The 257,114-nt window shown below is 42.4% G+C and overlaps 3 protein-coding genes and 1 pseudogene across 7 annotated transcripts; 1 reads left to right on the top strand and 3 right to left on the bottom strand.

The window, feature by feature from the left end:
* Positions 1-11,870: 11,870 nt before the first annotated feature.
* B3GNT6 (UDP-GlcNAc:betaGal beta-1,3-N-acetylglucosaminyltransferase 6) lies at positions 11,871-13,911 on the bottom strand. Its single transcript, XM_040258904.1, has one exon. It carries the CDS (start codon positions 13,008-13,010, stop codon positions 11,871-11,873), a length of 1,140 nt encoding a protein of 379 aa, XP_040114838.1. The 5' UTR covers positions 13,011-13,911.
* Positions 13,912-33,636: 19,725 nt separating this feature from the next.
* LOC120876817 lies at positions 33,637-34,552 on the top strand (annotated as a pseudogene).
* Positions 34,553-50,646: 16,094 nt separating this feature from the next.
* On the bottom strand, positions 50,647-184,125 carry ACER3 (alkaline ceramidase 3). Of its 2 annotated transcripts, XM_040258905.1 has the most exons (11): positions 183,910-184,125; positions 132,516-132,626; positions 121,843-121,895; positions 112,674-112,726; positions 109,392-109,473; positions 106,564-106,599; positions 90,137-90,195; positions 67,626-67,727; positions 62,612-62,716; positions 53,323-53,368; positions 50,647-52,836 (listed from the first exon to the last, which is right to left on the bottom strand). In XM_040258905.1, exons 1-11 carry the CDS (start codon positions 184,010-184,012, stop codon positions 52,783-52,785), a joined length of 804 nt encoding a protein of 267 aa, XP_040114839.1. In that variant the 5' UTR covers positions 184,013-184,125; the 3' UTR covers positions 50,647-52,782. The 2 variants fall into 2 exon arrangements, with proteins under 2 accessions (XP_040114839.1, XP_040114840.1); XM_040258906.1 differs by lacking the exon at positions 106,564-106,599.
* A 53,496-nt stretch (positions 184,126-237,621) lies between these two features.
* TSKU (tsukushi, small leucine rich proteoglycan) lies at positions 237,622-251,558 on the bottom strand. 4 transcript variants are annotated; one of them, XR_005724212.1, is made up of 4 exons: positions 251,191-251,323; positions 248,013-248,095; positions 238,110-240,161; positions 237,622-238,079 (listed from the first exon to the last, which is right to left on the bottom strand). XR_005724212.1 is itself a non-coding variant. In XM_040258898.1 (2 exons), exon 2 carries the CDS (start codon positions 240,152-240,154, stop codon positions 239,081-239,083), a length of 1,074 nt encoding a protein of 357 aa, XP_040114832.1. In that variant the 5' UTR covers positions 240,155-240,161; positions 251,480-251,558; the 3' UTR covers positions 237,622-239,080. The 4 variants fall into 4 exon arrangements, 2 of the variants coding, with proteins under 2 accessions (XP_040114832.1, XP_040114831.1); XR_005724211.1 differs by having other exon boundaries at positions 248,013-251,323; XM_040258898.1 differs by lacking the exons at positions 248,013-248,095; positions 251,191-251,323 and adding an exon at positions 251,480-251,558 and having other exon boundaries at positions 237,622-240,161.
* Between the last annotated feature and the right edge of the window lie 5,556 nt (positions 251,559-257,114).

The following is a 257,114-nucleotide window of genomic DNA, read 5'->3' as shown; positions in this document are numbered from 1 at the left end:
TGCTGGAATACATGGCTGATGGGAATGCAAATTGGTGCAATTCTCTCCAGGAAAATTTGGTAATACGGAATGAAATTAAATACATGCTCACCCTTGAACCCAGCAACTCCACTTCTAGGAATTTATCCTGAAGCTAGACCTCCAACAATGTGAAAATGCATATGCAAGAGGTTTTTCACTGAAGCATTACTTCTTAATTGCAAAATACTGGGAACAATATGGGCTTCCCAGGTAGCTCAGTGGTAAAGAATCTACCTGCCAATGTAGGAGACAAGGCTTGATCTGTGATCTGAGAAGATCCCACATACCAAGGAGCAACCAAGTCCCTGCACCACAACTATTGAGCCTGTGCTCTAGAGCCCGGGAGCCACAACTACTGAGCCCACATGCTGAAACTACTGAAGCCCACGCCCTAGAGTCCATGCTCTGCAACAAGAGAAGCCACCACAGCAAGAAGCCTCTGCCTCAGAACTAGAGAGTAGCCCCTGCTCACCGCAACTAGAGGAAAGCCCACACAGCAGCAAAGACCCAGCACAGCCAAAAATAATACTGGGAACAATGTACTCCTACATGGAGAGTGGCTGGATAAACTATAGCATATCTTGGAGAAGGCAATGGCACCCCTTCTCCCATTCTTGCCTGGAGAATCCCAGGGATGGGGGAGCCTGGTTAGCTTCCATCTATGGGATCGCACAGAGTTGGACACGACTGAAGCAACTTAGCAGCAGCAGCATAGCATATCTAGACAAAGGAGCACTACGCAGCTGTAAAGAAAAAAAGGGCGGGGGGAGAGAATGAGCAAGATCTCTGGATTTGTATGGCATGAATTTCAGCAAGGACTATTAAGTGAAAAAAAGCAAAAGCCAAGATCATCTATACAGTATGCTCCTCTTCATATTAGAGCCTGCTGCTGCTGCTAAGTTGCTTCAGTCGTGTCCGATTCTGTGCAACCCCATAGACAACAGCCCACCAGGCTCCCCCGTCCCTGGGATTCTCCAGGCAAGAACACTGGAGTGGGTTGCCATTTCCTTCTCCAGTGCATGAAAGTGAAAAGTGAAAGGGAAGTCGCTCAGTTGTGTTTGACTCTTAGTGACCCCATGGACTGCAGCCTACCAGGCTCCTCCTTCCATGGGATTTTCCAGGCAAGAGTACTGGAGTAGATTGCCATTGCCTCCTACAAAGGAAGAGCCTATAAGAACATATATAATTTTCTCTCTTGTGTGCAAAGGAAATGGGACAGGAACAGATGAGACAGTGACGTGATGGATGCAGGCTAGAAGATTGAAGGGATGGAAAGATACAGGAACAGGGCAGGGAGGGGAGGAAGGAGTGTCTGTCTTCTGACTGTATCTTTTAAAATGCTATTATTGAGATGATTTATATACCACAAAAAAATCACCATCTTAAAGTATCAAATTCAGTGGATTTTAGTTTATTCATGAAGTTGTGGGTAAGATTCTGCGCTTCCACTGCAGGAGCCGCTGCATTCGACCCCTGGTCAGGAAACTAAGATCCTACATGCAGAGCGACCAAAAAAAAAGAAAGAAAGAAAAGAAATCCACTCATTTGCTTTCTATCCCTATGGATTTGACTATCTAGACATTTCATATAAATAGAATCCAGCTTCTTTCACCTAGCATTCTGTTTTCATGGTTTATTGACATGGTAGCATGAATCAGAATCCCATGGACGGAGGAGCCTGGTAGGCGGCAGTCCAGGGGGTTGCTAAGAGTCGGCCACGACTGAGAGACTTCACTTTCACTTTTCACTTGCATGCATTGGAGAAGGAAATGGCAACCCACTCCAGTGTTCTTGCCTGGAGAATCCCAGGGACGGAGGAGCTTCGTGGGCTGCCGTCTATGGAGTCGCACAGAGTCGGACACGACTGAAGCGACTTAGCAGCAGCAGCATGAATCAGAACTTCATTTCCTTTCATGGCTGGATAATGTCGCTCTGTATTTACCACATTTTGCTTATCTATTCATCCTTTGATGGACATTTGGAATTTTTTCACCTTGGGCCTATTATGGATAATGCTGTTCGGAACATTCTACTGCAAGCTTTTGTGTGACACATGTTTTTCATTCTCTTGGGTAAACATCTAGGAATGGAATTACTGGGTCATGGAGTAAAGCCATGTGAAACTACCAGTTTTCCAAAGAGCGCAGCGCACACGCACCAGGCTCTCAATCCTCCCACATCGAGCCCTGCGAATTGCAGATCCTGGAGCTCGTCTTGGTGGGAATACCCTGCCCACGGCCTCAGCAGACGGACCCTGCTGAAGTGGCGCTGGTGTCCAAGGCCCCTGCCAAGGAGGGGCAGCTCGATCCAGTGGTTCCTGGACTCTCCAGTGTCCTGCCTAGGCCAGCACCGGTGGGTGGGGTCGGGGAATAAAGATGTGTGGGTCTTTCCTGGACCATCTGGGACCCAGAGGAGGTGGCACCTGCCCTTGGCCCTCCCTGGGGCAGAATGTGGACTCCCAAAGTGGCTCTAGGCTCCCAGCTCAGCACTGAGGCTGGGAGGGGTAGGTGAGAAATAGGGAGGGCTATACTGCTGAACTGGGTGCCCAGAGGGTCCTGGTTGGGGCTTAAGAGACACTGAGGTCCAGAGGGCAGCCAGGAAAAGGTGGTTTCCCCTGGGGTAGCTGGGGACAGGCATTCATTTGCTTAGGAAGTTTCCGGATTTCGTTGAAGGTTTTGGGTACTCTGGCACCTGGGAGGGCCCTGAGGGGTGAGAGGGAGCACGTACCCCACTGTGGCAGGCCTCCTGGACGCCCATGTGAGCCAGGAATGGGTGGGAGGGGGGGTTATGTCAGGAGTCTCAGACCATGCAAGTAGCTGTCTCCCATCTCTGAGCGTTTGGGGGGCTCCCTTCTCCCCACTGTGCAAAGCCCGCACTGCTCACGCAGGGGTTGGGTGGGGTCCTTCAGAAGCCGTCAGCCAGGTTCTGCCTTGTGGCAGAGCCTCCAGCCCTCACATGGCTGCTGTGGAGAGGGTCAGGGGCAAGGTGGTGAGGCGTAGGGGAGCATAGCTGACACGCAGTGTGGAACATTCTGAAGACATTCGGGGCTTCCTGTCCTCTGCTGCATGCTGGGGAGCTGTGGGGTGAGGGAGGGAGGGCCCCAGGCGGTTGGTGTGTGGTGTGAGGGGCCCTGCATGCCCCCTAGACTCCCAGAACAACTCACTCTCCACGGGCAGTGCCCACAGAGCTTTTCCATGCTGGACCCCTCCGTGCCCCGTCACCCTACCCAAAGGGCCAGACCTGAGCCAGCCTTCCTGTCTGTCCTGACAAGCACGCCCCTCCTTTCCCACGGCCCATGCCTGAGTTCACGCCCTGCCCATTCCATCTCCCAGGACCTCTGAACTCCCCCTACTTCTTCTCTCCCAGACCCCTTACTCATCACCTCCTCACTCCCCCCAGGACCCCTCCTGCCCCTCAGATCCCTTGTCCCACAGCCAAATGAGCTTTGTAGAACACACATCCAGTCTCTTACCTATAGCTCCAAACCCTTGAAACCAGGAATAAAGGAAAAACAAACAAGCAAAATGACATTTTAAAAACTGACATCGTTTCTGTGTTCTTGGGAGTATGAGAACTAACCTTCTGCAAAGACTGCTCTTCTACTGGGAAACAGGTCAGTGGGCCCGTTTGTTACTCCAGGCCAGGCTGAGTCTGGCTGGAGGGGAGAAGAGGGTCATTATCACTACAGAACCATCCTGTAAATGACCTGGCCCAGGGTGGAGACAGGGCAGCTTTAAAAATTGTCATAACGTTGATCCAAGGCTAAGAGATTGGTAGCCCCCAAACCCCCCCCCCCCCCCCCCCCCCCCCCCCCCCCCCCCCCCGCCCCCCCCCCCCCCCCCCCCCCTCGAGGCAGGGAAGCGGGAACACCGGCTGGTGAGCAGCAGGCGGCCCCTTCAAAGCCCTAGGTTCTACTCTCCAGGCTCCAGGCTCCGCGCAGAGCCCAGCCTTCAGGGGCGGAGTCCTCACTCCGCTAAGGCAGCGAGGGGAGGGGCTCCCCTTAGAGCCCAGGGCGGACAAAGGGCACCTACGGTTCAGACCGCAGGGCGTCCCTGCCGCAGGACAGAACTAACTCTGAGCTAGGACTGGGCCTGAGCCCTCACCACCTCAGACCTGCTGTGCGATGCTGCAGCCACTGCTCCTTCTCAGTCCCTTTCCTTTCCACTGGGGGTGGGGGCAGGGAGGGCTCTCAGGCTCGGACTCCTGTCTCCCCCGAATCATTGTTTGCTCTTTTCTTCCAGGTTTGAGGGATGGGGCAGGTGTGGCATTGGGTGGGGAAAACTGAGGTGGGGCCTTCCCTTTGAGTTCAACCTTCACCTCCTGCTCCCAAGTGCAGCTGAGACGGGTAAGGCTGAGGAGATTTTACACAAATGATGTTATAGCTGTGGCGGGGTGAGGGGACGGTGGTGCTGTTTGCCTCTTTTAGGCAACTGCTTCAGCTCTGGGTTTGGTGGCTGTCCAACATGGTGCCTGCGGCAGTAGTCAGGGCCCTGCAGACTTGGTGACTTTGGGCAGGTCACTCATTTACCTGGGCCTCAGTCTCCACATCTGCCCAATGGGAATGATAATAATCCCTGTTCCCTGGACGGGGTGAAGATACAAGGAATTCAGGGGCTTGGAGGTGCTTTGTAACATGCTATCTCTGTACGTTAATTAAGATGTTTAGGACTTACCTGGTGAATAAGAATCTGCCTGCTAATGCAGGGGACATGGGTTTGATCCCAGGTCTGGGAAGATTCCACATGGCAAAGAAGCAACTAGGCTCTTGTGCCCCAACTACTGAGCCCACATTCTGCAACTACTGAAGCTTGTGCCTAGAGTCTGTGCTCCGCAACAAAAGAAGCCATCACAGCAAGAAACCCATGCAAAGCAATGAAGAGCAGCCCTTGCTCGCTGCAACTAGAGAAAGCCCTCTCGCAGCAAAGAAGACCTAGTGCAACCAAAAGTAAATAAATAAGCATTCAGGCAGTTCATTTCAGTCGCTCAGTCGTGTCTGACTCTTTGCGACCCCATGGACTGCAGCACGCCAGGCTTCCCTCTCCATCACCAGCTCCCAGAGCTCGCTCAAACTCTTTTCCATCAAGTCAGTATCAAGTCAGTGAGGCCATTCAACCATTTCATCCTCTTTCTTCCCCTTCTCTTCCTGCCTTCAATCTTTCCCAGCATCAGGGTCTTTTCAGATGAGTCAGTTCTTCCAATCAGGTGGCCAAAGTATTGGAGTTTCAGCTTCAGTATCAGTCCTTCCAATGAATATTCAAGACTGATTTTCTTTAGGATTGACTGATTTGATCTTCTTGCTGTCCAAGGGACTCTCAAGAGTCTTCTCCAACACCACAGTTTGAAAGCATCAATTCTTCTGCACTCAGCTTTCTTTATAATACAATTCTCACATTCTTACATGACTACTGCAAAAATCATAGCTTTGACTAGATGGACATTTGTTGGCAAAGTAATATCTCTGCTTTTTAATATGCTGTCTAGGTTGGTCATAGCTTTTGTTCCCAGGAGCAAGCGTCTTTTAATTTCATGGCTGTAGCCACCATCTGCAGTGATTTTGGAGCCCAAGAAAATGAAGTCTCTCTTGTTCCCCTGTCTATTTGCCATGAAGTGATGGGACCAGATGCCATGATTTTTTGAATGTTGAGTTTTAAGCCAGCTTTTTCACTCTCCTCTTTCACCTTAATCAAGAGACTCTCTAGTTCCTCTTCGCTTTCAGCCATAAATGTGATGTCATCTGCATATCTGAGGTTATTGATATTTCTCAGGGCAATCTTGATTCCAGCTTGTGTTTCATCCAGCCCGGCATTTTGCATGATGTACTCGGCATATAACTTAAGTAAGCAGGGTGACAGTATACAGCCTTGACATATATATTTTAAAAATATCTTAACTGCATCACTTTTAGATTCAGTTCTAGGTATATTCTTATTTCTACTATAAATGGTACTTTTACAAAATGACTTTTCCTGATTGCTTATTGGGGCTTCCCTTGTGGCTCAGCTGGTAAAGAATACATCTGCAATGTGGGAGATCTGGGTTAGATCCCTGGGTTGGGAAGATCTCTTGGAGAAGGGAAAGGCTATGCACTCAAGTATTCTGGCCTGGAGATTCCATGGACAGTCCATGGGGTCGTAAAGAGCTGGACATGACTGGGCGACTTTCACTTTCACTTTTGTATTTTTATTTCTACTATAAATGGTACTTTTACAAAATGACTTCCTCTGATTGCTTCTTACTATAAAGAAATTAAATTGATTGTTGTACATTGATTTTGTACTGGAACAATTGCCACATTTTAAAATTATTTTAATCAATTAACTGTAGGATTTGTGTGTTTTGGTAGGTTTTCTCAAGTAGGCTGTTTCTCAATGAGATGCACTGCCCCCTAGAGGGAGATTGGAAAATTTGTAAGGGATTTGTTGTGCCCAAGAATTTATACATCATAATACATATTATTTATTTTATTAACATTTTATATTACAGTGAAAGAACTATATTCATTTTTTGAAAATATTATAAAAGAATTTCATTTCAGGATAGGGTGTACAGCATTAATTTTATGGGGAAATGGGATCTAACAGGGTTACAAACCTCTAAAGTTTTGATAATTTTTTTTCAAGTCATTATCATTAAAAAAATTTTTGGGGGGTCCACTCCTCTGCAGTGAAAGGACAGAGGCCTAATCAGTGGACCTCCAGGGAATTACCTCATTATCATTTTAAACCTTTACCTTACCTTGCTGTGCTCTCAAGCCTTGGACAGTTGAACAGTGGTGATGATGGGCACATGTGGTCTTTTCAGACTCAAAGGAAATGCTTCCACCTTTCACCAAGATTTTCTTAAAATCACAAAAGGATGCTGAATTTTATCAAAAAATACCCCCCACCCGCCCAACACCTGAGAGATGAATATTTATCTTGATGTGATGTACCACATTGATGGATATTCCTTTTTATCCATATATTCTGATTCCTTTTCTAATGCTAGGCCCACCTCACATTTCTGGGATAAATCCGTCTAGGTGCTATGTCATCCTTTTTACATATTGCCACATTGTGTACTAGCATTTCGTGTAGAATTTTGCATCTGTGTTTGTTAGTGAGGCAGGCGTATCATTTTCCTTACTCGTGGGGTTCTTGTCAGCTAGGTTAGCCTAGTGAAGGGAGGTGGGAACGCGGACTCCCGGGGCCCAGAGTTACCGGATCCAAGGACCAGCCACCGCCACCGCGAGGCAATCGTGTGCAGGGCGCGCCCCCTGGCGGCTGCGGATCTCAAAAGAGCCCTATGAGCCCGGCAGGCTTTGTGGGGACTGGGTGATCAGGGCCGTGTGAGGGGAGGGAACCAGGTGACATCAAGAGCTACCAGGGCTGCGTGTGCCCTGGGCCTTTGCTGGGCCGCGTGTGCCCTGGGCCTTTGCTGGGCCTGGTGTGTGAGCAGCTCAGCTTCCGAGAGGGGGTGACCAAGACCCAGAGTGACAAAGTAGGCCTATAAATGAGGCATTCTGATCCTTCTGATCTGTGAGGTCCTGGACTCTTAATCTCTTTATCCATCAAGTGGAGATAATCAACCTGACTGTCAGGGAAATGGGAGGAAGTTGTCAAAGCACAGAATTCAGACTTTTCCAAAGATGCAGAGGTGTCCTCTCCTGGCCTCAGGATTCTTGTTTTTTTTTTTTTTTTGTCTGTTAAAGAGCCTCTTGATGAAAGTGAAAGAGGAGAGTGAAAAAGTTGGCTTAAAGCTCAACATTCAGAAAACTAAGATCATGGCATCCGGTCCCATCACTTCATGGCAAATAGATGGGGAAACAGTGGAAACAGTGGCTGACCGACTGACTGACTGATGGCTCCAAAATCACTGCAGATGGTGACTGCAGCCATGAAATTAAAAGACGCTCACTCCTTGGAAGGAAAGTTATGACCAACCTAGACAGCATACTGAAAAGCAGAGACATTGTCAACAAAGGTCCATCTATGGTTTTTCCAGTGGTCATGTATGGATGTAAGAGTTGGACTATAAAGAAAGTTGAGCTTTTGAACTGTGGTGTTGGAGAAGACCCTTGAGAGTCCCTTGGACTGCAAGGAGATCTAACCAGTCCATCCTAAAGGAAATCAGTCCTGGGTGTTCATTGGAAGGACTGATGTTGAAGCTGAAGCTCCAATACTTTGGCCACCTGATGCGAAGAACTGACTCATTGGAAAAGACCCTGATGCTGGGAAAGATTGAGGGCAGGAGGAGAAGGGGCCGACAGAGGATGAGATGGTTGGATGGCATCACCAACTCAATGGACATGGGTTTCGGTGGACTCTGAGAGTTGGTGATGGACAGGGAGGCTTGGTGTGCTGAGGTTCAAGGGGTCGCAAAGAGTTGGACACAACTGAGCAACTGAACTGAATTGAACTGAAAGCACTTGATAAGTGGGAAGAAAATTCAGTGTTAATGATACTCAACTGACCAGAATGAGAGTTCATATTAGGGAGGTCTGTGTGAAGGAAGCACATTTGTTAACTTATTAATTTTTGTTCATTATTTCATTATTGTTCATTTTTTCAACAAATATTTATTGGACACCATGGTAAGTGACAACCTCAGCTATGCAGATGACACAACCTTTATGGCAGAAAGTGAAGAAGAACTAAAGACCCTCTTGATAAAAGTAAGAGGAGAGTGAAAAAGTTGCCTTAAAACTCAACATTCAGAAAACTAAGATCATGGCATCTGGTCCCATCACTTCATGGAAAATAAATGGGGAAACAGTAGAAACAGTGACAGACTTTATTTTGGGGGGGTCTCCAAAATCACTGCAGATGGTGGTTGTAGCCATGAAATTAAAAGATGCTTGCTCCTGGGAAGAAAAGTTATGACCAACCTAGATAGCATATTAAAAAGCAGAGACATTACTTTCCCAACAAAGGTCTGTCTAGTCAAAGCTATGGTTTCTCCAGTAGTCATGTATGGATGTGAGAGTTGGACTATAAAGAAAGCTAAGCGCTGAAGAATTGGTACTTTTCAACTGTGGTGTTGGAGAAGACTCTTGAGAGTCCCTTGGACTGCAAGGAGATCCAACCAGTCTATCCTCAAGGAAGTCAGTCCTGAATACTCATTGGAAGGACTGATGCTGAAGCTGAAACTCCAATACTTTGGCCACCTGATTGGAAGAACTGACTCATCTGAAGAGACTCTGATGCTGGGAAAGATTGAAGGCAGGAGAAGGGGCTGACAGAGGATGAAATGGTTGGATGGCATCACCGATTCAATGGACATGAGTTTGACTAAATTCTGGGAGTTGGTGATGGACAGGGAGGCCTGGCATGCTGCAGTCCTTGGGGTCGCAAAGAGTCAGACACGACTGAGCAACTGAACTGACTGACTGACTGACTGATGGTAAGTGAAATAATGTCCCCGCCAAAAACAATGTCTAGGCCCTAATCCCTGAAACCTATTTATATGTTAGGTTACATGGAAAAAAAGAATTAACGAAGGTTGCTAATTGGTGGACTTTAAGACAGAAAGATAATTTTGGATTATCCAGGCAGACCCAGTGTGATCACAAGAGTCCTTATAAATGAAAGGGGAGGCAGGAGAGTCAGAGGACATGGGTCCAAGGGAAGCAGAGGTGAGAGTGATGTGACTGCTGCCTCTGGAGATGGAAGGAAGCCCCAAACTAAGGAATGTGGGCAGTCTCTAGAAGTTGGAAGAGGCAGGGGAACAAATTCTGCCCTGGAACCTCCCAGAAGGAAAGCAGGCCTGACACCTTGACTTTTAGCCCAGCAAGACTCATTTTGGATTTCTGATATGTAGGACTATAAGATAATAACTATGTGTGTATCTTTATGCCCCCACATCCGTGGCAATTTGTTACAGCCACAATAGGAAACTAATACACTGTCCCGATGGATACAGTTCATACCATTGGGACAGATGGGTACCATCCATTCATTTTTTCACCCCTAAAGCATTTATGGAGTACTTACTATGAGCCGGACCCTGCTCAGAAGCAAGCCGGCAAGGGACAAGTGGCTATGGCTCCTGGGGATCCAGGGATCCAGGACTGCAGAAAGGCTGCTTGGACGGTGCCTCTTCCTCCTGCTCCTTCCACCTCCCAAGCTAAGAGTGAGCCTGCAGAATGCCAGGCCTCCCTCCATGGGTTATCACCAGACATGATTCTGACATGGTCCCTCCCTCTGGGAGCAGCCAGTCTGGTTAGGTAGAAACAGGGATCAGAGAGGACACATTACCAAGGTTGCCCTAACAAAGTGTCAACAAAACCCAGGAGGCTCAGAAAACATAAAGTTTATTTTGTTCTTCTCAGCAGTTTGAGCTGTGTATTCCAGGTTAGTCCACAAGTAGCTCTGCTCCCTGCAGTGAACTGGGAAGCCCTCTTGTTTCCCTGCCTTCCTCTAGGTCAGCGGTTCACACTAGAGATGATTTTGCTCACCATGGTGAAAGTGAAAGTCACTCAGCCATGTCCAGTTCTGCGTAAGCCCATGGACTGTAGCCTGCCAGGCTCCTCTGTCCATGGAAATCTCCAGGCCAGAATACTGGAGTGGGTAGCCATTTCTTTCTCCAGGGGATCTTCCCATCCCAGGGATTGAACACAGACATTGCAGGCAGATTCTTTACCATCTGAGCCACCAGAGAAGCCCCACTCACCAGGGTACATGTGGCAAAATTCAGAGATATTTTTGGTTGTTATAACTTGGGGTGTGACGCTGGCATCTAGTAGGCAGAGGACAGAGATATGACTAAATGTTCTCCAATGTGCAGGACAGTCCTTTACAGCAAAGAACTCAAAGAACTCACAACTCAATTGTGCCAATGTTGAGGAACCCAGGCATCTACAAGGTTATAGGCTCATCCATGTGCCAATCCGAGGAAAGGAGAAAGTGAGCAGAGGTGAGGCCAGGGTTCAGGAGGGGTCTTCTTCACAACTATACACAGACATGAAGACAGGCTGGTCACATGCCCACAACTCACTTCAAGGGAGTCTGGGAAGTATAGTCTAGGTGTGTGCCCAGGAGGAAGGGGTAACAGAGTTTGGTGGACAGCTCCACCGCCCCTTGCAGGCCTCCTCATGCATACAAGAGACCTGGACAGTGATGGCTGGCGGACATTTCCAGTAAAGGGATCAAAGCTTGCAAAGATGCAGGGTCAGGAGAGGGCCCAACCAAGTGACAAAGTACATGGTTATGCCAGAGGGAGTCCGCCAGCAGGGAAGACTGGACCACCACCTCCCGAGGGCGGGGAAGACTGGACCGCCTCTCGAGGGCAGGGAAGGCATTCAGGCTTTCCTCCTTGAAGCTCAGCCCTTCTTGTCCATCTTACATAGTTGGGACCTTGACAGCACACATTTCTGCCTCATTCTCAAGCTGTTTTCTTGATTTTTGTACTTTGCCAACAACTGGCAGCTCCTGGAAGTCAGGACCACAGCCTGATCCTCAGAGTCTGGTTGCTGACCCGCACCCACCCCACCCCCGCAATGGAGGTTCGGTTCACAACAGACTCTAGTTGCCCTTCTGTGGTCGTGTTCGATTCTTTGCGACTGTACAGACCATGACCCACCAGGCTCCTTTGTCCATGGGATTCTCCAGGCAAGAATACTGAAGTAGGTTGCCATGTCCTCCTCCAGGGGATCCTCCCGACCCAGGAATGGAACCCGGGTCTCTACCAGGTCACTCCCTAATCACTGTCTTTCAGGCTTACTAATCAGACGCCCCATCCCCCAAACACAGCCCCTTAACATTGACCTTCCAAAGGCTTTCTCAATACTGTCTTCCCAGATTGCCCTGTCACTGCCTTTCCTAGTTTCCCCATGACTGACCCCACGGCACCCCCACACTGGCCTCCCAGCCTCAAGAGACCCTGTGCCCCCGGTGACAGCTCAGCCCTGGGCTGTGCAGCGCCTTCCACATGAGCAGCATCTCATAGGGCGCGAACCGGTGCACCAGCAGCAGCTCGCGGTACATGCACGGGTCGAAGGAGGGCTGCCGGGCGCCGGGCAGCTGCACGCCAAAAGGCCGGATGCCCTCGTGGCCGCTGGGCTTCAGGCCGACGCGCTCCAGACACATGCCCATGTAGGCGTCGTCGATGGGGAAGAGAGGGGTGTGGCGGGCGGCCTGGCGCAGGGCCTGGACCGTGTGGCGGGACAGGAGGAAGCCGCCGCCGCTGCAGTACACTGGGTAGACCGACCCGGGGAAGAGCTGCGGGGGCACGAAGTACTTGCTCCAGCTCTCGCGGATGGGCATGGAGCCGCTCATGAGCTGCCCGGCGAAGAGATGGCGGTCAGGCGACTTTGCCTCCAGGAAGCGGAGCACGTTGGTCGTGTGCACGAAGACGTCGTCGTCGCCGCTGAGAAGGAAGCTCGCGTGTGGGCAGCGGGCCTCCAGCCAGTCGAGCAGGTGCACGTGTTTGAGCGTGAGGTTGAGGAAGGTGTCAGTGAAGGCCCACTGCAGCACGTCGCCGTGCTCGCGCGCCTCCAGCGCGGCCAGCTCCGCCAGCTGCTCTGCACGCTCCGCGTCCTCGGGTGCGGGGGTGCCCAGCAGGAAGAGGCGGCGCACCTGCCGCCCGCCGTAGCTGCGCTCCTGCCCCCACGTGCGGCGGATGAGCTCGCGCCGCTCGAAGTTGGCCGGCGCCGACTTCACGGCCAGCAGCAGAAAGGGCCCGCGGCTGCCCCTACACTTGGCCGGCGCGTCCCAGAGCAGCGGGAAGTGGCGGCAGTGGCGATACCGCAGGAAGTCTTGGATGCGTGCAGGCAGCTTCTCGAAGTCGGCCGTGGCGTTCGCTGAGGCGTTAGCCACGCACGGAGGCCCTGGGCTGGACGGCGACGTGGCAGCAGGGGCCACGTGGGTCACCTGCAGGGACCCATCCGACCTCTGCTTCTGTTGAAACCTGAGGTCTCCGAGGAACCAGTGATGCAGGATCGAGAAACTCAAACCCGCTAGAAGGCAGGTCAGGATCTTGGGTTTCAGGGACCTATGGCAGGGAAAAGCCATCTGTGGGGGGAACCGAGTCAAAGTGAGCCTGGAGTCGTCTTTGAATCAGCAGAATGATGCCCTTCTCCTGTCACATCTCTCCCAGAACCAGCCCCTTCTCAACTTTGCTGTTAAGAAGGTAAAAAAAAAAAAAAAAAGCATACTGAAGCTTTTCGTATCTCCCACAGCGTAGAGTTTTCTGACGTTCAAATCTGTGTATCTTTTTACCTCCTGACATCTACCTCTGGTTGTCACTTGTGTAGGCCCGGCCGACTCATCAAGTCGTCAAAGCCTTTGTCTTCCCCCTGAATCCACTTCAATCACTGGAACCTCTTTCTGCTCGGTTGCTCCAACTAAATACCCTGAGTGTCTACCCTACCCTCAGCTTACACCTACTTTCCACACCTTGTTGAAACTGCATCCAAATCTCTCCAGGCCTAGTCCCTCCTCTTCTACCCTTGTTGAGCCCTGACCCTCTGTGATCTATTTCCCTCCTTGCCACCAGAGTCAAGGAGGCATGAGGTGACAGTCCTGGACTCAGACTCAGGATAGAATTCAGTCATTACCACTTACATGTATCATCTTGAACAAGTCATTTCAGATCTCTAGCGCTGAGTGTTCTGCTCTCTACCAAAGGGCTGGTAGCTTCTCCCTTGCAGGGTAATTTAGAGCATTATATGAGCATGAACTAGCCAGTCAGTGAGTGGCACCTATTCTTTACCCTCTTCATCCTCCGGCCCCACCTCTTTCTATTTCTACCTGCTGGTGTTATTTTCTTTACCCCACACATGCCAGGTCAGGCCCTCTCCTCTGTGTATCCAAATCCCCTGCCCTGCCTGAGTGAACCTCAACCCCTGCCTTCATGGGGACACCTCAGGACAAATCCCAGATCACAACAGCCGTACCTGTATTTGAAGTGAAGTGAAGTCGTTCAGTCATGTCCGACTCTTTGCGACCCTATGGACTGCAGCCCACTAGGCTTCTCTCTCCATGGGATTTTCCAGGCAAGAATACTGGAGTGGGTTGCCATTTCCTTCTCCAGGGGATCTTCCCGACCCAGGGACCGAACCTGGGTCTCCGGCATTCTAGGCAGACACTTTACCATCTGAGCTATTAGGGAAGCCCCATCAGGATGGTAATAAAAAAGAATGGAAAAGCAGGACAAATATAAATGACACTAGGAGATAATAACTTAAAAATCATTGGTGCCAAAAGTTTTCGAGTTTGAGCTCCTGGTAGAAAAGAAGAAACAGAGAAAAAAGTTCAAGAGAGTCAACCTGAGAAAATAACAGGAAGAATTTGATTTGAAGCAAATCTCAAGATGCTGGAAGGACAATCAGGTATGACATTTATAAGGCAATGTTGAAGGAAGATTTAGAAGCCATGCAAAAGTAAACCAAATTTCTCAAAGTAGATGAAAAATTCCCAGACACTTCATAAAAGAAAATGCCAACACAATATTTAAGAAATACACTCTTATAAGGAACAGGATGAGGAAAAGGTAACAGTGAAGAAATGAAAGATCAGTGAAGTGAAAGATAATAACCAGAGGTCATCTATATAGTGGTATTTGTATCTTTGTATTTTTGTGTATTGTCGTGTCTGACTCTGCTCCTCTGTTCATGGAATTTTGCAGGCAAGAATACCTGTATTTACTGCCTGCTAACTTCAGTCGCACCAGGTCCTGCCCTTGTTGAACACACTGCTCTGTATTTCGGGATCGCCACTCTCCTGGCTTTCCTCCTCCCTCTTTAAGCGTGTCTCTCAGCGGTCTTTGCGCCTTTCTTCCTTTCTATTGTCTTTTAATGGTGCGGGGCTGGCGGGACTCCTCCAGGGCTCTGTCCTAGACACTCTTTTCACCTTTGTGCAAGGTGGTTTCCTTTGCTTTTAGCACCTCCAAGCTCCAGAACCATATGTCCAACCAACCACCTATTACTTACCAGCTCCATATGGTGGTCCACAGCCACCTCAGATGCAACCTGAACTCTAGTCTTCCTTCCCAGAGTTCCACCCCCACTGAGTTGTTCAAGCCCCAAATTGTAATTTATGCCCCTCCTTTTGCTCACCCCGCTCCCACCCCCACCCCCACCCCCAAGCCTGGTAAATCCTAACTCCCAAATATTTGATCAATCTGTCCCCTTCCATTCCCACTATCAACAGGCTAATCTAAGCTAGCATCTGCTGCTCAGATGAACCTTCTGCTTGGTCTTGCCACACACTCTCTTGCTCTCAGTTGATCTGTCCTCTAGAGCAGCTGGGATAACTCTGAACAATGTATGTTTACAGACCACTCCTCTTGCTCTTTTCTACAGCTTCTCACTGGCATCCACCTGCCCCGGCTGTAGTCGAGTCACAGCTTGGGACTGCCACCCTCTTTCTGCCTCGGAGCTTTTCCTCATGCTGTTCCACTGCTGCGCTGGACCTCCCTTCCTCTCCTTCACCTGTTTAATGGCCTCTTCACCCTCTACTTCCACTTGAATAGATATGTCCTTGGGGGTGGTTATTTGTTTAAAGTTTATTTTTTCTCCTAGTCTGTAAGCATCCTGAGGGCAGGGATGGCATCTGTGTCGTTCACTACTGTCTCCCTCGTGCCCTTCCCAGGGTGGGAGTTGGACAGTATACTGGTGTAAAATACTGGCTGCCTGGTTCAAATTCTGCCTCTGCCACTTTCTAACTGCATGTGCTGAGCCAGTTGATTTAAGCTGTCAAATTGCTACCTCTTAAGGCAATGGCACCCCACTCCAGTACTCTTGCCTGGAAAATCCATGGATGGAGGAGCCTGGTAGGTTGCATGCAGTCCATGGGGTCACTAACAGTCAGACACGACTGAGTGACTTCACATTCACTTTTTATTTTCATGCATTGGAGAAGGAAATGGCAACCCATTCCAGTGTTCTTGCCTGGAGAATCCCAGGGACAGGGAAGCCTGGTGGGCTGCCATCTATGGGGTCACACAGAGTCGGACACGACTGAAGTGACTTAGCAGCAGCAGCACCAGCAAGAGTTACTGGGACTGCCCTGTTGGTCCAGTGGTTAAGATTGGAAGTGGTTAAGACTGGAAGTGGAAGACTCTGTGCTTCCATTGCAGGGGTTTGGATTCAGTCCCTGGTCAGGGAACTAGATCCCGTGTGCTGCAATGAAGATTGAAGATCCCACATGCCCCAACTAAGACCCAATGCGACCAAATAAAAATAAATATTTTTAAAATTATTGAGATATTTAACTGACAATGTCTGTGAAGAATTTAGCATAGTACTTGGCAGATAGTAAGTATTCAGTTGCTGCTGCTGCTGCTAAGTCGCTTCAGTTGTGTCCGACTCTGTGCATCTCCATAGATGGCACCCCACCAGGCTCCTCTGTCCCTGGGATTCTCCAGGCAAGAACACTGGAGTGGGTTGCCATTTCCTTCTCCAATGCATGCTTGCATGCTAAGTCGCTTCAGTAATGTCTGACTCTGTGCGACGCTATGGACAGCCGCCCACCAGGCTTCTCTGTCCACAGGATTCAAGTATTCAGTAAATATTAGCTATAATGATTATCAGAGGTACCAAAAAATATTGTTGAATAAATACTTTGCCCAGATAATGTGCTCAGTAAATATTTTCGGACTGAGTTGTTTGTACATAGTAGATGTTACTGGATCAAAGTGGAGTCTCATGCCTGGTTGTTACAGTCCTTACACAATGTCCAGCCCAAGATGGGCACAAAGTAGGTGTTCCATGAAATAATGGCACAAGTTAGCTACAGATAAAAGCGGGAGAACCTTGAAGAAACTGTAATCACTGACTCCCATGAGAAATACTAGATGTAGTTCCCTCTTAATGGATTCCTACTTCAGTGTTTAATGCACTGAAAAAAGAGAAACAGAAAATAAGCTATTTTATCATGAAAATGCGCTCAGTGCCTAGGTCTGTACTTGGCACATTTGGGGCATGCAATACATTTTTCCCCCAATGAATGAAAGAGTAAAAGAATGAATGAGGATAGAATTTGGAGTCTGAATAACTTGAGTGTGAATCTCAGCTTTCATTAGCTGTGTGACTTTGTATAAATGTGTTAACCTTCTAGGTTTCAGTTTTCTCCTCTGAAAAATTGAAGAGTTAACATTCATCTCTCAGTAAAATTTAGAGCAAGAAAATAATACTGTCAATGCTAGAATACCATACAAATGTGTTTCAGAAAATAATTAAAAAGCATTCTCTATCTCCTCTTCCTGTCCACAATTGTTTCTAGAATGAGGATAGTCTCACATAGTAGACTATGACCAGTAATTCTTGGCTCACTTAACCTGCATTTACTTTGATAAAGTTGATTCAGGAACCTGGATCTCAGCCACTTTTTGATAGGAAACTAGGGAAAAGATTGAGCCAGTTCCTGTTCCTAAGGGTGGCACTGGTTTGCTGAGCTCTGTTCTTGGATGCTGACATTGTGAAGCTCCGGGGATGTTCTCTGTGATTCTTTTTCCTGCGTTCCTCCCTACTCCCCATCCACTTTTCTAGGCACCATGAAGTTCCCACACTTTAAGCTGTCATAGCCTCTGCCACCCCTGATCCCTTGTCCTTCAAATACCACCTCCTGCAGGAAGCCTCCTGGTAAGTCCATCTCAACAGAACCTATATCACAGTTTTTTAGGCAGTGTTGTTTCGTCTTTAAATTTTCTGGCCTTGCCACGAGGCATGTGGGGTCTTAGTTTCCCAACCAGGAGTTGAAGCTGCAGCCCTGCATTGTGAGTGCAGAGTCTTAACTACTGAAGCGCCAGGGCAGTCCGATCAATGTTGATAGATGCCACAGCTTCTGAGTAGCAGAGCTGGTTGAAGAGGACAGACCTGCCACTTAGCTGAAATTTTTGAACCTCAGGTTCCTCGTTTGGGGACCTTGGGCAAGTCGTTTGTCACAGAAGATATAAGAGATATAAATCCTCCCAGGGTATTATGAGTTGATTGGTGTAAGGCACTTAGAACCATGCCTAGGGCAGTGAGTACCCTAGGAATGTCAGCAGTTGGCTAACACAGGAATGTTTCTGGGGCAAAGCAGGGCATCTTTTGTGAATTAGGTCCAGCCTTCTCATGCAGGACTGTATAGCATTCCTTTGTCAGCCTCTTTCTGTGCTCCTTTCTCACTCCACTTATCGCTCCACACGTTTAATTCTCTTCACTCCACCTGGGATTCCCTCCCTTATTTTCCCAGGAACAAGAAAAGTTTCTGTTGGTTTTTCCCTCTTCTGGGATTCTCTGCCTTACTTTCCCGGGAACAGGAAAAGTTCCTTTTGGTTTTTCTCTCTTCTGGTTTGATGCCAAGTGACAGATGGCTGGAACATAGATTCCTCCAGCCCCCTACCCCAAGGTATTCCTGAATATGGACCACAGATATGGCAGGTGAACACACCTTTTATTACTTTTGGCCCCAGCGCCCAACATGGAGCCCTAACCCTGGGGCTTTGCCCCGGTTCCTGTTCCCTTGGTCCCCCTCTGGTTAGCACTCTAAGGAGAGTGGGGCAGGGAGAGGGAGAAAATGCACCTCCTTGTTAATAGGAAAAAGTCCAAGTCCCCATCTTACCTTGAATGTCTGAGAGAGAAGAAATAGACAGGAGTCATCCCCAGACTGGGACCTACCTTAAACCCCGTTTTTTCGTTCACAAGCTGAGGCCCCACCCCCCGGACTGTGTTTGTGAACCTGACCAATCCATGCATCCCTCCTCCCTTGGATAAGGTGGGTAGAGGGTGGGGACATGCCTACAAGCTTCCTTCCAACAGTAATAGCTTGCTTACCCTTTATGATGAGGCTAAACGTCATTGCTTCTATAGGTTTTCTTGACGCCCCCACATACCAGTGGCCTTGTACACTCCCAGCAATACACTTGCCTGCAACACTTCAAAGCTGTATTATAATGAGCAGTTTTCCTGTTAGACTGAGAGGAATTCCAGGGCCTAGGACCTGTTCTGTTAATATAGGATGTGCTTTAAAAATCTTTGTTGAGTAATTTGCATGTAAAATCGGAGAAGTCAGTGGCACCCCACTCCAGTACTCTTGCCTGGAAAATCCCATGGATGGAGGAGCCTGGTAGGTTGCAGTCCATGGGGTCACTAATAGTCAGACACGACTGAGCGACTTCACTTTCATGCATTGGAGAAGGAAATGGCAACGCACTCCAGTGTTCTTGCCTGGCGAATCCCCAGGGACGGGGGAGCCTGGTGGGCTGCCATCTATGGGGTCACCCAGAGTTGGACACGACTGAAGTGACTTAGCAGCAGCAGCAGCAGCATGTAAAATGTTCGTCTAGGCATACCTTCTAGACACATTCACCTGAGAGCACTGAGCTTGGCACCATGAGTGGTTAGGAGGGAGGCTGAGTTGGATTTGGACCTCATCCTCAGAGCTCAGTGTACCTGGGGAGAGCCAGATGGTAAATGACTACAAAGTGATGCGACCTGTAGAAAGCACACTGGGACACTTGGAGAAGGTTCTTGGCTGGGAAACTTGACAGAGGTTACTTCACATTAGAACTGCATTGTATCTGTTTTTGTATCTACTGCTAGGTAACAAATTATCCCAAGCATTAAACAAATGCTTAAAACAACCAGTATTTCTATTTCTCAAGATTCTGTGCATTACCTGGGAGGTTCTTTTGTTGGACCCACCTGGGCTATCTTTCACATGTCTCTGTTCAGCTAATGTGTAAGCTGGAAACTGGGGCACTGGGCCTTGCTCTCCTGCACTCTTGTGTCCTGGGCTTTGTCATGGCATGTTGGTCTTGGGGTTCCGAGATGGTCATAGTGGAAGCTACAGGCCTCCTGAGGCCTGGGCACCAGAACTTGCATCATGTCATTTTCACCACACTCTGTTGGTCAAAGCAAGTCACAACACCAGCCCAGATGTAAGTTCCAAAAATGTGTGACCATATTTAACCTACCACATGGGTTTTGGGGTGATAAGGAGTTTTTCCAGCAGATAAGGAGCAGTGGAGAGGGAGAGGGCAGTCTGGGCAGAGGTACAGAGGTGGGGATAAATAGGACATGGCTGAGGAACATTCCAAGTTTAATGTGGTTGGCAGAGTAAATATTGGGAGCTGAGGATGCAAAGATAAATTAGAGATTCCTGAGATGGGGCCTTAAACCTCAAGTGTTAACTTGATCCTTTGGAAGTTTTAACAAGTGCATACCTGTTTTCAAGAGTCCATTGTAGCAGCCCCTGTGTGATATGGATGCCGGAGAGGGTAACAGTGGAGGAGGGGAACCCAGAGATGGGGTACAGTGATCCACGAGAGAGAGGTGAGACCCAGGTCTGAACTGGGCAGGGATGTATCTTCATAGGTTGGTGACTTACTGGCCATCTAGGTTGGCCCAATGACTTAGTTTTAACTCATTTTCTCCAAGCTCCCTAAAAACTCATCTTTTCTCTCTAGCAGAAATGTCCTTTGAGAAGTTTGGAGATGAATTGAAGTGGGGAGAAAGTTAAATGAGGGTAAGTTTATTGGAATAAAGTGGACAGACTTTAGGACAGGCAGTGATGACCTTTCTAGGAAGGTTCTCCAGGGGTCAGGGAGGAACGTAATGACAGACATGTACTGGGCATGGTGGCAGAGTGATTTCTGAGGGGTATTGTTCAGAGGTAGAATTAAAGCAATCTGAACTCCTTTTCACCTCTCACTTTTACAATGGGTGGTTGTTTTCATCTAGTATAACAGGTCCTGGTCCATTGCTTGTTCTGCCACACCTAGTCTGAAAAACTGAGGTGGCATAAGGCACCCACCTCTAAGACAAACAGGTTCTCTGGGCCAGATGACCAGGAAGGGGAGGAAAGTTGGATGATCCCTTGTTCCACGTTGAATTGGCCAGTGGGAGAGGGATCCAGAAGAGAGGTTGACTCCTCAGGTCTGTCCAGAAGCTTTAAGGTACCCCTGGCAGGCCTGGGCCAGGCACTCTTACAGGAATGATCCTCTTAAGGAAATCCAATATAATTAAGATTCATACTACAGCATGGTCCTAATCCTTAAGACAGTCCTACATTTTATAGATGTATAATCCAACATTTAGTTTTAAGTGACTTGGACACAATCAGACATCTTTTCAGTGGAGGACCGGGATCCTAAGCTAGGCTGTTAGACACTAACAAGGACATGAAATATGTAACAGCACTCCGTGAGGATAATGCCAGTGGGCTCCAATATGGAGCCTGCTGCCTCAGTGCAGTGCTGGGTCAGTTACTTCACTCCACTCCCCAGGAAGGACCACATCGCCAACCCTGCCAAAAGCCACAGCTAAACCCAGCCCAGCTGCTGGGAACCATAGACGCTTACCCTAGGCTTCCTTTTCAGGTGACTGATTATTCTCTTTGGTTCGAGGTGACTTTGTTGTTCAAAATTCCTCTAACTAGTCCTTAAATAGTTTGGTTTCTAGGACTCAGTCAGAGACCCTCTTCCATGAGTAATCCACTCACATAGCTTCAAATACCATGTATAGCAGGATTCCCTGGTGGCACAGTGAATAAGAATCCACCTGCAGTGCAGGGGACATGGGTTCGATCCCTGGCCCAGGAAGATTCCACATGCTGTGGAGCAAGTAAAGCCCGTGTGCCACAGCTGCTGAGCCTGCATACTGCAGCTACTGTAACTTGTATGCCTAGAGCCTGTGCTCTGCAAAAAAGAGTAGCCCTCACTCACCGCAATTTGAGAAAGCCTACGCACAGCAATGAAGACCCAGAGCAACCACAAAACAACAACAAAATGCCATGTGTGCTTTTGATTCTCAAATTCATGTCTTCATCCCAAATCTCTCAGCTGACCTCCAGATCCACATTTTCCACTATCCTTTAGTTCCTTCACGTATGGATGTGAGAGTTGGACTGGGAAGAAAGCTGAGCGCCGAAGAATTGATGCTTTTGAACTGTGGTGTTGGAGAAGACTCTTGAGAGTCCCTTGGACTGCAAGGAGATCAAACCAGTCCATTCTAAAGGAGATCAGCCCTGGGATTTCTTTGGAAGGAATGATGCTGAAGCTGAAACTCCAGTACTTTGGCCACCTCATGCGAAGAGTTGACTCACTGGAAAAGATCCTGATGCTGGGAGGGATTAGGGGCAGCAGGAGAAGGGGACGACAGAAGATGAGATGGCTGGATAGCATTACCGACTCGATGGACGTGAGTCTGAGTGAAGTCCGGGAGTTGGTGATGGACAGGGAGGCCTGGCGTGCTGCCATTCATGGGGTTGCAAAGAGTCAGACATGACTGAGTGACTGAACTGACTGACTGACTGACTGAAGCTCTCCAACAGGATATGCATCTCACATGGACTTCAAACTCAACACATCAGAAACTTACCTGATGATAACTGCCTCCAAATCTGCTTCTTTCTGTATGACGCAGAGATATTTGACTTTTTTTCTATCTCTAGCGCCCCACCCGCCATTATCTCTGACTCAGACTGCTACATTCTCTTTCTACCTGGTGTCCCTTCATCCACACTGGCTCCCTTTAGCCCATTCTCCACCCCTTCTTCAGGGAAGTCTTCCCTTCTCCAGTTTCCTAGGGCACACTCCCAGAGCTCCCTATACCCTTCCTCTGTGACACTCAAATATGACTGGCATGATTGTTTATTAGACACTAGACCGTAAGTGTCATAGGGCAGGGTGTGTGATTTATTCACTGCACTCCTAGCACCTAACATGACACATATTTCCAAAGTTTGTTGGCTGGGTTGCACAGGGCCATACGGTCCTCACATAGTAGGGCTCAAGAAACAAATCATCGGGGAATTCCTTGGTGGTCCAATGGTAAAGAATCTGCCTGCCAATGCAGGGGACACGGGTTTGATCCCTGGTCTGGGAAGATTCCACATGCCACAGGGCAACTAAGCCCATGCACCCTAGAGCCTGTGCCCTGCAGTAAGAGAAGCCAGTGCAGCTAGAAAGTAGCCCTTATTCACCCCACAACTAGAGAAAGCCCACTTGCAGCAATGAAGAACCAGTGCAGCAAAAAAAAAAAAAAAAAATCCACCATCCAGTGCAGGGAAATCTGGTTTGGTCCCTGCTCAGGGAACTAAGATCCCGCGTGCCTCAGGGGAACTAAGCTTGCACACAACTGGAGAGAAGCCCATATACTGCAACTAAGACCCAACACAGCCAAAAATAAATATTAAAAAAATAACATATAAAAAAAGAAATGAATCCTTTTTCTCTTTTTATGCTTTCTCCACATTTTCCTTTGAGAATCAAGCCTTATTTTGGGACTAGGTCACCCAACCAGTTAGGCTGGTTCTGACTTCTCTGTCATTCAGATAGATCCATTCTGTATCTTAGTCAAGGGTTGAAGCAAAAAAAAAAAAAAAAAAAGGTGGGAAAAATATCTCAAACATCCCAGAATTGAGCCCAGAGTTAGTGTAATAAGAATCCAGTAAATCAAATGATGATGCATCTGTGTAGGGGGTGTGTGTGGCCAGGTGGCTTTAGAAAAGCGTGTACTCTTCAGAGGTGGAATTGAAGCAATCTTAATTCCTTTTCCATCATCCTTTTACAAAGTACAGTCCAAATTGTGTTCTGTCAGGTAAGGGTCCTGGTTCACCTCTGGCCAGCGTCTGTCTGTTGATCCAGGCAAGGCTGCCCCTTCCTGAAATGCTAGATGGGACTACCTGAAGAACACCCTATGGTCAGCAGCAACTGAAACTATCAATTCATGCATACTTGGCTAGGAAAGCCTATTCTGAAAAGCTGTGATTTGGAAAACTAGGTGAGTTATAGGAAATTCTAATTTCTTGTATATCTTATAAGGTACTTTGGTCATTGCCAAAGATAGGACCCTAGACATATGTATGTCCCTCTGCATTGTGTGAAGCTGGAAGGTTCATGTGTTTACTCTAGAGCTCCTAAAGTTAAGAAAGCTGTGTATTTATGGATCATGAATGCTTAATTGAAAAGCAGGGACTTTCCTGGTGGTCCAGTGTTAGGAATCCACCTTGCAATGCAGGGGATATGGGTTTGGTCCCTGGTTGGGGAGCGATGATCCCACATGCCATGGGGCAACTAATCCCCCATGCCACAACTATTGAGCCCATGCTCCTCAACCCGAGAGCCCGTGTGCTGCAACAGAAGATCCCATGTGATGTGACAAAGATCCCATATGCCACAACTAGAACCTGAAGAAGCCAAGTAAATAAATAAAAATAAATTCTTGAAAAAAAGAAAAGAAAAACTATTAGCTTTTAAGCTTGTAAACTACTCAGACTTGGAATAGAAATTTACTGCAGTATCATTTAAGACTAATGACAAAAGAAGTCCCAGCTTTGCTAAACTTACTTCTCATGAACAGGATTGCTGCTGACCTATACAGCCTCTTTCACTCAGAAACTGGAAAAAAGTGTGTTGTGAGAGATGCAGCCCTTCTAAGGCAATACAGTGACAAGCTGAGCGCAGGCTTAGGCTGTACTAACCTCCTCCCCAACTGGGTACCATTGTACAGTGCACAAACTGTACAACTAAATGTGTGGGCCTGCTTTTATATAAATGTATAGATACATTAAACATAAACCAGGGATAAAATATCACCAGAAGTCTTACTCAAAACTGTATCATTTAATACTTTCACCTATGTGTGTGTGCCTGGAGAGCCGCTCAGTTGTATCCAACTCTTTGTGACCCCCATGGACTGTAGCCTGCCAGGTTCCTCTGTTCATGGGATTTCCCAGGCAAGAATACTGGAATGGGTAGCCATTACCTTTTCCAAAGGATCTTCCCAATCCGGGGATTGAACCTGGGTTTGCTGCATTGCATGCAGATTCTTTACCATCTGAGCCATCAAAGAAGCCCAACCAACACTGAAATATAGCCTAGATTATAGCAGATTAGATAAAAATATACATCTCCTAAAAAAATAACTGGCTTTGACAAATCAAATAGAAAAAGTGAGTAAGCAAGTCAGAGGTCACTTGAAAATGGTTAGCTTCTCATATAGATTCACAACCTATGTTTTTTAAATAATTGCTAGTAGAACAAATATCTGTACGAAGATGAAACTAGGAAACCATATATTAGCTTGGAAAGTCTATCTAATGGTCACACTGATGAATGACTGAAATATCTGAAGTATGGAAATGCTTGATAGTAAACAGTACCTTCACTTCAGTTCAGTTCAGTCACTCAGTCGTGTCCAACTCTTTGTGACCCCATGAATCGCAGCACACCAGGCCTCCCTGTCCATCACCAACTCCCAGAGTTTACCCAAACACATGTCCATCGAGTCAGTGATGCCATCCAGCCATCTCATCCTCTTGTCATCCCCTTCTCCTGCTGCCCCTAATCCTTCCCAGCATCAGGGTCTTTTCCAATGAGTCAACTCTTTGGATGAGGTGGCCAAGTATTGGACTTTCAGCTTCAGCATCAGTCCTTCCAATGAACACCCAACACTGATCTCCTTTAGGATGGACTGGTTGAATCTTGCAGTCCAAGGGACTCTCAAGAGTCTTCTCCAACACCACAGTTCAAAAGCATCAATTCTTCTGTGCTCAGCTTTCTTCACAGTCCAACTCTCACATCCATACATGACCACTGGAAAAACCATAGCCTTGACTAGATGGACCTTTGTTGGCAAAGTAATGTCTCTGCTTTTTAATATGCTGTCTAGGTTGGTCATAGCTTTCCTTACAAGGAGTAAGTGTATTTTAATTTCATGGCTGTAATCACCATCTGCAGTGATTTTGGAGCCCCCCAAAATAAAGTCTATCACTGTTTCCACTGTTTCCCCATCTATTTCCCATGAAGTGATGGGACCAGATGCCATGATCTTCATTTTCTGAATGTTGAGCTTTAAGCCAACCTTTTCACTCTCCTCTTTCACTTTCATCGAGAGGCTTTTTAGTTCCTCTTCACTTTCTACCATAAAGGTGGTGTCATCTGCATATCTCAGGTTATTGATATTTCTCCCGGCAATCTTGAATCCAGCTTATGCTTCATCCAGCTCAGCGTTTCTCATGATGTGCTCTGCATAGAAGTTAAATAAGCAGGATGACAATATACAGCCTTGACATACTCCTTTTCCTATTTGGAACCAATCTGTTGTTCCATGTCCAGTTCTAACTGTTGCTTCCTGACCTGCATATAGGTTTTTCAAGAGGCAGGTCAGGTGGTCTGGTATTCCCATCTCTTTCAGAATTTTCCACAGTTTATTGTGATCCACAAAGTCAAAGGCTTTGACATAGTCAATAAAGCAGAAACAGATGTTTTTCTGGAACTCTTTTGCTTTTTCAATGATCCAGAGGATGTTGGCAATTTGATCTTTGGTTCCTCTGCCTTTTCAAAATCCAGCTTGAACATCTGGAAGTTCATGGTTCACATATTGCTGAAGCCTGGTTTTGAGCATTACCTTACTAGCGTGTGAGATGAGTGCAATTCTGCAGTAGTTTGAGCATTCTTTGGCATTGCCTTTCTTTGGGATTGGAATGAAAACAGACCTTTTCCAGTCCTGTGGCCACTGCTGAGTTTTCCAAATTTGCTGGCTTATTTAGTGCAGCACTTTCACAGCATCATCTTTCAGGATTTGAAATAGCTCAACTGGATTTCCATCACCTCCACTAGCTTTGTTCGTAGTGATGCTTTCTAAGGCCCACTTGACTTCACATCCCAGGATGTCTGGCTCTAGGTGAGTGATCACATCATTGTGATTATCTGGGTTGTGAAGATCTTTTTTGTACAGTTCTTCTGTGTATTCTTGCCACCTCTTCTTAATATCTTCTGCTTCTGTTAGGTCCATACCATTTCTGTCCTTTATCAAGCCCATCTTTGCATGAAATGTTCCCTTGGTATCTCTAATTTTCTTGAAGAGATCTCTAGTCTTTCCCATTCTGTTGTTTTCCTCTATTTCCTTGCATTGATCGCTGAGGAAGTCTTTCTTATCTCTCCTTGCTATTCTTTGGAACTCTTATAATACATTAAATAGAATTTATTGACACTATTAGGTTGGTGCAAAAGTAATTGCGGTTTCATTGTTCAACTTTGCCATTTGCTATTGGAATACATTCTTAAATAAATGTTATGTTATATGTCATTTTAATGTTCATTTCTTCCTTTTTTTTTGCTGATGACTTATTGCTGGGTATTTTATGTTTATTTTAGATTAGGAAAATGATAGACAAAAAGCAAATTCAAACAATTTTTTTATTCAAGTTCAAAATGGGTTGTAAACCAGCAGAGACAACTTGCAACACCAACAAGGCATTTGGCCTAGGAACTGCTCATGAACATACAGTACAGTGGTGGTTCAAGAAGTTTTGCAAAGGAGATGAGAACCTTGAAGACGAGGAATGAAGTGGCCGGCCATCGGAAGTTGACGACCAGTTGAGGGCAGTCACTGAAGCTGACCCTTTTACAACTGCATGAGAAGTTGCCCAAGAACTCAGTGTCAACCATTCTATGGTTGTATGGCATTTGAAGCAAATTGGAAAGTGGAAAGAGCTGGGTGCCTCATGAGCTGACCGCAAATCAAAAAAATCATCATTTTGAAGTGGCATCTTCTCTTATTCTACACAACAAATTGTTTCTCAATTGGATTGTGACATGTCACAAAAAGTGACTTTTATATGACAGCTGGCAATGACCAGCTCAGCGGTTGGACCGAGATGCAGCTCTGAAGCACTTCCCAAAGCCAAACTTGCACCAAAAAAAGTCACTATCTGATGGTCTCCTGCTGGTCTGATCCACGACAGCTTTCTGAATCCTGATGAAACCATTACATCTGAGAAGTATGCTCAGCAAATCAATAAGATGCACTGAGAACTGCAACGCATGCAGCTGGTACTGGTCAACAGAAAGGGCCCAATTCTCCGTGACAATGCCTGACTACATATCACACAACTAACGCTTCAAAAGTTAAACACATTGGGCATAAGGTTGTGCCTCATCTGCCATATTCACCTGTGTCAAGGAACGTTTAATTTTAAGGAATCCTACATGTTATTTTCTGTTTCTCAAGGGCCCTCTCTTCCTTATCAGTTCCTGGAAAACAGGAACGAGCAGAGCTTCATGCAGTTCTCAGGACTGAGGTCATGAGGCAGAACGCATACATGGATTCCTTTCAGTAATCTTTTACTTTTCTGTAAAACTACTTAGTCATGTTCCTATTTCCAATACATGGATTGTCTTCTGGCCCTGTGACGATTGTTATTCTCCTAGTTACTGTTGTTATGGCCCTATGACTATTGTTATCCCCTTAGTTACTGTTGTTATGCTTCTGTTTTCAGTGTTTTTTACTTCATTTTTTGCCTAAAGCTTCCTTATGTTACAATATATAAGCACACACTGCCATGAATAAAGCACCCTTTTTCCACTAGAGACTTGGGTCCCCTGCGTCCTTCTTTTCTTCACCTTCTTTTCCTCGACTCCTGTCTCCAGATTCTAGTCTGTCAAGAAGACCATATCAAGTGGCACCTGAACAGGGACCTAGAGTACGCCTTTGGCAAGCAGACGGGGTGACTGTGGACCTACTGAGGTCGGTAAGTGCGGGGTTATGGGACAAACGGCAGGAAAGCCCCACCACTTTTCTACTTTGCTTCATCATTTATTTAAGGTTCAAGGACTTTTGGTTTTGCATCAGCGATTAGAGGCTTGTCTCCAAATGGTAATTGAACATAATCCCTGGTTCCTTGATGAAAGCAATTTTGATTTAAAGATTTGGAACCAAGTTAGAAAGAATGTTAAATGAACCACAAGATGGGAGAAAAATATTCCAAGAGATTTCTGGCCCTTATGGGCCCTCACTAAAGCCATGATTTTGCCATTTCAAGAAAATTCTAGCCCCCGCCCTCTGATATTCAACAACAGGCAGAACACTTGTTACATGAATATAAATTAGATGAAAATACTTTACAAAAGGCCCAATTAAAACAACATAAAATATTTCAAAATTATCCCACCAGCCCTGCTCCGGCTGCTTCAAGTGCTCCTCCTCCTCTTACAATGGACGCCAAACCGGAAGTCCTCTCAACTCAAAGACAAAATGACTCTAACAATGACTCTTCAAAGATAACAATACTTTCCTTAATGACAATGATAAGCCTTTAACACATACTCATATTTATGAGGAAACACTATCTACTCATTCTCCTTCACGATGAAGGCTTTCTAGATTATGAGACTGGGACATAAAAAACGAGTCCTTTCTAGCCTTTACCACGTCACACCTGCCCTTAGCCAAACAAAACCTTGCCAGTTATAAACTCCAAATACTTGAGCCACTCGACCCTAATAAAGATGGTCCAGATGTTGAGCCCAACATATGGATATGGGTAAACCCCAACCTTGTGTTCCCCCGCTGGAAAGCTAGAAGTCAGTGAAACCTAAAGATAGCTACACAAAAATATTTCAAGGACCTAAAGAAGCCTATGCTGATTTTTTAGCTAGATTCAAAGTTGCTATTTCCATAATGTTATCAGAGAAGAGGCCAAAATGCAGCTAGAAAAACTGCCTGCTTATAAAAATGCAAACCAAAAATGTTAAAGAGCTACCACTCCAATTCATGAGATCAAGACTCTTATTGATTATTTAAAGGCTTATCACAACTTAGGATTAGAAACTCAAAAAATACATATGTTAACTGAAACAATGAAAGATGTTTTACATATGGGTAAAAACTCATTTAAAAAAGGATTCTGCTAAAAAGCACACAGAAAAAAATTAAACTATTAAAAAGCCTCCAAAAATTTGCCCTCATTGCCATGAGAGGATACACTGGGCCAGAGAATGTCAATCTAAATATGATATTATAGGAAAGCCTATTTTGGGTAACTCCAAGCTGGGGACTCCCCAGGTCCCCATCAACAAAAACCAGGGGCAAACTCCATCTTTTCCCTTAAACCCTCAACAGCTGGCAATGCTACTGTTGATATACCAGCTTTAAATGATTTTCTCCTTTTTCCTCAAGTAGTCCCTTCTAAAATACTTACTGGACTTTTTTGGACCCCTATCCCCACAAACCTTCGGTCTTTTATTTGGCCAATACTGTTCACCCTAGAGTGATTCAAATTATAAGAGAGAAATTCCAATTATGATGTCATCTCAGATATTATGGCAATTCAAAAAGGGAAACAAAATTGCTCAATTAATTCCTTTATCTTATATTTCTATTAACTCCTCTAATGATGTACAGACAGATGTATTCAACAATTCAGATCAAAAACAATCCTTATGGACATCAATAATATCTGAATATACCCAACCAAATATAAATATCAAAATTAATGGCAAAAATTTTTCTGGTCTCCTTGATACTAGATCTGATATTACTATTATTTCCAAACATTTATGGCCCAAATCTTCGCCTATACAGAAAATCTCTTGCCAAATTGCAGGAGTTTCTCAAACCAAAATACAAGAGGTTTATCAAAATGTCCAAATATATCCCTACGAGGGACCAAAAGGCCAACCTACAACATTATGACCTTACATGATAGATGCACCTCTTAATTTAATAAAAGGTTTCCTTATGCAATGACAAACTCAAATATGTATTCCACATTTTTCCTAGGGGCCACCGTACCGCTCACTTAACAAACAATGAAATTATTAAAATAACTTGAAAAGATGACAAGCCTATTTGGACAGAACAATGGCCCCTTACAAAAGAAAAACTAGAGGCTACTAAAAAAACTTATCAATACACATTTGAAATTAAAACATATTAAAGAATCTTGTTCTCCTTGAAATTCTCCCATTTTTGTAAAAAAATATATATATATCTGACACTGGCATCTTTTAACAAACCTTCAAAAAGTTAATACATCTATAAAACCTATGAGTACATTGCAACCAAAAATTCCATCACCTACCATTATTCCTAAAAACTGACATATTATTATTATAGATTTATAAAATTGATTTTGTACTATACCTTTACACCCTCTAGACTGAGAAAGATTTGTCATCTCGCTTCCTTTTCCTAATCATATTGGGCCTCATAATCGATATCAATAGACTGTATTGCCTCAAAAAATGATAAATTCTCCCACCATATGTCAATATTTATGTAGCCAAAGCCTTTGAACCTGTGAGAAAACAATTTCCTGACTTTCTTGTTATTCATTATATAGATCATATATTGTCTTTGGCTCCATCTGTTTTAAAAACTCAAGAAATGTTTCACAGAGCTCAACAATGCTTAAAAGACTCTAGATTAACCATTGCCCCTGAAAAGAATCAAACCTCTAGACCTTACCATTACTTAGGGACTTCCCTGGTGGCTCAGAGGTTAAAGCGTCTGCCTGCAATGTGGAAGACCCGGGTTCGATCCCTGGATCGGAAAGATCCCCTGGAGAAGGAAACAGCAACCCACTCCAGTATTCTTGTCTGGAGAATCCCATGGACGGAGGAGCCTGGTCGGCTACAGTCCACGGGGTCGCAAAGAGTCAGACACGACCGAGCGACTTCACTTCACTTCACCATTACTTAATATCTATTGTTAACAGACAACATATTACTCCCCATCTAACACAGATTCGTGTTGATAAATTATCAACCTTGAATGATTTTCAAAAACTTTCAGACAATATAAACGTGGATTAGACCCTCTTTAGGTATTGCAAAGAGAAGGCAATGGCAACCCACTCCAGTACTCTTGCCTGGAAAATGCCACGGACAGAGGAGCCTGGTAGGCTGCAGTCCATGGGGTTGCTAGGAGTCGGACACGACTGAGCGACTTCACTTTCACTTTTCATTTTCCTGCATTGGAGAAGGAAATGGCAACCCACTCCAGTGTTCTTGCCTGGAGAATCCCAGGGATGGAGGAGCCTGGTGGGCTGCCGTCTATGGGGGTCGCACAGAGTCAAACACGACTGACGTGACTTAGCAGCAGCAGCAAGTATTGCAAATTATCAACTGACTAATCTATTTAATGGACTTCCCTGGTGGCTCAGAGGTTAAAGCGTCTGCCTCCAATGCGGGAGACCTGGGTTCGATCCCTGGGTCGGGAAGATCCCCTGGAGAAGGAAATGGCAACCCACTCCAGTATTCTTCCCTGGAGAATCCCATGGACGGAGGAGCCTGGTAGGCTATAGTCCACAGGGTCGCAAAGAGTCGGACACGACTGAGTGACTTCACCTTCACCTTCAATCTATTTAATACTTTAAAAGGAGATCCTGATTTAAATAGCCCTCATTCATTTTCACAAGAGACACACACACAAAAGACTCTGTTAAATACAAAGTGAATTATACAAAAACAATTTCTTACTCATATTAGACTTGAATTGCCTTTAGAGTTGTTTATACTCCCCTCTCTCCATTCTCCCACAAGACTTCTTGCCCCAAAAGAACACCCAATAAAATGGATATATACCCATTTTAAAGAGACAAAGTCCCTTCCACCCTATCTTGATCTGATCGCTCTAATAATTATCAATAAAAAAAAAATGACTCTAATTGGCTCCGATCCTCACCAAGTTATACTGCCTATTAATAAAGCTCAATTTGAAAATGCATTACAAACTTCTACCGATTTCCAAATAGCCTTCTCAGACTATTTTAGAGAAATATCATTTCATTATCCTGCTAATAAACTTTAAAATTTCTTTAAAAATACTGAATTTATTATCTCTCACATTGTTACATCACAACCTATACCTCAAGCTGATGTTTTCTATATAGATGGGACTAAAAACACCAAAGCCTCAAAGAATATAAAGTCTTTTATACTAAATTTCATTCTGTTCAACAAAATGAATTATATGCTCTTATTCAGGTTATTCACCTACATCTTTACCCTATCAATATAATTTCTAACTCCTCATATTCAGTTTTTATATTAAAAAATATAAAAATTTCTACCATAAATTCTAATCAATCTATTATTCAACAACTTTTTCTTGAATTACAATCTATTATTAGGGACCACACTTCCCCCATTTCACACACTGAAACTACAAATAAAAAAATTTAAAAAGGAGGAATACACAGGAACAATTAATTCTATCTTCTCTATCCAGAGCAGACTTTACCAGATTCCAAATGCAAGATATTCTTTAATCCTGTAACTATTGTTAATACAGCTTTATTTGTTTTAAATTTTTAAAAACTTACCACAAGGAGTTATCTTGACATAAGTAGAAAAACATTTCTAAGAATTGAAAGACATTTCTCTTCCTCTGCCCATTTGGTATCAAGATGGGCTAACTAAACATTGGAAATCTAGGAAATTAATCTTACAGGGAAAGGGGTATGCTTGTATTTCTCCAGATGGATCCAATGAAATCAACTGGCTTCCTCTTTGAAAGATCCACCTCAGGGGAGCATCGGATGTTCAAAATAGAGAAAAAAATGGCCAAATTCCCAGGAAGAAAAAATTCCAATACAATCCATGGCGATTCTAAAAATCTCCAAGAAACACCGCCCTCAACGTCATCGACCTTATGATCTCCTTACCTAGGGATAAACAAAAACCCTTTCTAATCAAGCTAAAAATCTGGTTTCTCAACAGGGAATGCCTTGGAATCTGGAAAATATTTTTGTTGCTAAGCTTGCTTTGCTTGCTTCCTGCCCCCTATCCCCGCCCTGCCCCGCCCCACCCCACCCCGCTCAAGCTGAATTAATTAATCATACTTATTGGACCTATATACATAACCCCCTTTTTACTACAGGTATTTTGGACAATGGACTGATGGAACTCATCCTTATTATAAAAATGTCTCAGAGCAACTGAGAGCTGGTGGTTGACTTTCTCTCTTACAAGCTTTCCCAGAAAGGATACAACTGGAGTCAATTTAATGATGTGGAAGAGAACAGAACCGAGGGCTCAGAAGGGACAAAATCAGATATGGAAACCCCAAATGCCATCAATGACAACCCATCCTGGCACCTGGCAGATAGCCCTGCGGTGAATGGAGCCACTGGCCACAGCAGAAGCTTGGACGCCTGGAAAGTGATCCCCATGACAACAGTAAAGCAAATCCTGAGGGAGACCGACAATGAGTTCAAACCGAGGTACCAACAGACATTCAGCGACCTGACATCCCAGATCCACATCACCCCAGGGACAGCATATCAGAGCTTTGAACAGGTAATGTATGAACTCTTCTGGGATGGGGTGAACTGGGCCTCATGGCCTTTTTTTCTTTCGGTGGGACACTATGCATAGAAAGCATAGACAAGGAGATGCAGGTATTGGTGAGTCAGATCACAACTTGGATGGCCACTTACCTAAATGACCACCTAGAGCCTTGGATCCAGGAGAACGGCGGCTGGGACACTTTTGTGAAACTCTACGGAAACAATACAGCAGCCAAGAGCCAAAAGGGCCAGGAGCACTTCAACCGCTGGTCCCTGATGGGCAGGACTTTGGCTGGTATAGCTCTGCTGGGCTCGCTCTTCAGCTCATAGTAACTATTCCTTTCATTATAATCGTTCATATTTTATACAAGCTTGTGTTTCTCTTCCTTTTGTTATAGCTATAGAGAACTTACAATTTAATAAGACTCTACGTTTTGTGACTTGTATAGATTACAAAATGTATACTTGTCTTAATTCCTCTGTTTCTTTGAAAAATGAATCCCTGGAAAGAGGGTCCCATGGCAGGACTTGCCTCCCGGCTACTCACTAAATTACTCCAGCGATTTAAACGATTCATTGGATGGTTAATTCTTAGCATTTTGGGATTAATAGCCATTTGCACTGCTGCTGCTGTCGCAGGCATTGTTTTACAAACCTAAATTCAAACACAAAACTTTATTCAAAATTGGGCCAAAGATGCTCATATTATATGGGCCACTCAGGCTCGGATGAGGAAATTCAAGATAAAATACAGGAACTAAAAACAGCCATCCAATGAGTCAGAGATCAATTAATAGATTTACAAAAACAAGTAATACTAAAATGTGATTGGAATTCTACATAATTTTGTATCATTCCTGTTCAGTTCAACTATAGTGCTTATATTTGAGAACAAATTAAATTTCACTTACAAGATATACATGATAATGCTTCCCTAATTGTACAATTATTGCAAAAGAAAATCTTTGAAATCTTCTCTAAAAGTCTGCTCTCTTCCAATAGTTCGGAAACTTTAGCTGAATAGCTAGTTGATCAATTATCTGGGCTAGATACTCAAAGGTGGTTCCAAAGTATTACTCATAGTATTGGGTCTGATGCTGTAACATTGATACTTGTCTTGGTAATTATGTTTGTTGTATACCAATGCCTTTCAACATAAATTGTTCACAATAAACAAACTGGTCAATTGGTCAGGGCCTTTTTCATAAAAATAATAAAAAAGGGAGAATTGTCAGGGAACTTTTAATTTTAAGAAATCCTATATATTATTTTCTGTTTCTCAAAGGCCCTCTATTCCTTATCAGTTCTTGGAAAACAGGAACGTGCAGAGTTGCACGCATTTCTCAGGACTAAGGTCATGAGGCAGAACGCATACATGGATTCCTTTCAGTAACCTACTTTTCTGTAAAACTACTTACCTTCTGGCCATGTAACGATTATTCCCCTAGTTACTGTTGTTATGGCCCTATGCAATGCCAAAGAATGCTCAAACTACTGCACAATCACACTCATCTCACATGCTAGTAAAGTAATGCTCAAAATTCTCCAAGCCAGGCTTCAGCAATACGTGAACCATGAACTTCCAGATGTTCAAGCTGGATTTAGAAAAGGCAGAGGAACCAGAGATCAAATTGCCAACATCCACTGGATCATGGAAAAAGCAAGAAAGTTCCAGAAAAATATCTATTTCTGCTTTATTGACTATGCCAAAGCCTTTGACTGTGTGGATCACAATAAACTGTGGAAAATTCTGAAAGAGATGGGAATACCAGACCACCTGACCTGCCTCTTGAGAAACCTACATGCAGGTCAGGAAGCAACAGAACTGGACATGGAACAACAGACTGGTTCCAAATAGGAAAAGGAGTATGTCAAGGCTGTATATTGTCACCCTGCTTATTTAACTTATATGCAGAGTACATCACGAGAAACGCTGGGCTGGATGAAGCACAAGCTGGAATCGAGATTGCCCGGAGAAATATCAGTAACCTCAGATACGCAGATGACACCACCCTTATGGCAGAAAGTGAAGAACTAAAGAGCCTCTTGAAGAAAGTGAAAGAGGAGAGTGAAAAAGTTGGCTTAAAGCTCTACATTCAGAAAACTAAGATCATGGCATCTGGTCCCATCACTTCGTGGGAAATAGATGGAGAATCAGTGGAAACAGTGGCTGACTTTATTTTGGGGGGCTCTAAAATCACTGCAGATTGTGGCTGCAGCCATGAAATCATGAAATTAAAAGACGCTTACTCCTTAGAAGGAAAGTTATGACCAACCTAGAGAGCATATTCAAAAGCAGAGACATTACTTTGCCAACAAAGGTCTGTCTAGTCAAAGCTATGGTTTCTCCAGTAGTCATGTATGGATGTGAGAGTTGGACTATAAAGAAAGCTGAATGCAGAAGAATTGATGCTTTTGAACTATGATTTTAGAGAAGACTCTTGAGAGTCCTTTGGACTGCAAGGAGATCTAACGAGTCCATCCTAAAGGAAATCAGTCCTGGCTGTTCATTGGAAGGACTGATGTTGAAGCTGAAGCTCCAACACTTCGGCCATGTGATGCAAAGAGCTGACTCATTGGTAAAGACCCTGATGTTGGGAAAGATTGAGGGCAGGAGGAGAAGGGGACGGCAGAGGATGAGATGGTTGGATGGCATCACCAACTCAATGGACATGAGTTTAGGTAAACTCCGAGAGTTGGTGATGGGCAGGGAGGCCTGGTGTGCTGCAGTTTATGGGGTCACAAAGAGTTGGACACAACTGAGCCACTGAACTGAACTGACCCCAGTAGTGGTCCACTGGCAATGGGATATAAACTATACCACTGTCAAAATGGGAAATAAGCCTAGCTTCCCTTTAGACACCCCGCTGGGTTGTCTTTTGACTCACTGGGAGAGATACCAACTGGAAGGACTAAAAAGGAAAAAACTTATCAAATACTGTACTCAATACTGGCCTACTTACTCCCTGGGAGGAGGGGAAAAATGGCCCCTGTCTAGGTCACTTGGATTCAACACCATTTTGCAGCTCAGTCTGTACTGCAAATGTGAGAATAAATACAAGGAGGTTCCCTATGTCCAGGCCTTTATGGCCCTCTACCAGAACTCTGAGAAAAGGAGAAAATGTAAGCTTGAAGACCCTAATAAATGCTCTTGCAAATTACTTTTGGCAAGGTCCAAAGCAGAAGATCCCCTTGACCTTCTCTTGACCCCCTCAGCTTGGGCAGAAAGGACATGGGGAAAGGAAGTTCAGACAAGGCCAGAAGTCACAGAACCTGAAAGAAAGTCACTTACAGTTGCCTCAGCTCCACCTCCATATGTAGCTTCCCCCATGGAATTATGATCAGGAAGTAAGCTTTGTCCTCTACAGAAGGAAAGGTAACCCTCAGGCAAAATCTGCCCCCTCTGCCTTTCCTTTAGGATGGACTGGTTAGATCTCCTTGCAGTTCCAGGGACTCTCAAGAGTCTTCTCCAAAATCACAGTTCAAAAGCATCAATTCTTCTGCGCTCAGCTTTCTTTATAGTCCAACTCTCACATCCATACATGACTACTGGAGAAACCATAGCTTTGACTAAACAGACCCTTCGTTGGCAAAGTAATGTCTCTGCTTTTTAATATGCTTTCTAAGTTGGTCATAACTTTCCTTCCAAGGAGTAAGCGTCTTTTCATTTCATGGCTGCAGCCACCATATGCAGAGAGGTACCAGATGGGGAGGGGAGAACTGTGCATGTTCATGTTCCTTTTTCTATGCAAGACATTACCCAATGTAGGAAACAACTGGGTTCATACTGTGAGAACCCCCAAAGGCTTAAGACGAATTTGAGCATCGTAGCCTTAACTTCTCCCTCACCTGGAAGGATATAATGGTCATCCTCACCCACTGTTGTAATAATGAGGAAAAAGCTAGAATCCTAAATCAGGCTAGAAAAGTGTCTGATGAAACAGCAGGTGGTCAATCTGGCCCCCTGCAGAAGAGGCAGTCCCCTCTGCAGAGCCAAATTTGGATCTCAATACAAGAACAGGAAAGGAATTCTTAAGACACCTCACTACTTGTCTACTACAGGGAAGGACCTGGGGTGTCCAGAAGGTCATTAATTATAATAAGATACAAGAGGTTATACAGGGAGAGAATGAAAATCCAGCTCTTTTTTTGGGAAGACTCACAGAGGCCTTTAAAAACTTTATCCAGGCAGATCTAAAAAGTATGGAAGAGTTCTGTTGGCCCATTCCTTCATAACCCAGGAAGTCTCAGACATAAGGGGAAAATTGCAAAAACTAGGAAAATGACCAGAGACCTCAATCTGATTTGGTGGAGGAGGCAAATAGGGTGTTTTTGAATAGAGACTGGGAGGAGGAAATCAAAAGGGAGCAAAAGGAAGCCTGAAAGGCTAGGAGGATAGAGAGGCAGACCCAAGCCTTGGCCTGACAACAGGCTAAAACCTTGGCTTTGATTCATCCTACCACTATGTGAGAGCCACAGGGAGAGCAATGAAGGAAAAAGGATCTTAGAGATCCACTGCGGCTGAGACATACCCAGTGTGCCTACTGCAGAGAGGATGGGGATTGGAAAAGGGAGTGTCCATATTGCCCTAAGGGAAGGCGTATGAAGACCCCTACACCTGCTCCCTTTGTGTTAGTCCTGGGTGACTGGGACTGATGATGCCTAGGAGCTCAAGAAACCCCCGTGAATGGTGAGATCCAAATCACTTCTCTTGACCCTTGGGTGACTCTATAAATAGGAGGTAAGGATTTGAACTTTCTCTTGAACATGGGGAGCTGCCTTCTCTGTCCCCTCTTTCTGATCAGGACCTTTAGACTCCCTGACTAAAATGGTGACGGGGTAGATGGAAAACCCCAAAGCAAAAATTTTACTAAGCCCCTCCATTGTAAGGTGGTCAACTGGCAAGGGATCCACCCCTTCTTATGCATCCCCGGTTGCCCTGCTTCCCTACTGGGGAGAGACCTTCTTTGCCGCCTCCAGACAAGAGTGACTTGGGGAAAGCTAGAAACTGATAGTTTCCTTTGTCTGGTATCTGAATATATGCAGTCAGACGTAGAAAAGGAGGAGTCCTTTCCTTTCTTAGATGAGGTCATTCCCCAGGTGTGGGATATCTCCAGCCCTGGTCTAGCCATAAATGTTCCACCAGTGAAGATTCTCCTGAGCCAAATGCTCCCTACCCCTGGAAAAGACAATATCCCTTAAAACCAGAAGCTCTTGAGGGTCTTAGACCATTAGTTAACAAATACCGGAATACTGGAATTCTAATCACCTGTGAGTCTCCCTGCAACACTCCAATCTTGCCTGTTAAGAAACTGGATGGATCTCATCGATTCATCCAGGATCTAAGAGTGGTTAACGAAGCTGTGGTCCCTATCCACCCCATAGTCCTGAACTGTATACCCTCCTATCCCAAGTCCCAGGAAATGCTAAGTACTTCTCAGTCTTGGATCTTAAGAATGCCTTTTTTTTTTTTCATTCCTCTCCATTCCAAATCCCAAAAGCCCTTTGCCTTTGAGTGGTGGGGCCTGGGAACAAGGGAGGTCATACAACTTTGCTGGACTCGACTACCACAAGGGTTTAGGGACAGCCCCCATATTTGGGGACTTCCTTGGGGACAGAACTAAGAGAATTAACCTTAACAAACAGTAATCTAATACAGTATGTAGATGACTTTCTCATAGCTAGCCCAGATTTTACCAGCTCTCAAATGGATACTATTAAAACTTTAAATTTCCTCTATGAAAAGGGTTATTGAGTATCCCCCAAAAAGCTCAATTAGTTTAACACAAGTAAGATAACTTGGATTTATAATTACAGAAGAGGGGAAAAGAATGGTCAACCCCCAGAGGAAATCCCTCATCTTAAATATCCCATAACCCGAAACAAAAAAAAAACAGCTTAGGGGATTTTTAGGAATGACTGGGTTTTGTCAGATCTGGATTCCTGGTTATGGGAATCTGGCCCAACCCCTATATGAAAAATTAAGAGGGAAAGAGGAAGAGCCACTTGACTGGGATGAGACCTGCAAGGTTGCCTTTAATGCCCTGAAAGAATCTATCACACTGGCCTAAACCCAGCTTTAGGCCTCTTGAACCTGGAAAAGCCTTTCAGGCTGTATGTCTCTGAAAGGGTAGGAACTACTCTTGGGATGTTAGGGCAAATGATGGGGGCTGTATTACAACTCAAGGCTTACCTCTCAAAACAACTAGACAAGGCCTCCAGGCAGTAGCGGCCACAACTCTCATGGTTAAGAGGCATCTAAGCTGACCCGGGGTCAGCCCACCACAGTGTATATGCAAGGTCACCAGGTGCAAGCAGTCTTGGAAACTAAAGGGGATAGATGGAGGACAGGGGGAAGGATCCCTCAATACCAAGCCCTCCTCCTTGACACTACAGAAATAAAATTAAGGGTCGGTCAGACTTTCAATTCAGCCACTTTAATGCCAGATCCCCAGGCTTCCCCCTTGACTACCAATGCATGCAAATCATAGGCAATTTATACTCTTCTCGCCCTGACCTATCTGAGACATCTCTGACCCAGAGGAAGAATGGTACACAGACGGCAGCCGTTTTGTAGAAAAAGCAGAGAGGCAAGCAGGATATGTTGTAGTGAGCCTAGAAGAAACTAGAGAAAATAGGTTTCTTCCCCCAGGCACCTCAGCTCAGAAAGCTTAACTTTTTGCCCTGACAAGAGCTTTGGAATTAGGGGAAGGAAACAGGATTAATGTGTGTACAGACTCTAAGTATGCTTTCCTCATCCTGCATGCCCATGCAGCAATTTGGAAGGAAAGAGGGATGCTTAGTACTAAAAACTCTGCTAAACACAAAGAGCTCATTCTCGGGCTCCAGGAGGTGGTCAAATTTCCTCTTAAATTAGCTGTCATCCACTACAAGGGTCCCCAAAAGGGACCAGAAAAGGAGGCCCAGGTAAACAGGAAAGCTGATCAGGAGGCAAAATGAGCCACTAGGGAAGCTACCCATCATTGCTATCTGCCCCTTTTCCCCGAGGAAACCCTGACTCCAAATTATCCCCAAGAGGAACATTCCCAATATCCTGAGTGGGGCTGGGAGCTTTGGTCACATGGGTGGTTCCAGACTGATCAGGCCCAATAATACTCCCTGACTCTCAGGTTTGGAAAATTACTAACTCCCTACATAAAAGTACCCATTTTGGAAGAGATAATCTGGAAACCTTGCTCAAGCCCATTCTCTACCACTTCCAGTTGGCTAAAGTTGTTCACCATGTCACACAGAATTGTGATACCTGCCTAAGAAATAATCCAAAAACCAGACCCTTGCCACCCTCTCTAATTAAACTTGTCCAACATTAGAGATCATACCCAGGGGAGGACTGGCAGGTGGATTTTACATCCATGCCAAAGACCCACGGTTTCTCTTACTTGCTAGTCGTTGTTGACACATTGACAGGATGGACTGAAGTATTCCCTACTAGGACACAGAGATCTACCAAAGTCTGTAAAGCTCTGCTGAAGGAGATAGTGCCTAGGTTTGGGCTGCCTCAATCACTTCAGAGAAACAATGGGCCCTCATTTATAGCCATGATATCCCAGAACCTGGCCACAGGCTTAGGAATCAAATACCACCTCCACTCATCCTGGTGGCCTCAAGCCTCAAGGAAGGTGGGGAGAGCCAACAAGACTCTTAAAAGGGCTCTGGCCAAACTATGTCAAGAAACACTTATAAATGGATCCATATGCTACCCATTGCTCTCATGAGGTTACAGGAAGCCCCCAAACGACCACTATTATTAAGCCCTTATGAAATATGGACGTCCATTCTTAACTTCTGATTTTTTGGACATCAATGCACTCCTAAAGCATATAATTGACCTGGGAAGGTTTCAACAAGAACTCCGATGATATGGAGAACAGATCCTCCCTAGACCACAGGAGGACTTGAAAAATCCCCAAGCAGAGCCAGGGGACCAAGTATTAGTAAAGACTTGGCAAGAGAAAGGGAGTCCAAGCTAGCTGTCTGAGAAATGGACAGGACCATATCAGGTTGTTCTAGTAACCTCAACTGCTGTAAAAGTAAAGGGTCTATCTGCCTGGGTTGACAATTCTAGAATAAAACCCTATGGCTTACAGGAGGGGGAAATGGGGTCTGAGACTCTAAAACCAGAGGACAACTATTCCTGTGAACCTGTTGAAGACCTCAGACTCTTGTTCAGGCGGAATCCATCAAATCTCCCTCAGATAAGTAAATCATCCTATGATGTTCCTCCTCTTCCTGATCATGCCTCCCTGCACAGCTATTAATCCCTCCCTTAAAGATGCTTATATGCTTGCAAACCACACTGCTTCTTAATCAACCTAACCACCCCTTGCTGGATCTGCGTTAGCAGCAGAAGTTCCAGCCCGGCTACACGCTATCACCCAATGCACTGCGTCAGGTCATGGTTTGGCCCTGTGGGTAAAAGGGTCATGCTTTGGTATCAGCAACAGCTGTATGTATTTACTCCCATGATAACATCTGCAATCCCAGCCAAGCCCTTATTTTCTCTCTTGACTAACAACCCCCAAGTGACCTTCCCTATCCGTCTCAAAAGTGACTCCTGAACAGGGTTGTCTATGAGAAATCTAGACAACTCTTGATGTGGGGTAACCTTCACTGTTAGAACTGATGGAGAAAACCTGGATCTAGAAATTGCTCTAGGGCATTAGGACTTAGCCCAAAGCCTGGGAACTAGAAGTTCTGGCAGAATGACATGCTATACCTATCCCTGAGCATGAGGCTCTCTTCGAATGCTGTTAACCAGTTTGGAAAATCCATGTTCTGTTCTGGATGACCAAAAAACCACACCTGATCATCCTAGTTTCTAAATTGGACAAGCAACTCTGACCTCTGTTATTCCGTTGCAGGGATCCCCACCCCTGAAAACTTAACCCTATGGTGGGAAACTGAACAAAATGCCCTTGTTGCTGCTGGTTTTGCAGCAAGTGGGGTGATGATCTCTTCCCAGCTGCTAAAGGACTGCCCCTGTTCCATTATAGCATGTTCCACTTGTAAGGCAGATGGATATCCTGTTCCACCTGGCAAACTCATTTTATTTGTTATCCCTGTCACCTTTTTGATCAGGAACTTGCTCCCTAGCGTATGTCATGCCCCACATAGATCTGGTCTGGAGTAACACCTCCTTGCCCTTACCAGTATCATCCCACCAGAGGATACGTTGTGTGGTAGTACTTACCCCCATTTCTCTGGCGTTTGGACTGACAGCTGGCTTGATAGGTACTGCACTGAGGGAACTTCTTTACATAAATTTCAGCAGCTTTTGACCAACACTGCTGTATCCAAAGAAAAAACTGCGAGGACCCTCCAATGTCTAGAATCCCAGTTAGACTCCCTAGCTGCAATGGTCCTACAAAATGGTCAGGCCCTAGATTTACTGACTGCAGGGCAGGGGGCGGTGGGACATGCCTTTCCCCATGATGAATGAGGAACTAAGGATCAAATAAAATCAAGAAACAGGATGCTGGCCCCAGATAGGTGAGCTACATATGAAAGAAATGATTTCAGTAATAAGCCCAGAAGCTTGCATCTTCCCACACACAGAAAAGCACTAAATTCCTTGGGATATAGGGTTTTCCTTTAGTTCAGTTCAGTTGCTCAGTCGTCTCTGACTCTTTACAACCCCATGCTGCACACCCAGCTTCCCTATCCATCACCAACTCCTGGAGCTTGCCCAAACCCATGTCCATCGAGTCAGTGATGCCATCCAACCATTTCATCCTCTCTTGTCCCTTTCTCCTCCTGCGTTCAATTTTTTCCAGCATCAGGGACTTTTCCAAGGAGTCAGTTCTTCACATCAAGGTACTAGAGCTTCAGCTTCAGCATCAGTCCTTCCAATGAATATTTTCAGGACTGATTTCCTTTAGGTTTGACTGGTTTGATCTCTTTTCAGTGCAAGGATCTCTCAAGAGTCTTCTTCAACACTGTGGTTTGAAAGCATCAATTCTTTGGCGCTCAGCTTTCTTTATGGTCCAACTCTCACATCTATACATGACTACTGGAAAAACCATAGCTTTGACTAGATGGACCTTTTGTCAGTAATGTCTTAACTTTTTAATACACTGTCTAGGTTTGTAATAGCTTTTCTCCTAAGGAGCAAGAATCTTTTAATTTTATGGGTGCAGTCACCATCTGCAGTGATTTTGGAGCCCAAGAAAATATAAATATAATATATATATATATATAAATATAAAAAAATATATAAAGTCCCTCACTGTTTCCATTGTTTACCTGTTTATTTGCCAAGAAGTGATGGGACTAGATGCCATATCTTAGTTTTTTGAAGTTTTTTGAAGGTTGAGTTTTAAGCCAGTTTTTTCAGTCTCTTCTTTCACTTTCAAGAGGCTCTTTAGTTCTTCTTTGCTTTCTGCCATAAGGGTGGTATCATCTGCATATCTGAGGTTACTGATATTTCTCCCTGCAATCTTGACTGCAGCTTGTGCTTCATCCGGTCTGGCATTTCACATGATGTATTCTGCATAAAAGTTAAATAAGTAGGGTGACAATATATAGCCTTGATGTACTACTTTCCTAATTTGGAACCAGCCCATTGTTCCATGTCTGGTTGCAACTGTTGCTTCTTGACTTGCATACAGATTTCTCAAGAGGCAGGTCAAGTGGTCTGGTATTCCCATCTCTTGAAGAATTTTTCACAGTTTGTTGTGATCCATGCAGTCAAAGACTTTGACATAGTCAATGAAACAGATGTTCTTCTGGAATTCTCTTGCTTTTTCTATGATCCAACAGATGTTGTCAATTTGATCTCTGGTTCCTCTGCCTTTCCTAAATCTAGCTTCGACATCGGGAGGTTCTCGGTTAATGTCCTGTTGAAGCCTGGCTTGGAGAATTTTGAGCATTACTTTACTAGCATGTGAGATGAGTGCAATTCTGCAGTAGTTTGAATATTCTTTGGCACTGCCTTTCTTTGGGATTGGAATGAAAACTGACCTTTTCCAGTCCTGTGACCACTGCTGAGTTTTCCAAATTTGCTGGCATATTGAGTGCAGCACTTTCACAGCATCATCTTTCAGAATTTGAAATAGCTCAACTGGAATGCCATCACCTCCCCTAGCTTTGTTCGTAGTGATGCTTCCTAAGGCCCACTTGACTTCGTACTCCAGGATGTCTGGCTCTAGGGGAGTGACCACACCATCATGGTTATCTGGGTCATTAAGATCTTTTTTTGTATAGCTCTTCTGTGTATTCTTGCCACCTTTTCTTCATATCTTCTGCTTTTGTTTTCCCATACATAGAAAAGCACTAAATTCCTTGAGATATCTGGTTTTCCTTAATCAACAATAATCTTTAATGTTCAGACCACCTGCCTCCCTCCCCTTTGTTGCAAACTTCCTTATAACCTGACTCCTTCCCTTGCCTCCTCAGGGCAGTTTCTCTAATCAAGATGCTCTCTCCCAGGCTTGAAGTCCTGAACATTCCCACTGAATAAAACAAGTCTCTACTTTCAGGTTGCAACTATATTTCTTAAGTTCACACACACACACACACACACACACACACACAGACTTCCATAGTGTATAAATGTAAAACTAGAGGTTGAAATTCCCTCTCTGTTAAAAGGACAAAGTTTCTTAGATTATCGATCTGTATTGAATGAGACAATATAATTACTGTCACTTTGGTCACATGGTTAAGTAATTTTTCACAGTGACCTATTTAATTAAACATTTAAACCTTTTAACAACTTCTTCAAATCAAATTCTAAATTAAGTCTTCTTGACCTCTGACTCAGATTTCCCAGAGGGCTCCTGGAAACTCTTAAAAGGATTTGTTCTCTCACCTTGTAAAATGAGAAGTATTAAACTAATTAATTTATTTGATATGTTAAATAAATGCTTTGCATGGCAAGCATTAGCAAATAAGTGATAATGCTTTCTAGATTACACTTTCCCTAGATTATAATTCTATGGCTATGTGTTATTAATATAAGAATTTTGGCAACTGTACAAAATTTCTAGAAATTTGTTAATGTCATAGCTATCCATGTTATGTCCTATCACAACTCCACTTATCTTGAAGTGTTCAATGTCACAGAGACAGGCAAACTTCCTTCTCAAATGCATTATAATGAACTTTCATCAGACCTTCAACTACAGCCATTTTAAACCTTTTGTCAGTCACAGATATTGTTTTACTCTGATGCCTTCCTGAAAACACTGGTAATCAGCTCTAGGACTCACTTTCAATACCTTCTCAGAAAATCTGTGGAAAAAGACTATAACAGGTACTCTGGCTTATATAACTTTATATACAGGGTTATATTACTTTAAGATCATACCACTGTACTGAATAAAGATTTCCAGAACTAATGGAGAAGCTCACGGGTTCATGAAATTGCTAATAGAAATCAAGGAAGACCTGAACTTATCACATGGAACTAAATAGACTGATGAAGAATGATTCCTTCTATGACTTTTGCTAGAATATTCCTGGTTCTTTAATGTTCTATCTTCTAGATTTAAGGGACCCCTTTTCTCTTGAGCTATCTAGAGTTTAAAGCAATTTAGTAGATTATATCTTTGTTGGAGAAGACTCTTGAGTCCCTTGGACTGCATGGAGATCCAACCAGTCCATTCTGAAGATCAACCCTGGGATTTCTTTGGAAGGAATGATGCTAAAGCTGAAGCTCCAGTACTTTGGACACTTCATGCGAAGAGTTGACTCATTGGAAAAGACCCTGATGCTGGGAGGGATTGGGGGCAGGAGGAGAAGGGGACGACAGAGGATGAGATGGCTGGATGGCATCACGGACTCGATGGACGTGAGTCTGAGTGAACTCCGGGAGTTGGTGATGGACAGGGAGGCCTGGCGTGCTGCGATTCATGAGGTCACAAAGAGTCGGACACGACTGAGCGACTGAACTGAACTGAACTGAAGCAGAAATAAAACATTTCTCTTTTCTCCCTGACTGAATCCTCAGAAATTTGGAGAAAACGCTTATTGAATACTTATTTTCATGGCAATATAGTTATTTGAATAAATTCAACAAGAATTTGTTCTCCTTGTAACAGGACACAATTGGAAACACTAATTATATTACCAAGGTTTTGACTGGAATGTCATATTTGAGGATGGTGTACATAAATATGACTAGTTTTAAGGAACTAAGGTTGACTTTAAGTAGCCAGTGCTTCTTGGAAAATTGGCCCAGGACCTGGTTTACAGGAGTCTCAGCTTTACAGGTGAAAAAAGAAAGCCACTTCCTGGCAGGCCGTGGAAGCTTAGGATATTTGAGGTACCTGAAGAAGGCGGTATTCATCTACATGTGCAGGTATGCAAGATAAGTCTAATAGCAAGTTCTTACCTTGGATTTCATCTCAAGGCTGGGATTTCTAACAAAAGTTCAAAAGGTCTATGTCTTCAATTACCATTCCTTATGCACTTATATAAATAATCAAGCCAAGTTTGATGAGGCTAGACTCATCCTACAAACAAAAAGTCTTACCTTGATTATCTATGATAGAAATGGGGGGATTATAGAATTAAATCATGTATTCCTGTAATTGCTGACTTTCAACGCTCCCTGAAAGGAGCTCAGGGTGGAGAACAGAAATGAGGGACTCTGTGCTCTGGGAAAAACTGGCAGAACAGATCTCCAGATAGATATTTTCAGGAGCCAATTTTATGTGCCCAATTCTTGTATTCCTCATATCTAGGAAAGCACTAAAATCCTTCATGGTGACATCTGCTTCTTGTGAATAGCAGAAACCTAGGGGGGTGGAAAGTGCTTGGTTCCAAGTACTCTCCCTTCACCAAAATCACACATGTACTGACCTTCCCCTCCATCTCTTTGGACTAGTTTCTCAGAGCTATCTAAAATGCTGTCTCTAGGCTGTAGTCCTCATTTTGCCCCCAGTAAAACTTAACTCACAATTCTTAAATCCTCTCCTGGGAGTTTCAGTGCCACATCTAAAACCACATTGTCATAGAACTAGCATATCTCCCACCTATTCTCCCAAGGGCCTATTTATCTTTCCCTAAACATCATTTGTTTTCCCCTAAGTGCCCTTTCCTGCAGTCCCCTTCTCTTATTAAGATGGTAAATTTCAAATTCTTCAAGACATATTTTACTCTGAACCCCAATTTACATATGTAAAACTTGCCATTTCTCTTGCTAATCAGTCCTTTGTCAGTTTAAAGCATCTGCCTGCAATGCGGGAGACCTGGATTCAATCCCAGGGTTGGGAAGATCCCCTGGAGAAGGAAATGGCAACCCACTCCAGTATTCTTGCCTGGAGAATCCCATGGACGGAGGAGCCTGGTGGGCTACAGTCCACAGGGTCGCAAAGAGTTGGACACGACTGAGCGATTTCAATTTCAATTTCAATACCAACTGAATCTAAGAGGGTAGACAGAGGAGAGGCTTTCCCTCACTACTGGAGAAACCAAGTCCAGGGGTATGCTCTCATAAACCTCATCAATACTGGCAGCTTCTCCCTATCTAGTAACTACAATTAGACATAAAATTTTCCTTAAAAGAGAGTATGGTTGTTTCAAAAATAGCATTGAAGTTTTCATTCAGATGGGTCTTGACTGTTCACTTCTAGCCCCCTCCACAATGGACTTCTAGCCAATTTTTAGTCATTATTTAAAAATATTTAGGGGCTTCCCTGGTGGCTCAGAGGTTAAAGCATCTGCCTGCAACGTGGGAGACCTGGGTTCGATCCCTGGGTCGGTAAGATTCCCCTGGAGAAGGAAATGGCAACCCACTCCAGTATTCTTGCCTGGAGAATCCCATGGACGGAGGAGCATGGTGGGCTACAGTCCACGGGGTTGCAAAGAGTTGGACACGACTGAGTGACTTCACTTCACTTCCAAATATTTACAGCATGATGAATAAGCTGAAATTTTAGACAATGAAAAATAAGACAAAGTGTGGAGCCCTATACCAAAGTGACAGCTGTGGAGTCCTGTACCAAAGTCACGGAATAAAAATCTCTGGAACTGATCAAGCCCCATAGCAACTGTTGCCATGGGTGTCCAGATCTACATCAGCCAGCTCCCTGACTTCATATTCCCTATAGCATCCTAACCAATCACCTAATGCCACCGTTCCAGTAGGAATTCTGTCTTGAGGCTATAAAAATTTGGCCACTAGCATGCAAAAGGGCTCTCTTGAGCTGACCCACTGTTCTAACAGCATCTTGCACTCTAATAAACTTTATCCTCCTCTCATTCTGCCTCATGTCTGGAAATTCTTTTCCAACCCATGCACGTACCATGACACAAAGTGATCAAACATGGTACTGATATGAAGCGAGCTTCCCTGACAGCTCAGTTGGTAAAGAATCCACCTGCAATGCAGGAGCCCCAGGTTCAATTCCTGGGTTGGGAAGATCACCTGAAGAAGGGATAGGCTACCCACTCCAGTATTCTTGGGCTTAATCTTGTGGCTCAGCTGGTAAAGAATCCGCCTGCAATGCAGGAGACCTGGGTTGGGAAGATCCCCCGGAGAAGGGAAAGGCTACCCACTCTAGTATTCTGGCCTGCAGCATTCATGGACTGTATAGTCCACGGGGTTGCAAAGAGTTGGACGGGACTGACAGACTTTCACTTTCACTGATATGAAGCAACTTGAAGACAGAGGTAGATCTGCAAATTGCTACTTAGTTGCAAATTCCATTTAGAACTGGTGCTTTTTGAAACATCAGTTTTACATAAATGCTTATCCAGTAGCACATCATAAACCACAGGGCTAGAATAATTTTTTTCTCTCCTGTAAATGTGGAATTGAGAGCTAAAACTGTTAAACTTAGCAACAGATGATTTTTTCAAGAGCAAAATAATACGCAACCCATAGGACTCATAAGAAAAACTTAAATTATTAGCTACTTCTCAAAGCAGAGGCATCACTTTGCTGACAAAGGTCCATATAGTCAAAGCTATGGTTTTTCCAGTAGTCATGTACAGATGTGAAAGCTGGACCATAAAGAAGACTGAGCACTGAAGAATTGATGCTTTCGAACTGTGTTGCAGAAGACTTGAGAGTCCCCTGGACTGTAAGGAGATCAAACCAGTCAATTCTAAAGGAAATCAACTCTAAATATTCATTGGAAGGACTGATGCTGAAGCTCCAATACTTTGGCCACCTCATGCAAAGAGCTGACTCACTGGAAAAGACCCTAATGCTGGGAAAGACTGAGGGCAGGAGAAGGAGACGACAGAGGATGAGATGGTTGGATGGCATCCCCGACTCAATGGACATGGATTTGGGTAAACTCTGGGAGTTGGTGATGGACAGGGAGGCCTGGCATACTGCAGTTCATGGGGTCACAAAGAGTCAGAGACGACTGAGCGACTGAACTGAACTGAAAGGACTAATGTTTTCTAAAATACAATTTGCTGTAGGGCTCATAGATGAGCACCTTTCACATTAAGTGATATATTCACAAAACATTCTTTACTCAGAAGAAAACAGGTTTCTTTTGGCACTCCCCAGTTAACAGGAAAGGGAACAGGAAATGAACAAACAATGTTAATAAAGGAAAGAGAAGTAGTAGTAACCCAACCCGGTAATAATATAACCCAAAGTCCTAGAAGGGATAAAAAAATTAAGCCACATTGAAATAAAGATGATTCAGCAGTATCACAAAGGTCATCAGTGTTTTTGCAGTACTGATACTTGGGCACAGATACAAAGTTTTGTGTGCTAATACACAGATTGCTAAAAAGGGAGCCAGGTGTGAGACAAAAACTAACTTAGAAAATTAAAGAGCCTGATTTAGTCTCTGCTTTCTGTCCAACCCTTCTAAAGTGTCTTCTGCTGAGCTTTCGTGTTATTGTTTTCACAGCAGAAACAAGGGTGTTTGAAAAACTGGCCACAGTGTTATAGTCTCCAAGCTGCCAGACAACTTTATTCAACAAAAAATTACACGTGGCTGTGGTTGAAACAAAACAAGCTGTTCAAAAGGACCTCAGTGTCAGGCTATGTTCTCTGTACCCTTAATCTGACCGTAATACTGTAGAACCTTAGTCTCACAGTGTCTTCCTGACACGAACAAGACAATGATATGAAACAAATTACTTATTCAAAAAATGTCAGATGGCTGACAGCCTAGGTAGTTGCACGTGAAATGCAGCCAGACGCCAGAATCTTGAGGCAGAAGAAAGAATAGTCTTACAGGCTTGTGTTGGTTCTGTTTAGTTTCTATTTTCCTAAGGCACAACCAAAGTTCTTTTAGATTTATACTCTGGGAAGTGTTTTTCTTGCTGGAGGATCATAAAAGCAGGTGGAAGTAATAGCCAATTGGCATGCTAAAGTAAGGAAAACAGGACTTGGACTAAAACTAAGGTCAGCAAGTGAAAAAAAACAACAAAATTTGTATTGGTTTTAAATTAGTACCACAGTTTCCTACTGAAGAACAGAAAAACAACAGAAGTGTCTTACACCTTTACATAAGAAAAAAATGACTTTCCTTTGGAAGCTGTAGCTCAGAATTTAATCTGGGGTAATGATAACGTAATAAAAACAATACGGATTTTACAATAATGTATAAGCACAGAAAAGTTATAAAAATGCTAATGTACAGAGCTACAAATATGGTGATATATGAGCAAAGGGGTCAAATCAAGTTTTCACTCTAGGTAGGTGTTGTGTTTATGACAAGTGACTCAATTTGTTATACATTCAACTCCAATAGAATTAGCTGCCTTACAATGAGATTTCACTGCCGTATCGTAGCATTTTAATTTTTGGTAGTTCTGTTACAAGTTCAAGTAAGTTAGAGCTGTTTTCAACCCTTATGTCTATTTCCTTCTAAAAACATGAAGGAGCAGGTATTCTAATAAGCTTTATGTAAATAGAATCCTGATCATTTTAGCTCTAGTTAACTCCATGCATTTCCCTGGGCATAACTATTGACTCTCTGAAAACTGGAAAATATTGCATAATTTTAAAGTCAGAGTACAACAACATTTACTGGTAACCTCAAATAAGTTATTCTAGGAGGATGAAAGGTGAGTAGGTGAGTCCACCAATCATGTTTGCCTAGCCATAAACACAGTCACAACTTAAAGATCTGCAAAGATCAAAGGAAACAGGGCAACAACCTTTAACTGGCTGGAGGTGGAACATTCTACAGGTGTCCTGGCAGCCTTCATAAAGGGTAGAAGATGACTGATTCACCCACTCTGCTGGGCTGTGGCCACACAGAGACACTCCAGTGCCCACCATAAGTCTGGAATGTGACAAGTATAGAACCCAGTGGCAGGTCTGAGCTTGCTTACAACACTCTGACCAGCACAGAGGCAGATAATGACAAAAATATAAATCAAGGCTGATGCAGCTAAGAGCTGCCTCATAGCAAGCAAACTGGGTATGGGGTTTTGCTAGTCCTTAGCTGACTGTTTTCATTATTCAATCAAATATTAAGAAAAGTTCATATGCAAGCCTTGTCAAAAAAAAGTTAACTTCCTATGATCAGCATAAACTGTTAACCTGTTAAGAGAAGCCCAATACTTCTAGCATTCGGGTATATACATACAGATCATGTCTGTTTCTTTTTAAACATCTTAGATTGAGGGTGAGGAGAGGGAAGACAAATGAGATAAAGACACAAGCTAAACATCCAACAAGTCCCATTCCTCATTCTCTGTGTGGCTGGCAGCATGTCACAAAGTCACTCCTTTGCTGTGATGGTCGTAATACATCTGAACATGTAGATCTTTATTTCCTTGTTTGTTTGGCTAGGCCTAGGGTCGTGCTATTTTATTTTCTTGGTGTAACAATTCATCACTGCTTCCTGAGAGGCTCAAACAGGATCACTGGCCAGATTCCGAAGAGAAACTGTTTGGAAACAAGTTAGGACAAAATGAAAGAAGATAAAATTGTTCCATGTTATCCCTGAAAAAGAAGTCATAGGCTATGAATACAGTGGTTTGTTAGTGGTTGCCCTGGTATTAATAATCAGAGCACAGCATATTCTTTCCAGGTCTGTACCATATCTCAGAAACAATTTTTATTTATTTAAATATATTAAGCATCTACTTTTTCAAGCATGGAGCTGGGCATTTAAATTCCCTCAGATGCTTAAACAGCTCTTCAACTTAGCTATTAACAGCTCCCTTTTATTGCTGAAGAAACTAAGGCTTGAAGAAAGGAGACTTGCCTAGGGTCATAAAGCAGTGAGTCAAAGACAGAAGATTCAAGAGCATCTGGTTCCAAAGCCTGTACTCTTTCCATCCCATCCCCTTCTTCTACCTCTATCCCATTCTCCCATTACCTCCTCCTCCAACACACACATACACACAACTCCCTAGGAAGGAAACTTACCTTCACCTTTGGCCTGTATCTCAAATAAAGTGTTCTTGTATATAAACTGAAAGAAAAGGGGAGAAGGAAGAGCTTTTCAGACAATTTTTTTTTCTTTTAAATTATAGTTGACTTACAGTGTTGTATTAGCTTCAGGTGCACAGCAAAGGGATACACACATACACACATAAATGTATTCTTTTTCAGATTATTTTCCATTAAAGGTTATTACAAGATATTGAATATAGTTCCCTGTGCTATATGGTAGATCCTTGCTGTTTATTTTATATATAGTAGTGTGTATCTGTTAACCCCAAAGCTCTAATTTATCCCTCCTTCCTCACCCCCTTTTCCCTTTGGCCACCATAAATTTGCTTTCTATGTCTGTGAGTCTATGTCTGTTTTGTAAATAAGTTCAGATAAATTTTTAATTCATGTAAACTGGCTTGTTGACATATTCAACCACACTGCCTCTGTATATACAAAGAAAAAGTAGCATTGATAAATGAACTTTAGTAACCATTTTTGAGAATCTACTCTGTGCAGAATACTTGGCAAAGTACTAAGAAAGATGGAGAAATGAACAACTCTTGCACTGGACACTCAGGATATTTGCAGTAGGGAGCATTCCACTCATGCTTGATTTTATTCATGTCATGATTGCCAGTTTCATCCCTGAAGTTATATGGTAGTAAGAATTAAGGCAGAGTATTCCTAGAACATTTTAGAAATGGTTATATCAACTCTATAAGGATTATAATATAGGTGTGAAATAACCAAAAAGTATCACTTCTTCAGAGAATTCTTTAAAATGAATCACCTCTAAAGATAAGATTTTAATATCAGTCCATACAGCAAAAAGTTAAATTTATTCCTGAAAAATTTATTTAACTGTATATAACTTACAACATACAGTTTATGTACACTAATTGTATTTGAATAGTAATATACAGCATGAATACATATGTAAAACATAATTTTATAGTATGAAAAATGTCCTACTTTAAGTAAGAGAATGAAAGAGCACGGTAACTTTGTGTGGCTATACCATCCTACTGTACCTCAAACTGGAATTGTGAAGAGAGGCATCATATATTAAAAATACTGCACTGCCTTAGAATATAACCTTTGTTGTTATTCAGTCAATAAGTCGTGTCCAACTCTTTGCAGCCCCTTGGACTGCTGCACACCAGGCTTCCTTGTCCTTCACTATCTCCCTGAGTTTGCTCAAACTCATGTCCATTGAGTCATTGATGCCATCCAACCATCTCATCCTCTGTTGCCCGCTTCTCTTGCGCTCAGTCTTTCCCAGCATCAGAGTCTTTTCCAAAGAGTAGGCTCTTTGCATGAGGTGGGCAAAGTGTTGGAGCTTCAGCTTCAGCATCAGTCCTTCTGAAGAATATTCAGGGTTGACTTCCTTTAGAATCGACTGGTTTGATCTCCTTGCTGTCCAAGATTATAATAAAATAAACTTACTCTGATGGTTTTTCAGATGTTAATCTCTAAAATGAAGCTACCATATTCTCTCTTCTCTTTAGTGAAGAGTCCTGGACTGGGGCAGAGAAGCCCTGGATTCCAATCCATGCTGTTCCCTCTACCACTCTCAACTATTTATTAAGTACCTATAACATGTGGGCAAGCACTGGACCCACAGCTTTATACACACTTCATTCTTAAATTACCCTACTAGATAGGTATTATTCTTGTTTTGCATATGAGAAAGTCTCAAAAAAGGTCAAATATTTCATTCAAGGTGGTATAGCTATTAAATGCTAGAAGCAAGATTTGAAGTCAGGTGCCATCTAATGATCATTCAGTATGTTGTCCTGTAACTGGCCAGTGATCAAGTCACTTCTCTCTGGGCCCCAGTTTTGTTCACCATCAAATGAGGAAGTTATATTAGGTTATTTCTAAGGTCTTGAATGGTAGATGGCTGTAAATTTGTGTGAGTAATGTCTGATGGCTACTTCTGTGAAAGATATTCCTCTCCCCTAATTTACTATTTTTTTTCCCTCTGCTCAGTTTCAAAGCAACTTACTTTTTAGTCTTTTGGGGGTGGAGTATAGAGTGAGCTTCTGATTCATCCAACTTGATGCAGAAAAGTCTTCCATTAGACTCCCTTCTTTGGGCCGGCTCCTTTTCTTTGGTTAGCTCTAGGTCTTGACTTCTGTCTCCTTTGTTCCATGAGGCCACAGAATCAGAGCTTAGAATTGATGGACTGACAAAAATTCTTCCAGCCCAAAGCAGCTGTGGTGCTCATTTTTAGGTACCTGTTTTCTTTTGGACTGTAATATTTATTTTAATATTGTCAACATTTGATGCTTTAAATATTTTATCCAACACTCTTCATTGTTTTAGCAGGAAATCTGTCTGAATATCCTAGGCTGGCATCATTGCAAATGAAAGTCCTGGTCAATTTAAACATTTCAACAATCTATGGAATAAAAATATTCTCCTTATTTTAACAGATCAGGAAATGGAGACTTAGTGCTAAGTAAATAACTTGGCACAAGATTGTTACCCAGTTATGAAGAAAAGGAGTAAAGATCTGAACTCAGATATTTTTACTCTGTGTTACTCTTTGTTTCAAACATCTGTACAGGACCTAAGTTTTAGAGTACATCATGTTACTAAATTCTCAAATTGTCCCTCTGAAATATCATTATTCACATGTTGCCTTCAATGAGGGACCTACAGAATCAAAATTTCCATATAATTAAAACTTAAAACATTGAAGTTTCTTTTATTTTAGTTATTTAGGGTGAAATATATCTAAAATATATTCTATTCTTCCCTGTCTCCTTAAAAAAAAAAAAGGAAAACATTTTAACATTACTAGAAAACAACAAAATTAACTCAAAATCTTGCCACCAAATCTCATCAAAATGCTTCAATCTTTGTGTATTTACTTTAAACTGTGTCACCATGCAAATGAATTTTTACACTGGTTTAATAATTTTATATATATGACTTTGATTCACTTAAAAATAAAAATGTTTATGTTGCCATAAAATTTTCATATTTATAATTTTAAATGGCTGAATAAAGGAGATACTATGGTTTATGATTTTTTCCGTAACTATTGGATATTTTCTTTTTCTTAATATAAATTTATTTATTTTAATTGGAGGCTAATTACTTTACAATATTGTATTGGTTTTGCCATACATCAACATGAATCCACCACGGGTGTACACATGTTCCCCATCCTGAACCCCCCTCCCACCTCCCTCCCCATACCATCCCTCTGGGTCATCCCAGTGCACCAGCCCCAACCATGCTGTATCATGCATTGAACCTGGACTGGCAATTCATTTCATATATGATATTATACATGTTTCAATGCCACTCTCCCAAATAATCCCACCCTCTCCCTCTCCCACAGAGTCCAAAAGACTGTTCTATATATCTGTGTCTCTTTTGCTGTCTCGCATACAGGGTTATCATTACCATCTTTCTAAATTCCATATATATGCATTAGTATACTGCATTAGTGTTTTTCTTTCTGGCTTACTTCACTCTGTAAAATAGGCTCCAGTTTCACCCACCTCATTAGAGCTGATTCAAATGTATTCTTTTTAATGTCTGAGTAATACTCCATTGTATATATGTACCACAGCTTTCTTATACATTCATCTGCTGATGGACATCTAGGGATTATTTTTTTTCTTTTGCTAAATTAAATAACAGTGATAAAACATTCTGTGTCTACACACATTTTCATTTTTCAAGGTTTTTTTTTTCTTTAGGATAAATTTTGAGAAAGTTAATAATTGTGATAAAAATATAAACATTTCAGTTTCATCAACATATGTAGCATCAAATTTCTTTCCAAATGGATTGTACCAATTTACACTGACAAGTAATGTATGATAATACCATTTTCACTATAACTAAAGAATAAAGAAGAGAGTTTAAAAATACTACTGTAGCTCATTTAAGGGTTATATAAACTATCCCACTGTTTTATTTCTAAATTATTTTTTGAAAGGCTAATACAAGCATTTGGTTAAAAATTCAAACAGTATGAAAAGGTGTACAGGAAAAAGAAGGTCTGTCTCCTATTCCTGACCCTCAGCTCAGAGCTAACTGCTGTTATTTAACAGCTTATGTGTAACCTTACAAAGAGTTTTCACATTTCTCAGCATATATGTGTACTCAGCCTCCTCTTCACAAAAATAGGCCTGGCCTTCCTCTCTCTCTCTCTCTTTTTTTAAAATTTAATATCAGTTTGAAACTTACAGAAAGGTTGCAAGATTAAGAATTTTTGTATCCCCTTAATCCAGATCCCCAATTGTTACCATTGAACCACATCTGTTTTATATTTATACCCATACACAAAAACACATAATGTATGTGTATGTGTATGTCTATTTATCTGTTTCCTACAGGATCATTAAATGACATGATGGCCATCATCCCTAAATACTTCATTGTGTATCACCACAAAACAAGAACACTCTCCTAAATTATTATAATATAACTGTTCCAACCAGAAAATTAGTATTAATAAAGTACTCCATCCAAGTCAAAACAATTCAAATTTTGCTGAATGTCCCAACAATTTCTCTTCTCCATCCTGGTTCAGGGTCTTATCCAGAAACATGCACTGCATTTAGTTTCCAGGCCATGTCTTAACCATCATTTCCTAACTCAATAATTCTTCAGCTCTCTGATTCCCATAACTTGATGGTCTTCTAAGACTTTCACTCTGTAGAAATATCTTCAACATGATTTCATCAATGTTTTCATGGCCAGACGCAGGCCTTGCAACTCTGGCAGGAATACCACAGAAATGATGCTGAACTCATTTCAGTGCACCGTATCAGGAGTCACACTATAGTGACCAGCCCCATCATGGGCAATGCCAACCTTAGATGCAGGAAAGTTGGTTGCTACTAGTTTTCCTTACTGTAAATTCACCATTTCCCCCTCTGTATTAGTGTTTTAGTAGGGGAGACTCAAGGGAGTATTTCATAATACTCATGAGAGTGTTCAATAATTCTGAATTATGTCAATCTGTGTTTCTCATCAAATTTCTACCTATCAGCCAGAGATCAACTGTTAACTAATATCTATCATATATCCAATAGATAGTTCCCAAATGGTAATTATTTGTTTCTACTCTTCCTTCTGCATTTATCAGTCGGCATTCTTTTGTAAGGAAGAGCTTTCTCTTCTCATTTATTTATATTAGTATGCAGTCACAGATTCTTATTTTATTCAATAGATTGCAATTTGAATACACTTAATGTGTCCTATATCTGAGTGTATGTACATATGTGTGTGTATGTGTGTGTGTGTGTCACACATTCTTGAGTGTGTTTTTGGGGATTTTGGCAGCATCACTGTACAGCTTGTGGGACCTTAGTTCTCCAACGAGGGACTGAACCTGGGACACAGCAATGAAGGTGCAAAGTCCTAACAAGTGAACCATCAGGGAAAGCCCAATACCAAACCTTTTAATTCCAATCTAACCCCCTCAGAGTTCCTTCTATCTTTCCCTCTTTTCATATTTTTAAATCCCTTGTACTATAGCAGAGAAATCAGGCTCTTGTTAACCTCTCAATATATTTACTTATTGTTTAATCAATTAATTTATTTGTCCAATGTAACCTATTTCCCAACTCCAGCTACCTCCTCCATCCATCCCTTCCTCTCACCATCCTGTTTCCAGTCCCACACAGAAGCCCCATCCTCATCACCTTGATTTTCTTAGAGTAATTCAGCAAGCTACTACCACTGACCCCTTTTCCTCACTCCCTATTCCTTGGACATTGAATGCTGGTACCTCTGCACAGCACTTCTTTCCCCTCACTGCCTTATTTCTTTGAAAGGTTTCCACACCAGGAAGACAGAAGGAGAAAGTGCCAAAAAAAAAAAAAAAAAGATAGAAAGGAAAATGTAGAAAAGGGGAGGGGGGAAGTGGGAAACCCTCAGTTCAGTTCAGTTCAGTCGCTCAGTCGCTCACCATGAATTGCAGCACACAAGGCCTCCCCGTCCATCACCATCTCCCAGAGTTCACTCAAACTCACATCCATCAAGTCGGTGATGTCATCCAGCCATCTCATCCTCTATCATCCCCTTTTCCTCCTGCCCCCAATCCCTCCCAGCATCAGAGTCTTTTCCAATGAGTCAACTCTCCACATGAGGTGGCCAGTGTACTGGAGTTTCAGCTTTAGCATCATTCCTTCCAAAGTACACCCAGGGCTGATCTCCTTTAGAATGGACTGGTTGGACTCCTTGCAGTCCAAGGGACTCTCAAGAGTCTTCTTCAACACCACAGTTCAAAAGCATCCCTAGTCTTTCAAAATAGCATATAGTGAGTATAAATTCATCCCTTCTTGAATATTTACTAGAAAAATTCATTGGTATATTATATTACACTGCAGTAATGTACTTGGGATTTCTTAGGGAGTGTTACAGAACCAAATTTTTAATTCTTGGGTCTGTTCTAGTTACTTTTGGTTCTCCTTTTCTATCATTTGTCAGTTTTCCCAAACATTTCCTGCCATAACCCTTCTTCTTAAATAGATATTTCTAATATGATATGGGCTAAGAATCCAAACAATTAATTCAGTAAGAGCAGCAAACTAGAATAAGTATACATAGAGCCAGAGTTTTTAAAGCTCTTCCATATTTAATAACCTTGAGCTCTTCAAGGTATGAATTCACTGATTCTTATTTAGCTGCCCAGAAGTTCTTTTTATGTAATTCTCAAGTAGTTAAATTTTAGATAATTCAGGTTGCCTAAATAGATTATCTCTAGATAGGTGGGATGCAAATGTTATTTTGAGATGGTACTCTAAAATTTCATTTGAATAAATTTTCACATTGGTTCAAAGGAAAATTTTCTTCCCCTTTCTACAAATATTTAAGCTCTCCCAATTCTTGAGATGAATTTGAGATTAAACATTAGAGATACTAAGGGAATATTTCATGTAAAGATGGGCACAATAAAGGACAGAAATGGCATGGACCTAACAGAAGCAGAAGATATTAAGAAGAGGTGGCAAGAATATACAGAAGAACTATAGAAAAAAGATCTTCAAGATCCAGATAACCACGATGGTGTGATCACTCATCTAGAGCCAGACATTCTGGAACGTGAAGTCAAGAGGGCCTTAGGAAGCATCACTAAGAACAAAGCTAGTGGAGGTGATGGAATTCCAGTTGAGCTATTTCAAATCCTGAAAGATGATGCTGTGAAAGTGCCACACTCAATATGCCAGCAAATTTGGAAAACTCAACAGTGGCCACAGGACTGGAAAAGATCAGTTTTAATTCTAATCCCAAGGAAAAGCAATGTCAAAGAATGTTCAAACTACCACACAATTGCACTCATCTCACATACTAGCAAAGCAATGCTCAAAATTCTCCAATCCAGGCTTCAACAGTATATGAACCATGAACTTCCAGATGTTCAAGCTGGATTGAGAAAACACACAGGAACCAGAGATCAAATTGCCAACATTTGTTGGATCATCAAAAAAGCAATAGCGTTCCAGAAAAACATCTACTTCTGCTTTATTGACTATGCCAAAGTCTTTGACTATGTGGATCACAACAAATTGTGGAAAATTCTGAAAGAGATGGGAATACCAGACCACCTGACTTGCCTCCTGAGAAATCTGTATGCAGGTCAAGAAGCAACAGTTAGAACTGGACATGGAACAGCAGACTGGTTCCAAATTGGGAAAGGAGTACGTCAAGGCTGTACACTGTCACCTTGCTTATTTAACTTATATGCAGAGTACATCATGAGAAATGACAGACTGGATGAAGCATAATCTGGAATCAAGATTGCCAAGAGAAATATTAATAACCTCCACTCTTATGGTAGAAAGTGAAGAACTAAAGAGCCTCTTGATGAAAGTCAAAGAGGAGAGTGAAAAAGTTGGCTTAAAACTCAACATTCAGAAAACATCATGGCATCCGGTCCCATCACTTTGTGGCAAATAGATGGGGAAACAGTGGAAACAGTGAGAGGCTTTATTTTCTTGGGCTCCAAAATCAGTGCAGATGGTGACTGCAGCCATGAAATTAAAAGATGCTTGCTCCTTGGAAGAAAAGCTATGACCAACCTAGATAGCATATTAAAAAGGAGAGGCATTAATTTCTTGACAATGGTCAGTCTAGTCAAGGCTATGGTTTTTCCAGTAGTCATGTATGGATGTGAGAGTTGGACCATAAAGAAAGCTAAGTACCAAAGAATTGATGCTTTTGAACTGTGGTGTTGAAGAAGACTCTTGAGAGTCTCATGGACTGCAAGGAGATCCAACCAGTCCATTCTAAAGGAAATCGGTCCTGAACATTCATTGGAAGGACTGATGCTGAAGGTGAAACTCCAATACTTTGGCTACCTGATGTGAAGAACTGACTCATTTGAAAGACCCTGATGCTGGGAAAGATTGAAAGAGGGAGAAGGTAATGACAGAGGATGAGATGGCTGGATGGCATCACTGACTCGAGGGACATGAGTTTGAGTGAGCTCCAGGAGTTGGTGATGGACAGGGAAACCTGGCGTGCTGCAGTCCATGGGGTTGCAAAGAGTCAGACACAACTGAGCGACTGAACATCCTCTGGTACAGAGATCATTATGATAACATTTATTCATTAAATCATTTAGCAACATATACTGAGTGCTTACTATGTGACAGGCACTATTTTAAGCACTTGGGAGAGTAGCAGTGAATAAAATAAAGCCCTTGCTCTCAAGGAACTGACAGTCTAGTTGAGGAAGGTAAACAAGTAAGCCCTTATATAACTGTTTATAAATGCTGTGAAGAAAAATATATTCTGGTAAGGGGAGAGAGAGTGATACAGACATATTATGCGAGTAGGATGAACAGAGACAATTCTGGTTCCATTTTTGCTGTAAGTGGCTGACCTCCAATAAATTCTTTATAAGGGAAACAGTCAGTGGCAACCAATTTGTTTCAGGGAAGGAAACAAAGTAAGTTGGTGACTTCAGATATGTACTCATGCTTTCTTAGTCGCTGCTCAGGGGATCTGGCTGCTTTTTCCCTTTTAGATTTGTTCTCTATAAACAAAGATATGCTGTTCAACAAGAATTGGAAATGTCTATATCCTACTGCACTAAAAAAGGAGATGAATGATCTACTTAAAATGTAGATCATGTGCCAGAGGTCAGTAATACAGCTGGTCACCCTTTCCGGATGAGAAAACAGCTTCAGGGAGAGGAAGGGACTTGCTTAACATCACTCTGATTCGGTCTCTGACGTTTCATATTTACACATTCTATTTGAAGAGTAAAGAAAGAAACACTCCTAAAGTCTCTATTTCCTACCTGAAAAGGATGTGAAGATAAGAACCAAGGCCAGTGAAAATATGCCACCATGCATGAAACTGTGTGGTAACACCTATGACAGGTGGTACCTTCTTTCGAAAGTTCCTGTGTGAAGGGGGGTAAAATAAGCATTAAATTATTTTTCATATTTAACAATTAATGTTGATAGTATCAAAGCATTTTGAAACATTATTCTCAAACATGGCAATTATTTCCTTTTGTCTGCGGTATTGTTTTACAAAGTATATTTTGAGGAACAGTATTCCTAATAGACGTTCCATGAAGAAATGACTCTGTGGTCAAGATAAATGGAGGAAACAGTACATAGTTTGTTGCCCTTTTGGAGATTTGTAATGCATATTAACAGATTAACAGCTGTAAAAAGTCCTACCATAACTAAACAGTTTATCATCAGTTTTTTCAGGTAAACTGCTAGTCCATGGAACCCTTCTTTCAGGTAATATTTATTAACACCTTATGGACCAAGTTTTTCCTGCAAAGTCTCACTTCATAGTGAGTCTTTGAGGTGGTTGTTAAAAGCTGTGCTTTGCAGATTAGGAGCCTAAAATTCAGAGATTACTGAGTTGCCCAAGTACTCAGCTAGGGGGACAGCTCAGCCTCAAATTCTAGACCTTGTGATTAAGTGTGTATTATATTAATATTCTCATCTATCAGAGCAGAGAAATTCAGCGTGAAACATCGAATTATTTTCCAGATATCCCCACAAGTTTTGCGAACATCTCAACATTTCTCAGAAATAAAGAGGACTCAGCTAGAGGATGATGACTTACTTTTGCACTGTAAAAGTTCCAATGAGAGTTCTGATGGATACTGCTGATTCAGAACCACTCAATTAGATCTTAGTTTGCTAAGCAAGATGTATTATTTGTGTGCATTTAAAGTCTACATTTCAAACATGCGTAAAAATAGGCAAAATAATAATGTACTCATTACCCAGTTTCAACAACTATAAATTATTTATTTTTAACAATTATAATTTATGGCCAATCTCATATCATCTAAGCTCTCATCTACTTCTTTCCTCCCATATTATTTATTTTGAAGCAAATCCCAGATAGTGTATCATTTTATCTCTAAATATCTCAGTATATATCTCGAATCCCTTAATCAGACATTCAATTACTAATCATATTTGATATTCAATTACAGATCATAAAAATCATACAGATTTTTTTAAACACAAGTCTGTTTCAATCAAGATCCCAAAAAAGTAATTACATTACTTTGGAGTTTGGTTGATATATCTCTTACGTCTCTTTTATTTTATTTTTTCATTTCGTGGCTACATCAGGTGGCATGTGGAATCTTAATTCCCAAACCAGGAATAGAAGCCTGTGCACCTACATTGAAAACAGAGAGTCTTAACACTGGATCATCAGGGAAGCCACAAGTCTCTCTCTCTTTTTAAAAAAAGTTATTTATTTATGGCTGCACTGGGTCTTTGTTGCTGTGCTTAGGGGTTTTCTAGCTGCAGCGAGCAGGGGCTACTCTCTAGTTGTGGTGCACAGGATTCTCATTGCGGTGGCTTCTCTTCTTGCAGAGCACAGGCTCTAGGGTGCGCAGGCAAGTGCTGGCTCAGTAGTTGTGGCGCATGGGCTTACTAACCCCATGGCACATGGGATCTTCCTGGACCAGGGACTGAATCCATGTTCCCTACATTGGCAGGTGGATTCTTAACCATTGGACCACCAGGGAAGTCTCCAAGTCTCTTTTAATCTATACATTCCTCCTCCATTTCCCCACTCCTCCTTCCTGCAATTTATTTACTTACGAGGCTAAGTTATTCATTCTATAGATTTCCCAGTTTGAATTTTGCTGATTGCCTCTCTGTGGTGTTATTCAATATTACGCAATACTATTAAATCAGCTAATTTTGAGTTGGAAGGAAACTAGTTAAACCTACTTAACATGCTCATTTTATGAAAATTGAGGCCCAGACAGAAGGTGTCTAAGGTGACAACTAGAGTCCAAAACCTATGAGTCAAATTCCAGTAAATATTTATTCAATAAAGCAGATTAGGCTGATTTTAAAGACCTAGACAGAGAAGCCTGGCAGGCTACAGTCCATGGGGTTGCAAAGGTCAGATATGACTAAAGCAACTGAGCACAGTCAATATTAATATTTGATTAATTATACACTACTGTGATATAGGCACAAAAATCCCTATAGATGTTATGGAATATTTTTAGGTTCAAATTTTTAGGTAATTTAAACAAGTGTCCCCATAATTTAACTTTATTGTGCTATAAGTTGAGTTCAGTTCAGTCACTCAGTTATGTCCTGAGTGATCCCATGGAATGCAGCACGCCAGGCCTCCCTGTCCATCACCAACTCCCGGAGTTTACCCAAACTCATCTCCATTAAATCGGTGATGCCATCCAACCATCTCATCCTCTGTCAACACCTTCTCCTCCTGCCTTCAATCTTTCCCAGTATCAGCGTCATTTTTAATGAGTCAACTCTTCGCATTAGGTGGCCAAAGTACTGGAGTTTCAGCTTCAACATCAGTCCTTTCAATGAACACTCATGACTGATCTCCTTTAGGATGGACTGGTTGGATCTCCTTGCAGTCCAAGGGCTTCTCAAGAGTCTTCTCCAATACCACAGTTCAAAAGCATTGATTCTTCGGTGCTTAGCTTTCTTTATAGTCCAACTCTCACATCCATACATGACTACTGAAAAAACCATAGCCTTGACTAGACAGACCTTTGTTGGCAAAGTAACGTCTCTACTTTTTAATATGCTGTCTAGGTTGGTCATAGCTTTTCTTCCAAGGAGCAAATGTCTTTTAATTTCAGGCTGCAGTCACCATCTGCAGTGATTTTGAAGCCCAAGAAAATAAAGTCTGTCACCATTTCCATTGTTTCCCCATCTATTTGCCACGAAGTGATGGGACCAGATGCCATGATCTTAGTTTTCTGAATGTTGAGCTTTAAGCCAACTTTTTCACTTTCCTCTTTCACTTTCATCAAGAGGCTCTTTAGTTCCTCTTCACCTTCTGCCATAAGGGTGGTATCATCTGCATATCTGAGGTTATTGATATTTCTCCCGACAATCTTGATTCCAGCTTGTGCTTCATCCAGCCCAGTGTTTCTCATGATGTACTCTGCATTTAAGTTAAATAAGCAGGGTGACAATATACAGCCTTGACATACTCCTTTTCCTATTTGGAACCAATCTGTTGTTCCATGTCCAGTTCTAACTGTTGCTTCTTGATCTGCATACAGATTTCTCAAGAGGCAGGTCAGGTGGTCTGGTATTCCCACCTCTTTCAGAATTTTCCACAGTTTATTGTGATCCACATAGTCAAAGGCTTTGGTATAGTCAATAAAGCAGAAACAGATGTTTTTCTGGAACTCTATTGCTTTTTTGATGATCCAATGAATGCTGGCAATTTGATCTCTGGTTCCTCTGCCTTTTCTAAAACCAGCTTGAACATCTGGAAGTTTATGGTTCATATACTGTTGAAGCCTGGACTGGAGAATTTTGAGCATTACTTTTTAGTGTGTGAGATGAGTGCAATTGTGTGGTAGTTTGAGCATTCTTTGGCACTGCCTTCTTTTGGGATTGGAATGAAAACTGACCTTTCCCAGTCCTGTGACCACTGTTGAGTTTTCCAAATTTGCTGGCATACTGACTGCAGCACTTTCACAGCATCATCTTTCAGGATTTGAAATAGCTCAACTGGAATTCCATCACCTCCACTAGCTTTGTTCTTTGTGATGCTTCCTAAGGCCCTCTTGACTTCACATTCCAGGATGTCTGGCTCTAGGTGAGTGATCACACCGTCATGATTATCTGGGTCGTGAAGATCTTTTTTCTATAGTTCTTCTGTGTATTCTTGCCACCTCTTCTTAATATCTTCTGCTTCTGTTTGGTCCATACCATTTCTGTCCTTTATTTTGCCCATCTTTACATGAAATGTTCCCTTGATATCTCTAATTTTCTTGAAGTGATCTCTGCTGCTAAGTCGCTTCAGTTGTGTCTGACTCTGTGCGACCCCACAGACGGCCTCCTACCAGGCTCCTCTGTCCCTGGGATTCTCCAGGCAAGAACACTGGAGTGGGTTGCCATTTCCTTCTCCAATGCATGAAAGTGAAAAGTGAAAGTGAAGTCACTCAGTCGTGTCCGACTCTTAGCGACCTCATGGACTGCAGCCTACCAGGCTCCTCCGTCCATGGAATTTTCCAGTCAAGAGTACTGGAGTGGGGTGCCACTGTCTTCTCCAAAGTGATCTCTAGTCTTTCCCGTTCTATTATTTTCCTCTATTTCTTTGCACTGATCATTGAGGAAGGCTTTCTTGTCTCTCCTTGATATTCTTTGGAACTCTGCATTCAAATGGGTATATCTTTCCTTTTCTCTTTTGATTTTTGCTTCTCTTCTTTTCACAGCTATTTGTAAGGCCTCCTCAGAAAGCCATTTTGCTTTTCTTTTTCTTGGGGATGGTCTTGTTCCCTGTCTCCTGTACAATGTCACAAACCTCCATCCACAGTTCATCAGGCACTCTATCAGATCAGTCCCTTAAATCTATTTCTCACTTCCACTGTATAATCATAAGGGATTTGATTTAGGTCATACCTGAATGGTCTAGTAGTTTTCCATACTTTCTTCAACTTAAGTCTGAATTTGGCAATAAGCGGTTCATGATCTGAGCCACAGTCAGCTCCCAGTCTTGTTTTTGTTGACTGTATAGAGCTTCTCCATCTTTGGCTGCAAAGAATATAATCAGTCTGATTTCAGTGTTGACCATCTGGTGATGTCCATGTGTAGAGTGTTCTCTTGTGTTTTTGGAAGAGGGTGTTTGCTATGACCAGTGCATTCTCTTGGCAAAATTCTATTAGCCTTTGCCCTGCTTCATTCTGCTATACACATCTTTTTAATTTCAATGATGAGAAAAATTCACTTCAGTGCACTAATAATTCTATATGCCTATGAAATGCTCTACTTAACAAATTCCAAAAATACTTTTCAAATATTGAAAATATATCTTACCTCAGTGAATCACAAAAGATGTTATCTATGTTCCAGAATAAAAATCCTAATAAAAATACACCCAAGGATGTGTAACCCAGCCCTCTAAGCCATGGATAAACCCTGTGTGGAGGAAAAAAAAGAGCAAAATGAAATTTTGTCAAGTCATGTCATAAGAGGGAAATGTTTTCATAAGTATTAAAAGCACACCTAACTATTAAATTCTCTAATACATCTGCCCATTACATTTAGCCATTAAAAGTTACTGAGGAAGAAAAGTGCCACTAAGAGTTTGCTAAATGTATCAAGAAAGTAATCTGAAAGCACCCAGTAACTTTATCAGTTCCTTGGAAAAGGTAGAGGGCTGGTGGAATAGAAAAAACACTAATGGAGTCACCAGTTCTGTGTCAGGCACTACAGTATATTAGATACACACAATATATATAAATAAACACACATATATGAATATAATTTTCAAATAAACATACACATATGAATACGATCTTCAAATAAACACTTCTTTAACTTTGCTGATGAGGAAACTGAAATTTAGTGAGTTACCCAAAGCAACAGGTGTAGCTAATGTAGATAGTTTTTTTTAATAGCTTTACCCTTTACCTCCAAAAACTTATATATTTTTTAGAATGTTATATAAATGGAATAATATATATATTCTCTTTGTTATATGCTTCTTTCAGTTGCCATAATTATTTTGAAATTCATCCTTGCTGTTGTATATCAATACTCATTTCCTCTTACTGTTGAGGAGTACCCTACTATATGGATATACCATGGTTTATCTGTTCAAATGTTGTTGGATACTTCCATTGTTTTCCAGGTTTTTTTGCTCTAACAAATAAAAGAAGCTATGAACATTCATAAATAAGTCTTTGTATGGATATATGCTTTCATTTCCCTTGGGTAAAAAGATAGGAGAATAGTTAAATTGTCTGGCAGGTAAATGTTACTTTTTAAGACAGCTAAACTGTTTAATCAGTACTAAGGGGTTCTATCATTTTACATTCCCATCAGCAGGGTAGAAGAGTTTTTTGTTCTACAACCTCACCAACACTTGCTATAAGTCTTTTTCATTTTAGTTGCCCTATAGGTATATAGAGGTATCTCACTGTGGCTTTAATTTTTATTTGTCAATGATAAATGTTATTGAGCATCATTTCTTGTACTTATTTGCCATTCCTGTATCTTCTTTGATAGTTTGTTTTGAATCTTTGCCCATTAAAAAAAATTGTTACTTATTATTATAAGTTTCAAGAGTTCTTTATATATTCTAAATATAAGTCCTTTGTTGGATATATATTTTGCAAACATTTTCTCCAAGTTTGTGAGTTGCCTTTCATGTCCTTTTTTTTTTAATTGAAATACAGCTGATGTACAATGTTCTGTTAGTTTCTGGTGTATAGCAAAGTGATTCAGTTACATACATATATTCTTTTCAATTACAGTTTATTACAGGATATTGAATATAGTTCCCTGTGCTATACAGTAGGACTTGTAATTCATTCTGTATATAATGGCTTGCATTTGCTAACCCCAAACTCTCAATCCATTCCCCACCCTAATCTTGCCTTTGGCAACCACAAGTCTGTTCTCTCCATCTGTGAGTCTCTTTCTGTCTGTCGATAAGCCTCTCTGTCGTTCTTTTTTAAAACTGGTTTGGCCCTTTTAGATCCTTTGCAGTCCCATGTAAATTTCAGAAACTGTTTCCCAATTTTTACCAAAAAGCCTGCAGAGATTTTGTTGTGACTGCCTTGAACCTATAGATCAATTTGGAGAGAACTGACATCTTAATAACATTGAAGTTTTCTAATCTATGAAAATGATACATCTATTTACTTAGGTCTTCTTTAATTTGGCTCAGCAAAAACTTATTTACCACAGTTTCCAATATATACAGCTTGCATATATTTGCTAAATTTAATCCTTAAATATTTGATGTTTTTCAATGCTACTGTAAATTATACTTTCAAAAATTTCACTTACTACTATGCACTTGTTTGGTGCTAGTACATAGAAATAAGATTTTTGAATAAGGACTTGAACCTCATGACCTTGCTTAATTCCACTTATTGCTTCTAGTGATCTTGTGGTACACACCTTGTGGTATTTTCTGTATGTGATCGTGTCATCTGCAAACACTACATTGGATAGGACTTCCACCAATACAGTGTTGAACAGAAGTGATGACGATGTATATCTTTGTTTTAGTCTTGATTTTAAAGGTAACTTTTTAAAACATTTTATGGAAATGTGGTAGATGCTGTAGTTTACAGGTTAAGAAACTTCCCTTCTATTGAGTTTGTAAAGGGTTTTGTTTTGTTTTAGATCATAAATAGCTCAATTGTACAGAATGCTTTATCTGAATGTATTCCTATCATCATGTAGTTTTTCTCCTTTATTTTTTAATATGGTGAATGACGAGAATAGATTTTCTGAAATATTTTGTTATTTATTTGTGCTTAGTTGCTCAGTTGTGTCCCACTCTTTGAGAGTCCATGGACTGGGATCGCTTCTGTTCATGTGATTCTCCAGGCAAGAATACTGGAATGGGTTGCCATGCCCTCCTCCAGGGTTTGCATATAAACAAATGAATTGTGTTATTAACTTAAAAATCATCAAGGACTTCCCTAGTGGTCCAGTGGTTAAGAATCTGCCTGCCATGCAGGAGACATGGATTTCATTCCTGGTCCAGGAAGATTCCACATGCTGTGGAGCAACTAAGCCCACACACTGCAACTAGCGAAAGTCCGCGCACAGCAACAAAGACCCAGTGCGGCCAAAAGAAAAAAAAAATCATCAGAAAAACACAAATCTGGTTGTGCATGGGACATTATTGCCATAGTTTGATGAAGATTCTCGGAAAAGATGAGTTTAAAAGAGTCATAGTATGCCTTCAGCTTTTCAGAGTTTATCACCTTCCCATTTGAGGGAGGCAAGAATGAGTCCCAGAAAGCACAGAGTAAAGGCATTTGGCAGAACTGCAGGATGGGCCAGGTGCTGAGATATGACAAGGAAGTGATCACTAGGGGTGAGATACTCTCTATTTTCTGCTTCTAAGCTTACTTACCAGGGCCAATCTTCAGCTCTCAGAAGTAATTCAAAGCAAAATTCTTCTGTGGGGTGAAATGAATGTCTCTGGTTATCCAGGTAGCAGGGCACGTTAAGAGAGAGCAAGAACTTCATCAGCACATGGTCCAGGCAAGCTAAGTACAGGTAAGATGCTGAGGACAGACTACTTGTATATTATCAGGTCGAGTGTGTAACACAGAAGACCCTCAACATATCTGTATCTGGAGTCACACTGCTTCACTCTAGACCGGTTGCCTGTCTAGTGGACAGCCATTCTCTGAAAAATCCCTTCCCTTTGCCTTCACTTTGGGAAATGCCTTCACCTCTTTGTGTTGGATTTTCTATGTCTTGCTCCTTTTTGGCTTTCTCATTTTGGTCAAACACATCTTTCCACAGGTTTTTGAGCACTAATTTATGTTATCTAAGTTTTTTTCTTTTTTTTTTTGAGAACTTGAATGTATGAAAATGTATTCTGTCACCATATTTTATCAATAGTTTGGCTAGGTATTATCCTACAACTGGCTTCCAGTTTTCCTTTGGCAAGTCCAAACCCATTCTGATCCCTGATCCTTTCTATGTAACATATCTATCTTCTGACTCTAAACTTGTAGAACTGCCCTTGTCTAGAATTCTGAAACTGGCATGGGTCTATTTCTACCCACTGTGCTATTAACTCTTATTTTTCAATTACAGGATATTTTCTTAAATTGTTTTGGCGATAGTTTCCTCCCTTCCCTTTCCTCTACACAGTACTGGTAGAGGAAATATGCATTTTTATATGCTAGTCCTGAAATCAGAACCCCTATTGAGTTCCTTCTATTCTCCATTTCTTTCACACCATTCTGATGGAACCCAGGGACCATGGACTTGAGGAAACACTTGCTATTTGTCCATAGCAGGGGTTGTGAGTGGGTCCAAGGGTCCTGAGGCGAAGAGGCCCCGTGTTGTCCTGTTCACTCTAGACCATAACATGAGCTCAGTGCCTCTCCTGTGGTAGATGCTTGTTGATGAATGGGGGCTCATGGACCATAAAACAATCACAATGTGTGTTCAGGAGAAAGAATTCCAATGTCTTCATTAACTGTGTCTTTCAAAATATTCATTTTAGCTTTTTACTATATTTTTAATGTCCATTTTTGGGGGATTCTCTGAATGTTCTTTTTTATAGCATTGCACTCTTGATTCATAGATATTATTCCTAAGAATATTAATGAATTATAATATTTGTTGTCATTTTGTTGTTTTTAAAGTTTCTTCATGTATAAGTTGTTTATAATAAGCTGATTTTTTTCTCTCTTATTTGTTTTGGCCTCTTTCATATTGAATGTATTCATCATACATCTGGCACTGTCTCCTCATTCTTAAGAGTAAGAAATTAAAAAGGTAGTCCCAAGCAAGTATTCAGTTGCTAACCTTTACTGTAGGGCTATTCTCCCTAGTTAGTAACCTTTACTGTAGGGCTATTTTCCTGGGTCAATTGTTAGGGAACCCTCAATACCAAGACCAATAAGGCCTTTTAGGCTACTCATATACTCAATAAGAAGATTCTTTCAATATTCTGTCTAGACGTTTTTGCATTTAGCATTCATAAAGCATAAGGTCACCTAATTTACCTGCTTTCAGTAATGGTATTTGTATGCTCAACTGTGCCTGGCAAAACCCAGTGTAGACACACTGTTCTACCTTTCCAGAGATTAAATGTGTAGACTTCTGCAGTTGCTTCATGGCATGAAGTTGGGTGAGGGAACCTAAGCATATAACCATTTCTTAAAGCTTTTAATCAATGCCCTTATTTTAGACCCCTCCTCTATCTCCTTCACCAAACTGTCTGTTGCTGCTAAGGCTTGATACTTGAGAAAATTTTCTGATGTAAACTAGTGGTTCTTGGCTTAGAATTTGGCTTTCTTGGGTTAGTTACGGCAATTAGCAGTAATCCATTTACTTTCTAGCTTCTAAAATTTTATTGAGTCTTCAACTTGTGGGTTTATGTTTTATAAATAAATTCTTTTGTTATAGTTTTAGTAGTGTTTCAGAAAGGAACAAAATTAGATACCTACTGATCTTCAACACAGTAGCTTTTTTTTTCCCCATTAATTTCTTTTATCAGTATCATTCTTCATTTCTCTTTGGGTTTATTCTATAGATCTATTTTCTAATTACTCAAATACTACTCATTATTCTTCACATTCTCTGTTTCTAATGTAAATATTTAATGTAAACATGTCCCTCTAAGAACCACTTTAGCTACATCCTATTTTGGTTTATAGTATTTTCATTTTGCTTACATCCTAATTATTTCAATATTTTATGATTTTTTAACTCATATTTACAAGTGTACTTATAAGTTTCCAAATATATGTGCTATTTTGACTAATTCTGTTTTGTTTTAACTAATTGTCAGAGAACGTGCTATGCATGACAATTCTTTATAATCTATTGAACTTTGCTTTAATGCTAGTATTAGTAGATTTAATAATTACTTCATGAATGAAAAGATCATGCATTCTTTACTTGTTGAATATATAAAATCATTTTGTAATGTTACTCAAATTTTGCCTATTCATATTTTTTGGTCTAAGTTCTGGGCTAAAATATCTCATCATGGTAGAATGGTTACCTATTTCTCCTTTGTAATCTTGCCAATTTTTGTTCAAAATTTTTCATACAAGTTTGGAGTTGCCACTTTTTGCAATGTGGTAAATAGAACCTTTTAATAACAGTGCAATGAACACATCTGTTGTGAATAATGTCGTATATTTCTTTGCTGTTAAAATAGCTAGTCCCAGCTTCTTTTAGTCACTATTGGTATGGTATGTATTTTTTATATCTTTTTCTTTCAAAATTACTATATATTTATGTTTTAACCATATTCCTTATGAATAGCAGATACCTGGATTTTTCCCTGTTTTGGAGTCTTTGTCTTTTAATTGTTTAGCTTTGTCCATTTATATTTACTGGGATTATTGATATATTTTAAATTATTTCTACCCCTTCATTTTCTGCTTTGTATTTTTCCTCACTTTTCTCTGCTTCCCTTTTTCCCCTTCTCATTTTCTTTGGATTCAGTTTTTATAATCCCATTTACTCCTTCATCTTTTTGTAACTGAAATTATGAAATCAATTACTGTTTTTAGTAGTTACCAAAAAAGACATGTAAAATCCAAAATTAATCAGTGGCTGTATTGTATCCTCAAATAAAGACCTTGGGAACTATGTAACTAAGAATATGCTCCTGTATCTCACATGTTATTTTATCATCATTTTAACTCCTTTTAAAAAATCTTTCAAACTAGATATCACTAAAGTAACAATATTTTGTTTAGATAGTCCCATAAATTTTTCACTTTTTCTTCTTCACTGTTCTTTCTTGTATCTCAGCTCTTCCTTCTAAAAAACATCTTTAAGAAGGTATACTAGTAAAATTTCTTCCTTTCTATCTATCTCAAAATGTTTTTATATTACCCTGGTTCTTGAAAGATATCTGGATATACAATTCTAACTTGATGGTTAATTTCTCTCAACTCTTTGAAGATAATAGTATACCATGTGTATTGATGTTGATAAGTCTACTGCAGACTATATGTTATTCCTTTACTGGTAATGTTTTCTATCTCTGGATTTTTTTAGGATCTTTGTCATTGCATTTCATTATTTTTAGTATGCTTTATAAAAACAGGTATCCATCAGGGTTCAACTGCAGATAATACCTCTCTCTAAAGCAGAAAATATATTGTTTCAATTCCAAAAGAAATACTGAATAGATTTAGACACTCCAGAAATGACTTCTGAACACTACTACAGAATTATTTTGCCAAAGGAATGTTTTTTTCTTTTTCACATTTACAAACCTGGAGAATTAGAAAGCCTCTGGACCAACTGTTTCATCCAGTATCACACCATCTTAGCTATAAATCACAGCTCAGGAAGTTGCTTTCACACATTTGCTCCAGAGCTACAATGCAGACCCTAGATTCATTTAAGTAAATGGATTCCTTACATACTACCACGTCTCCTCCCTGTTTAACTTGGTTCTGAATTCAAGTCTCATGTGAATACATGTGATTAGCAAAATCTAAAAGTACTTGAAAGCTTACCTATAAAGGAAATATGAAAAATATACATTTTAGCTTTTTAGCATCTACATTACAGGAAAGCTCATTTGATGGAGGCTGAAACAATATTGAATGAACTAATCTATTATACCTGCTTTACCTGATAAAGACTTTCTTTCATTTATCTTGCTTGGGAATTATTGTTTTTGAAGCTGAGGAGTTATCTTTTAAGGATACTAGAAAATCCTCACCTATTATCTCTTTGAATATCTCTTCCTTCTCCATTTTTTCTATTCTCTCCCTTTGGAACTGCAGTTAGACATGTTATTTCTCTGTGATGCTTTCTGGCTTATTTCTTTAGATGTGTCTTCCCACTTAATTAGTTCTCTCTTCAAATATCTAATTTACTTTTAACTTATCCATTGAGTTTATTTCAATAATTTGGTTTTTTTTTAAGTTAATTTTTATTGAAGTATATTTGCTATACAATATTGTGTTAAGTTTCTACTGTACCGCAAAGTGAATCAGCTATATACATACATATGTCCCCTCTTGTTTGGATTTCTCTCCCATTTAGGTCACCTCAGAGCACTGAGTAGTTTCCTGAGCCATACAGTAGGTTCTCATTAGTTGTCTATCTTATACCATAGTGTATATATGTCAAGAGTATATATATGGTCAATCCCTACCTTCCAATTCATCCCACGAAGTCCTTCCCCTCTTTGTGTCTATATGTTTGTTCTCTAGGTCTGTGTCTCTTTCTGTTTTGCAATAAGATAGTGTATACCATTTAAATGCTGCTGTGGTAAGTTACATGTGTTTTCTTTCTGCCTCAGACACTTGAGAGTTGAACTGAAGAAGCTAGCAAGTCATGAATACCACTAGGCACAATAAAAAAACAGACTGCTCTCTTTCCAAAGAAATAAGAAAAAGGCAATCTAGCAAGATAGAAAGCTTACAATAATCACTATTTTACAGTCAAACACCACAGAAAAAACGATAGCCTTACCCTCCATTCATCCTCAAAGCCTGAATGGGAAGCCTAGACTTCATTCCTAATCAGGCCCAAAAAAGGTACCTCAATCTCCTGCTATACTAATAGCAAGCAGTGAGGGGCTGGAACTTTCCCCACTCAGAAGTAACAAGCTCTCCATTTTTTGCAGTGTCAGTGGAGACCATGTGGGGAGCCTAGACTTCCATCTTCATGTGGTAATAACCAGGTGCTCTCTCTCCTCACTGTGGTGGTATCAGAGTAGACCTACAGGGGTGTCAGAATTTCTGCCAATGGCCAGAGGTAATAAGTCATATCAACAACCTCAGATATGCTAATGATACCTCCTTTATGGCAGAAAGCAAAGAGCAACTTAAGAGCCTCTTGATGAAGGTAAAAGAGGAGTATGAAAGAGCTGGCTTAACTCAACATTCAAAAGACTAAGAACATGGCATATGGTCCCATCACTTCATGGTAAACAGAGGGGGAAAAAATGGAAACTGGCAGATTTTATTTTCTTGGGCTCAAAAATCACTGTGGACGGTGATTGCAGACATGAAATTAAAAGACGCTTGCTCCTTGGAAGAAAAGCTATGACCAACCTAGACAGCATATTAAAAGCAGAGACATCACTTTGCTGACAAAGGTCTGTCTAGTCAAAGTTTTATTATTGTTCCAGTAGTCATGTATGGATGTGAGAATTGGACCATAAAGAAAGCTGAGCATCCAAGAATTGATGCTTTTGAACAGTGTGTTGGAGAAGACTCTTGAGAGTCCCTTGGACAGCAAGGAGATCAAACCAGTCAATCCTAAAGGAAATCAACATTCACTGGAAAGACTGATGCTGAAACTACAATACTTTGGCCACCTGATGCAAAGAGCTGACTTATTTGAAAAGATCCTTATGCTAGGAAAGACTGAGGGCAGGAGGAGAAGAGGGCAACAGAGAATGAGATGGTATGGATGGCATCACGAATCAATGGACATGAGTTTGAGCAAACTTGGTCAGATAATGAAGGACAGGGAAGCCTGGTGTGCTGCAGTTCATGGGGTTGTAAAGAGTTGGACATGACTTAGTGACTTAACAACAATTAAATTGCATCAGTAGTCAGAAATCTGTATGCAAATACGATATTGCTAGAATGTTTACCAGGAGAAGGCAATGGCACCCTACTCCAGTACTCTTGCCTGGAAAATCCCATGGATAGAGGAGCCTGGTAGGCTCCAGTCCACTGGGGTCGCTGAGTCGGGCACGACTGAGCAACTTTACTTTCACTTTTCACTTTCATGCATTGGAGAAGGAAATGGCAACCCACTCCAGTGTTCTTGCCTGGAGAATCCCGGGGACAGAGGAGCCTAGTGGGCTGCCGTCTATGGGGTTACACAGAGTCGGACACGACTGAAGCGACTTAGCAACAGCAGAATGTTTACCACACATTAAAATAAAAACATTGCAGTCTTACAAATTCTCATAGTGAATAGAAAAAGAAGAGACACTCTCCAACTGATATATGAGGCAATTATAGTTTACTGTAAGACACTGAATATAGTTTCCTGTGCTATAAAGTAGGACCTTGTTGTTTATCTATTTTATATATAGTAGTTTATATCTGCTAATCCCAAACTTCTAATTTATCCTTCTGCCCCCCTTGTTTGGCAACCATAAATTTGCTTTCTATGTTCGTGAGTCTGTTTCTGTTTTGTACATAAGCCCTTTTTTATTTATGTCCTATTTTAGACTCCATATATAAGTAATACCATATATTTGTCTTTCTCATGAAATTAAAAGACGCTTACTTCTTGGAAGAAAAGTTATGACCAACCTAGATAGTATATTCAAAAGCAGAGACATTACTTTGCCAACTGAGGTCCGTCTAGTCAAGCCTATGGTTTTTCCTGTGGTCATGTATGGATGTCAGAGTTGGACTGTGAAGAAGGCTGAGTGCCGAAGAATTGATGCTTTTGAACTGTGGTGTTGGAGAAGACTCTTGAGAGTCCCTTGGACTGCAAGGAGATCCAACCAGTCCACTCTGAAGGAGATCAGCCCTGGGATTTCTTTGGAAGGAATGATGCTGAAGCTGAAACTCCAGTACTTTGGCCACATCATGCGAAGAGTTGACTCATTGGAAAAGACCCTGATGCTGGGAGGGATTGGGAGCAGGAGGAGAAGGGGACGACCGAGGATGAGATGGCTGGATGGCATCACTGACTCGATGGACACGAGTCTGAGTGAACTCTGGGAGTTGGTGATGGACAGGGAGACTGGGTGTGCTACGATTCATAGGGTCGCAAAGAGTCGGACACGACTGAGCGACTGAACTGAACTGAACTTCCTGACTTACTTCACTCAGTGTGACAATCTCTAGGTCTATACATGTTATGGAAATTGGCATTATTTCATTTTTTATATACTTGTTTAATATTCCTCTCTCTTTGTGTGTGTGTGTGTGTGTGTATATATATATATATATATATATATAGTGGAATATTATATATATGTTTGTGTATATGTGTATATATATATATATATCACATCTTTATCCATTCATCTGTTGATGGACATTCAGGTAGCCTTCAGGCCTTGGCTATTGTAAACAGTGTTGCCATGAAAATCAAGGGGCATGTGGGCATGTAGCTTTTGGAATTAAGAGTCTTCTCTAGATATATGCCCAGACATGGGATTGCTGGATCCTATGGTAACTCAATTTTTAGATTTTTAAAGAACCTCCATACTGTTTTCCATAGTGGCTGTACCAATTTACATTCCTACCAACAGTGTAAGAGGGTTCTCTTTTTAGGGTTCTCTTTTCTCCAAATCTTCTCCAGAATTTATTATTTCTAGACTTTCTAATGATGGCCATTCTGTCAGATGTGAGGTGATATACCTCACTGTAGTTTTGATCTGTGCTTCTCTAACAATTAGCAATATTTATTTCTGCTTTATTGACTATACTAAAGGCTTTGACTGTGTGGATCACAATAAACTGTGGAAAATTCTGAAAAAGATGGGAATACCAGACAACCTGACCTGCCTCTTGAGAAACCTATATGCAGGTCAGGAAGCAACAGTTAAGAACAGACTGGTTCCAAATAGGAAAAGGAGTATGTCAAGGCTGTATATTGTCACCCTGCTTATTTAACTTATATGCAGAGTACATCATGAGAAACGCTGGGCTGGAAGAAGCACAAGCTGGAATCAAGATTGCCAGAAGAAATATCAATAACCTCAGATATGCAGATGACACCACCCTTATGGCAGAAAGTGAAGAGGAACTAAAAAGCCTCTTGATGAAAGTGAAAGAGAAGAGTGAAAAAGTTGGCTTAAAGCTCAACATTCAGAAAACGAATATAATGGCATCTGGTCCCATCACTTCATGGCAAATAGATGGGGAAAGTGGGAACAGTGTCAGACTTTATTTTGGGGGGCTCCAAAATCACTGCAGATGGTGACTGCAGCCATGAAATTAAAAGACGCTTACTTCTTGGAAGGAAAGTTATGACCAACCTAGACAGCATACTGAAAAGCAGAGACATTACTTTGCCGACTAAGGTCCGTCTAGTCAAGGCTATGGTTTTTCCTGTGGTCATGTATGGATGTAATAGTGGGACTGTGAAGAAGGCTGAGTGCTGAAGAATTGATGCTTTTGAACTGTGGTGTTGGAGAAGACTCTTGAGAGTCCCTTGGACTGCAAGGAGATCCAACCAGTCCATTCTAAAGGAGATCAGCCCTGGGTGTTCTTTGGAAGGAATGATGCTAAAGGTGAAACTCTAGTACTTTGGCCACCTCGTGTGAAGAGTTGACTCACTGGAAAAGACCCTGATGCTGGCAGGGATTGGGGGCAGGAGGAAAAGGGGACGACACAGGATGAGATGCCAGGATGGCATCACCGACTCGACAGACCTGAGTTTGAGTGAACTCCAGGAGTTGGTGATGGACAGGGAGGCCTGGTGTGCTGCAATTCATGGTGTCGCAAAGAGTCGGACACGACTGAGTGACTGAACTGAACTGAACTATCTTTCCATATCTTACTGGCCATCTGGATGTCTTCTTTAGAGAAATACCTAATTAAGTCCTCTGCTCATGTTCTGAATGGGTTGTTTTTTGTTATTTAGATGTATAAGCTGCTTGTAGGTTTCAAAAATTAAGCCTGTTGGTTGTATTGTTTGCAAATATTTTCTCCTAGTAAACAGGGTTATGTGAAGAAGGCTGAGTGCTGAAGAATTGATGCTTTTGAACTGTGGTGTTGGAGAAGACTCTTGAGAGTCCCCGGGACTGCAAGGAGATCCAGCCAATCCATTCTGAAGGAGATCAACCCTGGGATTTCTTTGGAAGGAATGATGCTAAAGCTGAAACTCCAGTACTTTGGCCACCTCATGCAAAGAGTTGACTCGCTGGAAAAGACTTTGATGCTGGGAGGGATTGGGGGCAGGAGAAGAAGGGGATGACTGAGGATGAGATGGCTGGATGGCATCACTGACTCGATGGACGCGAGTCTGAGTGAACTCCGGGAGTTGGTGATGGATAGGGAGGCCTGGAGTGCTGCGATTCATGGGGTCGCAAAGAGTCGGACATGACTGAGCGACTGAACTGAACTGAACTGAAATAGGTTGTATTTTCACTTTGTTTATGGTTTCCTTTGCTGTGCAAAAGCTTTTGAGTTTGATTAAGTCCCATTTATTTATCTTTATTTGTACTGACCTGAAAGACTAACCTAAGAAAATATTGGCATGATTTATGTCAGAGAATGTTTTGCTTATCTTGTTTTCTAGGTGTTTCATGGTGTCATGTCTTATAAAGTCACATCTATAATCCATTTTGAGTTTATTTTTGGGTATGGTGTGAAGAGTATTCTAACTTCACTGATTTACATGTGAGGTGTCCAGCTTTCCTAGCATCACTTGCCAAAGGGACTATCTTTTCTCCATTGTGTATTCTTGCCGCATTTCTCAAAGATTATTGATCATAGGTGTATGGGCTTATTTCTCAGCTCTCTCTTCTGTTCTACTGATCCATAGGTCTGTTTTGGGCCAACATCATGCTGCTTTGATTACTGTACCTTTGAGGCACTGTCTAAAGTCTAAAAGGCCTATGCCTCCAGCTCTGTTTCCTCAAAACTGCTCTAGCAATTCTGGGTCTTTTATCTTTCCACATAAATTTCAGGATTATTTGTTCTAGTTCTGGGGAAATTTTCATGGGTAGTTTGATAGGAATCACATTAAATTTGTAGATTGCTTTGGGTATTAGGGTCATTTTAACAATATCAATTCTTCCAAACTGAGATCATAGGATGTATTCTACTTCTTTGAATCATCTTCAGTTCCCTTTAACTATATTTTATAGTTCTCAGCATATAAAGTCTCTGACCCTCTTCATCAGGTTTATTCCTAAGTATTTGATTTTTCAATGTGCTCGTAAAAGAGACTGCTACTTTACCTTCCCTTTCTAATAATTCATTGTTAGTGTAAGGAAATGCAACAGATTTATGTATGTTAGTCTTGCAGTCTGCTACTATATCTTGCTTAATTTGTTTATCAGTTTGTGTGAAGTCTTTAGCTTTTCTGTATATAATATCAACCCTGAATCTTCAATGGAAAGACTGATGCTGAAGCTGAAGCTCCAATACTTTGGCCACCTGATGCGAAGAGCCAACTCATCGGCAAAGACAGAGGCAGAAGGGGACGACAGTGGATGAGATGGTTGACTGGCATCACTAACTCAATGGACATGAGTCTGAGCAAGCTCCAGGAGACAGTGAAGGACAGGAAAGCCTGGCAAGCTGCAGTCCATCGGGTTGCAAGGAGTCAGACATGACTGAGCAACTGAACAATATATAATATCATCATCTGCATATAGTAACAGTTTAACCTCTTCTGTTCCAATTTGGATACCTTTATTTCCTTTTTCCCATCTGATTGCTGTGGTGAGGACTTCCAATATTATGTTGAATAGAAGTGGTACGAATGGTCATCCTTCTCTTGTTCCAGATTTTAACAGGAAAGCTTTCAGCTTTTCACCACTGAGTATTATATTGGCTGTACATCTGTCATAAATAACTTTTATTCTGTTCAGGTATGTTCCCTCTATACCCACTTTAGTGAGAAATTTTATCATGAATGGATGTTGAATTTTATCAAATGCTTCTTCTGCATCTACTGAGGTGAGTTCTGTCTTTTGATGTGGTGTATCACATTGATTGATTTGCCTATATTGAACCATCCTTGTAACCTGGGATGAAATCCAGTTTTATAATGGTATCTGATCTTTTCTGGGTTCTGTTAGATTCAGTTTGTTAATATTTTGTTCAGGATTTCTGTGTTGCTGTTTATCAGTGATGTTGGCCTAAAATTTTCTTTTTTGGTAGTGTCCTTGTCTGGTTTTGGTATCAGGGTGGTGGTGGCTTCAAAGACTGACTTTAGGCATCTTCTTTCTTCTTCACTTTTTTGGAAGACTTTGAGATGTACTAGTACAAGTCTGTCTTTGTATGCTTGGTCCTAGAATTCTCTAGTGAAGCCATCCAGTCCTGAACTTCTGTTTGCAGGGAGGTATATATTTTTTGTTTTACAGATTCTATTTCACTTCGAGTAGTAAGTCTGTTCAAATTATCTATTCCTTCTTGATTCAGTTTTAGTGGGTTGCAGGATTCTAGGAATTTATCCATTTCTTCTAGGTTGTCCAATTTGCTGGCATATAATGTTCATAGTATTCTCTTATGTTTTTTTATATTTCTGTGGTGGTATGAGATATAATTTCTCCTTTTTCATTTCTTATTTTGTTTCTTTGGGAATCTCTTCTTTTCAGTGAACTGGCTAGAGGTTTGTCAATGGTGTTTATCCTTTCAAGAAAAACAGCTCGTGGTTTTATGGATTTTTTCTATTGTTTTTGAATCTCTATTTTAATTTATTTCCTCTCTCATCTTTACTAGGTTTTACTGATTTTTCTCTATTGTTTTTAATCTCTATTTTATTTATTTCCTCTCTCACTTGTACTATTTCCTTTGGTCACTAACTTTAGGTTTCTTCTTTATCTAATTCTTTTCAATGATAGGTTAGATTGTTTGAGATTTTTTTCTTTTTCTTTTTTTTTTTTTTGAAGAAGGCCTATCTTGCTATAAACCTCCCTCTTAAGACTCTTTTGCTGCATCCCACTTTTAATTTTGTATGGTTGTGTTTTCACTGACATTGATCTCAAGGTATTTTTAAATTTCCTCTTCAAGTTGACCTACTGGTTTTCACATGCTAGTAAAGTAATGCTCAAAATTCCCCAAGCCAGGCTTCAGCAATACGTGAACCGTGAACTTCTTGATGTTCAAACTGGTTTTAGAAAAGGCAGAGGAACCAGAGATCAAATTGCCAACATCAGCTGGATCATCAAAAAAGCAAAAGAGTTCCAGAAAAACATCTATTTCTGCTTTATTGACTATGCCAAAGCCTTTGACTGTGTGGATCACAATAAACTGTGGAAAATTCTGAAAGAGATGGGAATACCAGACCACCTGACCTGCCTCTTGAGAAATCTGTATGCAGGTCAGGAAGCAACAGTTAGAACTGGACATGGAACAACAGATTGGTTTCAAATAAGAAAAGGAATACGTCAAGGCTGTATATTGTCACCCTGCTTATTTAACTTAAATGCAGAGTACATCATGAGAAACGCTGGACTAGAAGAAGCACAAGCTGGAATCAAGATTGCCGGGAGAAATATCAATAACCTCAGATATGCAGATGACACCACCCTTATGGCAGAAAGTGAAGAGGAACTAAAAAGCCTCTTGAAGAAAGTGAAAGAGGAGAGTGAAAAAGTTGGCTTAAAGCTCAACATTCAGAAAACGAAGATCATGGCATCTGGTCCCATTACTTCATGGTAAATAGATGGGGAAACAATGGAAACAATGTCAGAATATTTTTCTGGGCTCCAAAATCACTGCAGATGGTGACTGTAGCCATGAAATGAAAAGATACTTACTCCTTGGAAGAAAAGTTTTATGACCAACCTAGACAGCATATTGAAAAGCAGAGACATTACTTTGCCGACTAAGGTCCATCTAGTCAAGGCTATGGTTTTTCCAGTAGTCATGTATGGATGTGAGAGTTGGACTGTGAAGAAAGCTGAGCACTGAAGAATTGATGCTTTTGAGCTGTGGTGTTGGAGAAGACTCTTGAGAGTCCCTTGGACTGCAAGGAGATCCAACCAGTCCATTCTGAAGGAGATCAACCCTGGGATTTCTTTGGAAGGAATGATGCTAAAGGTGAAACTCCAGTACTTTGGCCACCTCATGCGAAGAGTTGACTCATTGGAAAAGACTCTGATGCTGGGATGGATTGGAGGCAGGAGTAAAAGGGGACAACACAGGATGAGATGGCTGGATGGCAACACTGACTTGACATACGTGAGTTTGACTGAACTCCGGGAGTTGGTGATGGACAGGGAGGCCTGGCATGCTGCAATTCATGGGGTCACAAAGAGTCGGACACAACTGAGCAACTGAACTGAACTGAACTGGTTTTTTTAGCAACATGTTCCTTAGCAACTTTCCCCCCCTTGTTTCTCTTTCTATGGATGATTTGTAGTATCATGCTGCTGAGATCAGAAAAAAATGCTTGACGTAATTTCTATCCTCTTAAATTTGGTGAGACTTGTTCTGTGTCCTAGTATGTGGTCTATCTTAGATCATGCTCCATGTGCACTTGAAAAGAATGTGTATCCTGGGTTTTGTTTTGTTTTTGTTTGGGGGGGTGTTGTTTTTATGTCATGTCACCATATCAAGATGTATCAAAATTTTAAAAACCAATTAAGTCTAACTGCTCTATTGTGCCATTTAGGATCTCTGTTGCCTTACTGAGTTTCTGTCTGAAAGATATGCCCACTGATGTCAGTGAGGTGTTAAATCCTACTATTATAGTATTCTCATCAATTTCTCCCTTTTTGTCTGTTAGTATTTGGGTTCTTTCTTCTCTAACATCTTCATGTTTATCCTTTTGCTGTTCATTGCAGTTATCACTATTCTCACAAAGTTTTGTTTTGTTTTTTTAAACTCTGTACTGCCTTATTTAAGCAATTTTCCAATCGTGATTTTCTCTTTCCTATAGATTGTTGCTTCTTTTCTATGTATGTACGTATTTAATTATGCCATGCTGCATGGCTTGTGGGATCTTAGTTCCACAACCAGGAACTGACGCTGGGACCGGCCCTGAAAGTGTTGAGTCCTAACCACTGGACTGCTAGGGAATTCCCTATTTCTTTTCTAGTTACAGACAACCTTTCAATACTTCTTTTAGGTTAGGTTTGCTGCTGCTGCTGCTGCTAAGTCACTTCAGTCGTGTCCGACTCTGTGTGACCCCATAGACGGCAGCCTACCAGGCTCCGCTATCCCTGGGATTCTCCAGGCAAGAACACTGGAGTGGGTTAGTACTACTATATTCCTTTAGGTTTTGTTTGTCTGAGAAATTCTTTATCCTTCTATTCTGAATGATAATCTTGGTGTGTAGAGTATCTCAGATTGCAGGCTTTTCATTTTCAGAACTTTGAATATATACTGCCACTCCCTTCTGACTGGAATGTTTCTGTAGAGAAATCAGCTGAGAGCCTTATGGGGATTCCCTTATAACTAACTCTTTGTTTTTCTCTAGCTGCCTTTAAAATCTTCATTATCTTTAATCTTCACCATTTTAATTATACCATGTCTTGGTGTAGGTTTGTTTGGGTTCTCCTTGTCTGGGCTTCCTGTGCCTGGCCCTGTTTCCTTCTTGAAGTTTGGGACGTTTTCAGGCATAATTTCTTCAACTATAATTTCAACCCTCTTTCCTTTGTCTTCTTCTAGGATCCCTATTCCACAGACTGGTTCACTTTATATTATCCAAAAGGTCTTATATATCGATTTTGTGTGTGTGTGTGTGTGTATCTTTCTGTCTGCTGTTTTGATTGGGTAATTTCCATTATTCTATCTTCCAGATCACTTATTTGATCTTCTGCATTATTTAGTTTGCTATTCACTGCCTTCAGCTTGGGTTCCATCTTCAGCAAATGAGTTTTCTAGTTTTAATTGATTCCTCTTAATAGTTTCTAGTTCCATGTCACAGTGATGTACATTTCTGTTGACAGCCTTTCTTAATTCCTTCAGTATTTTTACTACCTCCTTTTTGAACTTGGGATCTAGTAGACAGGAGAGGTCTGTTTTACTGTTCTTTCAGGGGACTTCTCTCACTCTTTTAATTGGCAGTGTTTCCTCTGCGTCTTTTTACCTTTATTTCTCTATGAATTTAGGAGGAGCAGTTATCTACATGGTCTTTAAGGGCTGTTTTTATGTGGGAACATTCCTGTGCAGGGGCTTCCCTGATGGTTCAGTTGGTAAAGAATCAACCCATAATGCAGGAGACTCTGGTTTGATTCCTGGGTTGGGAAGATCCACTGAAGAAGGGATAGGCTACTCACTCCAGTATTCTTGGGTTTCCCTTGTGGCTCAGCTGGTAAAGAATCCATCTGCAATGCGGGAGACCTGGGTTCAAACCCTGGGTTGGGAAGATCCCCTGGACAAGGGAAAGGCTACCCAGTCCAGTATTCTGGCTTGGAGAATTCCATAGACTATATAGTCCATGGAGTCACAGAGTCACACACAACTGAGCAACTTTCACATTCCTGTGGAGCCTGTATGAGACTAACATTTTTGGTGCAAAGTTTGTGTTTTAGTATGGATGCTGGCCATGTCTTTCCTCAGTATATGCTGGCTCTTATTCCCTTCATAAGGGTTGGTGCTGTGGTGACCAGAGCCTGCACTGTATGTTGACTGGGGCCTCCTCTTTACTCTGTGGCTGTCACAGCCCTGTCAAGGGCAGGATCTGCTCCCCAGCTGTTGGAGTAGAAACCTCCAGATCCAATTCAAAACTCAGTGTGGGGTACATGGAACTGGCATGCTTCTGCTGGGAGAGGAACCACTGAGTATTCCTCCACAGGAGCTGTCCACCAGAATGTGAGCTCTGTGGTGTCATCTGCCACTCATTGTGTGGGCTCACAAAGTACTCCATTGTTGGCAGTACCCTCGGCCCCCCTTCAGTCATGGGAATGCAGGCAATCAGTATGAATGTCCCTCAGCTGCTGTGCTCAAAAGCCACTGGCCCAGATCTGCCAAAGTCAGGCACTGGGACTTGCCATAATGCTCCCCTGGAACTGCCATGGGAGCTATGGAATCCGTGTAGATCCTGGCCCACCTCTGCATTTACATGCCCGCAAAGCCAAGAGCTACTAAATCTGGACCCACTCCAGGCTCAGGCACACAAGTAATCCACTGAGATGTCCAGCAGGCACTGAACTTACAAAGGCACCAGTGTTGTAAATCCATCAGTCACAAAGCTGCAAGCCCAGATTTCAGCCCTGACTCAGTGTATGGCCAACTGCCAGGGCTTGCAAGCTCCCAGAGCTCATAGAGGGGGAGCTGTGACTGCTGTGAGCAAGGAGGAAAATAAGTTTTCTATGGCAGCGCCCCTCCCCTCTGTTTGTGTGTGCATTAACAATGGGGCTTCTATGGTGGACATGGGCTCCATCTTGTACATACCCCCAGTCCAGTCCTCTCCCCAGGTTTGTCTGCTGAAGCCCAAATTTCAGCTCTCAGCCCCTGCATGTAACAGCAGATACAGACTCAGGCTAGGGAGTGCAGCATGGTGGTCAGATCTTCTGTACTGGTCTCTCTCTGTTTTGCCTGCCACAAGCCAATTGTTGTACACTCCTTTGAAGCTCTGATACTCCCTTTCTGTCCTGACTGATCTCCCAGCTGATGAAGGGCATTCCCAGGATGAGGGAATCTTTCCTATTTCATAGTTCCCTCACAGGGTGTAGGTCAAAGCCCAATTCTGTATTTTTTTTCCTTTTGTTTTATGCAGTTACATGGTGAACTTTCTTGCAGCTGTTGTATGAGATCTTTTGCAGTGTTCAGTAGTCATTATGAGAACTGTTCTATGAGATGTATCTATGGGAGGAGGTGAGCTCCATGTCCTTCTATTCTGCCATCTTGATCTCTCTGGTACTATTATTAATATGCTGCATTTATACATAATAAATGTTTAGACAGCAAAATTTTAAAATACAATACCATTGTTAAAAAAAAAAAATCAGAACTCCAAAATGCTGATGGAAGAAATCAAAGATTATCCAAATAAATGAAGAGACACATAAGACACATAGTGTTCATAGACTGGGAGACTCAACATAGTAAAGATGTCAATTCTTCAAAAATTGATATGATGGTTTAATGCAATATGCAATTCCTATCAAAATCCCAATAAGATTTTAAATATAGACATTATTATTCTATAACTTGTATGTAAAGGCAAAGAAATCCAAATAGCAAAAACAATTTTGAAAGAAAAGTGAGAGATATCAATCTATATGATTTGAAGAGTTATTCTACAGGTACAGTAATCAATAGAGTGTAGGATTGGTAGAAGAATAAACACCAAAATCAGTAGAATAGAATTTAAAAACTCAGAAATACATCCACATAAATATATTTAAGTAATTTTTGAGGAAGGTGCAAAAGCAATTCATTGAAAAAATGGCCATTTCAACCAGTGGTCCTGGAGTAGTTGGATATCTAAAGGCTAAAAAATGGACCTCAACCTAATCCTTACCCTTATATAAAAATTAACTCAAAATAAATATAAAGTTACATGTAAAATGTAAAACCATACAAAACTTTTAGTAAAAAAACAAGGGAAACCCTAGGGTTAGGCATAGAGTCCTTAGACTGGACACTCAAGTGTGATATATAAAAGGAAAATTGATAAACTGACTTCATAAAAATTAAAAACTTTTGCTCTGTGAAAGACCACGTGAAGAGCATGGAAAGAGTAACTACAGATTGTGAGAAAATATTTGTGAGCCACATATTTGAGGAAGGATTAGTATCTACAATATACAAAGAATGCTCAAAACTCAACTGGAAAAAGAGATAAACAATCTCATTAGAAAATAGACAAAGACATGAACAGACATTTCACCAAAAAGGATATATAGATGGCAAATAGGCACATGAAAATATGTTCAACATCAATACCCACTAGGGAAATGAGAATTAAAACCACAATAAGATATCAGTACGTATCTATAAGAATGGCTAAAATTAAAAATAGTGATAATACCAAACGTTGGTAAGGATGCAGAGAAAATGGGTCACACATACAGTGCTGGTGGGAATGCAAAATGGAACAGCCACTCTGGAAAACAGTCTGGCAGGTTTAAAAAGAATTAAATATACAATTATACAACCAAGTAATTGCATTCTGGGCATTTATTCCAGAGAAATGAAAACTTATCTGTAAACAAGTTTTCATAGCAGACTTATTTGTAATAGTAAGAAACTAGAAATAAAAAACTATAAACTCAGATGTCATTCAACAGGTGAATGATTAACCTGTGGTACACCCATATCATGAAATATTATCCACAATAAAAAGGGACGAACTACTGATATATTCAATCACTTATATCAATCTCCAGTGAATTATGTTGAATGCAAAAGGTCAATTCCACTGGTTATATATACTATATGATTCCATTTATATAACACTCTTAAAATGAAAAAATTAGAGAAACGAAGGGCAGATTAGTGGTTGCTAGGGGTTAAGGATAGGTAGTGAGGGGATGGGGTAGGAGTAAAAGTGGATGCGGCTACAGAAAGACAACACCAGGTGATAGAACTGTTCTGTATCTTGACTCTATCAACGTCAAATCCTGTTATAATATTGCAGAATAGTTTTGTAAGACATTATCACTTGAGGAAATTGGTAAAGAGTATAGATGATCTCTATTTAATTTCTTACAAATGCATTTGTTTCTACAATTATCTCAAAATAAAAAAGTTTAAATAAAAGAGAAAAAAAAAACCATAAATCATATACTATTTACTTACTGAGCATCTGCTATATGGTGAGGCCCTATGTCAGGTACTCACATGAAATATTTATTTTTCACAAACTCTATAAAGTTTATGCCTACTTCCTAAATGATCATTCTGAAACACTGTTTCTCTGTGACACAGCCTTTCTTGAGACATATTCTGCAAAAAAGGTTTCTTAGTTAAGTAGTTTGAGAAACATAAAAACAATTATTTTCCTTTCTACTGTAGGAGTTTTCAAGGCTTTTAATATACTCATGTACATTATAAATACTCAAAAGGAGGCCATCATACACAGCTTTCCTCAAATTTCTTTAATTCTAAAATTCTTGTTTTCACATGATGCCTATTAACAACTTGCTTAAAGAATTAGTATTCCTTGCAATATACCATAATAAATGTTGGGTTATAAGTTTTCTATCAATATCCCTTCTGGAGTTGGATTTTATGAGTTATTTCAATTTAGGCTATAGATTTACCACCTAAGTATATACTCTTTTGATGATCCAAACTACTTACCATGTAACAATATAAATAGATCGAACCACTAAAGTGAAGACCAACATTCCATACATGACCTGAAGAAGAAAAGAAAAATGAAGTTCGTAAGATCATTATTCTTTGGTAATGGAAGTATATTTTGCCTACAAAAACAGCCCTCCCAGTTAAATGTAAACATTATCTTTCATTACATTTTAAAGAACATATGTTCTAACCTTTGAGGAAAGATCCTGCTTGTGAATAACCAATATCAGAAGTCCTGCATTAATTTTAATTCTGAATGAATGAAATTTTAAATATCTGCCGAAACCTGAACAAATGCTGTATTTCTGCTTCATACTCCCTAGATACCCCTCCCTTTTTGTTAGGTTCACTTTTAGCAAATGATTCTGTTTCCTATCTAATATATCTGAACTCTTTTAAACTCTCCTCCTAAGTGCTTCTGCATCCTCTCCCTGTATTCTTTCTCCCATTCCTAGTTTTCAAAGAAAGAGATGCCCATTTCTTCTTGATTGAGGTTAGTCCACTCCCCTGTGTTCTTTATTCTATATGTTCCCACATCTTCTCAGACTTGGCTCCAACAACTAACCTTTCTCTTCTACACTGAGCACTGGATAGGTATTACCAACTGGAAACCTGAAACTAGTGGGAAAATTTAACTTTTAAAAGTGTGAATTATTAAATACAAGAAAACTTTATAGAATATAAAGGTATAACATAACAAATATTTATAAAGCCAATAGCTGGGTACCATTCAGGTCAAGACATATGTTGTGTCTTCCCAGTCCAACTCTCTCCCCTGCTCCTTAGAGAAAACCACTCTGACTTTTTAAATAAACATTTTCCTGTTTTTCCTTACATATTTACTAAATTAAACTGGTCTCCTAAATATGCACTCCTAAATAATAGGTTTTTAAATTTTTAATTTTAATTTACAGTTGAATAACATTACATACCTTTGTTTTTGTCTTTTAAGATACAGTTATGTTATATGTTGCCATGGTTCAATCACTTTTGATGTTACATAAATAAATATCACAACTTATTTACCCATTGCTGTGCTGATGGACATTTTTGGGTTATTTCTAGTTTTCAATGCTACGAACATTCTTATTCACACATTCTACTGCATACATACAAAAATTTCTCCAGAGTATGTACCTAGGGATGTAGTTGCTGGATCAGAGGGCATATTATTATCAAAATTACTATAAGTGTCAAACTGTTTTCCATTGATTCAATTCAATTCCAATTTCTAGGATTTCTTTGATCCATGTTATTTAAAATTTTATTACTTAAATTCTAATATAACTGCTTTTGTTAAGACTTACTGTATGAGCAAGTATATGGTCAATTTCTGTAAATGTGGAACAAAAAGTGTTTCTGCAATTGTTGGGTGCAATATTTTATATTTGCTCTATAGGTCAAATTTTTTAATCATATTGTCTTCTGTATCTTCTATAAGGTACTGATAATTGTGCACTAAAGTAACCTAAGATTATAGATTTCTCTATTTTTTCTTCTAGTTTAGTCAATTTTTTTGTTATATATTTTGAGGTATTACATATATTAAAGGTACATACAAATTTTAAATTATAATTTTCCAAATTGAACACTTTTAATACTACAAAGTTATCCTTTTCTATCAACAGAAATATTTTCCCCTCTTAAAGCCTGTTTTGTCTGATATTATAACTATATGATATTTTCTTTTGCTTAGCATTTGCATGATATATATTTTCCACTTTCACTTTCAACCTTTTTATTTTGGACTCTCTTATAAGGCCCTGCTATGATTCTTGCCTACTAGTTGTGTTTTACTACATAGAATCCAACCGTATCTATTGAGCATTGCACTAGTCCCTGGGGAGATAATGGTATGAGTCAAGGGTTAATAAACAGTCTGGGAGAGTGTGGGCTTGGTTGAGAATGACTTCAAGTCTCCCAGCCTTGAAAACAACAGGTAAGATAAATGAGGAGTGTTGTGTCTGCTTTTGTCGTTGTCAAGGACTGCACATGTTGCAGGCTTGGTGCCTACACGAGAACAGTATAAAAGATGCCCATGATAAAGAATGGTGGGGATGGGGGAAGAAAGAAAAAAGGGGCTGTTGCTTCTACACATTACAGTGACTTCCATTACTCTTAGCTTTCAAATCTGGCAGATGGACACACATACATGAATGAGAGGGCAAAGTGTGTATCTTATACACAACGTATGTGTATAAGGCTAGCTCTGACTTTCTTGATAAGATGAAAATGTTATACCTGTATCCTCTACCATGTATTTTACAATAAAAATAAATAAACACAGTATTAGGTTAAAGTCTATTACAGACTGATTCCTGGGCTTCCCTGATAGCTCAGTAGGTAAAGAATCTGCCTGCAATGCAGGAGACCCTGGTTCAATTCTTGGGTCAGGAAGATCTTCTGGAGAAGGGATAGGCTACCTGCTCCAGGGTTCTTGGGCTTTCCTTGTGGCTCAGCTGGTAAAGAATCTGCCTGCAGTGTGGGAGACCTGGGTTCGATCCCTGGGTTGGGAAGATCCCCTGGAGAAGGGAAAGGCTACCCATTCCAGTATTCTGGCCTGGGGAATTCCACAGACTGTATATGGGGTTGCAACAGTCAGATGCGACTGAGCAACTTTCACTTCACTTCATTTCAGAGACTGATTGCCCACCTGAATCAGTAATTGCAGCTATGCTGCTATAACAGTGAATAGAAAAGTCATGATCCCTGAAATTACAACCTGGAGAGGAGAGGGATAAGTAACCATGCAGTTAAAATGTAGTATTTTAACTCTGTGACAGGGACTGAACAGAGCATTTTGTAAACACATAGGAAGGCCACCTAATCTTAACTTATGCAGATCAAAGAGACTTCCATGGACTAGGGATGTAATGTATAACATGAGATGTAATTAACACTGCTATATGGTATATATAAAAATTGATAAGAGTAAATTCTAAGAATTCTCATCACAAGGAAAAATGATTTTCATTTTATTAATATACTGTATCTCTGTGAGACGATGGATGTTCACTAAACCTACTGTGGCAATCATTTCATGACATATGTAAGTCAAATCATTATGTTAAACACTTTAAAATTATACAGTGCTGTATATAATTTATGTCTCAATAAAACTGAAAGAAAAAAGACTTTTTGGAGGATATAATGTTTAATTTTATAACATAAGTAGGATAAGAATTATTAGTAATCACAAACATTATTTAAAAAAGGTGGAAGAGAGTAACTGGCATAGCTTATACACTGTGGGGACTAGAAAAAAGTAATGCTGTCTAGGACATACTTATTGGAGAGAAGAGCAAGGAAAATTGCCAGGGTCCAGCCCCGGTGGATCCAGGGAATTTCGAAGGGTGGACGGAGTTGGCGAGGAAAGACTTATTTATTTATTAATATAAGATTAGATTAGGAAGAAATAGTGCAGTAGGAAGATTAAGTGGAGGAAGAGGGCTGAATAGCTTGGATTACGCGGAAGACCAATAAAATTCCAAACAAGGAATTTGCACCATCTACGTTGGGCCACCGGCGCTCGCTTGAATATCTAAGGGTGCCTCGCCTTAGGCTCCCTTTCGCGCGGGTCTTAACAGCCAGGGCAAGTAAGTAGACTTGGCGAGCCTCCGCGCCCCAGATAGAAATTCAGCCTGAAATTAAGGCAAAGAGGAGGGAAAAAGAGAGAGAGACACGGGGGAAACCAGTCCAGCGACTGGCTCCTGCTCCTATTGTTTAGAAGGCCTTATATACCTTTTAGATTGTACATAGAGATCAATGGGTAATACAAAATTATGCAGTGTTAGCAGCCCAGACTCTTATCAAAACCAGGCTTTTCTCTCTGCATACCTAATTGTATACACAAGTCTTAGGTGATTTACATCATCTTCTGGCCAAAAGGGGCCAATTAACATTTTACAGCCTTTTTTCTGATAAGGGTTTGTCAACCAGAAGACTTATTTGTGTGATCTTCCCAAAGTTTGGTGCCACTCTCAGAAAGTACTAAATAAAGTTACATTCTTACATAGCAAGGACACAAGAGGAGTGCAAAGAGAAGTAATTAACTCAATAGTCTAGTGTTGCTAACATCAGAACTACTATATATCTTTTTCCATATCCCGTTTACATTGATTAACATCCTCCCAGGTGCCTAAAAGATAAAGAATATGGAGGCCTGGTGGCAATCATTGAGTCAACAGTGAAATCCCATCACCAATATAATTTTTAACTCTTTAGAAAAGGCTCTGTATCTTTAAGATGCTTTTAAGCTTTGTGCCTCTCATGGTTGGGGGCTGCAAGCAATTCACAAGCTGTAAGAGGTCCAGGGAACCTGTTAGGCAAGCTAGAGAGCAATCAGAGGGGGTTAACTGAAACATCCCTTTCAAATGCAGAAAACTAAAGCCCTGAGTGAATATCAGAAAAGTGGAAAAGCAGGCAGATTCTTATTTTGGAGGGGTGGATGCTCAGGAAATTCCAGGGGGAAAACCTGAGGTCTGATCAGCCTTGCCATCAGAGCTCTTGCCGCATGACCTTGTCACAGGTGGAATTCCTCACGCTGGCTCCCGACAGAAAATCAAGTTAGAAGGTAAGCAGAAATCAAATCTGCTTTACAAGTCATGTTAAGGAGTTGTGACTTTATGTAAAGAACAATGCAAAGTCAATAAAAGTTTCAGCAGTAGCTCAGTATGATCACTCATGTATTAGAAAGATGTCCCTGTCATGTTAGACAGAAAATGATTTAGGAGGTGAGACTAATGGAAAACTGACCACTGACAAGATATTGTAGTGGCCTAGGTGAGACACGGGGCCTGAATTAGGGTAGTATAATGCGAAAGGAAAAAAAAATGGATAGATTAGGGAGATAAATAAGGTTTAGAACAACTTTAAGGTGTGGTATAGATTGTTTAAGGCTTATCAAAATTACTAAAAGTGTCAAACTGACTGATAATCAATTTGATATGGGAGTAAGTACAAGTTGGGAACATCTACGATGGCCTGGTTTATGACTTGGGCAGTTGAGAGCACAGTTAAACTGTTTACTGGGTTAAAGAATAATATAAAAACAAATACAAGGGATGAAAATGTTTATTTTATTTTTGTGTTATGTTCAGACTTTGAGGTGTCAGATAGCCAAGTGGAGATCTAAATCTTAGAAGAAAAAACTGAGCTTAATTAACAGATTTATAAATCATTAGCACAGAGAAGTCAAAAGAAATGGATTATTCAGAGAGCATGTTAAACATATCTAATGGTGGATAACAACCCATACCCTGGAAGTACAATGGGGATTTTCCAAATAAATTTTCTTTTCTTCACAAACATCTCTATCCTATATATATATTTTTAATTTATTTGTTTTAATTGGAGGCTAATTACAATATTGTAGTGGTTTTTGCCATACACTGACATGAATCAGCCATGGGTGTACATGTGTTTCCCATCCTGAACCCCCCTCCCACCTCCCTGCCCATCCCATCCCTCAGGGTCATCCCAGTGCACCAGCCCTGAGCACCCTGTCTCATGCATCAAACCTGGACTGGTGATCTATTTCACATATGATAATATACATGATTCATTGCTATTCTCTCAAATCATCCCACCCTCGCCTTCACCCAGAGTCCAAAAGTCTGTTCTTTACCACTGTGTCTCTTTTGCTGTCTCGCATATAGGGTCATTGTTACCATCTTTCTAAATTCCATATATATGTGTTAATATACTGTATTGGTGTTTTTCTTTCTGTATAATAGGCTCCAGTTTCATCCACCTCATTAGAACTGATTCAAATGCATTCTTTTTAATAGCTGAGTAATATTCCATTGTGTATGTACCACATCTTTCTTATCCATTTGTCAGCTGATGGACATCTAGGTTGCTTCTGTGGCCTGGCTATCCTATATATTTTTATTCTCCCCTAGGAACCTGAGGCAGACCACATAGTGGCCTACTCAGTATCTACTCCTGCCTCTTCTTTATAAAAGACTGATTTTATTAGGAGGGTTATATGTCCAACTACAAAAGCTTGATTTCCTAGGCTTTCTTAGAGCTAGGAGTGGCCACATAACCTTTTTTTTTAATGCATATTCAAAGACTGTCGTTGTTGTTCAGTTACTAAGTCACGTCTGACTCTTTGCAACCCCATAACCTGCAGCACGCCAGGCTTCCCTATCCTTCACTTATCTCCCAGAGTTTGCTCAAACTCATGTCCATTGAGTCAGGGATGCCATCCAACCATCTCAACCCCTGTCATCCCATTCTCCTCTTGCCCTCAATTTTCCCCAGCATCAGGGTCTTTCCCAATGAGTTGGCTCTTTGCATCAGGTGACCAAAGTATTGGAGCTGCAGCTCCAGCCACAGTCCTTCCAATGAATATTCAGGGTTGACTTCCTTTAGGATTGACTGGCTTGATCTCCTTGCTGTCCAAGGGACTCTCAAGAGTCTTCTAAGATTATTCATTTTTAAATAAAAAGATAACAGAATGTACTTTTCCATTCTCTACAATTTTCATTTTAAAAGATTTCTATAAGGAATTTTCATATCTCTCCATATTTAATAATTTTTTCAATCTCCAAAATCCAAAGAATATAATATAAATAATATTTGAATTTTCTCGCTACTAAAGCATCATAAATATACTGTGTGTAAGCTGAGACCTGGTACTTATCCCTAAGAAGCCTAGGAAAAAGGCATGTTGTGATTTTGTTTATCAGTAAAAAGAAAGATTTCTTGAGCAAGGTGGAAAAACAATTTTTTCTTCTGTGATCTGGCATTAAGATGCCTATGTGGAAAGATTTGAAGACAGATAAAACAGAGAGGTAAAAGAGGGCAAATTAAGTAGGCTGAGGCTATAGTGTGGGACCTTAAAAACTGTGAAGTGAAGTGAAATGAAGTGACGTTACTCAGTCATGTCCGACTCTTTGCGACCCTGTGGACTGTAGCCTACCAGGCTCCTCCATCCATGGGATTTTCCAAGCAAGAGTACTGGAGTGGGTTGCCACTTACTTCTCCAAGGGATCTTTCCAACTCAGGGATTGAACCCGGGTCCCCACAATGCAGGCAGATGCTTTACCATCTCAGCCACCAGGGAAGTAAAAAACTGTAGATATACAGTAATTATTTTGATAATGAGGGAGACTGACTTTCAATATTTCTTCAGAGCTACATTCTCCATGACTTATTCATTATGGTCTTTTCCGTGGATCAAGCAAAAACATGGAGACGAGTTCCAAATAACTGGCCACTTTATTTTCTACCAAGTACTTACTGAATGAGAATTCTGAGTGACTCAGCAGTAAAGAAACTGCCCGGGATGTAAGAGACACAGGTTTTATTCCTGGGTCAGGAAGATTTCCTGGAGAAGGAACTGGCAACCCACTCCAGTATTCTTGCCTGTGAAATCCCATGGACAGAGAGGAGCCTGGTGAACTACAGTCCACATGATCGCAAAAGAGTCAGACACAACTGAGCAACTAAACAACCACAAACTATTGAACACAGACTGTGTGACAGACATTGGACTAGCATTCGTCATTCAAAGATGGAAAGATACTATTTCCGACCTCAAACAGCTCAGTCTAATAGAGGAGAGACATATGTAACCACATATCTAGCACTTGGATCTGGTTTCTAAATTCCATTCTCCAATAAAAGAAACCAAGGCTCCATGGAGATCAGGCCTGGAGCAGGGAAAGAACAACATGAGTCAAGAACATCTTCTTGTGCCAAAAAGTAAAACATATTCAAAGAGTGATGGGAACAGGTCAAAAGGACACAGATACCAGCCTGAAAGTGCTCCACTGGCGAAATCTGAGACAATTTGTATACCAAAATATGTGATAGTTCAGTTCAGTCCGGTTGCTCAGTCGTGTCTGACTCTTGGCGACCCCATGGACTGCAGCACGCCAGGCTTCCCTGTCCATCACCAACTCCTGGAGCTGGCTCAAACTCATGTCCATCGAGTCAGTGATGCCATCCAACCATCTCATCCTCTGTCTTCCCCTTCTCCTCCCGCCCTCAATCTTTCCCAGTGTCAGGGTCTTTTCCAATGAGTCAGTTCTCCGCATCAGGTGGCCAAAGTATTAGAGATTCAGCTTCAGCATCAGTCCTTCCAGTGAATATTCAGGACTGACTTCCTTTAGGATGGACTGGTTGGATCTCTTTGCAGTTCAAGGGACTCTCAAGAGTCTTCTCCAACAACACAGTTCAAAAGCATCAATTCTTCAGTGCTTAGCTTTCTTTATAGTCCAACATTCACATCTATATATGACTACTAGAAAAACCACAGCTTTGACTAGAGGGACCTTGTCTCTGCTTTTTAACAGGTTGTCTAGGCTGGTCAGAGCTTTTCTTCCAAGGAGCAAGCATCTTTTAATTTCATGGCTGTGGTCACCATCTTCAGTGATTTTGGAGCCCAAGAAAATAAAGTCTGACACTGTTTCCATTGTTTCCCCACCTATTTCCCAAGAAGTGATAGAACCGTATGTCATGATCTTAGTTTTCTGAATGTTGAGTTTTTACGCCAGCCTTTTCACTCTCCTCTTTTACTTTCTTCAAGAGGTTCTTTAGTTCTTCTTAGCTTTCTGCCATAAAGGTGGTGTCATCTGCATATCTGAGATTATTGATATTTCTCCCAGCAATCTTGATTCAAGCTTGTGTTTCATCCAGTCCAGCGTTTCTCATGATGTGCTCTGCATAGAAGTTAAATAAGCAGGATGACAGTATACAGCCTTGACGTACTCCTTTTTCTATTTGGAACCAGTCTGTTGTTCCATGTCCAGTTCTAACTGTTGCTTCCTGACCTGCATATAGGTTTCTCAAGAGGCAGGTCAGGTGGTCTGGTATTCCCATCTCTTTCAGAATTTTCCACACTTTATTGTGATCCACACAGTCAAAGGCTTTGGCATAGTCAATAAAGAAGAAATAGATGTTTTTCTGGAACTCTTTTGCTTTTTTGATGATCCAGCGGATGTTGGCAATTTGGTCTCTGGTTCCTCTGCCCTTTCTAAATTCAGCTTGAACACCTGGAAGTTCACAGTTCACATACTGTTGAAGCCTGGATTGGAGAATTTGAGCATTGCTTTGCTAGCGTGTGAGATGAGTGCAATTGTGTGGTAGTTTGAACATTCTTTGGCATTGCCCTTCTTTGGGACTAGAATGAAAACTAACCTTTTCCAGTCCTGTGGCCACTGCTGAGTTTTCCAAATTTGCTGGCATATTGAGTGCAGCGCTTTCACGGCGTCATCTTTTAGATTTGAAATAGCTCAACTGGAATTCCATCACCTCCACTAGCTTTGTTCGTAGTGATGCTTCCTAAGGCCCACTTGACTTCACATTCCAGGATGTCTGGCTCTAGGTGAGTGATCACACCATCATGGTTATCTGGGTCATGAAGATCTTTTTTGTACACTTTTTCTGTGTATCCTTGCCACCTTTTCTTTATATCAAAGAAATCATGATATACCAAAATAAATCATGATAGTTACAAATCAGTGAATACTGCATAAAGTAGGAATATAGAGAGTCCAAACAGATAAAAATAAATAAATTCAAAGTTTAATAATTAAGAGTATTTTCATAAATCTCAAAGCACTCTACTACCAAGTTCTTATTAATTATGTGACAGAGAACAATTACACAATGGAGATGTCTAGTAGACACTATCATAAGTCATCATGTTCCAACATGTTGACAATAAACTTTCACGTGGTTTGGGGAAAAAGTTCTTTTTATCATCCTTGCAGCTTTTCTGTAATTCTGATACTGCTTAAAAGTAAAAGACATTTAGACAATAAAGAATTCCATACTAACCCGTTGGAATAATTAACAGCTTCACATTAAATGCCCGGAGTGGGTTCAAGTCTTTCACTCTCGGAGAAAGGCATTCAGCTCATCTGTGGTCAAGAAACATTTATGAAGGTGGGAGATCAGGCAGGGATTTGTGGATAAAGTACCAGTGAGTGGGAATAGATGGTGGTAATAGGGAATGGGATTTAGGCATTTGGAGTTTGTAATAAACTCACTCAATTGCCCAAACACAGTAAAGAGAACCTCTAACAGAAAAACGCAAGGGCTACAGTCAGGGGAATCCAGATTTTTCTACCACCTGATTACTGTTTCAATATGTAAGTCACTTGAATAAGTCACTTCACTCATCTTACTCTTGGATTCCCATTTGTAAAATGAAGACACTGAACTAGGTGACTGTGGTTTCATATTTTTATAATCATAGTCAAAATACTGATGTAAGAGGCATTTTATTTTGGGAGTTAACAGTATAAATTATTCTTTGCCGTGCTGCAGTTCATGAGGTTGCAAAGAGTAGGACATGACTTAGTGACTGAACAACAATTCTCATATGATAAGGCTAAAAGGCTGGTGCTTCCTACATAATTAGATGATAGTTTAAATAGTAGTAAGCTAAATGCAGATGCTACTTTTTAACTGTAACATAATTTCATAAGACTCATAAGGCAATGAGACTTTGTAAAAACATAGTTTTTGTAGGTATTCAGAACTAGTTTAAAATCTTAATTCTGCCCAAACTATACAGCCTTCTAATCCAGCCTACATACAACTGCCAGAATTATCTGAAACAGATCTTATGTTATATCTCTGTTAATGACAAAATAAGTTCCAAACTCTAGCATGACAGTCAATGATTCACAGTTTGGTTCCATTCCTCTTTCTCTTCTCATGTTCTACACTATCTTGTATTTAGCATAAGATTTCCCAAGTAAGAATACCACTGTGCTGAGGGATATTAAGAGATATTCAATGAAAGGAAAAAAAAAAAGAGTTCTATGGTCAAATAAATCCTCCTCAAATATCATTTCCTGTGTGAAGCCTTCCTAATATCCTTCTATAAAAATTACTTAATCTCTCTTTATTCCCAAAGTACTTCACTTACATTTGACTTTGAGCAGTTTTTTAAATTGATAACTGAACTGAGGCTTAAAGTAAAGCACAGTTATCTAAGTTTTATATATTTGGTTTTCACATTCTTCCAAGTTCACTACTGCACAAAAATCTAAATAGTACTTTTCATTCTTTTGAAAAACAGATCTTTTGGACAATAAATTAGATTCCAAAGTAATTAGCTATAGGGACATATCATAAAAGTAATATGGGTTTTGGGGGAAAAAAAGGATCTGGGTTCAATTTCCAGTTCTGCAAGCAATGAGTTGAACACTGGGCAAATTACTTAACCTTTCTGACTCTCGGTTATCTCATCTATAAAATGAAGATAATCCCAATTCCTAAACAGATTTGCTGATATTTTAATAAGATAATGAGTGAGTCAATCTATATAAACTATATGAAAGAATATATAATATTTAGCACAATATTTAGTAGACACTAAAAAAGTCAGCTTCTTTTCCAGTGTGCTTATATATCCTTCTACTCTAATTTGTAATAAAATGTCGCAAACGAAACATGATAAAATAAAAATTTTAAAATGTTAAAAATCCAAGTTTCTGTTTTTCAAATTGTTTACATAGTGTGTCCTTTCCTGCAAACCTTGAGTGTCAAATTAGAAGGCACAGTAATAAAATACTGATATGCCATGTCTAGAAACAATCTTTAGGAGACATCTACTTTGGCAAGAAGATTTTAAGCAACAGTACTCTTTGAGACATTAGATGAAATCTCATCTGAGATACTCAACTACTGATTGTTTAATTAGCTTCTTTAAAAGGGTTAAATTATTTTTTAAATGTCCATTTAATCTATTCTCATGTATGCTTTTGTTTTTGTTTTCCTGCTTAAGATCTGTTGGTGTTTCTATTCAATGTGACAGCTATGTGATTTGAATATTATCTTTCACAAGGCCATCTAGTTAAATAAATAGCATTTGGCTCCCTTTCAGATGTCTGGATCACCTTGGACTCAGTAAAGTAGAACTGTATATTCTTCCTCAGGGAAGCTAATCTGGTTAGCAAGACAATCATCCTTGTGACAGGTACTTTTAATTCTACTATCACTACTCTAGGGGCTTCCCTTGTAGCTCAGTAGGTAATGAATCTGCCTGCAATGCAGGAGACCTGGGTTTGATTCCTGGGTCAGGAAAATCCCCTGGAGAAGGAAATGGCAACCCACTCCAGGATTCTTGGCTGGAGAATCCCATGGACAGAAGAGCCTAGTGGGCTACAGTCTATGAGGTCGTAAGAGTCGGACACGACTAAGTGAATAAGCAAATACATATCACTACTATCACTACTTCTTCTCTAGCTCAACTCAAATATCTCTTTCAGAAGCTTTCCATGATCATCATAGGCAGAAATTTATGCATGTCGTCTTACATCTTACTAAGTAATTTTAGTATTACACAGTATTATTATGCTTATTGCCTTGTGCTTTGCATTATCTTATATTAATTATTTTTATATAAACTTTATGAAATAGTACATATCCTTGTTTTGAACATTTTATAGATAAAGATATTGGAGAATACAATATTGGAGAGTACAGTAAGAAATTTGTTAATGGGTAATAAAATAGCAAGATACTGAGATTCTGAACTTTAAGAAATCAAAGTGGTAAGAAATAAAGATTCCAGCCTTAAGTCAGAGTTCCTTTAGATTAAACCACATTGCTCTGCTTTCCTTCTTCGTTATTTTTAAGATTTTGAAAAATCTTGTCACAAATTCCAGAAACAATTTTTCCACTTACAAATTCCAAAGCAATTTTTCTAAGTTTCTACAAATAAAAACATCAACAGTTATACAAAAGAAAAATACTCTAAACTTTGACAATTAGGAAGATTCTCAGAATAAGGTCTCTTTTCTTAAAAATGATACTCAGAAGATAATTAGGGATAGTTTTTTTTTTTAAGCCATAAATAGAAAGTATCAATTATAATTACTTAACAGATCAGCATCCAATACTCTAGATCAGACATCTGAGGCTAAATTCTCTTTAGATAAAACTTAACAAAGTAGCAAGGAATACTACTGTATCAAAACAGTGAGCCCTTTTCCTTACTATTGCTCTGCAGGACCAAAGAAAGCAATTATTCAGCTACATACAATAAGTATATTTTGTAATTGTATTTTGAGTCATCTAGGTAGATTGTGTCCTTGCCTGCACTAGTACTTCTTTTACATGTTTATTATAAAATGTATATACTACAAATACGTTTTTACAAGTTAATCATCCTGATCAGATAGTGAGTTCTGAGACCAACAGCCATGTAGTATATTAATAATAGTTAACATTTACTCTGGACTTCCCTTGTGGCTCAGACAGTAAAGCATCTGTCTACAATCTGAGAGACTTGGGTTCGATCCCTGGGTTGGGAAGATTCCCTGGAGAAGGAAACGGCAACCCACTCCAGTACTCTTGTCTTGAAAATCCCATGGACGGAGGAGCTTGGTGTAGGCTACTATCCATGGGATCGCAGAGTCGGGCACGACTGAGTGACTTCACTTTCTTTCACTTTCTTTACATGCTAGGTTTAAATGCATTATTTCATTTAAACTTAGACAACTTTAGGAGATTATTATACCAACTTTAGAGATGCAGTCTATTGAGCTCTATAAGAGCAGAGACCTCATTATTTCACTCACTAGTATATCTCTGCTTTTCTTGGGGGGAGTGGTAACAACACTGGAGTGGGTTGCCATTCCCTTTTCCAGGAGATCTTCCCAACCCAGGGATTGAACCTGGGTCTCCCATATTGTAGGCAGATGCTGGGCTGGAAGAAGCACAAGCTGGAATCAAGATCGCCGGGAGAAATATCAATAATCTCAGATATGCAGATGACACCACCCTTATGGCAGAAAGTGAAGAGGAACTAAAAAGCCTCTTGATGAAAGTGAAAGAGGAGAGTGAAAAAGTTGGTTTAAAGCTCAACATTCAGAAAATGAAGATCATGGCCGCTGGCCCCATCACTTCATGGGAAATAGATGGGGAAACAGTGTCAGACTTTATTTTGGGGGGCTCCAAAATCACTGCAGATGGTGACCGCAGCCATGAAATTAAAAGATGTTTACTCCTTGGAAGGAAAAGTTATGACCAACCTAGATAGCATATTCAAAAGCAGGGACATTACTTTGCCAACAAAGGTCTGTCTAGTCAAGACTGGTTTTTCCAGTGGTCATGTATGGATGTGAGAGTTGGACTGTGAAGAAGGCTGAGCACCGAAGAATTGATGCTTTTGAACTGTGGTGTTGGAGAAGACTCTTGAGTGTACCTTGGACTGCAAGGAGGTCCAACCAGTCCATCCTAAAGGAGATCAGTCCTGGGTGTTCATTGGAAGGACTGATGCTAAAGCTGAAACTCCAATACTTTGGCCACCTGATGTGAAGAGTTAACTCATTGGAAAAGACTTTGATGCTGGGAGGGATTGTGGGCAGGAGGAGAAGGGGACGACAGAGGGTGAGATGGCTGGATGGCATCACCGACTCAAGGGACATCAGTTTGAATGAACTCCAGGAGTTGGTGGTGGACAGGGAGGCCTGGCATGCTGTGATTCATGGGGTCGCAGAGAGTCAGACACAACTGAGCGACTGAACTGAATTGAGTATATCTCCTGTGCCTACAGCACCTGGTATACTAAAGGTACTTAAAAAGTGTTTGTTGAATAATGAGGAAACCAAAGCTCAAAAAAGTTAAGTAACTTATACAGTAAGTGGAAAGACTAGCTTGAATTCAGTTATGCCTGACTTTAGATCTTAAGTCTGTGCTCTACTGCCTCTTTATTTTCAACATCAGGCTCAGAATTTGGTACTTAGAAAGTATACAGCAAACATCTAACGAATAAACGAATGAACGAATCCCTACCTTCAAATTGCTTATCCACTTCATCTAGCATTCCTCTACTTCTTCATTTCCCTATCCTGATTTTTAATCTCTAAGCCTAGATGCAAAGAGCTGACTCATTTGAAAAGACCCTGATGCTGGGAAAGATTGAGGGCAGGAGGAGAAGCGGACGACAGAGGGTGAGATGGTTGGATGGCATCACCGACTTGATGGACATGGGTTTGGGTGGACTCCGGGAGTTGGTGATGGACAGAGAGGCCTGGCGTGCTGCAGTTCATGGGATCGCAAAGAGTCAGACACGCCTGAGCGGCTGAACTGAACTAAAGCCTAGGATATTAGTCATAATTACAAGTTTTCATCCCCCCATCAGCATACACAGATATCTATTTATCTTCCCTATACACAGAGAAGAAAATATTATTGGAAAAACACAGGAAATTACAGCATGGAAAGTGACATGAATAGTTTGTACCTTTTATTACAAAACACAGTACCAAATAAGTAAAAAACACAAAAGAGAAAACTGAGTGGTCATAAACTTAGAAAAATCAACTCAAATTTTTCAAGTAAGAAGTTTATAAAAACTGAAGTATTCTTCACATAAACTTACTTTATTTTTATACTGTGTTAATAAATATTTCTAATAAAGGGGTAAATACACAATGACATCACTTCAAGTTATAACAAACAGGAAAGTGAGAATGCCCCCCTCCCAATAGTATCTATGTTATTTAGTACATCTACTTTCAGCTGGCCTATGGAAAAAACCTAGGCACAATAATGTGGATATGGAATTTATTTCTTTAAAAAACATATTTCAGATGATTATTGTCTAGTTTTAGTTTAAAACGTTACAGGAACATTTACTTTTTAATATAAACACAAAATATTCTAAGAGTATAAGGCCTCTAATCCTCCTGGAATATATGTTTCCTTGCTTATGTATGTATTTCTAACTATCCTGCTTTGTTAAAAGAACAGTGACAGGAGTCAAACAAATCTAGTTAGAATCCTGGCTCTGCCCCTTAATAACTGTGTAACCATGGGGCAAATTACCTAATATCTCTGAGCTCATTTCCCTTAAAATGTAGACAATAATCCATAATTTTTAGGACTGCTGTGGAGATTAAAGTCTATGTAGTAATGAGCATAGTGACAGGCACATCACACCACTCAATAAACAATAGCTCTCTTTATTAAGGGTCTCATATTCATTTTACTCTAGTTTCTTTCTAGGATGCACATAAGTTACTATTTCTTATACCAAAGTTTCTTATGTTTCTTTTGATATAAATAACCTCCCAACTCATATATGTTAGACTGAAAATTTCTTGAGTATTTTCCCTATATCGTTTCTAAAAGATAATGTCATAAAAAAGACTGTTTACATGTGCATGTGAATAGTGTTTCCTGTTTTTTTTGTGCTTATAAGAGCAACGCTGCACCTGCATGATTGTCTACCAAGACCTAGTGGAGCCTCGGCATTGAATGTTCTTGGTATTTCTGTTTTGCTTACACCTCCTATAGGAACTTGTCTGCAATCTGTTTTAAACACTGTTCTTTCCTAGAGCATCCACCACTTCATTTTCATAAGTTGTATATGCACATAATATACTAGAAAAGGAAAATATAAAGCAGGTTAAGTAATAAAATGTGTAATAATTTTCAAAAATTACCTGATGGAATATAGGCTCCTTTACCTTAAGGTAAACCTAAAAAAGATTAAAAGAAATAGATGTGAAAGAAGTGCCTTATGAAGGGGAAAGAAAACCTATACCTGCTGCTGCTGCTGCTAAGTCGCTTCAGTCGTGTCCGACTCTGTGCGACCCCATAGATGGCAGCCCACCAGGCTCCCCCGTCCCTGGGATTCTCCAGGCAAGAACACTGGAGTGGGTTGCCATTTCTTTCTCCAATGCATGCAAGTGAAAAGTGAAAGCGAAGTCGCTCAGTCGTTAGCGACCCCATGGACTTCAGCCTACCAGGCTCCTCCAGCCATGGGATTTTCCAGGCAAGAGTACTGGAGTGGGGTGCCACTGCCTTCTCCAAAACCTATACCTACTACCTTGCAAATCTCATATGTCTCCAGCTTCCCTCGTCTTGCTTCCTAGAACTGACTCCAGCCATGTAAAACCAATCAGATTACAAGTCTCGCCACAAAAGGGCTACTACCTAAGGTGTGTCTGCACCAGTGCTAGCTTCATCATGTTGTTGTCATTTAGTTGCTAAGTTGTGTCTGACTGTTGAGACCCCAGGAACTGTAGCCTGCCAGGCTCCTCTGTCTATGAGATTTCTCAGGCAAGAATACTGGAGTGGGTTGCCATTTCCTTCTCCAAGGGATCTTTCCGACTCAGGGATTGAACCTATGTCTCCTGCACCTCAGGCAGATTCTTTACTGCTGAGTCACTAGGGAAGCCCGAGCTTCTTCAAGGTAAACTAAATGTTTCACAGCTGTTGTGGATTACTCTGGCCTCTTGGCCTCTGCATGAGCATCGGGGAGAAGCACAGATGCATGAATACTCATCAGAGCTGAAGAGGTTATGCTGACAATCCCTGCAGCAGATCTGTTTCACAATAGCAAGAACACTGGGCTTAGCAGTAAAATTCAAACTGCCACTTACTTGCTACATGTCTGAGCAAGTCATTTAACCAAAAGACTCATTTTTCCTTATCTGGATAATGGGAATAATAATAGCAATAATTAGCCAAAATATGCGCAAGTCTCTAGCACATAATGTATGCTAATAAGTGAAAACATTTAAAATAAATTTCTTATTCTTTCTTCTGCTTCCAAAAATCTCTAATGCATTCACTGAGAAACATTTTCAGTTACACAAACTCTAGTTTCAGGCTCCAATGTCATGTGGGTGATTAAGTTCAATGCCCACTATTACATGCATTTATTGCCCTGTAAGAGTATACCTTTAAAAAGACATGGTAGAGAGGAGTCAAAATTTAAATCACAAATCTGAAATGACTCCTATCACTTACAAGACAAAGTCCAAATTTCAAAGCCTTCCCATGACTTTGCTCTAGCCTTTCTGTTTGGCCTTATTTGTATCTTCCTGTCTCTTTCTCATCCTAGGCTCCCAAAAAGTATACTGCTACCCCAAAGAGGCTAATTTCATGCTTCTGTATCTTGAAACATGCCATGCTTCACCATGTTAGCAAATGCCCCTGCTGGTAAACACTCATCTTTTAAGATTCAGCTCAAATTATACCTCTTTCTTGAAGTCTTTTCTGAGTTTTTTTTTTCTGCTTAGCAGAATTCACCACTCATCCTTCTTTCTACCAGACTGTCAATGTATAAACATTATGGCTTTTATTAGTTTGCTTCTCTCCCCTCCAAGGCAATAATCTTTTCGGCAGAAAGGACCATTTTTATACATCTCTATAGCCTCATTTAGTGTACTGCTGATCTCACAAATTTTATCTATTTTTAAAATTTGCTACAGAACTTCTTATTCCTGGAGGAAGTTCCTGCTTTACAAGAGTAGATCATTTCCTTCAAGCAACCAGAAAGCTTTAATAGTAAGATGTATACGAAATATTTATATATGTATAACTCTAAACTCAATAAGGCAGAATGTTTTTAAACTCCGAAATTTGCTATTTAAAAATACTAATTTCCCTTTACCTAATTTCAGATTCTCACTGCTAGTAACAGAAGAAATGCAGAAGGGCAAGGATCTTAAAAGGCTTTTTTTTTTTTTTTTAAGGCAAAAGAATTATGGAGTCCTTACTGTGTACCAGGGATTAATTTTTACAACTAATATGAAATGTATGTTTACTACTATTTTCATTTTACAAATGAGGAAATTTCAAGAGGTTAAGCAACTTGCCCAAAGTCCCATAGTTATTAAGTAACAGAGTATTTAGTAGGTCCTTAACCAAGACAAGCAACTTAGAGCATAAGCAGATTTTGTAGGAAAGATAATGAGTAGGTTTGTATCACGGGGCAGGAGTAAATAAGTTCAACATGGAATGTGCTGAGATTGAGGTTCCTGATATTAGTGATATCTGAAGGCTTAAGATGTGGATTTGGTAGTTGTCAGGTTATAGGTAGTACTAGAAATGTGGGAACAAATGAACTGGCACACAGAAGTGATCAGCTATCTCAACCTATTTGGAAAAGTTTAGGCATTAAAATAGTCACAGGAGGCCCTAAAGATTAGAGCCAATTTCTTTTTTTAACAATTAGGAGGTAATATGTTCATCCATGAGGAAAAGTTAATCGTTAATTGCTTTCTATTGCTACTGAATATCTGCCTTTTGACTTTTCCCACTTCCTATTAAAAAAAAAAAACAGGTTTTAAAAAAAATTGTTTTAACTTTTTGTAGAGAAATAACACCTAAATAGAAAACAAAAAAGCAATATCTATAAGGGAGCTTCCTTTAGAAATATTTCAGTTTCAACAGCATGAAGCAAACACTAGAAGTAAAATGTACCAAACTCCATAAATGGCAGTTCACATGCTTAATTTGTTAGAAATAAAATATGACTTACCATGGTTACTATTAAACTGAAAAGAACTAAGGTAAAAAGCAGATGGTAGTTTACAGAGTTCTTCATCTTAAAACATTCAAACCTTAAAAAGAAAAAAAAAAAGAGAGAAACTTGTTTTAGAATATAAAACTAGGAAAACAAACAACGCCGTTTTGCCACGTGTATACATGCCCTGGGTATACTGGTGCCCATCATTTCCTTGCAACCACACACTCATCTTAGAAAACCCACACTGTTGACAGCCTTCAACAGGCTGTGGGGATCAGGAGTAGATACCTGATTTCAAATAAGGGAAGAAAGCAGTATTCTTCTGTTCTCCCTTTCTTACAGTACTCATCTGGATACTTTTATTAAATTATCTGCTCTCAACTTTGTCTCACGCAGGTACAGGTGTATCAGGATATTAGTTTTATCAATGCTCATTGTTACTTTTTCTTTCAATAAATATAGTTTTGACAGAAAATATAGATCATATAGAAATATAGACAATATAGACAGAATAGACAATATAGACAATATAGACAGAAAATATAGACAAACAATGTCATGGAGAGCACAGACCCTACTCTCAGTCTTAAGAACAGGTTTCAGAAAACAATAGCTAGAATTTCCTTGTTTTTGATCTTAGGCTTTCTAAGTGCCCAAATCTGCACTGTCACAGATGGGCTGATGACATATTTTTCTAGATTGGGGTTCAGTTCAGTCGCTCAGTCATGTCTGACTCTTTGCGACCCCATGAATTGCAGAACGCCAGGCCTCCCTTTCCATCACCAACTCCTGGAGTTCACTCAAACTCGTGTCCATCGAGTCAGTGATGCCATCCAGCCATCTCATCCTGTGTTGTCCCCTTCTCCTCCTGCCCTCAACCCCTTCCAGCATCAGAGTCTTTTCCAATGAGTCAACTCTTCACATGAGGTGGCTGGAGTACTGGAGTTTCAGCTTTAGCATCAGTCCTTCCAAAGAATACCCAGGACTGATCTCCTTCAGAATGGACTGGTTGGATCTCCTTGCAGTCCAAGGGACTCTCAAGAGTCTTCTCCAACACCACAATTCAAAAGCATCAATTCTTCAGTGCTCAGCTTTCTTCACAGTCCAACTCTCACATCCATACATGACCACTGGAAAACCATAGCCTTGACTACATGGACATTTGTTGGCAAAGAAATGTCTCTGCTTTTGAATATGCTATCTAGGTTGGTCATAACTTTCCTTCCAAGGAGTAAATGTCTTTTAATTTCATGGCTGCAATCACCATCTGCAGTGATTTTGGAGCCCCCTAAAATAAAGTCTGACACTGTTTCCCCATCTATTTCCCATGAAGTGATGGGACCAGAGGCCATGATTTTTGTTTTCTGAATATTGAGCTTTAAGCCAACTTTTTCACTCTCCTCTTTCACTTTCATCAAGAGGCTTTTTAGTTCCTCTTCACTTTCTGCCATAAGGGTGGTGTCATCTGCATATCTGAGGTTATTGATATTTAAACCACAGTGCAAAAACCAGTTTCTCAACCTAAGCCTGATTTTGTAAATAAAATGTACTGGAACACTGTCACACCCATTGGTTTATAGCTTATCTGTGGCTGCTTTTATGCTATAATAGCAGAGGAGAAGGCAATGGCACCCCACTCCAGTACTCTTGCCTGGAAAATCCCATGGATGGAGGAGCCTAGTGGGCTGCAGTCCATGGGGTCGCGAAGAGTCGGACACCACTGAGCGACTTCACGTTCACTTTTCACTTTCATGCATTGGAGAAAGAAATGGCAACCCACTCCAGTGTTCTTGCCTGGAGAATCCCAGGGACGGGGGAGCCTGGTGGCCTGCCATCTATGGGGTCACACAGAGTCGGACATGACTGAAGCGACTTAGCAGCAGCAGCAGCAGCAACAGAGGCTGAAGACTTCCAACAAAGACCACAGGCCCAGAGAGCCTAAAATAATTACTTCTGGTTATTTACAGAAACAGTTTCTGATGAGTTCTTTTTAATAATATATTTTTTCAAATTATTTTTAATTTTTTTAAAAGTTATTTATTTTTTCAGTTCATTTCAGTCACTCAGTCACGTCCGACTCTTTGTGACCCCATTGACTGCAACACACCAGGCTTCCCTGTCCATCACCAACTCCTAGAGCTGGCTCAAACTCATGTCCATCAAGTCAGTGATGCCATCTAGCCATCTCATCCTCTGTTGTTCCCTTCCTCCCCTGCCTTCAATCTTTCCCAGCATCAGGGTCTTTTCCAATGAGTCATTTCTTCCCATCAGGTGGCCAAAGTATTGGCGCTTCAGCTTTAGCATCAGTCCTTCCAGTGAATATTCAGGGCTGATTCCCTTTAGGATTGACTGGTTGGATCTCCTTGCAGTCCAAGTGATTCTCAAGAGTCTTCTCCAGCACCACAGTTCAAAAGCGTCAGTTCTTCGTGCTCAGCTTTCTTTACAGTCCAACTCTCACATCCATACATGACTACTGGAAAAACCATAGCTTTGACTAGACAGACCTTTGTCAGCAAAGTAATGTCTGTGCTTTTTAATATGCTGTCTAGGTTGGTCATAGTTGCTTTACAGAATTTTGTTGTTTTCTGTCAAACATCAACATGAATCAACCATAGTATACATATGAAAACTTTTTATTTTTACATATCTTTAGAAGAAGATATTCTTGAGCTAGCAATGATGATCTGGTTGAAAAGAATCAGATAACCATCACATAAGAAGTTCAGACAAGTTTGAAATATTAATACTAGGGAACAGAAGGTATACTTTAAAAGTTAACTTTATTAAACTTGTAGGTCATTAACTGCATGACCTTAAGCAAGTCATCTCAGCATAAGCTCTGCTTATATTCTTAGATAAAATGGGGACAATATCCATTTATCTTGTACAACTGTGAAAATTTAGAGATAACTTGCTGCCCTGCATAATTCAAGGTACAAAGTAGAAAAATGTTATAGATTTTGGATAATATATTTGAGATCATACAAATTCATAAACATTGTTAGTATAATTTCCAAAAGATTATACTCTGTGTTAAAATCACAAAAGTTATAATCTTCTACAGTGTTTTAATCTCCCAGTAATATAACTGCATTAGTTATGTTAATTCCCTATGAAACATGAATTTTATTTTTTAATTAATTAATTTTTTATTTTACTTTACAATTCTGTATTGGTTTTGCCATACATTGACATGAATTCACCACGGGTGTACATGCGTTCCCAAACATGAACCCCCGGGGGGGGGGGGGGGGGGCAATATCAAGTAAATGAATTTTAAACGTAAATACTTACATGCAGTATACAAATATACAACAGCTGTAGATCATTGGGAGTTCATCCAATAGCTAAAAGAAACAGGTAATAGGACTTGAATACTGTAGAGCTGCAATTATTATTCAAATCCAAAATAAAACATCAGAATGACTAAGATGGTCACCTCTTATTATCTAATACATTTTACTAATTCTCATATATATATCATCATCTAATTTATTCTGAGCGTGTATATTTAGATTATTGTTTTTGAACAATGAACTTATCTAGCCATCTATCTGTCTTAATGTACATATTTAAGTAAGATGCCTGACTCACTGCTCAGCTTGGATATTTCAGCATCATAAACTATGATAAAATGCCTCCATCAAGGAATGATGTCCACCATATACAGGCGATAGGTCCTATCAGTACTCTTTCGCATTTTTTTCTTCATCCTATAGCACCTAATATATGCAGAGTACATCATGAGAAACGCTGGACTGGAAGAAATACAAGCTGGAATCAAGATTGCCGGGAGAAATATCAATAACCTCAGATATGCAGATGACACCACCCTTATGGCAGAAAGTGAAGAGGAACTAAAAAGCCTCTTGATGAAAGTGAAAGAGGAGAGTGAAAAAGTTGGCTTAAAGTTCAACATTCAGAAAACGAAGATCATGGCATCCGGTCCCATCACTTCATGGGAAATAGATGGGGAAACAGTGGAAACAGTGTCAAACTTTATTTTGGGGGGCTCCAAAATCACTGCAGATGGTGACTGCAGCCATGAAATTAAAAGACGCTTACTCCTTGGAAGAAAAGTTATGACCAACCTAGATAGCATATTCAAAAGCAGAGACATTACTTTGCCGACTAAGGTCCATCTAGTCAAGGCTAGGGTTTTTCCAGTAGTCATGTGTGGATGTGAGAGTTGGACTGTGAAGAAGGCTGAGCGCCAAAGAATTGATGCTTTTGAACTGTGGTGTTGGAGAAGACTCTTGAGAGTCCCTTGGACTGCAAGGAGATCCAACCAGTCCATTCTGAAGGAGATCAGCCCTGGGATTTCTCTGGAAGGAATGATGCTAAAGCTGAAACTCCAGTACTCCAGCCACCTCATGCGAAGAGTTGACTCATCGGAAAAGACTCTGATGCTGGGAGGGATTGGGGGCAGGAGGAGAAGGGGATGACACAGGATGAGATGGCTGGATGGCATCACTGACTCAATGGATATGAGTTTGAGAAAGCTCCAGGAGATGGTGAAGGACAGGGAAGCCTGGCGTACTACAGTCCACGGTGTTGCAAAGTCAGACAAGACTGAGCAACTGAACAACCACGCATATATATAAGAAGAGATAGTAATGGCTAGGAAAGTCAGTTAATGTAAGTGAAGTCAAAGTATGTCTCTGAAAAATATTATTAGCAATAATAACAACTATAGCTATTATATATTAAACGACAAGCTGGACAGTGTCCAGCTAAGTGTTATGATAGTTATTTCTTTTTTGGCGGGGGGGAGGGTGTATTTCTAATCCTTAAACCAATCCTATAGAATTTATTCACTAGATATGCATTTAATGAATTCCTTAATAATATACTACTATATGCTAGGCAACATGTTAGGAGCTGAGGATATGAAGAAAAGAAGACATAATCACATAATTGCCCTCAGGGAATTCACAGTCTATTGAGGTAGAGGGAATGAAAAATAAGTGATTAAATACACAGCAAGTATTCCCAAAAAAGAAGCAAAAGAAGCCAGAAAAAGTAGTGGCAGGAAATGAAGTGAGATGGCAAAGAAAGGCATTCTAGGGAGAAGGAAGAGTATTTATGCAAAGCGATACATTCTAGTAAATTACTGGAATAATGAAAATGAAAGCATTTGTGCAAGGTATTATGATTAAATGTTTCACATTCATTATCTCATTTAATTTGCACAATCCTAAGGTAGGAACTATTATCTACATTCCAAGATAAAAACCCTGAGGCTTAGATGGTTTAAGTAACATTTCAAAGATCACAATGCTAATAAGTAACAGAGCCAGATTTTGAAGGGACTCTTTTATATTATGTTGCCTCCAAATCCTTTCACTTGAGTCACCTTTAAATGTTCAAAACCACTGGTATAACACAATGACAAGCTGCAGGTAAATCGACCACCAGTTTGAAGATTCCTTTATTTAAAGTTCTGTACCAGGATCTACTGACTTTACATTAAACATCTAAATGGGTCTTTTGTATTTCCATTTAAAATGTTAAACTTCTCCTTTCAAGTCTGTGAAAAATGTATTATTAGGGATTGCACTGAATCTATAGGTCACCTTGGGCAGTATGGTCATTTTAACAATACTGTTTCTTCCAATCTAAGAACAAGACATATCTTTCTACCTGCTTGAGTCATCTTCAGTTTCTTTTATCATGGTCTTATAGTTTTCGAGTACAGGTCTTTTGCCTCTGTGAAGTGAAGTGAAAGTCACTCGGTCGCATCCAGCTTTTTGCGACCCCACGGACTATATGGTCCATGGAGTCCTCCAGGCCAGAACAATGGAGTGGGTAACCATTCCCTTCTCCAGGGGATCTCCCCAACCCAGGGATCGAACCCAGGTCTCCAGCATTGCAGGTGGATTCTTTACCAGCTGAGTCACCAGGGAAGCTTTGCCTCAGTAGGTAGCTTTATTCCTAGGTATTTTATTCTTTTTGCTGTGATAGTAAATGGGATTATCTCAATTTCTCTTTCTGATATTTCTTTTTTAGTGCACAGAAATGCAACAAATTTCTATATATTAATTCTGTATCCTGTAACTTTATCAGATTCATTGATGAGCTCCGAGAGTTTTCTGATGTTGCTTTAGGATTTTCTATGTAAGTATCCTATCATCTGCAAACAGTCAACATGTGATTTTTAAGGGGACACAATTCAGTTCACAGCACTGTGGTAGTATGTTTTGTAATATAAATTTTATTATTATTCAGGTATGGTGAAGCCAATAGATCAGGAGATGACTGCCACTGAAAAGGAATTTCCTGGTGGTCCACTGGTTACGACTCTGAACTACCAGTGTTAGGGCCCGAGTTAGCTCCCTGGTTGGGGAGCTAAGATTCTGCAAGCTCTGTGGCAAGGTCAAAAACAAGCAAACAAACAAAATAGGAGGTGAAAATTAAGGGGGAACTTTCCCCCTTCAAAAAGAAAAGAAGGAAAAGATAGTTTGCTATTCACAGTTCCCAAGAAAGAACTTGCCATGCAGAACAGCACAGGAAAGCACCAGGGTCAGTCAGGAGGCAGAAAGAGCAAGAGGAAGGTATGGGCAAGAGCCTTTATAGCTGTTTCCCTAAGAAATGCAAGGCAAGGGAAGGTAAGCAGGTTTAGAATTGACTAATTTGAATAACTTCAAGGGGCTCTAGGATATAGGCGTTATCTCTAGTTATCTGGTTGTTGCTACTACTGTTCAAGCACCTAGTCCAACTCTTTCCAACCTCAAGGACTGCAGCATACCAGGCCTCCCTGTACCTCACCATCTCCCAGAGTTTGCCCAAGTTCATGTTCATTACATCAGTGATATCATCCAGCCATCTCATCCTCTGACACCCTCTTCTCCTTCTGCCCTCAATCTTTCCCAGCATCAGGGACTTTTCCAATGAGTCGGCTGTGTGCCTCAGATAACCAAAATACTGGAGCTTCAGCTTCAGCCTCAGTCCTTCCAGTGAATATTCAGGGTTGATCTCCCTTAAGATTGACTGGTTTGATCTCCCTGCTGTCCAAGGGACTTTCAGGAGTCTTCTCCCGCACCAGTTGGAAGGCATCAATTCTTTGGTGTTCTTCCTTCCTTATAGTCCAGCTCTCACAACCGTATGCAACCACTGTAAAGACTACATGGACCTTTCTCAGCAGAGTAATGTCTCTGCTTTTCAACACAGTGTCTAGGTTTGTCATTGCTTTCCTGCCAAGAAGCAACTGTCTTCTGAATTCATGGCTGGCACTACCAGGTACCTGGCACTAAAATGATTAGGGCAGAGAAATACAGCCTCCTGGAGTGTAAGAGGTAGTTTAGAGAATGGGTTCTGAATTGGTTAGTTTGCATATAAAAGGCACAGTTCAGGCTGAGTAGTGTTGCTATATGGCTATCCCTCGTATATTCATGTGCCAGAGCATCAAGAATACAGAAGATAATAGAGTTGTTACAAACTGAATGTTTGTGTCAAACACAAATTCATATGCTGAAGGTCTAACCCCCAATCTGATGGTATTTGGAGATGAGTCTTTTGGGAGGTAATCAGGTTGAGATGAGGTCCTGAGGGCCCTCATGATGGAATTAATGCCATTCTAAGAAGAGACACTAGAAAACTAACAAGAAGGTGGCTGACTCCAAGCCAGGAAGAAAGCTGTCTCACCAGATCTGATAATGGTGATACCCTGATAAAAATCTATTGTTTAAACCATCTAGTCTATGGTATTTTGTAATGGCAGCCTGAGATGACTCAGTCCAGCTCAGTTGCTCAGTTGTGTCCGACTCTCTGCAACCCCATGAATCGCAGCACGCCAGGCCTCCCTGTCCATCACCAACTCCCAGAGTTCACTCAAACTCATGTCCATTGAGTCGGTGACACCATCCAGCCATCTCATCCTCTGTTATCCCCTTCTTCTCCTGCCCCCAATCCCTCCCAGCATCAAAGTCTTTTCCAATGAGTCAACTCTTCGCGTCAGGTAGCCAAAGTATTGGAGTTTCAGCTTTAGCATCAGTCCTTCCAATGAACACCCAGGACTGATCTCCTTTAGAATGGACTAGTTGGATCTCCTTGCAGTCCAAGGGACTCTCAACAGTCTTTTCCAACACCACAGTTCAAAAGCATCAATTCTTTAGCGCTCAGCTTTCTTCACAGTCCAACTCTCACATCCATACATGACCACTGGAAAAACCATAGCCTTGACTAGAAGGACCTTTGTTGGCAAAGTAATGTCTCTGCTTTTGAATATGCTATCTAGGTTGGTCATAACTTTCCTTCCAAGGAGTAAGTGTCTTTTAATTTCATGGCTGCAATCACCATCTGCAGTGATTTTGGAGCCCCCCAAAATAAAGTCTGACACTGTTTCCCCATCTATTTCCCATGAAGTGATGGGACCAGATGCCATGATGTTCATTTTCTGAATTTTGAGCTTTAAGCCAATTTTTTCGCTCTCCTCTTTCACTTTCATCAAGAGGCTTTTTAGTTCCTCTTCAGTTTCTGCCATAAGGGTGGTGTCATCTGCATATCTGAGATTATTGATATTTCTCCCGGCAATCTTGATTCCAGCTTGTGCTTCTTCCAGCCCAGCGTTTCTCATGATGTACTCTGCATATAAGTTAAATAAGCAGGGTGACAATATACAGCCTGAGATGCCTAGTACAGTAGTAAATATGTGGTGTCTGGTCAGATATGTGTGGAGAATGCTCTGAAGGGAAAAAGATAAGAGTATTTCTATTTCAGTGACAAAAGGCTGATGGGGGAGGCAGGGACATCAGTTAGGAACCAGTTATAGGAATCTGGGTTGGCGATAATATATTAAGGCAGAGGCAGATGGAGAGAGCCAGAGGTAGATGCACTCAAGAGTTATTATACAGAAGTTGAATCAAGAGGTTTTAGAGTTTCTAGAAGTGAGAAAAGCAGGAGAAATTAGAAATGAATCACAGGTTTTGGTTTGGGTTTTGGATGTAAGGTGGTTTCATTCACTGAGATAGGGAGCAAAGGAGAAAGAAGGGTAGTATTTATTTATAACCAGAACATCTGCTGTTGACATTATAAAGTCTGATATTGTTTATATTACTACCTAACATTTAAGCTATTTTTATTTTTGTATTATAAACAAAGTTATAAGTGAACAAACATTTTTCTTTGGTTTTAGTTTCTAGGATAAATATAATTATTCTTACTTAGTTGGAATACATGAATATTCTTTTACTAGCATTTTTCCACTAACATCAAACATATTTCATGCTCATTACAGAATACATAGAAAGAGCTGCTGCTGCTGCTAAGTCACTTCAGTCGTGTCCAACTCTGTGTGACCCCATAGACAGTAGCCCACCAGGCTCCCCCGTCCCTGGGATTCTCCAGGCAAGAACACTGGAGTGGGTTGCCATTTCCTTCTGCAATGCATGAAAGTGAAAAGTGAAAGAGAAGTCGCTCAGTCATGTCCGACTCTTCGCGACCCCAAGGACTGCAGCCTACCAGGCTCCTCCGCCCATGGGATTTCCCAGGCAGGAGTACTGGAGTGGGATGCCATTGCCTTCTCCGACAGAAAGAGCAGAAGAACACAAAGAAAAAATTTCTTCAATTTCTACCCTCCCCAGGATTATCAGTAACTGTATATATCAGTTAGTGAGTGCATAAAAGAATGAACTGAATGAGTAAATAGATGAAAAGAAAACCTGGGCGAAGTCTCCTAAAACCTTAAAGCTCCTATAGTCATCAATGCAAGATAAAGTCCTAAAATGAAACAAAACAAAACAAATGTGCGTCCTAATCTTGTCCCTAACTTCCAGTCAGATAACTTTCCCTCTCTTAGGCTATTCTTCCATTTCTAAAATTTACAAGTTTGGACTAAATTTTAAAAATCTCTTTTAATATTAAGGTTCTATGATTCTAAATTGTCCTTTGGTTGGTACTTTTCACCCCTTATGTGAAGGCAATCTGCCCACACCAATTATCTCTATAATGCTGTGTCTTTAATCCTACTCCCAAATGTACTGCTCTTGACTGGCTGCCACAAAAACGTGACACAATGATCACGAGGAAGGAGTCAGGAAAAGCCTCCATAAGGGCACACACGACTCACTACTACTTACAGGAATGAATCACTAACCATGGATCAGTAATGGTGGTTCAAACATTCTGACTGACTGAAGAAAAAGGAAGGAAATTAACATTTATTAGACACTTAATTAATAGATCCTATGATGGTCCTTTCATATGCCAAACAACTGATCCTCATAATACTCCTATAGGTATTATTAGACTCATTAGATAAATGAAAAAATTAAGGCTCAGCAAGATTAAATGGCATGACTATGCTTAAATAGCCAGTAAAATGGTTGAATCAGAACTGGAACCCATGTAGCAGCCACCTAGGAACAATAAATCTAAAGAAAATATCACTGTAGCTCTGCTGCATAAAAGCTATGACAAACCTAGACAGCATATGAAAAACCAGAGACATTACTTTGCAAACAAAGGTCCATCTAGTCAAAGCTACGGTTTTTCTAGTAGTCATGTATGGATGTGAGAGTTGGACTATAAAGAAAGCTGAGTGCAGAAGAATTGATGCTTTTGAACTGTGGTGTTGGAGAAGACTCTTGAGAGTCCCCTGGACTGCAAGGAGATCCAACCAGTCCATCCTAAAGGAAATCAGTCCTGAATATTCATTGGAAGGACTGATGCTGAAGCTGAAACTCCAATACTTGGCAACCTGATGCTAAGAACTAACTCACTGAAAAAGACCCTGACGCTGGGAAAGATTGAGGACAACAGGAGAAGGGAACAACAGAGGATGAGATGGTTGGATGGCATCACCAAGTCAATGGACATGAGTTTGAGTAAAGTCCGGGAGTTGGTGACAAGACAGGGAGGCTTGGTGGGCTGCAGTCCATGGGGTCACAAAGAGTCAGACATGACTGAATGACTGAACTGACTGACTGACTTCCAAGATCCCAACTAACTTTGCAGAAATTGATAAATGCCTGGGACCCAAAATAGATTAAACAATTTTAAAAAGAATAAATTTGGAGGATTCACAGCTCCCAATTTCAAAATTTACCACAAACCTACCTGAATCAAGGTCAGTGGAATTGAACAAAGAGTTGAATCAAGAGTCAAAAAATAAACTCATAAATGTATAATTGATTGATTTTGACAGGGGTGCCACGATATTTCAGTGGGGAAAGAACCTACATATCCACAATACCACCAACAAAATCAAGAAATCAACATAGATTAATTACTACTACATAATCCTCCGACCCCATTAAATTTTTCTAAGTGTCCCAACAATATCATAAGTATAAGCGCATGCACACACACACATACATGCACACATATAAACATTCACAGGATCCAGTCCAGAATTATACAGTGTATTTACTTCTCATGTCTTTTTAGTCTCCTTTAATCTTGAACAGTTCCTCGGTCTTTTCACTTTATGATCATGGATACTTTTGAAGATTACAGGCCACTTGTTTTATAGAATGTCACTCATATTTTAATATAGCTGTAACTAATAATTCATAGACTGTTATATAAACAGATCCTTCCAGATTAGCACTATCCAATACAGCAGGTACTAGGCATATGTGGTTATTGAGCATTTGGAGTAATCTAAACTGAAATACACTGCAAGTGTGAAATATATACCCAATTTTAGGCTGTGAGACATTTCATTAATAGATTTTTATATTATATGTTGAAATAGTAGCAATACTTTGGATATACTGAGGTAAAATATGTTATTAAAATTAATTACACCTATTTCTTTTTAATGTGGCTTTTTAAAATGTGACTATTGGAAACTACTGGAAATTATACAAGTAGTTCACATTATATTTTTTTTCAAATCTATTTTTTAATTGAAGGATAATTGCTTTACAGAATTTTTTTTTCTGTCAAACCTCAACACGAACCTCAACACTATATTTCTATTGGACGGTGTTATTCTAGAAGATTCTGGGTTAGTAATGGGGAACAAAGAGGTTAAAAGATTCAGGACAACCTATATGGCCCCCTTAGAGCAAGGACAGTAAATATAAATCCTAGCATAGCTTTAAAACCCTGCTAGTTAAAGGAACCAGACCATTCAACTGGACACCATAAAAGAGACATAAGGGAATATAGCAGCTAAGAATAAGAATACATTGTTTTGGTGAACTGATTTTATCTTACCAGGATGTCTGTATGGCATTTCACTTTCTGATCCTGCTCTAAAGCCATACATGCCTTAAGAGAGGTGGTCAAAAACTCATACTGCTCTTGCTTAGTTTCTCTCTGGACCACTTCTTTGCTTGCCTCTTTACTTCACTTATTCAACCTGGATCCTTTGGCCTGAAGTAAAAACTCCAGGGATTACAGATCTCATCTTTCTTCTCTTGTCTCAATATCACTCTAGAAATTCGCTCTTTCCTCAAACATGAAGTGTCTCTGGATTAAGAGAAATAAGCATTTAGTAAATTTTGTCATTACTGACCTGCATTTCATATTTCAGAGTCATGTGGAAGCACCAGGATCCCATTCCTACCACTGAAATTAAAACAAACAAACAAACAAAAACAAACAATTAGCATGAAATTCTTTGTGGGGGGCCAGAGTGACTTGAAAAAACAGTAAGACATTTTAAAGCACTGAGTTTTAAGAACAAATTTATGAAATCCTGTGGCAAGATATACTAGACCTTGCCTAAGCTCTATCTAGAATTGATGAAATTTTGGAACAGAAAAAAAAAAAAAAACAAGCATAAATTCTCGTAAATTCCCTACACTAAGTGATTTACTAGATTAATCAATATTCTCCATTTTTTGCATAAAATGTATTATGGATGCTAGGGATAAGCTTTAATGCTCAGAGCTGGTTAGCTACTCTTCAGTACTTCTTTGTATTTCTAATCCAAATAGTTGAAGTATATGCTTAATAAGAACCAATCAGTTATGTTTGTTTGTTCCCAAACTTGTTAATGCCACTGCATTTAGTTAACATAAATATGACTGCAAAAAGTCAGCTACTGTTTCTATAAAAACTATTTAAAATATTTCAAGAAATGTTTAAAACAGACTTAATAAAATTGAGTTGCTAATAAAAATTACTCTTGATATCTGTGCATATATATGTTACAAATTAGGGAAAATTCTGTATTCATGTCTTGAAGTTCTTTCCAAGTGCTTCTGTTTTAAATAAATCGTTTTCATTTTAAGGTTTAAAATTTTCTGTTTGTTTTTCAAGGCAAAAAAGACTAATCAGAACTATAATTAGGGTACTATATTCAAAGGCCATGCTCTGCATCAAATCATTGTCAAAGATTAAACCACTATGCTTCAATTAAAATAAAACTTAAAGGCGGGTATATATATTTTTCAATAATTATAGCTTTGACTCTTTAAAAATTAACAGAATAAATATCACTTCCGATCACATCTGATAATACAGCTTCTACTGTGATGAAGCTCAGTTCAATAAGCCTTTATTGAGTACTTCCTATTTGCCAAATTCAACTACAGACGCTGAGGTACAAAGATAAGATCCAGTCATTGGCCTTGATGAAGCATACAGGCTAATGGAAGAGACAGGCCGATAAACAGAAGATAACAGTACGTGGAGAAATGGGGAGAAAAAAAGATATGCATAGAGTGAACTTCCTTGGTGGTTCCGCTGGTAAAGAACCCGCCTCTCGATGCAAGAGACATGGGTTTGATCCCTGGGTAGGGAAGATCCCCTTAAGATAGAAAAGGCAACCTGCTCCAGTATTCTTGCCTGGAAAATTTCACTGACAGAGGAGCTACAGTCCATGGGAGTGGACATGACTGAGAGCGCATGCACGCACATGCACACATACACACACACTACCATAGGAGCACGGTCCTTGGGAAGAGTTGGACACGACTGAGAGCAACACACACACACTCTACCATAGGAGCAAGAAGACGGGACTTACGAAGGAAGCCAGAGAAAGCAAGAATGATGCCAGAGGAGTCTGTCTCAAGGATGTAGCAGTTAGCCCAACAAACACAGTAAATGTGGATGTTATCAAATCATTTGAACAAAGCCATTAGAGAAAGATTTCAAACCCTTTGTTACTCTTGGTTAAAAAAAAATCAGTACCGATATTATCACATTTTTTTAGTGCTCAAAAGGAGATGAGAGAAGTAGAGTTACTGAACTCATCTTACTAAGGAAATGAGGAAGTGGGATGGTGGCTGTTCTTTTTCAAAGGAGAAATCAGAAAATTAGATAAATTAATGGCAGGAGAAAAAAAACAAACCTTGTGAGCTATTTAAACTCATACAATATACTATAAAGTAAAAAAAATAAAAATGAGGTGAATGACTATTTATCCTGAAAGGCAGACTGGCCACTTAATCTATGTCTCACTCAAGGCCTGTTTTTATCCAAACGTTTCCAAATATACTCTTGTCACTGTTTACTATATCACATTAAAGCCTGATCTTTACAAAAATCCCTACAGTTTATTCCCTTTCAAAACTCCATTTAGAGTGCAAAGAAATAGAATATCACGTTTCTCCTTACAATATTTTATATTTTGCCACTATAAAGCAAACCACCAATTTTTGCTAAAATGTATTAGCTTTATTGAGATGCAGTTCACATGTGTGTGTGCATGCTCAGTCAGGTCTGACTCTTTGCAACCCCATGGACTATAGTCCGCCAGGCTCCTCTGCCCATGGGACTCTCCAGGCAAGAGATCTTTCTACTGATCTCTACTCCACTGATCTCTTTACTGTCTACAGTTTTGTCTTTTCCAAACTGTCATACAGTAAGTAGCCTTTTCAGACTGGCTTTTCACTTAGTAATATGCATTTATGGTTCTTCCATGGCTGTCCAAGGCCTTATATAGCACAGTTCTTTCTAGTGCTGAATAATATTCCATTGTCTGGAGGTCCCACAGTTTATTTCTCCATTCACCTATTAAAAGGCAGATTAGCTCCCTTCAGGTATGGCATTATGAATAAACCTGCTATCTGTGTGCAGGTTTCTGTGTAAACAACAGTTTTCATCTCTATCAGGTAAACGCCAGGGAAAGTTCAATTATATGGTGAGAGTATGTTTTGTGAGAAACTGCCAAACTGTTTCAAAGTGGCTGTGCCATTCTGCATCCCTACCAGCAATGAATTAAAGTTCCTGTTGCTTCAAAACCTCAGTTCCTTTCCAACAAACATTTACTGGGCACTTAATGTTCCATGGATCACAGCCTTATCTAACTCAGTGAAACTAGGAGCCATGCTGGTAGGGCCACCCAAAACGAATGGGTCACGGTGGAGAGTTCTGACAAAATATGGGCCACTGGAAAAGGGAATGGCAAACCACTTCAGTATTCTTGCCTTGAGAACCCCACGAACAGCATGAAAAGGCAAAAAGATAGGACACTGAAAAATGAACTTCCCAAGTCAGTAGGTGCCCAATATGCTACAGGAGATCAGTGGAGAAATAACTCCAGAAAAAATAAAGAGATGGAGCCAAAGTGAAAACAACACCCAGATGTGGATGTGACTGGTAATGGAAGTAAAGTCCAATGCTGTAAAGAACAATATTGTATAGGAACCTGGAATGTTAGGTCCATGAATCAAGGTAAATTGGAAGTGGTCAAAGAGGAGATGGCAAGAGTGAACATCGATATTTTAGGAATCAGTGAACTAAAATGGACCAGAATGGGCATATTTAATTCAGATGACCATTATATCTGCTACTGTAGGCAAGAATCCCTTAGAAGAAATCGAGTAGCCCTCATAGTAAACAAAACAGTCCGAAATGCAGTTCTTGGGTGCAGTCTCAAAAATAACAGAATGATCTCTGTTTGTTTCCAAGGCAAACCATTCAATATCACAGTAATCCAAGTCTATGCCCCAACCACTAATGCCAAAGAAGCTGACGTGGAACAGTTCTACAAGACCTTCCAGAACTAACATCAAAAAAGATATCCTGACATAAGGGGACTGGAATGCAAAAGTAGGAAGTCAAGAGGTACCTGGAATAACAGGCAAGTTTAGCCTTGGAGTACAAAATGAAGCAAGGCAAAGGCTAACAGATTTTTGCCAAGAGAACACACTGGTCATAGCAAACACCCTTCCCCAACAACACAAGAGACAACTCTACATAAAGACATTACCAGATGGACAATACCAAAATCAGACATCTTGGAGTGCAAAATCAGTGGGCCTTAGGAAGCATCACTACAACCAAAGCTAGTAGAGGAGATGGGAATACCAGACCACCTTACCTGCCTCCTGAGAAATCTGTATGCAGGTCAAGAAGCAACAATTAGAACAGGACATGGAACAATGGACTGGTTCCAAACTGGGAAAGGAGTAGCACATCAAGGCTGTATATTGTCACCCTGCTTATTTAACTTATATGCAAAGTACATCATGTGAAATGCCAGGGCTGGATGAAGCACAAGTTGGAATCAAGATTGCCAGGAGAAATATCAATAACTTCATATATGCAGATGACACCACCCTTATGGCAGAAAATGAAGAGGAACTAAAGAGCCTCTTGATGAAAGTAAAAGAGGAGAGTAAAAAAGTTGGCTTAAATCTCAGAAAATTCAGAAAACTAAGATCATGGCATCTGGCCCTAGCACTTCATGGCAAATAGATGGGGAAACAGTTGAAACAGTGACAGACTTTCTTTTCTTGGGCTCCAAAATCACTGCAGATGGTGACTGCAGCCATGAAATTAAAAGACACTTGCTCCTTGGAAGGAAAGTTATGACCAACCTAGAGACCATACGAAAAAGCAGAGACATTGCTTTGCCAACACAGGTCCATCCAGTCAAAGCTATGGTTTTTCCAATAGTCATGTATGGATGTGAGAGTTGGAACATTAAGAAAGCTGAGAGCTGAAGAATTGATGATTTTGAACTGTGGTGTTGGAGAAGACTCTTGAGAGTCCCTTGGACTGCAAGGAGATCAAACCAGTCAATCCTAAAGGAAATCAACCCTGAATATTCACTGAAAGGACTGATGCTGAAGCTGAAGCTCCAATACATTGGCCACCTGATGGGAAGAACTGACTCACTGGGAAAAGACCCTGACGCTGGGAAAGACTGAAGGCAGGCGGAGAAGGGGACAAGAGGATGAGATGGCTGGATGGCACCACTAACTCGATGGACATGAGTTTCAGCAAGCTCTGGGAGTTGGTGATGGACAGGGAAAGCCTGGCATATTGCAGTCCATGGGGTCGCAAAGGGTCGGACATGACTGAGCGACTGAACTCAATTAAACTGAACTACCAACATTACATGGCAGTTGTAGCTCAGTTAGTAAAGAATCTGCCTGTGGTGCAGGAGACCTGGGTTCGATCCCTGGGTTGAGAAGATCCCCTGGAGAAGGAAATGGCAACCCACTCCAGTATCCTTGCCTGGAAAATCTCATGGACAGAGGAGCCTGGTGGGCTGCAGTCCATGGGGTCACAAAGAGTTGGGCACAACTGAGCGACTAACACTTAGCAACATTCCAAGCATTTCCATTGGGATAGAGGAGTGAATAAGAGATATATGTTTCCTGTCCTAAGAACTTTTAGGAAGCCACTAAAAATACGAGAGAGGCCATTTCAAAGCTAAGGGAGTCTACGCAAGGGGGTTACTACCTTGTCTAGTGAGTCAGAAGAGGGATATCAGGGGAAGTAACACATGGAGTTAAATAGGTGAAAAGAACTTTTTAAAATGAGATCATTCTATGTAGAAGGATCATTCAACATAAAGGAATGACAATGCACTTAAAGAAGTAAAAGAGCTTGGCTTCAACTATAAACATTGTTGCATCCAGTGAGAAGATTGCCATGATTTGCAGGCAGTAAACTGAGAAGAGCTTTTAAAGTCATGCTATGATTTGAACGTCATTCTAAACACAAAGTTGTTGAAAAACTACATTCACATACATGAATACATAAGTACACACAGATTAACAGGACTAACTTTTGCATTAAAAAAATATCACTGTGGTTACAAGGCAGGAAAATGTTTACAGGAGTAGTTTCCTAACTTTGATAGCAAAAAAAATTGTTTAGGAACTCCATATATGTGTATTTATTTATAAATTGTATACACACTGCTATGTTAAGATACTCAGTTCAGTTCAGTCGCTCAGTCGTGTCCAACTCTCTGCAACCCCATGAATCTCAGCACGCCACGCCTCCCTGTCCATCACCAACTCCCAGAGTTCACTCAGACTCACGTCCATCGAGTCAGTGATGCCATCCAGCCATCTTATCCTCTGTTGTCCCCTTCTCCTCCTGCCCCCAATCCCTCCCAGTGGCAAAGTCCTTTCCAATGAGTCAACTCTTCACATGAGGTGGCCAAAGTATTGGAGTTTCAGCTTTAGCATCATTCCTTCCAAAGAAATCCCAGGGCTGATCTCCTTCAGAATGGACTGGTTGGATCTCCTTGCAATCCAAGGGACTCTCAAGAGTCTTCTCCAACACCACAGTTCAAAAGCATCAATTCTTCGGCGCTCAGCCTTCTTCACAGTCCAACTCTCACATCCATACATGACCATAGGAAAAACCATAGCCTTGACTAGACGGACCTTAGTCGGCAAAGTAATGTCTCTGCTTTTGAATATGCGATCTAGGTTGGTCATAACTTTCCTTCCAAGGAGTAAGCGTCTTTTAATTTCATGGCTGCAATCACCATCTGCAGTGATTTTGGAGCCCCCCAAAAATAAAGTCTGACACTGTTTCCAGTTTCCCCATCTATTTCCCATGAAGTGATGGGACCGGATGCCATGATCTTCGTTTTCTGAATGTTGAACTTTAAGCCAACTTTTTCACTCTCCTCTTTCACTTTCATCAAGAGGCTTTTTAGTTCCTCTTCACTTTCTGCCATAAGGGTGGTGTCATCTGCATATCTGAGGGTATTGACATTTCTCCCAGCAATCTTGATGCCAGCTTGTGTTTCTTCCAGTCCAGCATTTCTCGTGATGTACTCTGCATATAAGTTAAATAAGCAGGGTGACAATATACAGCCTTGACGTACTTCTTTTCCTATTTGAAACCAGTCTGTTGTTCCATGTCCAGTTCTAACTGTTGCTTCCTGACCTGCATATAGATTTCTTAAGAGGCAGGTCAGGTGGTCTGGTATTCCCTTCTCTTTCAGAATTCTGCACAGTTTCTTGTGATCCACACAGTCAAAGGCTTTGGCATAGTCAATAAAGCCATAAGATCTATTTTATTGGTTATGCTCTTTAGGTCTTCCAGATATTGGCTGATATATTTTGTTCACCCCATTTGTCTTGTACTGAATTGTAGCATATTAAAATCTTTTGTTATTCTATTTAACTAGACCATATAATGTCTGTACACTATTCTTCAGTCCTTATCCTATCATTGTTTTAATCTTAGATTTATAGTTAAATGTATTAAAAGTTCATTATCAGACATTTTGCCCAAGTCTGCCTAGTTTTCTCCTAGTTGAATGAACATAATTCTCCAGACAATGCAGTCAGTAGAGCTTTCTGTACTGAAGGTGATGTTCTATGTCTGCACTGCCTAACATGGCAGCCATAAGCCACATTTATGTCCTGAGCACTTGAAACATGGCTAATGTGACGGAGGAACTGAAATTTACATTTTATTTAACTTTCATTTATTTAAATTTAAACTGCCACATGTGGCTAGCAACTACTAAATCAGACAGAGCAATACTCATAGATTCATCTGGAAGGAGTCATGTGTGTAGTTTTCAGTGAGTACTTGTATGTTTAAAACTGTTTTTCCACAACCTGGATACCTGAAAAACAATTTGGTTAGAATATAAAATCCTTGGTTTGTCCTAAAAATGCAGTCACACTGATGCTTTTCTTTTTTATGTTGCTGAGGTCTAGTGCCAGCCTAATTTTCTTGCCCTTATGAGTAATCTGGTCTTTTTCCCCAGAGCTGTGAGAATTATTTATTTATTTATTTATTCATTTTTAAAATCCAGTAATTTTACTAGTCTTTTTCAGAGTGACCATTCCGAGTCAGTTTTACAATACAAAAATGCACCTTTCAAAATCTAGATTCAGGTCTTCTTCCATTTTCAAAAAGTCATCTTTCTAATTAATTTTAAAATTATAGTTTTAAATATAAGATCTGTATCATTGTTTTATTTTCCTTTTTCAGGAATTTCAATTACAATTATATTGAATCTTCTTTGCCTGTCTTCCATTTCAATCACTTTTTCTCTGACTCTTTATTTCTTTATCTCATTTTCATTCTCTTGCTGTGTGTCTCTTTCTTTTTCTTTTTCCTTTCTTAAACAGTTTTTATTAAATACTCAACACATTGTAATTCAGGATTCATTTCTTTCCTAAGTTTAATCAATTTAATTTTATTTCTTTTGGGAGGTGAGGAAGCTATTTCCGTTAATTTTTTTTTAATTAATTTTTATTGGTGTTATTAGTTTAAAATTTTTTATCTATTTTTTGGTTTGAGGCTAATTCAGTTAGGAATATCGTGCTGCAGTTTCTTTCTGCTTTATAATTTGTATGGCACCCCACTCCAGTACTCTTGCCTGGAAAATCCCATGGACAGAGGAGCCTGGTAGGCTGCAGTCCGTGGGGTCGCTGAGAGTTGGACACGACTGAGCGACTTCACTTTCACTTTTCACTTTCATGCATTGGAGAAAGAAATGGCAACCCACTCCAGTGTTCTTGCCTGGAGAATCCCAGGGGCGGTGGAGCCTGGTGGGCTGCCATCTATGGGGTCACACAGAGTCGGACAAGACTGAAGAGACTTAGCAGCAGCAGCAGCAGCAGTGGGAAAAGAATAACCACAAATCAAAAGATATTGATTCTCATTTTCTGTTTTCTTATTACAGTAACTGCATAGATGCAGACTGACTTTGGTGGGGTCTATTTTGTGGAAAGAGTTAAGGTTTAGGGTGGCTTAAAAGATTCCTAGTCTGAGACTGCCCCCTTCTGAATAAAGAAGGTTACATTCCCTTTCAATATATGTTTGTTTGGGGGGCAGGGGGAGAGGGCCAAGCAGGGAGAAGGGTCTACTGTATTTTAGTTGTTTTGTTTCAGTAGGATCTTAATTCCTGCCTCTAACTTTATTCTTTACCAACACATCTCCAAAGGCTATCTTCCCTCTTTCTAGTTACTTCTTTCCCAGAAGCAATACCTTTTCAAAACTGCCACATGAGGCCTCGCATACTTTCAAGTCTTTTACTGTGTACTTGCCACTACTCTGATTTACCAGGTCTTAGAATGTTTTCAGAAATTTTGCATTTATCGTGAAGCTTTCCCTTTCTCTTAGTGTTTTGTCAGATTAAGTCCTCAACTCTTCTCTCCTCTTTTCCACATAGTTTTTCAAACCTCAAAAAGTCTAAAACATTAAAGACAGTTCTGTTAGAATTTGATATTTATTTCTTGTTTAAAAATTATTTGAAGCTCATAGTATTCTTTGGCACTCCACTCCAGTACTCTTGCCTGGAAAATCCCATGGGCAGAGGAGCCTGGTAGGCTGCAGTCCACGGGGTCGCAAAGAGTCGGACATGACTGAGCGACTTCACTTTCACTTTTCACTTTCATGCATTGGAGAAGGAAATGGCAACCCACTCCAGTGTTCTTGCCTGGAGAATCCCAGGGATGGGGGAGCCTGGTAGGCTGCTGTCTATGGGGTCGCACAGAGTCGGACATGACTGAAGTGACTTAGCAGTAGCAAGGCTGAAAGTGTGAGCTGCTTGGAAGTCCCTCAAATCTTTTTATTCTGTTATTACCGATTGTGATTTGTTGGTATTTTACAAACATTCTTAAAACACCCCAGGAAATAAAGCAAAGGGTTAAGTTTGTGAATAAGTGTTCCTACTGAAGATCAATCAAGTAACTTTCTCAAAAAATCACATGTATAAGAGATACAAAAATTAAACTCTCTCATCAGTTCAGTTCAGTTGCTCAGTCATGTCCGACTCTTTGTGACCCCATGGACTGCAGCACACCAGGATTCCCTGTCCATCACCAACTCCAGGAGTTTACCCAAATTCATGTCCATTCAGTTGATGATGCCATCCAACTGTCTCATCCTCTGTCATCCCCTTCTCCTCCCACCTTCAATTTTTCCCAGCATCAGGGTCTTTTCCAATGAGTCAGTTCTTCTCTTGAGGTGGCCAAAGTATTGGAATTTCAGCTTCAGCATCAGCCCTCCCAGTGAAAATTCAGGACTGATTTCCTTTAGGATGGACTGGTTGGATCTTCTTGCAGTCCAAGGAACTCTCAAGAGTCTTCTCCCAACACCACAGTTCAAAAGCATCAATTCTTCGGCTCTCAGCTTTCTTTAAAGTCCATCTCTCACATCCGTACATGACTACTGGAAAAACTCTCTCATACACAGTGACTAATATAATTATATAGAATCAGATATGATATACTATATCTTACAGTTTCGTGGTAATTAGGTAAATATTACTGTGTAAATAACATCTACCTTGAATTAAAACAAAAGAAACTGTTTAGCTTAGAAAGTTATATAAAAAACAGACTAGAACCTACTTTCTTTGCTAGTTTTGTTTTTATGATGATAATGCAAGAACATGAAAGAGTGATTTTCCCATCTTAGACTCTGATAAAGTTCACTTATCTTCCATGTCACATTTATTGAGGACCACTAACTTGCCAGACAATCAGTATACAAATAACTAAGATGCAGTCCCTGTCTCACAGACAAGTAGAATAATAGGAATAAGCTGTAAAAAGTTAGATACAATAGAATAGTCTTTAGAAAAAGTTTTATAACTCTAGCAGGGTGAGCAGGGAGGAAGATGGGAATAAAATCAGGCAGGAGTACAAACGGAGCATTAACTCTGTAAGTTTATTTCTTTAAAAAGGAAAAAGTAAAATCTGAAACAAATACTGCAAAATATTAAGATCTGACAAAGCAGGATGGTAGGATACATAGGTATATTTGCTATATTATCCTTGTTCTTTTCTGGATGCTTGAAATATCTTGTTATTTTTTTTAAAAAATTTACTCAAAATACAGTTCAAATACTGGCAAGATTTGTGTAATTTAATTCAGAACTTTCAGAATATGCTCAAGTTGTATAATAAACAACACAAAATCAAGAAACAATTTTAGGAATGAATAAGAAAACCGACTGTCTGAATACTGTACATCATTTTTTTACATCATTCTTAGATGAAGTGTTATACATACCTGTGAGTGCTAAATAGGAAGCAGTGTACCGCTTTTCCAGTCCGCTTCGAACACTCTGTATCGCACCAAAAATTGGAGGTAAAATCATAATCAGGTTACTCACTGTATTCCCTACAGGAAAAGAAAAGCACAAGAAGATAATGAGATTAATCAATATTAATTTAAATTAAAAGGGTGTGGCTCAGTGCTACAGATTTTGCCTGCCAATGCAGAAGACAGGAGACATGGGTTCGGTCCCTCAGTTGGGAAGATCCTCTGGAGAAGGAAATGGCAAGTCACTGCAGTACCCTTGTTTAGAAATTCCCAGGGGCAGAGGAGCCTGGCGGGCTACAGTCAGTGGGGTCACAAAGAGCTGGACACCACTGAGTGAGCAAGCACAGACATGCACTTAAAGATACACAGCCTTTAGCAAAAATAAAGCAGGTGACTTCTTAGAAAGATGATGGAGAGATACTTAAAAGGTGCTAAAGGAAAATAATTTTCTCAACAAAAAATTCTTACAGAAATTGAAGTAAAATGAAGATACTTTCAAACAAATGAAACTAAGAATTTTCAACCAGAACATCCACTAGAGGAACTAAATTTTCAAGGTAAAAAGCAAAAGTACCTCAGAATAAACCTCAAAGATAACAGCAAAAACTGAGTTGGAAAAAGCAGCTTATACCAATGCTTCTGAAAGAATGGTCCATTTTGCCTTTAAAAAAAACATTTTACTTGTTTAGATTTCATCATTCATCTTCATGAAGTTTCTTCAAGGATTTATAGGTACTGTATTCCTTGACTTCCTAAGTGCTTGAGAATATTGTCTTTTGCCTTTATACTCAAAAGATAACTTAGTTATAAAATTTTGGTGTATTTTTTTCAAAAGTTGGTAAGTACTATTATACTGTCTTCTAGACTGAATATTACTATGAAGAAGTTTAAAGCCAGTCTGAATTTTTTGTATGTGACTTCCTTTTTTGTCTGTACTCCTGATGAAGTCTTTCTTTCTACTTGACTGTGTATTTGAGTACAACTGGGCATCTAGTATTCTTGCCTTGAGAACCCCATGAAGAGTATGAAAAGGCAAAATGATAGGATACTGAAAGAGGTACTCCCCAGGTCAGTAGGTGCCCAATATGCTACTGGAGATCAGTGGAGAAATAACTCCAGAAAGAATGAAGGGATGAAGCCAAAGCAAAAACAATACCCAGCTGTGGATGTGACTGGTGATAGAAGCAAGGTCCGATGCTGTAAAGAGCAATACTGCATAGGAACCTGGAATGTCAGGTCCATGAATCAAGGCAAATTGAAGTGGTCAAACAAGAGATGGCAAGAGTGAACGTCGACATTCTAGGAATCAGAGAACTAAAATGGACTGGAATGGGTGAATTTAACTCAGATGACCATTATATCTACTACTGCGGGCAGGAATCCCTCAGAAGAAATGGAGTAGCCATCATGGTCAACAAAAGAGTCTGAAATGCAGTACTTGGATGCAATCTCAAAAATGACAGAATGATCTCTGTTCATCTCCAAGGCAAACCATTCAATATCACAGTTATCCAAGTCTATGCCCCAACCAGTAATGCTGAAGAAACTGAAGTTGAACGGTTTTATGAAGACCTACAAGACCTTTTAGAACTAACACCCAAAAAAGATGTCCTTTTCATTATAGGGCACTGGAATGCAAAAGTAGGAAGTCAAGAAACACCTGGAGTAACAGGCAAATTTGGCCTTGGAATGCGGAAAGAAGCAGGGCAAAGACTAATAGAGTTTTGCCAAGAAAATGCACTGGTCATAGCAAACACCTTCTTCCAACAACACAAGAGAAGACTCTACACATGGACATCACCAGATGGTCAACACCGAAATCAGACTGATTATATTCTTTGCAGCCAAAGATGGAGAAGCTCTATACAGTCAACAAAAACAAGACCAGGAGCTGACTGTGGCTCAGATCATGAGCTCCTTATTGCCAAATTCAGACTGAAATTGAAGAAAGTAGGGAAAACCGCTAGACCATTCAGGTATGACCTAAATCAAATCCCTTATGATTATACAGTGGAAATGAGAAATAGATTTAAGGGCCTAGACCTGATAGATAAAGAGTGCCTGATGAACTATGAAATGAGGTTCGCGACACTGTACGGGAGACAGGGATCAAGACAATCCCCATGGAAAAGAAATGCAAAAAGCAAAACGGCTGTCTGGGGAGGCCTTACAAACAGCTGCGAAAAGAAGAGAGGTGAAAAGCAAAGGAGAAAAGGAAAGATATAAGCATCTGAATGCAGAGTTCCAGAGAATAGCAAGAAGAGATAAGAAAGCCTTCCTCAGCGATCAATGCAAAGAAATAGAGGAAAAGAAAAGAATGGGAAAGACTAGAGATCTCTTCAAGAAAATTAGAGATACCAAGGGAACATTTCATGCAAAGATGGGCTCGATAAAGGACAGAAATGGTCTGGACCTAACAGAAGCAGAAGATATTAAGAAGAGATGGCAAGAATACACAGAAGAACTATACAAAAAAGATCTTCACGACCCAGATAATCATGATGGTGTGATCACTTATCTAGAGCCAGACATCCTGGAATGTGAAGTCAAATGGACCTTGGAAAGCATTGCTACAAACAAAGCTGGTGGAAGTGATGGAATTTCAGTTGAGCTATTTCAAATCCTGAAAGATGATGCTGTGAAAGTGCTATGCTCAATATGCCAGCAAATTTGGAAAACTCAGCAGTGGCCACAGGACTGGAAAAGGTCAGTTTTCATTCCAATTCCAAAGAAAGGCAATGCCAAAGAATGATCAAACTACTGCACAATTGCACTCATCTCACATGCTAGTAAAGTAATGCTCAAAATTCTCCAAGCCAGGCTTCAGCAATACATGAACTGTGAACGCCCTGATGTTCAAGCTGGTTTTAGAAAAGGCAGAGGAACCAGAGATCAAATTGCCAACATCCACTGGATCATCAAAAAAGCAAGAGAGTTCCAGAAAAACATCTATTTCTGCTTTGTTGACTATGCCAAAGCCTTTGACTGTGTGGATCACAAGAAACTGTGCAGAATTCTGAAAGAGAAGGGAATACCAGACCACCTGACCTGCCTCTTAAGAAATCTATATGCAGGTCAGGAAGCAGCAGTTAGAACTGGACATGGAACAACAGACTGGTTCCAAATAGGAAAAGGAGTATGTCAAGGCTGTATATTGTCACCCTGCTTATTTAACTTATATGCAGAGTACATCATGAGAAATGCTGGACTGGAAGAAACACAAGCTGGAATCAAGATTGCTGGGAGAAATATCAATAACCTCAGATATGCAGATGACACCACCCTTATGGCAGAAAGTGAAGAGGAACTAAAAAGCCTCTTGATGAAAGTGAAAGAGGAGAGTGAAAAAGTTGGCTTAAAGTTCAACATTCAGAAAACGAAGATCATGGCATCCAGTCCCATCACTTCATGGGAAATAGATGGGGAAACAGTGGAAACAGTGTCAAACTTTATTTTGGGGGGCTCCAAAATCACTGCAGATGGTGACTGCAGCCATGAAATTAAAAGATGCTTACTCCTTGGAAGAAAAGTCATGACCAACCTAGATATCATATTCAAAAGCAGAGACATTACTTTGCCGACTAAGGTCCGTCTAGTCAAGGCTAGGGTTTTTCCAGTGGTCATGTATGGATGTGAGAGTTGGACTGTGAAGAGGGCTGAGCGCCGAAGAATTGATGCTTTTGAACTGTGGTGTTGGAGAAGACTCTTGAGAGTCCCTTGGACTGCAAGGAGATCCAACCAGTCCATTCTGAAGGAGATCAGCCCTGGGATTTCTTTGGAAGGAATGATGCTAAAGCTGAAACTCCAGTACTTTGGCCACCTCATGCGAAGAGTTGACTCATCGGAAAAGATTCTGATGCTGGGAGGGATTGGGGGCAGGAGGAGAAGGGGATGACAGAAGATGAGATGGCTGGATGGCATCAATGACTCAATGGACGTGAGTCTGAGTGAACTCTGGGAGTTGGTGATGGACAGGGAGGCGTGGCGTGCTGAGATTCATGGGGTTGCAGAGAGTTGGACACAACTGAGCGACTGAACTGAACTGGGCATCCAGATAAGACAGATTTCATACCTACCCTATCTCTATATACAGCTAAGTAAATACAGTATTAAAGACATTGTTGACTCTAGTTAGACTATCTAACTACAGCTGTGGTGCTACAGATATAACTTACAATAACCTCAGCACATGTCATATACCTAGGTACAAATCTAACAAAAGGTGTGCAAGATATAACACTAATAAAACTCCCAGCAGGTTTTCTGGGGACAAATTGATAACCTGATTCTAAACTTTATATGAAAATCTAAAAGGCCAAAAAGAGTCAAGACATCTTGTGTACCAACAAAACTAGAATATTTATACAACTAGATATCAAGGCCTATTAAGAAGATAAAGAAGTAGAACAAGTAAGATTCCAAGAACAAACTAACATTTAGCCACTTGATTTATGACAAACAAGACCCTGAATACAGTATGAAAAAGATAGTCTTTTCAATGAAGGTAAATGGATCAACTGGATATTTAATCTATTGAAAAAAAATGAACCTGGACCCCAACCTCACACTTCTTATAAAAAAAGTAAATTCCAGATGTACTGCAGATCTAAATGTTAAAGGTAGAACAATATAATTTTTAGAAGAAAACATAGGAGAACACCTTCATGACCTTGGAGTAGCAAAGAGTTTTTCAATAGGACACAAAAACAATTAACCACAAAAGCAAAAAGATTAAACAGTCAAGAAGCTAAGACTTTAAATAAAGAAGAATAAAAGGTTGCTTTTAAAAAGATAATTTAAAAAATAATAGATATGAAATGACTTTGTAAACAGGATAAATACATACTAGCTAATTTAAATTTACTGAACAAAAAGAATGTACAAAAACTTATTACAGACTGAAAATGTTTGGTTAAAAATGCTATTAGTCTGGGTCAAATCAGGAGAGAAAGCCACAGTTATTTGAACAGGAAAAGTTTACTATAAAGAGTCATTAACTATAAGAGGGAATTGTAGTAATGAGAGATTGGCTGAGCTGAACTAAGTCACTTCAGTCATCCGACTTTTTGCAACACTATGGAATGTAGCCCACCAGGCTCCTCTGTCCATGGGATTCTCTAGGCCAAGAATATTGAAGCGGGTTGCCATGCCCTTCTTCAGGGGATCTTCCTGACCCAGGGATTGAACCTGTGTCTCCTGCATCAGCAAGCAGGTTCTTTTCCACTAGTGCTACCTGAAAAGCCCAAAAGATTGGCTGAGTTCAGTTCAATCACTCAGTTGTGTCCAGCTCTTTGCGACCCCATGGACTACAGCATGCCAGGCTTCCCTGTCCATCAGCAACTCCCGGAGCTTTCTCAAATTCATGTCCATCGAGTCAGTGATGCCATTCAACCATCTCATCCTCTATCATTCTCTTTTCCTCCTGCCTTCAATCTTTTCCAGCATCAAGGTCTTCCCTAATGAGTCAGCTCTTTGCATCAGGTGGCCAAAGATTCAGCTTCAGCATCAATCCTTCCAGTGAATATTCAGGATTGATTTTCTTTAGGATTGACTGGTTTGATCTCCTTGCAGTCCAAGGGATGCTTAAGAGTCATCTCCAGCACCACAGTTCAAAAGCATCAATTCTTCAACACAGCTTTCTTTACAGTCCAACTCTCACATCCATACACGACTACTGGAAAAACCATAGCTTTGACTAGACGGACCTTGGTCGGCAAAGTAATGTCTCTGCTTTTTAATATGCTGTCTAGGTTGGTTATAGCTTTTCTTCCAAGGAGCAACCGTCTTTTAATTTCATGGCTGCACTCACCAACTGCAGTGATTTTGGAGCTCAAAAAAAATAAAGTCTGTCACTGTTTCCATCGTTTACCCATCTATTTGCCATGAAGTGATGGGACCAGATGCTGTGATCTGTGCTTTTTGAATGTTGAGTTTTAAACCAGCTTTTTCACTCTCCACTTTCACTTTCATCAAGAGACTCTTCAGTTCCTCTTCACTTTCTGCCATAAGGGCAGTGCCATCTCAGTATCTGAGGTTATTGATATTTCTCCCAACAATCTTTATCCCAGCTTGTGCTTCATCCAGCCCAGGATTCTGCATGATACACTCTACATGTAAGTTAACAGGGTGACAATATACAGCCTTGACATACTCCTTTCCCAGTCTGGAACCAGTCTGTTGTTCCATGTCCGGTTCTGCTGCTTCTTGACCTGCAATACAAGTTTCTCAGGAGGCAGGTAAGGTGGTCTGGTATTCCCCATCTCTTGAAGAATTTTCCACAGTCTGTTGTGATCCACACAGTCAAAGGCTTTAGTGTAGCCAATAAACCAGAAGTAGATGTTTTTCCATAACTCTCTTGCTTTTTCAATGATTCAATGGACATTACCAATCTGACCTTTGGTTCCTCTGCCTTTTCTAAATCTAGCTTGACCATCTGGAGGTTCTTGGTTAACGTACTGTTGAAGCCTAGCTTGGAGAATTTTGAGCATTACTTAACTAGAGTGTGAGATGAATGCAATTGTGTGGCAGTTTGAGCTTTCTTTGATATTGCCTTTCTTTGGGAATGGAATGAAAACTGACCTTTTCCAGTCCTGTGGCCACTGCTGAGTTTTCCAAATTTGCTGGCATACTGAGTGCAGCACTTTCACAGCATCATCTTTTAGGATTTGAAATAGCTCAACTGGAATTCCATCACCTCCACTAGCTTTGTTCGTAGTGATGCTTCCTAAGGCCCACTTGACTTCACATTCCAGGGTCTGGCTCTAGGTGAGTGATCACATTGTAGTTATCTGGGTCATTAAGATCTTTTTTTGTATTGTTCTTCTGTATATTCTTGCCATCTCTTCTTAATATCTTCTGCTTCTGTTAGATCCATACCATTTCTGTTCTTTATCATGCCTATCTTTGTTTCCTTGGTATCTCTAATTATCTTGAAGAGATCTCTAGTCTTTCCCATTCTATTGTTTTCCTCTATTTCTTTGCACTGATCACTTAGGAAGGCTTTCTTATCTCTCCTTGCTATTCTTCAGATGGATATATCTTTCTTTTTCTCCCTTTTCTTGTCTTTTCTCAGCTATTTGTAAGGCCTCCTGAGACAACCATTTTGCCTTTTTGCATATCTTCTTCTTGGGGATGGTTCTGATCACAACCTCCTATACAATGTTAGGAACCTCTATCCATAGTTCTTCAGGCACTTTGTCTATCAGATCCAATCCCTTGATTCTGTCACTTCTACTGTATAATACTAAGGGATTTGATTTAGGTCATACCTAAATGGTCTAGTGGTTTTCCCTACTTTCCTCAATTTAAGTCTGAATTTTGCATTGGAAACTGGAATGTTAGGGCCATGAATCAAGGCAAATTGGAAGTGGTCAAACAGGAGATGGCAAGAGTGAATATCAAACACCCTTAGGAACTTGTCCTTAATCTGCCCTCTAGGATGCCAGGGAAAAGAGATCACCTGGAGTGGGAAGCTAATGGCCACTGGTGCTGCTGACTGCAGTAGTGAATGAGCTGGCACTGGAGAAGCCATGTAAGCTTCAGGATCTGGGCACTGCATGGATGAACACTTACATTGCAAGGGTCAGGCACTTAAGCCACCAAGCCAGCACGCCAGAACTAGGAAGGGAAACTCTTCCTCTTGCAATATCTCTCCAGCGCCCTCTACTGACAAAATTTAACATCTGGCTAGTCAGCAAAGGAAACAAATTTAAACAGCACAGGTCCATTTCCACAGAGCACGCAATGAATGATGAATTTAGATCTAAGAGGTAATATACTGATAACTATTATTGATAACAATTATAAAACTATGTTTTTACCAAAACATATGTTTATTATTGCTGGGCCAAACTATGCTTGGTGATGGTTCCCCAAACACCAAAGTAAAAGAGTTTTAAGATAGTAAAGCAATGGATTTTTTTTTTATTTTCTACAATGTGGTTATCCTGTTTTTATAATTTAAAATTAAAATATTAATAATATAAATAAATGATAGAAAATAAAGGCTAAATTTCTTCTACTAAGAGTTTAATTGAGCTTGAGCTGCTTCCAGAAAATTCCATTAAAACAGGGTTTTTCCCCCCAGAAATAAAACTAGAGATTCATTCATATACCACACAATAGTGTACTAAAACATTAAAGTAAGAAAAATCTTTTTTTTTCTAGAGGGACTCCTGTTTGGATATGGACAAAAGGGATTTTTTTAAACTCTAAAAATTATGGTATTTTTATACTCTGAAACACAGTATCTTTGAATTCTCCTCTCAATACAAATTATGGGTGAGGCTGACAACATTTCAGTAATTTCAAAATTTATTAATCGGTAAAGTCATCTTTTAGCAAATGATAAGAAGACTCAAGTATCTAAAGCATAAGAAAGGAGGTCAGGGGAAACAAGTAACGAGCAGAAGAGTTAAGTTAGGAATAATGCTGAACGGAGATGCAGTAGCTTCAGCATGACAGTAGGTGGAGCCTACAGCGTGCTCAGCAGTCTTAAAACGGCTCCTAAATTGGGCAAAATATATGAGTCCTGGGGCAACAGAGTAGACAATTTAGAGATCAGCTTTACTTACAATTGTATAACCACCACCCAGAGCTAAGGGTGAAAAAACAGAACCATTAAAACCTGGTGAAGCTGAAAAAGTGATCTATACTGGGACTGCTTCACTGCTACTGCCAAGGAGCCCTCCCAAGCAGTCAGCAAATGAGCTAGATGAAATCAGTTACCGGTTTGAGCCTGAAAGCAACCTGGTACCTTCCTCAAAGCAAGTTCATTTCATCAAATATTTTACTGCCTATCCAAGTGTTCAAATAATATTAAAGACTCTCAGAGCTTCAGAGTCTTTGGAGCTGGGAAAAGGGAGATCAACTCATTTAATCTCAATTATAGATACTACCACTTTCTGTGTGAACTTGGCAATTTATTTATGCTTAAGTCTTAGTTTCTTGACCTATAAAACACAGGAAAATACTATTTAAATAATTAAAATGATGAAAATAAATACAACCAAATAACACATTATAAAGATTATTTCTGATACGAGAAAGATCCATGGAAGATTATTTAGGATCTTCTACAATCTTGCTGTGCTAAAAATTAAATGCTGCCTGGGAATTGTCTTAGTACTTAAATCAGCTCCAGAACAGTTGTCACAAGGGAGAAAGTCTGTCTTCCAATCCAGACAAGGAAAGTTGAGTACTCTGATTCACCAAGTTTAAAATATACATATATGTATATATGTGTGTGTGTGTGTTACAGGTGCTCCTTAGCAGCTATTTTTTTTTTAAGTCTTTGCTAAATTTGTTACAGTACTGCTTCTGTTTTATGTTTTGGTTTTTGGCCACAAGGTATATGGGATCTTACCTCCCTGACCAGGGATAGAACCTGTACCTCCTGCATTGGAAGGTGAAGTCTTAACCACTAGAGCACCAGAAGTCCCTCCTTAGCAGCTTTTAATTAAGACAAATATCAGAATAAAAACAAAAAACCAATACAGGTCTGTCTTACTTTAAAAAGTATAAACACAAAGCAAGTTCAATTTGACAAACATTCATTAAGAATTTTTTATGGGCAAAGCACTGAATCAGGAGATAGGAAGAAAGGTTAACAACCCTGGTTCCTGTCCTGAGAAAATGTATATATATATATATATATATATATACATACACACACACACACACACACATACATATACACACACACACAATTTAGTAGGAAAGACAAACAGATAAGCAACCAGTAACGGAGAATGGCAGGATGAAACAGCACAAACAGTATACAGAGGGAACCCAAGAAGGGCTTCAGTAAGGAGGTAGCACTTGACCTGTCTTGAAAGAAGGAAAGGTAAGTATTTATCATTATCAATACAAGAAGCACCTTATTTTCTCTGCAGCACATACAGTAGCTTCAAAACATTATTTATGAAAACTTTTTTCACATCATTTTTTAAAAACATCTCAGTTACACTTTCACTTTACTGCATTTAAGTTATAACAAAAATATTTTAAAATTACATATCATAAAAATGGAAATAATCATATTCAATTCAGGAAGAAGTACATTTTAGATTTGGGAAGAAAGGCCAAAAACATAGGGGTAAAGACATGAGAGAACTGAGGAGCTCCTATCAATTATAGCTCAGGTACACTCTTGCCTAACAAGACAGAGGTTATAGGGTGGGAAAGAATAGCAAAAAGAGTACTGGTGGTAGTTTAGTCGGCAAGTTGTGCTCAACTCTTGTGACCCCATGGACTGTCACCCACCATACTCCTCTGTCCATGGGATTTTCCAAACAAAAACACTCGAGTGGGTTGCCATTTCCTTCTGCAGGGGCTCTCCAAACTCAGGGATTGAGCCCATATCCCCTGCATTGCAAGCAGATTCTTTACCACTAAGCCACCGTGAGTGCACACTAAATTGCTTCAGTCTCTCTAACTCTTTGTGACGCTATGGACTATATATAGCCCACCAGGCTGCTCTGTCCATGGGATTCTCCAAGTATGACTACTGGAGTGGGTTGCCGTGTCCTGCTCCAGGGGAATCTTCCCGGCCCAAGGATCAGAACTGTGTCTCTTATGTCTCTTGTATTGGCAGGTGGGTTCTTTACCATTAGCACCACCTGGGAAGCCCACTAAGCCATGAGGGAAGCTCAAAAAGAGCCTTACCTGTATATAATAACTGCTTTCAAGAAGGATCAAAGATGAGAGCCAAACAGTGAGAATTAATAGTTAACAGATAAGCATGGTAGAGAAGAAGAGAGTCAGGAAAACAAGGGAAATAGACAGTCTTAAACTCATTAGAGAAACATTTGATGAAATCAAGATTTTTTATAATCCCCACTTCCTCTCCATTTTGATTAAAAGTTTCTTTGCAGGGCTCAACTCAATAAAGTCAGTTTTGCCTACCTAATCATCCTACTGAAAATGATCATTCTCTTCTTACAGCACTTACTGTTCTAATCTCTCATCTGGCACTTAGCATAGACTGTCTTCCACAGATAGCTCTTTTCACTAAATCAGAATACAGATATTTATGTATTATGTCTTTAAGTTAAATTTCTTAAGAGCAGTTGCCTTACATTTACTCATTCATTCAATAGCAAATACTTACTGAGCATCTACTCTGAAAGGCACTGTAAGAGAATACAAAGGAAAACCAGATAGACTCTGCCCTCACACAGATCAAACTAGTAACAAATTCACAAAATAGTAAAGGTACTTAAAACCAAAGTGACATTATTTTAGATGCAATTCAATTATGATATAATGGAGCCATTCTTTACCCTCAAATAAATTTAACATTCATTCTTCATGGCTAATTTCACTATAATTTTTCATTTACTTAGAGTTGAAATGCATCTCTTAAAAATCATGAATGTACAAGTCCTATAAAATGCATTTAAAACTTTAGACTAACTTAATTAAAATGCAAGCTACTTATTACTATTAAAATCTCACCAAGGACACACATCCATATTTTATGATTTATTTTCATTAAATTTTTTACAATGGCATAAAAATTTCCTAAGCTGACTAAAAACATGCAAACAATGTTTTTAAAATAACTAATTCTCATTTATATTAGGCATAAGGGGGTAAATGGCTGTTACACTACCTCCAAGTTACTCTGATCAAGACTCAGGGATTTCTTCCACCAAATTTGAGTGATTAGGGTTCTATAACCTTTTTCTTTAACTGCCCTAAAGGAAAGTGATAAAGGCCACATATGATTAGCCCACAGCTAACATCTTACTCAAGGGTGAAAATCTGAAGGCATTTCCTTCAAGATCAAGAACAAGACAAGGATGCCCACTCTCACCATTTTTATTCAACATAGTTTTTAAAGTCCTAACCACAGCAATCAAGACAAGAAAAGGAAATAAAAAGAATCAAAGTTGAAAAAGAAGAAGTAAAACTGTCACTGTTAGCAAATGACATAATACCATACACAAAATCCTAATGACAGCACCAGAAAACTACTGGAATTCATTAATGAATTTGATAAAGTTGTAGGATACAAAATTAATAAATAGAAATTTGTTGCATTTCTATACACTAACAATGACCTACCAGAAAGTGAAATTAAGAAAACAATCTCATTTACAATCAGATCAAAAAGAATAAAATACCTGGGAATAAATCTAACTAAGGAAGAATTGTACTTGGAAAACTATACGATACTGATGAAAGAAATTAAAGACAACATAGATGGAAAGATACACCATGCTCATGGGTTGGAAGAATTAATATTGTTATAGTGACCATTCTGCTCAAGGCAATCTACAGCTGTAGGGCAACACCCATCAAAATAATAATGGCGTCTGTCACAAAGCTAGAACACATAATTCTAAAATTTGTATGGAAACACAAAAACTCTGAATAGCGAAAACAATCTTCAGAAAGAAGAACAAAGCTGGAACTATCATGCTCCCTGATTTAAACTATATTACAAAGCTACAGTAATCAAACCAGCATGGTACTAGCACAAAAACAGACACATAGACCAACGGGACAGACAGAGCCCAGAAATGAATCCCTACTTATGTGGACAACCAATCTATGACAAGGAGGCAAAACTATATAATGGGGGAAAGACAGCCTCTCAAATGGTGTTGGGGAAAATTGGACTGCTATTAATATATGCAAAACAATCAAACCATATAAAAATAAACTCAAAATGGATTAAAGACTTAAATGTAAGATCTGAAACCATAAAACTTCTAGAAAAAATGATAGGCAGCATGCTCTTTACTCTTTGACATTAGTCTTAGCAATATTTTTTGGATGTGTCTCTTCAGGCAAGGATAACAAAAAGAAAAAAAATAAACAAATGGGACAATATCAAACTAAAAAGCTTTTGCACAGTGAAATAAATCATCAACAAAAGAAAGGGGCACCTACCAAATGGAAGAAGATATTAACACATAATATGACTGATAAAGGGTTAACATAAAAAATACGTAAACAGTTCATACAACTCAACATAAGAAACAAACACGGAATTCCATGGTGGTCCAGTGGTTAAGAATATGCCTTTCAATGCAGAGGAAGTGGGTTCAAGCCTTGGTTAGGGAACTAAGATCCTACACACCATAGGGCAACTAAGCCAGTGAGCCACAGCTACTGAGCCCAAGAACTCTGGAGTCTAGCTAGCACTGCAAAGAAAGATCCTGCATGCTGCAACAAAGATCTTACATGCAACAACTAACACCAAATGTAGTCAAAAAAATAAATAAAATATTAAAAAACAAACAACCCATTTAAAAGGTGGGAAGACGACCTGATTAGACATTTACCCAAGGAAGACATACAGATGCCAATAGGCACAGAAAAAGATGCTGAACATCCTTAACCATCAGAGAAGTGCAAATTAAAACCAACAAAAAGGAGATATCACCCCATACCAGCAGAATGGCTACAATTATTAAAACACACACACAAAAAAAAAACAAATGGTATCAAAGATGTGGAAAAAAGGTAACCCCCATACACTGTTGGTGGAAATGTAAATTGGTGCAGCCACTGTGGAAAACAGTATGGTGGTTCTTCAAAAAACTAAAAATAGAACCCACCTTATGACCCAGCAATTCCACTCCTGGGTATATATCTGAAAAAACGAAACACTAATTCAAAAAGATACAGGCACCCCAGTGTTCATAGCAGCCTTATTTACAACAGAAAAGATATGGAAACAACCTGAGTGTCTATCAACAAATGAATAAAAAGATGTGGGAGTTCTCTGGTGGCTGGTGGTTAGGATTCTGAGCTCTCACTTTTGTAGCCCAGGTTCAGTCTCTGGGTGGAGAACTGAGATCATGGCAAGCTGAATGGTGTGGCCAAAATAAATAAAAGTTAAAAAAAAAAGAAAAAGAAGTGAAATACACATAAAGATGCATGCATACACAAAAACACGATGAACTGCTACACAGTAATTAAGAACTGCAATTTTGACATGTGCAACAAGGATGGACTTGGAGGGTATTATGCTAAGTGAAATATGTCAGAGAGAGAAAGACAAATACTGTATGATTTCACTTATATGTTGAATCTGAAAAAACAAAACAAATGAATAAACATAATGGAACAAAAACAGATTCATAGATAAAAGAACAAACAGTCGGTTGGCAGAAGGAATAAGGATGGGGCAGGGTGGGGAGTGGATAGGTGAGGGTGATCAAGAGGCCCAGAGTTCCAGTTACAAAATAAATAGGTCACGGTATGAAATGTACAGTGTGGTGATTATTATAGCCAGTAATTACTTAATATCTTTGTATGGCAACAGATGGTAACTAGATTTATCATTTTGAAATGTCTAGAAGTAATCAAATCACTATGTTGTTCGTATACCAGGAACTAACACAGCATTGTAGATCAATTATACTTTAAAAATAAATTAATGGAAAAGGTACAAACTTCATTATAAGATGACTGTTCTACAATGTGGGTGCTAAGTTGCTTCAGTCATGTCCAACTCTGTGAGAACCCATGGACTGTAGCCCACCAGGCTCCTCTGTCCATGGGATGCTCCAGGCAAGAATACTGGAGTGGGTTGCCCTGCCCTTCTCCAACGGATCTTCCCAGCCCAGGGAACCAACCTGAGTCTCTTACGTCTCTTGAGTTGGCAGGCAGGTTCTTTACCACTAGCATGAGATCATATAGGAATATAATATATATATGATAAACATAATTAGCACTGTTGTATGTTATATATGTTGTTAAGAGAGTAAATCCAAGCCACTTTCCACAATGATTGGAACAAGTATTCTCCTATTAGTAGTATGTAAGGGTGAGTGATCACACTATAACCCTAAAACTGAACAATACAATGTCTTATTTAAGAGGTGAAAAACTATATATCATTATATTTCTTTGGATTACTGAACTATTTTTGTCTATACGTTTTTCTTTTTGTTTATTAATAGTATATTTTATGAAAAGCTTATTCAGGCCATTTAACAACCTTAAGGCTTAATCTCCTCATATGTACATTAGGCATAATACCTATCATTATGATAAAATGCTGCAAAAATACTCTGAGTTGGTACACAACAAATGTTACCTCTTCTCCTAAGATTTTATTCTATAATAAGATATAACAGTTTTATTCTAATAATGTGAAAGAATTTAGAAAAATATACACCTATAATCATTTCTTAGAAAAAACAGTAATAGATTCATTGGAATTTATACATAATCTTTAAAAAAAAAAGGATAAGAAATGGTTATTCTAATATTTATTGTAAAAATTATAGTTGGTATACCATGGTTAAAGGCTTCCTTGATGATGCATGATAAAGAATCTGCCTGCCAATGCAGAGACACAAGAGACCCAGGTTCAATCCCTGGGTCAGGAAGATCCCCTGGAGAAGGAAATGGCAACCAACTCCAGTCTTCCTGCCTGGTTGGACTTTGTTACTAAACAACAACAGTAACATGATAAGCAACAATAATTTCATAAACCTGGACATTGTTGGCTTATTTTCTTTGAAAATAGTCTTGTAAATCTGAACAGTTAAAAAGGAAGGAAAAAAAAATGAAAGCACTCAAAGTCACCACATGAGATTGTTATCCTTGTTGCCAACAATATGAAAGATGTAACCACAGAAACAGATAAAATCATACCAGCAGCAAGTCTACTAAGAACAAGTTAGATAAATACCTGGAGAAGGAAATGGCAATCCACTCCAGTATTCTTGCCTGGAGAATCCCAGGGATAGAGAAGCCTGGTGGGCTGCCGTCTATGGGGTCTCACAGAGTCGGATACAACTGATGCGACTTAGCAGCAACAGCTGATGCACATACAGGCTGCTTCTGTCAATTTCTCAGACTTTTAAGAGTGAACTTTTTAACTTGCATATCATTAGGTCACTCCTTTACCCTATGTACTAGATCCTAAAAGTTCACCAGCACCTCATTGTGTTAAACCAACAACTCTGTGCCTCTTCCTCCGAGAAGGCAATGACAACCCCACTCCAGTACTCTTGCCTGGAAAATCCCATGGACGGAGGAGCCTGGTAGGCTGCAGTCCGTGGGTTCGCACAGAGTCGGACACGACTGAAGCGACTTAGCAGTAGCAGCAGCAGATAAATACCACAGGTTTCACAATAGATTCATTTGAAATCATATCTGGTGAGTTGTAGTTTATAGAAGACTTTTAAATGCAGAAGCAATCACTGGGTAACAGCACAAAAATTGCTAAACAGCAAGTACTGGTATCTCTTATAAGAACTGGTTCCTGGCCCAATCTATATCATAAAAAACATTATTACTGATGCTGCACAACATGAATTTTAATTTCAGAAACTTTAAAATGTAGAAAAAAGAATAATGGCACCAACACATCTACTGCCTAGAGCTGATCACTGCTTATATTTTGTCTTGTCTGCCTCAAGGTTTTTACTTTAATAAAGGGGATAAACTATTAATATTACAGATAAAGTCAAAGTCACCCATCTCTCCAGTTCAATTTCCCTTTACAGACTTCCAGAGGTAATGGCTGGTGTTACCTTGGTATGCACTATTGAAATTCATTTTAAAATTATTTTACATATGTGTCCATAAACATACAGTTTAGCTTTGTGTTTTTGACGTTTACCTAAATAGAATAACTCTGTATATATCATTCCACCAATAGCTTTTGTTTCGCTTTACACAGTTTTTATTTAGTCCGTTATTTCTGGCTGTGCTGGGTCTTTGCTGCAGCACGGGCTTTACTCTACTGTGGTGAGCAGAGGCTACTCTCCAGTTGCAGCGTGTGGCCTTCTCACTGTAGCGCTCCTCTTGATGCAGAGCACGGGCTCTAGAGCACAGGCTCAGTAGTTGTGTTGCTCTGCTGCATGTGGGATCTTCCTGGATCAGAGGTCAAACCAGTGTCTCCTGCATTGGCAGCGGATTTTTTACTGCTGAAGCAACAGGGAAGCCTCCCACCAATAGTTTTTATTAATAAAAATTATAATTGAGAGATCTATTAGATAGTTTGAAGGATGCTCTAGTTCATTTCTTTAAATTACTGTGTAGTATGCTATTGTAGGAATATACTAAATTTTACATATCTATTCTCATTTTAATGGACATTCTAGGCTGTTTCCTATGTTTTTCTATTAAACAGTGTTTCAGTGAAATCCTTATTTATGTACATGTATGCAGATGTTCAAGCTGGTTTTAGAAAAGGCAGAGGAAACAGAGATCAAATTGCCAACATCCGCTGGATCATGGAAAAAGAAAGAGTTCCAGAAAAACATCTATTTCTGCTTTAATGACTATGCCAAAGCCTTTGACTGTGTGGATCACAAGAAACTGTGCAGAATTCTTAAAGAGATGGGAATACCAGACCACCTGACCTGCCTCTTGAGAAATCTGTATGCAGGTCAGGAAGCAACAGTTAGAACTGGACATGGAACAACAGACTGGTTCCAAATAGGAAAAGGAGTATGTCAAGGCTGTATATTGTCACCCTGCTTATTTAACTTATATGCAGAGTACATCATGAGAAACGCTGGGACTGGAAGAAACACAAGCTGGCATCAAGATTGCCAGGAGAAATATCAACAACCTCAGATATGCAGATGACACCACCCTTATGGCAGAAAGTGAAGAGGAACTAAAAGGCCTCTTGATGAAAGTGAAAGAGGAGAGTGAAAAAGTTGGCTTAAAGCTCAACGTTCAGAAAACGAAGATCATGGCATCTGGCCCCATCACTTCATGGGAAATAGATGGGGAAACAGTGGAAACAGTGTCAGACTTTATTTTGGGGGGTTCCAAAATCACTGCAGATGGTGACTGCAGCCATGAAATTAAAAGATGCTTACTCCTTGGAAGGAAAGTTATGACCAACCTAGATCGCATATTCAAAAGCAGAGACATTACTTTGCCAACAAAGGTCTGTCTACTCAAGGCTATGGTTTTTCCAGTGGTCTTGTATGGATGTGAGAGTTGGACTGTGAAGAAGGCTGAGCACCGAAGAATTGATGCTTTTGAACTGTGGTGTTGGAGAAGACTCTTGAGAGTCCCTTGAACTGCAAGGAGATCCAACCAGTCCATTCTGAAGGAGATCAGCCCTGGGATTTCTTTGGAAGGAATGATGCTGAAACTGAAACTCCAGTACTCCAGCCACCTTATGCGAAGAGTTGACTCATTGGAAAAGACTCTGATGCTGGGAGGGATTGGGGGCAGGAGAAGAAGGGGATGACTGAGGATGAGATGGCTGGATGGCATCACTGACTTGATGGACGTGAGTCTGAGTGAACTCTGGGAGTTGGTGATGGACAGGGAGGCCTGGCGTGCTGTGATTCATGGGGTCGCAAAGAGTCGGACACGACTGAGCGACTGAACTAAATTGAACTGATACAGGTGTTTGTATACATGCTTCATATATATAAAAGAGTCTTTTTAGTTGAGGTAGAAGGAAAGGAAAAGATGAAAGGGGTGGAGAAGCATCCTAGCTATCACAGAAGCAGAAGGACAATGGACAAAGAATGGGAATGCTCACTGGAGTAGAGTTCCCTTACATCCATCCTCACTATCACTGCCAGATTTCAGGCTCTTACCTTGACTTGTATGATTAAAAGTATAGTAAGTGAAAAGTTAAAGAACAATGCATGCTGAGAGTATTATTTCACAAGCTGCTGCTAAGTTGCTTCAGTCATGTCCCACTCTGTGCAACCCTATAGATGGCAGCCCACCAGGCTCCCCCGTCCCTGGGATTCTCCAGGCAAGAACACTGGAGTGGGTTGCCATTTCCTTCTCCAATTTCATAAGCAGTAAGTCAATAGATACTGTTTCACTTTTGATAGAGAAATGCAGGTTCAATATTTTTTTTAATATAAAGGTAAGCTCCTATAGAATGGGAAAAGTATATCTTCTAAATTACTTTTTAAAGACATGTAAGTGTCCAGCTATGGTTTTTCCAGTAGTCATGCACAGATGTGAGAGTTAGACCATAAAGAACACTGAAGTCGAAGAACTGATGCTTTCTAACTGTGGTGTTGAAGACTCTTGAGAGTCCCTTGGACTGCAAGGAGATCCAACCAGTCAATCCTAAAGGAAATTAATCCTGTATATTCATTGGAAGGACTGATGCTGAAGCTGAAGCTCCAATACTTCAGCCACCAGATGTGAAGAGCCAACTCATCAGAAAAGACTCTGATGCTGGGAAGGACTGAAGGCAGGAGAAGAAGGGGATGACAAAGGATGAGATGGTTGGATGGCATCACCGATTCAATGGACACAAGTTTGAACAAACTCCAGGAGACAGTGAAGGACAGAGAAGCCTGCTGTGTTACAGTCCACAGGGTCACAAAGAGTCGGACATGACTGAGCAACGACAAGAAATGTTCAATAAATTCGTTAAGTGAGATAATCACATCAAAAATATTACATCATGTATATTCACATTTTTATTTTTAAAATGTGTGTACATATATATATATACACACACATACAGAAATAGAACAGTCTGGAGAATATATAACAAATAATTAACTGGTCTTAAACTTTCTATAAGGCCACTGGTATGGGATGAGGGTGATGTAGAAAAGCAGTAGGAGCTAGTACCATGGAATGTAAGCCACCTGCTTGTGCAGTGAAATTGTGCATCATGGACCTGCTTGAGTAAGGTCTCATTTTTACCAATTTCTTTTTTTTTTAATTAATTTATCTGGCTGTGCCTGGTCTTAGTTATGGCATGCAGAATCTTTAATTGCAGCATGTGGGCTCTTAGTTGCAGCAAAATTTATCAGTTCCTTGACCAGCAATTAAATCCAGGCCCACTGCATTGGGAGCAGGGATGCTTAACCAATGAACCATCAGAAAAGCCCTCAATTGCATTTTATAACATGATGCTGGTTACAATGATTACTGGTGCTTTTCATTTTCTTTTTTCAGCTTCTTTGTATTTTATTTTTTCCTTCACAATATTTTGAAGAGTTAATACTTCAAAAAAAAAATACTTCAAAATTTTTTTGTTTGAATACTTCCCCATGTCTACTATGAGTTCCACAAAGACTTTACCACTGCTGGGAGCTTCTCTGGTGGTTCACTGGCTAAGACTCCGAGCTCCCAATGCAGGGGCCCAGATGCAATCTCAGTCAGGTAACTAGATCCCACATGTTGCAACTAAGAGTTTGCATGCTGCAACCAAAGATTCCATATACTGTAATGAAGATCGAAGACCCCAAGTGTGACAACTAAGACCCAGCACAAATAAATAAATAAATAATTGTTTAAAAAGACTTTACCATTGTTTCTCTCAGGCTTAGCATTGTGTAGGGCATATTGAAAGTAATCAATTAATATATACTGACCTATTAAAAATATTCTCAGTTCAGTTCAGTCACTCAGTTGTGTCCAACTCTTTGCAATCCCATGAACCGCAGCACGCCAAGCCTCCCCGTCCATCACCAACTCCCAGAGTTGACTCAGACTCACGTCCATTGAGTCAGTGATGCCATCCAGCCATCTCATCCTCTGTCGTCCCCTTCTCCTCCTGCCCTCAATCCCTCCCAGCATCAGAGTCTTTTCCAATGAGTCAACACTTCACACGAGGTGGCCAAAGTATTGGAGTTTCAGCTTCAGCATCAGTCCTTCCAATGAACAGCCAGGACCGATCTCCTTTAGGATGGACTGGTTGGATCTCCTTGCAGTTCAAGGGACTCTCAAGAGTCTTCTCCAACACCACAGTTCAAAAGCATCAATTCTTTGGCACTCAGCTTTCTTTACAGTCCAACTCTCATATCCATACATGACCACTGGAAAAACCATAGCCTTGACTAGATGGACCTTTGTTGGCAAAGTAATGTCTCTGCTTTTGAATATGCTATCTAGGTTGGTCATAACTTTCCTTCCAAGGAATAAGCGTCTTTTAATTTCGTGGCTGCAGTCACCATCTGCAGTGATTTTGGAGCCCCCCCAAAAAAAGTCTGACACTGTTTCCACTGCTTCCCCATCTATTTCCCATGAAGTGATGGGGCCAGATGCCATGATCTTCGTTTTCTGAATGTTGAGCTTTAAGCCAACTTTTTCACTCCTCTTTCACTTTCATCAAGAGGCCTTTTAGTTCCTCTTCACTTTCTGCCATAAGGGTGGTGTCATCTGCATATCTGAGATTATTGATATTTCTCCTGGCAATCTTGATTCCAGCTTAGGAAAGTAAAAATTTAAATTAAGTAATTTGTCCTAATATATGTATAAAATCATGCAGCTTGTAAAATAAGGCAGTCAGTATTAAAATGCAAGGGTACTAGTAACTTATTTTCTTTCTACTTTATATTTCTCTTATTCTTATGTTGATTTGGATTTACACGTGCTATTTCACCTTTTGTTTTAAAAATCCACAAGATGAAAATCATTACATAAATGTATCATAATAATTATTTGATATTTGGGTATCATAATAATTATTTGGGTATCATAATAATTATTAATAATTTATCATTTAAAGTAAAATAATTTAAATGTCCTAGGTTTTCTCTTTTCTCCCTCTCTCTTTTTAAAATTGAAATATAGTTGATCTACTTCTCTTCCTAACTGATGGTTATAAATAAATATTCTTAAATATTTACTGAATGACATATCTTTACCTCTGGATAATTTTAAACAGTTTTTGGGCAAATGAAACAAAAATCATTCATTTCTTTCAGTCAGCTTACGGATCAATATAATGGAAACAACTAATTAAATTTAGTATTTTCTAAACATGAAAAGCTATCTGAGTTGTGGAATTTTTTGAAAATGTATAATTAGTTGTTAATGTTTAATAGTGTCTCAATCATGAACAGTGTAACAAACTTTTTTTTTTCCCCCAAAAGAATACATTACGTAGGGTTTCGGTGGTGGCTCAGTGATAAGGAATCCACCTGCCAATGGAGGAGACACAGGTTGCTTCCTGGATCTCCGATCCAGGAAGATCTCATATGCCTGGAGTAATTAAGCTCCTGTGACACAACTATTGAGCCTGCGCTCTAGAGCCCAAGGAGCCACAACTACTGAGCCCATGTAGCACAACTACTGCGGAGAAGGCGATGGCACCCCACTCCAGTACTCTTGCCTGGAATATCCCATGGGCAGAGGAGCCTGGTGGGCTGCAGTCCATGGGGTTGCTAAGAGTCGACACGACTGAGCGACTTCACTTTCACTTTTCACTTTCATGCATTGGAGAAGGAAATGGCAACCACTCCAGTGTTCTTGCCTGGAGAATCCCAGGGACGGGGGAGCCTGGTGGGCTGCCGTCTAAGGGGTCGCACAGAGTCGGATACGACTGAAGCGACTTAGCAGCAGCAGCAGCAGAACTACTGAAATCCAACGCCCTAGAGCCTGTGCATGCATCCATGTTCAGTCACTCAGTAATGTTCGACTCTTTGCGACTCCATGGACTATAGCGCACCAGGCTCCTCTGTCCCTGCGATTTTTCTGGCAAGAATACTGGAGTGGGTTGCCATTTCCTCCTCCAGAGGACCTAGAGCTTGTGCTCTGCAACAAAAAGAAGCCACGGCAATGAGAAGCCTGCACATCACAACTAGAGAGTAGCCCTCGCCTGCTGCAACTAGAGAAAAGCCCAAGCAGCAACAAAGACCCAGCACAGCCAAAAATAAATAAAATAAAAAATTTTAAAGGATACATTAAAACTATAAGTTTATGAATTCAATTCATTTAACTTAAATTCTCAGTGTTTGAGCTAAATTCCTACGCAGTAAGGAAAAAATTATAAACACTGTAAAACACAACTTTCAAAACTTTTTTAAATCCCAAATCTCTCAAATGAACTGTTCTAGTTCTATCTGAATCCTTTGGGCCAAGTTCCACTGAAACTAGACTTTTTTCCAGGGTATTCACTGCCCAAGTGTCAGCTTTTAAAAGTCTGAAAAAACCTGCTTTAAAGAAAACCAGAGAAAATGAGATAGGTCAGCCAAGACAAGTGTGCCATGTAGCAAATAGAGGTTTCTCTGTGATCCAACTAAAATAGCAGTGCTGTTATACCCATACACACATATAACTGTAATATTTCTATGGTTTTTCCCATTAACCTTTAATCTAAACACTAATTTTTTTAAACTTGGTTTTGATTTTATATGAAAAAAATAAAGAGAATGAAATAGTGAAAAAATTCACACAAATTAGGTAATAAAAGAAAAAGAATGAAACAGCGTACCAAAATCTATTGAACTTGTATATCCAGAATTATCCCGGTAATTTTACATAATCTCTTTTAATATAAACTATCACCTTGTGAGCTGGATGTTATCATTCTTATTTTACATATCAGGAAACTGAGACACAGTAAGAATAAGAACTCGCCCAGTGTATTCCTAAATAGGAATATCTAGATTAAATCTCATGTCATTTCTCTTTAACAAAAGCTGTTTCTCCTACCACATCATGCAAAAAGAAAAAGAGAAGGAAGAAGATTTTAAAAAGACATATTCATGAGCACTGGTCTACTCGAACAATTTTTAAGAGGGAAGCAAACCACATTAATTCTGGCATCTATCCTAGATTCATCTGAACCTGTATAGAATTTATTCATTTGTACTCCATAAAAATAAAGAAATGATGCTATCTTGAAAACAATTCCTTCACTGGTGTAACGAATCATTTACCTTTTTTGCTATTATCTTTTCACATTTTAAAACTTATATTCTAGCTAACACATAACCTATTGGGGAAAAAATCCATCATATGACATTGCAAAGAAATACATATATAGTAGGTACTTAGTAAATATTTGTTGGTTGAATACTTGTATATTCATAATGCCTTGAAATCAGTAAGTATCTGAATAGCTGATGATATGATTAGCCGTCAGTGACTCTGGTCTTAAAGTTCTGGTTTTGCAGTTCAGTTTGAAAAAGGGTTCTATCTTAATCGGTCATGACATATTACTGGTTATCTGACTTGATTTATCATTTCTTTAATATTCTTCATTTTATCAAAATGGCTTCAGAATGACAACCAGGCAAAACAAATCTTTTTTATTCTGTAGATTACAATGGGAAGAATATGCCAAACAATTCCATACTTGTTTAATAAACATTTACTGCAAATTTAATCTGTATTAGACACTATGTTAAGTGCTGTGGATACAAGATTAGAGTTAAAAAACTTTTTAACCTGAGGCATTATCAAAACAGAAAAGGATATAGACATATAAATAAATAATCACAATACTGTGTGAAGTGTACACACATCATTCAATAAATATTTATTGAAAACCTCATACAACAAACATTGTAACAAAGCCTGGGATACAGCAATGAACAAGGTTCTAGGGTCCCTGCCCTCACAAACTTTACAACTTAACATGGCTTCAAAGACTTCCCAAGTCTCCAGAAAAATAAACTCATAGTCAAATATCACAAGAACACATGAAAGAATGTACCCATAAAGAAATCAATCAGTAAAAGAAGAAGTAACAAAAACAAATAAGCAGAGATGAAAGATACTGAAATTAATGGACACAGAATATTTAATAAGTACATTTAGTATGTTTAGAGAAATAAAAACAACAAAAAGAACCAAGGGGAAAAAAATCATCAAAAATTTCCACACAGATTTGAAAAAGAAATAAGAGAACCTTTAAAAATGAAAATATATAGCAATTAAAAATACTAAAGAGAAAAAGTGAATTTAGAAGAAAAAAAATAAGGCTGAATTAACCAAGTAAAGAGAGATGAGAGGGATAAAGCAGGACATTCCAGACAGAAAAGACAGTGTATGCAAAAACATGAAACCATGAAGCTGAATTCTGTGTTTGAGGAAATAAAAGCTGAATTATATTGCTGAAGCATAATGTGCAAGTGTTTAAAAAGACAAGCGATTACATCAGAAAAGTCATCCAGGGCTAGATTGTGAAAGTCTTCATGCTCTATATTTCTCAGCTCTATAGTCTATGTGTGCCTATACTGATACCTGAAGTTCTTATTTTATATACAAATTTATATGCATATACAGTAAATATTTCCAGTTTTTAACTATATAAATCCTTAGTTAAAAGAAAATAAATAGCTATTGGGCAATTTGGCAGACAACCCCAAAATCCTCTCTTTACAAACACCTAGATAGGCTGAATACTATTTAATAGGGGTATTTTTAAATGCACAGCTGAGCTCCCAAGAGAGAAAAAGGTAATTCCAAGAGGAGGAAAAATGAGAGTAAATTGAAAATCAATATGGTATTTGGGTATGACTCTCCTACCAAGGGAAAAAGGTAAGGCAGCAAAATGCCTGACTCGTACCATAGGAGACTGAATTTAATGATCACACAGGAATAAAAGATGAAGCACTGGACCACACATGTGCGGGAACTGGATCTGAGATCATCTGCGTAAAGCTGAGATGCTTGAGAGACAATCCACACAGTAGCTAAGTGAAGTAGAAAATTAACTACCCACTATCATAGAGAAACAAGAAAGCTCTTCTACGTAGAAAAAAAGATAAATAAAACAGTAAAAAGAACTACCACACTTGGAAATATAAAAACAAGATGTGTGACAATCACTTGAAACTCAGTCCCATGATCCTCACCCCTGGCACACATACCCCGTGTAACCCTGCAAGTGGACAGAACCTGTGAGCTGCTTTTAACCAACAGAATACAGTAAGGTGACAAGGTAGATGTGATTATGTGTATGTTATAACACTGCATAAGATTGTAGCACCCATTTTGCTAGAGGCTCTCTTTCCCTTGCTGCTTTTGAAGAAGCAAGCTACTATTTAGGGGGTTGCTTATTTTAAGGGGTTCCATGTGGTGCTGGAGAAGACTCTTAGGACAGCAAAGAGATAAAACCAGTCAATCATAAAGGAAATCAACCCTGAATATTCATTGAAAGGAGTGATGCTGAAGCTCCAATACTTCAGCCACCTGACGTGAAGAACCAACTCACTGGAAAAGACTCTGATGCTGGGAATTATTGAAGACAGGAGGAAAAAGGGACAGCAGAGGATGAGATGGTTGGATGGCATCACTGACTCAATGGACACAGGTCTGAGCAAACTCTGGGAGATGGTGAAGGACAGGGAAGTCTGGCATGCTGCATTCCATGGAGTCTCAAACAGATGGACACGACTTAGCAATTGAACAACAACAATCTGACAAATTACTGAGGATGGCCTCTAGGAGCTAAGGGTAGCCACTATCCAAAATCCAGTAAGAAACTGATACTTCATTTCTAAAACCACAGGGAGCGGATTATTCTAAGTGGAGTCCTCCCTATTCAAGCCTCAGGTGAGACTACAGCCCCAACTAACCTATAGCAACTGTGAGATGATAAACACCCATTTATTTAAGCCGCTAACTTGTGGGTAATTTGTTATGCAGCAAAGAAGACTAATACAAAGTGGAGCTAAATACTGCAAAACAACAGAATATAAGTTAAGAGGAGCATATTGAAAGTGAAAGGAGGTTCTCTGAAAAGAAGAGATAAGTTTGCCTTTAAGTCAAATATGCATTAAAAAAAAAACTTCCCGCATAGCTCAGTTGGTAAAGAATCTGCCTGCAATGCTGGAGACCTGGTTCGGGAAGATTCCCTGGAGAAGGAAATGGCAACCCACTCTAGTATTCATGCCTGGAGAAACCCTCTTGGACAGAGGAGCCTGGCAGGTTACAGTCCATAGGGCTGCAAGAATCAGACATGACTTAGTGCTATCGTTCTTTCTTTCTTTCTTTTCAGAATAGAACCAGGACAAACCAGTAACTCTCAAAACAGTAGAGGGAAGAAGGGAATAATAATTTTTTTTAAAAAGCCTATCAATGCCAAGATAAGTTTAAAAATATAGGGAAGAAAAAATTCTTATAAATGTAGAATAAATAAACAGCATTAAAATGGTGGAAATAAAAAAAATGTATCAGTAATCAGAATAAATATAGTAGGAAAAGAATGAGACTGAATTTTTAAAATAACAGAAATAGTTACCTGCTATTTACATTACAAACACCTAAAACACACAGAACAGCTGAAAGTAAAAACCTAGGAAAAAAACTATGCCAGGCAAAAGAACCTCTCTCTCTCTCTAAAGCATAAATTCAATATACAGCTTAAGTTTCAAGTCATCTCTTAAATTAGTACCCTTTTGATCTTACCTCTTAAAGAAACAAACCATTGTACCAATCTCACAGCTGATATAGTAAAATTTCATGAAAATACCACTTACACAGCATGCTTACCATATAATTAAGAAAGATCATTCTAACAGAGGACAATAACAAGCAAGACAGGAAGTATACATGACAGGGATGGAACCTGGGCCCCCTGCAGTGGAAGCGCTGGGTCCTAACCATTGGACGACCAGGGAATTCCCTTCACGAAAGTTAGTGAAGAGTAACGACTCAGAATGCTTAAAAAGTGACTCAAAATCCCATTAACTAATTCTTTCTTTTTCTTAAGTGTGTAACTAATCAAAAGGCTTCAACCCTTTAAAAAACTTTTGAGACAAGACAGAGGATTTCATATAAGTATGATTTATTCTTATGCTTACTGTCACGCCTTTGAATTTGCTTATTACTTTTTCTCTTAGTCTTTAAAGGCACTGATTAAAATATCTTTTCCTAGAAATAGCCTAATCTGAAATACATGTGGCCATCCATATCCTAAAAATCACTTCTTTTACTGAAATTTAATTTTAAGAAACCAACAAAAACACATACTGCCTACAGAGTGTGAAACATTTAAAAATGCAACGTTGGCAACCAATTATATGACTTTTTATGATGATTTTCTTGATGCATCTAATACAAGGCATATAAATTTATTTCAAGCTACATTTGTACCTCAGTTTGAGTTTTCCTTTGCTTTCTCATCACCTATTCATAATGTTTATACTTTCTTAAAACTAATTTAGCTTTAGTCCTCCAATCTCTTACTGAAAATATTTCAAAGAAAGTTGAGGACAATGACCTTCTCTGGCTTTTATAGCTATTTTATATCTCCTTTCTCTCGTTTATTCTGACTGTTCTTAAAATTTAAACTTTATATGTTGTTCTTGATAACAAGTCTTATGTTTAAAAAGTGGGGGTACCACAGCACATAGGCCTGCTTTGTTGGATTCTTCTCCTTTCTAATTTCATCCTCATTCTTCACCAATCTTAGTCTCCCCTCCATAATCAATATTCTCTTTAGAAGGTAAATGTTTCATGAAAACCTTCCCAATTTAATAACACCTTCACTTTTAATCACATAACTGTAACATGTTAATATATCTCCCATATGTCACACTGTCGTTGTCATGGTACTGCACAGATTTGTTCTGAACTGAGTGTAGAAAGATTTACTTCTCTGGCTAAAACCTTCTGAAGGGTTTTGATCACAAATAAAATAAAAGCTGAACACCTTACTGTGGACTACAAAGTCAGTAGTACAAAGTCAAAACTACAAAGTCAAAACCCTGCCTACCTCTTCTAATTATTCTTCTTGCCCATCTGTTCCAACAACACTAGCCTTCCTAATGCTTCCTAGCTTCCAAAACAAACCAAGTCTATTATTCCAGTCTCAGGGCCATAAGCAAAACTGCCTTGAACATCACTACCCCAGACAACCTCACATTCCTTCTTATTCTTTAGGTATTATGTCCAATATTACCAACACAGGGAATCCTTCCTTAATAACCCTCTCTAAAGAAGTCCTCTAGCCATTCTGTCATACTGTTGTTCAGTCGCTCAGTCGTGTCCAACTCTGCGACCCCATGGACTGCAGCATGCCTATTACCTTCTTTTATTTCTTAATAGCATTTATCACAATTAGAAACCATTTATTAAAATATAGTTGTTTATGTATTTGTCATCTTCCCTCATTAGAACGCATTAGTACTTGTAATAGTCATGTTTTCTGGTTTTTGTAATTTCTGCTTTGATATGTGGGGTCTTGCTGACCTTGGTAGGACTATTCTTCCCAGAGCTAGCTGCTGCTGCTGCTGCTAAGTCACTTCAATCATGTCTGACTCTGTGCGATCCCATAGACAGCAGCCCACCAGGCTCCTCCGTCCCTGGGATTCTCTAGGCAAGAACACTGGAGTGGGTTGCCATTTCCTTCTCCAATGCATGAAAGTGAAAAGTAAAAGTGAAGTCGCTCAGTAGTGTCCAACTCTTAGCAACCCCATGGACTGCAGCCCACCAGGCTCCTCCGTCCATGGGATTTTCCAGGCAAGAGTACTGGAGTAGGTTGCCATTGCCTTTTCCACAGGGCTAGCTAGTTGGCACACTATTTGCCTATAAGCATATCTTTTATATGAAAAGCAAACAATCTAGAGCCCATAACCCCAACTACCTCCTTTATCAGACTCCAGGCCACTGTTCCCCAGCCTTAATCACTTCAGGGCCATGTACCAGACAACTAAAAACAGTCCCTAAGTCCCAGAGACCATTGAAATTATTCAAACCTACCTATCCCAGACCTGCTTACCCTACCTTGCTCACTCCTTTCCACAATATTCCACAAAATTAAACCACAATAAATGCTCTCACCCATATCCCCCCTCCACAACCTCCCCTGCCCTGACTGACCCTGGTGCTTCCCCATGTGGTACTGCACAATGTGTTATGTCTTCAGCTTCTAGGGGACTGTGAGTAATAAAAAAAATCCCTCCTTCTTGGCAATCATTTTCATGTTTGTGTCTTATAATACCTTATCTGTGTTTAGTTGCTCAGTTGTGTCTAACTCTGCGACTCCACGGACTGTAGCCTGCTAGGCTTTTCTGTCCATGGAATTCTCCAGGCAGAATACTGGAGTGGGTTGCCATTTCCTTCTCCAGGGGATCTTCCCAATCCAGGGATCAAACCCACGTGTCCTACATTACAGGCAGATTCTTTACCATCTGAGCTACCAGGGAAGCCCTAATTAAACAAATATGTACCTTTAAATAAATGTCTGACATGAAGTACATGCTCGACAAATATTTGTTGAATGTATCACCTGAAGAATAAATTCCTTTGTTTCCCTTCAGTTCCTAGCATGACTAAGTTTACTCACATCATTCTTTAATACACTTTAACAATTGAATCATTCATAAAACATGTATTCTTTGCCCAATAAAAGATAGGTATCATGTTAAGTACTAAAGATACAGGGATGAATAAAAATCAGATATGCTCTGTCCATAAGAGTTTCAAATAAGAATGCAGGAAAGTTGATAAATAAAAGGATGAAAAAGATAATTTATAACTACTACAGGGGAAGAAAAAGCTGGTATTGCTATCATAATATCAGACAAATAGAACTTTAAAATAAAAAGTACTATAAAAATAGGGATTCAGTATACCAGCAAGATATCATAACCCTAATCACATATGTGTCTAATTTAACTGCATAGCTTCAAAACACTTAAAACAAAAACTAACAGAATAACATAGGGGAAATTATCAAATCCATCCACCTACCCATCTCAATGTTTGAAAAATAAAACAACTTTTCTCATCCTACTCTCCACACCACCCTCACCCCCAAATTAGCAGGGTTCCAGAACATTTTAATACCACAAGTGGTTTAAACAAGTAAATATTAGCACTAACAGATGTAAGGACACTACAATAATTTGAGGGTCTTTCACATCTAGCCATTATAGAGTAACTGGGACTGGACTTTCTCTTGCTGTCAACAACTAGAAAAGAGGTCAGAAGATAGGAAAAAAAGTCTTTCAGTCACTGAACAACAAGGTAGTGCAGAAATGTGACCTTTGAGAAAAGGGAAGCAAATGAGGTGAGTGATAAGCTTAACCCAATTTTTTGGAGGACACACTTTCCACACCATGGTGTAAGAAAAGGAAATTCAAACACAGTACAGCCATCTCATTAAACTGAGGAGACAGAGATTAGACTTTAGAAAGACAGAGACATTAAGATTTAGAGGACAGAATACCAAAGGAGAGAGGTAGCTCTGCAGAGAAAGAGGTCCAAAACTCTTCAAGGGATCCTCTTGAGTCTATTGTTGAATACTAAGCAGCACATGCACACAGTGAGACTCCACTAGGCAGAGGAAAGAACTGGGGGGAAACTACTATAGAGCTATAAAGAACAGCTAACAAAGTAGACAGACAGAAGAGAGATCACAGAATGCATTCAATCCCTAAGGCATGCGATAGGGATCCCAGAAATGTCCTGCTTTGTGATGAAGCAAAACTAGCAAAAGAGTAAAGACAACAGCTCTAACCCCACCCCAAAACATGTTTTAAAACAAGCCATGAAAGGACAAGCTGACCAGAAATTTAATCACTGGCCAAAAAGAAGCCAAACACCCTTTTAAAGAAGACAACAAAAACAGTCTAGTCGTTCAACATCACATTACAATTCCAACATCCAAAAGAAATTGCTATTTAAGTTTAAAAAGCAAGAAAATCAGTCAAAAGAAACTACTTAGAAATGACAGTGATAAAAAAGTGGCAAAGATTTTTTTTTAATATTTATTTATATTTGACTGTATCAGGTCACATGGGAATTTCTGTCACAGTACACGTGCTTGATTTATGGACTCCAGAGCAGACAGGGTCAGTAGCTTCACTGCACAGGAGGAGCTGCCCCATGGCATATGGGATTTTAGTTCCCCCACCAGGGATCAACCAACTCAATGCACATGCGTTTGAGCAAGATCCGTGAGTTGGTGACGGACAGGGAAGCCTGGTGTGCTGCAGTCCATGGGGTTGTAAAGAGTCAGACATGACCGAGCGACTGAACTGAATTGAACCAGGGATCAAACCCATGTCCCCTACAATGCAAGGTGGATTCTTAACCACTGGGCCACCAGAGAAGTCCCCTGAAACTGGCAAAAAGTTTACACCAGCTATTATAACTATGTTCAAGAACCTAAAGAAAAACATGCAAATAAAGAGGAGAGAAATGTAATAACAAGTTTCTGTTTTCAGTAATGACAAAGTAAGATCTTACTGTCTAATTCTTCTTCATAAAAATGGTAAACTCTGGAATAATACTAAGAGAGACTTTACATGAAAGCACTGGAGAGTATGAGAAGCAGACTCTAATGGAGAGTATATACTTGAAGAAGGGGAGCTGTACAAAGCGAGTTCCTATTTACCCAGCTTTCGGCCTTGGGCAAAGTACACCACACAAAGAGCAGTAGAATACAACACTACAGGCTTTCTAGCCTGGGAAACCAAGAAACTGAAGTCAGAAGAAACATGACCGCTAAGAGAATGGAGAAATCCTTAAAGCAACAACACTAAGAAGGCTATCTCCAAATTCTGTCTGCTTATATTTGTACCATTAGAGAACCCCACATGTGCGTGACAAATTGAAAGAAGTTCAGCTAAAGGCAAAAGAGACAATGGCCAAAAAATAAGAACTTACAGTTCAACTCAAGTCAGTCAGGATAACTGTCAATTAAAACCAAAGAAACAACACTCACCAGGAAAAAACCCAACAAAAAAACCAGAATCTCCACAATTTAACATTCTTAATATCCAAAATAAAATCTAAAATTATTTAACATAGGAAGAACTAGGAAAATGAAACACATTCTTAAGAGAAAAGAGTATCAACTGATGAATCTCCAGATCACCCAGGCAGACAAGGGCTTTAAAGCAGATCTAATACCAATCTTCAAGAAATTAAACCAATGACAAGACAAAATATGCTAACAACAATGAAAAGAGGGAATTCATGGAGAAAAACAGAAATGATTTTAAAAAGCACTAAATGGAAGTTCTAAAATTGAAAAAATGCAGTATCAGAAATAAATTATTCACTTAAAAAATGACAGGAAACAGAATTGTAAAGTAAAAATTAAAAATAAATAAATAAAATTTTAAAAAAAAGGCAAAAAAAAAAAATGACAGGAAAAAAAGTGAACCTGAAGACAGATTAATCAAAATTATCCAATCTGCACATGCATAGAGAGAAAAAAATATTTTTACAATATTTTTGTAAAATGAACTGACCTTGAAAGGCCTGTTAGATGACATCAAACAGTCCAACATACTTGAACTAGAAACAAATGGTAGGAGAGAGAGACTGAGGCAGAAGAGAATATGTAAAGACTGACCAAACTTTTCTAAAATATGGTTAAAGATAGAAGCCTATAGGCATAAGATGCTAGACTTGCTGAAGGGAAATGATACCAGAAGGAAATACAGATCCCAGACAGGAAAGAAAAACATTAGAAATGGTAAACCCCCAGCTAAGTACAAAAGTTAATATTATGCCTTTTTCTTTCAATTTACTTGTAACTTTCTTACTTTTACCATATAGTTGTTGTAACGTTCATAACACACGTGTAAGTGAAAGTCTCTCAGTCATGTGTGACTCTTTGTGACCCTATGGACTATACAGTCCATGGAATTCTCCAGGCCAGAATATTGGAGTGGGCAGCCTTTCCCTTCTCCAGTGGATCTTCCCAACCCAGGGGTCAAACCCAGGTCTCCCACATTGAAGGCGGATTCTTTGCCAGCTGAGCCACAAGTGAAGCCCATAATATATTAGATATAATAATAAAAAAAAAACTGCAGCATAAAAACAAGGAAAGTAGGATATGGACCTATACAACTGACTTATTCTATACATTTCTAAATTTTTCATGAAGTGGGCAGTGAAAAGTTAAGGATATACACTGTATCCCTCAAGAAACCACTAAATAAATACTACAGATGAAATGTCAATAGGAAAAGGAAAGTTAAAATTCTCAAAAAGTAAAAAAAAAAAAGAAATTAAAATAAGAAAGAACAGAGAACACTAACATAAAAATAATAAAACGGTAGACCCATAACCAACCATCAGAGATAAACCTGCTGGTCTGCTGTCCTGTTGATAATATTTTTTGTTACTTGTTCAGAGTTTTGTTTTTAAAAGAGAAATACTTGCGATATTTCTCTGTTAGAAGAGCTTTGGGATTCTCCTTCTCCCTTCACACTTAAAAGTAAAACTGATTTCTAATGGATTTCTTACTTAAAAAGTTTTGAGGGATGCTGTTTTTTAATTCAACAATTAGTGTTTAGATCAACCAATACGAGAGCAGCAACTGAAGAATAATAATGGCTCAAGGTGGGACTGAGATAACAGCAAGCAGAGAAAGATAAAAATGACCTTCACCTGGGTCCCTCTAAGGAGCCTGCCTGTTTCTACACTGTTCAGAACTATGTACTTCAAACTGTTTATACTGAGAGAATCTTCAGGTTATTAGAAGGCATGCAAGACAACTGTATAACAGAACTGTAAGGATTTCTTTCCTCTTGCAGTTACTCTGAGGTTCTATTGATTATTAAGATGCATAGTATGTGTGCTGAGTTAATTTCTACCTAGAATTCAAGGGTTCTGGTTTTGAGAGTCTGATCAGGTTAAAATCTTAACCTGATCTGAGGAAAGAGTTTTTTCCTTTGCAAGAATTACAACTATGTTGGTGAGGGGAGGTGTTCTTAGACTGTAAGCAAATTAGCAAACATTCTATAAGGAAACTGGTATATCATCTTCAGAAGTATCAAAGTCATAATGGTCAAAAAAAACTTTAGGAACTATTCCAGACAGAATGAAACTAAACAGATGTGAGATCTAAATGTAACATGTGATTCTGGACTAGATACTCTTGCTAGTAAGGGTGTTTTTGGGAAAACTAAAAATAAAAGTTAAATGGGATTATAGGATTAGATGGCAGTAATATATCAATGTTCACTGTCTGATTTTAATGGCTGTATTGTGGTTATTGTAGGACAACATCCTCCTTTGAAGGAAATATTCAATGAAGTATGAGGGGTAACAGAGGATTATGTTGGTGACATACCTTCAAATGGCTCAAAAAAAAGTTATTTGCACTGTATTTGAAACTATTCTTTACATTGGAGATTGCTTTCAAGGTTGTTTTTTTTTTTTCCCTAAGCAGATACAGCTATAGATTAACATATTTATATAATTACTTTCCATGCAAAGAATCAGGAAAATGTGACCCAACACCGGGGGAAAAACATCAGACCTAGAAATCATGAACAGCAGAACTAGTAGATGAGGATTTAAAACACCTATTACGAATGTGTTCAAGGATTTAAAAAAAAAAAAAAACATGAATACGACAAAGAGAAATACATAAACTATTTTTAAAATTAAATGAAACTTTTATAGCTGAAAAATGCAGTATCTGAAATTTTAAAATTCATTGTATGAGATTAACAGAAGGATCAGTGAACCTGAAACTGAGGAAATAGAACCTATAAAAAGTGAAGCACAAAGAGAAACAGGCAAGAAAAAAAAAAGAATCAAAGGACAAGTAAGATAATAACTATTTAACACATGTATAGGACTTGCCTGTTGGTCCAGTACCGCACTCCCAACCCAGGGGGCCTGGGTACAATCCCATGTGCCACAACCAGAGATCCTGCATGCCGCAACTAAGACCCAGAGCAGCCAAATAAATAAATTAAAATATTTAAATAAATAAATTTGTAAAAGATTATTAAAAACACATGTATAATTGGTACTAGAAAAAGGAGAAAACAGAAAACAAAGTAGGAAAATATTAAAGCTATACTGACTTAAAATACTCCAAATTTTATTTTTTAAAAAATCAATCCACAGGCCTAAGAAGATAAACTTCAAGCAAGATTACCCCACACAAACCACCATTAACATCACCACATTATCACTAAGGAACATAACAATAAACTACTGAGATGAAAGATAAAAGAGAAAACTCCAAAAGCAGATAAAGAAAAATGGCAAAGGGAATAAAGATAGCAATAAATTATGACTCCCTAAACAAACAAACAAATAAAAGCCAAACTAGAAGACAATCTAACAAGTTGTTAGCTGCTGAAAGAAAATAACTATTCAACAAGAATTCTACACCCAGCAGAAATGTTTCAAATAGGAAGGTGGAAAAAGGACATTTTCAGACAAACGTAAACTGACAAAATTTATTACCAAGAGAAGTGTATTACTATATGACAAGTTCAAGTATACAATTTAAGGTTATCACATTCTACATTCAGTTCAGGTCAGTTGCTCAGCTGTGTCCAACTCTTTGCAACCCAGGAAACTGCAGCATGCCAGGCCTCCCTGTTCCATCACCAACTCATGGAGTTTACTCAAGCTCATGTCCACTGAGTCAGTGATGCCATCCAACCATCTTATCCTCTCTTGTCTCTTTCTCCTCCCGCCCTCAATCTTTCCCAGCATCAGGGTCTTTTACAATGAGTCAGTTCTTCGCATCAGGTGGCCAAAGTATTGCAGTTTCAGCTTCAGCATCAGTCCTTCCAATGAATATCCAGGACTGGTCTCCTTTAGGATGGACTGGTTGGATCTCCTTGCAGTCCAAAGGACTCTCAAGAGTCTTCTCCAACACCACAGTCCAAAGGCATCAATTCTTCGGTGCTCAGCTTTCTTTACAGTCTAACTCTCACAGCCATACATGACTACTGGAAAAACCATAGCCTTGACTAGATGGACCGTTGTTAGCAAAGTAATGTCTCTGCTTTTTATTTTATTTTATTTTGTCTCTGCTTTTTAATAAGCTGTCTAGGTTGGTCATAGCTTTTCTTCCAAGGAGCAAGCGTCTTTTAATTTCACGGCTGCAGGCACCATCTGCAGTGATTTTGTAGCCCAAAAAAATAAAGTCTGTCACTGTTTCCAGTGTTTCCCCATCTATTTGCCATGGAGTGATGGGACCAGATGCCATGATCTTAGTTTTCTGAATGCTGAGTTTTAAGCCAACTCATACATTACAATGGAGAAGGCAATGGCAACCCACTCCAGTACTCTTGCCTGGAAAATCCCATGGACAGAGGAACCTGGTAGGCTGCAGTCCATGGGGTCGCTAGGAGTCGGACATGACTGAGCAACTTCACTTTCACTTTCCACTTTCATGCACTGGAGAAAGAAACGGCAACCCACTCCAATATTCTTGCCTGGAGAATCCCAGGGACGGGGGGGCCTGGTGGGCTGCCGTCTATGGGGTCGCCCAGAGTCGGACACGACTGAAGCGACTTAGCAGCAGCAGCAGCATACATTACAACATTATACATTAAGTGGTATAATATTATTTGAGGGTAAACTATAATAAAGATATATACTGTAAACTCCACAGCAAACTACAATGAAATTAAAGACAGAAGTAGTGGAAAAGCTAGCAAACAGGATGAAATAAAACAACTAAACACACACACACCCCTAAGTTAATTTAAAAGAAGTCAGGTAAAGTGTGAGGGAAAAAAAGCCCCCCAAAAGAGATGAAAACATACAAAATAAATAGCAAGATGTTAACTTAATCACAGTGATGATTACATTAAATGTCAATTAACTACATGAACTCATTAAGAAACAGAAATCATCAGAGAGTTTCCTGGTTGCCTAATGGTTAGAGTTCAGCCCCCCTGATTGGTGGAAGAAACTGAGATTTTGCAAGCTGCACAGCATGTCCCCCTCCCCTGCCCTGGCAAATAAACAAACAAAAACATCAGACTAGACAAAAAAAAAAAAGAGAGAAGAGAGGGAGAGAGCCAACTATAAGTGACTATAAGCAAAGCACTTTAGGGGACTTCCCTAGTGGTCCAGTGGTTAAGAATCCACCTGCCAATACAAGAAACGTGTGTTGGATCCCTGATCCAGGAAGTTTCCACCTGCTATGAGGGAACCAAGCCTGTAGGCCACAACTGAGCACCTAGAGCCCATGTTCCACAACAAAAGAAGCCACTGTAATTAGAAGCCCAACTGCAACTAGAAAGTAGCTGCCACTCACCACAACTAGAAAAAGTATGAGCACAGCAACAAAGACCCAGCATAGCCACATTAATTAATTAAAGTAAATAGATAGAGAGGATAAAATTAAAAGGATAGAAAAGTACCATACCAATACAAGTTATAAGAAAGATAAATGGCTACATTAATATTAGACAAATAGACTTCAGAATATTAGGATATTGCCAGAGAAAAAAGAGTACATTTCATAATGATAAAAGGTGAGTACACCTCAAGATTACACCATGAAGTGTATATGCCTAAAAATGTAGCATCAAAGCATATAAGAATAGAAAGGAGATATAGGAAAATACACTACTATAGTTGTAGTATAGTATTTGTGATTCCAATATTCCTCTTAATAATTAATAGAGGTACACAGATATATCAGTTAATATACAGGAAATCAGTCCTGAATGTTCACTGGAAGGACTGATGCTGAAGCTGAAACTCCAATACTCTGGCAATCTGATGTGAATAACTGACTGATTAGAAAAGATCCTGATGCTGGGAAAGATTGAGGGCAGGAGGAGAAGGGGATGACAGAGGATGAGATGGTTGGATGGCATCACCAACTCAATGGACATGAGTTTGAGTAAGCTCCAGGAGTTGGTGATGGACAAGGAGGCCTGGTGTGCTGCAGTTCATGGGGTCACAAAGAGTCGGACAAGACTGAGCGACTGAACTGAACTGAACTCATACGGAAGACTTAAACAACACTATCAACCAATTTGACCTGACATTTATAGAATTACTACATGCATAAAGAGCAGAATATAAATTATTTTCAAATTCATGTGGAACATTCACCAAGTATACAATATGAAAAGCCATGCTGCTGCTGCTAAGTCGCTTCAGTCGTGTCCGACTCTGTGCGACCCCATAGATGGCAGCCCACCAGGCTCCGCCATCCCTGGGATTCTCCAGGCAAGAACACTGGAGTGGGCTATGAAGAGCCATAAAACAAGCCAAAAAGTTTAGAATAATTTAATAATGTTTTCTGAACATAATGAAATTAAACCAGAAATCACTAACAACAAAAAAAAACACAACTTGCAAATTTCAAATATTCGGAAATTAGACAAAATAATCAATAGTTTATTTCTACATCCCATGTGATTTCTTCTTTAACCTATGAGTCACTTAAAACAAATCATAGGAAGAATAGAAAAAAAGCATATAAAAATGTGTGGTACACAGTTACGGTATACTAAGAAAAATTTGTAACTATAAATGGTTCTGTTTTGAAAAATAAGGTCGACAATTAGTATTCTAAGCTTATACCTCATAAAACTAAAAAAAAAATACACTGAGTAAGAAATAAGAAGGCAAAAAGAGAATAGAATTAAAAAATGGAGAAAATTAACATATTAGTAGCAAGAGGTTGTATATCCGCCATGATAAACAACATTTAATAAACCACTAGGATAATTAATTAACAAGAAAGAGAGAATATACAGGTTACCAATATGAAGAATGAAAGAGCAGAGATCACCTTATATTCTATAGGCATTAAAAGAGCAATAAGAGAATACCAGAAAATTCAACAATTTACATAAACTTAATTTCTTGAAAAATACAATCTATAAAAAACTGACAAAAGAAGCATAACAAAAAACAAAATTATAGACCATTATCTCTCACAAAGACACAAAATCCTTACCAAAAACACAGCTGACCATTGAACAACACAGGGTTAAGGGCACCAACCCTCCAAGCAGTCAAAAATCTAAGAACTTTACAGTCACACTCCACTGATGGGCTCTGTGCCCATGGATTCCATATTGGCAGATTCAACCAACCACAGGCCATGCAAGTACTGTAGCACATATTCACTGGAAAAAAAATCCCCATAAAAGTAGACCCACACAGTTCAAATCCATGTTGTTTAAGGGGTAACTGTACTGCATGTCAAAATGTACTGCAAATCAAACCCAGACATAGATGTAGATGATAATACATCATATGCAAATGGGCCAGAGAGGCAAAGTTGGTCCATCAGTGAAAAAAAAAAATCAATTTCATTCATCATCATAAAGGACAAAATCACTTCAATAGATATAGAGTACTATTTGACAAAATTCAAAACCCACTCATGATAAAACTCAAGCAAGCAAGTCAGGAAAAGAAAATAATTTCCTCAATAAGAGGTCTAAAAAAAAACCTAGACTTTATCTAATAATAACAACAAAAAAACCCCATCATATCTAATAATGAAACATTTAAGGCTTTCCTCCTTAAAGGAGGAAAGACAAAGCTTTCTGCTCATGTCACTTCTACTCAACAATGTACCAGAAGGACCTAGCCCATGTAATAAGGCAAGAAAAAAATGCAAAAAGATTGAAAAGAAGGAAGTGAAACTTTCTATTCACAGATTACATGATTGTTTCCTTAGTGACAAATAATTAATAAGCAAGTTCAGCAAGGCAGAAGATAGAAGGATGATAAACAAAAATCAATTTAAAGTCTTTATGCTAGCAACAAACAATGAGAAACATAAAAGCTTAAAAATACAATTTATAAGAACATCAAAAAATATAAAACACTTAGAAATAAATTTAGCAAGATGTTTAAGACCTCCACAATGTAAACTATTGACAGAAATTAAAGGAGACCTACATACATGGAGAAATAAAAGATGGTGGATTATAAGACTCACATTTTTAAGATGTCTGTTTTCCCCAACTGATTTATAGATATAACACAATTCCAGTAGGCTTTTAAAATAAAAACTGATGCATTATCTATTTTATTTAACAGATTACCTCAAAACTTAGCAGCTTAAAACATCAAACAATTTTACATCACATAATTTGCTTCAAAAATATGGAAGCAGTTCCGATTCAGGATCTTTCCTGGGGGCACAGTCAAAATGCTGGCCAGCTCCAAAGTCTTCTGAAGGCCTAAATGGACATGGAAGATCAACTTTCAAGACAGTTAATTCTCCTGGCTATTGGCTGGAGGCCTCAGCTCCTCACTACATAGACTTCTTCATGACATGAGGGCTTGCTTCCCCCAAAATGAGTGATCCAAGAAAGAGAACAAGAGGGAAGTAGTCATGCCTTTTATAACCTAGTATGCAAAGTTTCATCACATTACTTCTAATTTATTTAGAAACAAGGCAAGTAGTCATGCCTTTTATAACCTAGTATGCAAAGTTTCATCACATTACTTCTAATTTATTTAGAAACAAGGCACTAAATTTGGCCCACACTCAGGAGAAGGTATAATAATTAAATTTTATCTCTTAAACAGAGAAGTAGCCAAGGATTTGTGCACATACAGTGAAATTCTAAACAATAGTTAAGAGAAAAATCAACTAACTTCCAATGTAAGTAATTCTCAGGAACATGGATGATACTAAGGACCACAATTTGAGTGAAAAAAAAAAAGTTGCAGAAGAACATATAAAAGCAAACTTTCACTCACATAAAAAGTAAAACAAGCAAACAAACTGTGTTTTTTAGGAATGCATGAGTGGTAAAAGGCTAGGAAATGAAACACTGAATTAAGGTAGTGGTTACTTCTGAAGAAAAAGAAGACAAGCTGAGGGAAGGGCAAAAAAGGGCCAAATGTTTACCTAATTATGGCTGCTCTTAACCAAAGAATAGTCATGCTTTATCAAGGTCATAATTCTCTTCAACTGGCAAGCTCTAAATTGGGCATTCCTACAGTAGCGAGATGGGGAAACAGTGGAAACAGTGTCAGACTTTATTTGGGGGGGCTCCAAAATCACTGCAGATGGTGACTGCAGCCATGAAATTAAAAGACGCTTATTCCTTGGAAGGAAAGTTATGACCAACCTAGACAGCATATTCAAAAGCAGAGACATTACTTTGTCAACAAAGGTCTGTCTATTCAAGGCTATCGTTTTTCCAGTGGTCATGTATGGATGTGAGAGTTGGACTGTGAAGAAAGCTGAGCACCAAATAATTGATGCTTTTGAACTGTGGTGTTGGAGAAGACTCTTGAGAGTCCCCTGGGCTGCAAGGATATCTAACCAGTCCATTCTAAAGGAGATCAGTCCTGGGTATTCATTGGAAGGACTGATGCTGAGGCTGAAACTCCAATACTTTGGCCACCTCGTGCGAAGAGTTGACTCATTGGAAAAGCCTCTGATGCTGGGAGGGATTGGGGGCAGGAGGAGAAGGGGACGACCGAGGATGAGATGGCTGGATGGCATCACCGACTCGATGCACATGAGTTTGGATAAACTCCGGGAGTTGGTGATGGACAGGGAGGCCTGGCGTGCTGCGATTCATGGGGTCGCAAAGAGTCGGACACGACTGACTGACTGAACTGAATTGAACTGTACAATAAGATATTCTGAGAGACCACAGTCACATAACTTTTATTACAGTATATTGTCATAAGTGTTCTATTATTAGCTGTTATTCATCTCTTAATGAGCTTAATTTATAAATTGGATTTTATCTTAAGTGTGTATAAGGAAAAACAGTACATACAGTTGACCCTTGAAGAAAAACAGGCTAGAATGGTGCAAATCCACTATATGTGGATTTTTTTCAATAAATACATACTACAATACTACACAATCCAGTTGGCTGAAACCATAGATGCAGAACCAGGGATATAGAGGGCTAACTGTAAATCAGTATGTGGATTTTCAACTATATAGAGGACTGCAGTTGTTCAAGGGTCTACCATATATGGCTATTTCAGGCATCCCTTGAGGGTCTTGGAACATAAGGAAGGTCTACTATAGAGGGCTGTTTCAGGTATCCCTTAAAGGTCTTGGAACATAAGGAAGGACTACTATATTACAACTAATTACTAAATATAGTTGTCATCCAGTGGCTAAGTTGTATCCAACTTTTTGAGACCCCGTGGACTGCAGCACACCAGGTTCTTCTGTCCTCCACTATTGCTCAGAGTTTGCTCAAATTCATGTTCACTGAGTTGGTGATGCTATCTATCTATCTCATCCTCTGCCATCCCCTTCTGCTTTTGCCTTCAATCTTTCCCAACATTAGAATCTTTCCCAATAAGTTGGCTCTTTGCATCACATAGCCACCGTATTGGAGCTTCAGCTTCAGCAACAATCCTTCCAATGAATACACGGGTTGATTTCTTTTAGGAATGACTGGTTTGATCTCCTTGCTGTCCAAGGGACTCAAGAGTCTTCTCCAGCACCGCACTTCAAAAGTATCAATTCTTTGGCATTCAGCCTTCTTTATGGTCCAATTTTCACATCCATACAAGACTACTAGAAATACCTTAGCTTTGACTATACAGACCTGTGTCGGCAAAGTGATATCTTTGCTTTTTAATACTCTGTCTAGGTTTGTCATAGCTTTCCTTCCAAGGAGCAAGCATCTTTTAATTTCATGGCTGCAGTCACTGTCCACAGTGATTTTAGAACCCAAGAAAATAAATTCTGTCACTGTTTCCACTTTCTCCCCTTCTATTTTGCCATGAAGTGATAGAACCAGATGCCATGATTTCAGTTTTTTGAATGTTGAGTTTCAAGCCAGCTTTTTCACTCTCCTCTTTCACTCTCATCAAGAGGATCTTTAGTTCCTCTTCACTTTCTGCCATTAGAGTGGTATCATCTGTGTATCTGAGGTTGCTGCCATTCTTCAGTAGTCTTGATTCCAGCTTGTGATTCACCCAACCTGACATTTCACATGACATGCTCCACATATGAGCTTCCTTTGTAGCTCAGTTGGTAAAAATCTGCCTGCAATGCAGGAGACCTGGGTTCAGTCCCTGGGTTGGGAAGATCCCCTGAAGAAGGAAATGGCAACCCACTCCAGTATTCTTGCCTAGAGAATCCCATAGACAGAGGAGCCTGGCAGGCTATAGTCAACAGGGTCTCAAGAGTCAGATATGACTTAGCGACTAAACCACCACCACTCCACATGTAAGTTAAATAAGCAGAGTGACAATATACAGCCTTGTCATACTCCTTTCCCAATTTGGAACAGTCAGTTGTTCCATGAGTGGTTCTAACTGCTGCTTTTTGACCTGCATATAGGTTTCTCAAGAGTCAAGAAAGGTGGTCTGGTACTTTCACCTCTTAAGAATTTTCCACGGTTTGTTGTGATCCACACAGTCAAAGGTTTTCGCCTGGTCAATGAAGCGGAAGTAGATGTTTTTCTAGAATTCCCTTGCTTTCTCCATGATACAACAAATGTTGGCAATTTGATCTCTGGTACCTCTGCCTCTTCAAAACCCAGCTTGTACTGGGAATTTCTTGGAATTTCTCTGGAATTTCTTGGATCACCTAACTGCTGAAGCCTAGCTTGAAGGATTTTTAACATAACCTTAATAGTTTGTGAAATGAGAATAACTGTATGGTAGTTTGAACATTCTTCGGCATCATCTTTCTTTGGAATTGGAAGGAAAACTGACCTTTCCCAGTCCAGTGGCCACTGCTGAGTTTTCCAACTTGCTGGCATATTGAGTGGAGCACGTTAACAGCATCATCTTTTAGGATTTGAAATAGCTCAGTTGGAATTCCATCACCTCCACTAGCTTTGTTCGTAGTAATGCTGCCTAAGGCCCACTTGACTTCACACTCCAGGATATTTGTCTCTAGGTGAGTGACCACATCATCATGGTTATCTGGGTCATTAAGACCTTTTTTGTATTGTTCTTCTGTGTATTCTTGCCACCTCGTCTTAATCTCTACTGTTTCTGTTAGGTCCTTACCATTTATTTCTGTCTTTATTGTGCCCATCCTTGCATGAAGCATTTCCTTGGTATCTTCAATTTTCTTGAAGAGATTTCTAGTCTTTCCTATTCTGTTGTTTTCCTCTATTTCTTTGCATTGTTCATTTAAGAAGGCTTTCTAAATATAGACCAAAGTCTAAATGATAGTTTGGCTTGAGCTTGGCCTAGGTATCAGGAACAAATGAAAATTGTTTCCAAAATGAAAATGTAATACGTTCAATTTTAAATTCAATTTGGCTCATGACCCAGGACAATCATTTTCAAACTTTTCTTCACATGCAGTGTTTTTGGCCTGTTACTCCTTGGGGCAGGGTTGGGGAAGAGAGTGGTGAGCAATACCTAACTTGATTTTCAAGTTAGAATCCTAGATTCCAGTACCACCCCTATGATCCTGAGCAAGTCATCTGTCCTTTTGAACTTGATTTCTTACCTACAAACAGGGATAACACTTACATCACATAGAAAAAAAAAATTAATAGTGCTTTGTGAACTATAAAGTCTTGCTTCTCCAAGTATAATCTCCAGACTTGATAGTTTATAAGACTTGATAGTAATGACTTGATAGCTTATAAGAGATGCAGAATCTAAGGCTACATTCCAGACTTACTGCACTGGAATATGCATTTTAACAAGACCTCTAGGTAATTCACATGCACATGAAAATCTGAGCAGCACTACTGTAAAGCACTCTATAGTTGTTAGGTATTTTCACCACAAAAAAATAGTTCATTAGGCATGCTTTTTGTTCTGAGGAAGTCCTATGACCTGGTAACTCATTAACAACATGACGTCAACAAGATATGACATCATCCTCCTCAGCTCTACCATTTCCCATGCTGAGAAACAACTGAATGTGGATTCTGGTCTAGGTTTCATAACTAATTTGCAATATAACCTTGGGCAAATCACGTTAACTCTCAAGGTTCTTCTCTTTATATGTAAAATGAGGTTAGACCACTAGTTATGAACCTGAGGTCCCTGGACTCACCGGAGTCTGAAAAAGTAGTAGTGGAAGGAGGCAAGATAGTATGAGTTAAGAGGATAGCTTTAGAATTAGATGGCCCTCGGGTCACTTAAGCTCTGCCACTTAATAGTCTGTGACCTAGGGCAAGTTACTTAACCTTCCTAAACTTTAAAAGAGTTATAAGGATTATAATAATCATTCTTATAAGATAATATACACACAGAGTTTTGCACATTAAGTGTCCTATAATGTTCAGTTCAGTTCAGTCACTCAGTCGTGTCCGACTCTTTGCGACCCCATGAATCACAGGCACGCCAGGCCTCCCTGTCCATCACCAACCCCCAGAGTTCACTCAGACTCGTGTCCATCGAGTCAGTGATGCCATCCAGCCATCTGATCCTCGGTCGTCCCCTTCTCCTCCTGCCCCCAATCCCTCCCAGCATCAAAGTCTTTTCCAATGAGTCAACTCTTCGCATGAGGTGGCCAAAGTACTGGAGTTTCAGCTTTAGCATCATTCCTGTTAGCTTTTATTATTTCTATTGGCTATTTTTCAATATCTCAAAAGTCAAATTTATCTGAAATAATGCTACAAAGAAAATATGCTGCTTTTCTTTGGACTAGAATTATATCAATACATTAAGGTAATATATTATCTTACATATCTCATATGAATCAATACAGTGTAGTAACATATCGACAGTCACATGTGCTTTTGATTATTTTAAATAGGGATAAAGTATATTAATAATTATAATTTATGTAGAATATTAAGTTATAATTTATATAAGAAAAATAATAAATTGCCCCAAAAAGAAAATAATAAAATATAAAATGCCTTTTTTCTAATGAAAAGGTTAAAATAGCTGCAATATCACCATATGAACCAGAAATTCCACTTTTGGGTCAAAGAGATATTTGTACACCCATGTCACAGCCTCACTATTCACTAGAGCCAAGAGGTGGAAGTAACCCATGTGTTCATCAGTAGATGAATGGCTAAGCAAAATGCAGTGTACACATATAATGAAATACTATTCAGCCTTTGGAAAGAAGGAAATTCTAATACATGGTACAAAATGCAACATAAGGGCATTATGCTAAATGAAATAAGCCAGTTGCAAAAAAAACCAAAAAACCAAAAAACCCACTGCTGATCCCACTTATATATATTCATAAAGACAGAAAGCAGAAGACTGGTTGCCAGGGTCTAGCGGTAGGGAGGAAGGAGAGAAATGGAGTTGTTAAATGGATTTGGAGTTTCAGTTCTGCAAGATGAAAAGAGTTACAGAAATTGGTTGTGCAATGATGTCAATGTATTTAACACTACAGAACTGTACAATGAAAAATGGTTACAATGGTAAATTTTATGTTATGTGTGTTTTTCCACAATGATTAATAAATAAGTATACAAATAGCTAGCTGTTCTTCCAGCACTAACACTGTAAAGCCCTTATGCATTAAGTTTTTAATAAGTAACCCCCTTCCTTGCATTCCAATGTATGCATATACTCATCACAGCAACTGAAACAATTTACTGGCCATCTCTGACTTATATACATTAAATCCAAACCCTTTGGTACCATGAATTTGGCCCTCCATTTGGCCTTCATTCTTCAGTGGTATTTCTGAGCCATGAGTCAGAGGCAATGCTGTTTGTGTGTCAGTAACTCTCAGAAAAAAGACTGTCTTCCTTAAGGTGACAGGGATACCACCTCCACCAAGCCCATAGAACCTCAGGGCCAAAAGAAGCCTGAAGTATGCTCAATTCCTAGAGGCCACTATTCAGAGAAGACAGTAGGAAAGGGCCTGGAAAAAGGAAGGAAAAGTGTGCAATAAAACACAAGTAGCACATGTGTATGGCAGAGGTAAGTGGTTAAAGCCTCTCTAGTCTCCTGCTGCACTGGCAACAAAGGATAGTTTATCCCTTTATCCGATCTAAGAGAATCCCATCATAACAGTGAAAGACTGAGGGTTGCCCTGCTTCCCTTCTGCCCAACTCCTGTGAACAGGATGGGGAGAGGGGAGCAAATCTGTAAGAAGAGCCAACACCTATCTAGCTTGAATAATCCTAGCCCAAGGCAAAGTCTGTTGGTGTTTAGTCACTGCGCATCTGCAAAGAGTCCGACACGACTGGATGACTGAACTGAACTGAAACAGGATGAGATGGTTGGATGGCATCAATAACTTAACAGACATGAGTCTGAGCAAACTCTGGGAGATAGTAAAGGACAGGGAAGCCTTGTGTGCTGCAGTCCATGAGGCCATGGGATCGCAAACAGTTGGACACAATTTAGTGACTGAAAAAAAAGTATGTTTTAACATTTTTTAATTTTTTCATATATTTATGACTAACAATGAGGATTTACAATGTTTGACAAAAACATGTAAAACTCACAGAACACTCATAACTTTTCTCATTGAATATTAAGACTGATTAGCTAGGTTTTAACTTGCATAGTCATTTGTATTGTCCCACCCTACTAAGCAAAGTGAGGACTGTCTGTACTTGTAAGTTCCAGCACATCAAGGTATTTAGTATTTCACAACTAAAGAGAAACCATCAAAGGGACTTCCTTAGTGGTCCAGTGGCTAAGATTCTGCACTCCCAATGTGGGTGGCCTGGGTCTGCTCCCAGGTCAGGGAACTAGATCCCACATGCTTCAACTAAGAGTTCACATACAGCAACTAAGACCCAGCCCCGCCAAATTAATCCACTTAAAAAAAAAAAACTATTAAAAAAAAAAGAGAGAGAAAGAAACTACGTTTTCCTTTGTTTGTTAAAATCCGCTTAAACAAAAAAGGAATATGAACTCAAATTGGATGATGTTAAGAAGATTGTATTTAAGGTTTATAGTGACTGAGAACTGCTGCCATCTTTACATGCAATTCCCCAAATGTGTTTTTAAATTACCCCAAATACACACACCCAATGCTGAGAGACAGGCTTCCTGAAGAGTTATTTAATTTGTTATCTGTGATAGTATACTACTTCATGCTTGTCCTCATCCCTTGCATGCTGGGCAAAACAATGAATACGTGATAGAAATAATATGGTATAGTAACTTTAGAGTCAGATCTCAACTTGAATATTATCTCTACCCGACTCTTCTGCAACCTTAAATTACTATTAGGGTTTCAATTTCTTAATCTGTGAAATAAGGATAATAATGCCTTCTTTATGGAATTATAGTAAATGTCAAAAAAGATAAGATATGAAGTACTTAGCAAACTGTGATACGTAGTAAGCACTTACATATAGCTATTATCACCATTATCATTATCCTTAATATTTCTATCATTATTGTAAATCTTTTAATCATGATAAAGTTGCTTTGCTTTAAGCACATTATTGTGCATGCATGCTAGTTGCTTCAGTCATGTCTACCTCTTTCTTAACCCATGGACTGTAGCCCACCAGGCTCCTCTGTCCACGGGATTCTCAGGGCAAGAATACTGAAGTAGGTTGCTATTTCCTACTCCATGGGATCTTCCTAATCCCAGGGATCAAAACTCATGTCTCCTGCATTGGCACGCAGATTCTTTACCACTGCACCACCTGGGGAGCCCAAACACATTATTAATTTGACTATTTTTCAAAGATAAAGTCTCATATTCAGATATGAATAGACACACACTACTTACTGGGTAAGAAGGCTGCCCTTAAATTCTTTTTCTACCATGGAAGATCATTTTCTTCCACAGTACATGTGCAAAGGGCAGCCAACACTCACTCATCCTCTTCTTGTACTCCCTGATACCTAGTCTGCTCAGAGTTTCCTCTTCTGAGGACATTAAGAACCAAAGCCATTTCCCATTTCTCAGAGCTATCAGAACAATAGTATCTTGCTCTCTCATATCTCACATGACTTAACTGTCAGTTTTCTCTTTTGATTCTAATCCTTGACTCTAAACGAACAGTCATTATTACCTATATTGACCCATAAAGCTGCAAAGGACCTAAAGTCCAACTGATTCCACCCCTTTTCTCGACCAAACAATTGTTTAGTTGCTAAGTCATGTCTGACTCCTCTGTAGCCCCATGGACTGTAGCCCACCAGGCTCCTCTGTCCATGGAATTTTCCAGGCAAGAATAGTGGAGAGTGCTGCCATTTTCTCCTCCCTAGATCTTCCCGACCCAGAGACCAAACCCAAGTCTCCTGCATTGGCAGGCGGATTTCTTTACCACTGAGCCACCAGCAAAGCCCACCAAACAATTAATTCCCTCTAAACTATTCTATGTGAGTTAGCCTAGCAAGGTCTGTTTTAACACTTTTAGTGACAGAAAGCCCTCTACCTCTCGAATCAATCCATTCAATGATTATACTTTTTAATTTTCCTTATGTTGAACCAAAATCTCTTCCCTTACAAGTAGTTTCCACCCATAGGCTCTAATTTCACATTGTAGAAAACTACAGTTTATCTATTCTATACTACAGCCCAATCAACATTTGAAGATTCCTGAGTTTCACTTTTGCACATCACACATTTCTAGTTCAGAAAGCACAATTTTAAGCCCCTTCTCTCATGGACCTCCTCTGGACCGTGTATGGGCTTGTCAAAGTGATCTAACAACAAACATGTAAAGCACTTCCTTTTCCAACATTTGAGCTGCCAAATAATTACACTACAAATGATCCCTTTGTCCATATCCATCCATTACTATGTAAAAATTATTAATTTAACTAGTAGTTCAGGAAAAGTAACTCTCAGCCTAAATCACAGTTTAAAGAAAATGGTACTAAGTAATTAACCTCTAATTAAAATAATTTATATTTTAAAAAATTTTTAAAAAATGGTACTAAAAGTCTTGAAAACAACCAGTTTTTGTTTTGTTTTTTTTAAAATCCTAGTCAATTACCGGGGAACACAATAAAGGAGGATCAGCAGGCATGAAAGTCTTGTCTCTTTCCCACAAAACCAAACACATGTCTGAGGGAAAAAGACCCAACAATGGGAAGGTTAGCTAAAAAAGGGTTTTGCTTCCTGTCCTGAGAAAGTTGAGCCAATTAAAAGAAGGCAGTAATAGTGAGCCAAAAAATATTCTCTGTACCTTGCCAGAAGCAGGTATCTGAAGGATCAAATATTGTGCTCTTAAAACTTGACCAAAGTAAACTACAAAAAAGAAGTGGCAGATTTTTCCTGAGCTCTCCTCGCCTGGCAAGAACGTCCATCTGGGGAATACACACGCAGAGCCCCAAGGGACCAGTCAGGGGCAGCAACTGGAAGAGGATTCTTCCCCAAGTCCTCAGTAGGTGCAGTCAGTGCAAGTACTGTCCTCAGAAGAACCCCTACCTTTGTCAGGTAGTCGGAGAGGAGGCAGGGTGGAGTAGGGACTGGAACCCTTGTGCCCTGAGGCCTGGCACGAGCCATAGCCGAACGATCGTACTCCGAGAGGAGGTGATCTCTGGTACCCGAAGATATCCCGGGTGGGAGGGGGCTGGGGGTACGGACAGGGGTCGGGATCTGACACTGACTGGGAAAACCGTTCCCTGTAAAGTGACCGAAGAGGTCTCACAGGAACAGAGAAAGAGGAAGGGAAAGACCGTATTTTCACGTATTTGGGGGAAGATTGAGCCAGGACCTGTTCCCTTCTCCTGCGCCCTTATGACGAAGGTGGTGACAGCAACAGTGGGAGCAGGTGTCCCGGGCCCTCATTCAAACGAGCAGAGTCCCCCACTGTCCCGAGCTCTTCTCGGGCTGCCCCCACTCGCCCCTCAGGCAGCGGAATCCCATTCCCAACCCTGCCCCTCGGGCTTTCTCCTTGGGTCCAGCAGGGGCTCTCCACTTCTCTTCCGCCCCCCAATCTCAAGGCCCCCCTCAAGGCGTCCAGACTGGCCCTCCTCACTCGCCACCTTGGATCGCTCTAGCTGCTGCCTTCCTCCGCAACATTCCCATTCCAGTCCCCTGGCCCGGGCTCCCCTACGCCACCTCCCCCGGCCAGGCCCGGTGCCTTCCCCGGCGGCCAGGTCCGCCCTCTGCCTTCCTCACGCGGCGTCTCGCCCTCAGACCGGCGCCCTCCCTCCCTCGCTCCCGCCTCAGGCCGGCACCCGCACTCACAGAACTCTGCGATGTACCAGGTCACCGCGTAGTTCTCCTCGCACCAGTCCAGCGTGGAGGTCGTTGGACCCCAGTAGCCCTCGCGGTCCCCGGCGGGGGCCATCGCGCGCGCCGCCGCCGCCGCCCAAGCGCTCCACTGGCTGCGATCGGCTCACCGGGCTCCCAGGCCGGCTCTGGCCCTGCTGGCGCGCTAGTCTAGCGTCCCGCCCGCCCTCCGTCCCCGAGGGGCGGGGCCCGGCGCCGTCAGCGACCCGCCGGGCCAGAGACCCCGCCCACCGCGGCCGGCGCAGAGCCCAGGCCGAGGGCCGGGGACCGCCCTGCCCCCTCCTTCCTCGGGAAGGGGTGTGACCTGGGCCGCCGGCCCCGCCTAGACACGCCCTTGGCTGTGGGTTAGACGTTCCTGACATCCCCGAGGCAGTTTTCTGTCGGAACCTCTGAGTTTCTGTAGGAGGGGCGGTTAATTTTATTGAGGCGGGGGTGGGATGAAGGCTGCAATCAAGCCCTGGCTTGATAAAACCTGTGCACGGATGCGCCTCAGTTTTTACTTGGTCACAGGCCTCCAGAGAAGCCCAGAAACCGACTACTCCAGCCCCGCCGGGGACTCCCGGGAAACAAACAATAATTTTCTGATAAAGGTATAAGTGTCAGTTCAGTCGCTCAGTTGTGTCCGACTGTTTGCGACCCCATGGACTGTCGCCCGCCAGATTCCTCTGTCTATGGGATTTCCCAGGCAAGAATACTGGAGTCGGTTTCCATTTCCTCCTCCAGGGTATCTTCCCCACCCAGAAATCGAACCCAGGTCTGCTGCATCTCAGGCAGATTCTTTACCATTTGAGCCACTGAGGAACAACAAACCCTGGTCCCAGAAAAAAGAAGGGGGAGAGGGCATTTTGAGAGCCTAAAACAACAGTGCAGTCAGAACGCTAAAACCTGCTTCCCTTTGGGCTTCCAAGCCGAGAAGTTTCCACCGTCTCAGTTCAGTTCAGTTGCTCAGTCCTGTCCGACTCTGTGCGACCCCACGAATCGCTGCACGCCAGGCCTCCCTGTCCACCACCAACTCCTGGAGTTCACTCAGACTCCCGTCCATAGAGTCAGTGATGCCATCCAGCCATCTGTTGTCCCCGTCTCGCCTGCCCCCAATCCCTTCCAGCATCAGAGTCTTTTCCAATGAGTCAACTCTTCGCATGAGGTGGCCAAAGTACTGGAGTTTCAGTTTCAGCATCATTCCTTCCAAAGAACACCCAGGGCTGATCTCCTTCAGAATGGACTGGTAGGATCTCCTTGCAGTCCAAGGGACTCTACAGTCTTCTCCAACACCACAGTTCAAAAGCATCAATTCTTCAGCACTCAGCCTTCTTTACAGTCCAACTCTCACATCCATACATGACTACTGGAAAAACCATAGCCTTGACTAGATGGACCTTAGTCAGCAAAGTAATGTCTCTGCTTTTGAATATGATATCTAGGTTGGTCATAACTTTTCTTCCAAGGAGTAAGCTAATTTCATGGCTGCAGTCACCATCTGCAGTGATTTTGGAGCCCAAAAAAATAAAGTCTGACACTGTTTCCACTGTTTCCCCATCTATTTCCCATGAAGTGATGGGACCAGATGCCATGACCTTCGTTTTCTGAATGTTGAGCTTTACCCCAACTTTTTCACTCTCCTCTTTCACTTTCATCAAGAGGCTTTTTAGTTCCTCTTCACTTTCTGCCATAAGAGTGGTGTCATCTGCATATCTGAGGTTATTGATATTTCTCCCAGCAATATTGATTCCAGCTTGTGTTTCTTCCAGTCCAGCGTTTCTCATGATGTACTCTGCATATAAGTTAAATAAGCAGGATGACAGTATACAGCCTTGACGTACTCCTTTTCCTATTTGGAACCAGTCTGTTGTTCCATGTCCAATTCTAACTGTTGCTTCCTGATCTGCATACAGATTTCTCAAGAGGCAGGTCAGGTGTTCTGGTGTTCCCATCTCTTTCAGAATTTTCCACAGTTTATTGTGATCCACACAGTCAAAGGCTTTGGCATAGTCAATAAACCGGAAAGCAATGTTTTTCTGGAACTCTCTTGCTTTTTCCATGATCCAGCGGATGTTGGCAATTTGATCTCTGGTTCCTCTGCCTTTTCTAAAACCATCTAGCAATCTATAATTGTGCCCTGTTCTTCAGGCAACCCACAGCCTCCCCTACTACCAGCTTCAAGACCTTAATACTTCACAGAGCTGCTGGAGGGATCTTTTAAAAACACAAATGCACGCCCCCGCCCCTAGAGTTCAGCTACATCAAACTCTTCCCTAGCTCAGAATGTACAGGGTCCATTCCCAACTTCCTGCCTTTGTACCTGCCTTTCAGCTGGGACTGCTGGCCTTCCTCTCTTCTCCATTGACTAATTTCCACTGGTCCTTTAGAATCCGGCTTCCTGAAACCCTCCTGACTCTTACCCCCAGTAGCTCCTTTGACCTTTGTTCATATCCTCCAGTGAAAGATACATCCTGATCTGAAGGTCTCATTTCCATCTTTATCTCCTAACATCCAGGATTCTGCCTGACCATGCACTTTGCAACACAGAGTATAGTTAAGGATGACACAACTGCAATTTAATATTTTCTAAGAAATAAGTCAGGTAAGATGTAATAAAAGGTAAAAGAGAAATCAAGGAGAGATGAGGCAATCCACAGCCTCTCTACAAAATATCTATGGCAGATAGTAGATGCAGAACCTTTACTGGCAGTGTACAAACCTAGGAATAGAGGCTGAGTGTTTAATAGAAAGAATAGGAAATCAAAATTTATCTTTTGAACAGCAGACATTGAGCTGCTATGTACTCAGCCTTTGGCTGAATGCTAGGAACACGTGGGAACTTCCCTGCTGGCTCAGTGTTAAAGAATCTGCCTGCCAATGCAGGAGTCGCAAGTTTGATCCCTGGGTCAGGAAGATTTCCCCGAGGAGGAAATGGCAACTCACTCCAGTATTCTTGCCTGGGAAATACCACGGATAGAGGAGCCGCATAGACTACAGTCCATGGAGTTGGAAAGAGTCGGACAGGACTTAACAACAGCAGGAACACATGGAGGTAAATAGAAGACATCCAAGATGGCAGTCTCTAAAGAGAGAAATAATACTGAGGAGTGGGAAAACTTTTATTTCTAGTCATGATTTATCTTGTTCTTTAAAATTTCTGTCTCAGGTATGTTCTTAATATATATAATAATCATAAGTATATATAATTTATAAATGAATATATATATTTGTATATTCAAAATGAATATGCAGAAATACATACTACAAGTGATTTGTTGATGAGATTTCAATTAAAACTGTAGAGACCACAACTGTAGACTGTGAAAATACTTGTTGCTAGAAGTAAAGCAAAAATTAGGGTGTTGTGGGAGCCATTAAGTGGAAAGAATCTCTAACTCAGGCAAGTGACCCAAAGCAGAAGATGAGGGCTTGGCTACATCAATACCTAGCACATTAACAGTGGCAGGCAGAGGGGACCTACAATGATCAGGACAAAATTTAGGAGAGAAAAATCAATTAAGAGAATTATTTGTTGTTGTTGCTATTTAGTCAATAAATCCTGTCCAACTCTTTTGCAACCCAATGGACTGTAGCCCACCAGGCTCCTCTGTCCATGGGATTTCCCAGGCAAGAATACTAGTTTGCCATTTCCTTCTCTAGGGGATCTTCTAGACCCAGGGATTGAACCCATGTTTCCTGCATTGCAGAATTCTTTACCGCTGAGCCACCAGGGAACCCCAAAAGAAATATTAACTAATCAATAAAGAGAAAAGGTAAACTACAGTAGTATCACTGAGAAAACACAAAGTGGATTTCATAGATCCTTCAGCAATATCTGTCTTCCTTTCTCTCTTTTCTAAAAAACTTTACCCCCAACCCAGTATTAATGCAATGCATGAAAATATAAGGAAGCAGAGCAACCAAAACTATCTCGAAAAAGAAGAAGGAAGATTTAGACTTCCCGATTTCAACTTACTACAAACCTACACCAATCAAAACAGTGTAGTACTGTAATATGGGTAAACCTGTACATCAGTGGAACAGAATTGAGACTCCAGAAATAAACTATAAATTTATGGTCAGTTGTTTTTCACAAGGATGCTAAGGGAAGGAATAGTCTTTTCAACTGGTGTTGTAACAACTGGATGTTGTTGCTTGGTCCTAAGTTATGTCCAACTCTTTTTGTGACCCCATAGACTGTAGCCCACCAAGCTGCTCTGCCATGGGATTTCCTAGGCAAGAATACTGGAGTAGGTTACCTTTTCCTCCACCCAGGGATTGAACCCATGTCTCCTGCATTGGCAGGCAGACTCTTTACCACTGAGCCACCAGAGAAGCCCAACAACTGGATATCCATATGCAAGAGAATGAGATGAGATTCCTTCTAATTCCTTCTAAATGAAATGAGATTCCTTCTTTAAAAAAATCCTTTTTTATAAATGCCCTAAAAAAATTAATTTAAATGGATCACAGACTTACATGTAAGAGCTAAAACTATAAATGGATTATTAATTCTCCAGGCCAGAATACTGGAGTGGGTAGCCATTCCCTTCTCCGAGGGATCTTCCCAACCCAGGGATTGAACTGTGGTCTGCCTCTTTGCAGGCGGATTCTTTACCAGCTGAGCCACAAGAGAAAGGTCCATCTGGTCAAAGCTGTGGTTTTTCCAGTAGTCATGTATGAATGTGAGAGTTGGACTATAAAAAAAGCTGAGCACCAAAGAATTGATGCTTTTGAACTGTGGTGTTGAAGAAGACTCTTGACGGTCCCTTGGACTGCAAGGAGATCCAACCAGTCCATCCTAAAGGAAATCAGTCCTGAATATTCATTGGAAGGACTGATGCTGAAGCTGAAACTGCAATAGTTTGGGCACTTGATGTGAAGAACTGACTCACTGGAAAAGACTCTGATACTGGGAAAGATTAAAGGCAGGAGAAGAGGACAACAGGGGATGAGATGGCCGGATGGCATCACCGACTCTGTGGACATGAGTTTGAGCAAGCTCCAGGAGTTGGTGATAGAAAAGAAGCCTGGCACGCTGCAGACCATGGGGTCGCAAAGAGTCAGGCACGAATGAGCGACTGAACTGAACTGAAAATGATAAACTCTTAGGAATATACATAAAAGTAAATCTTTGTTGTGACTTCCCTGGTGGCCCAGTGGTTTAGAATCCCCCTGCCAATGCAAGGGATGAAGATTTGATCCTTGGTCCAGGAAGATCCCACACGCTGCAGAGCAACCATGTCTGTGCGCTGAAAGTACAAGCGGCTAATAATCACATGTATAGATGTTCATTTTTCCATACTAGAAAAGCAAATAAAAAACCACAATCAGATACTACTTTACACACACTAAGAAAACCAATATTAAAGAAAGATGTAGAGAAACTGGAACCGTCATGCATTGCTGCTATGTAAAATAATGCAGCCACTTTGAAAAACAGTTCCTTAAAATGCTAAGCAGAGTTACCATATGAACCTAACAATTCTACTTCTAGGTATATACCAAGAGAATTGAAAACACATGTCCAAAAAATGTACAAAGATGTTCATAGCAGCATTATTCACAATAACCAAAAAGTGGGAACAAAGCAAGTTCCATTAACTGATGAATAAAATAATAAAGTGTTGACTACCCATATGTGTGTCAGTCACTCAGTCGTGTCCAACTCTGCGATCCTATGGACTGTAGCCCACCAGACTCGTCTGTCCATGAGATTCTCCAAGCAAAAATATTGGAGTGGGTTGCCATTTCCTCCTCCAATGTCAGCCAACTTAGTATAGTCTAAAGTCTTAGCATGCGCTCACTTGAGTCCTTCAAAAATACATCTGGCAAAGTGTCTCTGTTGTAGGAACTGTTTGGCTCCCAGTAGGAAGGAGGGCTATTTCGTGTTCCCTCTTTCCCCTTGTCTCACGTTCAAGCCATTCATCTCCAAAGAGTTTTCGAGTCAGGAGTCAGCGTCTGTCCAAAGACGTACATTACATCTCTCCAAGTAAAGTCATAAAGGAAAGTTAGTCCCATAAAGGCTTCATGTACTTTTTGGATCCTCTAAATAGTCTCAACTGCAATCAGTACTGTTTGAATTTCTACCAAGACTGAGGCAACCCCTCCTGGAAGGGTGCCCTGACTCAGCCTGTTCAGTTGGGAGCCCCGGATACAGGAGCAAAGTAAGAGGACTGGAGGGAACTGAAGGTTTCACACCCAGATCTGCACCCTTAGGACACAAGTCTGGCCTGTCTCACATAGAGACAACAAGCAACATATATGGCACATCTACCCATTTCTCTTGTTTTCTACAGATTGAACTTAAAGGGGTGGTTCTTGGAACTGCTAGCTATTCCTATGGGTATAGAATACCCATATAATGGAATATTATTCCGTATAGTGGAATATTATTTGTCAATGAAAAGAAATGAAACACTGATACGTCATACAATGTGGATGAGCCTTGAGAACATACTGCACCAAAGAAGTCAAACACTAAAGGGTCCATATTGTATGATTCTGTTCATACAAAACATCCAGGGTAAGCAAATCTATTAGTGATAGAAAATAAATTAATTGTTGGCAGAGAGTGTGTCGGAATGCAGAGTAACTGCTAGCGGTACACATTGGTTTTCTTTGGGGATGATGAAAGTGTTCTAAAATTAGTTTGTGGTAATGGTTGCACGACTGAGTAAATATGCAAAAAAAACCCCAGCATTGAGTTGTATATTTTAAAATGCACACTAAATTTTCTAAGTAGCTGAACTGTGTGATATGTGAGTTATATGTTAATACACCTTTCTGTAAAATATATTCTAATGTTGAAAAATTTAGAAACTACACAAAAAAAGTGTTAAAAAAAGGAAATCATTATAATCTCACAAACTAGCAATAACCATTGTCAACATTGAAGTATATTTTCTTTAAGCATTTTATGTATGGATTTTTTTCACTTGGTGCTAACAATGACTTTATACATCATATTTTTTTCAAAAGCATTTCTCATGCCACTAAAACCCTTGTAAATGTTATGATCATTCAGTTGCTAAATCCTGTCTGTCTCTTTTGAGACCCCATGGACTCTAGCCTGCCAAGCTCTTCTGTCCATGGGATTTGCCAGGCAAGAATAATGGAGTGGATTGCCATTTCCTTCATCAAATATAAAAGTTATATTCAATTTCATTGATATACCACAATTTACTTAATTATTAAATACCCATGTTACTAGTCCCTTACTACTGGGTATTTAGGTTATTTCCAATGCCTATATTTATTTTTCAACTAGCAAATGAGAATCCTAATTTTGAAAGCTTTAACCAGATTCCTACTAGAAACTTTTATACTAGTTCCTAAGACAAAGAAATCTCAACTGTAATCCATTTTTTCCACATGAGATACAACTTGTGCCATAACTTCATAACTGCAAAGGAAAATTTGAATCTACAAAGACCGAGTGTGTAGGCTCACCAGATTAAGTGATCTTATGACCTACAAGTTACCCCTTAGCCTCTCTTACAGTGAGGTGCAGGCATGGCTGTCTACCAACACTTCCTAGCCCCTATCTGTAGGGGATATTAGAGCATTACCCAGGTGCAACAAACCACAACCTGGGGACACAGCCCTAGGCTTCCCTGGGAAGAGTCCCCAGACACCCAGCCTGGGTTAGGTCCTCTATATTCCTGCAGCCCCTGGGTTTCCTTCCAGCATAGCTCTTCTCACACTTCACAGTAGTCTGCTTAGGAGTTGATCTGCCAGACAGAACCTGTCTCATTCTATTTCTGTGTCTCCAATCTCTCACTTGGGCCTGACACAAAATTGATGTTCAGGGAATATTTATAGTAATATCATAACAATAATAAAGCATAACAACTATAATAATACAGTAACATTTATTAAACATTTACATGGGCCAGGTTCTGTTGAGTCCTTATATATATTAACTTAGTTAAAGACTGAGCTGAACTGAAACCTCACAACAATCCTATGATGCTATGATACAACCCTAGATACTATTCTCTCCCTCATTTCTTAGTTAGGGAAATTGAAGTATAAGAAAGTTGAATTACTTGCCTGAATATACATGACTAGTGGGTAGCAGAAATAAAATTAAAAAAAAAATTTTTAAGTCTTCTCATATGACAGTAACACAGTGAAATTATCCATTTTCCTGAGATGAATATAAGTTGTTTCCTATTTTGGCTATTATAGCCAATTCTACCCTGAACATTCATTTTTCTAAATCTGACATGTGTGCAAAAATTTCTTTAATATATTACCTATGAATGGAAGTGTCTTTGCATCTTCAAATTTCTCAGATAATGCCCAGTAGTTTACCAAAGTGGTTGTACCAATTTACATTTCTACAATAAAATTATGTTTAATAATATAAAATGTATTTATACAAATAAAAATAAAACACACAATAAAAAATGGATAAATAATAAAAAATATAAAGAATCACTTGAAATTTCATCACTTGGTAGCAACCACTAATAATATTTTAGTATATAAATGACCAAACATTTTCCTCTGTGTGGCCGTGTGTGTATGTGTTTTATTACACCACAGACATATATATATTTTGTCAAAATAGAATTTAAAAATGCAGATCACTTTGGAGCTTCCTGTTGTCAGTTACAATACATGATAAGAGTTAAAGAATAAATGCTTTATGCACATGCTGATGCTTATGCTTCCAGGAGCATCATTACTGTAATCATCACACCCAGTCCTAGACACTGAGACTTAACTGACACTTTTGTGGGAACCCCAGCCCCACTCTTCAGGCAAAGTTAGTGCTTCCCTTGCTTTCTGCCTTCTGGTACATTTCCCACACTTGATTTCTTTGCCTATTGATTAGTTAGTACCCACAAGGCAGTTATGTGTTCCCTGGGCTTCCCAGGTGGCTCAGTGGGAAAGAATCCACCTGCAATGCAGGAGACATGGGTCCAATCTCTGGGTTGGGATGATACCCTGGAAGAGGAAATGGCAACCCACTCCAGTATTCTTGCCTGGGAAGTCCCATGGACAGAGGAGCCTGGCAGGCTACAGTCCATGGGGTTGCAAAAGAGTCAGACATGATTTAGCGACTAAACAAAGTAAAGAAAGGATCATTTATATTCAACTTAGGTTCCCAGTGCCCATTACTGGGCCTTCAGTTCAGTTCTGTCACTCAGTCATGTCAACTCTTTGTGACCCCAGGACTGCAGCACACCAGGCTTCCCTGTCTATCACCAACTCCTAGAGCTTGCTCAAACTCATGTCCATTGAGTCAGTGATGCCATCCAATCATCTCATCCTCTGTCATTCCCTTCTCCTCCAGCCTCAATCTTTCCCAGCATCAGGGTCTTTTCAAATGAGTCAGTTCTTCGCATCAGGTGCCCAAAGTATTGCTGTTTCAGCTTCAGCATCAGTTCTTCCAATTAATATTCAGGACTGAATTCCTTTAGGATTGACAGGTTGGATCTCCTTGCAGTCCAAGGGACTCTCAATTACTGGGCCTAGCATGTGAGCAAATTTGTAGATGTGTCTCAGATTAAGTAAAAAATCCACTTTTATGAAGCAATCTGGCGTAGCTGTCAAGGGTATTGGCTCTGCAACGTGGCAAACATGATTTTGTATCTCAAACTCATCTCTTAAAAAGCTGTGATTTTGGTCCTATTAACCCTCTAAGCCTCAGTTTCCTCATCTATCAAATGGAGAGGCAATAGTAGCCACTTCACATTTAGATTAAATTCAAAAAATAGTTGTTAAATACAGTATCCAGGAATGGAATGAGATCAATACATCTCAGCGTATTACTCTGAAGGGTGGGAGACGCCTCCTTGATGAAGCACAGTATAGTGCCCACCATGCACAGGGGAGACGGGAACATTTGGGCTCAATTTCCCCATAACACGAAAACAAAACTTGGATTACAGAGGACAAAAGGTCAATTTCATACTCCTTGAGTAGCTAAACTTCCTTGGCCCCTAATCTCCCGGTATTTCCTCTCACAGTCTGTTGCCTGCTCCCATACCCTAGCCACAGCCATCTGCTGCCCTATCTCCTGCACTATTCTAGACAACAGAAGAGGACAAAACAGACACATTTAAAGCATCAAAATGAAGTGTAACAGTTATAATAGTTAACACATATAAGGTTTACTCTCTCCCTGACACTGTTCTGAGTACTTTTCAGTATTACCTTCTAAAATCTAACAACCCCACGAATGAAAACTTTTAGTTCTCATTCACCAGTAATGAAATGGACACTGTCTTCAAATCCTACTGATTCTATCCCCTAAACATCTGTGAATTCTATTCCCTAAACATCTGAAAATTTTGTTTCACCCAAGGGCACCCAGCTATATCAACTGAGGAGAGGCTGGGATCTAGACACTCTGGTGCCAGAGGCCATGTCCTTAAATACCATGCCAGGCTGGTCCTGCAGGTGTTCAGCAGGGAGGGGTGTGGGCCAACACTGGATTTGAATTCTCTCTGCTCCTGGAATGTAGAAAATGAGGATTGAGAGTTCTCCAGGGATGATTTCCTTAGTGACCAAGAAGGTTTTAAGGAAGACATCAACATGAGTAAATGTGCAAAGGGGAGGACGGATTGATTGACTTGGGAAAGATTGAAGACTTGGAGGCTCCTAAGAGATTTACAGTGATTTGGTTAGTAGCAGGAGTGATAGAGAAGAGAGGACAAATTTACAGATGTTTAAGGGATAGAATCAACAGGATTTGAAGAGCAGCTGGGGATGGGGAGGAGGTATAGAGGGAGAAGTAGGAAGTAGCCTGCTCCTGGGTGTCCAGCCATTTGTGGCTGCTGAAAGACCAGCAAATTATTCTGGTTACAGTGAGTATGTGTGGGAGATGGAGTGCAGGAGATGGAGAAAGCATTATTGGGCAAGAAAATAGCCTGCCAAGGCTTGAAAGGGCAAGAGGAATGTGGGCAGAATGTGACATTCATGGTGGCTGCCCATGTGTGCAGAGATGGAGGAGCGGTGGAAGCAATTATCAAGGATTGAGGAAGGAGAGATTGGAGTTTACTATGAGGCTGAAGTCCACGGGGTCGCAAAGAGTCGGACACAACTGAACAACTTCACTTTCACTTTTCACTTTCATGCATTGGAGAAGGAAATGGCAACCCACACCAGTGTTCTTGCCTGGAGAATCCCAGGGATGGAGGAGCCTGTTGGGCTGCCATCTATGGGGTCGCATATAGTCGGATACGACTGAAGCGACTTAGCAGCAGCAGCAGCAGCATGCTGTGATAAGACATTCAGGCTTTATTCTAGAGATCATAAAAGTATTCAAGAGAGAGAATAACATGTTTGCATGTATTAGGGAGAATAGATTTTTGGTTTGGGGATTTTGTTGTTGCTGTTTGGGGCAGGGTGGGGAGAAGAGAGAAATCAGGAAATTAACCTGTTTGGCATCAAAATCAATTAGGAGGCTATGGCAAATAATCTTGACAAAAGATAAGACAATCCAGTTAAATTGCAACACAGCCCCTGGGCCAGCCATCCTCGATCCAACCTTCCCAGAAGGAATTCCAGGGGGACTTGCTCCAGGGAAAACAGGACAATGGAGGTTTCTTGTATCTACCCAAGTCCATTCCTGAGCCCCAGACATGCCACTCCCAGAGAAGGAAGTCACCACACTTATGACCAGAGTCATCAGCCTTTGCTTAAGCACCTTGAAAGTTGTTACAGAATAGAATTTCTTAATAGTATTATTGAGTGAGTGAGTGAAGTGAGTGAAGTTGCTCAGTCATGTCCGACTTTTTGCGACCTCATGGACTGTAGCCTACCAGGCTCCTCCGTCCATGGGATTCTCCAGGCAAGAGTACTGGAGTGGGTTGCCATTTCCTTCTCCAGGGGATCTTCCTGACCCAAGGATCAAATCCGGGTCTCCCGCATTCCAGGCAGACGCTTTAACCTCTGAGCCATCGGGGAGTATTAATAATACTTAGTAGGTGGATTAAGAATGAATCCAGTAGCCTTAAATTGATTGTTTCGTTTTGAATGAGGCTATGAACTGTGAACAGGAATGCCTCCTTTCAACATTGCCCACAAACTGAGCTCTCTCAGTCCTTTAACTCATAAGAATCTCTTTCACATTTGTGCCTACCTGGGTGCCTAGTTTTCTTGTATCTACCCAAATACTGTCAGTTACCATCCAGATGCTGACCCAAACAGTTATCTCTAACCCAGATCTATCTCCAGAGCCTTAGTCCTTGAATCATATTAAGATTCATGTTTTGCTGCAGGTGACAGAAAACCAATCCTGGGGGCTTAACTAAGTTAGGGTTTATTTTTCTCAGATGGTATACAGCCCAGGGCCATACAATAACTCTACAAAGTCCAAATCCTCCTGTCTTTCTCCTCTGTCTCCCTTAGCACAGAGCCTTCATCATCGTGGTCACAAAGTGGTTGTATCTTGTCCAAGCATCACAGTCGGTTTAGGCAGGGAGAAGGAAGGACGAGGGTGAAAGGCAAATATCAGCTTGGCCCATACACTGTTATCAAGAAAACAATAGTTTTTCCAGAACTTTCACTCAACAATGTTCACTTAGAGCTTTCTGGTCAAACCTGAATCACATGACCAACCATAAAGAGTCTGGGAAGACTAGCAAGAGTCTAGGAGGGTGGATGTTTTAACTGGGCACTTCACTGTCCCAAACAAACCTGGCTTTTGTTAGGAGAGAAGAAGGAGAAGAGGATATTGAGTGAGTAACTAGCAAGATTTTCACCTATTTTCTGGACAGCTCTGCTTGGGTATTTCATAAGGATCTCAAATTCGTTATGTGCTAAAGCCATCTTGTCATTTTCCCTCCACACTGGTTTCTTTTCTTGTTGTTGTTTCTTTTTCTTTGGTGAAATTCACAACCATTGACCCAGTTTGCTAAAAAAAGTCTTAACACTTTCCTAACCCTTAGTGAAACTGAAAGAAAGTGAAGTCGCTCAGTCGCGTCCGACTCTTTGCGACCCCGTGGACTGCATGCAGCCCACCAGGCTCCTCCGTCCATAGGATCCTCCAGGCAAGAGTACTGGAGTGGGTTGCCATTTCCTTCTCCAGGGGATCTTCCCTACCCAGGGATCGAATCCAGGTCTTCCACATTGTAGGCAGACGCTTTAACATCTGAGCCACAAGGGAAGCCCTTCCTGACCCTTAACTCCTTCTTAACCCCATCCAGACATATCAAATCTTGTTTTGATGGATTGACAGAAGAATATGGATTCTTCTGTCTGTCCACTTCCCACCTTCTTTCCCTGCCATTATTTCAGTCCTAGTTATTACTGCCTGTGCCTTTCCTGATTGCCCTGAGCAAAGTCTTGCTCTGTTCCAGTCCTACAGCCTATTCTTTACATGGTGTCTGCCATAGCGTTCTTTCTTAAATTCAAAACTATGGATGCCCTCTCCTTAGAAAATAAATTTCCCATTACCTGTAGGGTAACATCTAAACTCCCTGATGTGACCAACAAGGTTTTTTGTGACCTTTGGGACTGTTCTGCCCATTTCTGCAGCCTCATTGCTTCATTATGAACTCCACTCACACTAAAATACTTTAAATGAGCTGGTAAAGAATCTGCCTACAATGAAGGAGACACTGGTTTGTTCCTGGGTCGGGAATATCCCTTGGAGAAGGGATAGACTACCCACTCCAGTATTCTTGAGCTTGCCTGGTGGCTCAGAGGTAAAGAAAGCACCTGCAATGTGGGAGACCTGGGTTCAGTCCCTGGGTTGGGAAGATCCCCTGGAGGGGGGCATAGCAACCCAATCCAGTGTTCTTGCCTGAAGAATCCCCATGGACAGAGAAGCCTGGCGGGCTATAGTCCATGGGGTGGCAAAGAGCAGGACATGACGAAGCACAGCATACAGCACTCTTCAAGAGAGCCACTTCTCTCATTTTCCTTTCAGCTTGAATCTCCCCTTTCGTTTCTGCCCATGACTAACTTTTTCTTATCTAACAGATCTCAGCTTAGATCAAACTTCCTCCAGAAAATCTTGCAAGATCTGCCTTTTTAACTATTATTTTCTATATTGTAGCCATCTATTACTTGTCTTTCTCACTAGCAAGATCAGTGGCTCTCAAACTCACAAGAAAGTCAGAATTCTCTGCTCATAATGCTCTTCCAGAAACTTAGAGAATCAAAATCTCTGAGGAGGAGAGAGCTGGGAATCTGCATGTTGAAGAAGCAGCAAGCATTATTGTTAGACAAATGGTCCAGAAACCAAATCTTAAGAAACACTGAACCACACTCCAGGCAACCTCAAGTAAAGTGCATCCCTAGTGCCGAGCATGGGGCCAGGAACAAAGCAGGTCACCTCACTCTAACATTTTCTTCTTTGTCTCCCCTACATTGACTTACAGATATAATGTACGCATGTGTTAGTCACGTTGCTCAGTCTTATCTGACTCTTTGCAACCCCCTGGACTGCAGCCCACCAGGCTCCTCTGTCCATGGAATTCTCTAGGCAAGAATACTGGAGTGGGTAGCCATGCCTTCCTCCAGGGCATCTTCCCTACCCAGGGATTGAACCCAGGTCTCTTGTATTGCAGGCAGATTCTTTATCATCTGAATGACCAGGGAAGCCATAATAATAATAATAGCAATTACTATTTACAGGGTAGTACAAACTGCTGTCAGACAAATGAATGAATGATTCCCCTTCAGTGATTCTCAGCAGTGCCTCTTACTATCTCTGTGATTTTGAGATATTTCCTTGAACTATATATGCTTTGGCTCCCTCACTTGAAAAACTATGCTAGTACTTATACCAACCTCATATGGTTGCTATTACAAGTAATTGAAATAATGAACTTCAAGCACTTAGGACAATGCCTGATTCATAGCAAGAACTCAATACAAATTTACCACTTATTATTATTACTACTACTATTCTTTGCAGAGTACCTATCACATTTTAGCCAGGCATTTGAGTATGCATTTTTAAATTCAGTCCTCCTACTCATTATAACAAGATGAGTATCATTATCCTCATTTTACAGATAAGAAAATCCAGGCTTAGAGAGGCAAAATAATTCATACTAGGTGTATTGAGAGAAAATGGAATAGATGAAATTTGAACCTGGTTAAAAAAAGAAACTTTTTAAGACTTTATTAAAATAAATCAAGTTTGGCAACCACATAGAACAATATGAACTTTACATTGCTAGTTCAGTTCAGTTCAGTTGCTAGTAGGAATGTAAAATGATTTATTACCACTTTGGAGAGTACGGTAGAGCAAAAGTGAAGCTGTGCATACACCATGATTCAGCAAATGCACTGCTAGGACTATATCCTAAAAAATTAGCACACCTGGGTATTAGGAAGCATATTCAAGAATGTTCATTGTGTGATTGTTTATTGAACAGAAGGATATTTAAATGAATTGGAATATTATCACAAAATGAAATATTATACATGAGTTCTACTGAATGAAGCTCAAAGCATAAAGTTGAAGGGGGAAAATCAGAAATTCAGGAACAGTTACAGGAAAATACCATTTATATAAAGCTTAAAACATGCAAAACAAGCCATCTGTTTTTGTGGATAAATACATATGTACTAGAAGTGTAAAAACACACATTGAGCTGATAAATTGGTGAGTCTCAAATTCAAGATGGCAGTGACCTGTCGGGAGAGAAGAGAATGGAATCAGACAGGATTAAACAGAGACATTTAGCTATATATATTATTTCTTCATTGCCTAAAGAACAAGACAGCTGAAACAAATGCAGGAAAGTTCTAAGCTGTGACTGGTACTTGGTTATATGATTCTATTTTTGTGAGTGCCTTATTTTACAATATTTTTTAAAGGTTTCATCAAGAGCACGGAGAATAGAGATCGTGGGGTCCAAAACATCCTAAATGTCCCCTTCTATCAATCCACCACCTTCACTGACAAAGGCCGCCTCCCCAGCCCTCTCGGTAAGCCTCGGGGCCTCAGCGTCAAAGTGACTAATCTACACCATAGGCGCCCGACATCTGAAGTCTAGCAAGCTCTGGTCACTCTCCGGAAAGTCTTGCAACTCTCCCAAGTGGGGACACCTGCCTGCTGGTGCCACGGAATTTAGAGCCAGAGGAGAACCAAAATTCCCCACCAGGAACCCGTCCAAGCCAGGAAACCCCGCAGCTCTAGCCATGCCAGACTGCTGGTGGTAGGAAGACCAGAGGACACCAACCCCTCCCTGGCCCAGGCCCAGCCTCGGGCCCGCCTCCGGCACGGGGCTCTCCCCTGGCCTCTAGGTTCCCAGCGCCCGCAGCCCAGGGCCCAGCATGTGCTGCAGTGAGCCCTTCGCGGTCGCTGCCTCCCGCTGCAACAGGATGCTGCAGATCCCAGTTCAGGAAAGTTCATCTCAGCATTCTCCAAATATAAAGGGCTTGGAAACCATCTGAGCTTCAAATAGTATTATCAGAGCTATATTCATAGACATGAAAAGTAATGTGTCATAAGATTGTAATATGAGAAAAAGAGCACGTTACAAAAACGGTCTGTGTAAATAAAAGCCTGTTCTTAGCGTGTGGGGGAGGGGGGAGGCAGATACAAGTATCTGTGTAAAGTGGGATTAGAAATGATTTTTATGACTGGCTATATTTTCTAAATGTTCCACTATGTTCCCTGGTGGCTCGATGGCAAAGAATCTGCCTGTAATCCAGGAGACCTGGGTTCAATCCCTGAGTCAGGAAGATCCCCTGGAGAAAGAAGGAAATGACAACCCACTCCAGTATTCTTGCCTGGAGAATTCTGTGGACGCAGGGGCCTGGAGGGCTACACCCCATGGATGTAGCAAAGAGTTGGACACGACTGAACAATTAACACCCGTTTTGATTGGTTTAAAAAACTGGTGTAGGGGAGGAAAAATAAATTTCTTTCTATCCTTCTAGGTTCTTGGCTGAGAACCCCACAATAAAAAGGCAGATTAATGGAATAAAAACAAATTTTTGCAAATATATAGGACTCAAAGGTAATTAGGCAGTTGAGGTTTATCTACCATCCTGAGCTAAGGAAAGGGACAGGAATCTGGGTCTTCAAAGAAGTGGTGGTGGGGGCAGGTAGAAGCAATTCACAGAAAGGTAAGGAGAGCAAATATTTAACAAACAAATGCTTGCTTTACCACGCAGATGTGTCTTGTAGATGAAATACTTGTCTCTGATAATAGCTCTCTTCTTAGTACATGCCCCCTTTCTAAAGTGTTTTATGCAGGTAAGGGAGAGGTAAAAAGCTTTTCTTAAGTGCTGGGTCTTGATTGCCTTCAGTTTAAAATAACCCATAGCCAAAATGCCACCAGGGAAACCCCCAGAATTTTTATAATGAAAACCAAAGGGACATTTGCAATGAATGAGGTGCTTGTTTCTGAGTTTCTAAGAGACTTGGGAGATTCTTCAGGCTGGGAAAGAACTCTGACCTTCAAAGTCAAACAAGGTTTTGAACGGTAGTTCTGCAACTAGTGCAGTCTTGAGCAGGTCACCAAGGCTTTATAATCCTTGGTTTTCTCATCTTTGAAAGGGAGTAACTACCCATCCAACATTTTATCAAGTTTAGATGAGATCACGTGTATAAAGCACTTAGTGCCATTGCATACATATAAATGCCTAGTCTGCCAACCTCACTCATTATACTCATTATTTCTGGTGTGTGGTACGTGAACTGGCACTTAGATAAAGTCTTCAGAAATGGACTGATGCAGGGAATAATTTCTGAGATGAAAAGCAGCTACAAAAAAAAATCCCCTGAAGGTGATGTGGGCTTCAAGGAACCACAAACTCCTTTGTAGCTTGGTAGCTGGTGGGTGGGGTGAAGTATTCATTATAGGAGGAGGAATGCTAAGACTGTGCTCTGTAGCAAAACCACAATGCATAAAGCCGTGGGCAAACCCAAACGTGTATGCTCTCAAAAGTCTCAAAAGGCAACCAACCAACCAGAGGAACATAAAGAGCTGGACCTAAGGGTGAGGAAGTTAATATGCACTTGTCCTTTGTGTTGAACTCAGTGTCCCCATCTTCTGTGGGTGAGCAGTCCACTGCATGCACATACTAAAGACCTCAGAACTTGGAGTATTGGCTTACTTGTCACAGAGATTGGGGGAAGGGCCAGCTAAGGGACTAAGGTTTACTGAGCCTAACTACATGTAAGCCAATTTATACACATTTTTTTTCACTGAATCCTTGTTGTGAGGTAGGTGCTGCTGCCCCATTTGCAGATGATGCAGTCAGAATTAGGGAGGTTGGTGACTTGATTAAGAGTACACAGTTACTAAGTGATGGAAAAGTGAAAGTGGCCTCAGTCATGTCCAGGTCTTTGCAACCTCACGGACCGTAAGTCCATGGAATTCCCCAGTCAGAATACTGGAGTGAGTAGCTGGTCCCTCCTCCAGGGGATCTTCCCAACCCAGGTATCCAACCCAGATCTCCTGCATTGCAGGGAGATTCTTTACCAGCTGAGCCACCAAGGGAACTCAAACTCAAACTCGAAGGCTGACCTACCCCACGCTGGCATCTTTTCCATCACACCTCTCCATCATGTCAACTTCCCATTGCCTCGACGAAGGTTTCATAGCAAAGATGGCTAAATATAGTGGAAAGGCAAGGGCTTTCTGTGTGCACCAGGATGAGTCACTTGATATTTCTTAACTTTGTTTTTCTTATCTTCAAAATGGAGATCATGAAACCTGTAGCGCTGAATGGCTGAACAGATCAAATGGGGCTGACAGGGCTGCTTAAACTTGAAAGAGTTGTGGGAAGTGCTTTTGGTTAGAGGCTGGAATTTTAGGATGGGCTTTCTAGGTGGCTTAGCTGGTAAAGGATCCACCTGCCAAGCAGGATACGTGAGTTTGATCCCTGGGTCAGGAAGATCCCTTGGAGAAGGACATGGCAACCCACTCCAGGATTCTTGCCTGGGAAATCCCATGGACAGAGGAACCTGGTTGGATATAGTCCATGGGGTTGCAAGAGAGTCAGGCCTTAGCAACTAATCAACAACAAAGAATTTGAGGATATCTCAGAGGAGACTGTTCCCAGCAAGGCAGGGTTGATACAGATGCAGGGTAGGAACTTCTGTTTGAGCCTGGAAAGATAGATGAAGAGAATGGCTCGACTCACCCAGAGCAGGAGGGCTTTGCACAGCATTTGGTACTTTAAAACGGGTCGGTAAACATTAACTGAAATTAATCCAGGCAGTGCACAGGAAGTGCTTTGAGTGAAAATCAATCCTTTCATTAAATATTTGTTACTCACTCTGTACAAGGTCCAGAGAAGATAAAGGAGAATAAAACAGGTCCTTAGTAACATGAAGTGAAGTCCTTCAGTCGTGTCCGACTCTTTGCGACCCCATGGATTGTAGCCTACCAGGCTCCTCTGCCCATGGGATTTTCCAGGCAAGAGGACTGGAGTGGGTTGCCATTTCCTTCTCCAGGGGGTCTTTCTGACTCAGGGATCAAACCTGGGTCTCCCACATTGTAGGCAGACTCTTTACCATCTGAGCCACCAGGGAGGCCCTAGTAACATGAAATAGAAGGTGCTAAATAAACATCGCTCAGAGAAATCCTCTGGAGGTGCTGTGGAAATAGACATGAAAGACCCAGGCCCTTACTCAAAGAGCTCCATATGGTAGAGGAATCTGCTGCGTCCTAGACAGAGTATTCAGGGTTCTCAGAGTAGGGCAGAGGTGCGGGTGGTCAGAAGTGGAGGGGAGATGCCTGCCTGGGGGCAAGAGGCAGAGAGATAGGGAAGGTGGGAAGAGTAGGTGGGAAATAAGGTCCTTGGCTCTTGTTTCTAATTCTGGGGATGGTCAGCATCAGTTTGAAACCTGGACAGTAGTGGGTAGGACAGGAAGGGGACAAGGAGGAATGAGGTTGGGAGGGAGGGACTGACTGGATACTGTGAGGAAAGGGTTGGGGGCAGGGGGAGGCGGCAGGGAGTAGAAGCTGACCAGAGAGGAGCTCTTTGCTAAGGAAATGGGAGGTTGGGTTTCTCCTCTCAGAGACAGGAGGTTCACCATATACAAGCCTCGCACCTCTGGTGGCTCGCTTCCCTGGTGGCTCAGAGGTTAAAGCATCTGCCTCCAATGCGAGAGACCTGGGTTTGATCCCTGGGTCGGGAAGATCCCCTGGAGAAGGAAATGGCAACCCACTCCAGTATTCTTGCCTGGAGAGTCCCCTGGATGGAGGAGCCTGGTAGGCTATAGTACACGGGGTTGCAAAGAGTCGGACACGACTGAGCGACTTCATCTTCTTCTTCTTCACTTCTTATTAGAGCCCTATCTCTAGTCATTTAAATTTTCTGAACCTCAATGACTTTATAAAATGAGGCTAATTATACACGCCTTATAAGATTGGTGTAAAGAATGAACTCCATCAATTCCACAGCATACGTGCCCTAGGAGACACACCCAAGACTGTTCCTAGCAGCACTGTGTCTATTGGAAAAACATTGGAACCATCTTAAGTATCCTTCAGTTCACTGGATACATACATTATAATGTATTCATAAAACAGAATGCGACATAGCCAAGAAAATGATGAATTAGAACTCTATGGATCAATAAGTATGAATCTCAGGAACATAATGTTGAATAAAAAAAGTCACAGGGAAACATATGCACCCTAATTCCTTTTATATAAAGTTAAAAAAACAAAAGAGAAACTGAAAAAAAAAACTCTTAAAAATACAATTATGTAGTTAGTTGTAAAGAAAAGCAAGGGAGAAAGGCAGAACATTCAGGGATGTGATTATCTCTGGATGAGAAGGAAGGTGATGGGATGAGGCACTCAGAGGGTTGCTCATTTTTTTATATAAAAATTGTTTTTGGTAGCGTTCATTTTTAAAAACTGCTTTTGAGTGCAGAAGTTTTGTTGTATCATTTTTGAATACCTTTTGCATATTTTATAAGTATTTTTTTCCTTAATACAAACAAAAAGTGTATCCCACCTAATACTAACTGATATAAATTATATAATAGTTTTAAAAAGAAGCCAGGAAATTTAGAGAATTAACTTTGAATGACTCAGCTTTTGATGAATTAATCTGTTGGCTTGTTAGCCATGTGGCAGTGAGATGGTTTGGTGATTTGTGATCTGCTTGTAAAATTGACCTGGAGTCTGGTGTTGCCTAAGACTGGGACTATCAGCAGGAAGTAAGGCATGGGCCAGCTGGAGGGGGCGGCTCCTAACACTCCTAGAGGAAGAGGGGAGCTTTGTTGGAGGCCGTGGCTGAGTCCTGATAATGAGTAAGTGCTAACCAGTTCCCCCCCTTAACAGCTCTCAGGTGTGCCCCCTTCTCCCCACCCTGACAGCCACCCCCAGGACCAACGGTGTGGGCCTCCTGATGGGTCTCTTGATATCTACTCTGATCCCCTTCAGTGCTCCAAAGCAGATCCAGAGAGAAATCTTTCATATATAGATCTGATCTCTTTGCCCTGTTAGACACCCTGGCTCCGTTGGCTCACAGGATAATAATCACAATGACTAAAGTTGTTGAGACAATTAAAGGAGTTGGTGCATGTTGCCCTGGACAGTAGCCTGCCAGGCTTCTCTGTCCATAGCATTTCCCAGGCAGGAGTACTGAGTGGGTTGCCATTTCCTTCTCCAGCAAAACCTGTCCGACCCTGGGATCTAACCCACTTCTGCACTGGCAGGCGAATTCTTTAACACTGAGCCACCAGCGCTGTTATTATACTTAAAAGGCTGTGCCCCTTCCCCTACCTCCACCTTGCATGGCCTCTCCAGGTTCACCTTGGGATCTTGTAAATAATCTCCAAGTACTTCCCACTTGTCTTCTCAGTTCCTGAAGTGCACCAGACTCCTTCTTCCTTTAGGAACCTGTTCTTTGGGTCTTAGGCACATGTTCTTGTTCTGGGAACTGTCTCAGAGCCCACTACCTTTACCCTAGGCAAGCCATTTCTCCTGGGCAGGAATCAACTAAGTTCTCTCTCCTCAGTGCCAAGCACAGAGCAGGTACTGGCAAGCTTTGTTAAAGAGAAGAATGGCACACTGAGGGTCTGAACAGTTGACAGCAGGGCCAGCACTGAATGACTTCCTGCCACTCTAATGATGACAAAGCTGCATGTCGCGTGCACTGGGCAGTCAGCAGCCTGGAGGACCTGTTCATTAGCCCAACATTTGGGGGGGCTGCAGGGAGTTTCCTGAGGACTTTCCCACTGAGAACCACTCGCTCAAAGCCTGAGCAGGAGGCTCAGGATAACCAAAGCTGAAGCATCTCTTGCTGTTAACCAACAGGATCTTGGACTCTGAAATATGATGCAAGAGGCTCTGGCAGCCTTGGGTCGGCCCTTCACGCTTGTCCGGCCCTGTTTCTCACTTGACTTCTCCCCTGCACACAGCACAGCTCCCACGTGTGAGCATGGGAGAAGGGGCACTCAGTGATGACAACCAGCAGCAGCCCAGGCCTTGGGGGTTCTGGGCTAGGAACGAGGAAGGTATGTACACAGTTCATGTCAACAGTGGTGACTGAAACTTCAGGAATCTGGCCAGGGTAGCAGCTACCTAGAAGGAGTTTCTGGTGCTCAGTGAATGCCCAATATTGTGGGGTGGATGTATGGCTAGTATGGGGAGTGTTCATTCAGTCAGCCATCTCCTCCCTCACAGAGAAGGCTTTCGTCAGCACTGGGTTTTGAGGCGTGGCACTTTCACTCTTCACTTTCATGCATTGAAGAAGGACATGGCAACCCACTCCAGTGTTCTTGCCTGGAGAATCCCAGGGACAGGGGAGCCTGGTGGGCTGCCGTCTATGAGGTCGCACAGAATCAGACATGACTGAAGTGACTTAGCAGCAGCAGCAGCTGTTTTTCAGATGTTGGGGGATTATTTGAAGAAGAGGGAATAGCATAGGTCAAGACACACAGACCTGAAATGACACAGGATTGCGGTGGTATTCAGTAGTTCTGGAGTAGAGCAAGGAAGTGTAGACGTTTCAGAGGAACAGGCATGGGAGCAGAAGATTAGGCTGAAGAGAAAGGTGACTGAGGCTTTGTCCTGTGGCACTGGGGGAGCTAAAGCAAGATTTTTACCAGGGGAAAGGCATGGTGAAATTGCTGTTTGCAAAAGATTGCTCTGGTAGTCTGTGCAAGGGTTAGAAGGCAAGAGCAGAGACTACTAGAGCCTGTTGTAACAATCCAAGTGAAAGATGGTGTGGTCTGACTGAAGGCCGACAGCGGGACTGAAGAACAAGAGACTGATTCAAGACATCCTTTCTCATCAGAATGGTAAGGGCAGGTGGCTCCTCTATTAAATATGCACTATACACTCAGGAAAACATGTACACGTGTGAGAGGGGAGAGGTGCAGAGATGAAGAAGACACTTCTCTCCCCTTACAGAGGGGAGGCCAACTCATATTAATCCATCACATTGACTGAGGGCCTGCTTAGCCCAGGACCAGAAGTATACACCATACACCGTCTGCAGTGGCAAGCGGGCGAGGAGCCAGACCCTGAAGCCCTGCGGGAACTTAGATGCCAGAGGGTCACTTCTAGCTCATGCAGATGCGTGGGGTCAGGTGAAGAGGAGGCCGTAGAGTAGGACCTTGGGACATGGGGGTTTGATGCTTTGGGAGGCCACTCTGGGCAGGGGGCACAATGTGAGCAAAGCACAGTGATGCCGAGGTCCAAGGATGATTCAGTCTGGTGTGTGTGTGTGTGTGGCTACAGGGAAAGAGACAGGCCAGGGGTAGTGAGCCCTAAACACCAGCCTAAGGAGCAGGGGTGGGTGGAGCAACTCTGGAGGCCACAGAGGCTTCTGTGCAAGACTAGGGACATGGTCTGTGCTTTAGAAAGAAGGACAAATCTGGGGCTTCCCTGGTGGCTCAGTGGGGAAAAATCCACCTGCCAATGTAGGAGGCGTGAGTTTGATCCCTGGTCTGGGAAGATCCCACACACTCCAGAGCTACTAAGTCCATGTGCCACAACCACTGAGCTTATGCTCTAGAGCGGCACACTGTAACTCCTGAGCCCACATGCCCTAGAGCCCGTGCTCTGCACCAAGAGAAGCCACCGCAACGAGGAGCCCGCGCCGCACAAGTAGAGAGTAGTCCCCACTTGCGGCAACTAGAGAAAAGCCCTCGCAGCAATGAAGACCCAGAACAGCCAAATATAAATAAATTAATAAAAGCGTAAGATGACAAATTTGGTACCATGTTCACTAAGCTGGAGGGACAAGCCCATCCCTGAATGGGGAGATCAGTAGGCGGTTGTTGGCATAGCCACCGTGAGGTTCTCTGGACCAGATTTCTGGCAGAAATAGTGAAACTGAGGGGACAGATGTGTGAAGGAGGCAAAGGCAGCCTACTCAGGATTCCACAAGTATTAACTCTCTTCTTACTGCTTATTCTCAGTTCACAAGGCCAGACTTTGTGCTAGGCATGAGGGTGTGGGCAGTTATTCAAGCACAGTTAACAAGGAACCCATGATTGGCGAGCTCACAGGCCAAGGGGAGAGAAGAGAGAAGGGAAACATTCATTGTCTTGCAATTAGGAGCCAGGTGCTGTGCCAGGAACTTGATATTCATAATCTCAAAACGATAGTAGGAGTAAGATTATCTCCATTTTTTTTTCCAGATGCAGAAACAGATTCTGAAATATGAAGTGACTTGTCCCAGGTTGCAGAAGCAAATTAGGAGAAACTTCCAAAGACAGCACCTTGTCTCCCATACTGGGAGCCTCCATTGAAGCCATCCAGACCTCTCTGGCGTACATGTCCTTCATTGCATATGGAGATAACAGCGATGATATAGATGACTAATAGTTGAGAGGGACCAAGAATTGTTTCTCATGTATATCAACTAATTTAATACTTGCAATAGTGCTGTGAGTGGGATACTATTATTATCCCCTTGAGATAGACAATGATTCTTGAAACTCAAAGAGGTTAATGATTTATCCAAGGTCAAACCACTGGTAAATGGAAGAGACAGGATTTGAACCTAGGGGGTCCAGTTCAAAGCCCATGCTCTTAATCAATGTGTTATCCATAAGTAATAACCAGCTAGATTCTCCTATGTAGACATAAATTAAATTACCTAGTGTGCTTGTTTTCAGATTTTATTTATTATTTTATTTATTTATTTACTTTTGACTGCACTGGGTCTTCGTTACTGCAGAGGCTTTCTCTAGTTTTGGTGAGCGGGGGCTACTCTTTGTTGTGGTGCATGGACTTCTTATTGCGGTAACCTGTCCTGTTGGAAGCACAGGCTCTCGGAGCTCAGGCTTCCGTAGTTGCAGCACTCAGGTTCGGCAGTTGTGACACAAGGGCTCAGCAGTGTGGCTTGCAGGCCCTAGAGCGAGAGCCTCAGTAGTTGTGGCAAAGGGCTTAGTTGCCCTGAGCTATATGGAATCCTCCCCGGCCAAGGACTGAACCCCTGCATTGACTAGTAGATTCCCACCCACTGTACCTCCAGGGAAGCCCATTTGCAGATTTTATATTTACACATGCTTATTCATTCAAAGAGCCTATGAGAAGAGCTCATTGGGAAAGACCCCGATGCTGGGAAAGATTGAAAGCAGGAGGAGAAGGGGATGACAGAGGATGAGATGATTGGATGGCATCACCAACTCAGTGGACATGAGTTTGAACAAACTCCAGGAGACAGTGAAGGACAGGGAAGCCTGGCGTGCTGCAATCCACACCAGGCTTTGCAGTGAGAAGCACTGAGGTAGGGCCAAGCAAGACTCCCTGAGGAACAGAAAGGAAGCTGGTGGGGCTGGATTAGATTAATGATAGGGAAAGTGGCAGAAAATGACATAGGAGGGTGATGGGATCATATGGGGCCATGGTATGGAGTTTAGACATCTAGAGAAAGTAAGGTAAGCAGGGTGGTGATAGTTAGCCTTAGGGATGACAGGAATGGTAGAGTCATTCTGTTGGTAACCATTCATTTGCAACCACACCAGGGGTGGCAAAGAGTAGGACATGACTGAGTAGTTGAACAACAGTAACAATTTATTCATTCAGCAGTTATTGAGTGCCTTTTATGTGCCAGGTCCTCTATCCAGTACACCAAGGAAATCCAAGGATATTTAAGACCAGGGCCTGCTCTCAGGGCTGGCAGAGAGACAAGTGAACAGGTACAGTGAGGAACAGGGAAGATGTCAGAGGGGTTGGGCAGAGGTAAGACACTATCTAAAGTAAGGTGTACCATGTTCATTCTGCCTGCTTTGTAGACAACAAGCCCTAGGAGGGTAAGGATGAGTCAGAAGACAGTGAAGATTGGTGCAATTGATCAGGAGAAAGACACATTGGTGGCCTGGGCCAGGATGGTGGCTGGGCAGTTGTGTTATAGCCTGGGAGTCGGTGGCCTGGCTGAGAGCTCTGCTTGAATGAGATCTCCCACCAACTCCTGGCTCCACCACTGAGGACCCTGGTGGTCTCTGGACAGGTCTCTTCCTCTGGACCAGTGTGCGGTTAAGTGCTTGGGTCAGAATGACTCTACTATTCCTGCCATTCCTAAGGCTAACTATCACCACCCTGCTTGCCTTACTTTCTCTAGATGTCTAAACTCCATGCCATGGCCCTATAAAGATCCCATCACCCTCCCATGTCATTTTCTGCCACTTTCCCTATCATTAGTCTAATCCAGCCCCACCAGCTTCTTTTCTGTTCCGCAGGGAGTCTCGCTTGGCCCTACCTCAGTGCTTCTCACCTGCTGTCCCTCAGCCCAGGAAGCACTTTCTCTAGATTATTATCTGGCTAGGTCTTTTGCAACCTGATCTCAGCTCAAAGTTCATCTCCTCAAAGAGACTATTTCCATCTTAACTTAGATGAAATCCCAGTTTACCATATCAATTCTCCTAGATTACATTTCGGGAGAAGGCTATGGCACCCCACTCCAGGACTCTTGCCTGGAAAATCCCATGGACAGAGGAGCCTGGTGGGCTGCGGTCCATGGGGTCATGGAGAGTCGGACACGACTGAGCAACTTCACTTTCACTTTTCACTTTCATGCATTGGAGAAGGAAATGGCAACCCACTCCAGTGTTCTTGCCTGGAGAATCCCAGGGACGGGGAAGCCTGGTGGGCTGCCGTCTATGGGGTCACACAGAGTCGGACACGACTGAAGTGACTCAGCAGCAGTAGCAGACTACATTTCTCCTAGAACTTAGTACAAACCAAAATCATCTTCCTTAATTGTTTTCATCTTTGTCATCTGTCTTCTCAATACAAAATTGGTTCCCTGAAAACAGAGACCTAGTCTGTCTTTGCTCATTATGATATATCCAGTGCTTAGAACAGCACATATTTGGCACATAGTAAACAAGTGGTAAGTATTTGTTGAATGACTGAGTGAATGAATGCATGAGCCATTTTTCAGCTTTCTGTAACGAATATTCTAAAACAAGATATTATCCATTTCCTGAATCAGAAAAGTTTTTTTTTTAATTAAAAAATTAAAAGTCTGGATTTAAAGAAGGAAGTGAACATGCATTCTCCTGAATTGGTTTTTTTAAATCGTGGTATCATAGACTGCTCAAATTGGGTGGAAACTATCTTGATCTTTAGAGTCAGGCAGTGAAAGTGAATGTGTTAGTCACTAGTTGTGTCTTACTCTTTGAAACCCCATGGACTGTGGCCCACCAGGCTGCTCTGTCCATGGGATTCTCCAGGCAAGAATGCTGGGGTGGTTTTGCATATCCTCCTCCAAAGAATCTTCCTGACCCAGGGATTGAACCCAAGTCTCCTGCACGGGCAGGCAGATTCTTTACCATCTGAGCCACCAGGGGAGCCCAGGAAGACCTGGTTCAAATGCCAGATCTGTTGTTTGCGAGCACACACATGTCACTTAACCTCCTGAGCCTCAGTCTCCCCAGCTATAAAATGGGAGTAATAATGCCTACCTTAGAGGGGGCATTCAATTAGACATTAGATATAAAGTGCCGAGGACATTGCTGGTGCTCAGTAAGTTGTTAATTCCTCCTACCTCCACGGAGGCCCTGTAGGCACAAGCCCGTCTCACTCTCCAGGATGTGACCTCAAAGGGCAGCCTTATCTTCAATATCTCCTCTGTGCGGCTGTGCAGGTCCTAAAGACTTGTATATATTGTGCAATAGTGGAACCTCATTCCACAGAGAAGGAAACTATAGCCCAGGGGGGCAGAGTGACTGTCACACAGGGTGTGAATGGCAGAGAGTGGCTGAGAGCCCGGCTTAACTTAGAGCCCAATGCTTTTTTATTCCCCCCTTCCTCCATTCTCTGCTGCTTTGGTTTTATTCATTGTTCACATGCAACATTCTGGGGCCTGTCCCAGGTTTTGTATGCATCCACATAGCTCTCTGCAGCTCAGGGGGCTATTTAGGCTCAGAGGAAGCCTGTGCCAGAGCTGGTGAACAAAATGGAAATACCTCACAAGCTTTATAAAAAGTGTTCCAACAGGATTGCAATGGTAAACTCTGAAATAAATTCTCAGTGACCATAAGTACAGGCAGAGTCACACAGTAATGTTCACCAGCCCTCAGCTGTGCTTCTCTGTCATTCTGCTCAATTCATAATGCTTCCTGATCACCCCATAGGCTGGCCTCATGCTGAGCCCTGGAAGACCAATGACATCAGATTAAGGAGTGGGAACAGGCGTGGACGTAGGCACTGACCTCACGATGTACTCTGAGCAGAGACAGAAAAATATAGGAAGTTGGGGGAGCCCAGAGGAGTCCCTAGACCAACTTGGTAGATAGGAAGGGCTTCCTGGAGGAGGTGACATCTCAGTTTCACTTTTTTCTCTGTGAAGAATATTCTCTTGCCCTAGTAACATGGCTTTCCTCAAACCTGGAAAATGTATGGTTGAGGAGAAATGAACTACCCCTGAAACACTTTAGTTTTTGCTTCTTGGAGGTTTAAATAATTCTGATTTGCTGATTGGATCCTGATGTGGACATTTTTGCCATAATGCCATATATATGATCCTGAAACAAAACAAAGTAAAACATAATCCTTTTGCAAAGTCACATGGTATAAACACGATAGGACTGAACAAACAAGTTTGGGGCAGATCATTTAAATCTATGGATCTTTGTAAGCGGAGCACTAACAAAAACAGCACGGGTCCCAATAAAACATCAGCAGGGCTAAATCACCACCAGCATTTGCACCCAGCCTCACGGTCACTTTGGGCTTCCCTGACGGCTCAGACGATAGGGTAAAAAACCTGTGCACCAGTGCAGGAGACGTGAGAGACATGGGTTTGATCCCTGGGTCAGGAAGATCCGCTGGAGAAAGAAATGGCAAACCACTCCAGTATTCTTGCCTGGGAAATCCCTTGGATAGTGGGGCCTGGAGGTCTATAGTCTGTAGGGTCACAGAGAGTTGGACACGACTGAGCAAGTAACACACTTTTCACGGTCACTTCATCCTAGCAGCCTTGAACCTCAGGTTTTGTGTTTCCCCCCAGAGGTAGGATCTTTATGGCATTTGCCTCTGACAGAGACTAGGATCACCAGAGTGAAAAATCTAACGTTTTGATTTTTTCGAAAGGAATACTATTTTTTTCCCTTAGATACCACAGGAAGTATCAGCACTCTCCACTTCCCCAGAGAGTCTCACATTGGAAAGGATGGTATTTCCCAGAGCCACTAAACCGGTGATGATGTGCCCCAGAACAAAGCACTTCTGCAGGGTTTTCCGCATTTTTGTAAGGTCTTCACAAAATGTTACAGCTTCCTCTTTAGTGGTGAGAAGGCCTGCTCCTAACTGCTTCAAAACAAGCATGTGCTGGAATATACGGCATAGGAATCAGTATAACTTCCACATAGTATGGACAGTGTTCCCCACCGTTATCAATCATGTTTACGGGTATGCGCTCTTCCTATAAAAGAAACACATTTCAGCAGAACAGTCTGGTTTTTTGTTTTATTTCTGCCACACTGGCATTCAGGATGAATCCGTGCCCCCTGCATTGAAAATGCGAAGTCTTAACCACTGGACCACCAGGGAAGTCCCTAAGAGCAGACAGTTTTGAATCTTCCTTGAGGGATGACATTTAAAGTGGTTTCTTCTTTAGGAAGTTTTCAAAGACCCTCTGGCCTCTGAGCCCACTCATCCTTTACAATGCCTGCGACCCTTTATAACATACACTGTTTTCTTTAAAAATCACAACAGTTTCATGGGTTAAGACAAGTAGGTGACACACACCACACCCACTGCTCCCTCTCAGTGGGAAGGGCGAAGGAATTATCCACTGCTGAGGGCCCGCAGGCTACAAGCCTTGTGCCAGACACCTGCCATATGCCACCTAATTTCATCCTCATGGCAGCCCAGTGAGGCCTAGGAGAGTTTACTTCCAAGACAGTTCGATGTCATCTTCACTTTCCAGGGGAAGAACCTGGAGTCTGGGTATATTAAGGTCATCCATCTGAGAAGTGACAGGGCAGAATGGGAACCAGGTCTTGTATGAAGATAACCCCTGTGGTCTTTCCCTACCATCTCAGGGAGCCAAACTAGCAACTGGCAGCAAAATGGATGAGGTGTTATCCCCACTGCAGTTCTGATCCCTGGGTCCGGAAGATCCCCTGGAGGAGGAAATTTGCCATTTCCAGTATTCTTGCCTGAAAAATCCCACGGACAGAGGAGCCCGATGGGCTACAGTCCGTAGAGCTGCAAAGAGTTGGACATGACTGAGCGCACACACATACATACCTACCCCCACTGCAGAGCAGCTCTTGAAAGCCTGAGTGCCTCCCAGGCTGAGAGCAGGAAGCTCACGTCTCAGCAGGACTGTGTGAATATCGACTCCTATTTAAGTGAGCATTTCTTAGAAGCCAGGCACTGTGCCAAATGCCTTGCAATATAATTTCCCTAAACATCTCCCAAGCCCTGTGAACTAAGGATTTCTAAAACCCAATTCTCAAGTGAGGAACTTGAAGCCAGGAGTTAAGCAATTTGCCCCAAAGGCTTGTTGAGGAAGAGGCTGGAATCTGAATCCATATTCTACTAGCTACGTGTGAATCTAAGTGCTGATGGAATCAATGGAGACTCATAAGGCTGAGAGAGCTTCCTGTGTGTCTGGAAGAATCTCTGGAGGCACCAACGACCATAGGCAAGACAACCTACATGGGACAAGCTGAGAGATAAAATCCTCACCTTGAAGATACAGGGAAGCTGAGACTTGGATGGAAAAAGGTTTCACTGGAGAGTGGACAGTTTTGTTCCTCTCCATCCCCGCCTGTACAGACCCCCATGTGAGAAGGGTAAAAAGGAGCTTCTTCCTTTCTTAAACCAACTGAGGGAAGCTTCCAGGGAACCACCCAGAGAATGCTTTTTGTGTGTCTTGACATTTCATGGGTGTAGAACTAGTCCCTGAACCACACCTGAACATGTATATGGGTGACAGCCTTGGCTAGAGCGCCCACTGGTGGCCGAGTCATGACATGGCATGCTTTGGGATGCGAGGCGTTTCTCACAGCCAGGTGTGTCTCCATGGAGAGGAGCGGGGTTAAGAGGACACTCTAGAAGGGCAAGTGACCCCCTAGCGGGCCTGAATGGGAGCTGAACTGAGGGAAAATACACAGATTTCAGGCAAAAAAGGCAAAACCATGTCAAGGTGCCAAAGGTGGGAGATCCCTAGGGATGGGGAAGGGCCATGAGGCTACTCAGGCACCCTTCCACAAGGCGGATGCCAGTGATCACACAGCTACCTTCAAGAAGAGTCCGGGGTTATGTCTGCACCTGCAAATTCTGACTTCTGCTGTTCTGATCTCAAATCCCCTCCACTTCCACCTAAGGGGGGTTTGGAATGTGTCGGGGAGGGTTGGGGTGAACAGCAGCTAGAACAGCTGGGTGTGGAGATACCCAGCCCACAGAGGGCACCGACTTAGAGACCACTGGACTCAGTCATTTCCTTCTGAAGCCAAAGGGATAATCATTCAAGATAGTTCATTTCCTTGTAGTGATGAAATATTCCACATCTGGAATAAATCACTGTTTTCTTTTTTAGTATCCCTTTAAACACTGCCACTCCTTTGCCCTGGAATAGGAGTGGGGAGCGTCTGTTAAGTGGAGGGGCTGCATGCAGCATGTGGGATCCAAGCTCCCCGACCAGGGATACAGGGATCGAACCTGTGCCCCCTGCAATGGAGGTACGTGGTCTTAACCACTGGACCGCCAGGGAAGTCCCACCTGTTGCTTTTAAAAAATAATAATCATTATTTTTGTGCCTGTTCTTTTAAATTGACATCTGGCTACACTGTGGCCGCTCAGTTCCATCTCTTACCTTCTGTAAGCAAAGATGTTTCTGAAGGAAGAGGCCTGCTCTGGACAGGAATTCCACATGCCGTAGATGGGAGGAGTTCCAGGATATGGTGGAACCCAGTACTGAGCTGCTACTTTGTACCAGGAACTTCCTCAGTGCTTCCGAGGAGATGACTGAGGATCGTTGTTTGTGTAAAACCATGGAGGGGCTTCCCTGGTGGTCCAGTGACTAAGCTGCTGTGTTCCCAATGCTGGGAACCTGGGTTCAATCCCTGGTTGGGGAACTAGATCCCACATGCTCCAACTAAGACCTGGTGAAGCCAAATAAACATAAATAAATTTTAAAAAATTGTAAAGACATGAAGGAAAATGTCTGTCCCCCAGGGAGACAGTGCCAAGCTAACCAAGCCCAAGAGAGACCCCAAAACAATCATCACTAACTTTGGAGTGAGCCGCAGGCATTTTGCTCTTATTATAAGAAGATAGATATTATTTTTTCCTTTTCATATATGTATTTAGTTATTAACAGACATTTTATTATGAACTAGGCACTGTGCTCCATTCTGTGTATAACTCCCAGATTTAATCAGAACCTTTAGGGAAAACAAGAAACATCACTTCACTAAATGTACATACAAATTTTCAGACACATCACAAATTACAAAAACAATCCAAGGAGAATAAGGCATGTCTTGGAGGTGAGGAGCTACAGCAGGACTCTTGGATGGGACTGCTTTGGGCCATTCTGACTCTCACTAGGCCTCTCTCCAGAGCCTGCACCTTCTTCCCCAACCCTGGCCTGAATCCAGCTCCAAAGCTGCCAGGAACCCTAGGACTCACTCAGGACCCTGCCAAGGCCCTACGACACCATCTGGGCAAACCCTGGATGACAGAACAGGGCAGGGCCGTGTTTCCAGATGGCACCTAGGAACAGCTTGGTTTTTGAAAACAGTTGATCAGCTCTCACTGACACATCAGGCTGGGAGAGCAGGGTGCACGAAGGATTTAACGGGACTAAGAGATTCAAGATGGATGACAATGAAATACAGTGAATTTCTTAAAAACACTTCCCAGGGGGCACTAGCAGTAAAGAACTCATCTGCCAAAGCAGGAGATGTAAGACATATGGGTTTGATCCCTGGGTTGGGAAGATCTCCTGGAAGAGGACATGGCAACTCACTCCAGTATTATTGCCTGGAGAATCCCACAGACAGAGGAGCCTGGCGGGCTACAGTCCATAGGGTTGCAAAGAGTCAGGGACAGCTTAAGTGACTTAGCACATTATTACATAATAAGGTTTTCCTTGTTGAAAATTTGAAAAATACAGAGGAGGCAAAATAAAAATAGCTATCATGACCCACTTTTATCATTTTGGTGTGTAGTGTGGAAAACTGACCCACCTTCCCCCGGCTTGCCTGCTGCCCTCAACACACACGCATTACTTTCACACATATCACACTCACATATCCACCTTCTCACACACCTCCACAACACACACAGGCATGCAGTCACACATACATGCTCACTGCTCATACATCAAGAAGAGAACTAAAGCATTTGATAAAAATCCTTATTAGAATGGTCAATCTGGGGACTTCCCTAGTGGTCCAGTGGTTAAGAAGGCAATGCAGGGGGAGGCAGGTTCGATCCCTCGGCAGGGAACTAAGTTCCCACAGGCCATGGGGTAACTGAGCTCTCGTGCCTCAACTATTAAGCCCACGCACCACAACTAGAGTCTGTGCACTGCAACAAAAAACCCCCACATGATGCAACTAAGATCCAACACAGCTAAATAAATATTTAAAAAAGGAATGATCAGTCTGAACACCTCCTTCCTCTGAGGGAGAGAACCAAGGGGCAGAAGTTGCAAGCCTCGATGGGGCTAAAAACTACCCAGAGACACGTTGAAGGCACAGATATCTGGTCTCACCCCCAGGATTCTGATTCTGCACATCTCGGGTCAGGGTGGGCTGGGTGGTTAGATCCAAACAGTGAGACCTCCCTCCTGTGGTGGGCACTGGATTTCTGTGGGACTGGAATGGAAGCAGATGAGAGGCTTGTGAGAAGGAGGCTTTTGGAGAAAGAGAGGTGTGGATCTCAGAGCAAGTGTGTTAGTTGCTCAGTCACATCCCACTCTTTGCGACCCTGTGGACTGTAGCCTGCCAGGCTCCTCTGTCCATGGGATTCTCCAGGCAAGAATACTAGAGTGGGTTGCAGCAAGTGAGGGGAGGTTAGAAACGGGTATGCTGTGTGGGGACCTCTCCTTTTATGAAAAATCCTAAGGGTTTCCCTTCCATATGCTGGGAAATGTCAAGAGAGGAAGAGCCTTAGCCTTCCCCTTGGATACTGTAGCACCTTCTAGGATTGTTCAATCCTTCTATGCAGAAAGGTTTATTCCTTGCCCAGTTTGATGTTTAACTAGAGGGACTGAAGGGGCAGGGAAGTGGGGAGGAAGGGGCCTTGTTCCTTTCCATCTCCCCCAGGACTTCTATGGAGAAAGGTGTTCACATCCCACTGAGGGGCCACAGCCCAGGTCCCAGTGGATAGTGGCCCAAACTGCCAAGAGTGCTCCAGAGTGGACAGTTTAAGAGAGGCAAGAAGACTGAAGTGCCTCTGACCCCTGCTTGTTAGAAACGGTTTCATTTTTGAAAGGAGAAAGAAAAATACCATGAGTATTGGACCACCTGTAGCCCACTTGGTACCTTTGTGCAAATTAGAAAAAAGGCCCTTCCTCAGGACCCTCAACTTCCATCTGACAAACTGACATAATATTATGAGGAAGCAAGCACTAGACTACTATCTCCTGGAAAACTGTTGTAACAAACATGCACCTCTCAGTAGGGAAGGGCACGACCTTGGCAAGGGCACCCTGATGTGCCCCATGATTGCATGGGTCAGACTTGCCTAAGGTGTCTGAGAATTGTACAGAATAGGAAGCTGAGCTGAGAGAGGATGAAGAGATAATTTGACCAGGGTCACATGGCTGGTTAGAGATGGATTCAAACCCAGCTAGTCTGACTCCAGTGCCTAGGCTCTGCACCATCAGGCCACTGTTTCTACTGGAAATACATGTTACTCCCTCATCTCCTTGAAAATACGTTAACTATTATCCTTAAAAATGTCAATTTTTACATTTCAAGTACCACTTCCATTTATGCAGCCTTCTTTGACCTCACCACGTCCAGTTGGCCGTTCAGGCCTCTGATCCCTGCTCTTGGACTTTATCTGGCTGTCTACTGAAGCCTCATCACACTGAGTGAATTCAGTAAGTTTACTGTCTGTCTTTCCTCTGAGACTGTAAGCAAACTCTTCAAGGGCTGTTGGGGAGACTGAGAAGCGCCAGCTCTGAGCCCCCAGAGCCTGGCACTGAGCCCAGGGCAGAGGAGCAGCTCGGTGATGATGGATGAAAAGAACTGAAATGAGCTCTCATGCGAGGGGATTGGACACTGTGCCCTCCCAGGAACACTGCAGCTCTGACCTTCACGAGTGCTTGACTGAGTGTTTGATTCTAAACCTCTGCCAACGCTGGGGGCCAGAAATCACAGCCAGGCAGAGCAGAGGGAGGCAGGATAAAGAGTAATTGCCAGGAAACGGCAACTACATCTGCTTAGAAGATGCTAGAGTGATTAGACGGAAATGTGTCTAGAAATCGTGAAGCCTCTTAGGAGGCTCACAGGAAATACCAGTGAATGCCTGAGGCCTCCCCAGGCAGGGTGGTTGGAGAAGCTGTCAAGGTCATCACCAACTCTGAAATCCTCATGCTCCTCCATGGATAGGTTTTCAGGAAAGGAAGAAAAACACAATGAGCTGTCATTCTAATCAGAGAACATTGATAATGCTTTTACTAGAAAAAGGTCAGGGGCTTTTTGCCAATTTCAGTCAAGTATCCAAGGACATCCTGGGCATGTAGAAATTTTGGGGGAATAGTGAGAGATTAGTGAGCTCCGGGGCGTGACAAGACACAGCTAGTGAGACACCCCCCCCCCCTCCGGTTCCACTCGGTTCCACCTGCTTCTCTGCACTTGGTGGAGTGAAACTGAACCCCATGGGGGCTGGGCCCCACCATTAGAGAAGAACAGGCCTTCTCACTCCAGAACTCAGGGGGATCTTGAGGGCTCAGGGTGTCTCTCACCCTTTAGATTTTACTAGCACTGAGCTCTACTAACCTGGGGCAGCAAACATATAGTGACTTGTATTTGGTGATTTAGTCTCTTTATAATTCTGTTTAATTCACTCATCAATTGATAAAAAGAGTTCCCAATGTATCCAAAAGGTCACAAAGTTGCTCTCATCCCCTTCATCAGTTCATTCAATGTGGTTTTCTTGCATGTCCGTCATGAACTTGTGGGCCAGCCCAGCAGCATCTTACCCCTGTCCCCCTCATCTGCTTGGAAGGAACAGCCCCAGCGCCCTCTTAAGCCAGAGATCCTGATGCAATTCATTAGTGGCCTCTGTCCCACCTAGACTAGGGTCTAAACTCCAGAAGGACTGCACCATTCACAACCCAGAAAAGTAGCCGCCCAGCTGCTGCCAGGGCCCAAGGGGCTGCTTTTCCATGTGTCAAAACACGCAGGGTGCGGGGCAGAAGCACCTTCAGACCCTTTGGCATGGCTCTAAGGGACCGTCAGTTCAGACTCTGTATCTTTATAGCAGAGGACATGGATTAGTAACCTTTGATTTTGTTCCTAGAGAAGGAATGAGGAAAATACATAAAGATGGTAAAAATCCCCTGTGACTCATCATTAAGAGATAATTGTTTTTAATATTTTGATGTTTACTATTTCAGTTTTTTTAAAAAATTCATACATAAACACAAACAGTATTTTTACAAAAACAGAATTACTCTGTAACACTTTTTTTATGACTCCCTTCCAAAGCATAAATTATTGTGACTATTTCTTCATATTTCATATTTCATAATATTGCTTAGTATGGATATAACAGTTTATTTAACTTCCTCTCTATTGACTTCTAAGTTATTTACAGTGTTTCTCCTACTGGGCAAAAAGTAAATTTTTAAAAGAGATGATGGGCATTTCTTATTAATAACTCACTATGTATCCCTCTCCCTTGGTTTTTCCTTCTGTTTCCTCCACCAGCTTGTCAGCCAAGCCAGAACTCTGGAATCAATCCTATCCCCTCCCTGCCTCTCACCCCCCACCCCACCCCTCAATCCAATTAGTCACCAGTCGCCCAACAGTCTCTTCTGTTGGGCCTCAGCCCTAGCTCAGACCTTGTCCGTTCTTTCTGGAGTTATCACAAAGTTCTGGTCTCCCGGAGACACCCCTCAATTCCTCCTCCTCCCCACTCTGAATCATTTTGGAACCAGGATGATATTCAGTTTGCTCATCTAATGTCACTGGGGGCAGAGAATGCAGCCAAAATCTCCTAGTCTTGGCAGAGGAGAACTGTGTTTATTGGGGATGGCCATACCCATGTTTTGAGGATGCCAGCCTCCAGGGGACAGGGGAGAAATTGGTGATGGGGTGTCAGAACGAGACAGTTCTGAATCTCTGGGATCTCTGCTGAGGGTCCTCTGGGGTCAGTCAGGGTGCTGGCTGGGAGCTCAACCTTGGGCCGCTGGCTGGAGCCCTTCTGGGCCCTTCCCCTCTGCTTTCATAAGTCCTCACTCTGGCAGGGAGGGCTCAGCCCCCCTTGGAGAAGCGAAGGGGAAGCCAAAACTCGATTCTGGGAAGATGAAGGCCCTCCGGGCAGGAGAGACTGTGTGTGTTGAAGGCTGGCTGCAGCGGGATACAGATCCCACTGGGAGTTGGGTAATCCTGTGACTTTGGCTCCAGACACTTCTTTAGTCCAGAGGCATGACACTGCCTCTTGGGTGCAGAGGGAAAGTAACCTTATGTTCTCCTTTTAATCAGAGTCAACTTGGAATCTCAGACTTTAGAAAAACATGAAAGGCCTTTTATTCCAGCCTCTCTGTCGCCTACTAATGTTGTCTCCCCAGAGTATTCCAAACACAGCCAGCTCCTTCCAGGCCCTTCCTTCCAAGGAAGGAAGGCTTTTCAGTCTTCACATGGATCTTTAGAAAGCTCTTCTTGGACCATGACGGGGAGGCCCTTTCTCACATCCTTGCCTTTGCTTTGTAAGTTGGCTCTGTCCTTTCCCATCTTGTTCACCAGGGCAAACTCCCATTCCTTCTTCAAATCCTAACCGAAGGTCACTTCCACCTTCCTTGTATCTCACAGACTGAGTTCTTTCTCTGGATTCTCCCACAGTCCCCTGAGTGTCTCGTTATCACTGGCAATTGTTAGTTTACTCATTTACATTCGTCCCTGTTCTCCCCTAGCCCCTCCTGTCACCATGGACACTTCTGAGGGTGGTACCCTGGCTGATTCATTTATCACCGGTGCCTGGCCCAGGGCTTGGCCAAGAGAGAAGGCCTGAATGAGTGGATGAAAAGGGAAGAAAGGAGGGTCCCAGAACTCTAAACAGCAAGAGCTCCTGGATCACCTTTGTTATCCCAGGTCCCTGAATGTTGTTCTTGTAAGTCGTCTCTGACTCTTTGTGACCCATGGACTGCAGCACACCAGGCTTCCCTGTCCTTCACTATCTCCCAGAGTTTGCTCAAATTCATGTCTACTGAGTCACTGATGCCATCCAACCATCTCATCCTCTGCAGCCCTCTTCTCCTTTTGCCTTCAATCTTTCCCAGCATCAGGGTATTTCCAATGAGTCAACTCTTCACATTGGATGGCCAAAGTATTGGAGTTTTAGCTTCAACATCAGTCCTTCCAATGAATATTCAGGGTTGATTTCCTTTAAGATTGACTGGTTTGATCTCCTTGCAGTCCAAGGGACTCCCTCCCTTATTCCTGGTCTTACTGGATCCTCACAGGAGCCCTGAAGTGTTGATGGTGGGGCCACACGTCCTGGCTGGCAAACAAGGAAGCTGAGGTCCAAGGGGAGAAGTGACCTGTTCAATGTCACTTCAGAGCGCCTTGCGGGAGACCAGGAACTATTTCCTTCCTTCCTCACCTTCTTTTCCTCAGCTCCTCTCACCTGACTCCTGTCCCTCAGGACTGCTAGAACAGAGCCGGGTTCCATGAGACCTGAGGGATTTCAGAGGCCTGGAAGCAGTTCTGGGCAGTGAAGTGTGTGGGTGGTGTGCATGCAGGCTCCCCGGGGTGTCTGTGGGGGAAGGGTGATGCTGACTCCCACAGAACCCCAGATGAGGTTTGGCACCAAGATATCTCCCAGGTCCCCTTTCTACCCCACGCTCCTCAAAGGGGAATCCCAGATGGCCCCCCAGTGTCCAGAGAGCTCCAGCCATGTCAGTTGAGTCAACAGAATGCTGTGCCATGGCAGCCACTGATTAATCACCTATCAAAATTGCTATGTGACCTTCAGTAAGTCACCCAGTTTCTCTCGGCCTCAGAGTCTGGATCTAGAATATTTAGAAGCTTGGAACCTTGTCCTTAGGAAATAGGGACAGGGACAGATTGTCATCTCTCAAATTCTACAGGACCGCACAAGGAAAGGGGATCGTGCTTCTTCGTACAGCCCAAGGGGCAGGATGAAGGTGGATGAAGGAAAGTGGAGGAGTGGGTGTAGATTTGGGGTCAGTGAAACACTAGGTGATTCACTGGGCACCAGAGCACCTCTAGAATGGAAGCAGCCCCCCTGACTGGAGGTAGGCAAGTAGGGGCCAGGTGGGAATTTGGGGACACGATGTAGAGGATGGTAGTACTGGACTAAATGACACGTGAGGTCTGACTCAGAGAACTCTGATTTCAGTCCCCCTTGGAAGTCCCCTTTGTGCCCAGAATAGTCTTTCGCCCATGTCAGCAGGGAGGTGAAAGTGAAAGCTCAGGATCAAAGCTGGCAGACTCGAGAGCTAGTTTTCATTCAGATTTGTAAATGTCTGCAGACTTTGGATAAGTGACTCCTCCTCCCTGCGCTACAACTGCCTAATCTCTTTAAAATTTTAATTTTCTCAAATGAATGAATGAAAGAATGAATGAACTTTTAGGTATGTGGGGTCTTTGTTTCAGTGCACAGGCTTCTCACTGGGGTGGCCTCTCTTGTTGCAGAGCACAGGTTCTAGGCCCACAGGCTTCCGTTGTTACATCATGCAGGCTCAGGAGTTGCGGCTCCAGGGCTTAGTTGCTCTGAGGCATGTGGAATCTTCCTGGACCAGGGATCAAACCTGTGTCCTTCACACTGGCAGGTGGATTCTTACTCTCTGTACCACCAGGAAAGTCCCTGCCTGATCTTAAACCAGAATAACGCAAGAACATGGTTACTAACAATAATACTTGTAAGCTAAGAAATTCCATACAAATATCAAAGATTAGCATATAAAACAACTTTTTGTGTGTGTGTTTTTTCAAAAGTAAAACATGTTTATCACGGCAAATATGGATAATACCAATGAAGAAAATTTAGAACTAGTCATTATTCCACCACCCAGAGACTACTAATGTGAACATTTGGACATGTCTTCCTTTATTCACTTTTCTCTGTGTATATATATTCATATAATTTTAAAACTAATTATATCAAATAATAGATACTATTTTGTCCTCTGCTTTTATTTCTACTTAAGATAGGTTATCTACACATGAACATTTTCTCACATCTTTAAATATTCTTCTGTAGGTTTAACTTTTAAGGAAACACTTTATTGAAGTATAATATAGATACAGAAAAGTTCATGGATTATAAATGTACAGCTCATTGAATTTTCACAAGCCAAACTCATCTGTGTATCCAGCACCCAGATCAAGAGAACAGAATATTACCAGCTCCCCAGAGGATTCCCTCAGGCTCCCTGCCAGCCATCACCTCTCACCCCTGGGGTTGTAACTTCATACAACATTTTTATTTTGAAATAATTATAGATTCAGAGGAAGTTGGCAGAAGAGATGTACAGGGAGGTCCAGTGAATCTTTCACCCAATTTCCTCCAACAGCAATATTTTTGCACAACTATAGCACAATTGGAGAAGGAAATGGCAACCCACTCCAGTGTTCTTGCCTGGAGAATCTCAGGGACGGGGGAGCCTGGTGGGCTGCCGTCTATGGGGTTGCAGAGTCGGACACGATTGAAGTGACTTAGCAGCAGCATAGCAAAATATCCAGAGAAGGCAATGGCACCCCACTCCAGTACGCTTGCCTGGAAAATCCCACGGTGCAGGAGCCTGGTAGGCTGCAGTCCATGGCATTGCTAGGAGTTGGACACCACTGAGTGACTTCACTTTCACTTTTCACTTTCATACATTGGAGAAGGAAATGGCAACCCACTCCAGTATTCTTGCCTAGAGAATCCCAGGGACAGGGAAGTCTGGTGGGCAGCCGTCTATGGGGTCGCACAGAGTCAGACACGACTGAAGTGATTTAGCAGCAGCAGCATAGCACAATATCAAAACCAAGAAATAGACATTGGTATCATCTACTGAGTACTCACATTTCACCAGTTTTATATGCCCTCATTCTGTGTGTGTACTTCTATGCAATGTTGTCACTGGTACAGATTCATGTAACCATCATTACAATAAAAATACATAATTGTCTCATTTCCACAAGGCTCCCTCCTGCTCTCCCCATTATAACCATATCCACTCCCCTATTCCTAAACCCTGGCAACTGCTCATCTGTCCTCCATTAATTTTATTACTTCAAGAATATTAAATAAATAGAATCATACAGCACATAACCTTTGGGATTACCTTTTATAACACAGTATTGTGCAGGAGTGCTAAATTGCTTGAGTCCTGTCTGACTCTTTGCAACGCTATGGACCAAAGCCCACCAGGCTCCTCTGTCCATGGGATTCTCCAGCCAAGGATACTGGAGTGGGTTGCCATGCCCTCCTCCAGGGGATCTTCCTGACCCAGGGACTGAACCCAAGTCTCTGCAGCTCCTGTATAGCAGGCGAATCCTTTCACTGCTGAGCCAACAAGGGAAGCCCATGACACAGCACAATTCCCTTGAAATCCATCCAAGTTGTTGCATATACCAATAGTTCATTCCTTTATATTGCTATGCAGTATTCCATAGTGTGGATATATCACATTTGTTTAACCATTTATCTGTTGAAGAACATTTGTTCCCATTTCTTTCCTTCTTTTTTTTTTTTTTAAATACTGAATGTTCCAACCCAAAGTGTGAGAATTCTACGTGTTTATTTATTTATTGAGCTGCATCTCAAGGCATGCAGGATCTTAGTTCCCCAACCAGGGATTGAACCTGTGTCCCTTACAGTGGTTAAGACTTGTTTCCATTTCTCGACTATTGTGAATCACCTTTATGAATATTTGTGTGTGAACGTGAGCATTCATCTCTCTGGGATAAATGCAGAAGAGTGTGATTGCTGGGGCATATGGTGAGTGTGTTGTTTAGTTTTCTAGCAAACTAACTGTTTTCCAGAATGACCGTTCCCTTTGCACTCCCACCAGCAATGCACAAGTGATCCAATTTCTCTACCTCTTTGTCAGTATTTGGTATCATCACTATTTTTTAATTTTAGCTATTCTGAGAGGTGTGTTGAGGTATCTGACTGTGGTTTTAATCCACATTTTACTGATGACCAATGAAGTTGAACATCTTTTCACATCTATTTACCATCTGTACATCATCTTTAGTGCAATCTCTGTTCTTGTTTTTTTTTTGCCCACTTTCTACTTGGGCTGTTCTTTTTCTGTTGAGATTTGAGATTTTTTTTTTTTTTTTTGTATTCTTAATACAAGTCCCTTGTGAGATATGTGGTGTCCAACTATTTTCTCCCAATCTATAATTTGTCTTCTCGTCCTCTTCATGGGGTCTTTCGTGGAGCAAAAAATTAAAATTCTAATAGGTCTAAATTATCCATTTTTATTTTATGGATTGTGCTTTTGTTATCAAGTCTAAAAATCTTTTTGGCTAGATCTTAGCCTTGAAGCTTTTCTCTTCCCCACCCCCCTGAAGTTTGCATATGTTTATGTTTTACATTTAGGTCTGTGATCCATTTTGAGTTAATATTGTATAAAGTATGAAATTTGGATTAGGGTTGACTTTTTGGTTTTGTCTATGCACAGCTTAATTTTCAATGAGTGGCCAATGTTCTATCCTTAGATATAAGTTACTTACACAGCCACCCTGTCGATGAATCTTCAGATTATTTTCAATATTTTTGCCATTATCAATAGGTGATGAATATCCTTGTAGCTAAATTGTATACTTCTCCATGATTGTTTTCTAAGAACATTTTAAAAGTGGCATTACCAGGGCAATTTTTAGGGTATTGGGTACATACTGCCAAATTGCTCTTCAGCAAAGTTGGTGCCAATATGCTGTCTCTTTCGAGCATGGCATGAGACAGCTTTCCTGCCACCTCCTTCCTCCCAGGAGGGCCCGCCTCCTGGAAACAAACCAAAACTTCACATGAGCTCTCCTCTGTGTTTTAATTTGTAATTCTTTCATTACTAAAGGCAACCTGGGAGGCAGACATAGGGGATTCTGCGCTCCCGTGTCGCTTCCTTCTTCCCTGTCTTTCTACGTACGTGTTCTCACCAGGTCGGGGGACCAGGACTGGAGTTTTCTCTCCTATCACTGGATATATGGCCCTGGACAAACCCCATTCCTCCTCTCTGGCCCTTGGTCTCCTCTTTTGTAAAGGGAGCTCACAATGCCATCCTAGCTCCTCACAGATTTTTGTTAAGATCAACATACGTCATGGACGTGCAATGGCTTTGAAATGTTACATGCTGTTCCGGCTGTAGGGCATTATTCATTTTACTGTTCCTTTTAGTTCTTCCTCCTGAGTATTTTCTGGCTAAACTTTGCATTAGTGTCGTTTGTTTTATCTGTGCCCCCAGCTGAGTAGTCAATGAGATAATGACCCAATCCTCACTCTCCAGATTAGACCTAACGATGTAAGGACAGCAGCAGAAGAGAGTCACAGGATGTAACTACTCAACATGGTACTAGTCAAAACCAACATGGGGCCCTGTCCTGGGATATTCACCCTGAACCTCGGCCTTGGGAAGGGGAGGAAGGAGCTGATGCTCCCTCAGTGGGTCTGGCATGTGATGGGGCTCTGAGCGTGGTGAGAATGTGCTGTAAACACTGTTAGGGTCACCACTTTCCTGCCAGGTAACTGGAGCTCAGAGGGCAAAATGCCTTGGCTGGGGTGATGCAACTAGAAAAGTAGCAGGAGAGACTGGGATGCAAGGTGCCCACAGCTTTCTCTGTCACCCTGACTTTTTAAAAATATTAATTATTTTAGCTGGCTGCTCTGGGTCGTAGCTGCAGCAAATGGGATCTTCAGTCGTCGGTTGTGCACGTGGGACCTTTGAGCTGCAGCACGTGGACTCTTTAGCTGCGGCATGCCAGCTCTTAGTTGTGGCATTTGGGATCTGGTTCCCTGACCAGGGATTGAACCTGGGTCCTCTGCATTGGGAACGTGGAGTCTTAGCCACCTGACCACCAGGGAAGCTCCCCCTGCCACCGATTTGAGACGCAAAACATTTCCTTCCCCCGTTGACCTACCTTAGTGTCTGAGAATCCTCACATAACCAAATATTTTTAGCAAATCTCTAAAGTCCCTATTAGAAAGCCATGGACTAAGACAGAGACTAGGCTGTGTCCTCATCTGCCATGAGCAGTGGCCCATGAGACGTTTTTGGGTTTACCCTGTGCTGAGCAGGGCCCTGTGAGGGAAAGGGAGGACACGCCTGGATAGGAAGGTCAGAGGACTCAGGTTCAAATCCATGACCACATGGCTGACCAGCTTTGAGAAGGTTACCTAAGGAGGGGAAGAATGCAAACTGAGGAGCCTCCCAGAGTAACTGCCCTTGGCCAGGAAAACACCACCCAGCAGTGAGCAGACGCTGCTTCCGATCGACCCCACTTAGAGGCTGTAGCATTGGGCTGGAGCCTGGGTCAAAGCAGTTGGATCACTGGCCTGCAGGACCCAGAGTCCCTTCTGAAGTCCCCACCAAGCCCATCTTGGCTTTTGTTAAGGAAAGAGCCAAGGAGACTGACTCGCTGGGATCCTCTGTTCCTGATTATGTAAGGTTAGTATTCTACTCTTACATTCTATGCACTTATTTTATTTCTGGGCTCCAGAATCAGAGAGATTTACTTTTAAAATTTGTAATCCGTCACTCTCCTGCTGTGTGACCTTGGGTAAATTATTTAACCTCTTTGAGCTTCAGTGTTTTCAACTGTCAAACACCATTTTGCATAATGTTTGTATGTGTGTGGTCAGTGGTGGCCAACTCTTTGTGACCCCATGGACCATAGCCCACCAGGCTCCTCTGTCCCTGGGATTTTCCAGGCAAGAATACTGGAGTGGGTTGCCATTTCCTTCTCCAAGGGATCTTCCTGACCCAGGGATCGAACCCGCATCTCTTATGTCTCCTGCATTGGCAGGTAGGTTCTTTACCACTGAGTCACCCAGGAAGCCCATTTTGTATAGTAAGAATAAAATAAGTCAATGTATAAGCATTGGTTTAGTTGCTAAGTTGTGTCCAACTCTTGCGACCCCATGCACTGTAGCCCAACAGGCTCCTCTGTTCATGGAATTCTCCAGGCAAGAATACTGGAGTGGGTTGCCATTTCCTTCTCCAGGGGATCTTCCCCACCCAGAGCCAGAACTCAGGTCTCCTGTATTGCAAGCAGTCTCCTGCACTGCAGGCGGATTCTTATATAAATAGTTAATATAAACATCAACTATTTGTTAAATTGGAAAAATAAATAAATAAACCCCCCTGAATACATGTTCGTTTAAAAATTCTGGAAAACACAAGGCTGGAAGTTATTTCATCCAGGGGAAGATGTGAAGGTAATGGAGTCCTTGCAGACTGCCGAAAACCACTGTTCCTTCCAATTTCTGCTGTCCGTACTCAGCTTCCCTCTAGGAATGCCCCTACTCCCCTTCCACCCTAGGCCTGGGCAACAGCAACTCCAGGAAAAAAGGCGCGGAGAAAGGGCGGGGGAGAGTCCCAGGCAGCGCCCTCTGGTGGCCGATCAGAGACCTGGACTCAGCCCGGAGCTCGGCCGGCAGCTCAGTTCTGGCCGGGACCAGAGGGGTGGGCGGATCCTCCGTTAGTCCGTCAGATGGGAATGCATATTCCAGCCCCGCCTATTTAGTCACTTGCCACCTTGTTTTGCAGTCGACAGGGATCCCCCGGGACCAGGGCTGGGTTTGGTCCACCTCTGGGTGCCCTGTGGCCAGGACTGTGGTTTCTTTCTAACAAACGCTGGCTTAAAAGTGCGCGTGGGCAGATTCTGAGCTCTGCGGCCTGGGGCTCAACCCCTGGGCTGCCCTAATCGTTTGAGTCAGTCTCTCAGCATCCTGTTGCCTTTGTCCGAGAGTTTTATTATTCCTGTCATCTCTCACTCCTACCTCCTAGAGAATGGGCTTCCTACCAAATGATTTAGCTCTCTGCCAGGGCTCAGCAAGCTATTTGGGCAGGTCTATCAAGTAATTATACTTCTTTTTTTTTTTTTTTTTCTTTCTTTCTTTTTTGTTTGAACCAGAATCACTCTGGTTCAATCACTCTGGAGAAGTGGGAGGAGAGTTTGGAATAGGTCTTTTGACTACAAGTCCCAGATTCTGCCACCCACTCTCTGGGCATCATTTTCCCCACCTGTGAAATGGGTTCCTGATAGACTTTCCTCACGAGAAGGTTGTGAAGAGGACACGAGGTATGGGTGTGAGAGGAAAGTTTTGTGTAAACTTTAAAGTGTTGCCTAGACCTGATTATGCAGTAGAATCCTCTGGATATTTTTTGTTGTTGTTGTTTGTTTGTTTTTAAACCTTGAAAACTACCATCACACACACACAATATATAGTGAAAGTTAGAAACTTATGTAAAATCCTAAAGTAAAACTGTGGAACCTTCCCTGCTGGCTCAGCTAGTAAAGAGATCCAGGTTCAATCCCCTTCCAGGTCATGAAGATACCCTGGAGAAGGAAATGGCAAACTACTCCAGTATTCTTGCCTGGAGAAATTCCAAAGACAGAGGAGCCTGGAGGGCTATAGTCCATGGGGTCTCAAAGAGTAGGACACGACCGAAAGACTTTCTCTTCACTTCAAAACTCTGGTATGTTTGAAAAAAAACAAGATTTCTGGGCCTTTTTGGTGCTGGGTGAAGGTTTGTGCCTGATGCCACACAGAAAGCTGGCCAGCTAGCCTTCTTCAGCCTCTTTCCTACGGGTTCCCAGACCCTCAGTTAGAAGGAGCCTCCGGACCTCCGACTCACGTTTCTGCTGGGAAAGCAGGCTCAGAGAGGTGGGACTTGCCCTCCCATAGCCAGTGGGGCTGCTGTTGGGGTGGGTGAGGCAGGGCACAGACTTAGCCACCCGGTGGACGTCAGGTGGGTCCCTGTCAGGGTGCTGGAGAGGAACAGGTGATCCTTACTGTAGACTCCTGCCCGTTCAGGCCTACCAGTGCACACACCTGCCACTTGAGGGATGGGGAGGGAAGCAGGGGGAGGGAGGGTCCTGTTTCACAACTGAAAGACTCAAGAGTTGGTTTCTTGCTGAATTTGTTGTGCAGCCTTAGGGAAAAAATCCCTTAACCTCTCTGAGCCTCCACTTAACCATCAATAAAATGGACATATTTTTTTATTTTTTGAATATGTGTTGATAACCAGTTATGTGCCAGGCACCCAGCTTAGGTGCTAGGGACCCTTTGGAGAGGCACAGTTCTTGCCCTCAGTGTAAAGTGGAAGCTGCAAAAATAAACAGAAAATCAACGTGCTGAGTGTCACTCTGGAGGGAAGATGGGGTGAGCATGGAGGTGCACCTAACCTTACCTAGAGTGGGATGGCAGAGGTGGCCAAGGGAGGCATCCCAGAGGAGGCGGCAGGGACACTGAGAGGGGAAGGATGGGGGAGGTAATCGGGCTGAAAGGTGTGAAGGCAGGGGAGCATTCAAGCCCCCTCCCCTGATCCTTCAGGCATGTCTTCCTGTAGAATATGTAGGCAAAGGGAAGTTCTCCGTAGTCACTCCCGAGAAGTCTGTTCCAAACCTAAACCACACTCCCTCTAAGCACTGCTCTTGGTCTCCACGCCCTATGTGTCTGCACAGACGCAGATTTTTACCGGCAGGTGGGGCCAGTCAGGAGAATTACAGTGTTTGTGTGTGGGGAGACTATTTTTAAAGCTTGAGCTAAGTACGACTTTGTCCACAGTCTGCGGGAAGCACTAAAAAGCTTCGCCTTTCCCAGGCCCCCTGTGTTCCAGACTGGGTTCTCCCTTGCCTGTTCTCATCAGACTGCTCTCACCTGTCCCCACCCAGTGCCTGTCTGCCCCTCAGCCTCCTCAGTCCCCTGCTTGTAAGCCCCTGGGTCTGGAGGAAAGGCCCTGAGGGAAGGAGATGGTCCCTTTGCAGGAGGGTGGGTCTAGGTCTTTACGTCCCAGTTCCCAGCTGCAGCTGTGGAGAGATGAGGGTGAGAGGTAGGTCTGTCTGGGGACCTGCAGGTCACTTGTCTGGGCTCTGAGGGGGGTGCAAGGCCGAGGGGAGACAGGCCAAGCCTGCTGGGTGGCTGTGAGGCAAAAATATAACAAGAGATGATGAGCTCATGTGCAGGCCTCATGAACTTTAAAATAGGGGGTACATGTGTTTCCTTTCAGCTGTGCCTCTCTGCCTGGTCCCTAAAGGAGGCTCTGGATGTCTGGCTTTGTCATTCAGTGTCTTTGCCTCTTCGGTTGCTCAGGTACCATGGCTAGGTTAGCCATTCTTTCACTAGGAAAGCCAGAGGGGTGGAGGAGGGACCACAGGGCTGGTGTGTGTTTTGGGGGCGGGGGAACCCAGCCTTGCTTGTTTTGGTTATCTACTGCCATGTAGGGCTTCCCTGGTAGCTCAGCTGGTAAAGACTCTGCCTGCAATGCAGGAGACCCTGGTTTGATTCCTGGGTTGGGAAGATTCCCTGGAGAAGGGATAGGCTACCCACTCCAATATTCTTGGTCTTCCCTGGTGGCTCAGCTGGTAAAGAATCTGCCTGCAATGCAGGAGATCTGGGTTCAATCCCTGGGTTGGGAAGATCCCCTGGAGGAGGGCATGGCCACCCACTCCAGGATTCTGGCCTGGAGAATCCCATGCACTGTATAGTCCATGGGGTCGCAAAGAGTCGGACAGGACTGAGCGACTTTCACTTTCCCTGCCTTGTAAGAAACCACTCCAACGTATAATGGCTCAGCACAGCTGTCAATTGCATTTCATATCACTTATTGTATGGAACTTATTATATGCCAGACACTATTCTAAGTATTCTACGTACATTGACTGACTTATTTCCCATATCAACCCTTTGAGGTGACTAGTATCTTCATTTTATGGAAATATGGGAAATGTGGAAACTGAGGCTCAGAGAGAAGCTGAGTGGCTTGGCCCAGCTCACTTAGCTGTAACAGAGCCATCCTTGATTGCAGGCAGCCTCTTTTTAGAGCCTGTGCCGTAACCACTTGTTATGCTGCCCTAAGGAACACTTGCGTCACTGACTTAACTTCATTTGAGAACTTAGCTTTTTTCAGCCCAAAGTAGGGCTCTGTGTCCTTCTTTGCCAGAGCAAGAGGGCTGATGGCTTGAATTATTAACTCTGTTTTGAAAAAGTTGCTGCCTCTAAGAATCAATTAATTAGAAAATTTTTCTTGTCTTGACACTTCTGTCCTTAAAGCAGTTTCTCTTTTTCTGTCCTTCTGTACCTTTCCTATATTTAATAGCTATATATATATACATTACATATACGAATGTGTATACATCAAGAAACATAAATGTATGCTTGCGTTCCTAATTCAGAATATGTTGACTGATGGGTATGCCAAACAAAATAATAAATAGCTTCTGGAATTACATTGTAAACACAGGAAGAATTTCCCACCCAGCTCAATAAACACAATAATCTCCATAAATACAACCACTGGGACTTAAATAAATAGAAGAATAAACACAGAGCATGTGACTTAACCAGATGGCTATTTGCTGTTGCCAGCTGTTGAGCTATGGACCAACATGAGGTCCTGACATGCAGAGCAATGATCAATGCAGTGAGCTACCTGTGAGCACTGACACTGTGTATATTGGGCAGTAGTGGACATTTGCCCTTTGTGAATATCAGCCACTGGTGAGGGCTGTCATGGATGAACATTAGGTGCTGATAAATGTCAGTTATCAACAGACATTTGCCCCTTGGTGAAATTATCTGTCATAGAGCACTGAGCATCAATGGGCAAGACCTTGTTAGCCTATGATGATGTCTAATGTCTTGGTGGACATTAGGTACAAGCAGAGGTAGGTCTCTGCTCCCCACATGCCTGGCAGTCTCGTCCAGAGACACATCCTATGAGCTGGTTTGGAGGCAGGTGATGGGTGATGGTATCTCCATACCCTCTCCAAGAGGTCAACCAGTTGGCCATGACAATTTGGGGAAATCAGGTGGTGGTATGATAACACTCATGGAAGGAAATTACTGGATTTTCAAGATCTAAGCACAGCAGGACTGGCTTCAATGAGCAATGGGAACTTAGAAGGGCCCCATGCTTGGTTTAAGACTCTGCTCTTGCCATCTTGAATTCTTAATAATTTTGAACACAAGACCCTACATTTTCATTTTACCCTAGGTTTCACCAAGTATGGAGAAGGCAATGGCACCCCACTCCAGTACTCTTGCTTGGAAAATCCCATGGATGGAGGAGCCTGATAGGCTGCAATCCATGGGGTCGCGACGAGTTGGACATGACTGAGCGACTTCACTTTCACTTTTCACTTTCAGGCATTGGAGGAGGGAATGGCAACCCACTCCAGTGTTCTTGCCTGGAGAATCCCAGAGATGGGGGAGCCTGGTGGGCTGCCGTCTATGGGGTCACACAGAGTCGGACACGACTGAAGCGACTTAGCAGCAGCAGCAGCCACCAAATATATAGCCAGTCCTGAAGCACAGAATCCTGGCCAGGTGGCCCTGTCACCTGTCATGTAACCTTGGGCTGCTCCTCTCTGAGCCTCCATTTTCTATCTGTAAAATGGGGCCAGGAGGGGAAGGATTTTATCTTTGGCTTTTCATGCTCTGCAGTGCAGGAGACCCAAGTTTGATACCTAGGTCAGGAAGATTCCCTGGAGAAGAGCATGGCTACCCACTCCAGTATTCTTGCCTAGAGAATCCCATGGACATAGGAGGCTGGTGGGCTACAGTCCATGGGGTCACAAAGAGTTGGAGTGACTAACATCTTCATGCTCTAGAGTCCATGGTCTGACTGGAGAAACTTAGAGTTGCATAACTCCACCCCCTCTTTTTCTTCTAGCAGAAAAAAAATGGAGTCCTAGTGTTTATTGGTTTCTCAGAGCACCTCTGCCTTCTCTGACACGTGTGACCTGCACAGTTGACCTGGACACTGAGGTGGGACAGCCAGGAATGCCAGATTCACCATCTGACAGATGAAGCCAGGAGCAGGGTAGTTTCCTCAGCTGTGTATGGTGACAGTGATGCCCAGGGCAGTTATGGGGAGGAAAGGATCACATGTACACCATGTCCCAGGACACATGCCCAGTAAACCACAACTGAATTATTAATGAAGTGCAGTGACATGTTTGTGGCCTGTGCTATGATGACAAACTGTGCTCCGCAGTTTCCCCACCTCTGCAACTCAGCTGGCATGTGTGTTGAGGGTCTATTCTGCCTAGATGCACAGAGCAAAGGTCCCGTGGGCCACACTACGGCTCTGCAGGTCTACCATCCTAAAGCTTTATGAAATCATTCAGTTCTGAATCAGATATCAAAATATGAGTCTACGACCACGTGGTTCTACAATCTAATTCATGATTCTATGGTTGAATGAATGAGAAAACAAGCATTTCTGGAGTCTGTATTTTCTGCCAGGCACTGCACCTGATTGTTTACAAATGTTACTTCCTTTCCTCTTCATACAGTCCTGTGCAGGGAGATATTTTCATCCCCATTTTCCAGGCTCAGAGAAGAAAAGTGACTTGGTCGAAATCACACAATTTTAACCCTTTTTGGGGAACTCCAAAACAGAATGTTTGCACTAATCTCTATGACTCTGTAAGATTCCAATGTCCTCGTTCTCTGCCCCAGGATTCCAAGAGGGCGGGGTGTGGCGGGATGACGGCGGTAGGGATGACTGAGCAAACTGCACTGGTCTACTTTGGCCTCCAGCGGCTCTACGCCTTGCTTGGCGACCCCTCGGATCTGAGGTGTCTGGCCATGCGCGACCACGAGGTGGCGCTGCGGGCTGAGCGCCTCCGGAGGGGTCGCGGGAACGCCTGGTTCTGTGAGGCCACGCAGGCGCTGGAGGTGTGCAAGGCGATGCCCCCACTGGGAAGGAGGAGCGCACCCTCCTGCCGGCGCTTCCCTCCCCGCCCCGTTTTGCAGATGTAGAAGCTGCAGCTCAGGGCCAGGTTACTTGCAGGAGCCCCGGCTACCTTTCCCCCGATTTCAGGACCACTAATTTTAAGACCCTTATGTTCCATAGCCCTTCCCCAAGGACGCTTTCTTCAAACGGGGCTTTTAAGACCCACTGGGTGAAAGTCTTAGGGATCCCTCCCTCCACCCCTGTATTTGAGGTCTCTCCTGCCCCAAGGAATGTGGGAGGATGAAGTACCAGTCAGGACTGTGAAGGCTGCGGTCTCACTCTGATCCTTTCCTGTCCCCCTCGCTTCAGACCTTTCCCATACTGGTGGTGGCCAGCCTCTGGCTCAGGGAGTCCAAGCCCTGGGGCTTAAGCCATGTGATGAGCAAGCACCCCAACCACACACACAGCGTGAATGTACTGGGAGTCTGTGCCGCTGCTCACCGATGGCCCTTCCTAAGTGCCAGCCCCCTGTCCAAGTCCGCTTGTCCTTGACTCCACGGGTGAGCCTCCTCCAGGAAGCCTCCCTGACCCCACCAGGGGACTTACACAGCTCCCTGTGCTGCCCTCAGTCAAGGGTCCCCTGTGTGCCCTGTCCCCTCCCATCCCGGGAACCTGGGTCCCAGGACAGACAGGGTAAGCTTGGTGGTGGCGGTGACCGTTACGGATATATTCCTGCAGACCTTGGCCAGTCAGAAGGAAGACAGCAGTGCCACTCAGATGAGCTGGAAGTGGGTTCCCTGTCACAGGAAGTGTGTGAGCAGGAGAGGGTACCACAGCATTCAGATGCCTAGAAGGAACACAATACTGTTGGAGCTTAGAGGGAGGTGGCGGCGGGGCGGGAGGGATTGTGGAGACCTTGGGGAAAGCTTCTACGGAGATGAGGCAGAAACTGGGTCTATTAGGTCGGGAAGGAGCAGAGAAGCTGGGGTGGGGGTGGCAAGGGCCCGGTCCCAGAGTAACAGCCTGAGCAAAGGCAGAAGCATGCAAGGGCCTGACAGCTGGGGCTGGGGAGGCAGGGAGAGAGGAGGTAAGGAAGGTCGACAGAGTGTAAGTTGCACTGAAAGGTTCTACCCCAAGGAACTCCCTCCCTCACTCCCCTAATCCTAGGAGGTTATTGGGCTTTTCAGAGGGAACAAGCTTGTCTTGATTCATCCTTGTGGCCCCAGAGACCCATCTGGGGAATGTCAGTGGATGCTAGTCAAATGATGGCAAGAGGAAGACTCTTTGTAGTGTTTATTAAACCAAGGTGTTGGGTGTGGCTCGTGGGGGAGGACAGAGCTCTCGTTGTCCTGTGGGCGTCTCTGAGGGACCGGCCCCACGGATGCCCACATGGCGACGTACAGCTTGGCTTCTACCCAACGCCTCTTCTCCCAGCTCATCCCCAGGACACAGTGTTACAAAAGTGAACAAATGCAATGTCTTCCTTCTTTAAAAATGACATATTTCCAATCCCCTGCCAGCAGGGACCTGGATGGGGGTGGGGGGTGCTAAGTGACAGTCCATTAAAAAGGCAACAACTTTTATGAAACTGATACTAAGGAAAGAGCCCAGGGCTGGGAAGCTGAGATGCTACCCTGGTGGGGAAGCATAAACATGGGTGGGGGCTACCCTGCCTCCTTGGCTGCGTTCTCAGTGGGCTGAGCTGGGCTGTCGGGCACAAGGCCAGTAGGGGCTGACTCCAGGAGGCCCCTTGGAGCTGGTGGGACTCCAGGAGGCCCCTTGGAGCTGGTGGGGCTCCAGAACTGCATCAGCTCCTGGGGAACCAGCTAGAGGCAGTACCTCAGGGGTCAAGGAGCACATTTCCGTTCTGGACGCTGGGGGATGCCACCTGAGTGGGAAACAGAGACTGGCCCCCCTAAGGCTTCCAGAGGCTCCGAGGTGAACTGACTTAGCCTGTGCCACAGCTAGTTACTGGGCCCAGAGCCCCACCCTCGAGGCCCTGGCCTGCCCTCCCGGGGATGGCAGGGAAAGGGCGCAAATGGGAGGATGTGAGTTTTGGAAGCAAGGGGGAGCCCAGAAAGGGGAGGGGGCCATGATTTAGAGAAGAGAGAAAAGCGCAAACGGGCCCTGTGGGCAGGCAGGCAAGACACTGACTCAGGCCTCTGCTGCTCTAAGACCTCTGAATACCATCTTTCCTTCTCTAGGCCTCAGTTTCCCCATCTGTCACATGAGGAAGTGGGCTTGACATTTTTCTCCCATCCTTTCTATAACTGAAGTCCTATCCAGAGTTCTAGGGGAATGAAAAAGAATGAGGTAGGCCTCACGTGGCCAGAACAGAGAGAGATTTATGTCATAGAAGAACCCACATCCAAGTGGCTGGACCTCCCTCCCGCCCCGCTCCTGTCACAGGTCAGGTTGGTCCAGGCCTCAGGGAAGGCACTTTGAGGACAAGTGGGGAAGGACAGCAGGGGGCTGCTGTCTGGTTTGGCATCGAAGACCCTCCGCTTATGGTCTGGGGAGCAACATAGACAGACAGGCAAAACTCTGCTCCTGGGTGTGGGTCCCAGGTTCAAAGCCTCTCTTTCTTTTTTTTTTTTTTAAAAACCTCTCTTTCAATGATGCTGCCACACAGGAATGGAGAGTCCCTGTGGGCATTGGCACATTAGAATATAAATTACCCAGGACCTGAGGACACCCGGGGCACAGTCTGTTACACGGCCCCAGGCCACACCATTTGTCACAAGGTATTGGAGGCCCTGGCGCCCAACTCCTGGGTGTCTATGCAGTGCAGGGCCACCTTGGGGGTGAAGCCAGGCTGCCGTGGGTAGGTGCCCTCCCGCACCAGGCGCCGGCACTGCACGCCCTGGCCCACGCTGACACTCTGCAGTGCGGGGAGGTGGGCGAGCAGCTTCTCGGGCAGGGGCACCAGGCCCGTGCCCGACAGGTCCAGCTCCTGCAGGGAGCCCAGGCCTGAGAACACCTCAGGCCCTGCCCACTGGAGCCTGGGGTTGCTGGACAAGTCCAGGACCTGCAGGCCCTGCAGCTCGTGGAAGCCGTGGGGCGCCAGCCTGGGGAGACCCTGCAGGCTGCCCAGCGATAGGTGAGTGAGGCCCTCCAGCCCCTCAAAGGCGCCGGGGCCGATGGCTGCCAGCGGGTTCCCATCCAGGCTCAGGTAGCGCAGGGGCAGGCCCCGGAGGTCGGGCACAGCGCGGAGCCGGTTCCAGGCCAGGTTGAGGCTCTGAATGGTGGGCACCGGCCGGCCAGCCCGCGAGGAATGGGGCAGCAGGCGGTGGAGGAGGTTGTGGGAGAGGTCCACATGCAGCGCCCTGCCCTGGCTGTGGGTGGCGAAGGCGGACACGGAGACCTCGCGGAGCCGGTTGTGGCTCAGGTTCACGTCGCTCAGAGGCGAGCTGGTGAAGCTCTCAGCGGGCAGGGCGGCCAGGCCGTTGTGGCTGAGGTCGAGCGACTCCAGGTAGCGGAGGCGGGAGAAGGCCGTGGGCGAGAGGCTGGTGAGCAGGTTGTGGCTGAGATCCAGGCCAGACAGCGTGGTGTAGCCCGGCCCTGCCAACACGGACTCGTTCACCGTCTCCAGCCGATTTGAGGACAGGTCCAGGTGGGCTGTGTCCAGGGGGATGGGCACGGGCATGATATGGGGGCCCAGGCCGCTGCAATCCACCCGAGTCAGGCTGAAGCTGTCGAAGAGGCCGAAGGTCTCCACCTCGCACTGGCACCCGGGGAAGCAGGGCCGGGTGGTCTGGGCCCCGCTCGCGGCCAGCAGCAGCAGCAGGGGCGGCAGCAGGGGCCACGGCATGGTGGGGCTGGAAAGAGAGCCACAGGTGAGGGTCGGCAGTGGGTACCCCGTTCCAGGGGCTTCCCAGGCAGCATTAGTGGTGAAGAACCTGCCTGTCAGTGCAGGAGACATAAGAGATGTAGGAGCAATCCCTGCGTGGGGAATCCCCTGGAGAAGGGCATGGCAACCAACTCCACTATTCTTGCCTGGAGAATCCCATGGACAGAGGAGCCTGGAGGGTTACGGTCCAATGCATCACAAGGAATCGGACACAACTGAACTGACTATAAGCATGCACGCACACACCCCATTCCAGGTGATTCTCGCCCACCCTGGAAGACACCAGCCAATGTGTGTAGGCACAGCTGGAAATAGCTACATGCCCCTCAGTGGCCCTAGACGCTTTCCCTGAATACCCCTTCCTCAAATAATTCCTAGTCCCTGTTCCTCTCTGGCCTCAGTCTCCCCATCTGTATGATATGGCGAGTTAGGCTAGATGGCTGGGTTTTAAACTGGAAGTATGTGAACCCTTTCTTGGATAAGACTGGCAGGAGACAGTGGGCCTGTTCTGGAGTGACGGTGGGAGCCTGAGTCTTCCATGCGTGTTCACTGTCCTGCCGTGGGATGTGAAGAGCAGGTGCTTTTGGGGAGTGCTCCCCTCACCTCTGCGGAGCCTGTGCTGCGGGCTCGCTGCTGTGCTCGCTGGCTCTCTGCACAGCCTCACTCAGCCCTCACAGCCACAGAAGCTGCACGGCAGCAATCTTGTCAGCACTTCACGAAGAGGGAACTGACTCAGGTTCAGAAAGCCATGTACGGCCACGCGTGAGTGGGAGCGGATCTGAACGGCGCTCAAAGGGCCTGGCTCACTGTCATGCTGAGCTGTACCTGAGACCCCTGCTCCAGCTTCCCAGACCGAGGCCTCTCCTGCAAGGGGGGGCCTGCTGCGACTGTCCCCTCCTCACGCCTTTTGTGGGTAACGACGGCTGGGTTCACAGTCGTAAGCCCTCTCCCCTGACCTGGCCTCTAGGGACAAGATCCTTCATTCCAACAGGGGACCCTGCATCTAGACTTCCAGATGGGCCCTGGGGACCACTCTGCTGAGTCTCTTCCCCTTGCTCGCCTTGACCCCCAAGCTGTTAGAGTGATTACACTTTTCTGGCCCTTCCTTTAACCCACAGCAGGCAGCTGGGCTGTGTCCCCTATTATACAGATAAATAAATAGAGGCTCAGAGACAAAAAGGGTTTTACCCAAAACCTGTACGTAAAAAGCAGGGCAGGATTAGAACCCAGGCCTGCTCAGTCCTAATTCTACTTTCTTCTGCTGCCTCCGGGACTGGCAGGAGAGATGCGATCCAAGAGGGCCTCTTCCCACCGACGGGGGCTACAATGCAAGCCACTGCCCCTCCCCTGGCTTCACTGTCTCTCCCTGGATAACTGTAACAGCAGCTGCCATTGATGCCAAGCACTACCTGTACACTGCCACCTTCAACACTCATCCCCACACACATCTGTAGCTCCTGGAGGATGAGAAGAAGGCTGAGCAGTGAAAGAAAGCTTCTAACTGGACAGTCTGCGATCACCCTCTCCCCCTAGAAGAGCAGCTACTCAGCCCAGAGACAGAAGACACCAAGCCTCACGCCAGCAGATCCTTCAGCTGGAGTGGCCCAGCTCCCCGCTCTGCACCCCTGCCCCACCGTCCCCCCACCTTCCTCCCCCTGGCCTTTAGGGAGGGTGGATGGGGGAGCAGCAGGATCGCATTACCAGTTCTACATGAAACTTTAAAGGGGCAGCCACTTGATCTGCACTTGGGCTCTTCTCCCTGGCCTCTTTCTGCAGGCCCCTCCTCTCCCACCCCTTTCTTTTGTAGAGTCCAATTTGAGGATTAAACCCAGCCCAGGTGCATCCTGGGCTCGGTCCCAATTGAGGCTGGACAGAGTGTTCCAATGTCTGGAACCAAAAGGAAAATATTAAGTTGCTTCACACCCCTTTTGTTCCCCGGGTGAGCTTCTCACAGCAGGAGTTCATTACTACCTAGGGCCTCACCTTCCCTGCTAAGCTGATCTGCTCATACCCACCCCTTCCTGGGGTTTAAACAAACAGCAAATGCACACAAAAAGGCCTAAGATTACCCTTCGTTCCCAAAGGTGATTATACAACGTGCCTCTCAAGTGCCAATCGGCCCCTCATGAGCTCCTGCTTATGTAACTCAGCTCAGTGCTCCCCTACACCCCTCCCCCGCCACGAGGGGCCTCTCCAGCCCTCGGCTTTGTCCTCTGTACCACAAGGCAGTAATTTCTGCCCGCCTCATACACACTGATGCAAGTCACATACAGTGCAATGCAAACTGTGAAGCCCTGTGCACATGTGCTGGGTGGTCATCACCGGGCCGCAGAGGGGCAGGAGTGTGGATGGAGACCCCCCTGGAAAACTGCTTGTGATGCTCCCAGGACACCCCGACAAGGTCCCTGCTGAGCCCTGCACTGTGGACACCTCTCCGTGGGCCCCTGTTCTGGGCCAGGCCTGGACATTGAGTGGAAAGTGCTGACAGTAACTGAGCCTGTCCTCACTATGTGCCAGTCACATGTCCCCTTATGTCATTCTCGGTCACTCCAGGAGGTCAGTCTTATGTCCGTGTTACAGTGGAGGAAACTGAGGATGGCAAAGGAAGGTGCCAGGTGCCAGAGACCAGTATGCGAATTCAGGCCTTTGTAACCTTGTAACTGGCTAGGTTCAGGTGGAACATGCACTTCTGTGTGTTGCTGGGGAGAGCTAAGCGTCCAGGGTCCCACGGCCAGGCTCCAGCTACTGTCGGCTGCTGTGACCGTCAGTGCCCAGCTTCCTAATACTCAGTGGCTCTTGAGTGTTCCTGAGATCACAGCAGAGCCCAGAGGTCTCTCAGGGGTGTCCCACGTGGCTGGGACTGGGAAGCCCTGGGCCTGGAATCAGGTCAGAGCCTGAGGATCAGCTGCTATCACCTCACTGGGGACCCAGGGACAAGATGAAGGATCTCAGCTTTCTCATCTGGAAAGTGAGGGATTACACGCCCTGCTCTGCAGCCCTCACAAGGTCAAATAAGCAAAGGTCTTTTGGAAAATATCAAGGGCTGTGCCCTTGGTAGGGGTTTTCCTTGTCTTTTTCTGGGAGAAGAAAAAAAGAAGAGAGAAATTTATGGAAGGTCTCTCAACTTTGGAGCCAGCAGGGGGCAAAGGTAGAGACGTGGGCTAGTGGTCTTTGAGGGTTGGTACCCGTGCTCTGCTCAGAGGTCATGTCCCCTTTTGGGTAACGTAAGGAGGAGTGCCTTTGTGTGAGTGACTCAGAGATACTGAGGTCTGGTTTTGCTGCTTGGAGCAAAAGGCCCAGGAGCCAAAGGCAGGGCAGAACTTTCCCAGGAGGAAACTGAGGGAAGATAAGGAAAACCCCTGCCAAGGGCACAGCCCTTGATATTTTCCAAAAGACCTCTGCTTATTTGAGCTGTGAGGGCTGCAGAGCAGGGCGTGCAATCCCTCACTTTCTAGATGAGAAAGCTGAGGTCCCTCATCTTGTCCCTGGGTCCCAGTGAGGTGATGGCAGCTGATGCTCAGGCTCTGACCTTCTGACTCCAGGCCCAGCGCTTCCTAGTCCCCTAAAGATGCCTGTGGAACTCTCCTAGGGATCTTATGGAGTCAATAAAAATAGTGCCCAGAAGAGTCTGCAACCTCATGTAGGAGGGGGCTGATGCCATAATGCTAAGGATCATGAGGGTAAATTGCATGCTAAGAAAATTATAGCTATACATTAAAAAAAGAAAAAAACCTAAATCGTAATTTTAGAAAGTCTAGAAGAAAGTCTGTCAACCCAGTAATGGTCTTCCTTTAGATGGCAGAACTTTGGGTGGTTTCACCATGTCTTAATCTCCTTTTCCCCCTCTTATTTCCTCTCTTATAATAACTGTATATATATATATATATAAAACAGACTGAGTAATGAAGACTCATAGGACTGTCTCGTGGCCATCTCTGCTTTCTCTGACCTTGGCTACCCACAATCTCCAAGCTTCAGCCTCCGCATGTGTCCAATACAGGTGTTAATAGCCATCTCACAGGCCTGTCAAGAGGATGAAACGTACTGGTGGGGGAGGCACCTGAGCATGGTTCCCGGCAGGGGGGAGGGTACAGTGGGGGCTCCCCTGCCCTCCTCCACAGACAGGGAGTGGCTGGGGTGGGGATTTCTCTTCCTTCAGCAGATACTATCAAGCATGACAAAGGTCTTACTACTGCCCTCCAGGAAAGCAGTTCTTCCTGGGAAGCCAAGCTATGCTGTTTCTCAACAGGGCTGCTGGGTCTGGGAAGGGATGACTAATGTGAGTTCCTCTTCACAAAAACCGCTAGCCTCAGCTCACATGGAGAGGAAAGGCCTGCATAGGGACTGAGAAGACTCTCGACATCAACTTGCAGTAGAACTGAGCAAGTCACAACCTCTCTGGACCAGTTCCTTCAGCTGTGATTCTGGGATACTAATGATGGTTCCATCAGCCGCAGCGAAGATGGCTGTGAAGATGAGACTCAGAAGACCAACACCTCTATCGAGAAATGAGGCCCCAAGGGGGTGGAAGCTATATAATTGAAAGACTGTGCCTTTTCATTCCACCTCAACCCATATCCACTGCAGACACAATCAACCACAGCACTAAACTGCAGAGGGTAAGGCAGTCTGTTAGGCCCTGTGAGGTGCATGCTGGGGTCAGGGCAGGAGATCCCAGGGCCTCTGTCCCCATGAGGCTTACAAACCAGCAACAGGGACAGGAGACCAACTCGTATCAAGATCACTAGCACCTGCCTTAGATCCAGGAGACCAGGACTCTAGTCCCAGCCCTGCTACTGTGTGAACTTTACAGTTTTCTTTCTTGGAGCCTCAGTTTTCTTGTCTTGTGGAACTGATTCTGCCTCCTTCCTTCTCTCGAGACCCTGTGATCTATGCTCGGGAGAAAGGGAAAGGCAGGCAGGTATTCACCATGGAAGGCCAAGAGAGGATACTTCACTTACTCTCCAAACCCTAACCTGCAGATCAAAGTCACCTACTGATGATCCAGGTTACAGAACATAAGGGCAGCCGGACTAAGGTTTAGCGGCATGAGGTCCGCTGGGCAGGGGCCATGAGTGATTCCTTGATGGGTCCATCAGGACTCTAAGGAAAATTACAGTGTCAGTGGTGGGACCCTAAGAGGTCCCCAGGCTGGTCTCCCCACTGCAACACCCCAGACCCTGCTAGGAGAGCCTCTCAAGCAGCTCTGGCTAGATCATGCCCCTTCTTGGAAACCTCCTGACTTCCACTTTACCTACAGAAACCAAGTTCTCTCTGGCACACAGGTATCTGCACCTTTGTGCAGATCTGCCCCCATGGTCCTCCCTCCTTGGGTTGAATGTCCCATCTTGATCTGAACCTATGGTGGTGGCCTCAGAACAAGTCTCAGCCTTAGTGCACACTTCCCCAAACTCAAGAGGATTCCAGGGCTGGAAGAGCTGGAAGGCCCCTCCGAGATCACGGTAACTGAGGCCCAGAGAGGGACTGTGATGGCAAGGAAACAGCACAGCAGGACCTGAGACCTGGGTCTGGATGCCTCACACCACTGCCAGGACAGCCGAATCCCCCAGGCCTGCCCCAGCCCTGCCAGTGCAACAAAGCTCGTTCTGTCCACTCAGGCCCCTGGGCCACTCCCCCTCCTCTCCTGGCTTCCTGGGGCCTCTCGCTCGCTCCATACTGTCAACACACCTTCAGACACACACTAGGTAAATTCTCTGCCTTTATTGACCTGCCTGTTTCCTGACTTGAAGTGTGAAGCATCTTGGGGTGGTGACCCTGCCTTCTTCACCTGTTAACCCTTCCCCGACCTGGGGCCGGAGCCAGGCCTGGCAGGCACGGCAAACTTGCTGGATGAATGGAGGGCCCAGAAATTAAGAGTCAACTGTGGGACACAGAGCTGGCTGTGAATTCAGCTCTGTACCTACTGGCCTCGGGCACGTCTCAACCTTGCTGAGGCTCAGTGTCCTCAACAGGAGTGACAACACAGGGTTGGCGGAAGCATTAGGGGACAGCGAGTGAAACATTTGGTGCGACTGCTACAAGCTGAGTACTGAATGCATAGTAGACAAGGACGGGGATGATTTATTAAGCTTTCTGAAAGCCATGACCATGTTATTTGTTGTTCTTTTCCTCTCCACCCAACTACCCAAAGAGAGGCCAGGCACCCGGCAGGGATTTGACTACTTGTGCTAACAGCCTCTGGTCACTGTGCTGGTGTCTGCTGGCAAGGCCCCCATCTCCTTTCTCCTCTGAGGCCTATCTGGGGCTAGGGGTTCCAGCTCATGTCCTCCTGGTCCCAGTCACCGGCACCCCAGCATCTCTGGCCCACAGATTTGCCAGCTCCTCACCACGTCTTTAAGGGGGAGCCTCTTGTAAAGGGACGAGCTGGGCAGGGGGCTGAGCATCCACCCAAGATGGGTTTTGTCTCCACTGGCTGCTCAGTGCTGAGTCACGTTCCACCCTTCATCGTGAGCTCACGCAAGTCGATGCCAGTGAAATCCCCAGGTGGAAATTCCATCAGTGTCCTGGCCCCCAACTGCTTAAGTCAGTTCTGGAAACGCAAGGCAAAAAGAATGCCTAGGGCCAAACTCCCGGAGCCTTGAGGATTGTCTCTCCCAAAAGAGGCACTAATGCCACTGTTGCTGCTGCTAAGTCGCTTCAGTCGTGTCTGACTCTGTGCGACCCCACAGACGGCAGCCCACCAGGCTACCCCATCTCTGGGATTCTCCAGGCAAGAACCCTGGAGTGGGGTGCCATTGCCTTCTCCAATGCATGAAAGTGAAAAGTGAAAATGAAGTTGCTCAGTCGTGTCCGACTCTCAGTGACCCCATGGACTGCAGCCTACCAAGCTTCTCCCGTGGGATTTTCCAGGCAAGAGCACTGGAGTGGGGTGCCATTGCCTTCTCCAATGCATGAAAGTGAAAAGTGAAAATGAAGTTGCTCAGTCGTGTCCGACTCTCAGTGACCCCATGGACTGCAGCCCACCAGGCTCCTCCCGTGGGATTTTCCAGGCAAGAGCCCTGGAGTGGGGTGCCATCGCCTTCTCCACTAATGCCACACATCTGTGCAAACACATCAGCTCACCACGCACTTCTACAGCGGTGGCTTGTTTCTGCCTCCCCCCCACCCTTGACCATGGGGACTACTGTCCCTGATCTGCAGACAAGAAGACTGACATTGAGTGGGGCAGAACAGGAACCAGTCTCAAACCAAATCCAATGCTCCTTATACGGCTGTGCCTCAACTTACAAATGGGCACATGTGGATTGTGCTGGACTATAATTACATTTACTTATCTCTGCTCCTGTGGGCAGGCATGGGGTTAGATTCACTTTTCAGTCTTGGAAGCTGATTGCTAGGCCTGGCACAGAGTAGGTACTATATGAAGATACACCAGGCATTTAGAATATTGCCGCCTCACCAAAGGACACCTCTCAGTCTTTCCACTGCCTCCTCAACTCTCATCTGCTCAGTCACCCTACAAGATCAGCAGGTTGGATGGCATGGTATCTATTGTACTCCTGCCTAGAGACCCAGAGAGGTGCAGTGATCTGCCCAGAGTTACAGAGCCAGTGAGATCAGAGGCTGGACTCAGTATCCAGGTGTTCTGACACCCGGTGCCTACGCTCCTCCATGAAGTCATCCCTGGAGAAAAATCTACAGAGAAATGGACAAGGCTCCCAGTACTATTTTCTCCATTCTGAAGCTTGGCGAGTTCTCTTTGGTCTGAGCAATGTGTAGACACACAGGCAGGCAGTATGGGGTGGAGGAAAGGGCTTTTGCAGTCAGGCACACTGGGCTCCACCCCACCGAACCTCACCTGCTAGGCCTGTGTGTGTCCTCTCCCTGCCAAGTCTTCATCTGCAACCTGGTGAGAAACCTGGTGCTCTTCCCACAAGGTCCCTGATGACCACATGAGGTAAAGGGAAGACTCAGCTCCAGGCCTGGCACACACTGGTGCTCACTGCATGTGGGTTCCTGCCCCACCCCCTGACCAGCGGGTGATTTCAGAGACCAGGAGAGAAAAAGGGGCAGTGACACGAGCAGATCTGAAAGCAAGGCAGGGGCAGAGGACAGAGAAGACTCCAACATGGACTCTTCCTGGACTCTGTGCACCCTCTGGGGCTTCACTTGGGCTACAAGTGCTCTGCCAGCGAGTTGATAAGGGAGTGTAGAAATATCGCAGAGGCTCAAGGAGGCTGAAGCAGGTGTGTCACCGGTGACAGAATGAGGACCTGAGACTTAGCAGCTGCCCCTGGGTGGGTGGCTCATTGTCTTCCCCTCCCTCTCCCTTTGGCCTTGCCCCGGTCAGGTTCAGGAGGCCTCCTGGCCAGGACTGCTGCAACAGCCTCATTCCTGGCCCTCTGCCTCCAACTGCCAGCCTTGCTGGGCACCAGAATGCCATCCAGACAGATCAGGACCGCACCACCACTCCTGCTTTAAAACCTCTCCTGCCAAGAGAGCTTGCCTGTTTAGGGGCCTATCTTTCTCCTTGGGCTCCACGTCTTTGCACTTCAGTGAAGATGATAGAGACACCCTTTTCTTTGTCCTCCATACAAATTCTCACTTGTTGGATTCAAAAGTCACCTCCTCTGTGAGGTTTTCCCAGTCTAACTCGCCCTTCATCCAGTAAAGGTCACTCTCCTCCTGGGCCAGCCCTGTCAAGGTTCAACACATTTTGTGATGTCTGGCTACCTCCAAATCTGATGGCCCAGCTCCTCTCCTGCGTGGACCTGGCCATGTGAAGTGGATAAGCCAGATGGGAGAAATGCCCTGGGCAAAAAGCTTCCCTCTGCTAGGAGGGTACCGGTTGGTCCAAGCTTGCAGGATACTTAGGGCTTTTGCCAGATGGTGAACTAAGGTTTAGGACCCATAGTAGATACTGGTTCTGCCTTCTATTGTTAGTGCAGTTCAACAGATGTCTGTCTGCACAATGTAATACAGGCCACAAACTTCTTCTCATTTTATTAGCACAGGTAGTTTGTCGTCATATTTAACATCCATAACAGTCAGTGAGACCAGAATTACTATCCTCATTTGAAAGATGAGGAGACTGAGAATCAGAGAGGTAGTCACTTGCCCAGGGTCACAGAGCTAGGAAGCAATGAAATAAGTGAAAATCTCCTTCTGATTCTAAGACGTTGGAGCACTCAAGCCTCCAGACTGGCTTCCCAGGCTCCAGCACCACCCACGAGCCAGAGGACAGTTTCTGAGAATTACCAACTCCACCCTATCATGCCAGCTTAAAAAACCCTCCAGGAGCTCTCCACTGCCTAGATCTCCGCTCCTAGGTATGGCATTCAAGGCCCTCATCTGTGGCCCCTGCAGTCCCTCCCAGCCTCAGGTTGAATTCCATCCCTTCTTCCCCAATCTTGCATCTGGCAGTCCACAGTGCTGACCACCCCTCTGCTGTTTCGGGACACACAGAGTCATGCAATGCAGTTCCCTAGGGGGGAGGCACTTTCTGCCTCTTTTCCCAGTGTATTCCCCCCACTTCCCCATTCTGCTGCTTTTCAGCCTTCCGGGACTTCAGGGACTCCAGGAAGGCCTTAATCTCTACATAACTTCACAGCCATTTCCCCTCTCCCTCTTCAAAAGCATAAATTAGTGCCAAGTCAGAATGGAAGTTAAACATCAAAGTGTTTCCAGGTTCTAGGGTCTCAACCAGTCAGCCACAATAGGAAGGGAAGAACGAGGCTGTCAGCAACCCCTTTTCCAGCAGGGAAACTGAGGCCCAAAGAGGGAAAGGAAAGCGCCCACAGTTGCCTCCTTCCAAGGTGAGTGGCTTGTACCCACCCTTCACATCTGCAGGACCTAGCAAAATTCTAGGTTAAAGACTGGCAAGGGGTAGGGGAGGGAGGGGGGTTGTTGGGTTTATCTTTGCCACCCAGGATCAAAGAGCAGGCTCCCGGCAGCCTGAGCCCTCCCTCTCAGATCAGACCTGAACTCTGCAAGTCTGGACTTATCGAAGGGTAGAGCAGGCAGGAGGATCAGAAGCTCCTGAGTCACCTCCTCCGCCAGGCAAGTGTGGGTGGGCACTGCACTCTGGCCGTCCCTGGCTGCGCTGCTCATCCCCACCGCAGGCTCTCCCTCACCAGAGAGTTTTCACCCCATCCAGGACAGTGACTGCGACTCAGAAAGGTTAAGCAACTTGCCTAGTGCCATACTGTGGGCCAGTGGATGTCCCATTTGAAACTAGAGTGTGCAAGGTTCCTACTGCCAGCAGCCCAGCTGGAGGTCCCGGGAGCCGTCATCACCTTTCCACCTTTGGGATTGGAGGGTTCAACCCCCTCACCCCAGGGGCGGGATGCAAACCTAGTGCGGATCTCAAAGAGGAGGAGCGGGAGGAGGGGGAGGGGGACGGGGGGACCCAGGGGCTGGCCTCTCCGCCAAACAGACAAGTCTCTCTCGGTCACATACACTCTCTCGGAGAAGCGTGGGGCGGAGCACACCGGTGCCCGTTCCTCTCCTCTCTTCAGCCCCCAAGTCGGGGGGCCAGGACCCGCTGTTACCTCTCTTCTCTCAGCCGCTTCGCCTGGGGTGTCCGGCACGCTCTGCCCAGCCTTGGCTCGGATCAGTCTTCAGGCGCTGCCGATCCCCCAACCCACCAATCCTACTCCAGCCCCTCTCGGCTCTAAAGACCCCTGAGGTGTAGGAAGGGAGGACTGCCAGCGCTCCCTCGCCCCCCGGCCCGGGATGCAGCGGGGAGGAGGGACGCAGAGAAAAGTTTGAAGCTAAGTCGGCCCGGGTGGACTGAGGGGAGCGAGGAGTTGGGGCGGTGTCTGGCTCTCGGCGCGCACATACTCCGCGGACACCCAACCCAGACACGTCGACAGGCACAGACCACGTACGCGGACACAACGATGCGCCCACCCACATCCACAAGCAAACGCGGGCCCCCATCCCGGGTCCTTGCCCCCTTCCCCAAGTCACGGACACACAAAGGCACGGGCAGATGCATGTCCCCGGACCAAATTCACAAAGACCCACAAACGCACGTGTCCGCACAAAGACCCCAGAGGCGCCGGCCGACGCCCACGGCGCCGGGTCAGAGCCTTTGTCTCCTGGAAGCCCCCCTTCTAGGTCCGGGTTCCTCACTCTGGCCGAGCCCCGCGCGTCAGGCGGCCGCCGCCGACGCCCTGGGTCCGGGAAAAGTTGAGGGGCCCCGGCCCCGCCCCTGCGTCCAGCGCGGCTCGCCCGCCGGATGGAGCGGCGAGGCTGGGGTAGGGGCCTCCGGTCCTTCGCCCGCAGCGCGAACTCCCGCTCTGCCCGGAGACCCGTACCCACCTGGAAGCCTGCGCCGCAGCCGCCTCGGCACGCTCACCCAGGCGGCCCGGCCGCGGGCCCTCCGGCCGGCGCTTTTCTCGGCACGGTGCGGCCCGCCCCCCGGCCCCCGCCCGCCGTAGGGCGCTCCCCCGCCCGCCCGGCGCCCACTGGCGGCTCCGGCCGGCCGCCCAGCGACTTAGGGAGTGTCGCTAAAGTGCTGGCCTTTCCCGGCGCGCTCCCCACTCCGCGCCCCCGCCCGCCGCCAGAGCCCGTGCCTAGCCCGGGTTCCACCCTAGGGAGCGTCTCAAAAGTGCGCATGCAGCTCCCACCCACTCTAGTCGGCCTGGCTTCTAGCTTTCTGCTTCCCGGGGTTCCTGCCGGCTTCCCCGGAGCGCCTGAGCCTTCTCAGCAGATGGCCGCACGGTCGGGAACATCTGGAGGTCGCCGGAGTGTGTGTGTGTGTGTGTGAAGAGATTGGGTGGTGAGGGTTCCCTCTTCTCGAGTTCATCCTCCCGGTTCCCCAGTTTTTTAAAACGGGTGAAAGGGAGTCCAAGAATCTGAAGCAGGGAAAGACTGGCTGAAAGACGAATCGACAGAGAGACAGTCAGGCTTAGGCAGAAAAGCTGGCAAGAGAGGAGAGAGAGAGGGAAACAGAATTTTTTTTTTTCTTTTCCTGGAGGGAATCATCGACTTCTGGTTAGATTTCTAAGAAGGGAAACTGGGAGCAGTTTAAATCTATTCCTCCCTCTGCAGCCCATCCTCTCTCACCCTTCCTTATGGTAAAAAGTGCAGAAAAGCATCCAAGAAACCTTTTTCACTTGGGAGTTAGGGGGAAGAAATTGCCTATTGGATGCATTCCCTACAGGAGTGTGTGTGTTTGGTTGGGTGGCTTGAATTTGAGTCTCCCTGCACACCCAGACACTCTGGGGTTGAAGGAGGTGTTAGTTCTCAGGCACCCCAGAAGTATATGGCCTGGGGACTGAGGGAGGTTTTGGCCTTGAACCCTGGACCTCCCAGGAGCTTTCCTACTGTGTAGAGATTGGGCAGTGTTCCCTTTACAGTAGCCCAGACTTGCACACCCAGTCTTTTTGTTCCTTTTATTACTTTTTTTTTTTAAATTAAAAAAAATTTGCTTGGGCTTCTGAGTCTGTGTCTGCTTGTCTGCCTGGGGAAGGAGAGAGACAAGTAAGGAGATGGGGAGGGAGGAGTAGAGGCCACTACCCCGGGCCTCAGGGCAGCAAAAACAAATCGGCTTCCCAGAGGACAAAGTGCTCTTGCAGGCCCTCACTGGCACTAGTCTGTGTGGTTGCATGGTGGTGCTGGTGCTGGTGGCGACTCTGCTCCTGTGGGATGGCGAGGCCTGGGGGCCCTGGCAGTTAGGGAGGTGCAGGGAGAAGGCTGGGAGCCTAGTCCTACCATTCTCAGACAGGGAAAGCTCCCCTCCCTCCTTTCTGCCTCTCAATGTCCTCCCCTCATTAGAATCCCAGCTTCTGGAACTGGGAGGCTACCAGCTCAGATGTCTGACCACACTGTCTTTGAAATTGTACCATAGGCCTCTTTGCACCGTCTCCTCACAGTCATGCTTAATAAGAATGCTGTTGACATTCAACCGTGCATCCCCTAGTGGTTCTCTGTGCATCCTGGGGCCGTCAAGAAGGGTCAGACCTTCGTGCTCCTACTTCTTCCTGGCCTGGAGGTGGGAGAGACCTGCCAGTTCGTGCCTGGTGAGGGCCCCCAGCTTGAACAGGGTTCAGGTTCCAGCCCTGGCATTTACCAGCTCTGGGTTATTTTAGGGAAGTTACCTAAACTCTCTGAGTTTCTGCAGCTGTAATAGAGCTGTTGTGAGGAGTAAACAGTAACTTAGTAAGGCTTTAGGCTAGCTGATAGGAAGTGCCATTGTGGATTATTACCGTTGTTAGTAAACCAAGTTGTCTCTGATCAGGAATGGTGTGTGTAATCTGGAAAGATGAGCTGCCTTGGGAGGGGAGAAGCCAGGGGAATGGTCACCAGACCCTCTGCTCATCTAGCCCACCCGCTGGCCATGGGGGAGGAGAGGGAGCCATCTTTCAAAGGACCCCTCCCCCTAAACCTTTGTGCTGGAGAACTTGCATCCTCCCCTCCCTTAAGGTGGAGTTCTGGGGTGAGGTTCCTGCTCAGCATCTGACAATGGAGATAAACACTAACTCTAACTCCCACTGTCCTTTGTCTGCAGGCTCTAACCACAGAGGCTGGAGGCTCTACACCCCTCCAAAGGGCCTCTCACTTAACAGAAGCATAACAAACCACCTTTCACACCTTGGCCAGCAGCTGGCGGCAGTTTCAGTGTACTGCTACATTCATCATTTCCCTTGCTTGATCTTTTCTCAGTGGGAGGTGGCCTCTGGAGACTTTGGATTGGGCATCTCCATCAGCTCTCCCCCCTTCCCCCACAATGGTCCTTTGACCTCCAGGCTCCTCCTCCTGTCTGCTGTTCACGCTGCAGTAAGAATGACCTTTTTAAACTGCAAATCTGCAAAATGGATCAGGATGCTTGCCCCTTTAAAATCTTACAATGGCAAAAGTCAAACTCCTTGGCTTCACATTCAAAGCCCCTGTAATATGCTCCCCTGGATCCTAGCTTTTCACTTCTGGTCGCTCCCCTTTCACACATCCCAAGCTCCAGTCCTCTACGTCACGTGAAACTAGAGGGAGAGAGAGAAGGGAAGGAAGGGCCTCTGAATTCTTCAAATCTCTGTCCAAATTTCCCTCCCCCAGAAACCCAATGCCTGGTGACCTTGGTCCCTCCTTCTATACCCTTTGCACATGTGCACTATCACTTTCCCCATTCTCTTCCCCTTCTTGTGGTCACATTGTTTTCTATACCCTTTGCACATGTGCACTATCACTTTCCCCATTCTCTTCCCCTTCTTGTGGTCACATTGTTGCCAAAATCTTGACCCCCTGTCACCCAGGGCTGAATAAAAAATGTGTGCAGAGTTTGGAAGAAATAGAGAAATGGCTTCATCTGGCAAAGGGGAGTACACAGCAGGCTAGCGCCTCAAGAACTGTGCCCTGCTTCTATGGGGAACAGGGAGAGATTTTATATCCTCACCAAAGTTTTGTAGATGATTTTTTTTTCCTGCAAGTTTACAGCCAAAAGCTGGCATCATGTAGCTCAACCACCTGCTCTGGTGTCCCTGAAGTTATTGACTGTGAGCTTCTTCCTTTGGAGGTGTAGAATCCTACAAGGGAGTGTAGAGGGGGAAGAGTGCCAGCTGTAGAGTAAAATTTATCAAGAGTCAGAGAGTAATTAGTTTTGGGAAGGACAAGTCCAGCTACAAGTGTTTGTTAGTAGTAACAGCTAAAGAATAACCAAGACTCTTTAACTCTTGCAGTTCTGTTTGGCTGGTACGTACAAGAGGCTGTTCACTCATTGCTGTTTTTGCTGCAACAGTCTTGGCTGTTATCCCATGCCAGGGACTGTGCTGGATACTTTTACGGTTATTACATCATTTAATCCCTGTAACAACTGCCCTATCATACATAAACATGATAGTGATGAGGCCCAGAGAGGGTAAGAGATCTGTCTTGGGTTACACAGTATGTTTTCTGCAGAGCTGGAACAATATTTAGGACTCTAGTGCTCCTTCTACTACCTTACAATCCACACAAGAAGCAGGATGTGGTATGGTAGAGAGGCCTTGGCACCTAAGAGTCCCAGGTGGAAATCATTGCTCTGTCCCCGGCTACCTATTGACCCTGGGCTAGTCACTCTTTCCCCTGAGCCTCAGATTCCTAACCTGTAAGATGAGAATAAATAAGAAACCATACCTCACCGGAACTAAAGTGCCTCTTGATGAGGGTGAAAAAGGAGAGTGAAAAAGCTGGCTTAAAACTCAACATTCAGAAAGCAAAGATCATGGCATCTGGTCCCATCACTTCATGGCAAATAGATGGGGAAACAATGGAAATAATGACACTTTATTTTCTTAGGCTCCAAAATTACTGCAGAAGGTGACTGCAGCTATGAAATTAAAAGACTTCCTCCTTAGAAGAAAAGCTTTGACAAACCTAGACAGAGTATTAAAAAGCAGAGACATTACTTTGCCAACAAAGTCAAAACTATGGTTTTTCTAGTAGTCATGTATGGATGTGAGAGCTGGACTATAAAGAAGGCTGAGCACTGAAGAATTGATGCTTTTCAACTGTGGTTGGAGAAGACTCTTGAGAGTCCCTTGGACTTCAAGGAGATCAAACCAGTTAATCTTAAAGGAAATCAACCCTGAATATTCACTGGAAGGACTGATGCTGAAGTTGAAGCTTCGATACTTTGGCCACCTGATGCAAAGAGCCAACTCATTAGAAAAGACTCAGGCAGGAGGAGAAAGGGATGACAGAGGATGAGATGGTTGGATGGCATCACCGACTCAATGGACATGAGTTTGAGCAAGCTCCAGGAGATGGTGAAGCACAGGGAAGCCTGGCGTGCTGCAGTCCATGGGGTCACAAAGAGTCAAACATGACTGAGTGACTGAACAACAACCTTACAGAGATGTGGAGTGGATCAAATGGATTAATACATATATAAACATGTTGTAAGTTGTAGGGTTTTGTGTACTTTTCTTGACCAGACATACTTCAATTGGGGTGTTGGCTGAGGATCTCTTTTCTCTCAGAACTCTCCAGATTAGAGGTCAAAGGCCCCGTTAGCCCCTTCGGCTACCTTGTTTATTTCCACATTTTGAGAATGCTAAAAGGTCTTTCTTTTTTTCTCTTTTATCAAATCTGTCAAGCCCTGACCAGAAAAACCATCCAAATCCAATATATTTCCATGAAGCTCCAATACCTAGTGCTTAGTCGCTCAGTTGTGTTCGACTCTTTGCAACCCCATGGACTGCAGCCCACCAGGCTCCTCTGTCCTTGGGATTTTCCAGGCAAGAGTACTGGAGTGAGTTGCCATTTTCTTCTCCAAGGGATCTTCCCAACCTAGGGATCGAACCCATGTCTCCTGCATTGCAGGTGGATTCTTTACCAACGAAGCCACCAGAGAAGCCCATGAAGCTCCAGGATCTCTGGCTATTCTTCTTGCTGTGTTTCCTTCTTTGCAGTTGTCAGAAGCTGGCAGATCGAAAGTTAACGGAGCACCAAGACCTTGTGAAGAAATAATGGAAAAGAAGAGCTGGAAGAAAAATAATGCCAGTTCAACCTCCTGATTCTGTAGCTCTGGGTTAGTCTGTTGTATGTTGTGTTTTTTACAATGAATTCATTCATTTATTTTTAATTTTTGGCTGCGCTGGGTCTTTGATGTGCAGGGGCTTTCTCTCGGAGAAGGCAATGGCACCCCACTCTAGTACTCTTGCCTGGAGAATCCCAGGGACGGGGGAGCCTGGTGGGCTGCAACAGAGTCAGACACGACTGAAGTGACTTAGCAGCAGAAGCAGCAGCAGCAGTAGGGGCTTTCTCTAGTTGCGGAGAGCAGGGGCTACTCTTCTTGCGGTGTGCAGGCTTCTCATCGTGCTGGCTTCTCTTGTTGCAGAGCGCTGGCTGTGGAGGGCGAGGGCTTCAGTAGTTGAGGCACATGGGCTCCGGGGCACCAGCTCAGCAGTTGTGGTGCGTGGGCTTTGCTGCCCTGCGGCATGTGGGGTCTTCCCAGAGCAGGAAATCAAACCTGTATCCC

Source organism: Oryx dammah, unplaced genomic scaffold (assembly GCF_014754425.2).
Source record: "Oryx dammah isolate SB20612 unplaced genomic scaffold, SCBI_Odam_1.1 HiC_scaffold_17, whole genome shotgun sequence".
In the NCBI taxonomy this organism is placed as follows: Eukaryota; Metazoa; Chordata; class Mammalia; order Artiodactyla; family Bovidae; genus Oryx; species Oryx dammah.
Note: the sequence above shows the minus strand (reverse complement) of the source record. Positions and strands in the feature narration are given on the sequence as shown.

Bases quoted from the DNA above. Each gene is read 5' to 3' on its own strand.
- B3GNT6 (XM_040258904.1), bottom strand. From the start codon at position 13,010: ATGGCTTTTCCCTGCCATAGGTCCCTGAAACCCAAGATCCTGACCTGC.
- ACER3 (XM_040258905.1), bottom strand. From the start codon at position 184,012: ATGGCCCCCGCCGGGGACCGCGAGGGCTACTGGGGTCCAACGACCTCC. The intron at 106,600-109,391 runs GTAAGTCATATT...AATCTTTTTTAG, and splicing joins TCAGTTTAATAGTAACCATG to GTTTACCTTAAGGTAAAGGA. The intron at 53,369-62,611 runs GTAGGAAATAGA...CTTTTCTTTCAG, and splicing joins TATCTTCACATCCTTTTCAG to TTTATATACAAGAACACTTT.
- TSKU (XM_040258897.1), bottom strand. From the start codon at position 248,284: ATGTTGGAGTCTTCTCTGTCCTCTGCCCCTGCCTTGCTTTCAGATCTG. The intron at 240,162-248,012 runs GTGAGGTTCGGT...CTCTCTTTCCAG, and splicing joins GACACACACAGGCCTAGCAG to CCCCACCATGCCGTGGCCCC.